The sequence below is a fragment of the Leucoraja erinacea genome, chromosome 18, assembly GCF_028641065.1.
Source record: "Leucoraja erinacea ecotype New England chromosome 18, Leri_hhj_1, whole genome shotgun sequence".
Taxonomy (NCBI): Eukaryota; Metazoa; Chordata; class Chondrichthyes; order Rajiformes; family Rajidae; genus Leucoraja; species Leucoraja erinaceus.
The window spans coordinates 27,549,438-27,767,013 of NC_073394.1; the positions used below are offsets into that span (position 1 = coordinate 27,549,438).

Sequence of the window (217,576 nt, forward strand, 5' to 3'; positions counted from 1 at the left end):
TAAGCTAGCCAAGCGAAATATGATGTGCTGCTTCTCCAATTTGCATATGGAGAGATTGATCTAGATATTGCTGCAAAGAAAACAGGAGAAAAGTGATATGTATTGAAAAAAAAAAAAATTTTTCATTTTTAATTACAATTTAGGTTTTTATTGATGCAAGACCATTAATGGGGACATAAGAAAGAGATTGGTTGCCTATGGTGGATGGGTATGTCAGTGGGCTGATATTGTTGTTATCTCACAATTACAATGATCCATGTTCTATCCTTACTTCCAATGATATATTTGCAGAGTTTGCACGTGTCGTCTTCCCCTGAGTGCTCAGTTTTCTCCCATAAACCAAAGGGATGCTGGCAGATTAATTGGCCACTGTAAATTACCCCTTGTGTAGGAGGGTGGCAGAGAAATAAGGTGGTGCTGATGACCATCTGAGAGGGTATAAGACAATTTGATTAGTATGTGTGTCGGGGGTTATGGGGCAAAGGCAGGAGAATGGGGTTGAGAGGGAAAGCCATGATTTAAATTGCAGAGTAGACTTGATGGGCCAAATGGCCTAATTCTGCTCCCAGAACTTACAAACTTATGAAAGGGAAACGAGGGAGAGCCAGTATAAGCTCAATGGGCCAAAGGGCCTCCTTCTGCATTGTATGGAAAACAGGGTAACAGAATAATTCATTGCAGTGCTCAAATTGGAAGAGGTCCTTTTATTTTGAGGAAATACTAGCGATTTATGTTCAATAGAGATACAGATAAATCTGAGTTTCTCACACAATGAAAAATATTGTAATTTGCAAAATGTAAGTGAGGGGAAAGCTTTTTATGGCTGTGCCTTCAGGGCTGGTTTCAGCACTTGGATATCATTCAAAACAAGTGCCAAAGTGCATACATCTGAAATTCAAATGCTGAAAAGCCAGTTTGCTCATCAGTCTTGCAATCATTCAAAGATTCTTCCTGTTCTATTATCTCTACTGCAGTCTACTGCAGTCTCTATGTGCTTAACCCATGCCGCACAAATCCCACACTTACACAAAGAAACTTTATTTTATTATTCATGGCAAATTCTATGTAAGACTAGAGCTTCTGATTTTTGATGAGTCATCAAGATTAATATTGGCCACGTGATTAGTCTTAGAGCCATTCAGCGTGGAATCAGACCCTTTGGTCCAACATGCTCAAGCCGATCAACACGTCCTATCTGCACTAGTCCTAACTGCCTGTGTTGGGCCCATATCCCTACAAACCCCTCCTATCCATGTACCTGTACAATGTTTTTTAAACATTGTGATACCTGCTTCTACTACTTCCTCTGGCAGCTCGTGCCATACAACCACCACATTTTATGTCAAAAGTTGCCTTTCCGGTTCCTATTAAATCTTTCCCCTCTTATCTTAAAGTTGTTCAGGTTCTTGATTTCGCCTACTCTAGGTAAACGACTGTGCATTTATCCTATCTATACCTCTCGTGATCTTATATACCTATATATGATCACCTCTAATTCTTCTGAGCTCTCATGAATAAAGTCCCAGCTTGCTCAATCCCTCCCAAATAGCTCAGGCCCTTCATTCCTGGCCAAATCCTCGTAATTCTTCTCTGCACACTTCCCAGCTTAACAACATCGCATCTTTCCCATAACAGGCTGAACAAAACTGAGCACTATACTCCAAGTGTGGCCTCACCAATGTCTTGTACAACTGTAATATGACCTCCCAAATTTTAAACTCAAAAACTGACTGATGAAGGCCAATGTGCCGAATGTTTTCTTGACCACCCTATCTACCTGTGATGCCACTTTCAAGGAACTATCTACCTCTGGAACTAGATTCCTCTGCTCTACCAATTCGCTCCAGAGCCCTGCCATTCACTCTGTAGGTCCTGCCCTGGTTAGACTTCCCGAAATGTAACACCTCCCATTTATCTGTATTAAGCTCCATTGACCATTCCTCAGTCCACCTGCCCAACCGATTAAGATCCTGCTGTAATTTTTGATAACCATCTACAATATCACCCACTTTAGTGTCATCTGCAGTTTGGTCACTCAGCACGTAGACCTCCACCATATGCAATTATTGATGAATATTTACTCACTCATTAATTACATATTTTAATGCATTGTAAGAATCACAATTTCATTAACACTTTTCTTAAAATGCATGGCATAAGTAGGTATGTTACAATACTTACCTTCAGCGGCGCTTCAATTCTGCCACTGGCCGTGTGTGCCATTTTGGCGCATTTGAGGGGGGGCGGGGTTAAAACCCGTTTTTTTTTTCGACCCGGTCCTGGATCATATTTTGTTGGAGTGCAAGATTTTGCTAAAGAATTGTTCCAACAGCCGTTCTGTGTGTGTTTTTTTTTTTTAATTCGTCTGACAAGTTAATCGCTGGAGTGTTTCTTAAAATGCATTTAATTCACATTTTAAGTTGCGAAACGGTAATTTTTTTCCCTGAAGAACCGGCAGTGTTTTTGCTGCCGATATGGGGGACTAAAATCACCGCAACCTCAATGTTCCAAATGGTCGCGTTGCAGAAAAACCCACTCGCAAGCTGATTTAAATGGCCATTAATTTACAGGTATTAAACATTATATTCCTTCCATTTGGCCTATAAACCCATGACAATGAGATTTAAAAATTATGTTATATTGTGAATTCTTGTGTGAATGTTATTTGGACACTTAGGCAATTTAAAAATGTTAATCTATTCTTAAGAAATGGATAGATTTTTAGATCTAGTAATTGAATTTTGTAATTAGCTACAATTAGGTAACTAACTAATTATATGCTTTAATTTCAAGTCATCTAAGTAAGATTGTTTCATATTTGTTTCAGAATGCTTCAATCCATAATAACTGAAAATGTCTTCAGTTCTCTTAAATTTTAAGAAAGTTATGGGATTTTAAATGTTCTCGATCACAGCTTTTGTGTTGTCAATGAAAAAGCAATAGGAAACAAGATGCCAATTTCCGAGTATGAAAATGGCCATAACTTTTTTAATACTGAAGATATGAAAGTGAATTAGGTGTCAAATTAAACTTCTTTATCTGATGGGATACATTCAAGACTTGATTTTTAAAATCTCAAAATTTTGTAACATTGCTAGCATAAAGAGCGCTCTACAAGTCCACCACCGATTATTCGGCAACTGGTAGTCCGGCACCTCCTTTAATCCAGACAAAATTACAAGAGCGCACTTGAAATCCCACCCTGTACGTCCCCCCGAAAATGTGGCGCCGAGACCGCAATCTCTACCTCATTGGGACTTCCACGCCAATCAGTGGGTTAAATTTTCCCCCTGTGGCCGGGGCTGTGGAACTCCGGCCCAGCTGGAGCCGGCAGGTCCGTTCTCATAGCTGCACTCTGCAACCAATCAGTTGGGTTGAATTTGCTTCATCCACCTAATATGAATTTGCACCCACCATCTCTGTGTGAAAAAAAAATCTACCCCGCACATCTCCTTTAAACTTTGCCCCATTCACCTTAAACTGTGCCCTCTTGCCTTTGCTATTTGCACCTTGGGATAAAAGTCTGACTGTCTACCCTATCTATGCCTCTCATAATATTATATACTTAATGCAGAACAGATCTCTGCTCTACCTCTGGCATTCTAGTGAAAACAAACTAAGGTCACCCAGCATCTCGTTGTAATTAATACCCTGTAATCCAGGCAGCGTTCCGGTGAACCACCAGCTTATTGACAAATTGCATTATTAACCCCACCTCCTTTCCCTTCTTGGAAACAAACTTATTAGTTGCAAAATCCCTCTCTCTGGTTTTACAATCGCAACTCTGCAAACCTGTCTCACACCTTGTTTCTTTCTTATCTCTGGCCTACATTCCAACCCCCCCCCCCCCCCCCCCCCCCCCCCCCCCCCCCCCCCCGCCCCTGCTCATCTATGTTGACCTATTACCTGCCATGCTTTGTCCTGCCTCTGCTTTTTGTCCTGCCTCTAGCTTTCATCTCCCCCCACCCCGCTTTCCTCACCCAATGATCAGTCTGAAGAAGTGTCTCGACCCGAAACGTTGCCTATCCATGTTCTCCAGGGATGCCGCCTAACCCGCTGAGTTACTGCTGCATTTTGTGTCATTTTCAAACCTATATGGGCATTCACTCTGTTCAGCCCTGCTGTGAACGGTGGGAGCCACACAATGGAGGAGGGCTTGGTTTTGCCATTTTAATGACCATTAGTATTCCTGTTTATTGGCAGACCTTGAACTAATCTGACGGGGAAAGAGTGTTTTGGTTTATCTAAATCAAAGTGATGTACAGTTACACTGGAAAATAATGCACATGGGCGCACTGCTGTTGGGAATAGTTTCATCATGAAGCAATAAAACCACAGGTCGAAGGAGGAGGAGAAAGAGGTCTTGATGATAAGCCCTAAACCTCTGGAGAAACTCAGCGACTCGGGCACCATCTCTGGAGAAAAGGAATAGGTGACATTTCGGATCAAGTCCCTTCTCCAGACTGAGAATCAGGGGAGAGGGAAACTAAAGGTATGAAATAGTACAGAACAAATCAGAGCCGGCAACGGTGTCTCAGGAAAGGTGGAGCCCACAATGGTTCATTGTTGTCTGTGAAGGAAGTGATAACGAAGGGATACGAACAATGAAACTAGCACGACAACTAGGGTGGGGGAGAGATGGAGAGAGAGGGGATGCAAGAGTTGCCTAACCATGTTCTCCTATGATGCTTCTTAATCCGCTGTTTACTCCTGCATTTGGTGTAAACCAACATCTGCAGTTCCTACCTACACATCTTGAAGATAAAAGTTGAATGATCATGGCTGATAACATTCTTGTAAACTTAGGGAAGGAACAAATATAACAAACCAAATATGCAAACAAGATTTCACCTTTTAAAGAGCAGAATTATTTCATCTGCTATAAATAAAAACAAGATTCTGAAAATACTCAGCAACATCTGTGGACAGAATTGCATATGAGATTGATGACCATTACATATTATAGTGCATGTTTTATTAAATATTGAACAATGAACAGTGGCAGAGTGTCGCAGCTGATGGCGCCTCAGCCTCACAGCGCCAGAGACAAGAGTTTGATTCCGACCTTGTGTGCTGCCTATGCGGAGTTTGTATGTTCACCCTGCAACCGCGTGGGTTTCCTCTGGGTGCTCCAGTTTCCTTCCACATCCCCTAAGACGTGCGGGTTTGTAGATTAATTGGACTCTGTAAAATTGCCCCTGGTGTGTAGCGAGTGGAAGCAAAAGTGTGATAACATAGAACTAGTGGTTGACATGGTCACAGTGGGCTGAAGGGTCTGTTTTCGTGCTGAATCGCTAAATTAAAGATGATGGCATTGGTCAGTAAGTGGGAATGCTGTGCATTGTAGAGAGTTGGCAACATGTATAATGAGGTACTCACCAGGGATCAACAGAAAGCCATGGAAGACCAGAAGTTTGTCCTTCTCTGCATTGCCCAGATTAAAGCTCCTCTTAATTCTGGAACTACTCACAAAGCACTTATGAATGTCATTTGGGCAGCAGAGTGGCACATCGGTAGAGTTGCTGCCTTGCAGTGCCAGTGGGTGTTGTCTGATGGAATTTGTACATTCTCCCTGTGACTGTATGGGTTTTCTCCGGGTGCTCTGGTTTCTTCCTGTGCTCCAAAGACGATTGTTGGTTAAATGGCTTCTGTAAATTTAGTTTAGTTTGGTGTAGAGTTTAGAGATACAGCGCAGAAACAGGCCCTTCGGCCCACTGGGTCCGCGCCGACCAGCGATCCCCACATATTAACACCATCCTACACCCACTAGGAACAATTTTTACATTCACAAAGCCAATTAACCTGCAAACCTGTACGTCTTTGGAGTGTGGGAAGAAACCGAAGATCCCGGAGAAAACCCACGCAGGTCACGGGAAGAACGTACAAACTCTGTACAGACAGCACCCGTAGTCGGGATCAAATTGCCCCAAGTGTGTAGGTAGAAGTGAAAGTGGGATAACATAGAACTAGTAGTCAGCATGGTGGGCTGAAGGGCCTCCTTCATGCTGAATCTCTAAATTAAACTAGATGATGACATCTAGTCAGAATCGAACCCGGATCTCCGGCGCTGCATTCATTGTAAAGGGGCTGTCCCACTGCGGCGACCTAATGGGCGAGTTCAGAAGAGTTTAGGAGAGTTTGAAAAAATGTCATGTTGAAGACCAGCTTTGACTATGTTGAAGACTAGCTTCGACTAGCTTCGGGAAAATTGGACTCCGAATAGTGGAGAGTGAAGACGACCTCCTTCGATCTCCTTCGACCTCCCTTCGACTATGTTGAAGACTATCTACGACTACCTTTGATTACCTTCGACTACCCTCGATTACCTACGGCTAACATGCTGACTTACTACGACCTACTTCGACTAATCCTATGAGTAAAAAAAGTATTGATTTTCCCCATGGCGACCTTTTTTTACTCGTGGGCATTTTTCAACATGTTGAAAAATACGCCGCGACCTAGCTGAGGCCTCGAGTATGCGGGGACTACCCTCGAGCATGAAGGAGAGTTACAAAGACCTCCTAGGACCTCGGGTCGACCATGCTGCGAGTATGAGTCGAGGGCAAACTCGCCAGAACTCGCGGATTAGGTCGCCACAGTGGGACAGCCCCTTAAGGCAGCAACTCTACCGCTGCGCCTCCGTGACTGTATTGTGGCTAGAACTAGCATACGGTTGATTGCTGGTGGGCTGAGAAGCCTGTTTCTACTCTGTATCTCTCTAAACTAAAATAAACTAAACTGAACTAAACGACAAAATTGATAATTTAATTGCTTTGGGGCCTGCTTGTTTTTGTTCACACATGCTTTTCTTTCTGCATAATAAAAGAGTTACACAGTGATTTTGTGTATATTCAAATCAGTGGTATGTATACGCTTGGTATGCTTTTTTGTTGTATTTACTTTATCCAACAATAAAATAATACTAGTAAGCTGGCATTGAAAATGTTCATAAGAATGGAAAATTGCAATCTTACATACGAAGCAGATTACATACAACCTTGTCGTACCAGCCCTAGGCTTTGGTGACAGAGGATTCTATCTTTGTGATGTGTTACCGGACAGCAGCCGGCCGATTTGTAATCTTCCCCCTCCGAACTACGTACTCGCCTCCTCTCCCTTCCATGTTTCCATAGTTAAAAGAGTCAGAACAGCTTTTAGAGCTGCTGCCTCACAGCACCGGAGACATGGGCTCAATCCTGACCTTTGGAGCTATCTGTGCGGAGTTTGCACGTTCTCCCTGTGACCGTGCAGGTTTTTCCCGATTGCTCTGGTTTCCTCACACATCCCAAAGATGCGCGGGATTTGTAAAATGGTCCCCAGAGTGTGGGTAGTGAATGAGAAAATGGGATAACATAGAATGAGTGGGAACGAATGATCAATGATCAGTGTGGACTCAATCTACACACAGTAGCAGAGGTCAGGATCGAACCTAAGTCTCTAATAGTTGCGCCGCTGTGCTCTCCTGCTTCTGAATGTATAACAAAGTTGGGGGCAGAAAGGAAATGTATAACATGCAGTATGTATTTCTTCGTAAGTGTAGTCTGTGTAAGTGTATCCCAGTTTTATGCAAGGTTGCTATTTGTAGCGTTACGAGTTTAATGATGGGTTAGGTTAAGTGGAAGATAGGATGCGAGTGTTCAGCATTTGTTTGAGTGAATTAATTGTCTGTGGTTTCCTTTATTTAGTAGATACTGGTAGAATAGGTGGTGAGAGCAGGTATTGAGGCGGGTTGTTCTGGGACGCCTGAACTAGCTGTTGAACCTTCCAGAGGTGTCATGGGCTTAATGCCCCTGTCCCACTTAGGAAACCTGAACGGAAACCTCTGGAGACTTTGCGTCCCACCCAAGTTTTTTGTGCATTTCCCGGAGGTTGCAGGTGCTTGCCGGAGGTTGCAGGTAGTGGAAGCAAGTGGGGAGACTGACCAAAAACCTCCGGAAACCGCACGGAAACCTTGTGGTGGGGCGCAAAGTCTCCAGAGGTTTCCGTTCAGGTTTTTTAAGTGGGACAGGGGCATAACTCAATGAAACGCCAGTGAAGGGAGGTACCGCCTTGATAACCCCATTGATATACTGCACTTGCTTCTGCACGATCAGTTAAAAAAAATATGCTTGTTAACATGTAGGTAACTATTTATTACATATGGAATTAGTTATTGGCCTTAGCATGCTGATATAATCAGTTTAGATAGTATGTTCAAGAAGGAACTGCAGATGCTGGAAAATCGAAGGTACACAAAAAAGCTGGAGAAACTCAGCGGGTGCAGCAGCATCAAAGGAGCGAAGGAAATAGGCAACGTTTCGGGCCGAAACCCTTCTTCAGACTTCTTTAGATAGTACATTGGCTTTGGGCTAGGTTTTCTTGATTGAGCACTTATCCTGCTGAGATCAGGCACAAATTCAACAGGCAAATGAATGCCTGCTGCCTAACTACTTAGTAAGTTAGCATCAGATGAAGATTTCCAAGTAGTATTGTTCAGCAAGTTCCTGGATATAGACAAAGCAAGGTTAATAAGATGGTGACATATGTCAGCATGACCTAGGCCTACAGGATCTCCCAGTTGCCAGCCACTTTAACTCCCTTTCCCATTGCCATACTGACGTTTCTGTCCTGGGCCTATTCCATTACTAGAGTGAGGCCACACACAAATTGGAGGAACAGCCCCTCACATTTCATTTGGGAAGCTTGGGTATAATTCGATGATCATTAGTATGATCATCGAATTCTCAAATTTTAAGTAACTTCATCTTATACTCGCCTCCCTCCCCTCCTCTCCCCCCCCCTCCTCTCCCCACTTCCACTTTGCCCCCTTTCACTTTGCCCCCTTCCTCCTCCATAGTTTTTTTTTACTAGATCCTGAGTTCTCCACATAGTTTTCCTTGAGATCGCACCTTCCCTAACCAACAATGGACCTACCAGGCAACACATGAGGTCATTTGTGGCTGGCCCTGATTGCTCCTGTTTTATTTTGCCTCCAGTACCCTCCTCCTCCCCTACAGTATAGGTGCTGTCTGTACGGAGTTTGTACGCTCTCCCCGTGACCTGCGTGGGTTTTCTCCGAGATCTTTGGTTTCCTCCCACACTCCAAAGACGTACAGGTTTGTAGATTAATTGGCTTGGTAAATGTAAAAATTGTCCCTAGTGTGTGTAGATAGTGGTAATATGCGGGATCACTGGTCGACGCGGACCCGGTGGGCCGAAGGGCCTGTTTCCGCGCTGTATCTCTAATCTAAACAAAACTAAACCGTACATTCAGTCTGAATAAAAGTCCCAACCCAAAACAACACTCATCCTTTTTCACCTGAGATGCCGTTGAGTTGCACCAGCACTTTGTGTCTATGATCAGAATACTTACTTACGTATGATTAGATTGAAGGACAAAGCAAAAAATGGTGTATCCCATTTCACAACAAATGATAACTGTGCAATTTATAAAGTGGAAACTGTAGAATGTAAAGTGTGAGTCCACATGTAATAGGGCTTCCGAACAGTTCTTCCATAAGTTGGGGTAATGTTCGAATCACCTTTGCCCCATTGAGGATATTGGTCTTTGTCTGTGGAACTGATGCACTACAATGCTGAGAACTATATTCTGCACTCTGTATCTTCCTCTTTGCTGTATCTATTGTACTTAAGTTTGAACTCATTGTATCTATATATAATATATTTGAGCTATTTGGATAGCATGCAACACAAAATGAGCACTGCAGAGCCAAGGTAGAACATGGATCATTTATTTTTTAGGAACAAAGGCTTTCTTTCTTTCATCGTACGACATGAGAAAATTAGCTCCGTAATTCAATCCAACATACAAATTAGATTTTTTCTTTCAGTTCATTCCAAAAGTCTTGTGCCATTAGTTTAAGAAACTCGTCTAACAAATATGCTCCCAGTGCTGGCACTAATGATTTGGCAGAGTTCACAAGATCTAGTCGTGGTGCACAAAGACTGAAGCATTGGCACACAGAAACATGTTGACCCTGGCCCCCAGGTTTAAATGCTGATTCTTTCATTATCAAACGTGTAGAGTCACAGAAGCAAACAGCACGAACTAGTCCCTCAGCTCACCGAGTCCATGCTGACCAACAAGCCCCCACTGCAGCCTGGCGAGGGAATCATTGCTCCAACACTGTGATCACTCACTCAGATGTCCATCCAAACTTAATTCAATCTGCAGTGGAGACTTTTGGGTTTTGATCAGTATCCTTTGGTAAGGAATGCTTGATAAACAATAAGGATGTTCTAATCATTCAGGCTACTAATAACCTGGAGCAAGAAAAATGGATTAGCGGCTTGGTTGCGCAGGGGTAGAGTTGCTGCCTGGGAGCGTCAGAAACCCGGGTACAATCCTGGCCTTAGGTGGCGTCTTTGCGGAGTTTGCATGTTCTCCCTGAGACCATGTGGGTTCCTTTTGGTGCTCACTGGTACTTCACACTGCAGGGTTCAATCCTGCAAGCTCCAACTGTGACGCTGGTTGGTGGGCCGAGCTGGTCGAGGGCAACAGAGGAGGCCCTACTGCAGCCTGGGGCTTTCCTGGATCGGGAGCCACACCAGTACATCAGTCACGTGGACCGGACTTTGGACTTTTGTAAATGCCGCCAAAATATGGCGATGCATGCATATGTGAGTTATGCAAAAAGAATCTCACTGTGCAATGCATACATGGAAATAAAGAACCATTGAACTATTGACTAAGTGAGTATTCCTCCGGGTGCTCCAGTTTTTCCCCACATCGGGTGCTGCTAGTGCGGAGTTTGCACATTCTCCCTGTGACCACGTGGGTTCCCTCCGGGTGCTCTGGTTTCCTCCCACCTCGCAAAGACGTGCAATTTTGTACGTTAATTGGATTCTGTAAAATCTTCCCCCCCCTCCGAGTGCAGGGAATGGATAAGGAAGTGGGATAACATAGAACTAGTGTCAACAGGTGATCAATGGTCAGCGTGGACTCGGTGGCTGTTTCCATGTTTTCATGCTGTGTCTCTAAACCAAACTAAACTATGTTGGTCCTAGAAGCAGCAAAGTTTGTCAGAAAAGAGAGCCAACTTGGTGCAACTATTCCAAAACTTGAACAATGCTAGATATGCATGATAATCATTAATACATCTGTTTAATTATTGCTCATTCATGACTCAAGCAGTTCACTCTCAGAGGTTCCACAGGTAAAAATATCTCTTAATCCTACAGAGTGATGGAGTTTAAGGGAAGTGCATGGCCTAGCAAGGTGCAAAGAGCGTCCTTATTCCTTTTTATTCCTTATTGCCATACTTATAATAAGGGTAGTGCTAATTGAAATTCTGATGAAAAAGCCTCGAATATCATGAAATTAGACATAATAAATATTTAAAAATATTTTCCTGCCTTCATTGTAAGATGAGTTCAGACTATCAATAAAGCGATTTTTATTCCTGTCAAAAAATGACCTTGAATGGAATCTTTTGACATAAAGCAGCCATTTCCCTTGTGTCAACTCCAAAACAAGGCACCTAACGTGCATCAAGGAATAATTTAGACACTTAAGAAAAGAAGAGTTTGCGTCAGTTCTGCTTTTTCCTTCCTTTCTATGGAGGGGGCTTCTGCCGTGTCAATTAGCATGGTTTGGCCAATTGAAATTCTAACAGGAAGCTTCTACAAAATCATGAGAGGAGTGGATTGATGACGCGCAGTCTCTTGCCCAGAGTAGGGGAATCAAGAACCGGAGGACATAGGTTTAAGGTGAGGGGGGAAAGATTTAATAGGAACCTAAGGGGTAACTTTGTTACACAAAGGGTGGAGGGTGTATGGAACAAGCTGCCGGAGGAGGTAGCTGAGGCAGGTAATATCACAACGTTTAAGAAACATTTAGACAGGTACATGGATAGGATAGGTTTAGAGAGATGTGGGCCAAACGCAGGCAGGTAGGACTAGTGTAAATGGGATATGTCGCTCATTGTGGGCAAGTTGGGCCAAAACGCCTGTTTCCATGCTATAAGGTTCTATGACTCTTCTGACCCAATGAAAATATACATTGTTACTTCTAGTATAAAAGGATAGGCATGGGAAGTTGTCAAAACACATTGTGGGGTGGATATGGTCTTTGCCTAAAATTTGGTGTAATGTAGCCACAGTTGGCAAAATCCAATAAAGTATATCTGCAACTCGCCAGCACAATACACACATTCATCAAGAGAGATATGGAATTATATAGAAAACATTTCTGACTTACTCAACACGATCTACTGCATAATACAATATTGAAATATATAAATTGTATATTTTTGTGGGCATTGTGTACATATTGGCTGCAAACTAACCCAAAACCACATAGAGCCACAATTAATGCCAACAATGCGCTGCTCTATGTACAATATAAACAGTCCCTTTAGTAATTACAGTAGTAGTACAACAAGGCGGCATAGTGGTGCAGCTGGTAGAGCTGCTGCCTCACGGTGCCAGAGACCCAGGCTCAATCCTGACCTCGTGTACTGCCTGTGCTGAGTTTCCACGTTCTCCTTGTGACCACATGGGTTCCCCCGGGTGCTCCGGTTTCCTCCCTCATCCCAAAGACATGCGAGTTTGCAGGTTAATTGGCCTCCATAAATTGCCCCTGGAGTGTCGGGAGTGGATGCAATAGTGGGATAACATAGAACTAGAGTGAACAGGTGATCAATGGTGGGCTTGCACTCAGCGGGCCCCAAGGGGCCTGCATCTCTACAACTAACATTGGAGATAAACGTAACAAAATGTCAGTGTGTGCACAACCTTTCTTGGGCACCATGTAGATTTTGTTATTCTTGGCATAAATATTCTGTAAAAAGGAAGCATGTTTGGAAGGATTTCATCCGGCATTGATGTTTGGGATTTTTCTAGGTTTAGAGTGGTTATTGGATACTTAGCTATGTCTTGGACAGATACATGGCCCCTTTATTATCCATGACCCTACTGTATATATGTATGTACCATTCAGTGTGAAACATTCAGTGGGTTGGCTACTTCACGGCAGCTCTAGTTGCAGATGCATTCATTTACTAAGCCGAGTTCATGTTGACCTACAATTGTGTCTTCTGTTATCCTGTTAAAGATTTCCCAGTATTAGATTGACACCAGTAAGTTGATCAAGTGTAGTGAAAAATAGTGTCTCAAATTTGACACTTCTCAAAACACCAGCGTTAAGAATGTGGACATCATGCAAAAATATTGTATACAGGTGCTATGGACACATGGACATTTGCTTGCTTTAGTTCTTTCGGAGGGTGTGCCACATGGAGACAGGTTTTCTTAATGTCGCCAGCATCTGATTCCAGTGAGTTACCCCCATCCCACTGCTCTCTGGTCCAATGATGACATGGCCCACGTTCGCAGTTTTCCCTTCTTCATAGCATTCAGTCACCGTTATTCGTAGAGATAACTCCTGTGTCACAGGAAAGGAAGTAGGCAGTTCATTGAAATCCTCCACAGAAAATTGTGAATAACAGTGTAATTTAACCGAACTTCACTGGATGTTATCTTGTGCTAAATGTTATTCCCAGGTAACACAGCGGGGTCGGCATGGGTCAATAGTTTCAGACTGAAGACGGGCCCCGACCCGAAACATCACTTATCCATGCTCTCTCGAGATGTTGTGTGACCCGCTGAGCTACTTTTTTTTCTCAAAAAATAGCTTTGCCATTTAGGACAGAGATGAAAAATATTTCTTTCAGACTATGAGTAGTGGAAAATCTTTAGAATCTTCTACTCATGTCAGAGAAGAGAAGCTCATTTGTTTAGTACATTCAAATCTATAGATAGCTGGTTATTAAAGAAATCGGGTGCTAACAGGTTAGTATAGGAAACCAGTGCTGAGGTAAAGGATGATATTAATAAATGGTAAAGTGGTGCAAAGAGCCAAATGGTGTGCCTCTCATAGAGTCATAGAATCATAGAGTGATACAGTGTGGAAACAGGCCCTTCAGCCCACTTGCCCACACTGGCCAACATGTCCTAAGAACAATAGTCGTCCTAGGTAGTTGAGGCCAGTTCATTGGCTATATTTAAGTGGGAGTTAGATGTGGCCCTTGTGGCTAATGGGATCAGGGGGTACGGAGAGAAGGCAGGTACAGGATACTGAGTTGGATGATCAGCCATGATCATATTGAATGGCGATGCAGGCTCGAAGGGCCGAATGGCCTACTCCTGCACCTATTTTCTATGTTTCTCATGTTCTTGTGGAACTGTGTGCAGCTTCAGCTGAATAGCAGAAACGCAAAAACACTAGGCACTATCAACAGATTAAATCACCTGCATCTCCTCCAACCCCATCTACTGCATCCGCTGCTCTAGGTGTCAGCTGATTTACATCGGGGAGACTAAGCGTAGGTTAGGCGATCGTTTCGCCGAACACCTCCGCTTAGTCCGCAATAACCAACCTGACCTCCCGGTGGCTCAGCACTTCAACTCCCCCTCCCATTCCCAATCCGACCTCTCTGTCCTGGGTCTCCTCCATTGCCATAGTGAGCAACAGCGGAAATTGGAGGAACAACACCTCGTATTCCGCCTGGGGACCTTGCGTCCGGATGACATTAACATTGAATTCTCCCAATTTTGCTAGCCCTTGCTGTCTCATCCCCTTCCTTAACCCTCTAGCTGTCTCCTCCCACCCTCCCATCCGCCCGCCCTCGGGCTCCTCCTCCTCCCCTTTTCCTTCCTTCTCCCCCCCACCCCCCATCAGTCTGAAGAAGTGTTTCGGCCCGAAACGTCGCCTATTTCCTTCGCTCCATAGATGCTGCTGTACCCACTGAGTTTCTCCAACATTTTTGTGTACCTTCAATCTTCCAGCATCTACGGTTCCTTCTTGAACAGATTAAATCAGTTGATTGTTGCACAACTTCTAAACGGAAACAAAGGTGCTTGCATTTATATGGTACGTTTCAAGAGCTCAGGATACCATCCAGTGGAATGGTGTTTAAGAAGGAACTGCAGATGCTGGAAAATCGAAGGTACACAAAAATGCTGGAGAAACTCAGTGGGTGCAGCAGGCATCTATGCAGCGAAGGAATTAGGCAACGTTTCGGGCCGAAACGTTGCCTATTTCCATGGCACCGTAGATGCTGCTGTACCCGCTGAGTTTCTCCAGCATTTTTGAGTGCATCCGGGGGATTGGGTCTGAATTGTAATTACTGTTGTAGTGGCCAAGGACAATAATGGTTGTCAACTACAGCTCATGATAGACAACAGTCCACACATCAGCTTAGGATGATGCATTTCTACATTAGTTTTTATGATGAAGTAGTGGTGCATACCGACTCAACAACACATAATCCTCCGAAATTTCCGCCACCTCCAACGGGATCCCACCACTGGCCACATTTTCCCATCTCCATCCCTTTCTGCCTTCCGCGGAGACGGTTCCCTCTGCAACTCCCTGGTTAACTCATCCCTTCCCACCCAAACCACCCCCTCCCCAGGTACCTTCCCCTGCAACTGCAGAAGATGCAACAACTGTCGCTATACCTCCTCCCTCGACTCTGTCCAGGGACTCTGAAAGTCTTTTCAGGTTAGGCAGAAGTTCACTTGCACCTCCTCCAACCTCATCTACTGTATCCATTGTTCAAGATGTGGACTCTTAAACATCGGTGAGACCAAACGCAGACTGGGCGATCGTTTCGCGGAACAGCTTGGCTCAGCCCGTGTGAACCAACCTGATCTCCCGGTTGCTGGACACTTTAATTCTCCTTCCCATTCCTACACAGACCTTTCTGTCCTCAATCTCCTCCATTGTCAGAGTGAGGCTAAATGCAAATTGGAGGAACAGCATCTCATATTTCACTTGGGCAGTGAGAATTGATTTCTCTCACTTCAGATAGCCCCAGCTTCCCACTCTCTCTATCCCTCCCCCACTCAAGTCCCACTAGCTTCTCATTTTCAACCTTCAAACAACTAACATTGTCCTGTTTCTTTGTTACTTTTCTGCATATTTTTCATTCATTGTCCTTTGTTGATGTTAAATTTTTATGTGGTTGCGTGTTTTGTTGCTTTTTTGATATGACTGTATGGCAAATCAAATTCCTCGTATGATTTACATACTTTTGTTCTCATACTTGGCTTATAAAAGCAATTACAACTACAATTAACTCTCCATATCTACCGCACCCATGTGATCGGCTGCGGGAGGCATCCCCGGGGAACGGGCAAGGAGAGGGAGCTGCCGTCCAAGGACGGAGATGGCTGGAGACCTGCAACAGCCTGGGACTTGCCTGGAACACGCACCACTTATAAGAACTGGAGCATGGGCTTTGAAAATGGCACCAAACATGGCGCCTCTTGCATGCGGGCTCAGTGGACTATTGCAGTACACTTGCTAAACCGGGATCGGGGGCATGGCAATACTCTATTGGATTGTTTGTAAGATAAAGAATTTCACTGTGTTTGCACTTGGCATATGTGACAATAAAAGCACAATTGAACCACCCCTACAACCCTCAGGAAGCACCTTCACCAGAAGAATTGCAACGGTTTAATAAAACTAAGATCAATCAGTGATGGCTTTCAATTAATTATTAATTAATGATGACCAAATAAACGCTAGTCTTTGCAGTAATGTCCAACTCCCATTAAATTAATAACAAAAAAAAAGAGCTGAGTGAGACTGAGTGCCTGCATTGAACATCTTTGCACTAAATGGCACTTGCACGAACCACAGTAACTCTCCAAACTGAGAGGATAATATTTTCTTTGGATGACACATTGGCATCAGTCCACCATCAAACAGGGAAATAAAAGCCCATCGGTCGATTGGATTCCAAGTAGACACTGAATTATGCTTTCATTAAAATAAGTATTCTATTAGTTTCTTACCTGCAGAACAATTGCAGGAACTGAGAAGATCATGGCTTCATTGAAGACAGGATTGGGATCATCCCTCTTGATTGCCGTTCTTTTCTTACTTATTTTCCTCGTATCTTGAAGGAGATAAACTTTCACAAATGGATCTATTTGGGTTCGTGAAAGAAAAAACAGAGAAGCGGAACAGTTACTGGTACATGGAAATTAAAATCCATTCACCATGTGGGGGTACAGTGGCGCAGCTGGTAGAGCTGCTGCCTCACAGCACCACAGACCCGGGTTCGATCCTGACTTAGATTTTCACGTGTGCATGTGAGTTTCCTCTGGGTGCTCCAGTTTCCTCCCTCATCCCAAAAATGTGCGGGATTGCATGGTAATTTGCTTCCGCACTCTGTCAATTGCCCCTGTGTGTAGGGACTGGATGAGATAGTGGGATAGCATAGGACTAGTGTGAACTGGTGATCTCTGTAGGAAGGAACGGCAGATGCTGGTTTAAACCTAAGATAGGCACAAAAAGCTGAAGTAACTCAGTGGGACAGGCAGCATCTCTGGAGAAGAATGGGTGACGTTTCCGGTCGAGACCCTTCTTCAGACTGGTTAAGGATAAGGGAAATGAGAGATATAGATGATGATGTGGAGAGATAAAGAACAACTAATATGCAAAAAACTAACGATGATAACGGAAACGAGAAGCTAGTGCGACTTAGGTGGGGGAGTGATAGAGAGAGATGGTTGGCGTGGACTCGGTGGGCCGAAGGGCCTGTTTCCATGTTGTATCTTTCAATCAAAAAAAAATATTGTTGGCACTGCACTTAATAGATAAACATCTATAAAGTTATAATATAACTTAGTTAGGTTGTAGTAAGTTACTCAGTTGTAGGATACTGTGAAAAAGAAGGAAAATATCTCAGTTACTGACATTTACTTTGAATCTGCCACCGATCCACATAATAGAAAATATCACAGAATTAATTAATTATATCCTTTCATTATGTGCAGAAAAGTTAATTTCATATCCTGGTAATGTCCAAATCTGACATTGCAGATATTCCTTAATGCTTATTTATTTTTTTAGAATGCTCTGCACTAAAATATTAATAATATCACATTTAGATACAAGAGCAAAATTAATTCAAATTAATCATTTTATTATGAGCTGTGATCAGTGTTAAAAAATATTTAAATCCAATTTACACACTTAAAGCTGCTAAAATTAACTAAGCAAAGGATATATGAGAAGAGTCATCACGGCGACAGTGAATATACTAATGCAATAAAAAACACACAACACACTTGAATACACAATGATTCAACTTGTCACAGGAGTGAAAACTCACAGGAACAAGAGTCTTTCAACAGAGTGAACATGGACAGGATCAATCCGTGTTATACATTGCATCAACATGCTGCACAGCAAATACACATGTGATCAATCCGTTTTACTAACATAGAATAATCAAAGCATCACCTAATGTTATACACCCTCAACGCTCTTTACACCACATGTGCAAAATCAACAGGTTGAGGGGGGCGGCACAGTGGCACAGTGGTAGAGTTGCTGCCTCACAGCGCCAGAGACCTGGGTTCGATCCTGACTACAGGTGCTGTCTGTATGGAGTTTGTACGTTCTCCCCGTGTGTGGATAGTGTGTAGGATAGTGTTAGTGTATGGCAATTGCAGGTCAGTGCGGACTCGATGTGCTGAAGGGCCTGTTTGCACGCTGTATCTCTAAACTAAACTAAACTACACAGTGAATAGTTTAGTTTGCAGATACAGCATGGAAACGGGCCTGGTCTACCGAGTTCACGCCAACCATTAATCACTATTTCTGTGTTATCCCACTTTCTCATCCGTATCTCCAATTCCACATCTCAGGAGAAATTACGATGAAAACTAGCTTCAGTGATGATATTCACCATTGCCTTCAATGTACTAGGATATCCTTCGGCCCACTGAAGATAAAGACCTCAGACCTGATGGTCTACTAGGCAGCAGTGATCCTTGTTCTCCCATATATTTATGAAACATGGATTACCCATAGCAGACTTCTCAAGATATCTCCAATGAAATGTCTGCAACATCCCTCAATTCACTGGCAGGTTAAGCAAACCAGCATCAATTGTCCTCTCCCAGGCTGGCATTCACAGCAGTGCTGGAGTAAATCAATGGTTCGATGGTGCTTTATTGTCATGCATGTATTGCAATAAAATTATTTTTGCATAGGTAACACATGTACGATTTGCCATATGTTGGCACCATTTACAAAACGCCCAAAGTCCTGCCGTTTGGTCAATGTATTGAAGCAGCTCCAGAGCTGGGTAAGCTCCAGGCTGCTGCAGGACCTCTTCCATCACCCCCAATCAGCTCGGCCCAATATCCAACGTTCCTCTCCTCACCCGACCGCCTATGTCCCAGGGGGTGCTTCCTGCAGCCGTCCTTGCAGGCGATGGAGGCAATGACCCGCTCTCTCACCCCTGCCGGTCCACTCTTGTCCGTCGTCACCAGAGGCTCCCTCCTCTTTGGTTCTCCGGTCTTCGGGACCGAGCTCGGCGGCTTCCGAGCTTCCCCTGCAGGCAACGGTCCGCCAGGTCTTTCTTTGGGACTCAACGGGTCAGGCAGCATGTCTGAAGATCATGGACAGTTGATGTTTCGGGTCGGGACCCTTCTTCAGGCTCACAGCACACTTACACTCAGTTGGCTACATGGGTCAGGCCGGGTCGCTTGCATGGTAGACTTCGAATCCCCAAAAGAGCCTTTGCCATGGGGAAAGGATTTGCCAGCCAGACAGAACAATTGTTTGGATATTTCACGGGAAGTCAGCGAGAGAGATTTAATTCCTCTTTGCTTTCACTAGCTGTGAGATGCTTCTGTTGGTATTCAGTAGGTGTAACATGGACCTTTTTCTACACGCCCAGTGTAATGATTCTTCCCGTTTTCTATTGGTCTCCTGGAATGCATATATCCAGGGAATATCTATTGATATTCCCTGCACCGCATCCAGAATGACAGCAAACATGCCACAGCGAATATAAATAAAGATAAACGACATCTCCAACATGAATTATATAATGCACAATGAATGCTTTGCACTGTTGAATGTCTACAGGAATGCCACTTCACCCACTAAATTCCAACAGAATCACAAATTATTGAGAAGATGCCAAAAAAAATCAAATGATAAACATAAAATGGTGGCAAAATATCCTTACGTCCAGTGAGTTACAACAGAATAATAAAATATACCGTAAACACCGACAGAATCAAAGTTAAACCCATTGAATTTCTAATAGAATCACAATACATCTGGAGAATACCAACAGAAATATTGTAACTCCAGCGCTGGAAACGGAATCACGCTGCATGTATTGAATTCCAACAGAATCATAAATAACCATTTAAATGCTAACAAGAATTAAATTACATCCAATGAATGTGACCTGGATATGAGTGAGTAGCAACTGATTCACATTACACACAGCTAATGCCAACACTATAGCTTTGCATCTGACAAATACCATCAGAATGCCACCTGATGGTGAATATTAACAGAAGTAGTGAAAACCAAGAGAACCATATCGCACCCAGTGACTCCCAACACATTCTCAATACACCCAGTGAATAAAAGCAATCATAACACACACAGTCAACATGTAGAACGCCACATGGCATTAGCACCAGCCAACACTCACTTTGCACTCATAAAGTTATACAGTCATACAGAATGGAAACTAACCATTCAGCCCAACTTGCCCTTGCAGACCAACAAGCCCCATCTACACCAGTTCCACCTGCCTGCGTTTGGCCCATATCCCTCTAAACCCCTCCTCTCCACACCCTGAATTCCAGTGGAACATTGATGTGATAGTAATTGCCAACTCCATCACCAGTCGTGTTATCTGTGAGTAAGAATTTCATTGTTCCATTTTAGGACATATGACAATAACACACTCTCATGCATCTCCTGACCACAGTTAGTGAAGTCAAGACAAATCTATCATCATATGCACAAGAACGAAGAAGTGCGGGCAGTGCTTTTTTTTGTCAACAAAAAAGTTGTCTGTACAGTGGGCAATATGGTGGCGCAATGGTGGAGTTGCTGCCTTACAGCGTCAGAGACCCGGGTTCGATCCTGACTACAGGTGCTGTCCGTATGGAGCTTGTACATTCTCCCTGTGACCGCGCGGGTTTTCTCCAGGTTCGTTGGTGTCCTCCCACACTCCAAAGACATACAGGTTTGTAGGTTAATTGGTTTCGATAAAAATTGTAAATTGGCCCTAGTGTGTAGGATAGTGCTAGTGTACGGGGTGGTTGCTGGTCGGCACGGACTTGGTGACACTATTAACTGCTGTAAATCAATCTAGTTTTTAACTTTGTAGAGGTTCCATATTGGCATTTACTATCACAAAAAAACCACTGTGTACAGGTACAATGAAAGCTCTGTTAATACTGACAGATTCACCTTGCTTGGAGTGAATAATTACACAACCTGTATTGTACGCACAAAAAGAGAATAAAGTCCAACAGAGTCACAACACAACTGTTGTAACACCAAGAGACATTAAAGTAGCTCGAACGATTGCAGATGGAATATGATCCCACCCAGCGAACACCAACAAATTCATATTGCGTCCTGTGACAACACATAAAATTACTTTATAATCAGTGGATACAAACAGGGATCGCATTACACCCGATGAATACAACAATAATAACACTGCATCCACTGAATAACAAAAGAATAGCATTATTTCCACTGAATTGCAAGAAAATTCTTCGGCATTCAGTGAATTACAACGGAAATCAAACTTCACTCTCTGGATGTCAGCACAATATTATTACACCCTGTGAATATTGGGAAAATCCCTTTGCACTAGAAAATACCAATCGAAAGTGCATAAACACACAGTAAATTCCACCGGAAAGCACCTCATGCCCAGTCAATACAAACAGGAATTATGTTGCACTCTCTGATTTTCGACAAAACCACAAAGTGCCCAGTAGATGCTGACAGGAATCAAATTATATCCATTGGATATCAACACCTGCTGAACATCTACACAATCACAAAAACGCACAGTGAATATTGACAGGATCAACATTACAACCAGTGGAGGCCTAAAGGATCAACAGCACACCCACTGAATTTCAGCAAAGTAACATGATACACTTGATACACGCTAGTGCCATCACAGAGAAAATAACATTTCACTCTGCATTCCTAGAGACATAAACTTTATTTGCATGGCCTGCTGGCCCACACCACCTCGACGAGCATACGCAGCGTCTTGATGCCGTACGTCACACGTGAACGTCCCGCGGACGTCACTCGAACTTCACGTCACTCACTCGACCTCCGAGCGGCCCCTGCTTCTGGTTTGGTCGTGCTTGCCGCATGCAGGTCACATGCTCATGGGACAGGCCCTTTACTCAACATATCACCTATCCACGTTCTCCAGAGATGTTGCCTGACCTGCTAAGTTACTCCAGCTCCTCGTGATTTTCTGTATATCAGCATCTGCAGTTCCTTGTGTCTACACGACAATTGAGTGCAGCACAGTGGCGCAGAGGTACAGTTGCTGCCTTACAGCACCAGATATCCGGGTTCGATCCTGACTACGGGTCTGCACGGAGTTTGTACACTCTTCCTGTGACCTCGTTGGGTTTCTCTGGGTGCTCCGGTTTCTTCCCACACTCCAAAGACGTACAGGTTAATTGGCAGGTGAAACTATATTAGTTTTCTTCATTGATTGATTTTTATAATGCTCATTTATTACACTATCTATTGATTACTGTTTATCCAAACCTGTTTTGCTGCTGCAGGTCGGAGTAAAACATTCTTGACTCTTGACAATTAAGAATCAGCACAGTATTTCAGCAGTTTAGTTTAAAGTTCGGAGACACAGCATGGAAATGTGCCTTTCATCCTATCGAGTCCACGCCGACCATTGATCACCCGTTCACACTAGTTCTTGTATACTTCCGACTTTAGGTAAGAGGGAGTTAAATAGAATTTTACTTCGGAGTCACGTGAGTGACTACGTGAAGAACCCCGCCAGGACGCATGCGTGCCATATCGCTACACGCATTGCGAAACTGTCAGGCGGGGTGGAACGACGTTCCCCCGCAGCGGCAGTTTTAAAAGCCAGAACCTGCGGTCTCTTTGTGTTTTCCCATACTGATTCCAGGTGGGGAGCATGGACAAGTCGAAGAAAGCAACGAGGGCTGCGACAAAGCTGGTGGGGGAGGACCGCGGAGTAGCGGGTAGCCAGCGGCGGCCAGCGGCACTTGAATCGCCTATAATGGGATCAGCTGTGCCCGATGTCGCCTCCGCACCGGCCAGATCCACTCCGCGGCCGGGCGGTAAGGCAAAACAAAAAACCAACAAAGTCGTGGACTCAGATGAGTCCGACTTTGAGCAGCCGCGGGCGGCCAGCGACCGTGAGCGCTAGAGCTGGATGGAGCGGTGTGTGGAGCATTTGCTCTAACGTGACATGCTCCAGGAGATGGAGTCTAGTCACTGTGGGCACTATGTAAAACCCACAGCAGCACCTCTTGTAGGGCTGCACAGTGCATCTCCCTCGTCAGAGGGGAGTACTGGGGGTCAGTTCTGGGCTGATCCTGAAGAGGGGTTTGCAGAAGAGAAATCAAGTGTGCAGGAACGTGAAAATCTACTGGACATGGTGTCCAACTTCATACAGCCAGACCAGACTGGCCAAAACCTGGAACAAAAACTAGCTGCCAGTATAGATTATATGTCCTTTAACCAGCTACAGGAACAGGCTGTATTGGACACCACGGCAAGACACTTGGCACCGGGTAACTGTATATCCCTGAATGTTCCTGTTGTAAATAATTGCATATGGAAACATATCGGAGTAGGAGTTAGAGGCATGGATGTCAAACTCCAAAAGGTATTAAAGCTCCTAACAGCGGGGATAACAGCTTTCACCCGCACAGTAGATGAGAAGGACATGTCGCAGGACCAACAGGATGCACTGGCACTGCTTTGCAACACACAATATGAAATAAACAGCATCAAGAAGAGTGCCATCCGACCTACTTTAAACCCGAAATTCGCAGGTCTGTGCAAACCTGGAAACGTAAAACCACCAATTCTACTATTTGGAGGTAACCTATCGAAGCAAGTCAAGGAGCTCGATGAGGAGGCAAAAACCCTGGGGCTCATAAAAGGGACTTCATCAAAGACCCACTACGGCCATAGACAGCACCCTTACGCACCCACCAGTAGAACAAGACAAACTGGTGAAAGCTCGAAGGTCCGGTACACCGAACATGAGTCTTTTTTAGGCCATGGCCCAGGCCGGCCTTCTTGGAAGATACGCAAACCTCCAACATCAACCAAACCACAAACCCAGACACCGACGCCTCAACATCAACGAAGGATTTACAAAAAGAAGTAAACCTGCCACTGGTAACTATGGAGGTAGGTGGGTCTGGTTCCCTACAAATTGCGGGGAGCATGGAGGTTGGGGGGAGATTACACTGCTTTCTGGATGCATGGAGTATGTTAACTACCGACACTTATATTTTAAGCAGTATCCAGGGATATACCATAGAATTTTTACACAAATACAGCCCTCCAGTTCAGCATGTACCGAACCGAATGTCCGTACTTTCCGGTAAAGAAAAATCAGAAGCGCATGCTGAACTGGAGCGGCTTTACACAAAAGGGGTAATTGAAAAATCCCAACACGAACCGCTAGAATTCGTGTCCAATATCTTTACCAAAAACAAAAAAGATGGTGGTTGTCGCATCATCATAGATCTGACCAAATTGAATACATTTGTACAATATATTCATTTTAAAATGGAAACCTTTGTTACTGCAAAACAATTGATTTCCAAAGGTTACTTCATGGCTAGCATCGATTTAAAAGATGCTTACTATTCAGTGCCTATACGAGGTGACCACAGGTGTTACTTAAAATTCAACTGGATGGGACAGCACTGGAAATATAGAGCGCTGCCAAATGTGTTAACATCAGCCCCCAGGCTGTTCACAAAAATTTTAAAAACAGCCCTAGCGTTTCTACTGAAACGAAAACACATGGTCATGGCATATCTAGATGACATATTTATTGTGGGCAAAACTTTGGAATTGGCCAAACAAACTGTAACAGCCACAAAACAGTAATTTGAAAAACTGGGGTTTATTATCCATCCAGTTAAATCTAAATTAACGCCTTCCACTACTATGGACTATTTGGGGTTCACCGTTGACTCAGTTCACATGTCGATGACTTTGCCAAAGGGAAAGGCTATAGACTTAATAGAGGCTTGCAATAACCTCATTGACATCAGTAAACCGACTATCAGATTGGTAGCAAAAGTAATTGGCAAAATGGTGGCTGCTTTTCCAGCCACACAATTCGGACCTTTACATTACCAAAATTTACAGGGAGCAAAAATACGAGCACTCAAAATTAATGCTGGTCATTTTGACAGACCAATGAAGCTACCAATCAAAGCTATAATGGAACTAAAATGGTGGATAGATAACATTTGGTTTTGTTTCAATCCAATCATTATCAGCAACCCTTCTATGGTGCTACAAACTGATGCCAGTGCACTTGGTTGGGGTGCCACCAATTCCATCTCCAGCTGTGGAGGTAGATGGACTGCACAGGAGGCATCATTATTACTCACACTGGGCATAAACTACCTGGAAATGTTGGGTGCATTCTATGGCCTAAAGTCATATTGTACTGGGTCATATCACCAGCATGTTAGACTACAGATAGACAATACCACTGTGGTAGCATATATCAACCACATGGGTGGAAACAAATCGACATCATGTGACAATCTGGCTAATACAATTTGGCAATGGTGTATCCAGAGACATATTTGGATATCAGCTACTTACCTACCAGGTAAACTAAATTTAGTGGCAGACACCAGGTCACGCAAATTTAATGAAAACACCGAATGGATGTTGAATAAAAAAGTATTTGCTGATATTACAGCACGATATGGAACACCAAATATCGATCTATTCGCATCAAGGCTTAATCACCAGTTATCAAACTATGTTTCGTGGGAACCAGACCCCGGGGCAGCGGCGACAGATGCATTTTTGCTGCATTGGATAAATTGTTTATTTATGCATTGCCTTCTTTCTGCCTCATCAGTCGGGTATTAAGGAACCCCGCCAGGACGCATGCGTGTCATTCTTCAAAGCAGCGGTGTGAAATCACAGATAACTGATGACTGAACATAGTAAGATTAGAGAAGAAATACCAGTTGTGTATATGATCATGGGTGGGAGCGGAGGGCACGTATTCCCTCAACGTACTCCTCATAAAATAATGATCAAACTTCGAACTGGTAAGTTCTCGTTTAATCTTACTATTTTAAGGAAAATACAGCAAGACTCTGCGTCTGGTATTTTGGTAGTACCCGATTGGCCTACTCAACCATGGTTCCCTGTGATACTCAACATGGTATTAGAACCATGTGTCACCATCCCGAATAGACCAGATTTATTGGTTCATCCATCTTTATTCTTTGGAGCGCAGAAGGTTAAGGGGGGACTTGATAGAGGTTTTTTAAATGATGAGAGGGATAGACAGAGTTGACGTGGAAAAGCTTTTCCCACTGAGAGTAGGGAAGATTCAAACAAGGGGACATGACTTGAGAATTAAGGGACTGAAGTTTAGGGGTAACATGAGGGGGAACTTCTTTACTCAGAGAGTGGTAGCTGTGTGGAATGAGCTTCCAGTGAAGGTGGTGGAGGCAGGTTCGATTTTATCATTTAAAAATAAATTGGATAGTTATATGGATGGGAAGGGAATGGAGGGTTATGGTCTGAGCGCAGGTATATGGGACTAGGGGAGATTATGTGTTCGGCACGGACTAGAAGGGTCGAGATGGCCTGTTTCCGTGCTGTAATTGTTATATGGTTATCCCGTAACAGGGGATAATTTGTGGCATAAAATGTTCCATCAGGTTCTCATGAACATTGTGAGCATCTTTCTTAACTGTTAATCATTTAGTCAGTTGACAAACCTCAAGGTTATTTCCATGGCTTCCTTCCATTGACTTCATCTACACTTCATGCTGCCTCGGCAAGGCCACCAGCATAATCAAAGGTAGACATAAAATGCTGGAGTAACTCAGCGGGTGAGGCAGCATCTCTGAAGAGACCCTTCTTCAGACTGATGTCAGGGGAGGGGTGGGCCAAAGATAGAATGTGGATGGAGACAGTAAGACTAGTGGGAGAACTGGGAAGGGGAAGGGGATGGAAAGCAAGGGCTATTTGAAGTTAGAGAAGTCAATGTTCATACCGCTGGGGTGTAAACTACCCGAGCGATATATGAGGTGCTGTTCCTCCAATTTGCGCTGGACCTCACTCTGACAATGAAGGAGGCTCAGGACAGAAAGTTCAGATTGGGAATTGGAGGATGAGTTGAAGTGCTGAGCCACCGGGAGATCAGGTAGGTTAAGACGGTTTGTGCGGAGGTGTTCAGTGACACGATCGCCAAGCCTGCGCTTGGTCTTGCTGGTGTAGAGAAGCATAATCAAAAACCAGTCTCACCCCAGACACTCTCTCTTTTCCCCTCTCCCATCAGGCACCAGGTACAGCTCAGAAAATGCATATGTCCAGATTCAGGGACATTTTTTCCCAGCTGTTATCAGGCAAGTGAATTGTCCTCTCATCCTCTTGGAGAGCAGTCCTGACCGGCCATCTACCTCAATGGAGATCTTTGAACTACAAGTTAATCTGACTTTTTTTTGCATTAAATGTTGTACTCTTTATCTTTTATTAATATACTGTGGATGGCTTGATTGTAATCATGTAACGTATTTTTTTGACTGGAGAGCATGCAAACAAAAGCTTTTCACTGTACCTCAGTACACATGACAATAATAAAGTAGACTAAAGTAAACGTACTGGAGGTGGTCTTTCCGTTGTTCCAGACGAGGTTTTTGGCTTTGACCACGACCACCGTCAGCCTCTCTGCTGTGGGCAGATAACTGAGTGAGAGTAGGATCTCTCCAACTGTATCTGTTGCCTGCACAGACAAAAGTGTGATTAGTTCTCCAGGTAGCGGCTCAACAACCCTTCAAGATGAACACCAACCTCATGCACAAGTAGAGCCATATTGCTTCACAATCCAAACCATCATTCCCATCACAGGGTGAACCAGTAGAACTCAATCCACTACATTTCTGTAGCATGTATGTTGGTGACTATTACATCTCAGTAGTTGAAACAGTGACATTGCAGAAACCAGGAGCTGCAGATACTGTTTTATGTACGAAAAAGGACACAAAGTGCTGGAGCAACTCAGTGGGTCATGTTTTGGGTCAAGACCCTTCTTTAGACTCAAGTTTTCTTCAGTCAGAAAAAATATCTTGAAATCTGACCAAACCTGAAATGTAACTTATCCATGTTCTCTGGAAATGCTGCCTGACCCGCTGAGTTACACCAGCACTTTGATGTCTTTACTGTTGTTAGATAGTTAAACTTCAGTCCAAACATTACAATAATGTTTTAATTTGCTGAATCATTGTGCAGTTTAGCCTCGTCACTATTGAATAGTTACTTGGAAGCTAATGACTGGGGTATTTGCCAGTTTTTTACTAATTACATTGGTAATTAACCAAGGCAAGTTAGGAACAATGAATGATAAAAGCTTGTTTACAGGGTTTTCACTGCACTTGCATTTCAAAACCATCCCTCTCAGCAGGGTCCAATATAAAATGCGAGTTGCTCTTGTTCTGTGGCTCTCTCACCTTATTGACATCCTGTAGATAAAGCCAGGCATTGAAGGGTCGGCAGCTGAGGTCCAAATCCGATAGCTTCAGATCTGCCAATCCCGTGCTGATGTTTCTTTCATCTTCATCGATTCCAAATACGGAAAATCGAAGACTGTTTTCCTCGAGAGCAGAGGGGTCCAGGGGAATGGAAAACTTCTCATCGAAGAACACCGAGAATGCATTCCTCTGAATCTGCATAAAAGAAATGGGCAAACAAGGAACTGCAGATGTAGAAACTAAGAATTGCATTTGATGGCTAATATACAGAAGAACTGCGTCTGAAGAAAAATCATCTATCCATGTTCTCCACAGGTGCTGTCTGTCCTGCTGAGTTACTCCGTCAGCTTTGTGTTCTTTTAAGGAACTGCAAATGCTGGTTTACACAAATGTACACACAGTGCTGGTGTAACTCAGCGAGTCAGGCAGCATCTCTAGAGAACATCGAGAGGTGACGTTTCCGGTCGGGACCCTTCTTCAGACTGTGAAAGAAATGTAGTTGTTTCAGATCATTCTTACTTTAGGATCACTGTGGATTATGGAGTAAGTGACCACCTCATCTCAGTGCAGAACACATTAGACAACTTTACTAAATCCAATTAACCTGCAAACCAGTGTGTCTTTGGAGTGTGGGAGGAAACCGGAGCACTTGAAGAAAATGCACACGGTAACAGGGAGAATGTACAAACCCCGTACAGACAACACCCATAGTCAGAAACTAACTTGGGGCTCTGTTGCTGTTAGGCAGCAAATATACAGCTATGCAACTGTGCTGCCTCAGTGTAATGTGGATTTTATAGTGTAATATGCAGTGTATGAGTTCACAAATACTCCAATAAAATGAACAACATTGTGGTATTTACACTGCTAGAGCTACATTGCATTGCCATATCTAAACTCCATCATTCAGTATTGGGCACAAGCTTCACCAAAATACTATTGGCCTCAAAGTAGTAATTTCTGACCTCATTATCTGAGCATAAATGGAAGGTGATTAGAATGCAATCAAGAAACAAACCTTAAAGGGGCTGTCCTACTTGGGCGACCTAATTGGCGAGTTTGAAAAAAAAAAATGACATGTTGAAGACCTCCTTTGACTATGTAGAAGACCTCCTTCGACCTCCTTCGACTATGTTGAAGACCAGCTTCTACTAGCTACGACTAGCTACGACTAAAATCGGGAAAATTGGACACCGAATAGTGGAGAGTGAAGACGACCTCCTTCGACCTCCCTTCGACTATGATGAAGACTATCTATGCCTACCCTCGACTACCTTCGACTACTCGCGATTAGCTACGTCTAAGACTACGACCTACTACGACTAAACCTACGAGTAAAAAAATTATCGTTTTTTTCCATGGTGAGCTTTTTTTACTCGCGGGCATTTCTTAACATATTGAAAAAAACACCGAGACCTAGCTGAGGCCTCGAGTACGCGGAGATCACTCTCGAGCATGAAGGAGAGTTACGAAGACCTCCTAAGACCTCGTGTCGACCATGCTGCGAGGATGAGTCGAGGGCAAATTCGCCAGAGGGCACACCCCCATCCACATCAACGGGACAGAGGTGGAACGTGTTTCCAGCTTCAGGTTCCTGGGGGTCAACATCTCCGATGACCTCTCTTGGACCCACAATACCTCTCTCTGGTCAAGAAGGCTCATCAGCGTCTCTTCTTCCTGAGGAGACTGAAGAAGGTCCATCTGTCTCCTCAGATTCTGGTGAACTTCTACTGCTGCACCATCGAGAGCATCCTTACCATCTGTATCACAGTATGGTATGGCAACTGCTCTGTCTCCGACCGGAAAGCACTGCAGAGGGTGGTGAAAATTGCCCAACGCATCACCGGTTCCTCACTCCCCTCCATTGAGTCTGTCCAAAGCAAGCGATGTCTGCAAAGGGCGCTCAGCATCGCCAAGGACTGCCCTCACCCCAACCATGGACTGTTTACCCTCCTACCATCTGGGAGGCGCTACAGGTCTCTCCGTTGCTGGACCAGCAGGTCCAGGCACAGCTTCTTCCCTGCGGCTGTCACACTACTCAACTATGTACCTCGGTGACTGCCAATCACCCCCTCCAGACACTCCTCCCACAGGAAAAACACTACGACTATATGCATGTAAATAGATTTGAATCATATTCTCTGTCGCCCTTCCAGGGAGATACTAACTGCATTTCGTTGTCTCTGTACTGTACACTGACAATGACAATTAAAGTTGAATCTGAATCTGAATCTGAGAACTCACAGATTATGTCAGTGGGACAGGTCCTTAAGGAGAAACCAGTTAACTGTGCCACTAACACAACATTTCATAATTAGTGTCATAAACCAAGGCTCATTTTATTTAAAAGTGAGGAGTCGCCTTGGTAATGTCTGGATAGGAATTGACTTCTTAAACTTCCCTTAGTCCAGTGTTGGAACTTTGTCGCTATTGAGCATTTTAAAATAGACTAAAATATGATGTTTATAAAGCAATGAGATAATGATGTACAATAACTCTGCAACAATCTCCTCTGTAACAATATAAAAATGTAAACTGGCCTCTTGTAATAGACTTTCTGAGAAGATCTTGAAAATCAGACTTGATAACGTAGGCATTATTAACGTGCTGTAAGAATGCAGATTAGGTTCAGTTCACCCTTTGTGGCACTTGAGCTTGTCTTTAACATTTTATGCAAAAAACCTGTGAAGAATGCAGGTAAGATTTACGAGGATGCTGCCAGGAGATATAGGAAAATATTGAGCATGGTTGGACTTTATTCCTTGGAACGCAGGAGGCTGAGGGGTGATCATATTGAGCTGTATAAAATCCTGAGGAGAATAGATAAGGTGAATGCATAATCTTTTACCCATGGTAGGGGAATCAAGATTCTGAAGACATGTGTTTAGAATGAGAGGAGCAAAATATAATAGAAACCTGGGGGGCAACTCAGAGGGCAGTGGTTATGGAACAAGCTGCCTGAGGAAGTAGTTGATGCTTGTGCTATAACAGCATTTAAAATACATTTGGATAAGTACATGGATAGGAAAGGTTTAGAGAGATATGGGCTAAATGCTGGCAAAGGGGCCTGAATACGGTGGATGTGGAGAGGATGTTTCCAGCAGTTGGAGAGTCTAGAACCAGAGGGTGCAACCTCAGAATAAAAGGATGTACATTTGGAATGGAGGTGAGAAGGAATTTCTTTAGTCAGAGAATGGGGAATCTGTGGAATTCATCGCCACAAACAGCTGTGGAGGCCATGTCATTGGCTATTTTTAAAGTGGAGATTGATAGGTTCTCGATTAGTAAGGGCATTTAAGATTATAGGAGCAGGCATGAGAATAGGGTTGAGAGGGAAAAATAGATCAGCCACGATTGAATGATGGAGTAGACTTGATGGGGCGAATGGGCAAATTCTTCTCTCATGTCTTATGATCATAGATAGGGCATCTTAGTCAGCTTGGGGAAGTTGGGCCAAAGAGCCTGTTCCCATGCTGTGTGACCATCACCACTGCCAATCTCGCTGAGTTGCAGAGGGGAGGACAGCAGGCTGTGAGGCACCACAATCAGCAGATCCAAACTGCTGAGACAACCCAAGCACATGAGCATAATGTCCCTCTTGGCTTGATGCTTGACAATAGGGAGCTCTGGAAGAAAAGGAGAGTTGACGTTACATCATCAGATAGTTCGATACGGTACAAACAGCAATGAGATATTTATCAGAAAATCTGTTTGGTGTTAATAGGGTACAAATATCAGCCAGGATAATGTTCCTACTCTTTGTCAAGATAATCCTTTCATTCTTCTGAGAGTGCTTTTGATGAACAATAAGGAATTTACTACTGAAGATTAGTTTGTACGCAATGATTAAAATATGGCAACCACCACAGTTTCTGATTCAGAAGACAATGAGTTTCAAAGTGAATAACATTAGCTTCTGCCAAAGCAGCCAGCCACAAAACAAAAAACACATTAGATACACATTTCATTCCTCATTCAGTAATTTTAACGTTGAGTCCACATGGGGATGGTGACACATACTTGGCTTTCATCTTATCTACATCCTACAACGTGGTCTCAATTATAACTCGCTCAGAACAGTTGTCATTATAGAGAAAATATCATTGGTGGTAGTAGTACTTTATTCATTGGAGAGCTGGAGGGTGAGGGGGTGATCTTATAGAGGTATACAAAATCATGAAAGGAATAGATTGGTTAAATCTTTTGCCCAGGATAGGAGAATAGAGAACCAGAGGACACAGGTTTAAGGTGAGGGGGGAGGGATTTAACAGGAATCTGAGGGGTTAACTGTTGTATGGTAAAGGGTGGTAGTGTATGGCACAAGATGCCGGAGGAGGGAGTTAAGGCAGGTACTTTGGCAACATTTTAAAAACATTTAGACAGGTACATGGATAGGACAGGTTTAGAGGGATATGGGCCTAAAGTAGGCAGGTGGGACTAGTGTAGATGGGACATGTTGGCCGGAGTGGGGCAAGTTGGGCTGAAGGGCCTGTTTCCACGCTATGCGACTCTATGACTGTATGCAAACAAATAATTTCATTGTAACTTGGTATAGGCGATAATAAAAGGACCATTGAACCACTGAACCATTGAACCATGAGTATATTCAATCACTCAGCCTGAATTGTTCTCATCACCATCCATTGAAACCTCAGCTCAAACATGAAAAAGTAGAAATTCAACCAACTTACCCGAGAAATCCCAACAATCTGCTCATCGGGCAGCAAACTGATGCGCACAAAGCAAGATTCAAAGTTGGCATCTTCTTTCTCCAACAAGTCCTTCCCTTGAACCAGAGTGACGTGCATGGTGTTTGAGCTCACATCGTACTCCAAGCTCATCTCGATCTGGCCCACAGTGAAGTCGTGGCCAAAGTTGTTCCCGATCGAAGATATGGAATTCAGCGAGTCCGTCGACACGGATTTTTTCATCGATCCGTAGGAACTCAACTCCACATCCTTCGTCATTAGCTCCAGAGTCCCAAGCTCGTTGATGGTGTCATAAGCTTCGTCTATCTTGAGGCTTGAGTGCTGGCTGGGGAAACCTTTCTCTATCGGCTTCTTATAACTCAAAGCCGCTGTTCTCTGAGAAAAGAAGGAGAAATAAAACAGTCAGCACAAGCGCCAATGCATATTGTTGTTTGCGGTTCAAGGCAAGCAATTGTCATCCGCGACGGACTGCCGAGCTTAAAATTGGCTTAATAGATCAGATTTCAGCATCCCAAAGCCATAACTAACGATGGTGATTTGTTTGCTGAAACAATGTGCTTTTGCAGCAATGGTGTTTGCTCCAGATAAACCCCGGCATCGAAGATATTTCAAATGGATGAATTATCGTGCATGGCTAAATGCTGGCTATATCAGATTGCTTCTATAAAAGACAATCCCTATAGTCCTTTTACACAAACAACCCTTTGCAACATGGTTTTAAATGAAAAAAAAAAAAACAGATAGCAAATATTCCTGAAAGAAATAGGAAATTTTATCTGTAGTAGGATCTAGCTGACTAACAAAATTTGAACTGATACTGCCTCCTGAATGGTGTGGGGATATTAACTGATAACTCAGTGTGCTATATATCACTTTTATGGACTGGCGGTGGACTGTTCAGCCATGCCCACTTCAGTTGAATGCATTTTTAAATCAGTTCCACTCTCAGTAATTGAGTAACGGTGCAATGATCTGGGTTCCTAGATCTCCGTATGAGGCAACATTGTCCATATTGTCTGAAGAAGGGTCTCGACACAAAACGTCGCCAATTCCTTCTCTCCATCGATGCTGCCTCACCCGCTGCGTTTCTCCAGCATCTCCAGAAGAGTAGACTCGATGGGCTGAATAGCCTACTTCTGCTCCTATGACTTGCGAACATAATCTCCATGGTTTAAAGGAATATAATGAGGTCAATGGAAACTTTCCTCAAAAATCTCTGAGCCTTGGTGGCACAGAGACACAGCTGGTAAATCCGCTGCCGTATAGTGCGAGAGACTTGGATTCAGTCCTGACCTTGGGCACTCTTTGTGTGGAGTTTGCATGTTCTCCCTGTGATCCTTTGGGTTTTCTACGAGTGCTCTGGTTTCCCCCGCACCACAAAGTTGTATAGGTGGGTAGGTTAATTGACTACTGTAAATTGTCCCTAGTGTGTAGGTGAATGGTTGAACCTGGGGAGGGAGTTCATGAAATTAGAAGATGGGGAGAATAAAACATGGGATTAATGTAGGATTAGTGTAAGTGGGTAGTTGATATTTAACGTGGACTTGTGGTGCCTGTTTCCTTGCTGCATCTTTCTGTGGCTTGATGACTAGAAGCTGCACTGAATCACTTCACTGCAAGCTTAACACATGCATGGTGCTGTCCGTGGATTGGTACTGATCAACAGTTCAGCTGAGGCTCAGCAGACAGCTCTCAGGCCTGAGACAGAGGGTTGTGGCACAAGTGACTTGAGGAGAAACATTTTAGGCAAACATCAATGTAGTTCTATGGGAGCCCTGCACTAACAGATGTACCACCAAGTGAGATGTTAAACCAAGCACCCATTGGCCCTGAAAGGACACAAAGTGATGGAGTAACTCAATGGGTCAGGCAGCATCTCCAGAGAACATGGATAGGTGACGTTTTAGGTTGGGACCGCTCTTCAGACTGCCGAAGCATCCGAAGAAAGGTCCCGACCTGAAACAACATTTATCCATTGTATCCAGAGATGCTGCCTGACCCTCTAAATTACTCCAGCACTTTGTATCTTTTTTGCGTTAACCAGCATTTGCAGTTCTTTTTTTCTACCTGCCCTCGCAGGAGGATGTCAAAAATCCTGTGGCACGATTTTGAAGAAGAGTACAGGTCATCAGTAATTCCTATCCAACAATTATCCCTCAATCAAAGTATAAAGACATTTTATTTAATCATTATGGAAGCATTGTGCCTCATTGTATCAGAGACCCTAGTCAAATCCTCATCTTGGGTGCTGTCAGTGTGGAGTTTGCATACTCTCCCTATGACCTTGTGGGTTTCATTCAGGTGCCCCGGTTTCCTCCCACATCCCAAAGACCTGCTGGTTTGTAAGTTAGTTGGCCTCTGTAAATTGGTGCTCTTGGGTAGGGAGCGGATGTGAAAGTAGGATAACATACAACTAATGTGAACCAGTAATCGATGGCCGGCGTGGATAAAATGGTCTGTAGGGCCTGGTTCCATGCTGTATCTTTCAAGCTTTTATTCAATTAGATTGATATGTTCTACAGTGCTACAGTCACTACATTTTTAAACATTTTTTTAGGCTTTTAGACTTTTAGAGATACAGCACGGAAACAAACCTGTCGGCCCACCGAGTCCGTGCAGACCAGCGTGCTGACTAGCGCTATCCTACACATTAGGGACGATTCATAATTTTCACCAAAGCCAATTAACCTACAATCCTGTGCGTCTCAGGAGCGTTGGAGGAAAGTCGGAGCACTCAGGGAAATCCCACACGATCACGGGGAGAACGTACAAACTCCGTAAAGACAGCACCCGTAGCTGGGATCGAAACTGAGTCTCTGGCGCTGTAAGGCAGTAACTCTACCGCTGCACCACCGTGCCACTCACTTCAAAAGATCTTCATGATCTCTACTGGTCTGAGGCCAGGCGCCAACTCTCAGACATCTCCTCCTGCTTATCTTTGGACCATGACCCCACAGACAAGCACCAGGCCACTATCTCAAGCACCATCACTGGCTTCTTCTCTTCCAGCTCTCTGCCCTCCTAAGCATCCAACCGCATCGTTCCCCGGCCCCGCACAGCCCGATTTTATCTTCTCCCCAAAATCCACAAACCTGACTGTCCTGGCAGACCCATTGTTTCTGCTTGTTCTTATCCCACCAAACTTATTTCCATATACATGGCTATCTGGACTACACTTATTCCCACCCTGCTTCCTGAAAGGACTTAATCCCCTACTCCCAATTCCTCTGTCTATGCCTCATTCTGCACCCAGGATGACGTGTTCCAAACCAGGGCATTCGAGAGGTCCTCATTCTTTAGGGAACGTGGGTTCCCTTCTTTGACTATAGATGAGGCTCTCACCAGGGTCTCCTCTATATCCCGTAGCTCCACTCTCATTCCCCATCCCCCCACTCGTAACAAGGACGGAGTCCCCCTTGTCCTCACCTTCCACCCTACCAGCCAACATATAATCCTCCAACATTTTCGCCACCTCCAACGGGACCCCACCACTGGCCACATCTTACCATCTCCTCCCCTTTTGGCTTTCCGCAGAGACTGTTGCCTCCATAACTCCCTGGTCAATTCGTCCCTTTCCACTCAAACCACCCCCTCCCCTAGTACTTTCCCCTGCAACCGCAAGAAATGTTACATTTGCCGTTTTATCTCTCCCCTCGACTCCATCCAAGGACCCAAGCAGTCTTTCCAGGTGAGGCAGAGGTTCACCTACACCTCCTCCAACCTCATCTATTGCATCCGCTGCTCTAGGTGTCAACTGCTCTACATCGGTGAGACCAAGCGCAGGCTTGGCGATGCTTCACCAAACACCTCCGCTCAGTTCACAATAACCAATCAGTGGCTCAGCACTTCAACTCCCCCCTCCCATTCCGAATCCGACCTTTCTGTCCTGGGCCTCCTCCATGGCCAGAGTGAGGACCACCGCAAATTGGAGGAGCAGCACCTGATATTTCGCTTGGCTAGTTTACACCCCAGCGGTAAGAACATTGCCCTCCAATTTCAGGTAGTCCTTGCTTTCACCGTCCTTCCCCTCCCCTTCCCAGCTCTCCCACAGCCTACTGTCTCTGCCTCTTATTTTCTTTCTTCCCCCTCCCCCCCACATCAGTCTGACGAAGGGTCTCAACCCAAAACGTCGCCTATTCCTTCGCTCCATAGATGCTGCCTCACCCGCTGAGTTTCTCCAGCATTTTTGTCTACCTTCATGATCTCTGAGGTACTTTGGGATATCTGAGGAAACGTGCTATATAAATGCAAGTCATCTGGAACTTCAGCTATTATCTCTCATCCTGAATCTGAAAAGCTTTCAATATACTGTTGTTTGCAGAATTAGAAATGAATAAAGATTGATGATTCACTCAATGGGAAACTGGAGAGTGACTCATGCATGGCTGTTTCCATGAAGCTCCCACTGTATGATTACTGATTAGCCTTGACGAAGTCCCATTGGACAGGTTTGGCTCTCTGTCAGTGCTGAGAGAAAGAGCATTGCAGCAGAACAAGGAGGAACTGAAGCAAATGGAAGGAAATTACTTTTCGGAACCAAAAACAAGGAACAAAATCCAGAGCCACAATCAGCATGTGAACATCCTTGCCTATGTTGTGTGACTCAATGATACATCTTTGTCAATCACATTAATCAATCACCGTTTAAGAAAGAACTGCAGATGCTGGAAAAATCGTCCATGCTGACTAAAATGTTCCCATCCAAGCTAAGTCTATTTGCCCACATTTGGCCCACATCCCTCTAAATATTTTCTATTCATGTATCTGCCCAAATGTATTTTAAATCTTGTTAGTGTATCTGGTCTCAACTACCTCCACTGGCAGCTCGTTCCGTAAACACACCACCCCCGGAGACGCTGCCCATCAGGTTCCTATTAAATCTTTCCTCTCTCGCCTTAATCCTATGTCTCTGGATCCTGGTTTCCCTCATGATTTTACACACCTCTATAAGATCACTCCACAGCTTGCAGTGCTCCAAGGAATAAAATCCTAGCTTGCCCAAGCTATCCCTATAGCTCAGGCTCTTGAGTCCTGGCAGCATCCTCGTAAATATACTCTACACTCTTTCCAGCTTAATGACATCCTTTCTATAGCAAGGTGACCAAAACAGAGCACAATACTCCTAATGCGGCCTTACCAACATCTTGTGTAGCAATAACATAATGCTCCATCCTGTGTGATTCTGCTGTGTGGGGATGTTTTATGTTATATTCTATCGTGTGTTGTGTTCTTTATTTTTATTGTATGGTTGTACGGTGATCTCATTTCACTGTGCCATCTGGCACATGTGACAAATAAATGTATCTTGTATCTTGTATCTTGTATCCAACTTCTGTACTCAATAACCTGAACGGTATAGATTCTGGATCAGTTCCTGTGGTTTGGAGTGTAGCTAATGTTATCCCAATTTTTAAGAAAGGCTGGAGAGAGAAACCAGGGAAGTATAGACCAGTTAGCCTGGCATCGGTGGTGGGGGAGACGCTGGAGTCAATTATAAAAGATGAAATAGCGGCACGTTTGGATAGCAGTAGCAGGATCAGTCCGAGTCAGCATGGATTTATGAAGGGGAAATCGTGCTTGACTAATCTTCTGGAATTCTTTGAGGATGTAACTAGGAAAATGGCCAAGCGACAACCAGTGGATGTAATATACCTAGACTTTCAGAAAGCATTTGATAAGGTCCCACATAGGAGATTAGTGGGCAAAATTAGGGTACATGGTATTAGGGGTAGGGTACTGACATGGATAAAAAATTGGTTGGCAGACAATAAACAAAGAGTAGGGATAAACGGGTCTCTTTCAGAATGGCAGGCAGTGACTACTGGGGTACCACAAGGCTCGGTGCTGGGACAGCAACTATTTACAATATACATTAATGATTTAGATGAAGGGATTAAAAGCAACATTAGCAAATTTGCAGATGACACAAAGCTGGGTGGCAGTGAGAACTGTGAGGAGGATGCTCTGAGGATACAGGGTGACTTACTCTGGTTGGGTGAGTGGGCAGATGGCAGATGCAGTTTAATGTGGATAAATGTGAGGTTATCCTCTTTGGTAGCAAAAACAGGAAGGCAGATTACTAACTAAATGGTGTCAAGTTGAGAAAAGGGGAAATACAATGAGATCTGGGGGGTCCTTGTTTATCAGTCACTGAAAGTAAGCATGCAGGTACAGCAGGCAATGAAGAAAGCAAATGGCATGTTGGCCATAACACGAGGAGTTGAGCAGTATAGGAGCAAAGAGGTCCTTCTGCAGTTATACAGGGCCCTAGTGAGACCACACCTGGAGTATTGTGTGCAGTTTTGGTCTCCAAATTTGAGGAAGGACATTCTTGCTATTGAGGGAGTGCAGCATAAGTTTACAAAGTTAATTCCTGGGATGGCGGGTCTGTCAAATGCAAACAGAATGGAGCAGCTGGACATGTATACTCTGGAAGTTAGAAGGATGAGAGGGAATCTTATTGAAACATATAAGATTATTAAGGGTTTAGACACGCTAGAGGCAGGAAACATGTTCCCGATGTTGGGGGAATCCAGAACCAGGGGCCACAGTTTAAGAATAAGGGGTAAGCCATTTCGAACGGAGATGAGGAAAAACCTTTTCACACAGTGGGTTGTGAATCTGTGGAATTCTCTGCCTCAGAGGGCAGTGGAGGCCAATTCTCTGGATGCTTTCAAGAGAGTTAGATAGAGCTCTTAAAGATAGCGGAGTCAGGGGATATGGGGAGTAGGCAGGATCGGGGTACTGATTGTGGATGATCAGCCATGATCACAGTGAATGGCGATGCTGACTCGAAGGGCCGAATGGCCTACTCCTGCACCTATTCTCTATTGTCTATATTCTATTGATGAAGGCCAATGTAACAAAAAATACCCCCTTCACCACTCTATCTACCTGTCATGCCACTTTCAGGGAACTGTGTGTGTGCTTGTACTCCTAGATCCCGCTGCTCGACCACACTCCTCTGGGCCAGCCATTCACTGTGAAGGTCCTACTCGGATTTGACTTTATTACTAACCAAGAGGAAAACTAATAGGTCAACTTTGGTTATTGTGATCAAGGAGGATTTTTACTCTCTACCATCCGAGAAAAAGTAGTGAAGTACAATGGGAGAATTCCCCTCAACCTCCGATGAGAGATCATTTTCTTACAATTTTCAGCATAATATGGTGGAGCACAATGTCGTACATATTCATATTGGCCTAGAACCTTTGCTACAAAGAGAAGAGGGTTTAATTAGAATAATGCATATTCATGCTCTTAGCATTCGGTAGAATGACAACTATACTCTAGATAGCGCTGCAAGATATAATTGAAAACTCTTGTAAAACTAAAAGTGCATTTTCTTTGTCTCCAAGTTATATGCAAGGTTTAATCAGATAAGGAAACTTCTGACTAATGGTGTTTACTCCCAAGGGTTTGAGCCAGTTTTTATTTAACAATAACATTCACTTTGTTAAATTTAATTAAATGCAGATGTGGGAAGCATACAGAGATCAAGGTAACATGAGATCTAAAGATTAGAGTTTCCACTGATCTAAGTGAAGTCCTAAATTGGATGACAAGTCAGTGATTAGTCAAAATGTCCAAAGTCAATAAGGGTAAATCAAGGTATCAAATGGATAACACTCTGTTCTTTTTCCATAATCATATAAATCATACAAATATTATATCTAACTTGCATCTGAAGACCACTGTTCTTTAATAAGGATTCCAAGGCCCTAGAGAGATTAAACAAGAATGATCCCATCTCTAAAGAAGTTGAGTTATGTGCAGGGACTTGTGACACTAGGGTTGTCTGCATGCCAGAGATGGTCCAGAGGACATTTAATGGAGATTGACATTATTGTGAGGGGTTTGATGGTATAAATGAGAGGAATCTATTTATTTCCACAAAAATGTTTATATTACTAGAACGCACAGCTTCAGGATCAATGTCAAATGAATCAGGGAGAAAATTAGGAGAACTGTGTGCCCAGTGATATAATAATCCAAAGCAAACTTTGCAAAATTCAGTAACAACTTTCAGAAGGGAATTGGACATAAATCTGAAACAGAAGATATCTGCTGAACTTTAGTGAGAGCGTGGAGCAGTGAAGAATCCAGAGATGGAATCTGGACAATGGACTAAAAGTCTTCTATCTGTATAAGTGAGTTGTGTTTCCATTTTTATATTGCCTTTTGATGTAGGAGGCCATTTGGTCTATCAAATCCTTGCTATCTCAGAGAACCTTCCTAATCTTCCATTTAGTTCCCTGCAACATATTTCACATGTCCTCGATTCTCATATCACCCACAATGGACAATTGACCATGGCCAATTAACCTACTGATGCATCTTTGGGATGTGGTGACAAATTGGAATGTCCAAGGGAGCCCCATTGGATCACAGGGAGAACATGCAAACGCCACACCGACAGTAGTAGATCCCAAGATTCCAGAGTTTTAGATTCTGGTGTAGTAGTGTCACCATTATGCCATTCACATGAGAACATTTCAGAGTGCTTTCGGGCAGCCTAAGGCTGTGAAAGGTGGTATTTAAAATCCTTTTCTATCATGACATTTGTGGTAATATCCCAGCAAATTATTTTTTTCTCTCCCTGCTGCAGTATAATGATGTAATTCATGCTGCAACGTGCCACAGTGACAGATAACCTAGAAAGCCATCATAGAAATGTCTACAAAGCCAATCTGTTTCTCTGCACTATCCAAATTTAAGAAGATGCATTGTACTCACTTATGACCACGACTTTAGCACTTCCTATCGTTATGTGAGATGACTTTTCTCCAGGTCCCCTGCATTTTGTTTAATGCATTGTCATTCGTAAGGAGTGAACTTTGACTGCCTCGACAAATCTAGCCTTAATTGCCATGAATCATGAATGATATGGCACAGTGTTGATTTAGGTATCTAGATTTTTAATTGACTGACTCTCTCAAGGTCTATAAATAAATGCCAACAATAATGGTGGGTGGTATTACTTGTCAGAGTCGGTGCAAAAACTACTTTAGTTAGGCCCCTGAAGGCCTGGATAGAGTAAATGTGGAGAGGATGTTTCTACTGTGCAGATGTGGTGAAGATGTCGCTATTTAGAGCATACTGCACACCACTCTACACTGCGCACCTGTGGTCGAACTATGGAAAGACAAGTTTGCAGAGACTAAAGGTGGCATATAACGATGCCATGAGAACACTGCTAAGGAAACCTAGATGGTGTAGTGCCAGTAATATGTTTGTGGCTGCAGGAGTCAGTACTTTAGAAGCTATCCTAAGAAATCACATGTATAAATTCATTTGCAGGATAAATGACTCTAAAAATGTAATTATTGTGGTCAAACATAAGGGTTAGCACTACACGCTACGAATCCCAGTTGTGGAGACACTGGTATCATTGTCTTGTTGTAGGACATTGATCATTCTTTTAATCTGGATTTTTAACTTATGTATTGTGTTTTTTTCATTTTTTAAAATATATATAATCTATGATGCTTTTATGTGATATACTAAGATTTTATATGTATTTTATGATATTTTCAATATGCAATGCATTTTTTTAATGTAATGTTGCCCCTTGTCTGGACCTCGAGTCCGTAATAAAGTTTATTATTATTATTATTATTTATTATTATTATTATTACTAGTGGAAGAGTCCATGACCAGAGACCATAGCCTCAGAATAAAAGGACGTACAATAGGAGATGAGGAGGCATTTCTTTGGTCAGAGGGTGGTGAATCTGTGGAATTCATTGCCGCAGATGGCTATAGAGGCCAAGTTAGTGGATATTTTTAAGGCAAAGATTGCCAGATTCTTGATAAGTACGTGTCAGGGGTATGGGAAGAAGGTAGGTGAATGGGGTAGAGAGGGAAAGATAGATCAGCCATGATTGAATGGCGGTGTAGACTTGATGGGCCGAATGGCCTAATTCTGCTCCTAGAACTTATGAACATATCAAACTGCTTAATGATGAGCTAAATTGGCAAGCATCCACCTGCTTCACATAACTTTACTATTGCAGTATTAAACTGGGTTTATGTTGGCATAATGTGAACAACCACTATGAATCACAGGAACTTTAATGAGGTCCACAGCAAATTATAAGCTGATGCCATTTTTTAAATCTTGTTCGTACATTTATGACAAATAAGTTGCATTAGTTATGCAAACCAGAAGGGAGACCCAACAGACGAATCAAACTCCATGATTAAAATAATCGTTTTCTTATACAGGTAAGTTTTTCAATTATGAAAGGATATTTATGGTGCAACAAAGCACACAATTTAGGTTTATCGTGATGTTGTTTGTTAAATTCGATCAACAAAGTCGACATGAAATATCCATTAAAACTTTTGGTTACAGGATGAACATATCTCCAATACAATGTCTGTGGCAAAATAACAAACTGAGCGAGGTGCTTAGTGGGTCAGGCATCATCTGTAGGGGCAGAGAGGGATGACTGATGTACTTGGCAAGACCCTACATCAGGACTGGACCCTGTTCAAGAGTCAAGAGTGTTTTATTGTCATATGTCCCTGATAGAACAATACGATTCTTACATGCAGCAGTATAACAGAATATGTAAACATAGTACTCTAAACAATATAATACATGAGAAAAAAAAATGGAAGAAGCTGTTCCTGAAGCTGGGTATTACTGTTTTCATTGCTCCTATGGTCTGCTTCCTGATAGCAGGAGTGAAATGGGGTGTGAATTTGTGCGCTGGGGAAGTCTGATGATAGGTCCACTCAAATCCTTCATCTCTAGGACAAAATGAACCTCTATCTTCTCTGAATCCCCTATTGTTATACAACTGGTTCAGTGCCAGATTTACCTACAGGCTTGACAGGCTAAAACCTAGGGCCTCAAAATCTAGGGGGCTTCCGGTGTATAATATTTTTGACACTGTCATAAGCCTTTCTTACATATCTGTCACAACGCACTGTAGTCTCTAAACAACCCTTTAGTAATTGTCCTTGCCCTCCATTTCAGAATAATACTGTTTTAAGCCGATAACTCGACACTAGCACCGGCAATAAATACATTTTTAAAAAGCGCAGCTTTCCAGCCCCTTATCTCATTGGCCACGCTCGGCTGCACATCGGTATCAATCTGGCGGCACTGGGGTCCGGCAAACTTTCACACGTGCTCCAGTAAGTAGTGATGGCGGGTAGAGGGAACATCTTTGGATACTTTCAGGCTTCAAAAGTCAAAACACAGGGGTAAGTAGGAAAATGCAAAGATATTTGAACTAGGAAGTTGGCAAGGAGCAATGCTAGGGGTAGAGCTGATAATCGTTGCTAGAAACCTACCTGTAGTATTGTGGCTGCCCCTGTCAGGTTAGTAATAAAACTAAGCTTATTTGTGGGGATTGGGAGGGCCCTCACAAGTGGAATAGCCTAGGGCCTCTCTTCATCTAAATCCGGCACTGCCCTGGTTCACGTTCCTAGCATGTTTGGCCACTCAGGGATGTCACAAACATTTCTCTCTACCCACACTTCAGCCTAAGATTAGAATGACAGATTCTGTTTTCTCTCCCTCTCCCCCCTCTTATTGTCCCTCTAACTCTGTCCCTCTCCCCTTCTCCACCTCCCTCCCCCTCTCACTCCCTCTCTTCCCCCTCCCTTTCCTCTCCCACCCTCTCCCTCCCCTTTTCTCACTCTCTTTCCCTCACTCTCTCCATTCTTCCCGCTCCACCTCTCTGCCCCTCTCTCTCCCACTGTCACACTCCCTCTCTCTCCATCTCTCCCCCTCCCTCACTCTCTCCCTCTTTCCCTCTCTTAAACAGTCCCTGGGGATTGCGGATTGCTTCCCACCAAAGATAGACACAAAGTCACCCAGTGAGTCAGACAGCATCTCTGAAGAACATGGCCCAAAATGAGGTCACCTGGCCATTTTCTACAAGGATGCTGCGTGACCCACTGATGCTCCAGCATTTAGTGTCTTTCTTTGGTATAAACCAGCATCTACAGTTCCTTGTTATCATATTGCTTACACCTTGCTTCTGGGCTGCCTTTTTGTAAATTATTCGAACATGGGTTGGGTATTAGTACATCGCTACATGGTCTTGACAAAGCAAGTTTAGTTTAGAGATACAGCAAGGAAACAGGCCCTTTGGCCCACTGAGTCCATGCCGACCAGCGATCCCCGTACACTAGCACTATCCTACGCACTAGGGACAATTCATAATTTTTTACCAAAGCCAAATAATCTACAAACCTGTACGTCTTTGGAGTGTGAGAGTGAACTGGAACACCTGGAGAAAACCTAAGCAGTCATTGGGGAACATACAAACACTGTACAGACAGCACCCCACAGGATTGAACCCACGTCTCTGGCGCTGTAAGGCAGCGACTCTACTGCTGTGCCAACATGCTGACTAAAGGAGTTTTGATCCCAAGGCAAGAAGGTCCAAGATGACTGAAGACCACACTCTGCTGCACAAATAGTGCAAGGTGTAAGCATTCTATCCACACACACACATGGAAACCAGCACACACTCAAGGACATCACTGAGACAATATAGTTGCTTGACCTGCGTACTTATAAAGGATTATACCAGCAAGGGAGGGGTCTCCTTGCAATTTAATATCTAAAATTGGATCTTCTTGCCTTTGGACTAATATGCACTTTATCAAGACCATGTAGCTGGTGCACTAATACGCAACCCATGTTCAAATAATTCAGCCAGTCACAGCGGTCAGAAAAAAAATCTCAGGTCAGAAGTCAGAGGGTGGTGAATCTGTGGAATTCTTTGCCACAGCAAGCTGAGTAGGCCAAGTCAGTGGATATATTTATGGCAGAGATAGATAGATTCTTGATTTGTATGGGTGTAAGAGGTTATGGGGAGAAGGCAGGAGAATGCGGTTAGGAGCGAGAGATAAATCAGCCATGATTGTATGGCGGAGTAGACTTGATGGGCCGAATGGTCCATCTTATGACCACAGTTTAACTTCCCTGAGTGAGATACATCTCTGAAACCACTATGCATTGAACAAAATGGCATAAAAAGGAACTACAGATGTTGGTTTATAAAAAAGGACACCAAATGCTGAAGTAACTCAGCAGGTCAGGCAGCATCTCTGGAGAACATGGATAAGTAACATTTCAGGTCAGGTCCTTTCTTTAGGTCATATATCTTCTGGAGTCACAAGGGTGACCTCCTGCTCTACCATTTATGTTTAGTTTAGGTCTCTGTTGAAAGCAAGGTCTCCGTGGATAGGATCCTGACCACCAGGCCGTCTATTATAGGAGCTGCTATGCTTGTTGTCCCTTTAGACTGGCTAAGCTCATTTAACAGGCACATCAGTCAGCAAGGAGAAGTGGTTTTCAGCCAAAGTGCCTGAACCGTGCTCAGATTTATGACTCAGTAGTGGAAGACCAGGGAGCTAACTACTCACTGGATACTCACCTCAAACACTGCAACTAAAACCTATTTATATTCCAGTGCCAAGTTGTTAGGTAATTGACAGGAGCAGGTACTTGGAGATAAGACAGTGAGCAAGTTAATCCAGGTCTGTCACACACTTGGGTTCAATTCTTCTTCTATGGCTGTTCATCCAGTTGTCCTCAATTTTAATACGTTGTGCAAGAATCAGTCTTCAATGTGTTCAGCTGGGAAGCTTGAGAGGCTTTCCTAATGAGCAGAAAGGTACCTGGACCATTTACCATTTTAACCAGTAACATTCTTTGTCTCCAGGCTTTTGTCCTTGAATGCATTTAGACAATTTATGAACATTGTATTAGGAGATATTTTTACAGCTCATTTAGAGAGGTGACGCTTAACTCTTGAATGCACTTAACAGGTCTGAGCCAAACGCAGGCTGGCGGGACTAGTGTCGATGGGACATGTTGGGCGGTGTGGGAGCCTGTTTCCATGCTGTATGACTCTCTGATTCTCTATCTGCATGTAAAAACATGAAACTGCAGATGCTGGTTTACTCAAAAGGACACAAAGTGCTGGAATAACTGATCAGGTCAAGCAGCATGTCTGAAGATTATGGATAGGTGACCTATCCATGTTCTCCAGAGATGCTGCATGACCCGGTGAACTACTCTAACATTCTGTGTACGTTAACAGATCTGCAAGCTGTATTCCATCTGATGTTTAACAGGTCAGGTTTGTGAGGCAACTCCTTTGTTCTTGATCCTGGGTGATTGTGGGTGTGGAGGTTGTTGTAGATATCAACGGCCATGTGAAATACCCCAGGAAGGGGTGAGCTGAAAGTACACGGATGTTGGGCTGTAACCTCATCAGAGACTCTACCATTAAACACCTCCACCATTAAACTATCAGTACCATCCTTAGCCTGGATTTGATTGCACCAGCAAAGTACAATTGGCTATGAAGACTTGAGCCAATAATATAGACAGGCATACATGTAATAAGAAGGAATTGTAGATGCTGTTTTATACCATAGATAAACACAAAGTGCTGGAGTAACTCAGTGGGTCAGGCAGGATCTCTGGAGAAAATAGATAGGTGACGTATCGAGTGGGGTCCCTTCACCCGACCCGAAACATCACCTATCCATTTTGTCCAAAGATGTTGCCTGACCCACTGAGTTACTCCAGCACTTTGTGTCTAATACAGACGAGCAGTTGGAGCTGGTCAAACCACAACCACGCAACCCAGAGGTGACATTTGACCGATCACTTCTCTGCGTGTGTAGCCTTCTGCAGCTCTGGAACACCCCAGTGCTCCTCCACACCTGGTTTCATGAGCATGTCCAAACTTCTTCACTCAACCATGGACATAAGCGAGGCCTTTAGCTGTCTCGGCCCTAGTATTTCGCAATTTCCTCCTGTGTAGCCCCTCCTTTGAAATATTCTTGAAAATCCGTTTCTTTGACCAGTAGAATTACAACACGGTACTTCACTCAGCCCACTCTGGCCGTGCTCATTCTTGAAAGTGGTGACAGTTTAGTTTAGTTTATTGTTGTGTGTACTGAAGTACAGTGAACAGCTTTTGCTGCGTGCTAACCAGTCATCAGAGACACAATACATGATTACGATCGAGCCATCCACAGTGTACAGATGCATGATAAAGGGAATAACGTTTAGTGTAAGATAAAGTCCAGTAAAGTCCGAATAGTCGCTCTTCCCTGCTCTTTAACTATGGACCACCAGCCTTTTGTTTTCCAAATTTAGGCACAAATCCCACATGGAAAATTATTGGAATGAAAATCACAGAAAATTTAGACAAAGGAACTTAGACGATTTAGACAAGGGAATTAAATGTAACATCTCTAAGTTTGCGGATGACACAAAGCAGGATGGCAGTGTGAGCTACGAGGAAGATGCTATGAGGCTGCAGGGCGACTTGGATAGGTTGGGTGAGTGGGCAGGTGCATGGCAAATGCAGAATAATGTGGATAAATGTGAACATATCCATTCAGGTGGCAATAACAAGAGGGCAGATTATTATCTGAATGGTGTCAAGTTGGGAAAAGGAGAAGTACAACGGGATCTGGGGGTCCTTGTTTATCAGTCAGTGAAAGTAAGCATGCAGGTACAGCAGGCTGTGAAGAAAGTTAATGGCATGTTGGCATAGCGAGAGGATTTGAGTATAGGAGCAATAAGGTCCTACTGCAGTTGTACAGTGCCCTGGTGAGAATGCACCTGGAGTATTGTGTGCAGTTTTGGTCTCCTAATTTGAGAAAGGACATTCTTGCTATTGAGGGAGTGTAGCGTAGGTTCACCAGGTTAATTCTCAGAATGGCGGGACTGACATGATGAAAGAATGGATCGACTGGGCTTATATTCACTATATAAAATTTAGAATGATTTAGAAATATATAAAATTCTTAAGGGATTGGACAGGCTAGATGCAGGAAAAATGTTCCCCATGTTGGGGCAGTCCAGAATTAGGGATCACAGTTTACGAATAAGGGGTAGGACATTTAGGACTGAGATGAGGAAAACCTATTTCACCCAGATAGTTGTGAATCTCAGGAATTCTCTGCCACAGAAGGCAGTGGAGGCAAATTCACTGGATGTATTCACCAGCGAGATAGATATAACTATTAGGGCTAACGGAATCTAGGGAAATGGTGAGAAAGCAGGAACAGGGTACCAATTCTGGGTGATTAGCCATGATCATACTGAATGGCAGTGCTGGCTCGAAGGGCCAAATGGCCTACTCCCGGAACATATTTTCCATGTTTCTATGTTTCTCTAAAATCAGTTGGAGAATTATTCTGGCCTTACCTTTTGCCTAACCTCAGAGTATGAAGTCCCGTACTTTTGTTCCAGGTATCTATAATCATAGTTTGGGAATGGAGAGGGCGCCGGGTAATTCCCAGACTTCCAGAGTTTCCACAGGTTCACTCCGACTATCACCAGGATAATCACGACTCCAGATCCATAGATGCCTATTTCCCAGGTTGCTGGATTTCTGATCACTGTGGGAAGCAAAAGAAAACGTTGCTGCAGTTAACACTGGGGACAGAGAAAGTGGTGTTGTCTCATCTAATTTACATTTAGTCTGAAGAAGTGTCTCGACCGGAAACATCACCTATTCCTTCTCACCAGAGATGCTGCCTGACCCGCTGAGTTACTCCAGCATTTTGTGTCAAACTACAGTACTTTACCATGCTGGTTTATCAAAGAAAGGCACAAAATGTGGGAATAACTCAGCAGGTCAGGCAACATCCCTGGAGAACATGGATAGGTGACGTTTAGTCTGAAGAAGGGTCCAGATCCAAAACGTCACCCATCCTTTTCCTCCAGAGTTTCTGCCGGACCCGTGTCTGTCTTCCATTTCACCTTTTGCCTCACACCTCATTCTGCAGCTCCCAGGCCTGTTATGAAAATGGGAACACCTCCCCTCTGCCGCCAGTTCTGAGGCAGGGTTGCCTGCTCCGAAATGTTAACTGTCTTCTCTCTCCACAGATGTTGCCAGACTGGCTGAGTTCTTCCAGCACTTGTTTCAGAACTCTTGATGAAATGCATTTAAACCTTGATTTATGAAAACACCTTACAGAGATGTAAGATAAGATAAGATAAGATAAGATACATTTATTGTCATTTGGACCCCTTGAGGTCCAAACGAAATGCCGTTTCTGCAGCCATACATACAAACACATAGACCCAAGACACAACATAATTTACATAAACATCCATCACATCGCTGTGATGGAAGGCCAAATAAACTTATTTCTCCACTGCACTCTTCCCCCCCCGATGTCAGAGTCAAAGTCAAAGCCCCCGGCTGGCGATGGCAATTGTCCCGCGGCCATTAAAGCCACGCCGGGTGGTGCGAGGTCGCACACCGGGTCTTGGTGTTAGAGCCCCCGGCGTGCGCTCGCAGAGTCCCGCGGCCATCGCGCGGGGCGGTGAGGTCAGGCAGCGCTCCAGGAGCTCTTCGGAGCAACTCGGGCGGGGGAGTCGCCGTTGCGAGAGCCCTGAAAAGCGGTCTCCCTCCAGGGACGGGCTCCCGGTGCCGCCGTCCACAGACCTGTCGTTGGAGCCTCCGACTCTCCGGTCGGGCCGCAGCAGCAGCGCTCCTCCACCGCTCCACCCGTTCCGGACTCGGCCAGCCCCGCGACGGCGACGGTGAGTTGTAGCACCAGAGTCCCTGGCTTCTTCCTGTTGGAGGCCGCTCCTCGTTGCGACCCAAACGACAACGGAAAACCCTAGAGAAAAGGTCGGGTCTCCATGCAGGGAGAGATTTAAAAAGTTTCCCCCTCCCTAGCAGTAACCTGACACACCCCAACAAAAAATACTACATTAAAACACAGACAGAAAAATAATAAAACGTGGACAGACTGCAGAGGCTGCTGCTGGCCAGAGCCGCGCCGCCCACCGGATGTATTTGCAGGAAAGAGCGGGAGACGTCAAATAAAAGAGAAAGAAAGTTAGAGAGTATGAACAAGGAACTGCGGACGCTGGTCTACCATGGAAAGGCACAAATTGCCAGGGTAACATCAGCAGGTCAGGCAGCATCCCTGGAGAACATGGACGTTTCGGTTCGGGACCTTTCTTCAAACTAAATGACGTGAGGGTTGACTAAATTACCTCTCCTATCTTAGTATCATCTGCATACTTACTAATCCAATTTACCACACCATCATCCAGATCATTGATGTACATGACAAACAACAGTGGACCCAACACAGATCCCTGTGGCACCCCACTAGTCACTGGCTAGTGAGGGTTGACTAAATTACAAGGGTGATTATAGACAATTAAAAAGAAGCTAGAGACCATGGATGAGTTTTAGCAGTAACCTGACTCCAATATGTTGCGGAACCCTGCACCCTGCATGACACACCAAACTGAAGTCAATCCCATTGTCTCATTCACTGAAACTCCAGAGTAAATGTTATATGGTTTGAACATATTGTGCGAGTAAAGAATTTTCTCCTGAATTCCTTATAGAATTTATTAATGGCCCCGCATGCATTAAGGGTATTAATGGTGGAGTAGCAAGATGGATTCAACAGTGGCTGAATGGGAGATGCCAGAGAGTAATGGTGGATGGTTGTTTGTCAGGTTGGAGGCCAGTGACTAGTGGGGTGCCACAGGGATCTGTGTTGGGTCCACTGTTGTTTGTCATGTACATCAATGATCTGGATGATGGTGTGGTAAATTGGATTAGTAAGTATGCAGATGATACTAAGATAGGAGGGGTTGTGGATAATGAAGTAAATTTTCAAAGTCTACAGAGAGATTTATGCCAGTTGGGAGAGTGGGCTGAAAGATGGCAGATGGAGTTTAATGCTGATAAGTGTGAGGTGCTACATCTTGGCAGGATAAATCAAAATAGGACGTACATGGTAAATGGTAGGGAATTGAAGAATGCAGGTGAACAGAGGGATCTGGGAATAACTGTGCACAGTTCCCTGAAAGTAGAATCTCATGTAGATTGGGTGGTAAAGAAAGCTTTTGGTGTGCTGGCCTTTATAAATCAGAGCATTGAGTATAGAAGTTGGGATGTAATGTTAAAATTGTACAAGGCATTGGTGAGGCCAATTCTGGAGTATGGTGTACAATTTTGGTCGCCTAATTATAGGAAGGATGTCAACAAAATAGAGAGAGTACAGAGGAGATTTACTAGAATGTTGCCTGGGTTTCAGCAACTAAGTTACAGAGAAAGATTGAACAAGTTAGGGCTTTATTCTTTGGAGCGCAGAAGGTTAAGGGGGACTTGATAGAGGTCTTTAAAATAATGAGAGGGATAGACAGAGTTGACGTGGATAAGCTTTTCCCACTGAGACTAGGGAAGATTCAAACAAGGGGACATGACTTGAGAATTAAGGGACTGAAGTTTAGGGGTAACATGAGGGGGAACTTCTTTACTCAGAGAGTGGTAGCTGTGTGGAATGAGCTTTCAGTGAAGGTGGTGGAGGCAGGTTTGTTTTTATCATTTAAAAATAAATTGGATAGTTATATGGATGGGAAAGGAATGGAGGGTTATGGTCTGAGCGCAGGTATATGGGACTAGGGAAGAATACGTGTTCGGCACGGACTAGAAGGGTCGAGATGGCCTGTTTCCGTGCTGTTATTGTTATATGGTTATATAGTTATATGCAGTCCCTCGATTAGGCTCTGCTCCCAACTTCTTTCCCCAGGTGAGGCCATCCTCTCCAGGTCTATCTTATTCAATCCCTTTCCCACAAGATTCATGGAGCTCAGGCTACGGAAAGCATATGTATTTGGCCGTCAAGAAGCTGGCAATTTAGGGAATTCGAGATGCATCAGAGAAAATAATGGACAGACTTGTTGTGACTACATTGAGGGTGAATGGGGTTGCTCTGCGGGGAGCTGCCATGGACCCAATGGGCCAAATGGCCTTCTTCGGCAATGGATTATTTGGGCAAGTTAAAATAAAGCATGAGATTTTTTTACCCTCTTCAAGAACAATGTATGTCTTCATGTCAGATCCGTTTATGTGGTATTATTTCTCCCTGCAGGCTAATCAGACATTGCAGATCTTTGGTTATAATTAAACCTAAAAAACCTTTAATTGAACTAAATAATTAATCAGCTTTTAGAAGAGCAGTTCACATTTCTCCAGTGTGCAGAACAGAAGTCTGCAAGAATGTAATTTGCCAAAAGAGTTTTTTGCATTTATATTAATGTTGGACTTTTTTTAAATCACACAGTGAGAACTAGGTCATTTTTCAAATACATCTTGAAGGAACCATATATAACTAACTTGCCATGAGGTGTTGCAGAATAAAGCTAAAGATCTTCTGATTTCAACCACTAATTGAATAAGGAATTATAAATACAGATGATATGAACGAATTTTAGTACAGATGAGTATGCTAGAAGGAATAAAATGCCTTCCATGGACAACGAGGTTATAAATGGAACTAGGCACAAAAGGATCTAGGGCATATATTCATATAGTCATACAAAAATTGGCACCTCACAGTGCAACGTTTTGTATGAAGCTCCTCTTAAATCTTCTAATATCGTTTTCCTTTTTATCTATCTTTGATCGGACTTTGCTGCACTTTATCTTGCACTAAATGTTATAAATGTTATTCCCTTTATCCTGTATCTGTACACTGTGGCTGGCTCGATTGGAATCATGTGTTGTCTTTCTGCTGACTGTTTAGTTTAGTTTAGTTTAGAGATACAGTGTGGAAACAGACCCTTCAGCCCACCGAGTCCGTGCCGACCAGTGATTCCCGAACATTAACACTACACTAAACACACGAGGGACAATTTATACATACCAAGCCAATTAACCTACATACCTGTACGTCTTTGACGTGTGGGAGGAAACCGAAGATCTGGGAGAAAAACCACGTGGTCACGGGTGGGAACGTACAAACTCCGTACAGCCAGCACCCATAGTCCGGATCGAACCCAGGACTCCCTCGTCTTTCATGTAGAATCCTCTTGAAAGTCTTCTGAAAATCCAGATGTACCAAACCCACTGGCTCCTCTTTCTCTATTCCACTAGTCATACACTGTTGTCGACTTGTCTGTAATGTATAGTCTTTCCCCTGACTGGATAGCAAGCAACAAAAAGCTTTTCACTGTACCTTAATAAACTAAGCTAAAAAAAAACCCCTAGTAGAATTAAAAAAACCGATATTTATTTCACAAATCCATGCTGACTCTGCTCAATCCTCTTATTTTTTTTAAGGTGTTCTGTTACACCATCTTTTATTAAAGATTCCAGCATTTTCCCAATTACTGACGTTTGGATAATGGACCCATCTTCTTTTAGTTCAGTTTAGTTTATTGTCCCACGTACCGAAATACAGGGAGAACCTTTTTTAGATGCGTGCCATCCCATCAGTGGTAAGACTATACATGATTACAATCAGGTACGTGAGGTATAACCTTGTATTCATTTCTCCAACTTCAAGGGTACAGGGAATCAGGAGAGGTATTAAAAGGTAGACACAAAGTAACTCAGCGGGACTGGCAGCATCTCTGGAGAGAAGGAATGGGTCAACAGTGCCCACTTTGTGCTGTTGCCCAAAGTCACACTTCAGGTTCTCAGATCCACTACCTGTTTCCTCATGGTTGGAATAGAGTATTAACTGATGAAGCTGCATTGCTTGTTCTTTTAGAGTGGGCTCCACTACTTACCACTTGCGGAATGTTCTGCTGGATTTCCTTCCATGGTGAGTCGGCGGCTTTTGATTTTGCTGCGAATGGGACACAGGGCAATTTTAGAATGCACAGTTATCCAACTGTTGAGAGCCTGTAAAAACCCTTGAGGTTAAAGCTTAAAATATTTGTCATGAATTGAAGTGTTGTTGTGATCGTGAATTCCCAGCCTGTACAGAATCATGGACTCTTAGTCACTAGGCCCAACTTGCCCACACCGACCAACATGTCCCATCAACACTAGTCCCACCTGCCTGCATTTGGCCCATATCCCACTAAACCTGTCTCTAGAGTCTTAAATCAATTCTAACGGCTCTATAAGTCCAGGCCGTGATCTACAGTATGCCGACTTTGGAAAAGGTGTGCTTATGGCTTTGCCCATGATTGTGCTTTCTTTCAATTGACATTGATGTCCCAACTCAGTATGTTCCTCTTACCTTGTAGCACAGGTGCTGTTCAACTGTCTGCTCCAATGTTCCTGGAGGCATAAAAACCTGCTGCTTGTTTCTGATGTCAGGCACCAATTGCAGACCAATTGCAGGAGGGCATATCTGCTGTGGGAAAGACAACATTATTATTATTGTACTAACCTGCAGTCATCCATTACATAGAAAACGTCATGTGGCATCCCACAAGGAATAGTCGCCTTTAAAGTCAATGTGCTGCTAATTCATCAGAAGAAAGTCAAAATGCGTGGGCTTTGGAAGATTTAAGGAGCACAGCTTGTCAATCATTTTTGACATCCAAATGTTCAGAGCAAAAGCTAACTGTAGCGTGTGAGGTACAGCAGCATGGACATTGGCCCACCGAGGCCACGCCATCCAACTATTACCCTGCACACTAGTTCTATCCTACACTTTAGGAACACTTTACAGAAGCCAATTAACCTACAAACCCGTACGTCTTTGTTAAGTGGGAGGAATCTGGAGCACCCGGAAAAAACCCTTGCAATCACAGGGAGAACGTGCAAACTCCATACAGTCGACATCCGTAGTCAGGATTGAACCCCAATCTCTGGTGTGGTAAGGCAGCAACTCTACCGCTGTGCCACCGTGCCGCCCCATGAGCTGCCCCAGTAGTGATCAGCTGGTGGGAGAATAGAGCATAGGCGCAAAGTGCTGGAGTAACTTGCGGGTCATGCAGCATCTCTGGGGAACATGGATAGGTGACATTGTGGGCTGGGTCCTTCTTCAGATTTATATATAGATACATAGAAATACATAGAAAATAGGTGCAGGAGTAGGCCATTCGGCCCTTCGAGCCTGCACCGCCATTCAATGTGATATAGATAGATATAAATCTGAAGAAGGGATAAATCTGCGGCAAGACAAAAAAACCCTTCAAAGTTTCCTTCATCTGCCGCATTCATCAATGCAATCACTGCATGTTATTACATTTATGTAAATGGGCCAGTCAGTTTTTAGCTTCCTTATCCCTTCCATTGCTCATGGTAGTGTTGATGGGGGTTCCCAACTACAGGAATGGAAGGACATAATATTTAGGCAAATAGTCGGTAGATGTGATAATAAGAGGGTTATAGGATCAGGGGATTTCAATTTCCCATATGTTAACAAGGATTGGCTTAGCCTAAAAGGCTCAGAAGAGAGCTGAAATCATCACTCCAGAGCATTGTGTCTTTTTTAATTTCCACTTTCGCTGCTCTTTTACAACTTTGTACACTGAACTGCTTTTGCCAATTACATTTCTGATCTGAAAATGTATTCATATCTTTCTGTTTTGCCACAGTCCTCCTCATATGAACCTTGCCCACCATATGTCATTGTCCATCCATGGAGCTGTTCAGTTTGGCAATGCACATTTGACACTCCCTGCTTGTATGGTGTTTATTTCACTGCGCTCAGCAACTCTACATTGATTTGCTGTCTCCTATTGAACAATACTGATTGTGTATTGTTCAGTTACATTGTGCTAAGAATTTGCAATCAGTCACTTACACAGTGCCCATTCGCACATTGTAACAAGACTGTTAGTGCTTACTGAGAACAGCGGAGAAGATAAGACCTTTCGTTGAATTTTTTGTAACTTTATCGGTGCCAGAAATGGGGTGACTTTGTGTACTACCTAGGTGAGGTCTGCTGTGTGATTTTACCAGATTGTATGTACAACAAAGAATTTTGCTGTACCTAGGTACATGTGATAATAAAGTATCTTCATCATCATCAATTCTGGTCTCAAGCTACTTAATGACAATTTTTCATTTGGTGGTTATATCTGTTATGGGCACACCGACACTCATCATTATCACTATAAATAAGTTGATTCATTCATATGATGTTTAAGAAGTGGAAATGGTTGAGAGCTTCAAGTTCCTAGATGTAAATATTACCAACAATCGGCCCTGGACCAACCACATTAAAGTTACGGCCAAATAACTCTACTTCCTCAGGAGACTAAGGAAATTTGGCATGTGTCCAACAACTCTTACCAACTTCTACAGATGCACCATGGAAACCATACACTCAGGCTGCAAGGTTAATCAGGTTGCATCACAGCTTGTGTAGGAAGGAACTACAGATATGGTTTACATCGAAGACAGACACAAAATGCTGGAGTAACTCAACGGGTCAGACAGCATCTCTAGAGAAAAAGAATTGGTGACGTTTCGGGTCGACATCTTTCTTCAGACTGAGATTCAGGGGAGAGGGAAACTAGAGGTATGAAAAGGTTCTGAAAAAATCAGAGCCAACACCAATGCCCAAAGAGCCCACAATGGTCGATTGTTGGCTGTGGAGGTAATAACGAGGGGACACGAACAGTAAAATTAGCAGGACAACTACGGTGGGAGAAGGATGGAGAGAGAGGGAATGCAAGGGTTGCTTGAAATTAGAGAAATCAATATTCATGCCGCTGGGTTGTAAGCTGCCCAAGTTTGGTTTGGCAACAGCTTTGCCTGAGACCACAAGAAATGGCAAAAAGTTGTGATTGCAACCCAATGCATCACACAGACCAGACTCCCCACCATTGACCCTTGTGCATGTCACGCTGCCTTGGGAAAGCAGCCAACATAATCAAAGACCTTTTTCACCCTTGTTATTCCATCTTCTCCCCAAATTCCAATGGGTAGAAGGCACAAAAGCTTGAAAGCACGCACCAGCAGATTCCAGAAGAGCCTCTTCCCCTCCGTTATCAGGCTACTGACTGGTTCTCCCATAAGCTCGAAAGAAGTCCCAATCTTCCAACCTACCTCATTGCAGATGTTGGACTTTTTCTCTTGAACTGTAATGTTACAATACTGAAATCTATATTCTGCACTCAGGTACTTTGTATACGGATTGATTGTATTCATGAAGAGTATCTGATTTATCTGAATTTCGTTTTACTGTATCTTGGTACACGAGATAATAATAAACCTGTATTAATATCAAAACTAAATACTGGAAAGATTTTCTTAAAATATACGCAATGCTTCTGGTCAGTGTCATGCCAAATAATTTTACTAAATGAGACAAGAATTGGTCGACAGCAATTTTCAACAACAGTGCAATTTGTATGAGGATGAATCTGACTGTGGATGGAATATTACTTACACTATTCAGAATTGACACACATCAGACTGAAGGATAAATTTGGCAATTCTGCATTCTCAATGGGCATGAAACCGTCAATCAGGTAGAGCAGTACAATACAATTCTCCAATTTGCACTTGAATGGGAACACAGTATAAAGCTACAAGCAGAGGAAAGATGGATTATTCCCTGTATTCTAACTACTACCACTACATTTCTTTGGAAAATGTACCTGAAGGGAGAAATGACACCATAAGATACCCAAATCATCACGCAGCTGTAGAATCATGCACCCTCAGAGTGCAATAGACTTTGACAACATAATAAGTCTTTCTGATATCAACTTTACCTCATTCATTAACCAGAGTAATTTTAGGAGCTGGTATAAACCACAGTAATAACATCCATTCAGTATGACAGTTATCCCACGTATAATAGATCTCATAATTCAGGTTGAATTATATCAAAGGGCAAAGATCAATGAAAGGCCTGTCCCACTTGGGTATAATTTGCGCGTCTTTTATGCGACATCCTAAAAATTGGTTGGCGCGTCGTGACACGTGCATGGCATGTGGTGAGGCATAGGGGCGTACGCAGTGATGTGCGGTAACGTGCGGCACCCAGGATTTTGGAATGCTCAAAATCCTTGCGCGCCACCAGCGTGACGTATCCCTTGCGCACGCTGACGTACTGATGGCGACGCTGATGTACTGATGGCGTACGTGTAGCGCGTGGTGATGCATGGTTACTCGCAGTGATGCACAAATATTGCCTATGCTAATTTATTATGCATCACCATGCATCAACGTCCGTAACCATGCGCCGCCCGTACAACGTCGGCGTGCCATTTGCCTGTCATTTGAACGCCATTTGAGCGCCGCCCCACGTGACCACCCGGGTATAAAGTGCGCATAGTTTTGAAAAAATCTCACTGGGAAAATCCTTGCCACGGAGATCGGACAAAGACAAACAACATCGCAAATGGCTCCTGAAAGAAGCAGGGCCCTCAAGAGCACTTGGCGCACGACTGTCGTACTGCTAGACGATTTTCGCACGTCAGTCACTACCGGCCTGTCGCGTAAATGACGCGCAAATTACTCCCAAGTGGGACAGGCCCTTTAGATAACAAAAACAGATTTTCAGGCTGATAGTTTTCTGCTGATGTTTATGCTTCACTCGTTTTTTTCTCACCTTATCTCAAATCATTCCATCTACAAACGTTTAGTTTAGTTTAGTTTAGTTTAGTTTAGTTTAGTTTAGTTTAGTTTAGAGATACAGCCTGGAAATAGGCCCTTCGCTCCACCGTGTCCACGCCGACCAGTGACCCTGTACAATAGTTCTTTCTTGCACACTGGGGACAATTTACAGAAACCAATTAATTTGCAAACCGGAGCACCTGGAAAAAATTCACAGGGAGAACATGCAAACTCCATACAGATAGCACCTGCAGTCAGGATTGAACCACCGTCTCCAATGTTGTGAGCCAGCAACTCCACTGTTTCTGTTCCTTTCCTCCGCATCTAAATGCTCCTTAAAGGCAACCTCATTCTTTATATTGACGTTAGCACATTCTCATCTCTAGTTGCATTCTGAGTTATGTGAGGTTATCCACTCTGGTGGCAAGAACAGGAAGGCAGATTATTATCTGAATAGTGTCAGATTAGGAGAAGGGGAGATGCAACGAGATCTGGGTGTGCTTGTACAGCAGTCACTAAAAGTAAGCATGCAGGTAAAGCAGGCAGTGAAGAGAGCTAATGGCATGTTGGCCTTCATTGCGAGAGGATTTGAGTTAAGGAGCAAGGAGGTCCTATTTCAGTTGTACAGGACCCTGGTGGGACTGCACCTATTGTATGCAATTTGTGTCTGCTAATTTGAGGAAGGACATTATTACTATTGAGGGAGTGCAGTGTAGGTTCACCAGGTTAATTCCCGGGATGGCGGGACTAATGTATGATGAAAGAATGGGTCGACTAGATTGGTATTCGTTGGAATATAGAAGGATGAAAGGCATTTCTTATAGAAACAAATAAAATTCTTAGAGGATTGGACAAGAAAATTGTTCCAGATGCTGGGGGAGTCCAGAACAAGCGGTCACAGTTTAAAAATAAGGGATAGGCCAATTAGGACTGAGATAAGGAAAAAAAATACCCAGAGAGTTTTGAATATGTGGAATTCTCTGCCACTGAAGGCATTGGAGGCCATTTCATTGTATGTTTTCAAGAGAGAGTTAGATTTAGCTCTTTGGGCTAAGGGAATCAAGGGATATGGGGGAAAAGCCAGAAAGAGGTACTGATTTTGGATAATCAGCCATGATCATATTGAATGGCTCAAATTGAATAGTCCTGGCTCAGAGGGCCGAATGGCCTACTCCTCCACCTATTTTCTATTTAGGGATTTTGAGTTAATATAATATCTTATTTTTAACTTCCTACAATTAAAAACACCGGTATATCTGTCTTATCAAACTTCAGCATTATTTTAAAGATTTCCATTTGGACATTGCATCTCTCACTTTTTGTAGATGGCTGTCCCAGCCTATTTTCTTCTTCCTGATAATTGTAAACACCCTGCTGTTGTACTTCATGCCTCAATGGTTTAATGGTGCTTTTATTGCAAAAGCGCAGGGAAATTATTTTTCTTACATACAGTCCAGTATATTTATAAGATTGTTAAGGGTTTGGACACGCTAGAGGCAGGGAACATGTTGCCGATGTTGAGGGAGTCCAGAACCAGGGGCCACAATTTAAGAATAAGGAGTAAGCCATTTAGAACGGAGACAAGGAGACTTTTTCTCACACTGAGTGGTGAGTCTGTGGAATTCTCTGCCTCAGAGGGCGGTGGAGGCAGGTTCTCTGGATACTTTCAAGAGAGAGTTAGATAGGGTTATTAAAAATAGTGGAGTCAGGGGATATGGGGAGAAGGCAGGAATGGGGTACTGATTGAGGATGATCAGCCATTATCACATTGAATCGAGTAGCCAAATGGCCTACTCCTGCACCTATTGTCTATTGTCTATAGTATTGCCATATGTAAGTACAATCCCCGATTAGCAAAGTGTACAGAGATAGTCCACTGAGACCACATTCAAGAGGCACTTGGTTTTGGTGCCTATTTCAAAGTCCTTCCACATGCCTCCATATATTTAATAATGCTTATGTAGAAAAAAACTGTTCACTGTACTCCAAATATAAATGATGTTTGATATATTCTAAACATAATTTCTCTGCTTCAGGGTCACAAAGCTTTGGGTGTCTTCCTATTGAGAGGATTTGCGTTCCCTGAGATTAAATAACATCTCAAGGATATGCACCCATTAATGTTTCAGGTTTAGATTCCTGCTACCCGACTGGAACTAAAATATTCTGATACATTGGCATAACTGGTAGAGCTGCTGCTTCACAGTGCCAGAGAGCCGGGTTTGATCCTGAATTTGGGTCCTGTTTGTGTGGAGTTTGCATGTTCTCCCTGTGACCACAAATGCCTCCTCCGGGTGTACTTGTTTCCACCCACATCTCAAAGATATACAGATTTGTAGGTTTATTGGCTTCTATAAATTGCCTCTAGTAGGTAGGGGGCGGATGCGAAAATAGGATAACATAGAGTACAAATAACATAGAAGTGTGAACGGGTGATTAATGGTCAGCATGGACTCGGTGGGCCATAGAGCCTTTCTCCATGCTGTATCTTTTAATCAACAAAGTCAGGTTTGGCCCTGCTCTCCAAGGAAAGATAATTTGCTTCATAATATTGTGTGCGCTTACATGTTTGAGATCATTATATTTCAGATGATGGTTGGGTTGAGTATGTACTTAACTTGGTTTGAGACTACAAACAACTGGCTCATGTTGGCTTCAGACTGACTTTGGATTTAGATTCAGATTTTGGTTTGATATTTGAGCACCTCACTGTTCAGGATCATTGTTGGTGTAATTGTTAGCAGATCATTTCCGCTACCCATCATACTTGTGTATGGCTTAATTGTCTAACTTCATTGGATAGCATGCAAACCAAAGCTTTTCACTGCACCTCAGCATACATGGCAATAATAAACCAATACCAATTGAAGTCAATGAAAATGAAGGTGGGGGAGAGTGCAGTGGAGAGATACGTTTTTTTGGCCTTCCATCACAGCTATGTGATGGATGTTTATGTAAAATGTAAATTATGTTGTGTCTGGGGTCTATTTGTGTGTAATGTATGGCTGCAGAAACGGCATTTCATTTGGACCTCCAGGGGTCCAAATGACAATTAAATAGACTATTGACTATTGACTATTGAAGGTGATGGTGCATTATCAACTGGTTATGGCAACTGAGACCACTTCCACCCTTTGGGAACTTGCAAAGAAATGATGGGATTAGTCTAGAATTGATGGGATTTGTTCGTTTAAAAAGCCATTAACTGCTTGGGAATGGGTCTGCTGAACACAGTGACAAAGAACAGCTTGTGAACTTAAAGTTGCAACTGATAATAACCTAGACAGTACTGTGAACAATAACCCCTTCAATGGTATGAAGGTGTAAAATACATCATAAATAAGGAAGTCTGTTTTTCAGCAGTGTGTTCTGTGTGAAAGTTGTTAGTGAAATATTCAGTGTCTCATGTCTGCTAGTTACAGTATGTTCAGTCTTCAGTCCTTTGGTTGCAGTTTTTTGTTTTGTTCAGTTGTAGTTAAGCTCTGCAGTTATTGCAATGTTTTACTCTGATGCCATATAATAAAATTAATACGTTTGGTACGCCTAAACAAAAAGTTTTAAACGCTACGATAGGACTCAGCAAATCACTTAGAATTCAGTGATCCTACAAACACCCACTAAATTGCACAATCAAAGGAGGCCATTCAGCCCAACGTAGAAACATAGAAACATAGAAATTAGGTGCAGGAGTAGGCCATTCGGCCCTTCGAGCCTGCACCGCCATTCAATATGATCATGGCTGATCATCCAACTCAGTATCCCATACCTGCCTTCTCTCCATACCCCCTGATCCCCTTAGCCACAAGGGCCACATCTAACTCCCTCTTAAATATAGCCAATGAACTGGCCTCAACTACCCTCTGTGGCAGAGAGTTCCAGAGATTCACCACTCTCTGTGTGAAAAAAGATTTTCTCATCTCGGTTTTAAAGGATTTCCCCCTTATCCTCAAGCTGTGACCCCTTGGCCTGGACTTCCCCAACATCGGGAACAATCTTCCTGCATCTAGCCTGTCCAACCCCTTAAGAATTTTGTAAATTTCTATAAGATCCCCTCTCAATCTCCTAAATTCTAGAGAGTATAAACCAAGTCTATCCAGTCTTTCTTCATAAGACAGTCCTGACATCCCAGGAATCAGTCTGGTGAACCTTCTCTGCACTCCCTCTATGGCAATAATGTCCTTCCTCAGATTTGGAGACCAAAACTGAACGCAATACTCCAGGTGTGGTCTCACCAAGACGTTCTCCCTGTGACTGCATGGGTGCTACTGTGCCAACTGTGCCAACAATCGGAAGGAACATCTTAATTCGTCTTACCGCAATGTGTTGCTCCAAAATTTGCCATTCAAACAAAATGAAATGACTTGGAAGGACATAGTGACATCATTATAATTTAGAATTAATAACAAAATAAAACAGAAAAGATTGGAAACATTCAGTAAGCCAGGCAGCATCTGTGGAAAGAGTCAGCATTTCAGGCCTAAATCTTTTCATCAGTAGAGTCTTGGACTATAGACGTTAGAGAAACAGAGGAAACGGGCCCTTCAGCCCACCGACTCAGCACCGACCAGCGATCACCCCGCACACTGGCTCTATCCTACACGCAAGGGACAATTTAAAATGTTTACCGAAAACAATTAATCTACAAACCTGCACGTCTTTGGAAAGTGTTAGTAAATTGGAGCACCCGGAGAATACCCATGCGGTCACAGGGAGAACGTACAAACTTCATACGTACAGCACTCGTAGTCAGGATCGAACCCGGTTTACTGGCGTCGTAAGGCAGCAACTCTACCGCTGCGCCACCGTGCCGCTCTGAACATATTCACCATATTACCTTCCACAGATGCTCCCTGACATACTGAGGGTTATATTTCTGATTTCCAGCATCTTCACTTTTTTTAAATTTTCATTTACATTCATTAGTTGACTTTGCTAGGCGCAAGATGTCACTGAATTGTTCACTAGATATTTGCACCACGTTTAAAGGTATAAAATATTCAATCGTCAATATAAAATATTCAATCAGATATTTAAGTCAGCGGCATTTGTATTTCCAAGGACTTTTTCTTTCCAACACTTCATTAATCAAGTGAATTACAATCAAACAGTACATTATGATAATGATTATTTGAAAAGAATTTCAAGCTAGATTTCAATTTATTCATGCAAACACAATAATATTAAAAGTAAATAATAAGAATTATAGAATTATAGTACAGGATGGCATTCTGCTGGGACCCCTCCTGCTGCCTGGTGAAGGTGTAGGGCAAAACCTTGCTCCAGCCCTCCCTCACCACCAATGGGGCATCTGCCTCTGATGCTGTCAGACACAGGAGAAAGGGCTGCTTTGCTGCCTTCAAATGAGGCAGAGAAGGATGGGGTGGTGGTGGGGACATATACTACCACCCTGGTCTCCTCCCCCAGGGGTCTCTCATGCAGGGCTACCCCCTCCTGCACTATCACATCCCGTGGCATCACCTCCTGCCACTCCTCCTCCTGGGTGGGCAACACCTGCATGGCAGGTTTTTTTGAGGGTTGTGCTCTCCTCCTACTCTTTTGGTACCATCTCTAAAACACAAGTCTCCTCTCCAAAAAACTCTCCAGCTATGAATGAACATGCTTTGGAGTGAAAGAGATGACATTCTGCTGTTTAAATTACTTTTTTTTTCTACTAACCTTTTTTTCACCCCGGAGCTATTACCTTCGACTACCTGCAATCACCTATGACTAGCCTCACGCCCTACCTACGACCTACCTACGACCTACCTACGACCTACCTACGAGTAAAAAGTATCGATTTTTTTCCATGGAGACCTTTTTTTACTCGTTGACATTTTTTATCAGGCTGGAAAAAGCGCCGCGACCTACTTGAGGCCACGAGTACGCGGAGACCACTCACGAGCTTGAGGGAAGAATTACGAAGACCTCGTACGACCTCATGGCGACCATGCTACAAGTATGAGTCAAGGGAAAACCCGGCAGAGGTCGCCAATTAGGTTATGAAAGTGGGATGGTGGCTTTACTGCGCTTGCGGCGCCAGAGACCCAGGTTCGATCCCGGCTACGGGTGCTGACTGTACGGAGTTTGTATGCTCTCCCCATGACCGCTTGGGTTTTTCCGAGATCTTCGGTTTCCTCCCACACTCTAAAGACGTACATGTTTGTAGGTTAATTTTCTTGGTATAACTGTAAATTGTCCCTGGTATGTGTTAATGTGCGGGAATCGCTGGTCGGTGCAGACTCGGTGGGCATAAGGGCCTGTTTCCGTGCTGTACATCTTAAAATTAAAACCAATATTATTGCAGTAAAAGATTTGGTCTGATATTGCTTCAATTTACTTTATTCCAAATTCACCTCCACCACGGCAGCTGAGTCTGAATTCAAAGCTTGGATTAATGGGAAACGCCACTGTGACTTTATTCTCTGCCAGTCAAACGTTTTAACCCAGCTAGCAAATCTGGTACCTTGGCACAGGCCAAGCGGAAACCTTATGCCAAGTTTCATGCTTGTCTGCTGACAAGAGTTCCTGTCCCTGTCACTGGAACTTATAACATGAAAATTTTCAACTTATCTCTGGAGCATATCTGGAGAATATCACCCAATAGGTGGCAACCACTCTGTTGACGAAAACAGGCCCTTTGGCCTACCGAATGTGTGCCAATCAGCGATCCCCACACATTAACACTATCCTACACACACTAGGATAGTGTGCAAACCTGTTTGTCTTTGGAGTTTGGGAGGAAACTGAAGATCTCAGAGGAAACCCAGGAGGTCACGGTGAGAACGTACAAACTCCGTACAGGCAGCACCCATAGTCGGGATCGAACAGATGTCTCCGGCGCTGCAAGCGGTGTGAGACAGCAACTCTACCACTGTGCAGCCCAGTGGGATAAATCGAACCAGTGTGAATGGGTGACTGATGGTTGTAGTAGACTCGGTGGCCCGAAAGCCTTGCTTCCATGCAATATAACTGTAACGTTCCAAACTAAACTAAACTAAACTAAACTAAACATTAAGATGCTGCAAGCTCCACTTCATTCACTTCTTTATCTTTGGTTCAGCATTTACGTTTCTTTTGACAATATTTTTGTGCTTGTCAAGACTAGTTCTGTGAAATGGAACTCAGTTTTATTGGAGACAACTGCAGTCAGATGGAAACACTCCCACGGCAAATTAATAATGACTTGTAATAGATTAAAAGGTTCCTCTCCAACAGTGTAAACAGCACAGTGCATTTCTCCCATTTTCAGAGGTACTGTAAACCTTTTATTCTCCCATAATGTTAGAAAGGATAACTTCCCCCATTGCACTAGTTTAGTTTAGAGATACTGCGTGGAAACAGGCCCTTCGGCCCACTGAGTCCATGCCGAACATCGATCACCAGTTCACATTAGTTCCATGCTATCTGCTACACATTAGGAGCAATTCACAAGAGGCCAATTAACCTACAAACCTGCACATCTTTGGAATGTGGGAGGAAACCAGAGCAAACCTATGTGTTCACGGGGAAAACATACAAACTGTGCACAAATAGCACCTGTCGTCAGGATCGAACCCGGGTCTCTGGCACTGTGAGGCAGCAGCTCTACCCCATCTTGATTTGAACGCAGTTAAATCAACGGGACTGGTTGCATTTCTCACGCCCGTCATTTAATTGTTTACCCACATTAAGATTTCCAAGTCAGTATCAAGTTGAGTGGAAGATAGGTTTGTGATCATCTGCACGGACATCTTACGTGGCAGAAGGGAGTCTTTCATCTTCCCACTCTGAAACATATTGGCTGACGCATTCAAGATAAAAGACCCTTTAAACCTTATCCTGAAGTTTGCATGTTGTATAATCTCACAGTCACAAATAGCAAGTTTCTACAACATAGATAAAAGACAATCTTTTGGCCAAAAGACCATGTTAAAAAAAGTTCTAATATGTGTCAAAACTTGAAAAAGAAAATTCCAATCAACTCACTTTATAACTAATTACATGGAGAGGATTTTTAAAAATTATAACCTATTTTCACATCATGTGCATTATGATAGATTAAATCAGAGCTTCTGCTGAGATTGAACTGATTTGAATCAGTTGAATTTTCTGTGATGTTTGGTGCTCTATTTGAAGAAAAATAGTTTCCATGACATTTTCCTTCCTTTCAATTCACTGTTGTCTAAACTGTTTTGCATCATTTCCTCAGGCTTTGGTTTGTACATATTAGATCGAAAGAAAAACTCAAAAAGACTAGGAGTTGTAACAAACATAGCTGCTCATTCCAATGGTTCTTTCAAACGGACTCCAAAAACATCAACAAAGTTACAAGCCAGAGCTGTCAAATGCCTGACATGAATTTGAAAGAGATTTCATGCTTAATGCTGTAAAGGGCCTGTCCCACTTGGGCGACCAAATCCGCGAGTTCTGGTGAGTTTGTCCTCGACTCATACTTGCAGCATGGTCGCCACAAGGTCGTAGGAGGTCTTCGTAATTCTCCTTCATGCTCGAGAGTGGTCTCCACGTACTCGAGGCCTCAGCTAGGTCCCGGCGTTTTTTTCAATATGTTATAAAATGCCCCCAAGTAAAAAAAGGTCGCCATGGAAAAAATGGATACGTTTTTTACTCGTAGGTTTAGTCGCAGTAGGTTGGCATGTTAGTCGTAGGTAATCGAGGGTAGTCAAAGGTAGTCGTAGATAGTCTTCATCATAGTCGAAGGGAGGTCGAAGGAGATCGAAGGAGGTCGTTTTCACTCTCCACTATTCGCTGTCCAATTTTCCCGAAGTTAGTCGCAGCTAGTCGTAGCTAGTTGAAGCTAGTCTTCAACATAGTCGAAGCAGGTCGAAGGAGGTCGAAGGAGGTCTTCTACATAGTCGAAGGAGGTTTTCAACAAGTCATTTTTTAAACTCTTCTAAACTCGCCAATTAGGTCGCCCAAGTAGGACAGCCCCTTAACTAACCTTTTCCAACTTTACTGCTTGATAGGTCCTGATCTTTACTCACCTTCAGTTCTTCAACTCACTCCCCCACCCGCCAACCCCTTACTTTCAGTCGGGGGAAGAACCCTGAACTGAAACATTATCCATCCTATTTCTCCAGAGATGCTGCCTGACCTGCAGAATTACTCCAGCACTTTCTGTCTATCCTTGGTATAAACCAGCATCTGCAGTTTCATTGTTTCTGTATTTCCAAATGCATTTATGAAGTAGCTTGGATCTGCACCAAATCAAATTAAAAGGATTATCAACTGTTTTCAGGTTAGTTACGGACAGATTTATACTGGCTGTTGCTTTGATTCCTTAAGTGTTTGGGGCTTAGTATTTCTTTCAAGTTTAAATCTCCATGGTGTGGTGAGCCAAGTGCTGAGATACAGGTCCTGTCTTCCAGGTTTCGGAGCAAATCAGGCCATGGATTCCCATTAGGGTGCGATATAACTAGAATAAATAGCAGGAGAGTATACGGACCTGGTTCCGTAGTCCGCCAAGCCTTCGGGTCCTCCAGGCAGGTTCTCCGTTCTGCAGCCACAGCACCTGATGAAGGCCTCTGTTGCAAGGCACCTTGGGAAGGCCTCTGCACTAATTAGGGCCGGAACCCACTCAAAGTATGAACACCACCTCGTCAGTCGTGTCTGTCCCCACCCCACACATCATCGCAAAATGATTCCACAATCCTCAACATCCACCGCCTTAGCAATGTATGATATCGGCATATACCAGCAGTTATAGGGCGGCACTGTGGCATTGTGGCTCGGTGGTAGAGCTACTCCTTTACAGTGCCAGAGTTCCGGGTTCGATCCTGACTATGGCTGCTTGTCTTTACGACATTTGTACGTTCTCCCCGTGACCTGATTGGGCTTCCTCTCAGATCATCAGCTTCCCCCCTTATTCCAAAGACGTATAGGTTCTTAGGTTAATTGGCTTGGTATAAAATGCAAAACTTTCCCTGGTGTGTGTCGGATAGTGTTGGTGTGCGGGGATCACTGGTAGATGCAGACTCGGTGGGCGGAAGGACCTGTTTCCACACTTTATCTCTAAACTAAAGTAAAAAACTAAACTAAACTAGCAATGTTCCATAACCTGGGCAACAAGGTTAATGACAGATTCACCCCTAACTTCAGTCCATAACTCCTGCACACTGCATTGTTGATGTCAGAAGATGAAGGCCTTCCCCAAGGATCCCCAAACCTGTTTACATTGAACTTTTTTGCTCTCTCGTTTATTAGATTGTTTACAGTGTACTATGTTTAAATATTCTGTTGTGCTGCTGCAAGTAAGAATTTCATTGTTCTTTCTGGGACATATGACAATAAAACACTCTTGACTCTCTGGGTGAAAAAGTTTTTCCTCAACTCAGTCCTAAATGGCCTACATACCCCTTATTCTTAAACTCTGAGCCCGTGCTCTGGACTCTCACAACATCGGGAACATTTTCCTGCGTCTAGCCTGACCAATCTCTTAAGAATTTTATATGTTTCTATAAGTTCCCCAACACATTCAGCACAAGACTGTTCTCCCAAGAGATGACAGAAACTGCAGGGTTTTCTTCTATATATTATCCTATTTTGCTGACCAGTCTCACTGCCTGTTTTTTGACATTCGTCTACATTGCAAATCTAATTCACTGATTTTCCACCCACTTATCTGCTGCATTTGAATTGATTAAATATTACGGTGGAGAATATTTAATGCAGTGGTAATTATATGACTGAGTGGGAGGATAACGGATTCCTTTGATCAGATTAGCACATCCACACTTTCACGTTTGCAAGCTTATTTTTTTATTGCTTGGTATTCTTTTATTAACCTGCAGAATAAATTTGAAATATATAAAATCCATCTGTTCATCCACACTGCAGAAACTTCGAAACGCTATAGAGCAAAAGCAAAATAAAAAAGGCAAGAAAATATGCAGTCACCAACGGCTGTTCACCATCGTTTAGAGAAGTTCAGAGTAGATGAAGAACTAGGTGTTACAGAACAGATGCTGGAAGCAACACTTCAACATTTGCGTGATGCTAGTTTGTTGATCACAGCAACAGAACCTCACAAGAATACATAAGTAGTGCATCTTTGGCTTTATACAGTAAAGTGCCATCAGTTCCAATGTCAGTAACCCTTTCCTAAGAAAGAAGCAACATTTCTTGAGGAAACCACAAAGTGCTGGAGGAACTCAGTGGGTCAGGCAGCATCTGTGGAGAGAATGCACAGGCGACGTCTCGGATCCACCATTTCCTCAGAAATGCTTTGGAAGAAACTGCAGAGGCTGGTTTACATCGAAGATAAACACAAAAAGCCGGAGTAACTCAGCGGGTCAGGCGGCATCTCAGGAGAAAAAGAATAGGTGATGTTTAAGGGGTGAGAACCTTCTTTAGACTGGGAAACTAGACAAGGGAAACTAGAGATATGATTTCCTCAGAAATATTGTATTTATTTCTGAACATATGCTGCCCAGCCTGCTGAGTTCCTCCAGCACTTTGTGTTTTGCACGAGATGTCAGCTTCTGCAGTTCCTTCTGTCTCCATTTCTTTATTCATTATTCTTCTATTGACATAACAATCTCATGCAACCACATCTCAAATGCTGCATCCTGCAAATTGAATAATTCCCGGATGAATAAGTAAAAAGGAAATAACCTACCCGGCAAGCATGGGAATAAAATGACTCCCTATACATGGCAGAAGAGCAGGCTAGAAACACCTTGGAATGTAGCAGGTATAGAGGTGTACAAAATCTTTAGAGGAACAGATCAGGTAAACATACGGAATCCCTTGCCCAGAGTCAGGGAATCGAGAACCAGAGGTTTAGGGTGAGGGGGAAAAGATTTAATAGGTACCTGAGGGATATCTTATTCACACAAATGATGGTGTGTGTTCGGACCAAGCTGCCAGAGGGGGTAGATGAGGCAAGGACTATTGCAACATTTAAAAAAACATTTAGACAAGTAAATGGATGGGATAGGTTTTAGAGGCATATGGACCAAATGCAGGCAGGTAGGACTAGTGTAGATGAGATATATTGGTTGGTGTGGGCAAGTTGGAAGGAAGGGCCTGTTTCCACTTCTATGACTGTAAATGTGAGACCCAGCAACAGTCGTAGGCTTTCCATAAACTTCAATCATGTTGCACACAAAAACATTTTGCTTTGTGAATGAATTTTTGGGCCACTCTGTACAAGACGTGTGCAGTGTGTGGTGAGGCATTGAAGCTGCAGTAACGCTACAGGGTTTTAATACATGAGCAAACTGGCTGCTTTGAAACAGAAAATTGTTCAGATGTGTTCCTTCCTGAGGCAGAGAACAATTGTGGTATTTACCAGACACAAATTAGGCTGAAACCTCTCAACCATACATATAAATTAGATTCACTATATCTTATGTAACTGCGTAGTTAATGGAAAATTATACACTAATTATTTAGTTTGCCAAGTCTAAATTTGGCCCAATTGCTTTCTGAGCAGTGACATTCTTTGAGAAGTTGGCATTTATTTAAAGGTGGCTGCATTTATTAGGCCAGTTATACAACACTGTTGCATTGGTGTCGAGTGCTTCATGCTTCATGTCAATGTAACTCAAGTGTGAAACAAGACAGATTGATGTGTGAGAACACCTCCGCCTATCTGTCTCGCACCATTTCGGCTTTTTTCAACACGCAGTCTCTGCTTCCCAGTAAACTTCCAAATCTACCCAGATGTTTCCATTGATTTGGAGTTTGGAAAAGTATGGAATTTCCATCTGCCGCAAAGTTCAGTTCAGGGATACAGCATGGAAATAGGCCCTTCGGCCCACCAGTACCATGCCAACCATCGATCACCCATACACTGGTTCTATGTTATCCCACTCTCGCATCCCTCACTTTAGGAGCAACTTAGGGAAACAAATTAACTTACAAACCTGCACGTCTTTGGAATGCGGGAGAAACCTATGGAGTCATAGGTAGAACGTACAAACTCTGCACAGACAGCAACCTCAGTCAGGATCGAACCCGGATCTCTGGCGCTGTCAGGCAGCAACGCTACCACTACCTCACCACATTGCTATTAAACAGATCATTGTAATCCAAGTTAAATTGGCCAAACCAGTGCAAAAGATTGTGGAGTATTAAATTGAAGAAATTACATTTCAAATCTTTGTATTTCTTGTTATCTTCTATAATGGTTATCTTCTATAATTCCACCATTGTTAGATCACACTGGTCCAACCGAAGGTCAACTTATCAACATTGTGCTGGGTCCATGCATACTCAATACTCTGACTGATGAAGGCCAATGTGCCAAAAGCCTTTGTGACCACTCGATCTACCTGTAATGCCATCACATGTGTTTGGCATGTAAATAATAATTGTTAATTGCAACTGTTCGGGAATGCACTGATAAATGCGACCATTTTCTCAGTGCACAAGCATTAGTAAATGCCTTTTTACCACGTATCACCATATACACCATTCACAGAGAACCTGATTAGTAAATGTCAGTAAATCAATGAGACATTTCCATATGATTTGTTGAACTTGTTTTCATTGATTTGCAAATCAGGTTGCTCAGAGAAAGAGAGGTATTCACTCATTCTGCAAGATATTTTACCTGAGTTCTCTCCTTTTATAAAGGTTCTCTAATCTACATAATAGTGGCTGTTAAAAAGCATTAACAAAGTAACCAAATTCAGTGCAGCAAGGAGATTGAGAACCTCGTGACCTGGTGTTAAGATAACAACTATCTCTCAATGTCAGCAAGACAAAGGAGATAGTGATTGACTTCAGGAAGCAAAGCGATACTCATACCGTGGTATACATTGACAGCGTCAAAGTAGGGGTGGTTGAAAGCTTCATGATCCAAGGCGTAAACTTAACCAACAATTTGTCCTGGACCAGCTATATCGAAGCAATGGCCAAGAAAGCACACCAATGCCTCTACTTCCTTAGAAGGCTTGGGCAGTTCTGCATGACCCCAGCAATTCTCACCAACTTCTACAGATGCGCCGTAGAATGCATTAGATCAGGATGTATCACCGCATGGTTTGGGAACTGCTCCATCCAAGACCGCAAGAAATTGCATAGATTGTGGACGCAGCACAGACCATCACAGACCACAAATCAGCCTACCTTCCATTGACTCCATCTAAACTTCATGTTGCCTCAGTAAGGCCACCAGCATAATCAAGGACCAGTCTCACCCCAGTCACTCCCTCTTCCCCACCCATCAGGCAAGAAGTACAGAAGTGTGAAAACGCACACCTCCAGATTCAGCGACAGTTTTTTCCCAGCTGTTATCAGGAACTGAACCATTTTATCACCAACTAGAGAGCAGTCCTGAATTACAATCTACCTCATTGGAGACCGTCGGACTATCTTTAATCTGAATTTACTGGACTTTATCTTGTACTAAATTTTATTCCCTTTATCATGTAGCTGAGGACTGCGGATGGCTCACATGTATTAATATATAGTCTTTCCACTGACCAGTTAGCATACAACAAAAAGCTTTTCACTGTACCTCGGTACACGTGACAATAAACTAAACTAAACTAAATTAAAACTAAATTAATTAAGGGCTATATTTATCAATAATTGTAAGTCGAACTCATGTGAGCAATAATTGCCATTATTTCTGATTAAATCGGATTTCTTTCAGACTTAACTGTGGACAGCTTCTTCACAGCTATTATCAAGCAACTGAACCATCCTATCACCAACTGGAGAACGGTCCTTTTTAAAAAAATATATTTTATTTTATTAGAAGTAAGTACAATCATATGGCATCAAAGTGCCTAATATATATTTTCATAATACATTTTATGTACAGCACCTTATTTTTTTTTGTTATAATAAAGAAAAATAAGAATAAGAAAAATAAATTAGATAGTAAAGGATAGAAAGACGTGAGATATCTGGTGTGTGAAGAAGAAGAAAAAAGAAGAATGAATGAAGAAAGTTGAAGAAAAGAAAATAGGAAAGAGAGAATAAGACATAAAGAAAAGAAGTAAGCAGACCATCTTGACCATCCCTCGTCCAGTCCTGAAACAGTTAGCATTTATAATTGTGTTGTACCATGTGATTCCAAAAAGACGACAAATGGAGACCAACTCGTTATGAATTGGTCTGATTTATCCATTAGGAGGAATCGCATTTCCTCAAGATGTGCAGTGTCCAGCATGCTTGCGATCCACATTTTAAGCGTCGGTATTGATGTATTTTTCCAAAATTTAAGTATTAATTTTTTTGCTTTAATTAAACCCTAATTAAAAAATAAATTTTGAGATGAGTTCAATTTATTCCCATCTTCCATTACTTCAGATATAATCATTTCAGTATTAGGTTCCATTCTTATCTTAAATCATTTGGTAAATATTTCAAAAATATCACTCCAAAATCTATAAAGTTTTATGCAGGAAACAAAAGAGTGTGTTATAGTTGTGTTTTGGGATAAACATTTATCACAAATGGGGGATATATTTGGATAGAATTTGTTCAATCTTGTTTTTGAATAATATAATCTATGTGTAAAATTTTTAATTGAATTAGATTATGTCTTACATTAATCGAACATTTGTGAATATATATCAAGTACTTTTCCCATGTAACCTTCGTAATTTTTTATCATTAATTCCCGTTCCCACTGGAGAACGGTCCTAACCTCCAATCTACCTCATTGGGACCTTTGAATTATATTTAATTGGATTTTATCTTGCACTAAACATTATTCCCCTTATCCTGTATCTGTACAGTGTGGAAAGCTTGATTGTAATCATGTATTGTCTTTTCGCTGAGTGGACAGCAGCGTTTGACTGTACCTTAGTAAAGGTGACACTAATAAACTGAACTCAACTAAACTTGAGCAGTGCTCACATTGACGAGAAGAGCATTTTTGTTTTTCCTCTTAAACTTGCTTCATTTTGGAAAGGTTCTTGTCTGTTAGACTTCTACATCTGGAGAGAGATTTCTTCAACAAATGTGAGAGGCATTTTAAGCACCTTCTTGTGACTGCCATACATAGAAACATAGAAACATAGAAAATAGGTGCAGGAGTAGGCCATTCGGCCCTTCGAGCCTGCACCGCCATTCAATATGATCGTAGCTGATCATCCAACTCAGTATCGTGTTCCTGCCTTCTCTCCATACCCCCTGATCCCTTGAGCCACAAGGGCCACATCTTACTCCCTCTTAAATATAGCCAATGAACTGGCCTCAACTACCTTCTGCGGCAGAGAATTCCAGAGATTCACCACTCTGTGTGAAAAAAGTTTTCCTCATCTCGGTCCTAACAGATTTCCCCCTTATACTTAAGCTGTAAGTTCAATTCTTTCTAGCCATTATCTGGATGAAGAAAAATATTGTTAATTTGCATCTTTTGCTCCATATCTGTAGTATTCTTCTCTATTTTCAAGTAGGGCCACACAGTGATGCGGTGGTAGGGTTACAGCCTTACAGTGCCAGAGACCTGGGTTCAATCCTGTCCACGGGTGCTGTTTGTATGGAGTTTATACATTCACCCTGTGACTGCGTGGGTTTCCTCCGGGTCCTCCGGTTTTCTCCCACACTCCAAAGATGTACAGGTTTGTCAGTTAATTGGTTTCTGAAAAACTGTAAATTGTCCCTAGTGTGTAGGATATGGCTGGTGTAAGGGGTGATCACTGATTATCACACTCAGTGGGCTGAAGGGCCTGTTTCTGCACTGTATCTTTAAAGTTTAAAGTCTAAACTAGGATCTGTAATATCTTATCCTGGAAGTTATTCCTTCCCCTCCAGGATTCTTCCGGCAGGTGGTATGGAAGCCAGTTTTAGAACCAAAGCAATACTCTTCAAAAAAGCTTGTTCAGCTTTGTACATGTGCAAAAAACTTGGCAAAGCCTAGAGTGTGAACCCCGTATCTCACTGTGAGCATGACACCCTCTAATTAACGTGGAAATAGGCACAGGCCCTTTGGCCCTTCAAGCCTGTCCTACCCTTCAACAATGACTGATCTCTGAAGTCACCAACTCCTCCTTTGTGCCAGTTCCCCAAAAACCCATAATTCCTCAATCTTTCAAATATTTATTTGTCTCCACCTTAATTATATTTAATGATCTGGCAGGTTCAGAGCATTGCAGAAATTCACTACTCCATGGAAGAGTTGCTGTCCCACAGCGCCAGAGACGCAGGTTCGATCCTGACCTCAGGTGCTGTCTGTGCAGAGTCTGTACATTCTCTCTGTGACCCACGTGGGTTTTACTCGGGTGCTCCAGGTTCCTCCCATAATCTGACGTCATGCATGTGTGTAGGTTAATTGCCCCTGGTGTGTAGGTGCCTCAGAACTAGTGTATTTCTCCCTTCCCCCTAGTCTTCCACCCACTTTCCTTCCTCTAGCTTCACAATTCACAGCTATTCAATCCTTTTGTCTCACACCTGCTGTCCTTTCATCTCTGACTTTTCCCCAACCATCTGTCTATTAAAATACCTGCTCACTTCAATCAAGCTATCATCTCCCAGGCTTTGATCTGCCTCTCCCCTCTTCCAATTTCGCCCCCCCTTACAATCAATCTAAAGCAGGGTCCTGACCCAAAACGTCACCCATCCGTGTTCTCCAGTGATGCGCTCTGCCCCGCTGAGTTACTCCAGTACTTTGTGTCTTTTTTTGTGAAGCCGCATCTGCAGGTTTGTTTTTCTATTGATCAATTGATTAAATTAATTGCTTGAAAGTCATTAACGTTATAGAATTGTGGTCTTCTCTGTCAGCAATGTTGGATATTAGCAAAATGAGATTATTGATTAGTATTGTGCGTAGTGCTTGTTTGCTGAGCTTTTATGGATGATGTTCATATGTTATACAGAATTATCAGAACAGACCACAGGTCATTTAGCTAACTACTTTATTTTATGTTAGACTTTAGACTTTAGAGATAAGCACGGAAACTGGCCCTTCAGCACCAGTCCTATCCTACGCACTAGGAAGAAATTACTATTTTATTGAAGCCAATTCACTGACAAACCTGTAGGTCTTTGAAGTGTAGTTGGAAAACGGTGCGCCCGTGGAAAACCAATGCGGTCGCAGGGAGAACGTACAAACTCCATACAGACAGCAGCCTTGGTCGGGATTGAACCCAGGTCTCTGGTGCTATGAGGCAGCAGCTCAAGCGCTGTGCCACCGTGCCGCACATACTCTCTGCCAACGTTTGTGCTCCACATCATCCTTCACCACAGTTTATCCCTCATATTTATCGAGCTTCCTATTAAATGCACGCAACTAATTTGCCTCAGCTATTAACTTCTGGCATGACTTGTCCCGCGCATCAGCAAATCGAATGGCTGCTTGAAGTAAATGTTACGCTTGCAATAACAAGGCAGCACTAGTGGGATGATCACAGTGCAATCTTCCAAATGGATTCAAAAGTGAAGCCTTCGGTCGAGCAAATCACTTAATCACAAAGCAAATTTCAATAATTAATCAGCATTTCATGTCACTTTTTAAGTATTGCTCATAAATCTTATTAAACACTTTAAAAAAACCCAGAACATACAGGTATTCAATTTGATGGATGTTTTCTTGTGCTAATATAAGACGAAAGCGATAAAGCGATTAAGGAACAGGATGAAGGGTCTCGACCTGAAACGTCACCTATTGCTTTTCTTCAGAGAAGCTGCCTGACCCGCTGAGTTACTCCAGCATTTTGTGTCTATCTTCGATGTAAACCAGCACCTGCAGTTCCTTCCTTTGCAAGATGAAAGAGTTACTCTGTGTGTGTTTGTTTGTGACACGATTAACTGGAAGGGACATTGGGGCGCACTCCTTATATTTCACACCAACAGAAATTCATCTCCATTTTCCATTTGGTTCATGTTAGCCTGAGACCCACTCTTCAATCCGAAGGCCCCACTACAAAACCAATCTCAATGAAGATTGGTATCAAGCAAGGACATGCTGGTGTTCTGACACATTTTCTAATCTTTCATGAATCCAATGCTGCAAATCAGCTCCAATGATGTTCTTGCCAGAATGTTGTTAATAGTGTCATAGAGTCATTGAATCATAGTCATTGAGAGTCATAGAGCCAGCAGCACAGAATCAGGCCCTTCGGCCCAAATCATCCATGCCGATCAAGATGCCCCTTCTCAGCGAGTCCAATTTGCCTGCGTTTGGGCCATAACCCTCTAAACCTTTCCTATCTATGTAACGTATAGGGCTAATGGAAACCTGTTCCCTCCACAATGTCTCCAGTCCAGAACCAAGGTCACTCCACCTCAGTCACCAAGGTGCAGTATGTGGATGGCACTTGCGTTTGTAGACTGAACTCTAGGCCATTGCCAAACTGTTCACTGAAGCACCCAAGAGGTTGAGCTTCACACTCAGTACCTACAAGACAATGCTGCTCTACTCTCCTGCCTTCTCTGCCCCACAATGTCCTCTGGTAATAAAAGTTCACAGTGGGACCCTGTGAAGCATGAACCTCACCGCACATCTCAGGGTAAAACTTTCAGCAAAGGCAGACATTGGTGGGAGATTCACCATTGCTTTCAATGCAGCAGATCAACCTGGGTCCGTTGAAGAAAAGTATATTGGAAGAGCAAGGCCCCAGACTTGGCACAAAATTGATGGCCCATTAGGCAGAAGTGATCCCTGCCCTGGGGACCTGCAATATATACAACGGGCACCTCAAGGCAACGGAAATATACCACTCAGGCTGTCTCTGCAAAATCTTCCAGATTCACTGGATATAGGGAGGAGAGGCCCATACACACAGAGCGATTCCCCAAGCAATCCATGACTTCAGTTTTCCCTCACTTCCACAGTAGACTGATAGAGACAGTTTCCTTAAAGAGTTGCCTCATCTCCCAGCCTTCAGTGGATCTGTGTGTGTGCATACATGTGTGTGTGTGTGTGTGAGTATGTGTGTCCACACACACACACACTAGTTTGTGTGCATGTGTTAGTGGGGACAGTGAGCTGGGATAGTGGGAGGTGGGAGCAGAGATAAGGTAGAGATGGTGGATAAGATGCAGCGATCTGGGTAGAAAATGGAAGCTATTTTACGAGCCAAATGATTTAACTGGAAGTAGAAAAATGCCAGTGGGTATTGAAAATGTGATGTGGAGTCAAGTCAATCATTTCTACAATTGGATCCAGAAGCAAGGAACTTGTATGCATCTTTGTGCAACAGGGACAGATAGGAACAGCTTACTTGAGGGCATTGTCATTTGAATAAGAACTCAAACACATCAAATCTGTTTCTGACACACCCTTGAGTTGAACAAGCTATTTTTAAAGAGGGAAGATTTTGCAGAAGGGTTCGTCAAGTTATTTTGCACGGATAATATTTCAGCACAGCCGATGCTGAATACAGCAAGATATGCCCTGCGCAAAATTAATTTACGTTGCTATTTTTCTCGAGTGTTAGACCTTTATGAAAATTCAGTTTAATATTTCATGAACGGATGAACACCTGCCTTGTGAGTCACTATCACTAATTCAGTATTCTGTGCATTTCAGAACATTGTGGTCATCAAATATAGGTAGAAGAAAATACAGCATGTGGCACAGTGGCGCAGCAGTAGAGTTGCTGCCTTACAGCACCAGAGATCCGGGTTCCATCCTGACTACGGGTGCTGTCTGTACAGAATGTGTACGTTGTCTCTATGACCATTTTCTCTGGGTGCTCTGGTTTCCTCCCACACTCCAAAGACACACAGGTTTGTAGGTTAATTGGCTTCTGTAAATGATGAATTGTCCATAGTTTGTAGATAGCACTAGGGTACTGTGTGATCACTGACTGGCACGGACTCGGTGGTTGGAAGGGCCTGTTTCCACGCAGTATCTCTAAAGTGTAAAGTCTAAAGTAGTCTTCCCTTACTCACATCTGTTGGGCCTGGAGTTAGGACTGGAGTTCACTCCAGAACGGCAATGTCTGAACACCACCCACTCAAGAACTTGGGTGATTATCGTAGGTGACAGAGCACAATTAAGGTCTGATGTGCAACAGTTATACTCTATGATGTAGTGTAAAAGTCACTCTTGTGAGGGAATGTGTCAAAGTGTGCCTCTTCTGTCTTACCGAAATGTCAACAGTCTATCATTTATCTCATATCTAGCCCCTATTGCTTTCAATGTACCACTAAGCATCCATTCATTCTATAGTGTCACCCAAACTCTTTGCAGATGAGAAACAACTTCCACTTGATAAGGCTGGATAACAATAGTCAAGTGTCAATGATCAATGGTTCTTTATTGTTAAATGTACGGACAGGCGTACAGTGATTTAGTTTTCTGCATTCAGTTCAGTAAAGTATTGCCGTACCTTACTGCACAATCCCCGATTAGTACAAAGTGTATAGAAGTGTCCACTGATACTGCATGCAAAGGTCGCCACGTTTTGGCAAGTCCCGCGCTGGATCTTCTGGAGTGGCGCTCGATCTAGGTGAGCCCCGGGTTGTTGCAGGGCCTCCAGTTGTTGTCTCCGTCCAGATTGTCCAGCAAACTGTCGTCCCTTTCCTCGCCTGGCCACCCTCAGTCTTTGTGCCCAGGGGGTGTTTCCAGCAGCTGACCTTGAGGGTATGGGAGGTAAGACCCTGGTTCGCTCTCTCATGGCCCATGCTCTTGATTCCACCATCGCCAGCTCCCTCCGTCCTCCTCTCCGCATCTCTGGTCATCACGGGCCGAGCAGGGTCTGGGCTTGGCAGCTCCCTCTACAGGCCGCGTGAACTACTGCTGCTTTTATCCGAACACATGGCCTGCCACGGCTTACAAAAAGCATTCACTGTCTATCAGTGCATCTTTGTCCCAGCTTTCTCTGTTATTTTATGCTGCTTCTTCCAGCTCTGATTTGCAATCAAACACTTTAACTATTGTTTCTCTGTCACACCTTGAAGTGAACTGCTGAACATTTCCAGCTCTAACTAACTTTTATTGTAGAATAGTCCCTGAATCTGTCTGAATAATGCCAGAGAAACATTCTGCATCCAGCTAATGTAACACTCCACCAATTCACCTCAGAGCTTGTTTCAAGAGCAAGTCTCAAATGGGTGCTCGCAACGGCAGAGTTGTCACATCACACGGTGTTTACTACAGGTGCACAACCTTTTATCCGGTGTTCCAGAAACCGAAAAGCTCCGAAAACCGGCCATTTTTTCCAGATGTCGTCTGCGCACCAAAGCTCGCGTTTGGCGCCAAACCTGACCCAAAACGACCCACGGTCAACCCAGGTCTGTACTACTGTAGCGGCTGCCTCCTCCCTGGAGACCGGGAGACGCTTAAACATCTGTAAATCATTGCTTAAATGTTAGTCAGTTAGTTTGGAGGGCTTTTATGTGAAGGGGGGTGAAGGGGTAAACTTTAATTCTTAGTCCCCTACCTGGTCGGAGAGGCGGGGAGCGGTCAATGCCTTACCGGGTCGCTGTGCAGTAAGCTCCGCAGCGCTGTGGCCGGTGGGGCCGCAGGTTGTAGCTCCGACCCCGGCAACTCTACCCCTGGCTGCGAGGCGCTCCAAATCCAGCGCGGCCCGCGGCCGGACGCCCCAGCTCCGCGAATGTCGGGAGTCGGCGGCGTCGCAGCGCAATGCCTTACCGGGTCGCCGTGCGGCAAGCTCCGGAGCGCTGTGGCCGCCGACACACAACATCGCGGAGCGTCGCTGGATTTGGAGCCGCGCAGCCAGGGGTAGAGTTCCCGGGGTCGGAGCTCCAACCGGCGCCGCCCGCGGCCGGACGGAGCCCCCAGCTCCGCGGCTCCAAATCCAGCGACACTCCGCGAATGTTGGAAGAAGGCGGCCACAGCGCTCCGGAGCTTGCCGCACGGCGACCCGGTAAGGCATTGCCCGCTCCCCGCTGGTATCCCAGCGCTGCGACGTCGCCGACTCCCGACATTCGCGGAGCTGGGACGTCCGACCGCGGGCGGCGCTGGATTTGGAGCGCCTCGCAGCCAGGGGTAGAGTTGCCGGGGTCGGAGCTACAACCGGCGCCGCCCGCGGCCGGACGGAGCCCCCAGCTCCGCGAGGTTGGGAGTCGCCGACCAGGTAGGTAGGGGACTAAGAATTAAAGTTTCCCCCTTCACCCCTACACCACCACCACCACCACATAAAATCCCTCCAAACTAACTGACTAACATTTATGCAATGATTCTCCCAGTCTCCGGGGAGGAGGCAGCTGCTCCAGACTTTTCAAACCGCCCGCGCTACCTACCTAATCTACGCTAAAAATCTTCCATTCTGAAATCCGAAAAAGTCCGAAATCCGACAAGTGTCTGGTCCCAAGGCTTTCGGATAAAAGGTTGTGCACCTGTACTGAGAAAATCAGCTCAGAATTGCTGCCTGCCCAGAATCAAAGAAGGAAGGAAGGGAATCTGTAGATCAAGACCGTCAGAGGAAAGCAAAAGCATAAGAGATGAAAGGGGAGAATTTCCAACACCCAATTACTCTGTGCAAGGTGCTTTCAGAATAATTTCCTTCCTTGGAAAAAAGGTATTGTTTGATTCTTGCAAGCCAGGTTGCAGTCCTGCTGATACACTTTAATGTGGTTAGAACTATGAGCTAAGCCCACTGTTTGCTGAAAGTGTGATTGCTTCAGAGTCAGCAAACCCTGCAACATTTAACAACCTTTGCGGACTAGAGGATTCTAAACAGTGAAGGTATATCAGAAAAATGGAAACGTCCTCTCATCCTCAACCTGAGGGAAGAAACAAGTGCGAAAGGAAAGGCAACACAACAATGTCTATTCCATCTATAGGACCTCAGGTTATTGGCACATGAGCACGGCACCACTTTTCAGAGACAAAATGAAGCAAAACATCAGGCATTGTAGAACATAGAAAAAGAGGATAGACTTAAAAAGCTGGAGTAACTCAGCAGGTCAGTCAGCATCTCCGGAGAAAAGGAATAGGTGACGTTTCTGGTTGAGACCCTTCTTCAGTCCCACCCGAAAGAAGGGTCTCGACCTGAAACGCCACCTATTCCTTTTCTCTAGAGATGCTGCTTGAACCCTTGAGTTACTCCGACATTTTGTGTCTTTTTTTTTCTCCACAGAGACTGTCCGACAGCAGGCAGATGTTGGATCATTTAAAGAAAACCAATTATTGTGAGCTTTACAATAGTGTCTGCAATTACTGTTACAAGAACCATTCTTGGCTGCTGCTGATCTCAGCACATCTCACAGTTCACTGCTCGTGACTGCTGCATTGAGGCAACACACCTCTGCATTTAAGGAGAGGAGACTTCATCTGCTTCTCCTTCAACCCAAGGGGGCCAGTGGATGGGCTTGGGCATTTGCTTGCCTATCAGGCTTCTCCACAGACTCTTCTTGTGTCTTTAAAGTGGCCTCCCTGGCATTCCTCCTGCCACAAGAGTTTGTTTGTAGCCCAGAGAGACGTCTGTAACCTAGGGATAAGGTGCAAGCCTCTTGCTAATGGATCCATTCAAGTAACCTTTGCCTTCCCTCTCTCTCCCCATCCCTCCCTCCTTTCCAGTTCTCTGACTAGTCTGACTATCCTCCTTTACATTTTATCTCTGTGTGCTTTGTTGTTAGCTTCTCCTAGCTAACAATGATCTATTCTACATTTTCCTTGAGCCTCGTCTCCTTTGTCCCATTTTCACACCTTACATTTCCTTATCTCTGTATCTCCCTCTCCCCGATTCAGTCTGAAGAAGGGTCTTGACTCGAAACATCACACAATCCTTCCTTCCAGAGATGCTGCCTGTCCCACTGTTACTCCAGCATTTTGTGTCCATCTTTGATCTATTGGAGGCTTTGATTGTAGGTTCACCTCTCACACCTGTTCCGTGGCGAGGCTGTGGATTGATTGCTGTTTAAGAAGGAACTGCAGATGCTGGAAAATTGAAGGTACACAAAAAAGCTGGAGAAATTCAGCGGGTGAGTTTCTCCAGCTTTTTTGTGTACCTGTAGATTGATTGGGATTGGCCCCTAATCGATTTCTCTTGGATTGGTTAAACCTTGGACTTTACAAGGAAACTTGACATTGGGAATGAGACATAATCATAACATAGCAGACCTCAGTGTAATCTTGTGATACACCATATAATCTGTAGCAGGGAGAAGAAAAATTCAGCTTTTCCTTAATTTTGCCCACAGATTGTTTTCACTCCAATAATTGATGTACAAAGAGATCATGTAGTCCAAGTCCATTGCTCCCTGAAAATAGCACCACATGTGCACAGAGTCTCTTGGCCAGGGAAGATGAATCGAGGACCAGATAACATATGTTTAAGGTGAAGAGGAAAAGATTCAATAGGAATCTGAGGGATAACCTTTTCACACAAAGGGTGGTGGATGTATGGAACAAGCTGCCAGAGGAGGTGGTTGATGCAGGGACTATCCCAACATTTAAGAAGCAGTTAGGCAGGTACATGGATAGGACAGGTTTGGATGGATAATGACCAGGTGAGACGAGTGTAGCTAGGTCATGTTGGCCGGTGTGGACAAGTTGGACCAAAGGGCCTGTTTCCATCCTGTATCACTCTATGACTATGATTCTTGTTGTGAATCTGAGTCTGAAGAAGGGTCTTGACTCGAAACGTCCCCTATTCCTTTGCTCCATACATGCTGCCTCACCCACTGAGTTTCTCCAGCATTTTTGTCTACCTCTGATTCTAAGTAAGCTGACTAGTGAAGAAGGCATGTGGCAGTGTTGACTTTATCACTCGGTACATTGAATATAAAAATCAGAAAGTCGTGTTACAGCTTTATAAAACTTTGGTTGGGCTGTATTTAGAGTACTGTGTGTAAAGGAAGGATGTGGAGGCTTTGGAGAGGCTGCAAAAGAGATTTTTCAGGATGATTCCTGGATTCGAGGGCATTAGCTATAAGGAGAGGTTGGATGAATTTGGATTGGTTTTCTGAAGCATTGGAGGCTCAGAGGGAGACCTGTTAGAGATAAATAAAATCATGAGAGGCATAGAGAGTATCGAGCCAGAATTTTTCTTTCCCCTTTGTACTAGAGGACATTGCCTGAAGGTGAGAGGGGAACAATTTAAAGGAGATAGTAACATCCCAAAAATCCTAAATTTTTGGGATGTTTCAAAACGTTGTAAAATATTTTATCTTCCACAGTGGTGGGTGCCTGGAACCTGCTGCTCGGGGCGGTGGTGGAAGCAGATACGATGGTGGATTATGAGAAGCATTTAGATCAGAATGGAGGAATATGGTTCATATGCAGGCAGTAGGGATATGTTTACTTTAACATCATTTACAGCACAGACAACACGGGCCGAAGAGCCTGTTCCTGCACTCGTTTTAAATCCCAACAGAGTGAAGTATTTTGTGGGCTTTGGCATTCATCCAAGTTATTAACAACTGGCAAGTGATTTAATCCTGAGATTAACGGAGATGATGAAGAATGAGTCGCTTAAACGGGAGGACATCATTAATACATCGGTATTTTTAAACAACGGGAGTAGAGTGTTGAAAAGAGCATTGAAAAGGATTGAAGTAATCCTTGAGGATTAACGGAATTTAGCTTCAGAAATGTGAGGAAATATCTCCTGTGGCTAAACGGCTGAAAGTGGTCATTAAAACTTTGGAAACTTAAATTGCTTTGTGTTAGAGGAATTGATCGCCCTCACCTCATGCAACGAGAAACAGAATCACATTAAAAGTTGACGACAGCAATGCAAAACGCAATCTTTAGCGCTGGTAATTTTATCGGATAGGTGGTGCCTGGGCCCAGAAAGAAACTTTGTAAGATGATTATCGCTAATGAGGTCTGTAGGGAATTCAACCAAAATGTGAAGAGCACTTGAGAACGGACGAAAAGGTATTCAAACAGATCTGTAAAGAGTCAAACTCTTAAATTTCAGAAAGTAGAGAAACCCTTTAATTTTTGTTTCTGATGCCCCCACAATCTAATCAATTTTAAGGAAGGAGCATTAGCAGTGTGGCTATTTCCCACAAAGACACAGCTTTCATGTGTTGCTACAAGTAAGGATTTGATTGTTCCGTTTCAGTACAGCTGAACTACTCTTGACCATGTTTGGGTCTGGATTGGCGTTTATCGTTAGAATTAAAGAACTAGAACTGAAGAGATATTTGAAGGGAGTTTGTCCTCTCTGCGTTCTTTGTCCTGATACTCCAACCAACTTTCTTTCTTTTCAATCATAAGGAGAAATATATATGGATTGTAATGTGACTAACTGAAAACTGCTATTTAAGCATAGTTATTGTTTATCACTGGCATGTAAATTGAGAGTGTCCTTTGCCTAAATAATGATTCCTGCTTCATTTTAGATGACATCAATCCTAGAACTCGCTGACGGGGGTGAGGGTGGAGGCAGATACGATAGTGGCATTGAAGGGACATTTGGATAGGCACATGGATATGCAGAGAATGGAATGATATGGACTATATGCTGGTACAGTGGGTTAGAGATTGTCTTGGAATCATGTTCAGCACCAACATTGTGGACCAAAAGGCCTGTTCATGTGCTGTACTGTTCTATGCTCTATGCTCTAATTTGTGGGAGATCTTGCTGGCTACAATTGGGCTCCCATCTTTCCATACAGTATCCTGGAATGTCCTGGGTTCATGTCAAATCCATGTAATATCAATGCAAGATAGACACAAAATGCTGGAGTCACACAGCGAGACAGGTAGCATCTCTGGAAAGAAGGAATGGGTGAATGCAAATTAGATCTTTCCACGGTTGATCCGCCACCACTTTTGTAAAATAATAAAATTGTAAAAAAGTAAAATTGTAGAAGGTGGAAGGGGAGAATGAGGTCAAAAGATAACGGGACGTCTATTCAGCTACCGTGGGGGTTGACCTGATCCGTGTCTGCTGCTCTGTGTCTGTCGGAGGTGCAAGATTTACACTTATTGTTAGAGCATTGTGAGAACAAAAAATGCTGGCGTGCCTGTGTGTAATCTGTCATGGTTAATAGTAAATACACAACAAAGAGAAAGAATTGCATAAAGGTAGATTTGTTCTGGTTTATTGGAATCTTTGTGAGGAAGGTCATATAGGGCGGCACAGTGGTGCAACGGTAGAGTTGCTACCTTACAGCACCAGAGACCAGGGTTCGATCCTGACTACAGGTGCTGTCTATACGGAGTTTGTACCTTCTCCCCGTTACCACATGGATTTTCCCTGGGTGCTCCGGTTTCCCCTCACAATGCACAGACATACAGGTTTGTAGGTTAATTTGTTTTGGTAAATATTGTAACATGTTTCTAGTGTGCAGTGTGCGCTAGTGTAATGTTGATCGCTGGATGGAGCGGACTCTGTGGGCTGAAGAGCTTGTATCTCTCAAGCAAACTAAAAGATCACATGTATCCTTGTTTGGTGAACAGTCTGTTTGACTGTTCCCACCAGCCGTTGTATTTAAATAAAGTATAGCCTTGATTGCCTTGCCCTATTCGTGTGTGTTTTAAAGTTTTTGTTAACACTTTCCAGGTCACATAAGTAGACTCCAAGTGACCCTCCCATTTAAATTCAAGCAAATATATTTTACACTTGAAATAATTGGCAATATGTATATGTGCTGTCAGGTAGCAAGCATGACAATTGAGGCAATCAGACAGTGTGACATACAATTATGTTAACTTTTTTTTCACGTTCCCTCCAAGGACAAGAAATGGAGTACAATCTTGCTTGTAACCCACTGAGAATTTTACTAAGAGCATGAGATCATAAGTGAAAGTTATATGGATGGGAAGGGAATGGAGGGTTATGGTCTGAGCGCAGGTATATGGGATTAGGGGAGATTATGTGTTCGGCACGGACTAGAAGGGTCGAGATGGCCTGTTTCCGTGCTGTAATTGTTATATGGTTATATGAAAGGAGTAGAATTAAGCCTTTTGGCCCATCAAGTCTACTTCCATTCAATCATGGCTGATTTATCTCTCCCTCCTAACCCCATACTCTTGCCTTCTCCCCATAACCTATGACATCTGTTCTAATCAATAATCTATCTAACTCTGCCTTAAATATATCTACTGACTTTGACTTGGATAATGCCATTGTGAGTTTTAAGAATACACACAACTTGACATGTTGATCCATTGTAGCTATAAGGAGCAGGTGGGTACATTTGCATTATTATCTCTGGTGCTTCAGAGGCGAAACGTACAATTATGAGAGGCTTAGACAAGGTAGACAGACATTGTTTCTTCCCCAGGATGGAAACATCAATTACTAGAGGGCGTAGTTTGAAAGTGAGAGCAGGTAAGTTTAAAGCAGAGAATATAATGACATTTAAGAAAAACTTGGACCAGTAAGTGAACAGGCAGGGAAGGGAGGAATACGGATCAAGTGCAGGTCGATGGGGTTATTCTAATTGGCTTCATGGTCGGAACAGGAGCATGGACCAAAGAGCCTGTGGCTGTTGTATGTTTTACTGTACGAGATTAATTTTAGTAAACTTAGCAAGATTCCATGCCACAAAGTCATTGTTTTAAAAGCCCAGGTTGTATATGAGAATGAGAAACAGGAAATGGCCAGTGTGGTTGATGCAAGGGTTTATTTGAAATTAGAGAAATCAACGTTCATACCACTGGATTGTAAGCTGCCCCATACAAAATATGAGGTTTACATTCTTGAAACACTGCAACCCTTCTGGTCTACATACTCCAGGGAGTTGTGGGATGGATCAGGAGTCCCAGGATTTAGACCCAACAGCGGTGCAGAGAGGGGAAGCATTCCCTTGGCAAAATCGAGTGCAATTAAAAGGATCTGCAGATGTTGGTTTGTACCGAAGATAGACACAAAATGCTGGAGTAACACAACGGATCAGGCAGCACCTCGGGAGAACATGGATATAGGATGGAGTGCAGTTTGGAGCAAAACCTGTAGGTGGTGGTATTTCCATGTGCCTGATGCCCTCATCTTTCCTAATCAAAGAATACTATAACAGCATTGAAAAGATATTTAGACATGTTTGTGATTGGAATGGTATGTAGAAATATGGGCAAACTAGTATGGGACTAGTGAATTTGGGGCATCTTGGTTGGCATGGGCAAGCTGGGCCATAGGGCCTGTCTCCATGCTGTGTGACTCTATGTGTCTTATGGGATTGAAGATCATGCATATAGTGAAGATCATGCTGTGACTCTCGGAAGACTGACTCCGGACGCCAAAGATAAAAGAATAGTCATTACTAAGTTGGGGGAAATTCAACCTATACCATCGCTATTCCTAAAACAGGTACAGGAGGATGAAGGGTATGAAGGGAAGAGGTGTATAAAATATTGAATAATAGGGTCAATAGTAGAAGCAGGTTATGGGAATCAAGAACTAGAAGACATAAATTAAAGAGGGGGAGGAGATTTAATAGGAACCTGAGGGGCAACTTTTCCACATGGAGAGTGGTCGGTATATGGAACGAGTTGCTAGACGAGGTAGTTGAGGCAGGTACTATCATGACATTTAATAGACATTTGGTCAAGAAAGCGGATAGGAAAGTTTTAGAGGGATATATGAGCCAAAACGCAGGCATGTGTGACTAGTGCAAATGGGGCATCTTGGTCAGAATGGGCAAGTTGGGTTGAATAGCCTGTTTCCTTGTTGTATGAATGTACTTCACGAAGGAGCCTGACAACCGTATCAGTGCTCAGGGGTCTGCTGGTGTGATGTTAAATCTGGAAAAAGGGCAAGGTTGGATTACTAAGGCTTTACTAATTTTCTTAGGGAGATGAGTCATTTTTCATTCCTTGCCTTTCCCTTCGTCTCTGATATCAAGCACATCGCCAGCTGAACCTGGTCTCTTACCCACTCTCCATTACAATACCAACCTTTGTTCTCCACCTGCCCTCCCACCTCCTCAGATGCCTCTCTCCCTCCATCAGTCCCTCCCCACCAAACTCTTCTCTGTTCTCCGGCCCCACCTTCCTGCCATTCCCTCACCTCATTGTTTCCTTTGCCCTTTGCTGCTTTGCATTCCTCCCCTCTCCTCTTCTCCCTCACCCTCACCCTCCCCATACATGTCAGGAATTGGAATCGGCCATTGAGCTAATTGAGGCTTCCCTTGGCTGCGTTGTACCTTGGTCCCATTTTCCTGGTTTATCTCCTCATTCTCCAATAGTTCTGCCTAAAATAAGTCCCAACCTCAAGCACAAAAACCACTGGAGGAGTCACAAGGAAGTGCAGATGGTGGTATCTTGAGCAAAATACTAAGCGCTGGAGAAATTCAGCGGGTCTGGCAGCATCTGTGGATGGAATGGATAGGCAACATTTCAGGTCAGGACCATTCTTCAGACTGACGGGTTCTGACCCAAAACGTCACCTACTCATTCATTCCACAGATGCTGCATGACCCATTGAGATGGTCCAGCATATTGTGTTTTGCTCAAACTACCGGAGGAACACAGAGGGTCAGGCAGCATCTGAGGAAGCAAAGGAATGTTTGACATTTTGGGTCAAGACCCTCCATCAAGACGGAGAGTGTAGAGGGCAGATAGACACAAGGAACTGCAAGTGCTGTTTCACACAAAAAAGACACAAAGTACTGAAGTAACTCTGTGGGTCAGATCTCTGGAGAACATGTGATGTTTTGGGTCGGGTCTCTTCTTCAGACATTGCAGTAGTGGGTGAGAAAGCTGGGGGAGATGTGGGGGCGGGCCAAAGACTAGCAGTTGGACATAGCTGAGGAGAAGGGGTTTTGTGGACATTGGACTTTGTTACCCTACAATGCTGAGAACTATATTCTGCACTCTGTATGTACCCCATTGCTTTGCCTATTGTACTTGAGTTTGACTTGATTGTATTTATGTATAGAATCATCTGATCTGATTGGATAGTTTTTCTCTGTACACATGACAATAAAAAAACCAAAACAACTTTAAGCACAAGCGTTCTAAATCTGTGACACAATACTGCAAGAAATGATAAAGAACATTGCAAATTCCCAAGTGGTGATAATTCCACTAACTGATCTGATTTTGTGCATTGGTTGAATACCCATGTCCAAAGGCCATGTGCCTGGTTCGACCAGCAGGAGGACACCGTTTCCTTGCTCAATTGTCAGTGAATTTGTGCAGCTGAATTTGACCAGTGTTCTCCATTATGTCTCCCATGGTCATAAAGAAAGCTCAAAGAAGGCACTGCAGAAAATGACATAATTAATTGCACATTGTGGAATTCATTGTCACAGAAGGCCGTGTCAATGGTTATTTTTAAGGCAGCGATAGATAGATTCTTGATTAGTACGGGTGTTAGGAGTGATGGGGAAAAGGCAGGAGAAACGGGTTAAGAGGAAGATAGATCAGCCATGATTGAATGGCGGAGTAGACTTGATGGGCTGAATGGCTTAATTCTGCTCCTATCACTTATGAACTTATAATTGCAAATATTAGGCAGTGCATTCTATCCCACTTTTTTTGGGGGGAAATAGCTTCCTTTAGACTTTAGAGATACAGCGCGGAAGCCCCTTTGGACCACCAAAAGTGCTGACCTTCAATTAACCTGTACACTAGCACTATCCTACACACTACGGACAATTTGTTTTTACCAAAGCCAATTAACCTACAAACCTGTGCATCAGACAGCAACTCTGCCACTGCACCACGTTGATCAGCCCAAGACCACTCAGAGGCAAGCACTTAATAATCCTTTTACTGTGCAGTAAATCGCAGTACGTGGGGTGCATTTAGAGGCCAGGTATGCGGATCAGTCTCAGCCTGCAGCTGCATGGAGCGGCAGAGTAACGGAGGATGGCAAAATCATCGCTAGGCCTGGCCAGCCTCTGCAACACTGACCCAATGCCACTGTCAGGACAACAGGCCTTTCCTGTCAAGATGAAGCAACATGTTTAAGAACCTTGAACCTTGAAGAGTACAAGAATGCGTCGGACATGAGGCGACTCTTGGTGTACTGCCTCAGTGTAACCTGTTATTCTTACCCTCCAATCGTTGCACTCCTGTAATGTGTAATTATGATAATGTATAATATGATTTTACTGACACATATACAAAACAAAGAACTTCTCGTCCGCGAGGTATCTACAGACCGCGGGGAGGCCTGAAGACCCCTGCCCAGAGAACCAGCTTTTAAGCTGCTACCAGCTTCAAAGAACTGCATACTGCCATAGGAGGCGTAGGTATGTTTATTGCCGCTAGCAACGTGAGGGGAACTCTGGCCCCTTACTCATGAATGCAGTATGTGCAATGAACATACCACCGGGGTTGGAGTCTGTTAAACACTAACCCCGCACACTTCCCTCCACAGAGAGGAGATCTGTGATCACAGAGAAGGGCCACGTTGGCCCCCGTGGACCTGCGCTGATACGGCCCTGATTCGTGGACCATATCAGGAAGGGTTAAACGTCCGAGGACATACCCTGTATGTTGGAGGGGAACCTTCCTGGCTGGGCTCATCCAGCCCAGGCCTCTCCGACTCCGAGATGTTGTCCACCTCTTTTGAGGCTGACCGCGCTGTCAGCGACTCGGGCAGCGAACCCGACGGCCACTGGCTACCCGCTCTCCCACGGCCCATTGCCGGGATCCCCGCGGTCTGTAGATACCCCGCGGACGCGCATGCGGGCTGGCGGGCTCTTCACGTAGTCACTCACGTGACTCCGAAGTAAAATTATCATATGTACCGACAACGGAACAGTGAAATTCTTACTTGCAGCAGCACACAGGCCTCTAAGCACTGTATCTACACATAGATAATATATAATAAACAAATGTTCAATAAATTAATAACCCCAATACCAGTGCAAAAAAGCCCAAAGTCCTTAGTGCAAGCAAAAACTGTGCATAGTTCACAGATGAGGTTATTGTGGTGTTGTGTTCAAGAGCCTGATAGTTATTGGGAAGAAGCTCTAGGGCTGAAAAAGCTACTTTTCTTAACTACTAAACCAGGTTCGCTTCTTAATAAACAGATACCACACAAACTGTTTGGTAGACCAGTTCAAAACTTTGCTTAACATCGGCCGATGGAAGGGAGCGAGAATTCCAGCTAAGTGACCAATATAGACACTCGACTGTCCTCAGTCCCCTTCTCTGAACAACAGAATTACATTGCCTTAAATAGGGTTTTTTTGTCCCCTTAGCACATTCCACAGACATTAGTCGTGGTCAGAGGTACAGGAAAATGTTTCCACAGAATGCATCACATCAAAGGCATTTTGTTTACATGGTACAAGATATACTAAAAACATTGGCCATTTGTTTTAGGTCATTTTATCTCCAAAGAGATCACCCTAGCTCTTTTGCTGCTTCCTCTCTGTCACTTGGGCCCTCATACACATAGGTTTATGTCATCTTATATTTCTACTTCCCTGGTTCCTCTCTCGTCACTTCGCCCCTCATAAACATTGGTCATTTGGTTTATGAGATGAGAAGAACTTTTTTCACACAGAGAATGGTGAATCTCTGGAACTCTCTGCCACAGAGGGTAGTTGAGGCCAGTTCATTGGCTATATTTAAGAGGGAGTTAGATGTGGCCCTTGTGGCTAAGGGGATCAGGGGGTATGGAGAGAAGGCAGGTACGGGATACTGAGTTGGATGTTCAGCCATGATCATATTGAATGGCGGTGCAGGCTCGAAGGGCTGAATGGCCTACTCCTGCACCTAATTTCTATGTTTCTATGTTTATGGCATCTTACTTCAAAGATGTGACTAGCTATTTCTTTCTCTGTCACATCCTCACTTGGGAGACAACGTTATGGTATTTATTATCCCACACACTGCAACCTGAGGCAAGCCTAATTTGACGCTAAATATAAGCTGTAAGCTAGCCCAGAAACCTATTTTAATTGTAACTTTATTCGGCTTCATCAGGGCGATACAGTGGCACAGCGTTAGAGTTACTGCCTTACAGCGCCAGAGACCCAGTTTCAATCCTGATTACGGGTGCTGTCTGTACGGAGTTTGTACATTTTCCCCATAACCTGTGTGGGTTTTCTCTGGGTGCTCCGGTTTGCTCCCACACTACAAAGGTTTTTAGGCTAATTGGCTTCGGTAAAATTGTAAATTGTCCCCAGTGTTAGTCGCAGAGTGTTAACGCATGTGGATCGCTGGTCAGCGTGGACTCGGTGCACCAAAGGGCCTGTTTGCATGCTGTATCTCTAAACTTAACTAAATTCAACTATTGTGTTGTAAGGAACTTCAGATTTTGGTTTAAACCGAAGATGGACATAATAAGCGAGTCAGACAGCATCTCTGGAGAAAAGGAATAGGTGATGTTTTAGGTCATGATCTTTCTTCAGACCATTCAGTCCATCAGCTTGTTTTCAATCCTATAAGATTGTGACTGATCTGTGATAAATCCATCTATCCATATTTCTTGATGATTGTTATAGCCAAGGAACTTGAATACAAGAATAGAAAAATGATATATATATAGGCAGGTTCTATGACAGCTTGAACCACCTACTTGGTAGTATTGGAGGCAGAGACTTCATTATCCTTCATAGGTGACTTCAACGCTAAGGTTGGAGGCCAAAACGAGGGATATGAGGCAGTAATGGGAAAGCATGGAGTGGGGAAAATGAATGAAAATGGCGAGATGTTTGTTGAGACCTGTGTTAACAATAACCTAGTGATTGTTCCCTCATAAAACAATCTACAAAACATCAGGATATATACATAAAATGTCATCAGATCATGTCACAGAAAATCAAATTGACCACATCTGTATCTGTATAAAGTTCAGAAGGTCCATGGAAGATGTCAGAACAAGAAGAGGAGCAGACACAGCTTCAGCCCACCATCCCCTGATGGGGAAATACAAGCTGAGGTTGAAGAGACACCACCAGGCCAAAAGCCAAAGAGCTAAATACAACATTGAATACCCCAGTAGTACTCAAGTGGTGAAGAAGTTCAAGGATACCCTCTCAAGGGAAAACACAGAGCTACAGCGGAGGAGAAAGGAAGGATGGACAATAAATGAGTGGGAACACCTAAAAGCTGCTTGGAGCTCAAGCTATGAGGAGGACCAAGGGAGAAAGACATTCTTGCCATAGAGGGAGTACAGAGAAGGTTCACCAGACTGATTCCTGGGATGGCAGGACTTTCATATGAAGACTGGATAGACTCAGCTTGTACACGCTAGAATTTAGGAGATTGAGGGGGGATCTGATAGAAACTTACAAAATTCTTAAGGGGTTGGACAGGCTAGATGCAGGAAGATTATTCCCGATGTTGGGGAAGTCCAGAACAAGGGGTCACAGTTTATGTATAAGAGGGAAGTCTTTTAGGACCGAGTTGAGAAAATCATTTTTTACACAGAGAGTGGTGAATCTGTGGAATTCTCTGCCACAGAAGGTAGTTGAGGCCAGTTCATTGGCTATATTTAAGAGGGAGTTAGATGTGGCCCTTGTGGCTAAAGGGATCAGGGGGTAAGGAGAGAAGGCAGGTATGGGATACTGAGTTGGATGATCAGCCATGATCATATTGAATGGCCGAATGGCCTACTCCTGCACCTATTTTCTATGTTTCTATGTTTCTATGACCCAAAAGCACAAAGAGTGGATAGCACCAGAAACCCTCAACACAATCCAAAAGAGGAGAAAGTTAAAGGAGGAAGTGAACAACTCAAGAATCGAGCTGAAAAGGCTTTGGCCCAAAAGGAGTACAACTGATGCCACAAAGAAGTGCGAAAGAACACCAGGAGGGACAAGAGAACACAGGTGGAGAGGCTAGCCAAAGAGGCAGAAATTATGGCGACTCAAAGGAACATGAGGGAGTTATACACCATCACAAGGAAATTGTCCGGGACATATTTGCATAATAATAAACCAATTACAAACAAGAACGGTCAACTGCTTTCAACCCAGGAGGTACAGCTCGACAGATGCGTAGAACATTTCGAAGAAGTCCTAAACAGGCCACCACCGGCTGTGCAGACCCACATTCCCAAAGCCAAGATAACACTACAAATGCAGTGTGACTTGACCAACAAAATCTGAAGTGAAGGCTGAAATCAAGGAACAAAAAACTGGCAAGGCTGCTGGCCATGACAATATTCCACCTGAAGCCCTGAAAGTAGATGTCAACAGACATGCTCTATGGCTTTTTGGGGAGAATTTGGGAAGAGGAAACGAATGGGCAGAGGGATACATCGTGAAACTGCCAAAAAAAAAGGTGACCTAAGAAAATGTGACAACTACCGAGGGACCACCCTACTTTCTGTACCCAGTAAAATTCTCAACCGGGTCATCCTCAACCGTCTTCAGGAAGCTGTAGACAAGAGGCTACGGGACCAGCAAGCAGGATTCAGGATGGATCACTCATGCACAAACCACACAGCAACATTACACATCATTATTGAGCAGTCTATTGAATGGAACATGTCCCTGTACATCAACTTCATCGACTTTGAGAGATCGTTTGACAGCTTATGGCGCCTAATGGACCACTATGGAATTCCCACCAAGATCATAAACTTAATCAAGAACTCATATGATGGAACCTCATGCAAAGTTATTGATGCAGGCCAGCTCTCTCAGAGCTTTAGTGTCAGGATGGACGTCAAGCAGGGATGTCTATTGTCACCATTCCTGTTCCTCCTGGCAATTGACTAATTGTAAAATAATGGCCTGCTGTGCCTCTGCCACAGCAGCACTGGAAACTTTGCATTTCCATCTATTGTAGAATTGACATTAAACAGAAGGAGGCTATCTGGTCTCATTAAGTCTCTGCCATATACCGTAGGAATCTCATCACATTGCCCCTAAAACATTTAAACTCAAGGGATCCCAAAGCAATTCAATGAACTTCCCTTTACCTTCTCTCCATAGATGCTGCCTCACCTGCTGAGTTTCTCCAGCATTTTCGTCTACCTTCAATTGTCCTAGCATCTGCAGTTCTTTCTTAAACATCCCTTTATAAGCTGATCATTTGAGTCCAATCAATATTATGATGAGTTTGGAATGCATCTATCTCATCTGAGGTTGATATATCTTAACCAGGTTATAGAGTCAGTATACAGCATAGAAACAGACCCTTCGGCCCAACTTGCCCATGCCGATCAAGATGCCCCATCTACACTAGTCCCACCTGCTTGCTTTTCACCCATATCCCTCTAAACCTTTCCTATCCATGTACCTAATCGCAATGGATAAGGAGAACATTTCCCCTTCTCAATTGCCATCTAATGGCCATCTGTTGGCAATGGATTGCTATAGGCCCTTCAGCCCACTGAGTCCGCACCGACCAGTGACCCCGTACACTAGCACTATCCTACACAATTGACCCAATTGACCCACAAACCTGTACATCTTTAGACCATGGTAGGAAACCCGGAGAAAACCCACAGAATGTGTAAAGTCTGTACTGACAGCACCCATCGTCAGAACCAAACTGGGCCTTTGGCTTGGTAAGGCAGCAACTCTACCGATGCGCCACAGTGCTGCCCTTATTAATCTCCATCTGCCATTTCTTCCCAAACTCATTTCAACCTGTGGATTTTCTTCAGAATCTCCAGTTTCTATTTACCCAGAGGACCCTAAAAATGCCAACTACAAACGTGGGCACAAAACTTTCCAACTGATTCATTCACATGCATGGCAACACTCTACACCCGCTCTCTGCTATACTGCATTATATTTTTATATTTTCCATTGTTATTAATATATTCCATCCCTGTAATTATCTTGGTATATTCATCGCACCGTGACTCATCCACCGGATTATTATTGTCTCCAGTGTTTTCTTTTTTTGCTTAAAGTGAGTACGTCATTCGCATTTGAATTCAATTCAGTCTTTACTTCATAAGCCGTCACTTTCTCTCTTTCTCCACTTGCATATCCTGTTTATAGTCTTCATTTCTAACATTTACCATTGACCTTTCAATTCTGCGTTCCACAAGGCACAGTGCCCAATGTATCCCATCCCTGTCGATTATTAACATGATTCTATTCTATTAGAAATGTATTAACGTATAGCAATCACATAGTCTTTTTCTTAAAAGCAGGTGTTGGATGAAGGCCCGGAAAGGGGACTTTGATTTGGAGGCTTTTAGATTTGAGTTTTTAAGATGCAGTGTGGAATCAGACCCTTCAGCCCACCGAGTTCAGGTCGACCATTGGTCACCTGTGCACAAGTCCTATGTTATTTCGCTTTTGCATCCCACACACTAGTGGAAATTTACAAAAGCCAACATACCTGTAAACCTGCACGTCTTTGGAACGTGGGAGAAAGCGGAGAAAACCCACGCAGTCATAGGGAGAACATACAAACTCCGCACAGGCAGCAGGTCTACTGCCGTGCCACTGCGCTGATATTCACATGGTTCATGGATAGCCGAATCGCTCGAGATTTTCAGTCTATTGCTACATTCAAACAAGGTATTGATTTGAGAATCTGTTCCTCTTTATCAAGCCTTTGGCACTCACATACCCTCATTACTTATTTCCTACTAAATCCTATTTACCTATTCGCTTTTCACCAGTTCCTCAGCACAGGGTGGCACAGGGCAGCACAGTGGCACAGCAGTAGAGCTACTGCCTTACAACACCAGAGACTCGGGTTAAATCCCGATGATGGGTGCGTCTGTACACAGTTTGGACATTCTCCTCATGACCATGTGGGTTTACTCCGGGTGCTCCGATTTCCTCCCACGCTCCAAAGATATAATGGGTTGTAGGTTAATTGGCTTCTGCAAATTGTAAATTGTCCCTAGTGTGTAGGATAGTGCTAGTGTATGTCGTGATCACTGATCGCGCTGGGCTGAAGGGCCTGTTTCCGCGCTGTATCTCTAAACTACACTAAACTAAATCACACACCCCCATTCCCCATCGTTCACATTCCCTTTTGATTTATACTACTTCATTTCTCTTCCCCGCCATTCCTTCTCACTGACTTACGCACCATCATTCCCCTCTCTTTTACTCTTTCCATCTCCCGCTCCCTCATTCCCGATTCCCCGTCACTCCTACCCGATAACTTAAACTTCCTCACATCTGATTCCCTTGCATTCTTACCCCAACGGCCCCCAGTCCCATATTCCAAATCCCCTCCCATCCCCTCTGACACCCTCTCACATTCCCCTTCTCTCCTCAATTCTTCCTGCTAAAACAATCCACAAATCCCTTTACTCACTCTTCACCTAATTATATATTTCCCTTTATCACCATGCCCCAGCATCTCCCGCAAGCTCATCCATTTCTGTTACAGTTACCCAGTGCTTACATGAGCATTATTAACTTTCTCTATCTGTTCTGCCATGCCTGGCATTGCAGTAATTCATCTTATGTGACACATTAAAACAGGCAATGCTGACTGTGTCATTGGTAGCCACTGAACATAAGGGGAGACTGTAATATCGATATGCCACCATTTATAAAAGCTCAGAAGTAACTCCACTCATCCACTTCAAAGAGTCCTCCGGCCAGTATTTATCACAACTAACGTTGTGGAATTTCATCTTGCACTAAATGTTACTTTCTTTATCCGTACTTATACATTGTGGATGGCTTGATTGGAATCATGTATAGTCTTAGACAATAGACAATAGACAATAGGTGCAGGAGTAGGCCAATCGGCCCTTCGAGCCAGCACCGCCATTCAATGTGATTATGGCTGATCATTCCCAATCAGTATTCCGTTCCTGCCTTCTCCTCATATCCCCTGACTCCGCCATCTTTAAGAGCCCTATCAAGCTCTCTCTTGAGAGTATCCAGAGAACCGGCCTCCACCGCCCTCTGAGGCAGAGAATTCCACAGACTCACAACTCTCTGTGAGAAAAAGTTAATTTCCGCTAATTGGATAGCACGCAACATCAAAAAAGCTTTTCACTATAGAAAGACACAAAATTCTGGAGAAACTCAGCGGGTCAGGCAGCAACTCTGGGGAATGGAATAGGTGACATTTCAGGTCGACTGAGAGATGGGGCAGAGATAAACTAGAGGTTTGGAAAAGTATAGAACAAATCATAGGCGGCACCGATGAGCAAGGAGCTCACAATGGTCCATTGTTGGCTGTGGAGGAGGTGATAACAAAGAGATAACAGCAGGACGACAATGGTGGGGGAGGGGACGGAGTGAGAGGGAATGCAAAGGTTACTTGAAATTGGAGAAAAACCTTGGTAAATGTGATAATAATAGACTAAATTAAACTAAACCAAACATACTGATATTATTGCAGCTTGCTGTATACAAATTAGATGGCATATTTTTTTAATTCATTCCGTTTTTTTAATCTGGATATTGCTGGGAAGGTCTGCCTTTATTGCCCATCCCAAATTGGTCCCCAGAAGGTGGTGGTGAGTGGTGTTTAGCTGTGCTTCTGGTGAAGGTACCTCCATAGTACTGTCGGGAAGAGGTTCCATGACTTAGACCCAAACAAAGTAGAACAAAGTAACAGGTTAGCAGTGATATGTTGCCACGTGATTTTCATTGATGGTGTTCCCTGAGGCTCATATTTTTCTTGGTGGGGAAGGTCATTGGTTTGGAAGGTAATTTAGTTTAGCTTAGTTTAGTTTAGTTTAATTTAGAGATACAGTGTAGAAACAGGGCCTTTGTCCGAGTCCGTGCCGACCAACGATCACCTGTACACTAGTTCTATCCTACACACTAGGGACAATTTACTGAAGCCAATTAATCTACAAACCTGCACATCTTTGGGATGTGGGAGGAAACCGGAGCAACCGGAGAAAACACATGGTCACAGGGTGAATGTCCAAACTCCGTACCAACAGCGCTCGTAGTCAGGATCGAATACGGGCCTCTGGTGCTGCAAGGCAGCAACTCCACCGCCACGTCACTGTGCTGCGTCTGTCAGAGCAGTTTGATACTGTCAGAGCGGTCTGGGTAAACCTCGGCTGTCCATTTTGTAAATGGTAAAGACTGCAGCCACATTGTGGCAGAGGTGGAAGGAATGAATGTTTAATGTGGCGAGTTGGGTGGGAAGATATTGATCTTGTTGCGTGTTATTGGAGCTACCATCACCCTGATAAGTGAAAGCGTTCCATTAAACTCGTGATTTGTGCCCAATAGTAGTGGGTCGAAATGACTACCCTTGCACCATTTTCGATGTTTATTCTCTTGCATAAACCCATCAACTTTCCTTTCTCTGGTCACTTCACCTCCACTACGGGTTAATGTACAACAAACCAATTCAACAAAGTACCAGGCAAATATACAGAGTTGGGCACACCAACTCCACCCAAGGTGAGGATCAAATTTGGATCCCTGAAGCTCATTGCTGTGGCACAATGCCACATTGCCTGTGGAATAAGATATACCGAGGGGCTGAGATAAAGGAGTCTGGTGCATTCAGTAAGATTTCCATATCAGGTCTTTGGTTACCGAGTCTGTAGGACAGCTCTTCCAACTTAGACACCAGTCTCCAGTTGATTATTTTCTAACTTATTACACCACGGAAGGAGGCCATTCATCTCCCCCCCCCCACCCTCCCACCCCCGCCTTCTTATTTTCCTGCTTTTGGGATATGGATGTAAACCAGTGTGTGTGGTGTCATACAGAGAAGGTGCAAGGTCTACAGAGATATCAGCACAGATCACGGTCAGACTTAAATCCCTGCAGCTGTGAGGCAGCTGCATCAACCACTGGGGCACTTTGCCGCAATTAACAAAGGGGATTCTATTCAAAAAGATATTTTGACAGCTAATCAGCATTTTGGGAACCAGCAGAGCAATGGGAAGTGCCGTATGATTATCTCAAGAGTCCAGAATGTTTTATTGTCTTATGTCCCAGACAGAACAATGAAATGCTTACTTACCGAATATGTAAACATAGTACGCTGTAAACAATCTAATAAATGAAAAAAAAAGGTTCAGTGCATTTATAGAACGCAGGAACAACCCGTAGTAGTGCAAAAAGTCTAAACTAATGCCTCGAAGTCTATGTAGTTCAAAGATTATTTGGAGGTTGTAGTGTTTTATAGACTGATGGCTGTAGGGAAGAAGCTGTTCCAGAAATTGGACATTACAGTTTTCATGCTCCTATGCCTTTGCTATGACTTTGAGTAGAGGAGCAGGGATGTTCTACTGCAGTTCTACAGGGTCTTGGTGAGACCACACCTGGAGTATTGCGTACAGTTTTGGTCTCCTAATCTGAGGAAAGACATTCTTGCCACAGTCCCTCTGACTACAGAGAAGGTTCACCAGACTGATTCCTGGGATGTCAGGACTTTCATATGAAGAAAGACTGGATAGACTCGGCTTGTACTCGCTAGAATTTAGGAGATTGAGGGGGGATCTTATAGAAACTTACAAAATGTTTAAGGGGTTGGACAGGCTAGATGCAGGAAGATTGCTCCCGATGTTGGGGAAGTCCAGGAAAAGGGGTCACAGCTTAAGGATAGAGGGGAAATCCTTTAAAACCGAGATGAGAAGAACATTTTTCACACAGAGAGTGATGAATCTCTGGAACTCTCTGCCACAGAAGGTAGTTGAGGCCAGTTCATTGGCTATATTTAAGAGGGAGTTAGATGTGGCCCTTGTGGCTAAAGGGATCAGGGGTTATGGAGAGAAGGCAGGTATGGGATACTGAGTTGGATGATCAGCCATGATCATATTGAATGGCGGTGCAGGCTCGAAGGGCCGGATGACCTACTCCTGCTCCTATTTTCTATGTTTCTACGTTTCTATTTTTCTATGCCTCCTTTCTGATGATACTGGCTGCCATTTTGAGGCAGGGGAAGTCAGTACCTGTGATGGACTGGACAGTGTTGGCCATTTTTTGCCGTCTTCTTCACACCTGAGCATTGAAGTTGCCGAACCAGGCCGCGATGCAAAATTTTCCAGCAATTACCCCGATGTGTATCTCCTGAAGTTCCAGCAGTAAAGCTCTTTCCTCTTATTCCCTGCAGTCTTTGAGGAGATTTCAATACCACTTCAGTAAATTATATTGTTTCAAAAGTAATAGCACTGTGGCATCCCATGCTGTATTGATTTGTAGAAAATATAACTTTGCCCTTGAAAAAAGGAGTGATTGATGGTGGTTGAAATTGTTTTTCTTGAGTACTTATGCAAAGCAGAAAAAAGCAATAACTGATTTGGGGGAAATTATTGCTGAGGCAGGAAAAAGCAAAACAAGTGAGGAGCACTATGATTACTGACAATGCACTGATTAAGTAGAAAATAATGAAATACATCAATACAGAAGGAAGGGCTTGGTTGAGTGCTGAACATTTCAATTTCGGAGCACATTCAGCATGCCAACCAAAAACAATTTTGGCACGGAAGTGATACTTCAAAAGCAATAGTTCCCTTTCCAAAATCACTTCCATATTCAATCAATCTAGACTAAGAATGGAGATGGTTATTTAAAATCTATGTTTATTCCATTGGATATGCTGTTTACGGATTACATTGTATCTGCTTCCATCAATTTGCTATCCCCAAATATCCTGATGTACAAAGCTTGATGGCATAATCCATCTCCAGGGGTGTGCACCATGGATAGTGGTCTGTTTGATAACTATCTTTCGAAATTGGTTAATTAGTTTGCATTGTTATTACTACTCACATTCTACATACCAGTTCACAGGTATAATTGGATTGCGCAAAGGGAAAAAAGACTGATTAAGTAATGAGAAGCCAACCATTGGAGCTGCAAGAGCTCCTCTCGGGCAGCTATCTTTACCTGTTCCAAGGCCAATCTTACTCATGGGGGTGTCATAGAGAGATACAGCGAGGAAACAGGCCCTTTGACCCACCAAGTCGGCAGCGACTATCAACTGTCCATTTACAATGGTTTTACATTCATCCTGTTTTGATTCCCCCCATATTCTCATCATCTCCTCCCAGATTCTACCACTCACCTACACATTAGGGCCTACTTCAGGACTGCCTTGAGTTGGTGGTCTGGCACATGACCACTTCATTGACCCATTTTCGCCCCTGACCTCAGGTGCTGCCTCTATGGAGTTTGTCTGTTCTCCATATGATGCGTGGGTTTTCTTCGGTTTCCTCCAACATTCCAAAGACGTGCAGGTTTGTAGATTAATTGGCTTCTGTAAATTGTCCCTAGTATGTAAGATAAAACTAGTGCTGATGGGTGATTGCTGGTCAACGTGGACTCATAATGGGCCAAAAGGCCTGTTCCACGCTGTACCTCTAAACAAAACTAAACAAAAAGATGTAGCTGATATATAGTAAAAACAGGTCATCTGCACTACATTTAGCTATGGATCGCTTTGACACTAAGAACACCAGTCGGGATGTTGCATATTGACTACAGCTCAGCCATTAATATCAGAATGCCCCATATAAGGTCATCCCTAAACTTCTCAACCTTGGTCTTAGGGACTCCATAAGCTATTGGCTTTAGGACTTCCTGACTTAGGTCTCAGTCGGTTAGAATTGTTCCAATAAATCTTTCATGAGTAAGATTCACTTCCTCCATCCTGACCCTCCACACTGGTGTCTCTCAGGGTTGTGTGCTCAGTCCCTCGCTCTACTCTTTGTACACCTACGATAGGTGCATCAAGAATTTCAGCACAAAGGGCTTCACCGGTCAGAGGTTTGAGTATAGAAGTTGGAAGGTCATGTTACAGGTATATAAGATGTTAGTGAGGCTGCATTTAGAGTATTGTGTTCAGTTCTGGGCACCATGTTATAAGAGAGATGTTGTCAAACATAGAAACATAAACATAGAAACATAGAAATTAGGTGCAGGAGTAAATTCGGCCTTTCATTAATATGTCATGGCTGATCATCCAACTCAGTATCCCGTACCTGCCTTCTCTCCATACCCCTGATCCCCTTGGCCACAAGGGCCACATGTAACTCCCTCTTAAATATAGCCAATGAACTGGCCTCAACTACCCTGTGTGCTCAGTCTCCTCGCTCTACTCTTTGTACACCTACGATAGGTGCATCTTGTCCTGACTTCCCCAACAGAATTTGCATCTAGCCTGTCCAACCCCTTAAGAATTTTGTAAGTTTCTATAAGATCCCCTCTCAATCTCTTAAACTCTAGAGAGTAAACCAAGTCTATCCAGTCTTTCTTCATAAGACAGTCCTGACATCCCAGGAATCAGTCTGGTGAACCTTCTTTGCACTCCCTCTATGGCAATAATGTCCTTACTCAGATTTGGAGACCAAAACTGTACGCAATACTGCAGGTGTGGTCTCACCAAGACCCTATACAACTGCAGTAGAGCCTCCCTGCTCCTATACTCAAATCCTTTTGCAATGAAAGCTAACATACCATTCGCTTTCTTTACTGCCTGCTGCACCTGCATGCCTACCTTCAAAGACTGGTGTACCATGACACCAGGTCTCGCTGCATCTCCCCCCTTTCCCAATCGGCCACCGTTTAGATAATAATCTGCTTTCCCGTTTTTGCCACCAAAATGGATAACCTCACATTTATCCACATTAAACTGCATCTGCCAAACATTTGCCCACTCACCCAGCCTATCAAGCTGGGAAGGGGCAGAGAAGATTTACGAGGATGTTGCCAGGACACAAGGGCTTGAGCTATAGGGAGAGGTTGAGCAGGCTAGGACTCTATCCTTGGGGCACAGGGGGATGAGGTGTCTTATTGACGTGCGCAAAGTCATAAGAGTAATAGAGCAGGTAAACACACAGAATTGAGAACCAAAGACAAAAGGTTTAAAGTATGGGGGGAAAGATTTAATAGGAACCAGGGGGTATCATTTTCACACAATGGGTTGTGGATGTATGGAATAAGCTGCCGGAGGAGGTAGTTGAGGCAGGTACCATTGCAACATTTAGGAAACATTTAGACAGGTACATTGCATAGGACAGGTTTAAAGAGATATGGGCCAAATGCAGGCAGGTGGGACTAGTGTAGATGTGACATGTTGGTTTGCATGGTAAGTTGGGCCAACGGGCCTGTTTCCACGTTGTATGACTGTATGGCATACAAAGAGTAAAGGGTGTTGACACAGTTTCAAAATACCCTTTTTTTGACCAAATGGTCGTGTTCCCCCCTCCACGCACTCCCTTCGTTTTCAGCGGGCCCCCCACGCCGGGACCCCCCTTCTTTGTTCATGACAACCCTCAGCGGTCCCGCTATGTGACCTCAGACCTTGGTGCTCCGGCCTCCGATCTCACACCATTCTGCTGTTTTGTACTCATCATTGTGTTTCTGGCTGTGTTTATCATTATTGTGTGTACACTCTTTAGTCTGTATGTGAACAAGGAGATTCAATGCACCCTGGAGTACCTGAATTTACAGTGGTCAATTAACCTACCAACCACCCCATGTCTGAGAGATGAGGGAGTTTTCTCGACCACCCAGAGGAAACTGACGGACTTCCAAAGGTATGAACATTTTTTAAACATTCTGACAAATGGTCTCCAACCTGAATCATCAATTCTATTTCTTTTCTTTTCCCATCGATGTGGCCTGACCAGCTGAGTATTTCCAGTGCTCTCTGTTTCTACTTGTGATCATGGGTGGTGCAGTGTACACAATGGCAACTGTATCTTTCTGGGCACTCTTTTAGAAAGGAGGTGAGGAGGAACTTCTTTAGACAGAGGGCTGTGGAGGCCAAGTCAGTGGATATCTTTAAGGCAGAGGTAGACAAATTCTTAATTAGAACGGGTGTCAAGGGTTATGGGGAGAATGCAGGAAGATGGGATTGGGGGGCAGAGATCAGCCATGATTGAATGGTGGAGTGGACTCGATGGGCCGAATGGCCTAATTCTACTCCGATAACCTGTGAACGTGAGTGTAGCAGATGGTGTCATTTGAGTCATGTGATACATTCATATCTTATCAGTCTCGTGAGTATGTGTGTGAGTGTGCGCAGTGTGTTTGTGTTAAACAATAAAGACCCACACTGCCAATTGCTTGACTGGAACGTATGTGCTTTTCTATCTACATGCCATTACCATAATATCTTACTGGCAGAACATGCAAAGCCTAGTCAAACCTAGTCAGAGAAGAAGCCCAAGGTCAGGATTGAACCTAGCTCTCTGGTGCTGATGGACAGCAACTCTACTAACTGTGCCACTGTGCCACTCTCAATCAGTAAATTACAAAGACAATTCAGATTCATTCACACAATTTCAGTCAAGGTGCCAGTGCCCAGATGTAGTAAGACCTTGAGAATTTTCTGACTTGCGAAAAAAATGGCAAATAGTATTTGTACCTGTGTGTCAAGCCATGACCATTGTTGACAGTCCAGCTATCAATACCTGGTACCCAAAAGGACACCAAGTCCTGGAGTAACTCAGCCAGTCAGGCAGCATCTCTGGAGAACAAAATCATGATAGGAATAGATCGGGTAGACGCACCTAGTCTTATGCCCAGAGTAGGGGAATCAAGAACCAGAGGACATTGGTTTAAGTTGATGGGGGCAAGATTTAGTAGGAACCCACGGGGTACCTTTTCACATAAAGGGTGGTGGGTTTGTGGAACGAGCTGCCGGAGGAGGTAGTTGAGGCAGGTACTATCGCAACTTTTAAGAAACAGACAGCTACATGCTGATTCAAAGAGATATGGACCAAACGCAGGCAGCTGGGACTAGTGCAGATGGGACAAGTTGGCCGGTGTAGGCAGGTTGGGCTGAAGGACATATTTCTACACTGCAAGACTATGACTCTTTAATATGTTTCAGGTTGGGACTCTTCTTCATACTTCTATTCAAAAACTGGTACCCAATGGGAACACCATATTCAAATCCCCCATCACCAATATTTCAGGAGCCATCATGGACCAGCAATATAAATAACCTGCCACATAAGTAACGTCACTTCAAGAGGAGGTCACGTGTTTTTCGTGTGGCTCATCTCCCCATACACTTATTCTTGGAACAGAGCACAGAACATAATAAAGTACAGCATGGGACGGGCCCTACAGCTCACAATATTGTGCCGAACATGATGCCAAACTAAATTAATCTCACTTGCCTGCATGTAATCCATATGGTCAATGCTTCCAATATCTCTACGTTACCATCTGAAAGTAACTGACTTGTTGCTTGTCATCATTCACAAAACAGTTTGACACATCAATCCCTTCATCGCCAGCACACTGCCAAGGCTGGGCTTCTAATCATCAACAGGAATTCAGTAAGGCTTTGTTGTAACTACCTCCCAAAATCTATACCAAATGGAAAGACAAGGACAGTATAGTGCTGCAACCACACCTTCCATTTAGACACTGCAGATGTTGGTTTAAAAAAAACATACAAAGTGCTGGAGTAATTATGGCGGTAGGGTGGCACAGCGGTAGAGTTGCTGCCTTACAGCGCCAAGGACCCGGGTTTGATCCTTACTACGGGTGCCGTCTGCACGAAGATTGTACATTCTCCCTCAGACCATGTGGGTTTTCTCTGGGCTCCTCCCACATTCCACAGACTTTCAGGTTTGCAAGTCAGTTGGATTCTGTAAATTGTCCCGAGTGAGTAGAATTGAACAAGTGCACAGGTGATTGTTGGTCGGCACAGACTCAGTGGGCTGAAGGACCTGTTTCCACGCAGTGTCTCCAAAACTAAAAAACTAAAAACTAAATGTAAGCTCAGGCAGGACCTCTGAAAATGATTCAGAGTGAATGATGTGAATGATGTCAAGCTACTGAAGTCAGTCATCTTTCTGATAGTGGCCTTGGATAGAGTTATTGGAATAATTGAGGGATATGGATCACGTGCAGGCAGATGAGATTCATTTAGCTTGGCATCACGTTTGGGTCGGGAGTCTTCAGACTGATTGTAGCAGGGGGAGAGAAAGCTGGCAAAGAGGTCAGGGCAGGACGAGTGATAGGTGGATACAGGTTAGAGGGGTTTTAGATTGGCAGATGGATGCACAAAGACTAGAGATCACAAGGAGACAAATAGGTGTAAGAAGAAGCGATCAGGAGTGAGATGTAAAGCCAGAGGAAGGAATATATGTGGAAGGGGGTGGAAGCAAGGAAAGAGGAGGGTGAAATAGTGAGAACATTTTATGCACATTGGATAAAGCACAGAGTAGAAAGAGGAGAAGATGGGGGGCGGTGGGAGGGAGTGGGGTGTTGTGATCTTGAATTGAAGAATTCAATGTTCATGCTGCTGGGCTGTAAGCTACACAAGTGGATTCTAAGGTGCTCTTCCCCCAGTTTCCATGGAACCTCACTCTAGCAATGGAGGAGGCCAAGGCTTGGAATAATATTGTTTAAGAAGGAACTGCAGATGCTGGAGAATCGAAGGTACACAAAAAAGCTGGAGAAACTCAGCGGGTGCAGCAGCATCTATGGAGCGAAGGAAATAGGCAACGTCTGAAGAAGGGTTTCGGCCCGAAACGTTGCCTATTTCCTTCGCTCCATAGATGCTGCTGCACCCGCTGAGTTCCTCCAGCTTTTTTGTGTACCTTGGAATAATATTACTCATTATTATGGATAATAATATAGCTATATAATGCATGTGTATAACGGATAGGATAAGTTTAGGTTTAGAGGGATCTGGGCTGAAAGCGGGCAAGTGGGACTAGTGCAGATGGGGCATCTTGGTTGGCACAGGCAAGTTGTGCCAAAGGGCCTGTTTCCGTGCCGTATGACTCTATGTTGAGATCTATTATCGCTGGGTCAAAATCCTGCAGTTTGCCACCCTACAGCACAGTGGGTACTTCACTGCAAAAATCAGAGCACTTAATAAGAGTGATTACATAGAAAATAGGTGCAGGAGTAGGCCATTCGGCCTTTCGATCCAACACCGCCATTCAATATGATCGTGGCTGATCGTCGAAAATCTGTGCCCCGTTCAGGCTTCTTCTCCATATCCCTTGATTAGCTTAGCCCTCAGAGCTAAATCATTGCCTTCTCAGCAGCACTTAGGGATGGACAAGAGATGTTGGCAACGCACAAACAATGAATGAATAATATAAGGTCAAACGTTGAACACCTGGTTCAGTTTGTAACATTTTTTCTTTTCTGTACAAATTTAGCAAAACTCAAGCTGGACTCCCATGTCCCAGCACATCAATATAGATCAGATATCACAGCTGGAACAGGCCTGGCAATAGTCTTTACACAAGTGTGTTAGAAATATGCAATTACTCATTTCAAACAGGAGAAGAAATTGTGGCACAGTTATCTCTCTGTTCCATCACAAAATTGGAGGGCATCCAATAATAATTAGCTGCTTAATGCATTGACATTCATTTCCGTTAACCAGCTCACATGGACATTCATTGCTACTAGTCCGACTTGTAAGGGTATCATTTGCTTTGATTTCAATTTCAGGTAACTAAGATCTTTGTTCTCTCAGTAAGTAGTAAGTAGCAGTGGATGTCAGATTAGGGAGAGCATATTTTCCGAATGAAATGTAATATGTAGTACATTCCTTCTAATTCCTCTTTCACTGTAGAACGGCACTGTGGTGCAGCAGTAGAATTGCTGCCTTACAGCACCAGAGGCCCAGGTTCGATCCTGACTACAGGTGCTGCCTGTATGATGTTTGCACGTTCTCCCTGTGACTGCGTTGGTTTTCTCCGGGTGGTCCGGTTTCCTCCCACACTCCAAAGATGTACAGGTTTGTAGGTTAATTGGCCTAAATAAAATTGTAAATGGTCCCTAGTGTGTGGGATGGTGCTACGGTACAGGGGTGATCACTGGTTGGCGCAGACTCGGTGGGTCAAAGAACCTGCTTCCACACTGCATCTCTAAAGTCTAAAGTGTAAAACGTCAAACATTTGAAGAATGTCCACTTGTGAGATAGGAACATATAAAAGGAAAAGATTAAATAGGAGCAGAAGGAGGCCATTCAGTCCCTCGAGCCTGCTCTACCATTCTACAAGGTTACTACACTCAACATCATTTTCTCGCCCTATCCCACATCCTTTAATTCCTCAGTGCAGAGCATTCACAGCCAACTGGTTAAAGAATTCCAAAAATTCACCACCCTCTGAGTGAAGAAATCCCTCCTCATTGCAGCACAAGGTGGCTAACCCCATATTTTGAGAATCTGTTCGCTAATTTTAGGCCATGAGGGGAACTAACATCTCCTCGGCCCTATCCTTATGAGACTTTTAAGAATGACTAGACCAAGTGCAGACCCGTTGGGTCTGCTCCCCCAATGGTGTGATCCTCCAACCCAATATTCCACCATGCACCCGTCTCCTCCAATGGAACTGAAGCCGTTCTCAAAAGTAAGATTCCAGCACTGCCCTGCCTCTTTAAAAAAAATCCCTGCCTGCTGCAGCAGTGAAAAGTTCAGTGTTCCTGTCTTGCAACATTGTTTCGAAGTGTGTTGGAAGCTGAGGAAGGAGCAGCCGTCAACGAATCGAAAGGCAGGAAGGGATCCGTACTGCAGGCGGACTGATTTGAGTTTTATATATATATAGATGTAAATTTCAATGTTGTTGCCTCTCATTCTTTTAAACTCCAGAGAGCACAGTCCCAGACTATTCAATCTCTCCTCAAATGATGAACAGCTCCACCCAAGACCGTAAGAAACTGCAAAAATAGCCCAGACCATCACACAAACCAACCCGAAGAAGAGTCTCGACTTGAAATGCCACCTACTCCTGTTCTCCATAGATGCTGCCTCACCCGCTGAGTTTCTCCAGCATTTTTTGTCTACTTCCAACCCCCCTTCCATTGACTCCATTTACACCTCACGCTACCCTCGGCAAGGCTACCAGACTCGGTCTCAATTATCTGATGGATGTACCTCTATTATTCTAAAACTTATGAAGTAGCTGATCAGTTGTACCTATGGCCCAGGCTACTGATATCTGAAGCAAGGCTCCATGGCCACAAATGTTGCTGGAAGTCCGCAATGTGCATATTTCTCTGGAACATCGGAGGTTGAGAGGACACTTAATAGAATTTATAAAATTATCAGCGGCATAGATAGGGTAGACAGAACCTTTTTCCAAGTCCAACATTGGAGTGCATAGCTATAATGAGAGGGGATGAATGCTTACTGGAGATGTGTGGGACAGGTTTTTGTACACAAAGGGCCTAGAACACATTGCCAGGGGTGGTGATAGAGGCAGATATGATTGTGGCATTTAAGAGGTTTTGGATAGGCACATGGAAATGCAAGGAGTAGAGGGATATGGATCATGTACAGGCAGATGAGATTATTTTATATTGGCATCAGTTTTGGCACAAACATTACGGGCCAAAGGTCCTTTTCCGGTGCTCATAAATGATAGGAGCCTTCAAGTCTACTCTGCCATTCAATCGTAGCTGATCTATCCTCCCCACTCAACCCCTTTCTCTTTCCTTCTCCCTTAAGTGGAGACTTGGCCTCCACTGCCGTCTGTGGCAATAAACACCACAGATACACTACCCTCTGACCAAATAAATGTATCCTCTTCTCCATCTTAAAGGAACATCCTTTAATTCTGAGGCTATGATGACCTCTGGTCCTAGACCCTCCTGCTAGTGGAAACAGCCACTTCAGTCCACTCTAGACATGCCTTTCACTATTCGGTAAGTTTTAACGAGATCTTTCATCATCCTTCAAAACTCCAGCGAGTAGAGGCCCAGCGCCATCAAACGCTCATCATATGTTAATCCACTCATTCCTGGGATCATTCTCGGAAACCTCCTCTGGACCCTCTCCAGTGCCAGCACATCCTTCCTCAGAAATGGGGCTGTACTGTTCAATTGGTCAAATTAGTCTCACTGTCTCCCTGTCTGTGTTAAAAGTTTTCTTTCTGCCTAACGAAGGGAGCTAATTTACTTTTCAAAACCAAGAGCAAGTAATTTTGGCTGAGCCAACAAATTCAAATCATTGATTAGCTACCTTAAGAGATCATTGATTAAGTGTATCAGTGACATAGTAAGAGCTTCCCTGATTAGTTGTAGAATTATTGAAAAAGCAGATTAAATTAGATTGCGTTGAGAAAGGAAAGCAAATATTGAATTCAGTTCAGAAAGTTAATGTTGTTTTGTTCGAAGCACAAGCGATGCAGTGGGGCTCTTATTAAAATGTAAGTCTTTGGAAAAATTGGAGAACAAACATGCACCTTGGGAACACAGAATAAGAGAAGAATTAGCTGCCATCCACCAGGATTTATATAAGAAGCCGGTCGATGGATTTTTATATTAAACTTTTCCAATCATGTTTCTCAGCTGAATTTTTTTGCATCAATCGAAGGAGTGTGGAATGAAGAATAAAGAGGCATGCAGCAGAATAGGAGAGTACTGTGTGGGTGATTTACTCAATTGAACAATGACGGCATTTCACTGCTCCTGTTGTCATGCGTGCTTTGTTAAATGGGAAATCTCAGCTCTGACGTGCGGCTAGAAATCAGACGCAGAAGAGAACTGAAATGAATTGTTCATCATCTTTGTCGATCGGGGGGGGGGAGTTATCTCTGGATGTGAATAACGTAACCTACTTTTTTCCAAAGACCAAAGATAGCATCTCTGGAAAAAAAGGATAGGTGACATTTCGGTTTGGAACCCTTCTTCAGATTGAAGGAAGGTTCCGACCCGAAATCTCCAGAGATGCTGCCTGACCCGCTAAGTTACTCCAGCATTTGATGTCTATCTTCGGTATAAACCAGTATCTGCAGTTCCTTCCTAGACATTTTCCCAGATACCGTCAGGTCACTTGTGGTAGACAAAAGATACATCTCTCTTTGCCACAATGCATGATTTAACCTTGAAATCAGAATTTTGCCACAATAGTTTTGTTTTAGTTACTGGGTAGAAATAAAGATACAGCGTAGAAACAGGCCCTTCAGCCCACCGAGCGATCACCCAGTATATTAGCATTATCCTACACACGAGGGACAATTTACAATTTTATTTTAACTCAATCCAATGCAGTTCTCTAAACCAAATATAGAGACATGGAAACAAGGAACTGCAGATCCTGATTTACAAAATAAGGTGCAAAGTTTTGGAGTAACTCTGCGGTTCAGGCAGGATCTCCGGAGAACATGGTAGGTGATGGTTTGGGTCAGGACTTCAGAAGGAAGACAATCTAACAATGATCTCTTAAGGTAGTTAATCAGACTAGACAGTTAAGAAGGGTCCCAACCCGAAACATCACCTGTCCACACTCTCTAGAGATGCTGCCTGACCCGCAGAATTACTCCAGCACTTTGTGTCTTTTTTTAAATATACAAAAATTGCATTCAAACAGAATGGAAGATGGTAGCTGGAGCTAAATGAAAAATATTGTACTCACGGGAGAAAATTGTATATATGGAATCTCCGGCAATTAGACAGTAATTTAGATTAAATATCTAATGAAATTTGTGTTTCAGTGCACGGGGTCATTTCTGTGTTAAACTGCTTCTATCTCACTGCAGACCGGCTTGGAGAAGCTGGCAAGGATCATGATTAAATACGTTGATAACTCTATACAAGACTTTCCTGCTGTACTGACAATACTGCACTCTTGGTAAATTAGATGTATAAACGAGACACAGCTGTTCCCCGCACCACCTAATGCATTCTGTAACAAGAGGTTTAAACAGTGATTAGCAGGAGTCTCCAAGCGTTCCGCATTTCTCGTATCATAAATATTACATTGCGATGTAATTTTACCTCAGGTTTCCATAGTGGGACTCACTCTTTTCCCTCCACAGGACAACCAGCATGCCTGAAACCCACCGATATTTCCTGATCTTGTGTGTTCCCAGCTGCCCATTTGCAGATGCGCTGTAGAAAGCATTTTTTCGGGATGCAACACAACATGGTTTGGGAACAGATCCATCCAAGATCACAAGAAAGTGCAGAGAATTGTGGACGCAGCCCAGATCATCACACAAACCAACCTCCCTTCCATTGGCTCCATTTACACCTCATGCTGCCACGGCAAGGCCAGCAGCATAATCAACGATGAATCGTAGCCCAGTCACTCCCTCTTCTCCCCTTGGGCAAAAGGCAAAGAAGTATGAAATGCACACCTCCAGATTCAAGGGCAGTTTCTTCCCAGCTATTATACAACTAGAGAGCAGTTCTGAGTGACTATCCACCTCATTGGAGACGCTTGGACTATCTTTGATCAGACTATACTGGACTTTATCTAGCACTAAAAGTTATTCATATTATTCCCTTTATCATGTATCTGTACACTGTAGTTGGTTCAATTGTAATCATATATTGTCTTTGCACTGACTGGTTAGCATGCAACAAAAGCTTTTCATTGTACCTCGGTACTTGTGACAATAAACTAAACTCAGCCTAACTCAACCAAATGGAAGGAAACATTCAGGATCAAATCCTGGATTCCCATTGAACCAACACTTCATCTTGAGGAACAATGAGAATAGCAACATGTGGAATGGAAGGAACCATCGCGTGCAATCAAGAACTACAACAAGTGCAAACCGGCAAAACCAGAGCCCCCGGAGAAAACCCATGCGGTCACAGGGAGAGCATACAAACTCCACATAGACAACACCCGCAGTAGAGATGTCATCCCATTGCAAAGGAACCCACATACAAATTGTGATACTGTTGCCAATTCTCGATGCCCTCCATCTCCCGCTTCTGTTTGTAGATGAGGGTGAGGATGCCCAAGCTGATCATGTGGTACTTTGGGTCGTACTGGCTCTTATGGCCTAGAGCTGTTCAGCATTCTATCCGTGGCTGTGGGAGAGATATGTCTGCTCTTTAAAATAATGTTCAGACATGAATTTGTTCTTTTAAATGATCTTCAGTCATTAAAATGTGGTTCTACTGGGAATGAATAAAGCCGATTAAGTCATCAATCAATGAGGTTAAAAATCTCAAATGCAATTAAATTTGGGTACTGCTCCACTATTAGCATCATTTGATTAAGCTGACTGTTTGAAAACCAGCACGAGCTTACACAAACTTCCTGCTGAATAGTCCTGACCTTATTAGTTTTAGTTTTAGAGATGCGGCTTGGAAACAGGCTCTTTGGCCCACTGAGACCAAAGCAACCATTGATCACGCGTTCACACTAGTTCCATGTTATCCCACTTTTTCATCCACTCCCTGTAGATTAATTTGCCTCTGTAAATCGTCCCATTTACAGAGCAACAATTTACAGAAGCCAATTCATCTACAAACCTGCACGTCTTTGGGACGCAGGACGAACCGCATCACCCGAGGTCAGGATCGAACCTGGGTGTTCTGGCGCTGTGAAGCAGCAGCTCCAGCAGCTGCGCCACCGTGACACTCTGGTGACAGCTATTAACTCACTCAGAAACATGACTGCAATAAGCTAACACAATTTATATCTGCAATACGCCCTTTGTTTTAAAGACAGTCCCAGCTTTCGTCTTTTGTGTAAAATAGGTAGGAACTAACCTAATTAATGATTCAGAAACTTCTCTATCCAGGGAGGGAAGGCCGTAAGAGGAGGTTGAAGCGAAAAGCAAAGGTGCCACTCAGGAAAAGCTGGGGGGGGGGAGGAAAAGGACAACGTGTAGTTACAACCTGATACAGCAGGGTGAAAGGATGCTCCTGCTGAGCATAAATGCTGACATAGCACAATGGCCTCAAGACCTGCTCCTGTGCTGTAAACCCCTGCTTGTAATACTCTCATAATTATCTTATCGGCAATTTATTATCTTTATTTGCAAAGCCAAACAATCTTCACCATCCAACCCCTGCCAGCAGCTTTGCATCTTGAAGAGGAAGCATTCATTTCCCCTGATGTCTCAGTTTGTAAATCATTCGGTTGATTTTGTTACCCAGCCATGATTTTAAAGAGTTCTGTCAGCTAATTGTCTCAGCCTTCTCTTCCCCACAGAGAAAAGCGCCCCATCCTTCCTGCTGGCTCTAGTTTTGCGATTCTGCTACCGCACTTGCAAACCCATTTGCACTTTCATCGGTGCTACCACAGGGCAGAAGGTACAGCAGCCTGGCAACTGCTTCAGGAACAGTTATTTTCCTGCATCTATCGGCTTTTAGATTTGACTTTTTTTTTAGAAATGCAGCAATGGAAACAGGCTCTTCCTCCCACAGAGTCGGTGCCAACTAGCGATCCCAGTACACTAGCTCTATCCTACACACTAGGGACAATTTACAATTCGTACAAAAGCTAATATACCTACAAACTTGCATATCTTTGGAGTGTGGGAAGAATACGGAGCACCCAGAGAAAACATCCGAGGTCATGGGGAGAACGCATAAATAAATAAATAAGACAGCATCCTTAGTTAGGATCGAACTGGGTCTCTTGTGCTGTAAGGCAGCAACTCTACGACTGCGCCACCCCTTGAACCGACCTGCACAATCCTAATCTTATGTCAACAATGGAACTCTACCTCGCTTGCACGACCATGAACTTATTTCTCAGGTTCCTTTGCACAGTCTTTTTCTTTCCGTAGCCTTTCATGTAATTCATGTTTTGTGTTTTATTTAAGTCTATGTGCCCATGATGCTGCTGGGAACAAGATTTTCATTGTGTCAATGCTTCAACACACAGGCCATACGACAATATACTTGACATGTCTTGGCTGTCACGAATATAGCTACGGCCAATTTATTTAACCAGCGTGCATCAGCCTTTAACCCCTCTTCGAGATACTGTTGTTGCCAGAAGAACCAGAGGCAAAACAAGCTTCTTTCCTCCTCACAGTAAGTTGTCATGATATGTCTGCATTGGCTGAAAGACCAGTGAAAGCAAATTCCCCGTTGTGGGACAGTGACAGAGACCCCTCGTCCTCACCTTCAGTCGTCGAATGCAGCAAATAATCCTCCGACATTTTCGTCACCTCCAACAGGATCCCACCACTAGTCACATCTTCCCATCGCCACCCCTTTCCGCAGAGCCCGTTCCCTCCACAGCTCCCTGGTTAACTTGTCCCACCTCCAACAGGTTCCCACCCAAACCACACCCCTCCCTCGGTACTTTTACCTGCAGCCGCCGGAGATGCAACACCTGTCCCTATACCTCCTCCGTCGACTCTGTCCAGGGGCCCGGAGGGTCCTTTCAGGTGAGGCAGAGGTTCACTTGCACCTCCTCCAACCTCATCTACTGTATCCGCTGTTCCAGGAGTGGATCCTTATATATCTGTGAGACCAACGCAGGCTCGGCGATCTCTGAATACCTTTGCTCAGTCACCTACATAATCTCCAGGTTGCTAAACACTTTAACTCCCCCTCCCTTTCCCACACTAACCTTTCTGTCCTGGGCCACCTCCACTGTCAGAGTGAGGCACAATGCAAAATGGAGGAACAGCACCTCATATTTCGCTTGGGCATCTAACACCTTGCTTTACCTCTCTCTCCATCCCTCCCCCAACTTAGTTCTCCGACCAGTCCGACTGTCCCCACCGATTACATTCTATCTTTGTATGCTTCGTTGTCACCTTCCCCTAACTAACAATGATCTATTCTACATTTTCCTTGAGCTTCGTCCCCTTTGATCTCCCGTTTTCACGCCTTACCCTTCCCTCTCCCCCGACTCTCAGCCTGAAGAAGGGTCTCGACCCGAAACGTCACCCATTCCACTCCGGAGATGCTGCAGAAATGCTCCAGCATTTTGTGTCTATCTTGGGTGAGAACTGGTGGCAGCGAGAACATTTCCCATGATTTAATTCCATGGAATTCTCACGTGCTCAGCAGACTAAAGATCGTTTGCTGTGATTGTTCACTGCACCAAGTTCACACTCATTCATCGGCCTTTATTGGAGCACGTGAGGTGTGCATGCAACGTGCAATTAGGCTGCATAGGGAGAGGACAGGTCTTGACCTGAAACATCACCCATTCCTTCTCTCTAGAGATGCTGCCTATTCCTCTGAGTTACTCCAGTATTTTGTGTGTATCCAGGGAGATGATGAGGTCAGTATAGATGTCCGTGCAGATCTGACTGCAGGAAGCATCCCTGAGATTAAACTGAATCGTTAAAAAATAAATTGGTGTCTGTCATTGATCACCAATATTCATTCCGGTGTTACTGATCTGGGTCAAATCTCCGTCAGCAGTCGTTGGCAGTGCACAATGTGTACGTGGTGGTTTCTGCAGTCGACAACAATGATGTTACAGCTGTTTTATGTCTGGTCAGGAACTGTAGAGGCACTCACTTTTGCTCTCAGAACTGTCCAGTCCATTGGTATACATTGCACTATCGTCAGGGTTACTGGGGATTTATAGGGGCTAAGTGTGATGGGGCAAAAAACAGGAGCCGGAGATTAGAATGCGCTCTGCCTTGGTGACGTGGTGCTTCCACTACAGTGGTTCACAAGTTCACAGTTCAACATTTCTAGGATTAGAATCAGGCCATTTGGCCCATTGAGTCTAATCGGCTGTTCAATCATGGCTGATTTCTGACTACTTATCCCATTTTCCTGCCTTCTCCCCATAACCCATGACAATCTGTTCTAATCAAGAATTTGTCTATCTCTGCCTCAGAAATATCCACTGACTTGGCCTCCACAGCCCTCTGTGGAAATGAGTTCCACAAATTAACTACCCTCTGACTAAAAAGTTCCTCCTCACCTCCTTTCTAAAAGAGCGCCCTTTAATTCTGAGGCTATGACCGCTGGTCCTCGACTCTCCCACCAGTGGATCCTTTCCACATCCACTCTATCTATGCCTTTCATTATTCTGTAAGTTTCAATGAGGTCCCCCCTCAATCTTCAAATCTCCAGCAAGTAGAGGCCCAGTGCTGTCAAGTGCTCATCATATGCTAACCCACTAATTCCTGGAATCATTCTTGTAAACCTTGTGGTTGATTGTAGCCCAGCTTCATATTGCTTGATCATTTAAATGATTTAAGAGCCCATTCAGTGCTAGGTGCCCTGTTAATGAGCTGAGAGCATCAACGTGGAGCCGATGTACTGACTGTCTAGTTCCAGTTAAAGTGCCCTATGCCTCTTAAAAGGGTGTTAAGCAGCCTCCAGCATCCCTGGAGGAAGGTGATCTGAGCCAAAAAACAATAAAGGACAGCATCATCCCAGACTTTGGCAGTATTAGTGAGCAGTGCGGGGGGGGTCAGTTTAGTTTAGTTTGGAGATACAGCGCAGAAACAGGCCCTTCGGCCCACCGCTCCGACCAACAATCCTCGTACACGAGCATTATCCTACACACTAGGTACAATTTACTTTTTTATCTAGGCGAATTATCCAATAAACCTGTACGTCTTTGCAGTGTGGGAGAAAACTCCAACAGTCACGGGGTGAACATGTAGACTCCATACAGACAGCACCCAGAGTCAGGATTGAACCCAGGTCACTGGCACAGTAAGACAGCAAATCTACCGCTGTGCTGCCTAGCCACCGTGTTTAGTTTGTGATTATTGGTATTTAATTGTTGGTGTTCAATACGCAGGGGTCCAAATGAGTGTCTAAAACCACTCAGGATTAAGTAACATGGAAACATCAGTTAAGATAGACACAAAAAGCTGACTAACTCAGCGGGTCAGGCAGCATCTCTGGAAAAAATGGGTAGATGATGTTTCAGGTTAGGACCCTTCTTCAGACACGAAAATGGTCCTGAGGTCTGACGAAGGGTCTGAAGATGGATCCCAGCCCTAAACGTCACCGATCCATTTACACCAGAGATGCTGCCTGACTCACTGAGTTACTCCACCACCTTGTGTCTTTCTTTGTGTCATTCTTTGCATTAACCAGAATGTGCTATTCCTTTGTATAACATTGTTAAATGTGAGTTACTTGGATTCAAAGTGCTGGAGTAAGCGGCTGGAGTAACTCAGCAGGTCAGGCAGCATCTGTCGAGTTTAGGTGATATTTTGGTTTGAGCCCATTCTTCAGTCTAAATTCACAATAAATGAAAAAACAAAATTGAATCATTCGGCTTTCTCCCCCCTCCCCTCTACAATCAGTCTGAAGAAGGATCCCAACCTGAAACGTCACCTACAGTATGTGTGTTCTCCCATGATGCTGCCTGACCCGATGAGTTATTCCAGCACCTGGTGTCTTTCTTTGTAAACCAACATTTTAGATAGACCTGATAGACCCTTGGTCTTTCTTTAATCGGACCTTACTGGTCTTTATTTTGTACTAAATGTTATTCCCCTTATCCTGTATCTGTACACAGTGGATGGCTTGATTGTAATCATGTACATGCATGATTGTAGATAGCACACGACACAAAAGCATTTCACATGACAATAAACTAAACTAAACTAAACATTTTCCGTTCCTTGTGTCTCTAACATTGTGAGAGGTTCAATAACCTCTGAGGAATGATAAAGGTCAGGGATTGCATCTGTAAATGAGGTTTCCTCCCAGCCTTACCACTGCACTCTGGTGGGTACAAGTCACCACACTGCCACCACTCTCCTCACAACAATCTGTGGGGCAGCACAGTGACACGGCGGCAGAGCAGCTGCCTCACAGTGCCAGAGACCCAGGTTTGATCCCGACTACAGGTGCTGTCTGTGCAGAGTTTGTCCGTTCTCCCTGTGACCGCGTGTGTTTTCTCCGGGTGCTCCGGTTTCCTCCCGCATTCCAAAGATGTGTAGGTTGTAGGCTAATTGGCTTCTGTAAATGGTCCCCAATGTGTAGGATGGGAAACTGGGATAACATAGTGTATGGGTGATCGTTGGTTGGCGTGGACTCGATGGGCCGAAGGGCCTGTTTCCATGCTCTATCTCTAAATAAGTAAAAACATCATTCAGAATTCATACCCAACATGGATATGCTCCACTGTAACGTCACACACAAGACTTCTGCTGAAGCCTGTGTTTCACCAATTTGCATCATCTAAACTCTTAAGTCCTTCTTCATACCCCAGAATCTGTCCAACTACATAAGTTCTGACCCCCTTCTCATTCTCTCTACAGCACATATCCATCTCACCATGATATGTCTGAAGAAGGGTCCCGACCCGAAACGTCACCCATCCTTGTTCTCCAGAGATGCTGGCTGACCCACTCAGTTACTCCAGCACTTTGTGTTTATATCCGGTGCAAACCAGCATCTGCAGTTCCTTTCCATGCACTGTGATATGTCTGATTTACATCTCAGCTGACAGATCTCTGGGAGGTTTGTTAGAAACCAATTGAAGCTAGACTCAGACTGCAAAGCGAGTTCACTGCTGCATTAAGCAAAGTATGCGGGCAACCTATTTTAGCCTCGAAGCTTAACATCTTGATTGCTGTTCCGCGTGCTGCTAAATTATATCACGATGCATCCGTGAATGATTCACTCTGATATATCTCGAGGCAATGGACTCTGATATCAAGATGAACCAGGAGCAGTAACAGGAAAAGCATATCAGATGAAAGCTGGTTCCTAGCAGGTTCACTGCAGTAAAATCATTGCCATTTCTCTATGTTATGAGTGTGAAGATAATGTTTTCACCAGATGACTGAGCTACACCTACATTAGTGCTTACTGAATTGTTTTTGGTGTGCTGGAATTCTTTGCTAAATTGCTGACAGTGTTTACAGGAAGATAGAAAGGTTTAGTTTAGTTTAGTTTTAGGGATACAGCATGGAAACAGGCCCTTCACCCCACTGAGTCCACACCGACCATCAATCATCTGTTGACACTAGTTCTATGCTATCCCACTTTCTTACCATTCCCTGCATCGCAGGGCCAATTTACAGAGGCCAATTAACCTACCGACCTGCACAACTTTGGAATATGGGAGGAAATTCAAGCACCCGGAGGAGAAACCCAGAGGTCACAGGGAGAACGTGTAAGGTCCATACAGACAGCACCCGAGGTCAGGATTGAACCTGGGTTTCTGGCGCTGTGGGGTAGCAGATCTACCAGCTGCGCCACTGTGCAGGTAAGTAGAACGTTGGTGAAACTCCCAACGTGCCAGGATTGTGAAGGTCATGTTGAATTTCACATCCAGAGTTTTTAATTTAATTTCTTCCCTGGCAGCTTGTCAGATTGAAAGGCAACAGCTACCAAACTAAAGAAGCAGTGACTGAGTTAAAGGTCAGAGCAAGAGAGAGTGCGAATAAATCAGTGCGTGAAGGGGGAGTTTGGAAATGATATTTGATGATCCAAGAATGGACAGGATAAATGCAGTCTTATACTCAGAGTAGGGGAATCAAGAACCAGAGGACATAGATTTAAGATGAGGAGGGAAGTGGGGAAATTAAATAGGTGTTGTAGAACATAGAGATTTTAAGGTGACATGGGAAAGATTTAATAGGAACCTGAGGGAAAAGAAATTTACACAAAGGTTGGTAGGTAAATGGAATGAGCCACCGGAGGAGGTAGTTGAGGCATGTACGATTACATTGTTTAAAAACATATGAATAGGTACATGGATAGGATATGTTTAGAGAGGGATATGGGCCAAACATAGGCTGGTGATACTTGTGTCGATGGGACATTGTGGTCAGCATGGGCAAGTTGGGCCGAAGGGTCCGTTTCATTGCAGAATGACTCTTAGTCTCTGACAAAAAATTGAATAAGCATTTTGCCTCGTTAAAATGTAATGTAAGCACCGAACCAGTTTTCCAAATGATTCTCCATCACCTTCAAACACAAGTGGTTAAACCATAAGTGAGTGAATTTGGAGCAAGTTGCCATTGGTTTTCACATGATTACTGATTTAACATCAACTTCCTCTACTCACACCCAACCCTCTGATCCTTGTTACAGGGATTGGGGCCAGGGTTAAAAGTCTCGATGCTCTAAATTCTGCATGTCCCCAGACTCCAGAATGGAGTCTCTTTGCTGCTTCAGTGAAGCTCAGCACCATATCTCCAACCATCTATAGAGTATGATTAATAGGTTTGCAGATGACACTGAAATAGATGCCATTGTAGACAGTGAAGATGGCTAACCAACTGCTGTTGAAGCTTGGCCTATCTCATCAACAAGCCTGGCTCACTCGCTTTGAGAGGAGGATGGAGGGAGACCATGGCAGTCGCTAGACAAAGGGCCCAGTAAGAAGAATGATGGAGCCTTACCTTCTGGCTGCGGGAAGAGCCCCTCATGGAACAAGGGCTGAAGAGGGCCATGCAAGGTCTGAAGAGCGCCATGTGAGAAAGGACAAGGGTTCGCACGATGACCGGGTTGGTGTTGATGGCTGTAACGGGTCCTTGTGGCCAGCTGCAACTGGGACTGTAATGGTGCCAAAATGGTGGCTCTTGCATATGGACTCAATGGGCTGTTGTGTACATTCTGGTCTAACCGGGGTATGGTGGGCATGTGTGGTGATAATCTTGCCGAGTTATATGCAAAAAAGATATTTCACTACACATGATAATAAAGAAACCATTGAACCAATAATTAAAATGAGATATTGATCAGCAGGCAAGTGGGCAGAGGAATGGCTAATGAAGTTTAAAAGCAGATAAGTGTGAAGGGGTTGCTGCTGGAGGTCTAGCTGCAGTTTCGACTTTCCCTTCTGTATACTGGGATGCAAAGTCAACATTATCTGATAACTATTCGACACTGTGTTTTGCCTCAGATTTACTTTAGTTTCGAGACACAGTGTGGAAACAGGCCCTTCGGTCCACTGAGTCCTTGAGTCATGATACACACTAGGGCCAATTAACCTACAAACCCACACGTCTTTGGAATATGGGAGGAAACTGGAAACACCCAGAGAAAACCCACAGATTACAGGAAGAATGTACAGGAAGAATGCACCAACTCTGTACAGACAGCACCCGCAGTCAGGATCAATCCTGAGTCTCTGGCACTGTATGGCAACAACTTTACCACTGCACCACTGTGCCATCCGTGGGGAATGTCCAACATTCAACACCATCTCAGGATGAAAAGGCAGCTGCATTGGCTGGCAGTCCTCTCCCACATCACCAATGGAGATAATGATCCGATCGCTCACTTGCCATTACAACCAAGGCTTCATTGAGTGAGGGTGAGAAAATGTAATTGGAGACAGCAATAAACTTTCAGGACGAGACCAATTTTTCAAACCATTCAACAAATCTAGTGAATAATTATCATTACAAACTAGCTCCTAATCATTTATTTCAATGATAATTTTTTGAGTAATTTCATTTGGAACATTGCCAAAGTAAAAATGCATCCCATTTTTGACATCCTTCAGGGGATTTTTAAAAGATGGCTGTGCTGAATCCATATGACGAATTCCACTTTGAACCTTACTTGCAATCTGAATCCAGATTGTGGTCGTTTGTGCCTTTCCCATTGCAGGTAAGCCAAAGAAGAATCATTTGAGGAATATTCTGCAGGTTTTTTTGTTTCTTTAAAAATAAGGGTTTTTTTCTGCAATAATTCACCCAGCAGTAATTGTGTGCACAGCAGAGCATTTTGTTATTTGTGGAATTAGTCAACAAAAGTTTCTCTTCAGCACATTGAATACGCCCACTCTCATTCACCCTGCCTCTCAGGGTCCCCCCTGTGTATTTTTCAATGCTGTAATCGTCCTGGATCACAGAATACGCTGCTTGACCTATTTGGCTACAAGACCTCAGGCAGACCATTTTGCACCCGCAGCTTGTGCTTTCAACAACTCAACATCGAGATGTGTAGAAGTGCCTCACGCATGAACAAGCTTCACTGACGGTGGATGTGACGAGATGGCTTGCTTTAGCAAAACAGGGCCCAACGTGTAGAACCAAAGAACTGCAGATGCTGGTTTATACGAAAGAGAGACACAAAGTGTCGGAGTAACTCAGCGTGTCTCTGGAGTGAAAGAATGGGAGACATTTCGGGTTGGGACAGCTCTGAAGAAAGGTCCTAACCCAGATTAGGTCAGAAGAGGGTCCCAACCCGAAACGTCCCCCATCCTTTTTCTCGATAGATGTTGCCTGACCCGCTGAGTTACTTTGACGCTTTGTGTCTATCTTAGAAACATAGAAACATAGAAAATAGGTGCAGGAGGAGGCCACTCGGCCCTTCGAGCCAGCATGCCATTCATTGTGATCATAGCTGATCATCCCCTATCAATAACCCGTGCCTGCCTTCTCCCCTTATCCCTTGACTCCACTAGCCCCTAGAGCTCTATCTAATTCTCTCTTAAATCCATCCAGTGACTTGGCCTCCACTGCCCTCTGTGGCAGGGAATTCCATAAATTCACAACTCTCTGGGTGAAAACGTTTGTTCTCACCTCAGTCTTAAATGACCTCCCCTTTATTCCAAGACTGTGGCCCCTGCTTCTGGACACACCCAACATTGGGAACAAAAGGACCCAACATGTGCTGCTATATAATACAAGATTCCGACCATTTCCAGTGAAGGCAGACCTGAATTTGCTGCAAGCCCAGTTTATGCTGACTGGCCGATGCCAGCACATATGCCAGTCCTCTATTGCTAGACTGCATATGATGCTGAGTGCCATCTTTCACTCATAGGGTAGTGGATCTCTGGCATTACTTACCCAAGCAAGTTGTGAAGATATAAACAGTGTGTATCTAAGATCAACATGAGTAATAGAAGCAGGAGCTGGCTATTCGTGTACATGCTATTAATTTTTTTACCTTTTTTAGGGGGTGATCACTGTTCGGCCTGGGAGTGGTAGGCCGAAGGGCCTGTTTCTGTGCTGTATCTCGACAGTCTAAACTCAAGAGGCTTGGCCTCCACAGCCATCAGTGGCAATGAATTCCACTATTCTACTACTCTTGCACTTCAATACGTATCTATGAGTGTGCTTATGGTTAGAATGATTTTACTGAATTACAAGCAAAACAAAGAATTTCACTGTTTCCAGGTGCATGTGACAATTGAATCATTGATAGAATTATTGAACCACCCACACACACCTACACACACACACAAACACGCACACACAGTGAAGAAACTTCACATTATCTTTCTTCTAAATGATGGACCTCTTACTTTGACACTGCAATATCTGAATCTAAATAAACCCAGTCAGGAGAAATATATCAACTCTGCATCAACCTGTCAAGTCAGGTTTCCATGAGATCGTCTCTCATTCTTCTATACTGATGAGTCCTTTTACATACCTATAATTAATTTGTTCTTTGTAGAATGTGTGTAGAATGGCGTTAGTGTACGGGGATCGCTGGTCGACGTGGACCCGGTGGGCTGAAGGGGCCGTCTCCACACTGCATTTCTAAAGTAAACTAAACTAAACTTGCATATTTCTGGCCAATTATTCAAATAGAACTGTTAATCTCACAGTGATAACTCAAACAATTTCCCTCAAATTTCCACTTGAGATCTTGATTGATAACAGCTTCCATTGTCAGTTCCTTGTTTCTTGTAAAATGAATCACAACGGTCAAAAAATATCAAGGATTAATATCCACAGATCCTTCAGATATTCATTGGAAATACTGTGGGGTACTTCAATATAATTTTAATCTTTGTGCATCATCAAGAAAACACTCAACTCCAGCTAAAACCTATAACTGAAAATGTATCTATCTATCTATCTATCTATCTATCTATCTATCTATCTATCTATCTATCTATCTATCTATCTATCTATACATCTAAAACTTTGATCTTGTTATCTTCCGATTTGGTGGTCTTTCTATTTGCGCAAAAACGGTTTGCGATAGCGTTACGTTTTTTCGCTAGTTCACTCATCGTTCTCATTTGCTGCGAGTGCACCAAGTTTAGTTCCGATCAGTTGAATGTCGTAAAAGTTAGCGAGGTTTAAAAATCTTAAAAACTGCGTGAACGCAGAACGACCTCTTCTCCTACCGGTCTGCGTAGTCTCTTCCCCTGTCACTCCCGAGACGGTCCGCCCCTTCCTGCGCCATCGCTTCTTTAATGGAGCTGAGGATGGCTGGCGGAGGTTTCCAACCGCAATTTCGGAGGGACCGCAAGCAGCTCAGCCCAGCTCCAAGCAACCCAGCCCCAAGCAGCAGCCCAGCCCCAAGCAGCCCAGCCCAGCCCCAAGCAGCCCAGCCCCAAGCAGCCCAGCGTCGGAGACCAGCAGCCCAACCCCAAGCAGCAGCCCAGCCCCAAGCAGCAGCCTAGTGTCGGCGACCCGACCCAGCCCAGCCCAGAGACGGAGACCCAGCCCAGCTCAGCCCATCCCAGCCCGGAGTCGGAGATGTCGCCAAACGAAAAGCGGAGACTCTGATCCCGGCGGAGGAGAATGACCAGCACTCGCTGCGAGTCCCCATCGCGCCGCCAATTCCAGCCACTACCCCTCCGGTCCCCCTCGCTGGCTCCTCCCCCCCTTCCCCCCCGTGATGCCCCCCTTTTCTCCCCATGGCACTTTCCCTATCATTTCTCTGAGCTCACTCCCCCCCTGCCCACACACTGCACTCACCACACAACTCCCCCCGCCCACACCCCTCTCCCCCCACAAGCCCCATTGCCCACACCCCCCCCCCCCCACACACACACACACATACCCCCCACATCCCCCCCCCCCCACACACCCCATCGCCCCACACACCTACAACCCCCACACACATTTACCCCCCACACACACCCCGCTGCCCCCCCACACACCCCGCTGCCCCCACACAACCGCCCCATTCCCCCACAACCCCCCCACACCCTCACAACCTCCTCCCCCACAAGCCCCTCCCCCACAACCCCCCCCCCCCCCCACAACACATCCCCACACACACCCCTCCTCCCCTCATACCCCGCCACACACCCCACCTCTCTCGGGGATGAGGGAAATGAGCCACGCCTGGCAATTAGGGGCTATGGATGAGTGGTGGAATATTGCGTTGGGGGAATGGGTTGTACTGGGGGACCAGGCCTCCCATTCAGTACTAAAAGTGTAAGAATAATCCTGCAAATTAGATATCAATATCTTATTTAGGTTCTTCAATACAATATTGACTTTTGAGTCTAAATCATTATTCCAAGAATCCTCTCAGCAGGATTAGTGGTGTGGCACAGTGGTGCAGCGGTAGAGTTGCTGCCTCACAACGCCAGAGCCCAGGTTAGGTCCTAACTATGGATGCTGCCTGTACGGTGTTTGTACGTCCTCCCTGTGACCTGTTTTCTCCAGGTCCTGCAGTTTCCTCCCATATTCCAGAGATGTACAGGTTTGTAGGTTATGTAAAGGAAGGAACAGACTTGAAACACTTCGACCCAAAACGTGACCATTTCCTTCGCTCCAGAAATGCTGTCTGTCATGCTGAGTTACTCCAGCACCTTAGATTTGCAGGTTAATTGGCTTCTAGTGTGTAGAATGTGAAAGTGGAATAACATAGAACTAGTGTACAGGTGATCGATGGTCGGTGTGGATTTGGTGGGCCAAATGGTCCGTTTCCACACTTTATTTCCAAATGAATCCACGGAAAGACTGGAAAAGAAAAAAATCAACTTTTAAATAGTTTGTTCACCCACGGTTCCTTAAATACAACCCATGTCATCGGAATGAACACTATTGTTATTTCTAAGGGATTTTGATAGTAGATGCTGCCTCAAAAAGGCAGCCAGTGCCATAAAACAACCACACCACCCTGGCCACACTCTCCTTTCACACCTGCCATGTACCAGAAGGTACAGGAGTCTGAAAACCGTGACCACCAGGTTCAAGAATACCTTCCTCACAACAAGCATCATGCTCTTGAACACTACACAACACTAACCTCAACTGTGAACTATGGACTGTCCTTGGGTGCAGTAAGGGTTTGGGGCTTTTTTGCACTGGTATTGGGGTTATTGATTTATTTTTGTTTATTATATATTATCTATGGGTTTTTGCTACCCTACTGCAAGTTGGAATTTCATTGTTCCATTGTTGGTACATACTGTATGAACATTAAAAACTCTTGACCTTCTTGCCCCAGAAAGATGCATACCTTGCTATTCTTGTTCTTAGTGGGCTCAATCTATTGTTCTAGCTATACAATCCAAGGTGCAGAAATAATCATCTTTGAGAAATGAGGTTTGTATTCCCAAAATCCAAGTTATGTTGCCACACGGAAACCCAGGAGCAAGCATGATAAAATGTCTGAAGAAGGGTCTCGACCCGAAATGTCACCTATTCCATCTCTCCATAGATGCTGCCTCACCCGCTGAGTTTCTCCAGCATGTTTTGTTTACCTATGATAAAATGGCCATTTGGCTACTGGACTGAGATTAATTTTTTCACATTATGGGACGTCAGATGTCCAATGGCAGGAAATCAGATCTTTACTTTTGACTTTGGAGGTACAGCATGGAAACAGGCCCTTCGGTCCACCAAGTGAGTGCCGACCAGAGGTCACTGCATAGACCAGCGCTATCCTGCACACAGACGCCAAATTTACTGACAAACCTGTGTGTCTTTGGAATGTGGGAGGAAACCGGAGCACCAGGAGGAAACCCATGTGGTCACAAGGAGAACGTACAAACTCCGTACGGACAGCAGCCATAGTCAGTATCGAACCCCCAGGTCTCTGGCACTGGCAGCTCTACTGCTGCACCACTGTCCCACCCTAAAGGTCACTACCAGGGGGTGCACAGAATATTCTCCTACAAGCCCATAGCCTTGTTTGTCAGAAAGAGTCAAGGAGAGGAGAAAGGGAAACTTAAGGATCACAGGTTTTCCTCTGGGGAGATATTCTTGCCTAGTTCACTTACTTGGGCTTCATTCTATCCCACATATGTTTTTGTGGAACCTCAGATGTGCATGAGGTTTGTATCATGAGGTTACAACTCACAAGGTAACAAGGTTCAAACAACAGGGACTGCGCAAGAGGATGAGGGGTGAGCTTATAGAGGTGTACAAGGAATAGATCGGGTAAACACACACAAGTGTTTAGCCCAGAGAACGGGGATTGAGAACCAGAGGTTTAAGGTGAGGAGGGAAATATTTAATAACCCGAGGGGTAACTTTTTTCACAAAGGGCGGTGGGTGTATGGAACGAGCTGCTGGAGGAGATAGTTGAGGCAACGTTCAAGGGACATTTGGACAGATACATGGACAGGATAGGTTTGGAGGGATATGGGTCAAGTGCAGGCAGGTGGGACTAGTGTCAATTGGGCATGTTGGTTGGTGTGGACAAGTTGAGCTGAAGGGCCTGTTTCCACACTCTAGACTCTATGACTCTAAATGACGCTGAGCCCACCTGACAGCAATGAGAGCCTCAAATACCCTCAAACCCAGGAAGAAGAATAATGAGTGATGATGCAGCATTGATGTTAGGGCATGCACAGGAACCAGGGTTAAACAGAGGGCTTTAGAATTTCTTCTGAATCATTGCTGACAATCTAGCTCCTCTTTTTTAGTGCATCAAGAAACAGAGGACATCTCAAAGCAACACAACAGATGGTATTAAATTAGATGAATCAGGCACAGCTGGGAACAGCTGTACTCACACAGTCTTCAATTAACAGAGCTGTGTACAAGTGCCAGCATGGTTGTGCTATTGGCTGAGGAGGAGCTATAGTGCCACCTTAACATCAATTAACAGGACTGCTGCACAAATGCACAGTGTTTAATTGGCATGGCCACTGTGGAGTTGCTAAGGCTTTACTGAGACAGCAAGAGGCCTCTGGTTTTAGCTGCTCACGTGGTAATGTGGTCCCAGTCAGGCCCATCTGTGCTGACATCTTGATCTCAGCTGCCATAACCTACTGCTCCAGCACACAACCCACTCTCACAACCACAACTACAACCAATTAACATTGAATTAAGGGCAATATTGCAACCAGACCATAATCCCAATGGGCCGAATTAACTTATTTCAGGATCATTTTTAATCACGAGGGGCAGAATATTTTAAACCTACCAGACATTAGGAAAGGTTTTGAGCGATATGAGTTAAATATGGGCACATGGGATGTTTGATTTAGTTTAGCTTAGTTTAGTTTAGTTTAGGAATACAGCACGGAAACAGGCCCTTTGGTCCACCGAGTCTGCGCCAAAACTTTGCACGGGCCAAAACTCCTCAGCTGGCCCGCCGGCTGGGCTTTGTGTGCAGTCCAGCACCCAAGTCAACTCATCATTCACCCAGCCATGGCTGTCGGTCAACGCATTGCCGTCGGGAATTTGTCCCATATTTTGACCTTTTGTCCCTTATTTGGGAGTGAGAAAGTTGATAACTCTAAGTGATACCCGCACACTAACACTATCTACGCGCTAAGGATGATTTTACCAATTAACCATAGCCAATTAACCTGCATGCCTTTGGAGTGAGGGAGGAAACTGGAGCTCCCGGAGAAAACCAACGCAGGTCACGGGGAGAACATACAAACTCCGTACAGACAGCACCCGTAGTCAGGATCAAAGTCAGGTGTCTGGCACTGAAAGTCAGCAACTCTACCACAGCACCACCTTGTCACCCTTTGTTCAGGTGGGCACTTGGCTGGTGTGGACCTGTTGGACTGAAGGGCTTGTTTCTGTGTTGTTCGACTGTTCTTGGATCGCCAGTGTTGGAGCTCCACCCAGCTCGGCCTGTGGACCGGAAGCCACAGTCTCCGGTAAGAAACAGCCAGTTCCGAAATTCCAAGCCACAAATCTGTTCCGACGCCGGAGTTTCGATCATCCCGGTGAGAGGGCCTGTACATCGGGACGTCCGTAGCGGCGACTGCGGAGGGTTCAAAGGCCCCGACCACGGGTGAACAAAGAGGAAGATGGCTGAACTTTATTGCCTTCCATCACAGTGTGAAGCGTTGATTCCGCTGTGGTGAATGTTTATGTTAAACTCTATCGTGTATTGTGTTCTTTTTATTCGTACGGCTGCATGGTAACGCAAATTTCACTGTACTAATTGGTGCATGTGACAATAAATGTGAACTTGAACTTGAACTTGATAATAACTTGGTTGAAATTGAATTCTAGTTTTGAAACTGAAACTACAAAGATATAACTAGCTGTTTTCTAGATTACGACTTTGGAGTCGGCCTTAGGTGTCTTCTTGGTCAGTGGCATCAAATACTTCCAGATGCAACATTAGTGGGTTTTTTATGAATACAGCAAACCTCGTTATAACGAGGGATGGGGGGATGGGGTCCGTTATGCCGATTGTCCACTATTATCGAGTAAGGGATTACCGAGTAATATAGGTATAAGTAGTGGAACAAAGGACTGCAGATGCTGGTTAAGACACAAAAGGACACAAAGTGCTGGAGGAACTCAGTGGGTCAGGCAGCATCTCTGGAGAACATGGATAGGTGACGTTTTGGATCGAGACATATGGTTAACATATGATGCGCGTTTGACGGCTCTGAGCCTATACTCGCTGGTGTTTAGAAGAATTGAAAGAATAGTGAAAGGCTTGGATATAGTGGATGTGGAGACGATATTTCAACTCGTGGGAGAATCTAGGACTAGAGGTCATAGACTCAGAAGTAAATTAATTTCTTTTAGGAAGGGGAGGAGGAATTTCTTTAGTCAGAGGGTGGTAAATCTGTGGAATTATTTGCGTCTGAAGGCTGTGGAGGCAGATATATCCTTAGTGGATATATCTAAGGCAGAAATATTTTGATTCTTGATTATTACAGGTGTCTGAGGTTATGGGGAGAAGGCAAGAGAATGGGGTTAGGAGGGAGAGATAGGTCAGTCATGATGGCATGGCGGAGTAGACTAGATGGGCCAAATGGCTTAATTCTGCTCTTATCACTTGTGACCATATGAGACCCTTTTCCAGACTCTGGGTCTGGACTGGGCCGGGAATCCAAGTGAGCCGAGGCGAGGATCGGTGGAGTCATTGATTGGGGGAAGCAGGCGGCGGGAGTGCAGGTAAGCGTTGGCAGTGGTGGCGGTGGCAGGCGTGGCTTGGAAGTGGCCGAGGAAGTTGTGTGGGCCAGCGGTGGCGGCATTAGATCCGGCCTGGAAGCGGTTGGGGAGGTGGTGCCGGCCAGGGATGGCATCGGCAACACAGCCTGGCAGTGAAGGTCAGAAGTTCAGTCCACTATAGCCATACATTATAAAGACGTCCATACTAACAAGGGTCTAGTGTATGCCTTTATCTACTCAAAGAGGTGAGAGGTAACAATTATATCCTCCTACCATCAGAAATGGCGTTTAGGCTAATTTTATTGTCACCTCGCTGAAGATTGAAGAGAGAAAATAATTTATGCTGCGAGTTTTGATATGAAATGATGATCTACTTCATTCTACATTGACTGAGTTCACAGAACAACTGTTAGTCACTGACATGAGATTAAATATATGCAAATTGCCTTTGCATAAAAACATAACATAATCAACATGCCACGCTTCCCCAAATAAGCAAAATAGTATCCTGCTGCTCTTCATATATCTGTCAACAATGTGCCATGGGAGTGCCCAGTAACATCCTGTGTCCGAAAACATAGATATTTGTCTGCATTAATACCAATGCCCATAGAATCTCAAATAGAATCTCAACTCTACAACAGATAAGACCTCACAGACCCGTCACACATGTCACATGTGATATTAAAGTGTCATTCAATCATTCATTCTTTCATGTTAGAAAGACATACTGGGACACAGTTTATTCATTCACTGTTGCCGCTATTAGACATGGTCTTTGCATACTCAGAAGACGAGTGCTATGAGCCAGTGAGGACCGTTGAACTTCAACTACTTGGCAATATGCGACTCTGTGCTGTAATACGATGCATTGTTTAAGTCCCCTCCAACACCGTGACTGGCAGTGCATCATTCTGCCATCTGTACCCCATCATGCCAAAACCCTCCACAAAATCCAGCACACTGGAGAAAATAAACATCCTCCCATTCACCAAGACCTATATTCCATTCATCTATATGAGTATAGGAAGAAATGGAGGACTTTAAGGCCTGGCAAGCTTACCTCTACCACCTGAGGCAAGGCGCCAGCTCTCAGACACCTCCTCCTACTTATCCTTGGACCATTTCCCCCACAGTTGCACACCAGACCATAATCTCACAGACTATTTCTGATTTTATCACGTCCAGCCGTCTGTCCTCCACAGCCTCCAACCTTATCGTTCCCCAGTCCAGCACGGCCCAGTTTTACCTTCTCCCAAAAATCCATAAACAGAACTGCCCTGGTGGACCCATAGTTTCTTCCTGCTCCTGTCCCACTGAATTCATTTCCACAAACCTCGACTCCATCCTATCCCCTCTTGCCTTTTTCCTCCGTACCTATGTTCAAGACTCCTCACACGACCTTCGTCTCTTCAATGACTTCTATTTTCTAGGCTCCCACTCACTCATCTTTACTATGGACGTTCACTCACTCTACACCTCCACCCCCCACCAGGAAGGCCTTAAAGTCCTCCGTTTCTTCCTCGACCGAGGTACCAGCCTTCTACCAATACTCTTCTCCGCCGAGCTGATCCTCACCCTTAACAACTTCTCCTTCGACTCCTCCCACTTCCTCCAAGTCCAAGGCATAGCTCTGGGCCCATCTATGCCTGCTTCTTTTAGGGTATATCGAACAATCCCTGTTCGAGGGGTACACTGGCCCTATCCCCGCTCTATCTCCGCTATATTGACGACTGCATCAGCTACCTCCTGCACCCATGCAGAACTAATGGAATTCATTAACTTCACTACCAGTTTCCATCCTGATCTCAAATTCACTCAGAATCTCCGACCTCCCTTGATCTCACCATCTCCATCAAAGGAGATAGACTATCGATTGACCTATTATAAACCTACTAATTCCCAGAGCTATCTAGACTACACTACTTCCCATTCTGCTCCCTGCAAAGACTCTATCTCCTACTCCCAATTCCTCCTTCTATGCAGCATCTGCACCCAAGATGAGGTGTTCCATACCGGGATATCTGAGATGTCCTCATTCTTTAGGGAACGGAGGTTCCCCTCTTTCATCATAGATGATGCCCTCACATGGGTCTCCTTGGTATCTCGCAGCTCCGCTCTTGTTCCCCCTCCCCCCCAGTCACAACATGGACAGAGTCTCTGGTCATCATCTTTCACCCCATCAGCCATCACATACAGCACATAATCCTCCAACGTTTTTGCCACCTCCAACGCAATCCCACCACTAGCCACATCTTCCCATTTACACCCCTTTCTGCTTTCAGCAAAGACCGTTCCCTCTGCAAATCACTGGTTAATTCAATCCCTTTCCACCCAAGTACTTTCCCCTGCAACCACAGGAGATGCAACACGTGTCCCTTTACCCCCTCCCTTGACTCCGTCTAAGGACCCTGTCATTTCAGGTGAGGTAGAGGTTCACTTGCACCTCCTCCAACTACATATAATGTATCCACTGTTCCAGGTGTGGACTCCTGTATATCAATGAGACCAAGGGCAGACTGGGCGCTGAACACCTTCACTCAGTCCGCTTTGGCATGTGTGATCTCCCAGTTGCTAAACACTTTAACTTCCACTTCCATTCCCACACTGACCTTTCCGTCCTGGACCTTCTCCACCGTCAGAGTGAGGCCAATCACTAATTGGAGGAACAGCACCTCTTATTTTGCTTGGGCAGTTTACAATCCACCGATATGAATATTGATTTCTCGAACTTCAAGTAAGCCTTGCTTTTCCCTCTCTCTCCTCCCCCACCCTAACTCTAAGACTAGTTTCACTGTCCTCCTGATTAATTTTTCTGATTGTATGCCTCGTTGTCACCTTCCCCTCAGCCAACAATGAACCATTCCATATTTCCTTGATTAGCATCTGCTTTGATCTGTCGTTTTCACGCCTTGCCCTTCTATATTTCTAATTTCCCTCTCCCCTGATTCTCAGTCTGAAGAAAGGTCTTGACCCGATACAGGTATGTCATCCATTCCTTCTCTCCAGAGATGCTGTCTGTCCTGCTGAGTTACTCCAGCATTTTGTGCCTATCTCTTGTGTTGTAATGAAGCTACTCTACCTCTGCACTAGTTTAGTTTAGAGATACAGCGCGGAAACAGGCCCTTCGTCTGGCTGGGTCCGCGCCGACCAGCGATCCCCGCACGTTAACACTATCCTATACCCACTAGGGACAATGTGTACATTTACCAAGCCAATTAACCTACAAACCTGTACGTCTTTGGATTGTGGGAGGAAACCGAAGATCTCGGAGAAAACCCACGCAGGTCACGGGGAGAACGAACAAACTCCGTACAGACAGCACCCGTTGTCGGGATCGAACCTGGGTCTCCGGCACTGCATTCGCTTGTAAGGCAGCAACTCTACCGCTGCACCACCGTGACCGCCCAACTATTGTGTTGCCCAATGAAAAATATTTATTATGAAAATGTTTATGATCCGCAAAGCACTGTCTGAATCAAAGCTAATTGAACTGTGTATTTGAAATGCAGGTGCATATATAATTTAAAAAGGAAGTAATTCCACGGCTGTAGAGATTGAGCAGGAGTGGGAGTAATTGGTATGGGCTCTTGCCCACACAGTAGTACTGGCATGCAGGTCTGGATGGCTGCCTCCTGTGCTGTATTATTTATAAGCTAGAGACCTGTTGTAATTGAATAGTTATGTATGTCCATTGCCCTGCAGTGTAGTGAAAACTTCTGCACCATCTCGACCTGAATCTCAATGGCCAGATGCACAGTGTGAATATGAATTCATCCACAAGCCCAGCTCTAAGTGTGGTACAATTATCTCAGAGGAAGCCTGCACTCTGGGCTCCACTCACACTTTCTACCAGCTTTTCCACACAGCACCTTGCACACGTTTTCCAGCGCTGTTTGTACTGTCTGTCTCCGCCATCACTCACCCTATGAGCTCTGAAACTTTCTCCACCCTGGCAAACATTGAAAGGAAAGTGCTTCAAGTCAAAACTCTGATCAGCAAATAAAAGGAGCACTGACAATTTTGTACCATTTTAAGAAATGTTTCCACACAAATAACTATGCCTTGCTCTGAGTTTACTTTTTGATTTGCATTTTGAGCAAGATGCATCTTGATCCATGTTTCTTTGAAATGTTCTCATGTTTTCTATCAATGATGCACTTGCCCACTGATTCCTGGCATTATTTCAGTCGAACATCCTGCGACTTAATTCCTTTACTTCACTTTAGACCTTGGAGATACAGCTTAAAAACAGGCCTTCGTTCCACGCCGACCATCGATCACCCGTTCATACTAGCACTGGGATAGTACTAATATACGGGTGATAGTTGGACGGCACGGACTCAGTGGGCCGAAGGGCCTGTTTCCACACTCTATCTCTAAACCAAACTAAACTAATCTCTAGATCTCATGTAACCTAAATCTCTAAAGTCTAAATAATTATTTTTAGCTCTGAGTTAGAGCCGCATTGTTAAATTAATGAATCATCGTTTCGACGGCTGGCATTTACTGTGCACTTTGTGGGTTGCGGTGGTGATATTTTGGGAACATAAAGTGTTTAAATAATAAATAATCAAGGAGGAGGAGGAGTATTTTATGGTTGTAAACTATATCACGGAATAAAACAACAGTGGTAGCTAATGTTCATAACATACTTGCTACCGCTCTGCTCCTCAGGGATTTATTAAGTCGTTTACATTATTCTATAAAGTTGTTCACTACAGATAATAAATTATAAGATTGGAATTTAATCCTGATAGGTGCCGGGTGATGCAAGTCAATAGGGGGAGGACATATTCAAAAAAATGAAAGTGCGCAAAGGAATTTTGATCAACTAAGAGATCTAGGGGGGTCCATCTTCATTGATACTTTCAGTGGCTGGTGATTTTCGACAAGTGAAGTCTGTGGGCTTCTGGATAACTAAACCTTTTCCTGCAAGTAGCCACAGAAAGTACAATCAACAGTATTGGTTATCGAGGCCTGTCCGATTAAGAGAGTCCTCCCTCTAGTTAGCACTAGCTGCACTGCAGCTAAGCATCAACCATAGGCAGCACTGCTGAGAGGGAGGACCAGCGGGCCATGGCCTGGAGAAAACCCATGCGGTCACGGGGAGAATGTGCAAACTCTGTACGTATGAACGGTCATGATCGACCCTGGGTCTCTGGCGCTGTACGGCAGCAACTCTACCGCTGCGCCACTATGCTACCTCGAGAGGAAAGTTATTGTCACACAAAATGGTTGATATTTGGAATGTGCTGCCAGAGGTGATGGTGGAATCAATTACAATCACTACATTCATGAGGCATTGAGGTGGACATTTGAAGACAAGGCATTGAAGGATATGGTCCTAATGGGATTAGTATCGATGGGCATGGGTATGATAGGCCAAAGATCCCATTTCAGAGCTGTACGTTTCTATAGCTCTGAATGATGTCTGCATTTTTAAGGTACACCCCAGGACACCCCAGGATCTCTCTGTTCATAATTCTGCTTATAATTCTACCCCTCAATGGATGTGAAAGTCGAGCCATTTAAAGGAGATAGCAATTGCAGAACCTATTTTATGCCCTGGTATCAAGATAATCATTTCACTCACATGTCCTCTACTTAAACGTGTAACTAAAACCACAACATATATATATATTGTCTGTCTCTCTAGCATTCATAGAGCCATAGAGTCATACAGCATGGAAACATGCCTAGCAGCCCAACTTGCCCACATCGACCAACATGTCCTATCTACACTAGTCCCATCTGCCTGTGTTTGGCCCATATCCCTCTAACCTTATCCTGCCCATGTACCAGTCTAAGTGTTTCTTAACTATTGAGATACTACCTGCCTCAACTATCTCCTCTGGCAGCTCGGTCCATACACCCACCACCAGGTGGCGCCGTAAGTGGCAGCCTCGTCAACAGCCTGTCTCATCCCTTTCTTCTTTTGTAGTTTTTAGTCTGTTTTAATTGGATGTTTTAGTGGATCTTTTAGGTTTTTTTTAATGTGGGGGTGGGGTTCGGGGAAACATTTTTTATCTCTTCCCTCGATGGAGATACGACTTTTTCCGTATCGTATCTCCGTCCGCACTGCAGCCTAACATCGTGGAGTTGGCAGTCCCTTTGTTAGGGATCGACTTTGTTAGGGAGCTTTGACCGCCCCGATTGCTGGAGCTTTGACCGCCCCGTTACGGGGGCTTCGATCGCCGACTGTGGGAACTTCGATTGCCCCGACTGCGGATGTTTCGTTCGCCCCGACAAAGAGAAAAGGAGGAAGAAGGTAAAAGTTATTTGCCTTCCATCACAGTGGAGAAGGTGAGACCACCGAAAAAACAAGATGGACGTGCAGCCCGCGCTGGTGGGGACTCTGAGGGATTGCAGCGTTTGCGGTGATCTCGGTGTTTGCGGGGCATCGCACCATGGGGACATCCCAGAGTCTGGTCCGAGTGTGAACGGCTTTCTGACTGTTCGGCTGGACAGGGACTGCAGAGAGAGTGACAGCGGTCGGTACAACTCACGGTGAACAAGCGTGTGTGTGGCCCGGACATTGGGCTGATGGCTGCGGGTTTCCGCTTATGCTGTGTGCCCTGGAGATTCTCACACACTGCTGTAGTTGTTTATGTTTAATTTTTATGTAGTTTTGTATCTTGTTGCTTTTTTGGTATCACTGTTGGCAAATCAAATTTCACTGTACCTCTGTACACGTGACAATAAAGGGCCATTGAACCATTGTTGTGCAAAAAAAGTTACCTCTCAGGTTTTTATTAAATATTCCCCCCCCCCCCCCCTTCCTTCACCCTAAACCTATGTCCTCTGGTTGAGACTGTTGACCACCCTAACTTCCTGAGATGCCACTTTCAAGGATCTATGTACCTGCACTCCTAGATCCCTCTGTTCTACAACACTCCCAAGAGCCCTACCATTCAAGGAATGAACTTGGGCAGGGTCCATAACACTGCTCTTCTCTCCATGCAAGTTGAAGTGTCTGCCCTCTCTTAGAGTAGGAGGACCCACTGCAACAATTTCCCTGTCTTTCTAGTGAAGAATTTTTCACAGGAGTGGAGAGTGTGCAATGGAGGCATTTTAGCCATTTCCAGCATTCTTCACCGTTAAAAAAAATGTTTCCCACTCACTATTTTTCCCATTCCTATTCCCATTCCCATTTTAAGGGCGGCACAATGGCACAGCTAATAGAGCAGCTGTCTCACAGCACCAGAGACCCGTGTTAGATCCTGATTTTGGGCGCTGTCTGTGTGGAGTTTGCACGTTCTTCCTGTAATCATGTTGGAATTTTCCGTATGCTCCGGTTTTGATGCACATCCAAAAGATGTGCAGGTTTGCAAGTTAATTACCACTCTAAATTGCTCCTAGCATGTAGAGAACGGATGTGGAAGTAGGATAGTATAAAACTAGTGTGAACGGGTGATTGATGGTCGGTGTGGACTCGGTGGGTCGAAGGGTCTGTTTCCATGATGTATCATTCAATCAATCAATCTTCATGAAGCTTTGCACTTTTTTCCCCTTTGCTTGCCAATAAGGAGGGAGACATAAAGCATGTTGTTGTGCATCTTCTCCAGTCATGGCACCAGTTCTAAATTGCACAAACATCAAACTACATCTCCAAATTCCCTTCCTGGCTTTGAACATTTAACTCAAACTTTCATCAGCTGTCTCTATTGCAAACAGACATGTTCCTTGACTAAGCATCATGCTCGTATATATTGCTCTGTTGCACATTTATTGCTTTGCCCAGGCTCTTTCCAGAAACACAATGACCAGAACTAAAATCAATACCTTAAGTGCTTTGCACCAACTTTTCACGGACAACTATAACTGCTTCCTTAGGCTTGCAGTCCACGTATTCGGCAATCTGAATTTTCACTGGCAATTACTGCCTTGTGGTATAAAGCCGCTTTGACTGCTGAACTGGCTACCACATGAAAGCTTCTTTGATTCATTGCATGTACGGCTGTGTCTCTCATTGACCACAGTTATTATTTCTAGCACAGGATTTTCTGTGCTGAATAACATTTGTCACTCACCTGCGTGGATGCTGATCTTTAAGGCCCTTTTCAGTTACACATTTTTTTTATCAGGAGCCAGGCATGCATCAACTGCCTTTGTTAATAAGAATCATTAATAACTGTTTTCCTGTCAGTTTGTGGTACTTGCTAAGGTTTAATCTAGTGGGGCAGCGCAGTGTCACAGCAGTAGAGTTGCTGCCTTACAGCGGCAGAGACCCGGGATCGATCCGGACTATGGGAGCTGTCTGTAAGGAGTTTGTACATTCTCCCCGTGACTATGTGGGTTTTCTTCGGGTGCTCCAGTTTCCTCCTATATTCCAAAGACATCCAGGTTTGTAGTTTGGAGGTTGGCAGCATTTTCCAAACCTGCAACCTCTACTGCAGATAGAAGTGCGGTCACCACCACCTACTGGTTCCCTCCAAGAAGGAAAGATATAGCTGGTCCTTCATTGCCATTGGGTCTGAATCCTTAAGGACTGCGGCAGTCCAAGTATTTCACCACCTTCTCCTCGGCAATGTGCAATGAACGCAGACCTTGTCAGCAAAGACCAGCTTTATAATATAACATAACATAAAATATAACATAACAATATAACATAAAAGGATAATAGAGAAAGACAGAGGATGAGAAAGAAAAACATGGAGAAAGGAATAAAGGAAATGTTGGAGCAATAAAGGTCAATTGAAGAGTATGACATAGAATAACAGAAGTATGATTATAAAGAATTACAGGTAAGAGGGGAAAAATAAAGAGGATTCAGAGACAGTTTCTTCCCAGCTGTTCTCAGGCAACTGAACCATCCTCCCAACAACCAGAGAACAGCCCTGAACTGCTATCTAACTCATTGGAGACCCTCGGACTATCTTTGATTGGACTTTGCTGAACTTTATCTTGCACTAAATATTATTTGCGTTATTCCCTCTGTCATGCATCTGTGGATGGCTCGTGATCTGTAATCACGTATTGTCTTTTCGCTGACCGGTGAGCATGCAACTAAAGCTTTTCACTGTACCTCGGTACACATGACAATAAACTAAACTCAACTCAACTCAACACTGGGAACAGTGAGAATGTAAATGAGAAAGAAACGCATAGAAAGGTGAATTGAGAAGGAAGTACAAACAGCAAAAATACAAAGAGAGAGAAGAAGTGGAAATGAACTGGAAAGATATTAAATTAAAACTAAGACTGAAGGAGTATATCACTGTGGTATTATTAATATCAATGAAGGAATTAATGAAGGAATTAAGTATGTAGGAGGTAGACACAAAATGCTGGAGTAAATCAGCGGGACAGGCAGCATCTCTGGAGAGAAGGAATGGGTGACGTTTTGGGCCGAGATCCTTCTTGAGACTGATGTCAGGGGAGGGGGTGGGACAAAGATAGAATGTAGTCGGAGACAGTAAGTCTGGTGGGAGAACTGGGAAGGGGGAGGGGGAACTGGGAAGGGAGAGAGAGGGAAAGCAAGGGCTATTTGAAGCAAAGATCCTATAGCGGATCTGCTATAGGATCTTTGATTTGAAGTTAGAGAGATCAATGTTCATACCTCTGGGGGGTAAACTACCCACGTAAAATATGAAGTGCTGTTGCTCCAATTTGCGCTGGGCCTCACTCTGTCAATGGAGGAGGCCCTGGACAGAAAAGTCAGATTGGGAATGGGAGGGAGAGTTAAAGTGCTGAGCAACCGGGAGATCAGGTAAGTTAGGGCAGACAAAGCGGAGGTGTTCAGCAAATTACGTAGACCTTGTCTGCATGTAATTGAGAAACCCTTGCCTTGGGTGTGTTTGTGTTGCAGATTGGAAATGCATAAATCAATAAATAGAATGGAAAAGTACACCAGCCAGAACGCACCATTCTATATGCAAATGCCACAATATCCCTGGGGAATCGATGCCCTGGGCATTTGTAATAACAGTTCACTCCTTCAGAGTTTGACCAACAGTGTGATGGGAGGATAAATGTTAGCGGGGAAGCTTATACAAATCTTCCAAAGCCCTTGAGTCTGGTCTATCAGTTCATGAGAAAATGTTGAGGCAGATATTAGTTTTTAGCCACCAGCAATAAGCATATGGCAGTATTGGTCGCTCATTCAGTTTAACAAAAGTGGCAATATTCTCCAACACTTGAGACCCAGCGACAAAGATAAATTTCTCCCAATCGTAACAAGTAAGATGGCACAGTGGTGCAGCGGTAGTGTTGCTGCCTTGCAACACCCAGGTTTGATCCTGACTATGGGCGCTGTCTATAAGGAGTTTGTCCATTGTGTGGGTTTTCCGAGCAGCGATTACCCGTACACTTGCACCTACAACTTACAAATGTACAGGCACCAAAATCCCATTTTGTGTGATAATGACATTGAAGACAAATAACATTGTTTTTTTACTACAAAAAGCTATGGGTCACAGGTAGCACAATGATAACAGCAGTTAGTACTGTTGCTTCTCAGCTCAGGGACCCAGGTTCAATCCTGATCTCGGATGTTGCCCGTGTGAGGCTTGCCCATTCTCTCCATGGCAACACAGGTTTTCTTTGACATACTCCAGTTCCGTCCCTCATCCTTGTGTATAGGTAAGTTCATTGGCTATTGTACCATGGGTTAGGTGGTAAAAGAATCAAAAAGGGGCATCTGGCGAACATGGGACAGAGAATCATTTGCAGTGGTTTTGTTCAGTTTAAAGATACAGTGTGGAAACAGGCCCTTCGGGTCACCTAGTCCACGCCGACCAACAATCACCCATAGACACGAGATCTATCCTACACATTAAAGACAATTGACAGAAGCCAATTAACCTACAAATCGCAACGCCCGAGGAATGTAGGATCAAACCGGAGCACCCACGTGGTCACAAGGACCTTACTCCAAACTTTCAGAATGGAGTACCTGGAGGAAACCCACGTGGTCACAAGTAGAAACTCGGTACTGACAGCACCTGTAGTCAGGATTGAACCTGGGTTGCTGACACTGTGAGGCTTCCACAGATTGCTGTGAGGAGAGTGGTGGCAGTGTGGTGAATTGTATACACCAGATTGCAGTGGTGAGGCTGGGAGGAAACCTCATTTAAGGATGCGATCCCTGACTGATCATTCCTTGGGGACTATTGAACCACCTTACAACGTTGCATCCAAGTAGACACTAGGAACGAAAAATGCTGGCTTTCAAAAAGGATCAGGCCGCATCAGTCCCTGCCGCAGTAAGGTAGCAATTCTACCACTGCTTTATTGTGCCACACCAGTGCTGTAGAGTAGACCAATACATTAAAGGGGATGGGACTGTTCTACTAGGAACCAGAATATCGCAATGGACTAAATGGCCTCCTGTGTTGTAATAATCATGTTAAGTGATATTTTATTGTCAAGTAATTTTTAAACTCGAGCCCCCATTAGTTCTATCAATTCCTGGGGTATATTTGGCTGAAGTTGACCTGACTATTCAGCAGTATTTGTAGCTACTTCATTGTTAGCCTTCATTTTGTGTGATTACAAGGATTTCCTGTCTGCTTGATGCTGAATACAGATACGATAGTGACATTTAAGAGGATTTTAGATAGGTACATGGATGTGTAGGGAATGGAAGAATACAGATGACATGCAGGCTGTGGAGATTATTTTAATTTGGCATCATGTTCGGAACAGACATTATGGGCCGAAGGGGCTGTTCCTGCGCTGTACTGTTCTGTGTTCTATAGGTGGCATTGTGGCGCAGTGGTAGAGTTGCTGCCTAATGGCGCCAGAGACTCGGGTTCGATCCTGACTACGGGGGGGCTGTCGGTACGGAGTTTGTACGTTCTCCCTGTGGCCGCGTGGGCTTTCTCCGGGTGCTCCAGTTTCCTCCCACACTCCATGGGTGTACAGGTTTGTAGATTAATTGCCATCTGTAAATTGTCCGTAGTGTGTAGGATAGTGCTAGTGCACGGGCATCGCTGATCGGCGCCCACACGGAGGGCTGAAGGGCCTGTTCCCGCACTGTATCTCTAAAGTCTAGTCTACTCTCTCCACATCTCATTCTACATCCAGCAGGACCACCACAGAAGCAACTAAGGCATAGCGGCATTAAGTACATAATCTTGCTTCATGCTCATTCACACACCCGAGAACAATGGCTGCAATGCACAAAACCCCTGAAACAATCCAAATTATTTTGCAGGAAGGTTACAAGCTGTCGTCTGCCCCTTTAAATGTTAAATCCTGCTTCGACTGGTGCTATACCCAAAGCTTCATTTCAATTACACGGTGCATTTTCAGTGTGGAGGTTCCAAAAAGCATCACACCGTGACGTATATCATGCACGCTAGCTTTGTGTTCTCCTGTCAGTCGCACACACAGAAATGGCAGCAAGAATCTTTCATGATGCTCGCGGTTTAAAGAAGCAAATGCTATGCATTCAAATTTCTGCTCTCCTTTGTTAAACAACATGCAGTCTTAAAGACATTCACAAAAGGAAGATTGAGGCAAACTGATTGAATCTTTTATACTAATCTGTTCATTCCAGTAATCAAGATCCTAAATAGATGGAGTAGCAGTTTGTCCAAATGAAACCCTTAATAAGATATTGGCATTGTAAGTCACTCAGCAAGCCACTCAAATATAATTTTAAATGTTAGGCTTAAAGGTTTACATTTTAAATTTCAAGTAATGAAGGACACTTGGAATCCATTTGTGGACAACAGGGTTAAAGCCAATTTTTAAACTACATGGTATGTTTTTGCTCATCTATTCTGCACCTTCTCCATGGTTTCTTTTGTTCTTTATAATGCAGTGACCACAACTATCAATTCTCTGCATATACATGTATCTATCTAACATCAGACTGCATCTGAAAAGGGTCTTGATTTGATATGTCACCTGTTCGTGTTCTCCATGAATGTACCTGACCAGCTGAGACACACTTAAAATAAAGGCCATGCTATGATTTTTTGTGCTTTAGTTTCTGTAATGCAGATGATGAAAGGAAGCTCTTTTATTCATGCAGTATCGTTTAGCGAACAATGACCTATTCTAGATTTTCCTTGATCTCCATTCCCTTTGTCCTATTTTCACACCTTACACTTGCTAATCTATGTATCTCCCTCTCCCCTGAGACATCAGTCTGAAGAAGGGTCTCGACCCAAAACATCACCCATTCCTTCTCTCCAGAGATGCTGCCTGGCCCGCTGAGTTACTCCAGCGTTTTGTGTCCATCTGCTTTGTGCTAATTATAGCATCATCAATTTAAAATTGGTTCCATTTAACTACTCTGCTGTCCAGAAAATGAAGGGTGACTTAACATACTGGTCTCTCTTGAATACTTCTGCCTTAATGTAATTCTTTCCAGCAATGCCCATGATGCTTGCCTGAACAAATAAAAAACGTCAGACAGTCATGTGTTTATAAGCAAGGGAAGTGCAGGCAATCAGAAGTCAAACTATCACATTGAATTACAGATATGTTGTGCGGCCACTCTAACTATATGTTTATCTGTGGCTGTAATCTGTACGCCATTTACATATTCCATTTATCGTGTGCAGTCTGATGTTAGATGGATTCATGGATATGCAGGGAATGGAGGGATAGCTGTGGTCGATGCGTTAAAAAGGACATCAAAATCCTTGGAGAAGGTGAAGAAAAGATGAGCAAAAACGAACAATAACTTACATAGAGTGGTGGGTGCCTGGAAAGCATTGTCAGGGGTGGTGGTGGTAGGGGAAGATATGTTAGTGGCTTTTAAGAGGGAGTTTAGATAGGTACATGGATATTACCTATCCATGGGGAATGGAGGGATAAGGATCATGTGCAGGCAGAGGAGACAAGTTTAGAGATTAGGGCATCAGTGGCAAAGTGATAAACGTTCTACCTTACAATACCGGGGTACCAGGTTCAATCCTGACTACGGGTGCTGTCTGTACAGAGTTGGTATATTCCCCCTGTGACCGTGTGGGTTTTGCTCCGGGTGCTCCAGTTTCCTCCCACATTTCCAAAGATGAGCAGGTTTGCTGGTTAATTGACTTTGGTAAAATTGTAAATTGTCCCTAGTGTGTGTGTGTGTGTGTGTGAAATAGTGTTAGTGTGCGGGGAACGCTGGTTCACACAGACTCAGTGGGCCGAAGGGCCTATTTCAGTGATGTGCCTCTAAACTAAACTGGTTTATCTTGACATCATGTTGGGTATGACCACGGTGGGCCGAAGGGACTACTCCTGCACTGTACTCTTCTATGATCGATCTATGTTCTACGTTTATTTAATGAGAAGCTTCCCAGTGTAAAGGTTGAAGCCTGTTTCCCCCCCTCGCCCAGGAGACAGAGGATGCAAACATCAAAGATTAATTTTACGATGTGAATTAACTCACGGAATGGAGGAGATTAATGATATCTGCACCCATTATAAATCAACCTTATTAATTTGCATTTATATAGTTCCTCTTAAGAACTCAGATCATCTGACAGCATTTACAGCTACTGAAGTACTTTGAATGTGTGATTATGTTTCAAGGTGGGAGTAAGGACAAGGGCTACCACGGTGGAGGTAACGACAATAACAATGACCAGATAACCTGCCCTGTTTACATTGGTAGGGGGAGCACAGTGAAGGAGGCTATTTGGCCCATCAGTTCTATCCCAGCTCCCATCAGAACAATTCCATTGCTTCTATTCCCATTCTAAACCTGCTATTTACTCGCTTTCACATGTCCTTGCAGCTCAAGGACCCAAGTTCAATCCTGACCTCAGGAGTTGTCTGTGTGGCGTTTGCACGTTCTCCCCGTGACTGGGTTAGTTGCAAAAAATCAAAGGGCAATAGATAGATATGTGAAATAAAATAAATTGCAGGAATGCGAGTGGGAATAGAACTAAAGGGATTGTTCTGATAGCACCTGACATGGAAAGGATGGATTAAATACCCTCTCTAGCCCCTCCTCCACCCCCTTTCTCTTCTCTCCTCCCATCATCCCCCTATCTTGCAATCCTTCTCCTCCTCCCCATCCTTCTCTTTCCCATCCTCTCCCTCCCACCCCTCTCCCTCCCCTCCTCTCCCTCCCACTCCTATACCCTCCCACTCCTCTCCCTCCCACCCCTCTCCCTCCCACTCCTCTCCCTCCCACTCCCTCCCACCCCTCTCTCCTCTCATCCCTCTCACTATTACCTCAAAGAATGATGAACTTTAAACATCTGTCCCTCAGGCCAGGCAGGTGAAGACTTGCTCTGGTTTCTAGAGCATAAACTCTGCTTGTAGAAGTGGCCACTGATGCCAGAAAGAAGGAAGAATCCAAGATGAAACAAACCACGTGCTCTTTAACACGGATGGGTGACGTTTCCAGTCGGGACTAGCGTCACCTATCACTGTTCCCCAGAGATGCTGCCTAATCCGCGGAGCTACTCCAGCATTTTGTGGGGGTTTTGTAAACCACTTCCTTATGTCCATAAACCAAGTGCTTCACTTGTTATGATTAAATGTTCTACTCATATGTGACATGATTATTCTATGAAGTGTTGGTCCTGACCCTACACATTCCACTTCCTATTATCCAATTCCACTTCCAAACCCTCTTCCTTTGCTCCCAGCCACTGCATCAAGTGCAAACCATGGCGGATCCTCACATCCACTTTATTGAATGAACGCTGACACCAATGACAGCTGGCTGGTTATTTTAGCCAAATAACTATATTTTCTCCGCTTTTCCAGCTTTCTTCTCCTCCACCACCACATTTAGTCTGATGAAGAGTCTCAATCCAAATCGTCACCTATCCATGCTCTCCAGAGATGCAGACTGACACACTGAATTTTACAAGTTTTAGTTTTAGAGAAACAGCATGGAAACAGGCCCTTCAGTCCACTGAGTCCACATGGAGTTTGCATGTTCTCCCTGCGACTATGTGGTTTTCCTTCGGTTTCCTCCCACATCCCAAAGACATGCGGGTTTGTAGGCTAATTGGACTGTAAATTACCCCTAGAGGGTAGGGAGTTGTTGCAAAAGTGGGATAATATAGAACTAGTGTGAACAGGTGATCGATAGTTGGCGGGGACTCGGTGCGCTGAAGGGCCTGTTTCCATGCTGTATCTCTCTAAACTAAATGAGAGCATGCTCCAAGGGCCTTATCCTGCTCCTATGTTGAACATCGATGTTTCAGGTCACTGGCCTTTCTTTGATGGCTGAGTGAACGGTGGCAGAAAGCAGGAGAGATTTGAAAGTGTCTTAACATTTTGCTGAATAAGCCAGGTCTGGCGGTTCACCTGGTCATGTCAAATATGGAATGGCCCACGCTAGATATGCCAGATATCGCATGCTGGTGAGTCTATTGCATACATCCAGCACTTCCTGTTAAATGTAGAAGTAATATTAGCTTGGAGTGGCTGTCAATAACAAGTAGATGGAATCAAATTGATTCTGACCTCATTGGAAAGGTACTGCATTGTAACAAATGGCATCCAACTTCAAAGGTGGAACTTTTACTGGTATACGTGTGAACTGCTAACACAGTCCATTTTTTTTCATACAACCTGAATTTAGTGAAACTTCTTGCTTGCTGAAATGCTTTGGCAATTTTGTATTAAACCTTTACTAGATTTGAAAGTTAATAACCAGTTTTTGATAAACCAATTGTACAACTGGGTTTATCTTGAATCAAATTGCTTTTGGCTTGGCATCATTACAATTTGTGTGAAGGGAGATCGTGTGTGAAATCAACCGTTTCTTGGCGGCTGCAAGAAAATCTGCAGCTGCTGGAGAGACCAGGCTAAGAAGATCTGGCAATTGTTATTGGACAAGCTTAGGGTTCCTACAAACTTTATTTGGAATCATTTAATGAAGGTCGAGTTGTCACATCTCAGCGAACTTCATCAAAGCAACATTCAGATTCCGGTTAGTGCATGTAAAGAGATTTACTTTTTCCCCACATGTTTCAGATTTCCCCCATTCTTAGAAACGCAAGACTGAAGAAGGGTCCCGACCCGAAATGCCACCCATCCTTTTCCTCCAGAGATGCTGCTTGAGGAGCTGAGTTACTTTAGCACTTTGTGTCTATCTCCATTAAAAGCAACATCTGACTTGGCCCCAAACCAAACTCAAAGTAGAAGCTAAATATTTTTCAAAATCCTAATAGTTTCCCAAACTACTACAATCTAACACAGTTAACTCTGGGGGAAATTATTCAGCTGCTGAATAAGCTATTCTTAATTGCAGTAATTAAGTATTTGGTCGTAAAGTGCATTAAACAACTGAAATAATTTGAAGGCTTGATTTGTATTATTTTTATTATTGTAGACTTGATTTGTAATATTCAGGTTTATTATTGTCACGTGTACCGAGGACCGTAAAAAACTTTGTTTTGCATGCTATCCAAACAGATCAGTTGTACCATAGATAAAAACTATCAAGTCAACCTTAGGTACAAAAGGTAGAGCAAAGGGAAGAAACAGAATTCAGAATATAGTTCTCAACATTGTAGTGCATCAGTTCCATAGATAGTCCAATGTCCACAATGGGGTAGAGGTGAAGCGGACGGTATCCTAGCTTATGGAGGTAAAATGAAATATATCTGTGCACCTTAATGGGTTAAACACCAAGGAATAAACAGGGACATTTGGGCATAATATTTTATTGACATAATATATGCCAGCAAACCCAGTACGCTATTCTGGGAATGTTGTGAGGGAAGAATATATTATGCATGGAACAGTTACAATAAGCATTATGGCAGCAACAATGACATTTAATCATGAATTAGTATTAATGAAGCAGCATTATTAGCAGCAGAGATGCTGTCTCACTGCTCTGGTGATCAGGTTCAATCCTGAGCCCCGGCACTGTCTATGTGGAGTTTGCATGTTCTCCGTGTGACTCTGTGGTTTCCCTCCGAGTGCTCTGGTTAACTCCCAATACTGAAACACGTGGGTGGGTGGGTTAAGTAGCCGATGTAACCCCACCCAGTATGCAAATGAGTGGCAGAATCTGAGGGGGAAGCTGATGTGAAAGTGAGGGGATTACAATGGAATTAGTGTTGGGTTAGTGTGAAGGTAGCTGATGTGTGACACACACTAAGTGTGCAAAGGATCTTTCATGCTGCATGACTCTGTAAAGCTATCATCTACCCCATTGGCGACCCACAGACTTAATCTTGCACTAAACATTATTCCCTTTATCCTGTATCTGTACACTGTGGACGGCTCGATTGTAATAATGTACAGTCTTTCCGCTGACTGGATATAGTTCTCAGTATTGTAGCGCATCAGTCCCATAGACTGTCCAATGTCCAAAATGTGGTAGAGGTGAAGCGGACAGTATCCGAGTTTATGGAGGTAAAATGAAATATATGTATGCACTTTAATGGATTAAACACTAAGGAAGAAACAGGTATATTTGGACTGGAACAAAAAGCTTTTCACTGTACCTCCGTACACGCGACAATAAACTAAACTATATAAAGGCTTAGACATTCTTTCACTAATTCATGATGATGCATCACTTTTGCTGCAATAATGCTTATTGTAAATGTTCCATACATATCACAATCTTGAAGATTGCCCGGAATAGTGAACTGGGATTCCTTATGAAGACACCGGGTGGTGTTTGTGTGCAGGGGGCGGAAATCCTGGGGGGGGACAGGGGGACAGGGGGACCCCCCCCCCCCCCCCGCTTTGAAAGGTGGGGGACAATCCCCCCCCCCCCCCATGTTTTGTAATCCGGACTTTATCAGACGCTTTCTAAGGGCTGAATCGGTCCGTTAGCGGGGCCTTTCAGCACCTCGCGCGGCTTAAAATCAAACTGCTACCTCAAGGCGATCGAGGCTCCCAATGTTGAAGCCCCCGCCGGCTGATGAAAGACCCCGTGAATGGGCCGATTCAAGCCCCACGATTTGGGGTGGATGAAGCTGCTGTTGCTGGTTCATCCACCCCTGGAGTCGGTCACAAACCAGGTCAGCTCCCGATGTTACTGTCCACAGGGCCCACGGCCAAAGCCTCGCGTGTGTGTGCGCATGTGTGCGCGCCGACCGCCAATAAAGTGTGTCCCCCGGATGTTTCGATAGCAATTTCTGTGCCTGTCTGTGTTGCTGCATGCTTCTACATTACATTTATTGCAAGATTTCCAGCTGTTGGCACTTGAGATCATTGCTGCAATCTCAGCAGTCAACCCTTTAAAATGACATGCGCACAGTACAAGAAACACTCTTCCATCTACTGACCTCCATTTACCAGAATGCTGCCTGTATTAGAGAGTTCAGCCACAAGGAGTGTTTAGATAGACTTGGATTGTTTTCTCTGAAACATCGTTTAAAGGTAGACTTGATAGAAGTATATAAAATTATGAGAGGCACAACTAGGGTAGATTATCAGAAGGTACACAAAAAAGCTGGAGTAACTCAGCGGGTGCAGCAGCATCTATGGAGCGACGGAAATAGGCAACGTTTCGGGCCGAAACCCTTCTTCCGGGCAATCTTCAAGATTGTGATATGTATGGAACATTTACAATAAGCATTATTGCAGCAAAAGTGATGCGTCATCATGAATTAGTGAAACCTATCAGAACCTTTTTTTCCCAGGGTCGAACAGTCCAACATTAGAGGATATAGTTTTAAGGCGGGAGAGGGAAGTTTAATGGAGATGTGCGGGGCATGTTTTTTTTTACACAGAGAACGGTGGGGGCCTGGAGCCCACTGCCAGGGATGGTGGTGGAGGCAGATGCGAAAGTGGCATTTAAGAAGCCAATTAACCTACAAACCCACACATCGTGGGGTTTGGGATGGAACCGGAGGAATCCCACGTGATCACAGGGAGAATGTGGAAACTCCGCCCAAACAGCGCTCGAGGTCAGCATAGTCAAGGAATCCATGGCCAAAAAAGGGCCAGAAGAAGTGTTCCAACCCAAAGCATCACCTATCCTTTTCCCCCAGGCATGCTGCCTGACCTGCTGAGTCACTCCAGCAGCTTGTGTCTAAGGTCAGCATGGGCAAACTGGGCCGAAGGACCCGTTTCCACGCTGTGTGACTAAATAAGTAAGTACGTTGATTGGCCAAGTATTCACATACAATGAATGACTCTCTAGGTCAGGAACAAACCCGGGTCTCTGGCGCTGTGCGGCAGCAGTTATACCCGTCGCCCCACTCTGCTGCCCCCTGTGGGTAAAGATGAACCGTTGATTTCCCACTGGAAATGAATGTTTTATTCCACCGTTGCAGATAAAATTACCATTCAGATACTCAGCAATTGAATTGTTATTATAATTTGGAAACAAGAACTAATTTCAATATCTTAACTGCAGCGCCATCAATTTTCTACATATAACAACATTAATGTTTTTCAATGCTATTCTTCACAAGTTAACGCTCACTTTGCATTTTACAATGTCAAAATGAAGCTTAACATCACATGTAAATGTATACTTCAAACTGACATCATTGAAGGAAACGTCTAAATATATCGGTGTTTAGCTCTCATTGTTGGATACTGAAACACTCTCATGCTTAAAAACCTCAGTAAGTAAGGGCGACCGTGGCTGACAGGGGACGGCAGGGACAGTATAAAAATAAAAGAGAAGTACAACGCAGCAAAGATGAGCGGGAAGCAAGAGGATTGGGTAATGTTTAAAGAACAGCGGAAGATAAGGAGCAGGGCATTTGGGACAGTGGAAGAAATGGTGTGCATCGGGGTGGAGAGGCACAGGGTAGAGGGAGGAGGTCGGGAAGGGAGGGGTGTCATTATTTAAATTTGGAGAATTCAATATTCATGTCGTTTTCTCTAACCATCTGCCAATCTAACCCCCCCCCCCTCACCCCCCCCCCCCCCCCCCCCAACATATCCACCCATCACTTGCCAGGCTTTGTCCAGCCCCAACCCCTCTTTTCCAGTTTTCTCCCCATATCACAATCAGTCTGAAGAAGAGTCCCGACCCGAAACATCGTCTGTCCGTTCCTTCCACGGATGCTGCCTGATCTTCTGAGCTTCCAAAGTTCATTGTTCATAAGATCTAGCAGAATTAGGCCATTCGGCCCATCAAGTCTAGTCCACCATTCAATCATAGCTGATCTATCTCTCCCTCTCAACCCCATTCTCCTGCCTTCTCCGCATAACCCCTGACACCCTGACTAATCAAGAATCTATCTATCTCCACTATAAATATATCCTTCGACTTGGCGTCCACAGTCATCTGTGGCAATGGATTCCACAGATTCACCACCCTCTGAAATTTCTTCCCATCTCCTTTCTAAAGTTACATCAGCTTTTATTCTGAGGCTATGGCCTCTGGTCCTAGACTCTCCCTCTAGTGGAAACATCCTTTCCACATCCATTCTATCCAGGTCTTTCACTGTTCAAATCATTCTTAAGTCACCATCCTGCCCTTAAGGGGATAAAAAATTAAGAGGGATTAAAATTGCTGTGACATATGCCTTGGGAAGAGAGGGGGGGAAGGTGGGAGGTGTATGTTAAGTGACCATAAGTAGAAATACTAATAAATGTACCATAATGCTGCCTCACGAAAAAACCTTTCGTAAAAGTCACATTTCATTAAGAGCGAGAATTCTGGCGACCTCACTTCCCGCAACAATTTTACTTGTGCACACAGATTAATCAAAAGTAATCTTGCAATAGCTCTGGGAAATACCCGCAGAATATTAGTACATCACTCAGAGTCTGTTACATGTTGAAACCATTCAGCAGCACATGAAGTGGTATACTGTAATGAAATGCTACGGATAAACTGTATACAGTCCAACACAGGCATAAAAGTATTGGCCTGAAAAACCTTCACCCCAATTTCAGATTGCTTTACTCAATTTTTTGCTGTCTTTTAAGTGAATAGTCAGGTCAACCATTTTGGGTCTGGAAAAGGCAGATCAAAATATATCCTTAACGGCAAGAGACACGAGCACTAGAGGGGCAAAGCAGTTTAGACGTCCATGTGCGAAAAATCGCTAAAAGCTTCTGCACAGACAAAAATATAAATCAAAAAGATTCACAATAGCAAAGAGTGATCTGGCTCCTCTGCAGTCTTGTTCAGAGCCCATCCACAAAACTCTATTTGATACAGGGTACTCAACATCAGCAAGGATATATTTTCTTGGAGGGTAGACTGCAATATCTCCTGAATTATGCCAGGACTGATGGCCATGATGCACAACTTACAACCCACAGGAGGATAGGCTCATCCTAAAGAGGGGACATGAGTTGGCCCCGTCAGATAAAGTCATAGTCAAACAGCATGAAATCAGGCCCTTGCCATGCCGACCAACATACCATACCTCCAACAGTTCCACCTGCCTGTGCTTGGACCATATCCCTCTAAACCTATCTTATCCATGTACATGTTTAAATGTTTCTTAAATGTTGTAATCGTACCTGCCTCAACGTCCTCCTCTGGCAGCTTGTTCCATACACCGACTATGAGGCTGATGAGATCCAAAGAGGTCAACGACCGCAAAGCTCCAGGGCCGGATGGTATTGCAGGGCGGGCTCTCAGGGCGTGCGCTGTTCAACTGGCAGAGGTGTTCACCAACATCTTCAACCTCTCCCTAAGTCAGTCTATGGTTCCCACCCCCTTCAAAGCATCCACCATCATTCCTGTTCCAAAGAAACTTGTAACCTCCTGCTTAAATGACTACCGTCCTGTCGCACTTACATCAGTCATCATGAAGTGCTTCGAGCGACTAGTCAAAACTCACATCTGCTCCTCTCTCCCTGACACCTTGGACCCTCTTCAGTTTGCGTATACATCAAACAGGGCCACGGACGATGCCATCGCCATGGCAACACACACTGCGCTCACCCACCTCCACAAAAGAAATACATATGTGAGAATGTTCTTCATTGACTACAGCTCAGCATTCAACACCATCATTCCCTCAAAACCCGTCCCCAAGCTCCTTGATGTTGGACTGGAGACCTCCATCTGCGGCTGGATATTCAACTTCCTGACGGGCAGGCCCCAGGTAGTGAGAATTGGCAGCCACACCTCTTCCTCACTGATCCTCAACACAGGCACACCACAAGTCTGTGTGCTCAGTCCTCTCCTGTACTCCCTGTTTCACGACTGTAATGCTAAGCACAGCTCCAACATCATCCTAAAGTTTGCTGACATCACGACCATCCTGGGCCTCATCACAGACAACAATGAGACGGCCTACAGAGAGGAGTTAAGGGCACTAAACAGCTGGTGCCAGGAAAGTAACCTCTCTCTCGCAATATCAGCAAAACTAAAGAGATGATCGTGGACTACAGGAGACAGCAGGGGAGTGGTCACCTCCCCATCCACATCGGTGATGCTGAGGTTGAAAGGGTCAGCAGATTCAAGTTCCTCGGTGTGCACATCATTGAGGACCTCTCCTGGACACTGCACACGGACACAATAACAAAGAAAGCCCGGCAGCGGCTCTTTTTCCTGAGAAGACTGAGGAAGTTTTTGTCATGAACGCCAGCAACCTCACAAACCTCTACAGTTGCACCATCGAGAGCCTGCTGACGGGCTGCATCACAGTCTGGTACGGGAACTGTTCTGCCCACAGACGCAAATCACTACAGAGAGTGGTGAAGGCGACACAGCACATCACTGGCAACTGTCTCCCGGCCATTCAGGACATTTTCCACCGGCGGAGCCTGCGGAAGGCACACAGCATCATCAAGGACCGCAGCCACCCAGCGCGCAGACTGTTCTCCTTGTTACCATCAGGCAGACGATACAGGAGCATGGCTGCACGTACCACTAGACTTAAGAACAGTTTTCACCATCAGGCCATCAGGCTTCTGAACTCATAAGCACATTTCACATCATATATGTTGATTATTTTCTTTTATTGTTTTATTTTTACCTTACCAATGACATTTTTATCTTATTTTATCCTTGTTATATTATTGCTGAGGTGACCCGTTGTCTTGTCAAACACATTTCATTGTCCCATTGACCCTGTGTTAACCTACATATGACATATAAAACTAAAACTGAATTGATACTATCTGTTGTTTAAAAATGTTGCCTCTCGAGTTCCTATTAAATCTTTCCCACTTCATCTTAAGCCCATGTCCTTTGGTTTTCAATTCCCCTATTCTGGCTAAAAGACTCCATGCATTTACCCTGTCTATTCTCCTCAAGATTGTGTACACCACTATAAGATAGCCCCTTGTAATCCTGTGTTCCAAGGAATAATGTCCTAGCCTGCCCAACCTCTCCCTATAGCTCAGGCCCTTGAGTCCTGTGAACATCCTCGTTAATCTTTTCTACACCGTTTCCATCTTTCCTATCACAAGGTGATGAAAACTGAAGACTGTACTCTAAATGTGGCCTTGCCGATATCTTGCATGGTACGATTATGGAGAATCCAACAGCTTTTATAATTATATCCATGGAAAAGGTTGTAGGTTGTATTAGTTAACTTGCCCAGTTAAACTAAGTTATATTTCAGAACTCATCCTTAGAAGTAGTACTAGTTGTAAACTTGTAAAAAAAATCTTTGCCTTAAACCAAATAACTGCTGAAAACATTCAATGCAATTCAGTTGCCCTTTATTATCAATACAAACATGCAAGTTTTGAACAAAATTTCATTCCTGCAGTCATAACAGCAAAAAAATGACCAAAACACACAATTAACACAATTCCACATAAACATCCAAACACCTCCTCACTGTCATGGAAGGCAATGGTCTTATCTGTTCCCTTAGTTCTTTTCCCACGGTCAGGCAGCCAAACTGCAACATCAAGGAGACCGGGGCTCCCGATGTTAAAGCCCTCGGCGGGCGATGGTAAGTCCCGCAACCGTTTAAGCCGCACTGGGCGATGTAACGCCCTGCTCCGGGCCCATTCAAACCCCTCGATTCGGGCGGGCGAAGTTGCCGTTGCGGGAGCTCCGAAAATCGGTCTCCCACAAGGGACCTGCAATCCCCCGATTTTACCGTCCACAGGGCCTGCGACCGAAGCTCCGAAGCTCCGAAATCGGGAAAAATCGCAGCGCTACCACAGCTCCGAAGTCAGCCAGCTCCACGATGGTGAGTCCGCAGGCTCTACGACTGGAGCCCTCAGGTCGATTCCGGCTGGAGGCCACCAGTTCCACGATGTTAGGCCCCAACTACAACAGGGACACGACAAGGAAAAGATCTCGTCCCAGTTCAGGGAAAAGATTAACAAGCTTCCCCCACCCGCCCCCCACATATACACAGCTAAAAATAAACCATAAACATACTCCCAACAAGACAAAAAGAAAGAAAAAAAGACAGGGAGCCGCTGCCACAAGGCTCCGCCACTCCAAAAGACATAATTTAATAAAAAGGAACTGCAGATGCTGGTTTATACCAAAGATAGATACAAAACGCTGGTGTAACTCAGTGGGTCAAGCAACATCTTTGGAGAACGTGGATGGGTGACGTTTAAGATCAGGACCGTTCTTCAGATAGACATGCAAAAACATATACTGGATTCCTTTTGGTTCAGAAGAGTCAGGAGTGATCCCATCTAGGTACTTAAGGTGATAAAATATAGAACAAATCCAGCAAATCTAGAGACCCGGGATTCCCCTACACTGGAAATGTCGGAAGAAAGGTTGGCGGCCCTGATTTGATCTGGCCTTTTCCTATCTCTAGTTCCATCCCCTCCACTTTCAGTCTGAAGAAGGATTCTGACCTGAAACGTCACCCGTACGTTTTCTCCAGAGATGCTGCCTGACCCACTGAGTTACTCCAGCACATTGTGTCTATCTTCGGTACAAACCAGCGTCTGCAGTTCCTTCCTACACAGAAAATTAATTTCTCTGAATGGGGAATCAAGGAGATTAAAGCCTGCCCTGTTAATAGTTTAAAAAAAAAACCCAATGTGCTGGAGTAACTCAGCAGCTCAGGCAGCACCACTGGAAAACATGAATAGGTCGGCGACTTCGAGTCGGGACCTTTCTACGTACTGATGATCAATGTGAAGAAGGTCAATACGAAGAAGGGTCGTGACCCGAAACATCACCTATCCATGTTCCTCAGAAATGCTGCCTGGCCCAATGAGTTACTCCAGCACTTTGTGTCTTTATCTGCAGTTCCTTGCTTCTCAGTTAGACATGAAATCAGGAAGCACTTTCTCTGCTCAAAGATTTGTAGACATTCGGTGCAAGATACATTCATGGAAAATCAAATGTTAAAGACTCAAAAATCCCCTTACTCTTAAATGTTTGTGAGTGGATGTCACTTTTTATGTTATATCCATGGAGGTCAATGCTATCCCCTCTCTAAACGGTAAACATTTAATATGTCTTCAAATTTCTTATTCCCTGCCTGTACCCATTTCTACCAGAGAGCAGTCCTGAGCTACTATCTATCTCATTGGAGACCCTCTGACTATCTTTAATCGGACTTTACTGGACTTTATCTTGCACTAAACGTTCTTCCCATTACTATGTATCTGTACTGTCGATGGTTCGATTGTAATCATGTATAATCTTTCCGCTGACTAGTTAGCACGCTACAAAAGCTTTTCACTGTACCTCGGTACACGTGACAATATACTAAACTAAATAATTGCCCAAGATAAAATAAGATTATGAGTAATAACCTATTCACGATAATGGGGGAAAAAAAAACATATTTTATAAAAACGAGCTTCAGAGTGTCCACAATATGATGCATCTAGCATTATTTGTGCTTTGAGATTACTCCTGTCTCCTTGCCACTGATCTTATGTACTTCTTCAATTGAGAGATTAGGAAACCCATTACAAAATGTAAATTAACATCCACTGCGGATCCATGTAAAATGCTGGTACAGCACATCCTGTCAAAATCGTATTCCACAACACAGTACAGTTCGGAGCTTCTTTCCGGACTTTGAAAGATGATGGAACTAGCAGCTGGAAATCCCAGTTGGTAGAATAATCTGCAACTCTGGTCAAAGCTTGTCTAAATCTCTGGAGGGGCACCTGCAAAATTCCAATTAACTAAGGTGGCACAGTGGCACAGCCCCGGTCCCCTTTAGTTCTCAGCGGCTCCACCATGCCGTGTCCCCCTTTGTCTCTCCGGGCGCTCCGGTTTCCTCCCACATTCCATAGATGTGTGGGTTTGTAGGTGATTGGCCTCAGTAAATAAAAATCTCCCCTAGTGGATAAGGGAGTGGACATGAAAGTGGGATAACATCGAACGAGTGTACATGGATGATCAATGGTTGGTGTAGACTCAGTGGCCAAAAGGGTCTGTATCCATGCTGCATCTCTGATCCAAACTGTTCAGTGAACAATCCTGGAAACAAATCAGGAGTAGGCTATTGGGTCCTTTGAATCCCTTGCATCATTCAAATAGACCACATCTATAACATTCTGTTCTCTCAATGTTGTCTCCTCAATAACAGTGAGACCAAGCGTAGACTAGGCAATCACTTCGCCAAACACATGCATTCTGAATGTCATGGATCCTGGTTGGAAGCCAATTCCACTTCCACATTCCCTTATGACCTGCCTGTCCTTGGCCTTCTCCACTGCCAGGGTGAAGCTACAGCAAACAGGAAGAACGGCACCTCATATTCTGCTTGGGTTGCCTAAATTGAAGGATAGGTGTGAAGACAGAATATGTACATATCTGAGTCTGCAATTATGTGGATGAAGTGCATTTAAGAGAATCTTATAGTCTGATTGCAGTTTTACATGGCAAAGAGGAGATGGCAGAACACTGTGAATGTTTTTAATACTAATGTTCCTCAAAGGTGGTGTTGGGAATATTGGTCCTCTTAATATGTAAATAGTCCAGACATGAATACAGATTGCACAGATTTTGTTGGCAGATATTTTAATTTTAAATGTATCAGATTAAATTTATGAAGGGGAACTTGAGTGGCTACATTTTGTAAGGAGAACATACTGTATGCGTTACATCAAAATGCTTTTAAAAGTCTGAAACATTGAAAATCATTGGTTCAAACACAGCCTTTAAAAGTAGAAATGCAAGTTCATGAAGCTGCAAACAAATATGTGCACAAGCATAATTGATCAGAACCTGAAGTTCAGAAACGTGGCTGTGTACTGAGTTCTCAGGCAGCAGACGATGCCTGGATCTGTGCAGCAGCCATCAAATTCACCCTGCCAGTCTCCCAAATGCTCAGTCATATGTACAGGCTGTATATAATGCAGACACGAAGTGCTGGAGCAACTCAGTGGGTCAGGCAGCATCTCTGGAGAAAACGGATGGGTGACGTTTTAGGTCGGAATCCTTCTTCAGACTGAAAGTGGTGGGGAGGGAACTAGAGGTAGAAAAAGGCCAGAACAAATCAGGGCCGCCAACAGATGCCGATGAGTTAGGCATCCCAAAGATGGGGAGAATATGTAAATTAACGTCTTGCTTACAAAGCGATCTCCAACAGTACAGCTTGTCTCGACTTGGGTATTCCCCTGGACAGAGTTCTCGGATTTGTGAATTAGAGATTGAATCCACGACTATATGTCTTGAGATAAAATGATTACATTATTGGTACTTTGTTGTCATTAGGTACCTATGGTGCTGTGAAAGTATTTTCTTTGCATACAGTTCAGTGAAAATCTTACAATACATAGACACAATTAGACCCAAGTACCAGTGTATAGGAACTATAGATTACTCGGAGTCAGTACACAACAGGCGGAACTAGTGTAGATGGGACATGTTGGTTGGTTTGGGCAAGTTGGGCCAAAGGGCCTGTTTCCATGTTGTATGATTCTATGACTCTTATAGAGTCACCACATTTCTGATGTCATGATTCAAGTCCAAAATTGTTAAAAATGTAGAGTCTGAACTTGTTGCCCTGGGTGCCTCTGAGTTGGAGTTGCAGGACCCAACGTTGGAGTTGTTGGTCGGGTAATGTCGTTGGCATCCTCCATTGGTGCGCCATGCCGACTGAAGGCAGCAACCGATCAACACATTCGGCCTCATGGATACACTGATCCACTCGAGCCCCAGGCTGCTGCAGGGCCTCCAGCAGCCCTTTCCACTGGCCCTCGATCCTGTCACGTCGACTTGTGCATGTGCCACCCTTCAGCTCAAGCAGCCACAAAGGCAATCCAACCAAACCAAGGATATACAATTTAGAGGCTAGTAAAAATAGAAATGTTCCTTGAAATGGTACTGTCCTTGATGCAATTCTTAAAACAATTCTTCTCGTATTGACACTGTCTTGTTACTTAACACATATCCTTATATCCTTGTGTTAACAAATGTTTCTTTATTGCTAGATATATTACCCATGTCAGTATTTACTGATTAGAATTTTTGATGATGAAATATAATGCACATTTCTTTATTTTTAGAAAATATACTAGATTTTAAATTTTCCAATATTCTGTAATAGACCTTGCGCTTCCATTTTAAGAATATATAGCTGCCAATCCACCAGCAATAATTGCCCAAGAAAAATAAAATTTCAAACAAAAATAAACGAAGAAACAAGCATGTGGTGGCTAACACACAAAAGGACACAAAGTGCTCGGGTCACCCAGCAGGTCAACCAGCATCTCTGGAGAACGTGGATTGGTGAAGTTTCTTGAGACCTTTCTTCAGACGGAATGTAAAAACAAAATAAATATAAAAATGAAAGAAATATTCATTTAGAATATTTCAAATTAAGAAATATTCATTTGGAATATTTCTTTGAACTGTATATGCGCATATTAATTGAATTAAAGCAGTAAATGTCCTCAAATGTTATCTACTGCCTTTATAAACAAAAATGGTAGTGTTGTGTAATCTGTGCGTCTAACAAATTTATCGTTCAGTACGGATTAGTGGAATCACCAGGGTATGTTTCCGTCTGTATATTGAAAAGTTTCAATGCTTTAACTACTTGGCTTTGTAGCATATACTCTTCATATTTTATAATTAGGGCACTATTCATTTTTAGACAGGAGTGAATGACTGGAAGTGTTTCAGTATATCCTATTGTGTGGTTGGTGAAGTGAGTTATTGGGATTATGTTTTCTTCACGCAGTTACAAAAGATGAAAGATAAACTTTGTGTAAATCTAACATTATTCATAGATTTTCTAGTCTATATATCTTGCTTATCAAAAGTCCTCACCTCTTCATGAAGTGTTATGATTTAAAAGCCAAAACACCAGCAAAGTTACAGGAAACTACAGGAAACTATTTTAATTAGATGCAATTCTTATCTGGTTACTATGATTAGAGATACAGCATGGGAACAGGCCATTCGGCCCACTGAGTCCATGCTGACCAATGGTCACCATACACTGAAGAAGGGTTTGAAGACTGAAGAAGGGTTTCGGCCCGAAACGTTGCCTATTTCCCTCGCTCCATAGATGCTGCTGCACCCGTTGAGTTTCTCCAGCTTTTTTGTGTACCATTGTGTACCATCACATACTACACACTCGGGGCAATTTTGGAGTTCACGTGCAAATCCGCACGGTTTTAGTATGTGGAAGGAAACTGGAGCACCAGGAGAAAACCCACGCTGTCACAGGGAGAACGTGCAAATATCCGCAGATGGTACCCGAGGTCAGGATTGAACCCAGAGCTCTGGTGCTGTGAGACAGCAGCTCCACCACCATGCGACTGTGCCACCCTGTTGATATACCTGCGATTATTATACATAAAAGCGATCCACTTTTCAGATCTCATCAGAACACATTAACTGAAGCAATGGGACTGATTTGGGGGCAAAATCGGTGATAACAGTACTGCCATTTCCAACTGGATTCCTGCTCATACACAATAACACGTGAAGATATTGTGGAATAATTTCACCCAGAGTTATAGTTGGTCCAATGCTCAATATGAAGCAAAGATTTTTAATAAACTGAATAAATTCCCATATGTTGTTATATGTTGCAATATTTGGTAAAAAGCAAATTATCGAATCAGGGAATTAGAGCAACAATGTTAGGTTCCTGAATACACAACAAAGTCTATGATCTTCAACAATCCATGGACTTAACCATACAATGTCATGTATTAAAATCTGACAGGTGTACTCAATATTGTTGTTATGACCTTTCCTTTCCAAAACTCAGATTTGCCAAGCTGTGAAGTGTGCCAAGCACGACTTTATAGAGTCATACAGTGTGTAAACTGACCTTTCGGACCAACTTCCCCACACCGATCAACATGCCCCATTAATGCTAGTCACACCCGTCCACACTTGGCCCATAATCCTTTAAACCTGTCCTATCCATGTACCTGTCCTTGTCTAATTATCTCTTAAATGTTCTGATAGTACCTGCCTCAATTACCTCCTCTGGCAGCTCGTTCCATACATCCACCAAGCTTTGTGTAAAAAAAGTTACTCCTCAGGTTCCTATTAAATCTTTCCCCCTTCACCTCAAACCTATGTCCTCTGGTTCTCAATTCCCCAAGATTCCCAAAACAAGTTACTTAGGCATGCAATGGACAATATTTTCCGAAGGTTTTTTTCCCCTTAAATATCCAAATCAGGCATTTATTTAAAAAAACACATTCTTGTTTGTCATGGATAATAATACATGTGTCTACATATGGACATGCATTAATAATTAACCACTCAAACATGAAGGGGCACAATAGAATACATTTAAGTGATGATGTTTTTGAGATATCAATTTGGAAGAAACAAGAGGTTGCATCAATAAAGGAAGTCCAGACTTATTGATCATTTGCATGACTTTCTGAAAGATATTGGGTGAAGTGCTGTCTAGCAGACTTGCTTCTTTAAGATAAACTTATATTGTATTGTATTGTATTGTATTGTATTGTATTCAAATTTATTGTCATTGTCTCAATTTAGGACAACGAAATGAATTTCCCTTACAGGCAGTATCATAAAAAAAAATCATTAAAAAATAAATAAATAATAAATAAATAATAAAACATTAAAAATAAAATTGAAATTGAAAGTCAGATTACAGTTTCATATGACAACAAAGAGTAGAGGCAGATGACCATGAAAGCTTTTAAGAGTAATGTTCCTCAAAGGTGGTGTTGGGACCATTGTTCCTCTTAACGAGTCTCGACATGAATACAGGTTGCACAGATTTTAAATTACCAGATATTTTAAATGTAACAGTATCAGATTAAATTTATGAAAGGGAAATTGTGTGGCTACATTTTCTAAGGAGGTTATACTGTATGCGTAACATCGAAAATGCTTATAGAAGTCTGAAACACGGAATAAGTTGGTTTAAATACAGCCTTTAAAACCAGACATGCAAGTTGATAAAACTGCAAACAAATAACATGTGAGGTTCAAAGTTTACATTAAGGCATAGAATTTAAAAAATTAATCTGTGAAAAGAAGCCAATAACAAAATATAATCTCTTACAATTGTGCTCAATTTGGGATATCTTTGGGTCCAGGTTCCAAGGGAGGGGAAGGGAGAGATTGCAAAAATCATACCAGGTACAAGGTCCTTTGACTGAGAAAGCAAAATGAAAGAAACTGGGGTGATTTTTTTCCAGAACAAGTTTTAGGGAAGATTTGGTTGAAGAGTTCAGAATAATAATGGGATTTTGATATGCTTGTCAGTGACTAGTAAGTAAATAATTCTACGGCTTAAGTTTCAGTTCATCTTCAGTAGGAAAGCCAAATTACTAAAATTGGATTGTTATGAAAATATCAGAAAATAATCAAAAAAACTATATAGGAAAGATAGACACAAAGTGCTGAAGTCTTCTTCTTGCGTATGGTGTGCACAGCCTAAATTTGTAGGACAACTTGTTCTATTTGATCTTATTTGATTGTGCACGCCGGGTTGATTGCTTTCGTCGAAACAGGGCAGTGCTGAAGTAATTCAGCAGGACAGGCAGCATCTCTGGGGAATAGGATAGGTGACGTTTTGGGTCAGGACCCTTCTTCTGACCCCAGTATATAGGTTGGATGTGACAAGGTCAACGTTAGATAAATGGACATTTCTCATTTTTTGTAGGAACTGCAGATAGATGTTGGTTTAAATCGAAGATAGACACAAAATGTTGGAGTAACTCAACGGGTCAGGTAGCACCTCTGGAGAAAAGGAATAGGTGATGTTTCGTTCGAGACCCTTCTCATTTTGTTTTAATACATTTTGTTTAATGTTAGGGTTCATTGTAACTTAAGTGTTAAAATATTAGAAGGAGTTTCTGTGATTCGGTGTTGACATTTTGCTGCAGAATGTTGAAGAAAGAACTGCAGATGCTGGAAAAATCGAAGGTAGACAAAAATGCAGGAGAAACTCAGCGGGTTAGGCAGCATCTATGGAGCGAGCAAAGGAATAGGTGACGTCACCTATTCCTTTGCTCCATAGATGCTGCCTCACCGGCGCTGAGCTTCTCCAACATTTTTGTCTACTTTTGCTGTAGAATGTTCTGAATTGCAATTCAGCCTACATAGAACTAAGCAAAGAACACATTGTACTAGAATGGGGATTAGAAGATCGAGCTACGCCTGAGTGGGGAGCTCCTGCACGGGGAATGAATGTTCACATGCTGCACTTCACAGACTGCTCTCTTTGCATCTGGCAACATTTTGATCTTCAGTTATCTCCTCTGACTACTGAAGCATCGAACAAGCCCTCTGGTCTGCCACTCTCCTGCTAAATGTGTGTTACAATTGTGATAGTGTTCAAGAGTTCGGCTTTCTGCATTCTTTACCACCGTGTCTTACCATACAATGAGACTCTGAAAAGACAACACCCTCGAGACTGTTGCGAGATCAGACTGACATTATCCACACTACTGGATGCTACCTCTGATACCCAAATACACCTTAATTTCAGATAGACACAAATTGCTGGAGTAACTCAGCGGGACAGGCAGCATCTCTGGACAGAAGAAATGGGTGACATTTTGGTTCGAGACCCTTCTTCAGACTGACCCAAAACATCACCTATCCTTTTCTCCAGAGATGCTGCCTGTCCCGCTGAGTTACTCCAACATTTTGTGTCTATCTTCGGTTTAAACCAACATTTGTAGTTCATTCCTACACATCTTATTTTCACTTTTTTTGTTAAATATGCTACACTTTGATATATTAAAGGGAGATGAAAGGGTGGGAAATATTCAAGCATTCCAGACCCCAGCTCTAGCAGTGAACCTACCTGCTTTCCTGACCTCTATGTCCAGTGGCTAGTGGGAGAGCCTTGGACCAGAGGGCACAGTTTCAGAATAAAAGGACACACCTTCAGAAAGGAGATGAGGAGGAGTTTCTTTAGTCAAAGATAGATCGGCCATGATTGAATGGCGGAGTACTCAATGAGCCAAATGGCCTAATTCAGCTCCCCTGACATGAACTTATGACCCAAGCAGTCGACCCAGCCCACAGAGCTGAGGCTTGCTCCAGGTGCACTCCAGATCCCGAGCTCCCATCCAGGACTAACGAGTGACTCAAGAATTCAGAATAATCAGACACCAGATTATTGGTGTTTTGCCGTATTTACAGCTTCAATATTATAAATTTAGCTCAATGGGTCTATTCCTATAATTGCAGTCAACACAACTCAACTCCCTCTCTCCTGATGCTATTGTCCCTTTGCATTTCTTCCATTTATTTAGCTTCCTCTGAAATACAAGGACGTTTTACCCCTCCACCAGTCATATGGCAGTGAATTCACGTCCCAATCACTTGCCTGCCATTACTCTTACATTCCTAAAATGTATTTCCTCACATCTGACTTTAATTTTGAGTGCTCGCTCTGATCTGCTCTGCAATTGGAAACCGTTTCTCTGCATCAAATCTGCAAACCTATTCCAAACTTCATCAGGTCACCCCTCTCGAATAAGGTCCCAATCTGGTCGATCCTTCCGTATTGGTATACACTTTCCGTTATAGCGCCTTTCCATTAACTAATTTTCCACCTTCTCCAACGCCTGTTTGTCTGTCTGTCTGTCTGTCTGTATAATTTTGCATGTATGTATATAAACATTAGAATGAAAACCAGAGACAATATGATCAAACAGTGGCAATACCGTTTATCAAACATAGAACAGCACATCACAGGAACAAGCCCTTCAGCCCACAATGTTTGTGTCAAACATGAGGTAAAGTTAAACTTTGCATCATCTGCCTATATGTGATCCATATCCCTCAATTCTCTGCACTTCTGTTAAACCTGGCTAAATTGGAGAGGCTAGGACTTCAAAATGGGGTAAAAGCTTCAGGGCTACTGGGAGATTTGGTCAATTTGGAATTGCTCTCTGCAGAGCTAGGACAAGCTGCGAAGAGGTGTCAGTGTGTCTAGATCTTAGACACAATTTGCAAGTAAACAATAAGAACGTCTACAAACCCTGTCAATTAGGTGCAAAATGCATAGAATGGATTGGACGGCTACAAACCAGACACACACCTTGTAAATAATTGTAAATAATGTTGCAGAGTTCGGCTTTGCCGATGTTGATTGGATGAGGTATTGAGCCTTGTCTGGGTTTCTGGCAGATCAGGGTAAATGTTTCTAAGTTGGCTTCCTTACGAAGTCCGTTTTGAATAAAATGTATTGAGCTGTTGTATTATTGGGCTTGGGAAATGTCTGTTATGTATGGGGTTAATCGATATATGTAATTGGGTTATAAAGAGACCACACCCACGTGGTTCGGCCCCTCGAGGTCCTGGGACATATAAAAGTCCGCTACCACGAGGTCCAGCGTCAATCTTATGGGAGAGCGCTTGGGACTGCGTGAACTTATAGAGTGTCTCTATCTGAGCAAGGTCTAGAGGGCTTGAACAGGCAGACTCGAGGATCGAACCCGCGGTGGGATAGGTACAGTAGTTGAACTGTGACACGCATTTGTTAAAATAAAATTTAGTTGTTTCAAGTGCTTGATTCAGTGTTTTTACTTAAACTAGACTGGGGGAAGCTTAGAAATGAGCAATCTACACTTCCATGTGCCTTTTCAAAAGTCTATTAAATGTCACTATCATATCTGCCTCCACCACCACTCCTGGCAATGCGTTCCAGACCCCCCAGTACTCTCTATGTAAAAAACTTGCCCAACACATCTCCATTAAACTCTTCCTTTCTCACCTGAAAGCTACACCCGTTAATGTTGGACATTTCCACACTGGGGAAAAGGTTCTTACTGTTACCCTATCTATGCTTCTCATAAATGTATCTACTTCTATCAAGTTTCCCCTCAATCTCTGACATTTCAGAGAAAACAATCCAAGTCCATCCAAAGATAGACACAAAGTGCTGGAGTAACTCAGCGGCTCAGGCAGCATGCTCCCTGGCTACTCAGCACTTTATATCTATCTTTGGTATAAACCAGTATCTGCAGTTATTTTTTGTTTCTACACTAATTCTATCCAACCTCCCCCTGAAGCTAAAACCCTCAAATCCAGGCAACATTCTAGTAAACCTCGTGTGCAACCTCTTAAAAGCCTCCACATCTTTGCAGTAAATGGGGCGACCAGAACAGCATGCAATACCCCAAAAGTGGTCTAGCCAATGTCTTAATGTTTGTTGAAAAGAAAATAATAATTGACAAATGTATTGTTATTTTAATGGTACACATAGATTACATGGTAAGGGAGAACCAGTCAATGGTGTATATTTTGTATTTTTAGAAGACAATTGACAAAAATCATATTAAAGATAGTTTAGCACAATCGGGGCTCACAGACTTGAGGATATAGTGTATTAACAATGATTGAGGCTTGGTTGCTGGATGGAAAGCACAATTGGCCATTAAGCAGCATTTTCAGATTGAAAGCGCAACTAATTGATTGCTTTGAGAATCAAAGATCAATGCTTGGAGCTCAGCTACTTGCACTCTACATCTGACGGGGCTTGTGTAACACAGTGTATATTGCCAGCACTACAAAGCTGGCAGGAAGCCTTGCAAATGCAAACATGCTGCATAGGTATGAGGCAGTTTAAAGGGCCTGTCCTACTTTGGCGATTTTTTCGGCGACAGCTACAGTCGTAGCTGGTGGCCGAAAAACCTACCACCTAGTCGATGTCAAGCTATGTCAAGCTACGACAACCGGCGACCCAATTCTTCGCGACTTAGGACGTCCACCTACAACCACCTACGACCACACAGGCGACAACCTACGACAAGCGAAGTCACCCTGCGTCCACTCGCGACAAGCTACGACCCTGTCGGCGACAACTGAAGACAATTCAGTCGCCGGTTGACGTAGGTTGACATAGGTAGTCGCCAATGGAATTCACCAAAGTCAGCACCCGGCAACAACCTACGTCTCCTGGCAACAACACCCACGACAGGCGAAAACAAACTACATCAAGCCCACAGTCGCCAAAAGGTTTTGAACATTTCAAAATCCAGCGCGACGAGGAAAAAGTTATGATTCTTTAGGCGATTTGAGGAGACAACTCACGACTATGCAGGCGCCACCTAGCGACCATGTGGCGACAGCCTAGTCGCCTGTAGTCATCGAAAAAATCACCTAAGTGGGACAGGCCCTTAAGTGGCTGGGCAAAAACATGAGATATGGAACACATTGTGTGCAAATGTGAAAGTATTTGGTCTCGTAGGTAAAAAGAAAAATGAGAATATATTTTGGAAGGCGGGAGACTAATAAGCATTCAAATCTCAGAGGGGTTTGGGGCTGCTTGGGCAGGCATATTAATGTTAGCATGAAGTTCAGAAGGCAAATTAAATAAAAAGGAACAGCAGATGCTGGCCATGCCAAAGTTAGACCCAAAATGCAGGAGTTACTCAGCAGGTCAGGCAACATCTCTGCTTTTATTCCAATGTGGTTGAAATATAAAAGAAACAAAGGTGGCATTATGACGCAGTGGTAGAGTTGCTGCCTTATGGGGCTGTCCCACTTGTCAGTAAGCAAGTAAGTTTGTTGTCCAAGTATTCACATACAAGGAATTTGCCTTGGTGAGATAATTGGCGAGTTTAGAAGTGTTTGAAAAAAATGACATGTTGAAGACCTCCTTCGACTATGTAGAAGACCAGATTCGTCTAGCTACAACTAGCTACGACTAACTTCGCGAAAAATTGGACTCGGATAGGGGAGAATGAAGATGACTTCCTTCGACCTCCTTCGACCTCCCTTCGACTATGATGAAGACTATCTATGACTACCTTTGACTACCCTTGATTACCTACGACTAACATGCCGATATGACCTACTATGGCTAAACCTACGAGTAAAAAAAGTATCGATTTTTTTCATGGCGACCTTTTTTTACTCGCGGGCATATTTTAACATGTTTAAAAAAACGCCGCGACCTAGCTGAGGCCTCGAGTACCCGGAGACCACTCTCGCACATGAAGGAGAGTTACGAAGACCTCCTACGACCTCGTGTCGACCGTGCTGCAAGTATGAGTCTTGGTCAAACGGGCCAGAACTCGCGGATTAGGTCGCCCAAGTGGGACAGGCCCTTTACAACTCCAGAGACCCGGGTTTCATCTTTACTATGGGTGCTTAGTGTATGGAGTTTGTACGTTCTCCCTCTGACCGCGTGGGTTTTCTCCAGTTCCAGTTTCCTCCCACACTACAAATTGTGCAGGTTTGTAGGATAATTGGCTTTTCTAAAAAAAAATTGTAAACTGTTCCTCTTGTGTAGGATCATGCTAGTGTATGGGGATTGCTGGTCGGCACGGACTCGATGGGCCGAAGGGCCTGTGTTCACGCTGTACCTCTAAACCAAACTAATCACAATTAAATTACCTTTCAGTGTTTGACCAAGTAGTTTAGTTGATTATCACATACCCTGAGGTACAGTGATAAGCTTTTAGTCCAATAAAGTCTGATTGGAGATAGTCCGTAGGTCTCCAATGACGTAGATAGTAGCTCAGGACCACTGTCTAGCTGTTGATAGAGTCGTTCACTTGCCTGTTAGCAGCTGGGAAGAAACTGTCCCTGAATCTGGAGGTGTGTATTTTCACACTTCTGTACCTCTTGCCTGATGGGAGTGGGGAGAAGAGGGTGCGACTGGGGTGAGACTAGTCCTTGTTTAGGCTAGTGGCCTTGCTGGGCAACAGGTATTGGTAATGTAGAATTTCTCTAGAGTTGCATCTTAAATGGCACAGCAGTCTCATTTATCCATGTAACCTACTCCTGCTGAAGAACTATTCATGATTCTCTCAGAACAACCTAACACACTTCTTCATCGATATAACTGGACCAGGAAAACAAATATTCTTTTGGCAGCAAAGTTCTTCACACAATATATGAAATGCAAACTAAAGTTCCCATTGTGAGAAGTGAAGATCTCTTTTGCTTCAAAATACCCTCTGCAGTCTGTACCAAAGATGATGCATGATTAATATTATACTGACAGGCACCAAGAACCTGTTAGCAATGCATTATGAATGCATGTCTTATTATAGAATCTAGTCTTCCTATTTCGATGTGCTTATTCTTGAATCATCTCATTAATTCATCAATTTAATTATTTACTTGAAGGGGGAAACCTCTTGTAGTTGAATAAATGGAAGTGGTATAAATGAACTCGAGTGCAAAAATTAATACTTCCAAAGACAGTTACTGTCAGTGCAAGACAGTCTAAATATTATTTAAATAAATTTTTACTATTTGCTACTTTCCTATTAAACATCCATGTTCTCTGCAAGGAAGGGTTTATAAACATGAAGATGATACTCGCAGGTTAGATGAACCCAAATCCCACTCAATCGTCACTGAATACAGAACAGTCACACTGAAAAAAAAAGTACAAACCTGTACAATAGGACAGTCATATGACAGGATAGCTTTACAAACAGTCCATAAAAGATGATGACTCTATGACTGTAAGACTCTATAGAGTAGATAATCAGACCTTTATTTCTGGGTGGGTTTGAACCCAGGGTGGGTTTAAGATCCGGGGGGGGGGGGGGGAGGGAGATTTCGGGGCACCGTTTTTGTACAGAGGGTGATGGGCATATGGGACGACCTGCCAGATGAGGTCTTTGAGACCAGTAATATAACATGATTTAAAATACATTTGGGCAGGTACGTGGTTTGGAAAGGTTTTGGAGGGATAGGGTCCAAATACAATCATCAGTTTAGACGCATGCTGTGTGTCTCTATGGCTCAGAGCGTAATGAAACTGAGTTAGATATACCTCTTAGGGCTAACGGAATCAATAGATATGGGGAGAAAGCTGGAAAGGGGTACTTTTTTTGGATGATCAGACATGATCATATTGAATGGCGGTGCTGGCTTGAAGGGCTGAATGGCCTACTCCTGCACCTATTTTCGTTGTTTCTATGTTTTTTTCTATGATAGCAAAAACCTTGTATTTAAATGGCATCTTTCATGTAAAAGAAACACTCAAGATAAACTTTAACTCATCAAACAAAATTAATAATTCTAGGAATTATTAGAGTGGATAGCCAACATCTAGTTCAAGATACCAGTGTATGGAACATTGCAACAACAAAAAGGATAGAGACATGGAAAGAGTATTTCAAAGGTCAGGACATGGACATTCAAAAGCACACACACTATTTAAAGAGTCATAGAGGCATAAAGCATTGAAACAGGCTCTTCAGACCAGCTTGCTTGTACTGACCAAGATGCCCAATCTACATTATAGCCTGCCTTTGGCCCATCTCCCTTGAAACCTTTCCTATTCACATACCTGTCCAAATTACTTTTGAATATTGATATAGTTACTGCCTCAACTACCTCCTCTGGTAACTCATTCCATGTACCCACCACCCTCTGTTGCCCCTCAGGTTCATATTCAATCTTTCGCCTCCCATCATAAGCCCATGCCCTCTGGTTCTTGATTCCCCCACTCTGGGTAAAAGACTGAGCATCTACCGTATGTATTCCCTTCATGAACTTATGTGCCTCTACAAGATCACACCTCATCCTTCTGAGTCTCAAGGAATAAAGTCCTAGCCTGCGCAACCTCTCCCTATAGTTCAGGCCCTCAAGTTCCTGGTCACATCCTTGTATTGGTAATTTAAAAACTGTTGGAAACAATCCCTGATGCAGTACATTTGAGAGTGTGTAGATGTGAGATGTTATCTCCTCTCGAAAGGAAAGAGATCACCAGTTCTTCAAATATTTCAATAGGATTTAACATTTTTCTTTTAATGAGATGCAGTAGAATCAGGACTCCCGTGAACCTGCCACCTGCCTGCACTTGGCACATACCCCTCTAAACCTTTCTTATCCATGCATCTATCCAAATGTCTTTTAAATGGCGTTATAGTATCTCTGTCAACTACTTCCTCTGGCATCTCATTCCATATACCCAACACCTTCTCTCTGGAAAAAAATGCCCTTCATTCCTATTAAATCTTTCCCCTCTCACCTTCAACCTATCTACTTTGGTACTCAGTTCCCCTACTCTGCATAAAAGACTCTCTGCATTTGCCCTATCTATTCCCCTCATGGTTTTATACACTTCTATAAGGCCACCTCTGACCCTCCAGCGCTCCTAACCGGCTCAACCTCTTCCAATAGCTCAAGCCCTCATGGCCTGGAGATCAAGCTCACGTTTGGTCCATATTCTTCTAAACCTTTCCTATCCATGAACCCGTCCAGGTGTCTTTTAAATGTTGTTATACTACCTGCCTCAACGTGTACAGGAAACATTCTTCAGACTGAGAGGGAAGGTAGACAAAAAAAAAATGTTGGAGAAACTCAGCGGGTGAGGCAGCATCTGTGGAGCGAAGGAATAGGTGACGTTTCGGGTCGAGACCCTTCTTCAGTGTCTCCAGCATTTTTGTCCACCTTCGATTTCCCCAGCATCTGCAGTTCTTTCTTAAACATTCAGACTGAGAGGGAAACGACAGATATGAACAAAGTAGATAGAACAAATGAATGAAAGATATACAAAGATACAGATCCGGCAACGATGATCAAGGAAAAGTGGAGCAATGATCCATTGTTCGCTGTGGGGTAGATGATAACGTGTAATACTAACTCAGTAGGACGACAGTGAAACTAGTGTAGTACAACGAGTTTGGTCGACAGGGAGGGAGAGAGGGGGGGGGGGGGGGGGGGGGGGTGGGGTGCAAGTCCCTTTTCACCAGAGATGCTGCCTGAGCCACTGAGTTACTCCAGCTTTTTTGTGTCTATCTTCGATGTAAAGCGGCATCTGCAGTTCCTTTGCTACACACGTATAGGAAACTCCGGCTACTACACGGATGCACGGAACACGAGCACACACAATCCGGGGTTACATCAAAGACTGTATCAAATAACCCAACGCGAAATAAGGTATATCCTCGTTCCAAGTCGATACCAAATACATCCGCTCAGTCAGCGCCAAAATACAATGCCCCAACAATCACCATGCAATGGAAAGCAGTCAAACGGAGCGCCCTGTTGTCCACAATACACCGGATACAATATTCTTAGCTACATAACTGTACCGGATAACACACGCAAAAGATTCCTTATCGATATATTTCCAATTACAGCGTTATCTAAGCGTGGCAATTGTTTCCAACCTCCGTTAAATGCTCTCCCTACAGCCCCGAGTAAAGGCAGGCAGGCACAAACACATCTTGCAACGCCGCGCAACCTGCTCAAATAATCACCAATCAATGTGTTCGATTAGTTCCAACGGCGCAATTCCAGAGAATAAACCCCCAAATCTCCCCTAATTGGAGATGACCAGACACGGGCCAGAAATGACACACAAGACAACTCTTCCTGAGATGGGAAGGGTAGTTTCGCCGTCCAACTCTCGTTCCTCTAACCCCGGGCTTTAGGTTTGGGTGAAACCTAACAGCTTGTAAATGAATCACCCCAACATTCTCCGCCACGCTCTGCCATAAGCGCACTTACTTGCAAAGCGGCGAGAGGTCCGTGCGTTGAAACTCGGCTGGCACTTGGCGTGCCGGATATGTTCTCTCTCTCTCTCTCTCTCTGCGGTCCTGCTTCTCTCCGGATGGTGCCGCAAAGGCTTGAAAGCTTATTTTTCCTGGCGCAGACTAGACAGATCGTGGCGCAAAAGCTCCGAACAAGACCCTTCGGGGTTCTTTGCCCGGTCCCGGAGCCGAGCCGTGTCCCCGCTACTTCTCTGTGTCAGAGCACTCGGCAAAGCCAAGGTCTCTCTTGATATGAAATTAACCCGGCGAGTTGTTAACGCGCTGGGGATTCCACCGGCGTGTGCAGTCGCGAAGATTTCTCCCGAATAACTCCAGTTCTGTGGCCAGGGAACGTGTGCTGGTAAAACAGAGGAAAGCACTGCCTGTCTCCCTGTCTCTCTCTCTCTCTCCCTCCCTCCCTCTCTCCCCTCTCTCTCTCTCTCTCTCCCTCTCCCTCTTCCCCTCTCCCTGCCACTTAGACCGGTCTCACTGCGCAAGGACCGCCCTGCGGAGAGCTAGGCACTCGCACACTGACTAGAAATGCATCGTTTGGGAGAAAATTAATTAAAAAATGGGCAGGTGAGGAAAGGATCGAATAATAACGAGTCACACCACAGGAGGGGGGGAGGAGGGGGGGTGGACAGGGAAAAGCACTGGCACTAAAATAACCAGAGCAGGGTCTCGCTGTGAGATACAGGGAAAGATATGTCACACGCGGGCAGAGCTAGAGAGAAATCGCCGGCAGACGCACACAAAGCCTCTCACTTGCCCGGGAAGAAAAAAAGACTTACGTTTATTGAGAGATTTCGGTGCCCGAAAGATGACACGATGTTCCTCGGAATGGGTGAAGGTGCAGTCGCCGATAGTAAAGTGGCGAGTGAAGCAACGAACCCATCAATCCCCCGCAAAGGCAATGTGATAGTGGAGCGGTTTTAGCATTTCACAGCGACGCTGTCTCAGTTACGGGCAAGGGACGGGGACAAATCTTCCCCCTGTTACAATTTTTCAAATTAGTCCCATTAGAGATGTTTGTTTCGCCACCCCAGCCCGTCCACACGAGTAAACGACAGGGGCTTCTCTTTATCACCTCAGTCAGATAATGTCACTTCTACAGATGCAGAAGCGCTCCCCGATTCTGCACTGTAATAATGCGTGTTTAAGTTTGTGAAATCGGGCTCGGTTCCACAAGTTCCCGATTCAGGTCTGCTGCCAGGAATTACACACAGTCGGAGTTACAGAGCAACTTCAGTGAAAGGAAATTACAGCTTATGTCAGTGCAAATAAATCACTTCTTGCTGAAACTATCTTGAACGTGCATAGTCATCAATTCGCTGATCAGGATCTAAATAAGCGAAGCTCAACTCTAGCCACCCACTCACTGCACGTTAGTGGTGAACTGAACTCAAATATACCAAGACTCAAGATCGGCACGAAGTGCTGGAATAACCCGGCGGGTCAGGCAGCATCTCTGGAGAAAATGAATATGTGACGTTTCGCATTGAGACCCTTCAGACTGAAATGCTGGAGTAACTCAGCGGCCGAAACAGCATCCACGGAGAAAAGGGATAGGCGACGTGAAGAGGGGTCTGGACCCGAAATGTCACAGGTTCATGATCTCCAGACATGCTGCTTGACCCGCCGAGTTATTCCAGCGATAGACACAAAGTGCTGGAGTAACTCAGCGGGACAGGCAGCATTTCTGGAGAGAAGGAATGGGTGACGTTTCGGGTCGAGAGCCCCCTCCCAGTGCCGTCTTTTTTTAAGGATGACAAAGAGAATATGCTGGCGCTTGGCTTGATTTCATTTATGTACAGTATTATCTGATTTGACTGGATAGCACACAAAACAAAGCTCTTCACAGTACCTCAGACGTGACGATAATAAACCTCAATCTAACCCTCCCACTGTCTGAAGAGGGCAGGTGCCCGTTTAACTTATTGGTATGACTTTGATCTCATCCCTTCATCACCAGTTAGAGTAGCACAAGTTCACAGTTACAATGCGGCGGCACAGTGGCCCAGCAGTAGAGTTGCTGCCTTACAGCGTCAGAGACCCAGCTTTGATCCTGGGTACTCAAAAATGCTGGAGAAACTCAGCGGGTGCAGCAGCAAACCCTATGGAGCGAAGGAGATAGGCAACGTTTCGGGCCGTTTCGGTGTACCTTCGATTTTCCAGCATCTGCAGTTCCTTCTTAAACAGCTTTGATCCTGACCGGGTGCTGCAGCTTGTACCTTCTTCCTGCGACCATGTGGGTTTTCCCCGGGTGCTCCGGTTTCTTCCCACACTCCAAAGATGTGCAACTTTGTAGGTTAATTTTCTCTAGAATGTAAAATGTTAAACTGGGATAACATAGAAGTAGTGTATGCGTGATTGTTGGGTGGCGCAGACATGCTGGCCCGAAAACTGTGTTTCCACACTGTATCTCAAACCTAAAAACTAAACTAAATTACCTGCCTTAATAATTCCTCGTTGTGCTTTATTTAGCGCGACACAGTAACACGGTGGCAGAGTTGCTACCTCACAGCACCAAAGACCCAGGTTCAATCCTGACCTCGGGTGCGGTCTGTACGGAGTTTGTACCTTCTCCCTATGACCACATGGGTTTCATCCAGGTGCTCCAGCTTCCATCCACATTCCCAAAATGCGAAAGTCTGTAGGTTAATTGGCTTCTGTAAATTGTCCCTAGTATGTAGGACAGAATTAGCATACGTGTGATCTCAGCACGGACTCGGTGGGCCGAAGGACCTGTTTCCACACTGTATCTCTAAAACTAAAAAAAAAACAATGACATTTATTTTGCACGATTTTACACCAAAGATAGACACAAAATGCTGGAGTAACTCAGCAGGTCAGGCAGCATCTCTGGAGAAAAGGAATAGGTGATATTTTGGGTGGAGACCCTTCTTCAGACTCTCAGGTCTTGACCTGAAATATCACCTATTCCTTTTCTCCAGAGATGTTACTTGACCCGCTGAGTTACTCCAGCTTTTTGTGTCTATAAGACAGTAACTTACTTCGCAGTGTAACCTGCCGCCTTGAACAATGCCGAGTTAAGTCATTAGAATTCCAATCATTGTTAATGCAGAGAACTTGCTGAGATTCTGCTGCTGGTGATCATCTGTCCAAGGCAAATGTAGTGCAAGTCCACTTCTGTTAAATAAAACATTGGAATGTTGCTTCCACTGAACTTTTAGTGACCTGTGATACAGTGATGTAACTCCATGCACCAGATAGACTGAAGCTCAGCCTGCAATGCAATTACTGTTTAATGACAAAACGTCTTGGTCTAAATAAATGGCTACGGTACTATTCATTTTATACTGAAATTACCATCAGCTTACAATGAAAACATGAGTCCTTATTTTTCTCTGATGTCTGAAGAATGAAGAATGGTCCCGACCCAAAACATCACCCAACCTTTTTCTTTGGAAATACAGCCTGACCTGCTGAGTTACTTCAGCACTTTGCATCTATCCACTAGTTTCATTGTCGTCCTGCTGAGCTTCACTGTTTGTTTCACTCATTATCACCTTCTCCACAGCCAACAATGGATCATTGTGGGCTCCCTTTCCTTGATCGTCATTGCGGGCCTTGATTAATCCTTTTGCATAAATTTGATTCATTTGTTCTATGTAGCTTTTCATATCTCTCATTTCCCCTCTCCCCCCCGACTCTCAGTCTGATGAAGGGTCTTGACCCAAAATGTCACTTATTCCTTTTCTCCAGAGATGCTGCCTGATCTGCTGAGTTACTATTTCTGTCTATCTTCCTTATTTTCTTGTTGGTCAGCTTTCTTAGACCATTGGAATATGCCTTAGAAATTAATAAAAGATCAGCCTCATTATAAAGTAATTTATCTCTGTCACGGAAGCAGCTTCTAACCATATATTAAAAAAAACAGTTGAGTATAAGCCAGGAGTCAATGCTCAGGATTGTAGTTACTTGGTTTTTGCTGCAAAAGTCAGTAATTTATAGGTCAGATTCACAGCCTGGATCATCGTTCATTGTTTTGATTAGAGTCCTTAAATTCCAGTTGGAATCCAAGTCTGCAATAAAAAACTCTCAAATTGAGCTAACTGTTCACTGCAACTACAGAACACTTTACTGACAACACAGGTTCATCCGACTGTCATTCAGGACCACCGGCTCTTATATCTCTTATAGAAGGAGATGAGGAGGAATTTCTTTTGTCAGAGGGTGGTGAATCTGTGGAGGCCAAGTCAATGGATATTTCTAAAGTGGAGAGTGACGGATTCTTGATTAGTACGGGTGTTAGGGGTTGTGGGGAGAAGGCAGGAGAATGGGATTGAGAGGGAAAGATAGATCAGCCATGATTGAATCATCGAATGGCCTAATTCTGCTCTTATAACTTATGAACATTAGTTGGGGATCATGACAGAAGCTTCCTCATGGCGATCCCTGGAAGCGATGTCACGATACACTCTGTGATTCGTCGGGCGACAATTCTGTCAACATGTTGGACGCCAACAGAAGCCAACAATGAGCTACATCATCTGACACACGAGCGAATGATCGCGAACATTAGTTTAGTTAAGAGATATTTAAAGTATTTATTATTATTATACAGCGCAGAAACAGGCCCTTCGGTCCACTGAGTCCATGCTGACCAGTGATCCCCTTACGCTAACACTATCCAACACACACTAGGGACAAATTTACAAGTTTACCAAGCCAATTTGCATACTATATGTCTTTGGAGTGTGGGAGGAAACCAGAGCAGGAACACGCAGATCACGGGGAGAACGTACAAACTCCATACAGACATCACCCCTAGTCAGGATCGAATCCGCATCTCTGTTCTAAGACAGCAACTCTACCACCATGCCACTCTTATAATTAAAACTTGTATTTAATTTAACAAATCCCAAGACTATATTTTTTTCCAAAATGGCCTTGATTTATTTTTTGCAATGTAACTTACTGATTGTACACATCAGCATCTTTGGTACATCTGGGACTTTTGCCGATCAACAGGCCAGCAATGTACATTCCTGACTAATGGTAACCCACAAAGCAGATTAAACAATGGAGCATTAAATCAAAGTGGGCTAATTAAAGTCACAAAAGGAGGAGAAATTCCAAAGGGATATAAAAAAGAGAATTAAAAAAACTCAGAAACATATGAACAAAATGGACAATTTGTGCTTTCATATTAGCAGGTTTAGTTTAGTTCAGAGATACAGATTGAAAACAGATCCTTTGGCCCACCGGGTCCTCATCGACCATCAATCATCCGTTCACACACTATATAATCCCACTTCCTCATTCACTCCCTACACACTAGGGGGAATTCTTTGGGAAGTGGGCAGAAGCCAGAGCACCCGGAGGAAACCCATGGAGAGTGGGCAAACTTCCATACCCCACACAGACAGCACCCGAGGTCAGGATGGCATCCAGGTCTCTGGCACTGTGAGGCAATAGCTCTGCCAAGTACACCACTGTGTCAACTTGCTATAATAGAATCTGGGAGAGAGATAGCATTGGACAGGCCCTTCGGCCCACCAGGTCAGTGTTGACCATCAGCCACTTATTTACTCAACTGAATAACATAAATCCTATTTTTATTCTCACCACCACATTGACTCACACCAGATTCTACCATTCACCTGCACATTAGAAATAATTTACAGTGGGCAATTAACCTACCAACCTGCATGTACCTGAGGTACCTGAGAGCAAAGCACCTGGAAAAAATCCACACGGTTAAAGGCAGAACGTGCAAACTCCACACACACAGCACCCAAGGTTAGGATTGAACCAGGTCTCCATTGCTGTTAGGCATTGGAACGATAACTACATCATTGTAATTATTGTTTATTTCCATTGGTAATTTGATCAAGAAATGTCGAGAACATCTTATCCCTTCCATCCAAATTCTTATTCTCCCTCCCAGGACAGCCCGTGATGCAGTCACTGTCTCTCAGCACCAGACACCTGGGTTCAATCTTGACTCAGGGCACAGTCTATGTGGAGTTTGCATGATCTAGATGCTAGATGCAGGAAGATTGTTCCCGGATGTTGGGGAAGTCCAGAACAAGGGGTCACAGTTTAAGGATAAGGGGGAAATCTTTTAGGACCAAGATGAGGAAAACATTTTTCACACAGAGAGTGGTGAATCTCTCGAATTCTCTGCCACAGAAGGTAGTTGAGGCCAGTTCATTGGCTATATTTAAGAGGGAGTTAGATGTGGCCCTTGTGGTTAAAGGGATCAGGGGGTATGGAGAGAAGGTAGGTACAGGATACTGAGTTGGATGATCAGCCATGATCACATTGAATGGCGGTGCAGGCTCGAAGGGCCGAATGGCCTACTCCTGCACCTATTTTCTATGTTTCTATGTTTCTATCACCTTGTAATTGTGTGGGTTCCTCCTGCTGCTCCTTTTTTTCCCCCATGCGGGTCGGAAGAGTAATTGTCCTCTGTGAATTTCCCCTAGTGTGTAGGTGAGTAGTGGAATCTCGGGGAGTTAATGAGAAAGCGGGGAGACCTAAAAAAAATGTGATTAATGCAGGACTCGTGTAAATGCCTAGTCAATGGTCGGCATCGATTCAATGGGCTGAATGGTCCGTTTCCGTGCTGTGCCCCTCTATGAATCTATGACCATGCTTCTCTTTAGACTTTACTTTAGACTTCAGAGATACAGCGCGGAAACAGATCCTTTGGCCCACCGAGTCTGTGCCAACAGCTATCACCCTTAATGCCCCTGTCCCACTTAGGAAACCTGAGCGGAAACCTCTGGAGACTTTGCGCCCCTCCCAAGGTTTCCGTGCGGTTCCCGGAGGTTGCAGGTGGTTGCCGGAGGTTGCAGGTAGTGGAAGCAGGTAGGGAGACTGACAAAAACCTCCAGGAACCGCACGGAAACTTGGGTGGGGCGCAAAGTCTCCAGAGGTTTCAGTTCAGGTTTCCTAAGTGGGACAAGGGCATTACACTACACAACAGGGAGAATTTATGATTTTTACTAAAGCCAATTAACCCACAAACCTGTATATCTTTGGAGTGTGGAAGGAAACTGGAGCACCCGGAGAAAACCCACACGATCACAGGGAGAATGTCCAAACTTCGTACAGACAGCATCCGTAGTCAGGATCGAACCTTGGTCTCTGGTGCTGTAAAGCAGCAACTCTACCACTGCAGCCTATCACTGACCTCATTTATTCATTCAATTCTCTCAACAAAATTGCTCTCCTTGAATATTCACTATATCATTCTGCATCATGGATTGAAAATTGGTTTAATCAGAAATGAAATCAATTCTGTTGTTGTTTTATCCACCCTACCCTTTGATATCACATCACCTGCATACCAATCGTTATGGCAGGCTGGCTGATATCAGGGATTGGAGCTAATAAGCAATCACATTGCTCTACCGTAGCGTTGTTTATCGTGTTGTGCTAGCGCTCACTGACTGAACACAAGGTCTACAGCTGGGCTTTACAGCATTCCCATTCTCCAACGCCGATCTGTAGCTATGTCAACCTTTGAAAAAGTCGTACATCAGGTTGGCCTTCGCTTATTTCATTGTCATTTATTTCATTTAATTCCTACAGTTATGCAGGGTACATTCTGAGACAGCATGAAAAATGTAATAGCTGAAATCTATTGTAATGAAACACCAGAGTTGGAATTCAATTAGATCAATGTGTTGGTTAAAATTCAATCTTGAAGGAAATATAAAAAATGCAAAACAACCCAAACTTTTCTAAGTAAAAGCCAATGATGCAATAGAACGAACATCCACGTAGTATTGATTAGTGGTACTTAGTGGCCATTAGATGATACAAACTTAGCCACACTATAAATGTATAAGGTGTCGGAGGGATGGGGGTTTCCCCATGCCACTGATTCCACACATACCTTCACGAGCCCCAACATTCCCGATGGCGATGGAAACGGCATTTCGTTTGGACCTCAAGGGGTCCAAATGACAATTAAATTGAATCTTGAATCTTGAATCTTGAATTCCCCTTCTTAGCCTTGGAGACTGATATCATGGTGTGTCTTCAGAGAGAATCCTCAGAATATCCGACTCAGTTGGTGTACCTGGCCACTCGACCAAGTTGCCAGACACACTGATATTGGACGACAAGGCAACGAGTACAGGAGGGAGATTCGTAATCTAGTTTAGTGGTGCCAGAACAACAATATTGCTTTCAATGCCAGCAGGACCAAGGTGCTGATTGTTGACTTCAGGAAGAGAAAGCCAAGAAACCATAAATCTATCTTCTGGAGGGACGGCAGAGGAAGAGCCAGCAATTTCAAGTTCCTGACCATACATATCTCTAAAGATCTATGGAGGAAGGAACTGCAGATGCTGGTTTAAACTGAAGATTGACACAAAAAGTTGGAGTAACTCAACGGGACAGGCAGCATCTCTGGAGAGAAGGAATGGGTGACATTTTGGGTCAAGACCCTTCTTCAGACTGAAGACTTCTCGACCCGAAACGTCACCCATTCCTTCTCTCCAGAGATGCTTCCTGTCTCGCTGAGTTACTCCAGCTTTTTCTGTCTATCTCTAAAGATCTGTCCTGATTTGATCAAGATTCCAGAAGCTGTATTTCCTTGTGTCTCTGAATCAGTGCGGTTTCATTATATTGAGTACAACTGAATGCTTTCCAGAAAGCTTGTTGCCTATTTAACAGTATGAAATTGTTATATGGATTGGGGAGAGAAAGTAATAGGTATTGATGAGCTTGGAAAAAAAAGGATTGAAGATTTAGCTGTTAAGATTTAGCGGACAGAGATGTATTTGAGACAGTGCAATAAATAATGAGGATAAAGACTTGTTAAAGAATATCCCACTGAGCAAACTGCAGGAAGATGACATGGGAAGGTTTTGAGCATCACATTCCATTTTATTTCCATAGATATATTTGATCAGTGTCTTCTGCAAGCAGTTACTGAGGATGCCGGGGAGTGCAACGAGACCTTAGGAAGAGCAATGTTGGTAATGAGAATTGAATGGGCAGACTTAAAGAAACCGGGATTACTGAGGATGCCAATTAGTGAGGCACCGTGTAATGAATGATGGAGTTGGAGGAGGGAGAAGCTGGGTGGGAGAATGAGGATAGGAGGATAGACACAAAGTGCTGGAGTAACTCAGTGGGTCAGGCAGCATCTCTCGAGAAAAAGAATAGGTGTAATTTCAGGTCGCAACCCTTCTACAGACAGGATAGGAGGGTCAGGTTTTGGGCACAGGTGTTAATGGGCACTAAGAGGAGCCAGGAGCTGATAGTACGCATTTGGATGATCTGACACCAATGTAAGTATTGCTGAAATTATAAAGTTTGTATTTCTATTCGGACCATCCATCCTCCCTCTTTCCTATACTGAATGGTCTATCCTCAACAGAAGCCTTACTTTTGTACCATCTCCGCTTCCCCCCACCTCAACAGGATCCAGGCCCAACATGATGTAGAACGTAAACAGTCTGAAGATCACCTGTCCATGTTCTCCAGTGTTGCTGCCCGACCTGCTGAGTTACTCCGGCACTTTGTGTCCTTTTGTCCAATGGGGCATAGTGATTTATGGTGAAGGTAAAAGGAAGAAGGAACAGAGAGTAGGAGGTTGAGTGGTAAAGTGAATAAAAGAGAAATAAATAATAGGATTCAAATGGAAATAGGGGGCAACTACTTAAAATGGTGCAGATGAACCGAGCTACAATTGACCGAGGTACACATAAAGTGATAAATAATGGAATAAGGTAAACAGCTGACATGGGCATAGCGCTGGAGGTTATAAGATCTGCTGATTTAACTCTCTATGGGGCACTGGAGCACAGCCATGATTGGCTACAATGATTAAACCAGGGCAATTCATATTCTATAGTCTCTGGAATTCCTCATAGAAATTTATGAAGAGACTTGGAGTCATTTTAGGTTATCATTGTTTATTGAAAATTTCAGCGGCTGGTGCGAAGTTTACTCACACGCCTCTCTTATAGTCTCAGACTGCGTTGCTGGATTTTTATTTTCTCTCTTTGATGGATTGCCTTATTATCGTCAACCACGCTCAATGACTTAGCTCTGCCAATGTGCTTTAATGTGTGACACCAGCCAGGGAAGCTTATAACAGGATAATGTGCTATACGTCAAAGAAAACAGAAAAAAATAATTGAAAAGCTAAAAGAGCTGCAAATATAGGCAAAGTGAAATTCAAAACTGTGAAGCAACTGGTACAGCCACAGAGACTAAGGTTCTGAACCTGACCATGGATGTTATCTGTGTGGAAATCCAATACTAATTAAGTGGGACATAGCAGCGCAGCTTGAGAGTTGCTGCTTTACAGCGCCAGAAACCAGGTTTGATCCAGACTGCTAAGGCACTGGTCAGGCTGCATTTGTACTGTGAGCAAATTTGGGCCCCATATCTGAGGAGGGATGTGCTGGCTCTGGAGAGGGTCCAGAGGAGGTTTCAATGATGGCTGATCTATCTTTCCCTCTCAACCCCATTCTCCTGCCTTCTCCCCATAACCCCTGGCACCCGTACTAATCAAGAATCTATCAATCTCTGCCTTAAAGATATCTATTGACGGCCTCCACAGCCTCCTGCGGCAAATAATTCCATGTGGGTTTGTAGGTTAATTGGCCCTCTGTAAATCGTCGGGGGGGGGGGGGGGGGGGGGGGGTGTCAGATATTTTCCATCCTTATTACTCAGTGATGTTCTGGAGGTTAATGCAATGCCACAGTATTGCAGATTCGGACGAACTGCCAGTTGTCTTTCCCTAAATGTTGCTCACCCACACATCCTGACATACTACAGGATTATTAATAAAGTTGAAATGTCCATTAAAATATTCTAAAATTTGCTGTTTTAGACGTTAAAATTGACTCCTGATTCAAGCATTTCTCTTTTAAATGCCAGCTGGAAAGATGTAGGATCGATATTTTTTGTTTCAATTCTGTTCCCACAAGGGAACAGATACAGTAACTCATTTTATCATTGATATTCCTGCAACTTTAAACTTCTAACTTTGTTGTTCACATGCATATATTTTTGGTTCTGTACCATTTGGTTATGATATTTCAGAACATATTTAATGTTTCAATTGATCTTCAATTTGTTGTCTCCAAGTCCATGCCCAACTCTTTCCCCTCATTTTATCCTGAAGGGTTTTAGTGATCATTTGGGAACTATATCTTTTCATTGCTCGTGCTTGCTGTTCAAGACATTAAAACATCATCGTCTTCCTTAATCATTGGTTTGAGGATGGAGCAAGGCAGCTCACCAAGGCTATTTTGATGGCAGCTACCCAAATGTGCAACTCTAGTCATTATGAGGATGAGTACTGTGGGTGTTGCTGTGCCATCTTATGCAAGGGCTCCTCAAAAATGTCACTTCAATTTCTCTTCCAAACGGAGTGAAGTGTGTTTTATTGCCATATATCCCAAACAGAACAATGATATTCTTACTTGCAGCTGCACAACAGAATATGTAAACATAGTACTCTGCAAACAGTATAACAATTTTTTTTTAAAATCAGTATATATCTATATAACTAAGTCTCATCTAGACCACTTCCTGTCTGCGCTGTATATTGATTTTAGAAAAAACGCTACCATATATCACTATGATTGTTGGCCATCTTACTTACAGTACACCTCCGCTGAGGCAGCCCTGAAGATTTTTCCGATCGATGAAAAATAAAAAAGTTATGAATGTTTAAAAAATCTTGAGATCAACTGATTGGTCCTCTCACCTGTCAATCCCCATGTTGAAGGTAACACCCCTTCCGAGGGGGGCCAGTAGTATAAAGCTCAAATGGTATGAAATTGCATTTGAATTTGGTGACCTGCACTCTGCTTGAAATGGTATGAAATTGCATTTGAATTTGGTGGCCTGCACTCTGCTTGAAATGGCCTGAATTGCATTTGAATTTGGTGGCCTGCACTCTGCTTGAAATAGTATGAAATTGCATTTGAAATTGGTGACCTGCACTCTGCTTGAAATGGTATGAAATTGCATTTGAATTTGGTGGCCTGCACGCTGCTTGAAATGGTATGAAATCAATTTGGTGCCCTGCACTCTGCTGAGATTGTATGAAATGAATTTGGTGGCCTGCACTCTGCCTGAATTTGGTGGCCTGCACTGAGCTGCCAGACCTCCAGGCCTGAGTGACTGAGCTGCCAGCCCACCAGGCCTGAGTGACTGAGCTGCCAGCCCACCAGGCCTGAGTGACTGAACTGCCAGCCAAAGAATATTGGCCCACAATTTCCATACTAGCCCTCTGGAAACCTGACCCTTCGGCCCACAGCACCCATACTAGCACTCCAGAAAGCCCCCCCCCCCCCACTGGCCACCAATATTGGAAGTGGTGGAGAGGTGGAATATTCTGTTGGGGGACCAACCCCAACGGGTCCCACTTAGTCTAGTAATATATACACATGCACATAAACATAAACACACACATTTATGTATCTATACATATATCCATATGTGTGTGTGTGTGCATGTGTGAGTATATATATATATATATATATATATATGCGACAACATTAATAAAGGATGAAACAATAGTTAGAACGGATCATCAATTCTCTGATGATATTAATGTGGAGGTACTTTAGGTGGAGCTGAGAAGCAACAGGGGACCAAAAACATGAGAGGGAGTTGTTTATTAGCCCCTGAATTGCATTATTAAAGTCGGAAACTGTATACATGAGGAAATTAGCACCATGCAGCACAGAAGCAGACCCCAGGTCTGTGTTAACCATCAAAGTCTCAATTTATATTGATCCTCTCCCTAAACAGCATATTAACATGGAAGTACATGATGAGATATATGAGAGAGAGAGAGAGAGAGAGAGGGGGGGGGGGGGGGAGAGAGAGAGGAGAGAGAGAGGGGGGGGTGATGGAGAGAAAGGGGAGAGAGGATAGAAATGGTGGGGGGGGGGGGGGGGGGGGGGCAGACAGACAGACAGACAGACAGACACAGAGACAGAGATGGAGATTTAGGAGCAGAGTCCAGTTGGGACACCCTTCAAACAAAAGAAGGGATATCACCCAGGGGACCACGAGATGGCAAGGATGCTTGGTTTAAGTAGGTACGAACACTACTGAATGTATGGAAACATAACACTGATGAATGTATAGACGCTGAGAATGTCAGAAGAGTTTTGCACTGTTCTTGTTTTGTATTTATTTTTATGCTGAATAAAGTTTATCTTTTTGGGGAAAAACGAGAGGGTGGGTGAGAGTGTTCCAGAGCCCAGGTTGCTGAAAGCTCAGCTGTCAACATAAATTGGGTGTTTGCGTAAAGGTAAACACGGACGGGGAACCTTAATCCTGGATAAATCAAGTCAACATTACCAATGTAGATGATAAATTCCTGGAACATATACAAAATGGATTTCAGTATCATGAGGTTGACAGTGGGAGACTGGAAACTATGAGGCAGGCAACAAATACACATTCCTCCAAGAAGCAAACTCCGGATAGGCAAAAATAATCCAACTGGATTGCAGCAGAAATTTAAAATGGGATTAAATGTAGGGGGAAAGGCATGTAAAGTTGTCAGAGAGTGCATTCAACCTCATATTAGAAGTGTTTTAAAATCCAATAAAAGATGACTGAGAAATTGACAAAGAAAGAACTAAACTAGAGCTGGGAGGACTCAGTGAGCTAGTGGGAAATTGACAGGTACTTTTTGGGTTGGGACCTAATCTACCCTATTTTTTAATGTGAGGCAACACTTTTTTTTTACATGCAATCAAAACAGTTCTTTCATTTCTTCTGAATCTCCGTTATTTTTGCTCATCATAAGTGAGTGCGTACCCAGTGGGAAAAGATATGTCTGGATGACATTTCTCCAGGGAGGCTTGACGCAAGCCCCTGACAGATATCGACAATTTCTGCAAAGTCCTGGAAGGCTGGCGTTCCCAGTGATATCATGCGTTCACTCTGTTTTTTCTGCTATCTGCCGTGTCTTTGGGGGATTCACTGAATATTTCCTGTCATTCTGTAGATCCGAGTCTCACACAAAATGAGAAAGCAGTGACGCAGCTCATAAAAATGTGAACATATTATGACAGCAGACTGATAAGGAATGATTTGGTTTGGGTTTCAGCCAAACAATGCTGCTTTTTGAATCTGATTGCGTAAAGCACCAACATCTTTTAAATTTTATTAATTTAAATCAGTATCTCAAAGACAGATAAGGCAGTTCCCATTGCAATGTTTCGCTGTTTCTAAATGGCTCATTAAGATTCTTGAATGTGCTGAATGTGCATTTTTTTTTTGTCACATTGCCTCCCTGTGCTGAATCCCTCGAGGACTGCTAATTGACCACATCGCTTCTTCACGAAACAGCAATGGGAAGGCACAACATGCTTCTTTTAGTTCAGATAATCTATCATAAATTGATAGGTAGACAAAAGTGCTGGAGAAACTCAGCGGGTGAGGCAACATCTATGGAGCGAAGGAAATAGGCAGCGTTTCAGGTCAAAACCCTTCTTCAGACTAATCATGTTAATAGGTTCTTGGAGCAGAATTAGGCCATTCAGCCCATCAAGTCTACTCCTCCATTCAATCATGGCTGATCAATCTTTCCCTCTCAACCCCATTCTCCTGTCTTCTCTCCATAACCCCTGTCACTCGTGGAGGCATAGAAATCCAAAGAGCTTGGATCTCATCGATACTAAACTTCAGCAAATTAGCTCCATAAATACCTTACATGTGACTAACGAGCAATTGAATTGTGACTTATTCTTATTTATTGAATATTCACAAAGATAAAAAATAACTTTAAAAGTGTCAATTAATTGCCGCAGCGCCACAGCGTCAATGTGACGAATAAACTTGACTTGACTTGACTTGACTGTTTGAGTTTTTCTCAAGGCCGCAGACTGCCGAAGAAAGGGACAACTGAAGAAACAAAGTTGCATGTTGTTGAAATCCTGAGGGAAATAAGTGAGATGGATTCAAAGATTATTAAGATAGAAAAGGCAGTGAGTGCAGCATGAGGAGGGAAAGAAAATAACAACCACACATGAGTACAAAGCAAATAGTTGAGGAAATGTAGTGGATGGTAGAGATTTAGTTTTTCAGAGATAGAGCGTGGAAACAGGCTCTTCGGCCCAACAAGTCCACGCCACCCAATGATCTAGTTCTATGCTATATACCAGGGACAATTTACAGAAGCCAATTAACCTACAAAACTGGACATCGTTGAAATGTGGGAGGAAACTGGAGCACCTGGAGGGAACCCACATGGTCACAGGGAGCACGTACAAACTCAGCACGGACAGCACCTGTAGGCAGGATTGAACCTGGGTCTCTGACCCTAGAGCTGCACCACTGTGCCTCTTTCTCTGGGAAAAGCACACAAAGTATTGCCACGTTCAGATGCCATCATGCCCTGATAGCACGCAAAACAAAGCTTTTCAGCAATAATAATAATAATAATAATAATAATAATAATAATAATAATAATAATAATAATAATAATAATAATAAACTTTATTACGGACTCAAGGTCCAGACAAGGGGCAACATTACATTAAAAATGCATTGCATATTAAATATCATAAATACATATAAAATCTTGGTACATCACTTATAAAAACATCATAATTTATATATTTTTTAAAAACACAATACATAAGTTAAAAATCCAGATTAAAAGATGATCAATGTCCTACAACGAGACAACGATACCAGTGTCTCCACAGCTGGGATTCGTAGCGTGTAGTGCTAACCCTTATGTTTGACAAGACCACAATAAGCACATTTTTAGAGTCATTTATCCTGCAAATGAATTTATACATGTGGTGTCTTAGGATAGCTTCTAAAGTACTGACTCCTGCAGCCACAAACATATTACTGGCACTACACCATCTAGGTTGCCATAGCAGTGTTCTCATGGCATCGTTATATGCCACCTTTAGTCTCTGCATACTAGTCTTTAAATAGTTCGACCACAGGTGCGCAGTGTAGAGTGGTGTGCAGTATGCTCTAAATAGCGACATCTTCACCACATCTGCACACGCACCAAATTTACGCAAGAGAATATTCGCCTGTACATACAGCATGCGTCGTTGCCTATAAATATCCTCATCATCTGTCATTTGTTCTGTAATAATATGCCCTAGATATTTTATCCTATTACATAAGATAATAAACCTAAACCTAAAACTACAGAGAAAGTGACAGAACATCCAGCACCATTACACCACTTACCTGATTTCTGTTTCCAATGGTCTTGATAGAAAGAAAAATCTGAGAAGGTCTATGATGGCAGCCTGAGCTATTCTCATCCATTTTGCATAATATTCCTTCTACTTCCTATTTCTCATATTATCATGACCTTAATTACAGACTCGATTCTCTATTTGGCAAAGCGCGATTATGCAACATTTAATTGAGTTGCTTAAATTACAAACCCAGTTTTCCTTCTTTTAATTGGCCTGATTTTTGATAGTGAAGGACCTATATTTCATCTGAAGGGCTATGATTTACTTCATGCACTATCTGCACACCCATCACCAAATTCTTAACGTTTCAAGAGTTCAAGAGAGTTTTATTGTCATGTGTCCCTGATAGGACAATGAAATTCTTGCTGTGCTTTAGCACACCAGAACATAGTAGGCACGAATACAGAACAGATCAGTGTGTCCATATACCATTTGCACTAGGACACAGTCACAGACTCATTGAAACAGACAGAATAGTGAAAGTCTTGGATTGAGTGGATGTGGAGAGGATGTTTCCATTAGTGGGAGAGTCTAGAACTAGAGGTCATAGCCTCAGAATTAAAGGACATTCTTTTAGGAAGATGAGGAGAAATTTATTTAGTCAGAGGGTGGTGAATCTGTGGAATTCTTTGCCACAGAAGGCTGTAGAAGCCAAGTCAGTTGATATTTTTAAGGTAGAGATAGACAGATTCTTGATCAGTACAGTTGTCAGAGGTAATGGGGAGAAGGCAAGAGAATGGGGTTAGGAGGGAGAGATAGATCAGCCATGATTGAATGACGGAGTAGACTTGATGGGTCTAATTCGATTCCTATTCCTTATGACCTTGTGACCTTATGAGGAACATTGGGCTTTTCTGCACTGGTTATTGATTTATTGATTTAGTATTTCTTTAGTATCTGTTTCCCTGTGAGTATTGTGTTTACAGGCCTGTAAAGATGCTGCAAATAAGAATGTTGTTGTACTGTTGTCAGTACATATGACAATTAAACTCTCCAGACTCCTTAAACAAGTGCTTAAGCATTGACCGATTTATAAAAGCAGCTAACTATTTTAATGAGTGAACTGTTAAAGGTAAGTCTGATGACCACAGTCACAAGCCTTGGCTCGGTTTCTGGAGAAGCCTACGATGTGCATTATTCATATTTTTAAGCGGGGGGTGTGGGGTCTTTGGTCCCGAGGCTGGGTAATGTGCCACGATCAGAATTCAGAACATTTTAAGGGACTGGTTCAGAAGCAAATTATACAGATTGTACTTGACCCAACACAACCTCCCACAGATGCAAAGGCAGGCACCTGCATAGTGAATAACAAGATCTGCCTGTGTTAAAACAATTTAACCAGAAAGCCATTCGTGGAGTTAAGTTCTCTCCTCATGAGAGACCTATTTACAGCGACTACTCTGCTGGTGGCTGACAAGATTCTCACAGCTTTGAATGTACATACTGCAGGCATCCTTTTTCAATAGCAGCAGGGGATGTAAGTAAGATTGCTCATCAGCAGATGCATATAACAGATTGTAAGCTCCTAGCTTTGCAGGGAAGCTGCTTTATTGCTTTCCCCAGACACAAGACACAGGGAAGTAAAGCAAGAAGGCATTTCAATGTCAACGAATTATCTCTTGAGCTTCTACACGTGTAAGTAGAGAGCATATTGACTGGTTGCATAACTGGTATGCCCAAGAACGAAGAAGATTGCAAAAAAATGATGAACACTGCCCGTTCCATCACATGTACTGACCTCTCCACCTCCATCGCAGGTGATAGACTTCTGACCGACAGCCACTATAAACCCACTGATTCCCATGGCTATCTGGACTACACTTCTTCCCACCCTGCTTCCTGTAAGGACTCCATCCCCTACTCCCAATTCCTCCGTCTACGCCGCATCTGCACCCAAGATGAGGTGTTCCACAACAGGGCATCGGAGATGTCCTCATTCTTCAGGGAAGGGGGGTTCCCCTCTTCTACTATAGATGAGGCTCTCACCAGGGTTTCTTCTATACCCCATGACTGCTCTCACTCCCCATCCCCCCACTCGTAACAAGGGCAGAGTCCCCGTTGTCCTCACCTTCCACCCTACCAGCCGTCACATACAACAAATAATCCTCCGACATTTTCGCCACCTACAACATGATCCCACCAGTGGCCACATATTCCCATCTCCTCCCCTGTCTGGCTTTCGCAGAGACCGCTCCCTCCATTATTCCCTGGTCAATTCGTCCCTTCCCACCCGAAGCATCCCCTCACCGGGCACTTTCCCTTGTAACCACAGGAAATGCTACACTTATCGCTTTACCCCCCCCCTTGACTCCATTCAAGGACCCAAGCAGTCTTTCAAGGCGCGGCAGAGGTTCACCTGCATCTCCTCCTCCAACCTCATCTATTGCATCCGCTGCTCTAGATGTCAGCTGCTCTACATCGGTGAGACCAAGCGTAGGCTTGGCGATCGCTTCACCCAACACCTCCGCTCGGTTCGCAATAACCACCCTGATCTCCTGGTGGCTCAGCACTTCAACTCCCCCTCCCATTCCGAATCCGACCTTTCTGTTCTGGGCCTCCTCCATGGCCAGAATGAGGACCACCGTAAATTGGAGGAGCAGCACCTCATATTTCGCTTGGGCAGTTTGCACCCCAGCGGTATGAACATTGACTTTTCTAATTTCAGGTAGTCCTTACTTTCTCCTCCCCTTCTCAGCTCTCCCTCAGCCCACTGTCTCCACCTCTTCCTTTCTTCTTCCCGCCCTCCCGCCTCCCCGCCCCCCCACATCAGACTGAAGAAGGGTCTCGACCCGAAACGTCGCCTATTTCCTTCACTCCATAGATGCTGCCTCACCCGCTGAGTTTCTCCAGCATTTTTGTATACCTACCCATTATTGAAGAGGTCTACAGGAGTCACTGCCTCAAAAAGGTAGCCAGCATCATCAGAGACCCACACCACCCTGGCTATACTCTCATTTACTCCTGCCATCAGAACAAAGGTACAGGAGTCTGAAAACGGCATTGTCCAGGTTCAGGAGCAACTTCTCCCCAATAACCATCAGGCTGTTATACACTATAACCTCCAAATAAGCTCTGAACTACGTATATAGACTTGGGTGGAGGGGGATTATTTATTTAATTTGCATTATTATTGTTTATTTATTTTTGTTTTTTTAATATACATATATTAAACTTCACGGATGGTCATGGTGGCACTGCAGCAGACTTGCTGCCTTACAGTGAATGCAGCGCCAGAGACCCGGGTTACATCCCGACTACGGGTGCTGTCTGTACAGAGTTTGTACATTCTCCCCGAGACCTGCCACATCTCCCACATTCCAAGACGTCCACGTTTGTAGGTTAATTAGCTTGGTAAATGTAAAAATTGTCCCTAGTGGGTGTAGGATAGTGTTAATGTGCGGGATCGCTGGTCGACGCGGACCCGGTGAGCCGAAGGGCCTGTTTCCGTGTTGTATCTCTAAAATAAACCAAACTAAACTGAACCTTTTTTGTTGTTATTATGGGTTTTACAGATTACAATGTTTATATATATGTTGTGCTGCTGCAAGTAGGAATTCCATTGTTCCTTTTCGGGCAGATGACAATAAATCACTCTTGACTCTCTGGACAATTTTTCCATTTGGTCAGAATTTGAAAAGTACGGAGGGCATTATTGTTGGTGCACATATCCCTGTGAATATATTTGTTAACAGATGATTTATGGCAGGAAACATGTCCTTTCGAGAACGTCCCTTCGAGAAGGTTGATGTCCCTTCAAGAAGATCATAATCTCTAGTTTGCCCATGGTAGATATAGATATGCCATTTATTGTCACTATACATGTACAGTGAAACTGAAAGCTGCTCGTACTCAGTGCATACATACAATTTAGCACAAAAAACAAGAAACAGAAAAACAAAAAACAGAAGGGAGATGGGGGGTGGAATAGGTGCACAAATTCTGCGGCGCTACATACATATATACATATATACAGATGGAAGTCCGTGTTGGGCGGTGTAGTCAGTGCATGTGTGAATTTGAATTTATAGTAGATATAATTCTCGGAAAGCAACTATTCCTGAGTCTGTTTGTCCTGGATTTGATGCACCTATAGCGCCTTCCAGAGGGCAGCAGGTCGAACAGTCCAAACGCAGGATGGGAGCTGTCTTTGATGATCTTCTTTGCCCTGCTAAGGCAGCGGGAGGTGTAGATGTCCATCAGGGAGGGGAGAGGGCAGCCAATGATCCTCTGCGCTGTCCTGGTTACCCTCTGAAGCCTCTCCCTGTCTGCCATGGTGCAGCTGCCATACCATGCTGTAATGCAGTATGTCAGCAGGCTCTCGATGGACGAGCGGTAGAAGGTCAGCAGCAGGTTAGAGTCCAGGTTGTGCTTCCTGAGGACCCTCAGGAAGTGCAGCCGCTGCTGAGCCTTCTTGATGACCGCTGTCGTGTTGTCCGTCCAGGAGATGTCAGCAGCGATGTGGACGCCGAGAAACCGGAAGGTGTTGACCCTCTCCACACACTCGCCGTTGATGTGTAGGGGGGCTAAGTCGGTGCTGTGCCTCCTGAAGTCGACAATGAGCTCTTTTGTTTTCCTGGTGTTCAGAGCCAGATTGTTTTCTGAGCACCAGGTTGTCAACTTCAGGACTTCCTCTCTGTAGGCTGCCTCGTCTCCCTTCGAAATAAGGTGTCAGGGTTCATGAAGCAGATGTCAATGTAAGGAGGAATCAGCCACCAAGTCTTAGTGAAGTAAATGCTCCTGTTGATGGACATACAGGTATGAGATCTTTCATTGGATAGTCTTCACCATAGAGAGAGAAAAGTTACAGAGAGAAGCCTAGAGCTCCAGACCTGCTCCTCTCTTCGTTAAAATCATTGATAATCCTGCAACTCACTTTCCTCCCCAATCCCTTTATCCAATGAATGTTTAAAAAAATAATCAATCTCAATCCTAAAATTCTTCCAGACCCAGCATGCACAACCACAGCATGGTAAACTCTAATATTTACAGCCCTCTCTGGAAAGAAATGTCTACTTATCTTAGATATAACTAATTTAGGTTGATCAGATACTAGAAGTTGCCCCTGTTGTAGGTTGGTCTTAGGAGAATCAGGATCATGGAGTTGAGAGAAGCACAAAATGCTGCAGTAACTCCGTTACTCAGAGGGTCAGGCAGCATCTCTGGAGAATATGGATAGGTGACGTTTCGAGTTGGGACCATCGGTCTGAAGATGGGTCCTACCCTGAAAGGTTGCCTATCCCCGTTCTCTAGGGATATTGCCTGACCAGCTGTGTCTTTCCTTAGTAAACCAGCATCTGCAGTTTCTTGTTTTCTACATTGGAGTTGAAAGAGAATAGGCTCCGGTGAAAAGTGGAGGAATGGTATTGCTCTGAGAATTAGCACAGATTCGATGGGCCGAAAGGCCCCCTTCAATGTTATTAGAACGATTACCTCTTATCCTGGCACTCAACCTCTTACTCAGATGTTCAACAGCCTGAGGAAAAGGCCTCTTAAAATCTACCCTGTGAGTGATGTGAGACATTCAGACCCAGTCATTTCCACACAATGTGACATGTGGCTGTGTAAGTAAGTTTGTTGTACTCAGCCTCAGTTCATTCTATCAGCCAAAAGAGTCATAGTTATAGTGCTGTACAACATAGGAACCTTGTCCCGTCTAACCAAGTTGGCATACTGGACTAATCCCATTTGCCTGCATTTGGCTAATAGCCCTCCTTACTCTTTCTTTCTGCATGTCTGTCCAAAGCCTTTTAAAAGTCACAATTGTAATAACTTCTCCAGTTTCCTCCGGTAGCTCATTCCAGATCTGAGTGGAAACGTTGCCCTCACTGAGGTCCTTCTTCCATAGTTTCCAGTAGTGGGAGAGTTTAGGACCCAAGGGCAAAGCCTAAATGAAGGCAGAGTATAGGGGTGTCCCTTTACAATGGAGATGAGGAGGAATTTCTTCAGCCAGAGGTTGGTGAATCTGTGGAATTCATTGCCACAGATGGCTGTTGAGGCCATCATTGGGTATTTATAAAGTCGTAATTCATGTTTTTGTCTACGACTACTGGGAGAAGGCAGTAGAGTGATGTTGAGTGGTTGACAGGTCTTTGTAGCGTATTTAGATGTGCCAACAAGGGAATAATTCCTAGACACTGGCCTCTAAAAACTGTTGTCACAATGAGTTGTGCAATATGTGGCAAAAGGTTTTTCCAAGGCAACTGATCATGTGTAATTATATACGGTTGGCTCATTTTTATAAACATATTCATTCCGTGAACATAAGTGTCACTGGGTGGTTAGTTACTAAAACAGATGAATTGGTCAATTTTGCATTGAGGCTTGTGAGAGCTTGTCGTGTATGAATTGATTGCAATGTTTCCATTAATACTACATTGACTACACTTCAAAAATATTCAGCTGATTTTAAAATATTTAACTCATTGTCTGCAGGGCTCAATATAAATGCTAGCTTTTAAATGAAGAGCTGTAGTGTGAGCTTGATGGCTAATTTGATGAAGGTAGATGGCATTGTTTTCCTTTCTTTCTCTCTTTATTCAACATGCTTCCAGTCTGCAGATCCATTGCTCTAGTTTACATTAAACATTAATTGCACTTGTTTCAAAAATGAAGTGATTTAATGTAATGTTGAATTGCGTGTTCAGAAAAACGCTTGTGCTGTGAGTAATATGAAGCCACAGCAAAAATCCCCGGATCGTGATTATGATATAGTTCGGAGTTAAAGTAAGATGCATTTAAATGGTGCAGATCAATTAGTTCTGTAAATTAATCTAACAAGATCAATTAACATGAGAATAAGAGAAATCTGCTGGTTAATTTCTTTACAGAATGATAATACATATTTATTTCTTCTTGGAGCATGAAACAAAAAGTTTAAAGAGCTAAATAAAGAGATAAATTACTTGTCTGAATTAGTGGAAAGGAACATATAATATCGATATGGGCATAAGCAGTGAGACTCATTCAGACTGCCCTGCCATTCAATATCATTCATGCACTAATGGCGCAGTGGTAGATTTGCTGCCTTACAATGCCAGAGACCCGAGTTCCATCCCGACTACGGATGCTGTCCATACGGAGTTTATACGTTCTCCCCGTGACCATGTGGGTTTTGCCCAGGTGCTCCGGTTTCCTCCCACACTCCAAAGACATGCGGGTTTGTAGGTACATTTTTTTAGTTTAGGTATACAGCGCAGAAACAGGCCTTCTGCCCACCGAGTCCGCACCGACCAGTGATCACCCTACATTAACACTATCCTACACTAGGGACAATTTACACTTATACCAAGCCAATTAACCTACAAACCTCTACGTCTTTAGAGTGTGGGAGGATACCGAAGATCTCGTATAAAACCCCACATGGTCACGGGGAGAATGTACAAACTCCGTACAGACAGCGCCCGCAGTTGGGATCGATCACAGGTCTCTGGCGCTGTAAGGCAGCAACTCTACCACTGTGCCGCTCTGTAAATTGGCTTCTGTAAATTGTAAATTTTCCCTAGTGTGTAGGATTGTGCTAGTGGTCATGGTGATTGCTTGTGTGACTACTACCGGATGGGAGCAAGGAGAAGAAGGATTGACAAGTCTTTGATTATCTTGGCTACATTACCAAGGCAGTGTGAATGGTGGGAAGTCCAGTCTGTTATGAGACACGATAGTTAGGGGTTGGATAGGAGATTGTGTGGCAGCAAAACTCCAGGAAGGTGTGTTGACCCTGACCCTGGTGCTAGTGTCTAAGATGTCTCAGAGCAGCTGCAAAACATTCTCACAATGGGGGTTGAGCAGCCAGACGTCATTTTGCATGTTGACACAAATGATATAGGTAGGAAATAGGATGAGGTCCTGCAGAGTGAAGACTGGGAGTTAAACAGAAGGTTTAATAGCTGGACCTCAAGCGTAGTAATCTCCAGATTATCCTTAGTGCTATGAGCTAGTGAGGGTAGAAATAGGAAATTATGACAGGCGAATGCTAGGCCATGGAGTTAGTGTAGTAGTCAGGGATTCAGGATCTTGGACGATTGGGATCTATTCTGGGGAAGATGTGACCTTATAAGAGGGATGGTTTGCACCCTAACTAGAGAAGGTCCAATATCCTGGTGGGCAGATATGCTAGTGCTACAAGGAACGGTTCAAACAGGCGGTGGGGGAGGGATGGGATCCGATCAGTAGTGAGGCAGGTGGGAGACTGGACCAGATGTAAAGATTCATAAACTTTACCTAACTACCTTTGGGGTGGCACTGTGGTTCAGCAGTAGAGTAGTTGTCTTACAGCGCTTACAATGTCAGAGACCCGGGTTCAATCCTGACTATGGATGCTGTCTGAATGGAGCTTGTACATTCTCCCCGTTATCGAGTTTTCTCTGAGATCTTTCCCCCCCCACTCCAAAGACGTACAGGTATGTAGGCTAATTGGCTTGGTATAAATGTAAATTGTCCCGAGTGTGTGTAGGATAGTGTTAATGTGCGGGAATCGCTGGTCAGTGGGGATCTTTCATGGTCCGAGAACACTAACGCAATTATCAAGAAAGCTCATCAGCGCCTCTACTTCCTGAGAAGATTACGGAGAGTCAGATTGTCAAGGAAGACTCTCTCTAACTTCTACAGGTGCACAGTAGAGAGCATGCTGACCGGTTGCATCGTGGCTTGGTTCGGCAATTTGAGCGCCCTGGAGAGGAAAAGACTCCAAAAAGTAGTAAACACTGCCCAATCCATCATCGGCTCTGACCTTCCTTCCATCGAGGGGATTTATCGCAGTCGCTGCCTCAAAAAGGCTGGCAGTATCATCAAAGACCCACACCATCCTGACCACACACTCATCTCCCTGCTACCTTCAGGTAGAAGGTACAGGAGCCTGAAGACTGCAACAACCAGGTTCAGGAATAGCTACTTCCCCACAGCCATCAGGCTATTAAACCTGACTCGGACAAACCTCTGATTATTAATAACCACTTTCTGTTGTTTGCACTTTACCAGTTTATTTATTCATGTGTGTATATATTTATATCATGGTAAATGGACACATTTATCTGTTTTGTAGTAAATGCCTACTATTTTCTGTGCTTAAGCAAAGCAAGAATGTCATTGTCCTATACAGGGACACATGACAATAAACTCACTTGAACTCACTTGAACTCCCCCCCCCCCCTCAATCCTAAAATTCCTTCCAGACCCAGCATGCACAACCACAGCATGGTAAACTCTAATATTTACAGCCCTCTCTGGAAAGAAATGTCTACTTATCTTAGATATAACTAATTTAGGTTGATCAGATACTAGAAGTTGCCCCTGTTGTAGGTTGGTCTTAGGAGAATCAGGATCATGGAGTTGAGAGAAGCACAAAATGCTGCAGTAACTCCGTTACTCAGAGGGTCAGGCAGCATCTCTGGAGAATATGGATAGGTGACGTTTCGAGTTGGGACCATCGGTCTGAAGATGGGTCCTACCCTGAAAGGTTGCCTATCCCCGTTCTCTAGGGATATTGCCTGACCAGCTGTGTCTTTCCTTAGTAAACCAGCCTCTGCAGTTTCTTGTTTTCTACATTGGAGTTGCAAGAGAATAGGCTCCGGTGAAAAGTGGAGGAATGGTATTGCTCTGAGAATTAGCACAGATTCGATGGGCCGAAAGGCCCCCTTTATTAGAACGATTACCTCTTATCCTGGCACTCAACCTCTTACTCAGATGTTCAACAGCCTGAGGAAAAGGCCTCTTAAAATCTACCCTGTGAGTGATGTGAGACATTCAGACCCAGTCATTTCCACACAATGTGACATGTGGCTGTGTAAGTAAGTTTGTTGTACTCAGCCTCAGTTCATTCTATCAGCCAAAAGAGTCATAGTTATAGTGCTGTACATCACAGGAACCTTGTCCAGGCTAACCAAGTTGGCATACTGGACTAATCCCATTTGCCTGCATTTAGCTAATAGCCCTCCTTACTCTTTCTTTCTGCATGTCTGTCCAAAGCCTTTTAAAAGTCACAATTGTAATAACTTCTCCAGTTTCCTCCGGTAGTTCATTCCAGATCTGAGTGAAAACATTGCCCTCACTGAGGTCCTTCTTCCATAGTTTCCAGTAGTGGGAGAGTTTAGGACCCAAGGGCATAGCCTAAATGAAGGCAGAGTATAGGGGTGTCCCTTTACAATGGAGATGAGGAGGAATTTCTTCAGCCAGAGGTTGGTGAATCTGTGGAATTCATTGCCACAGATGGCTGTTGAGGCCATCATTGGGTATTTATAAAGTCGTAATTCATGTTTTTGTCTACGACTACTGGGAGAAGGCAGTAGAGTGATGTTGAGTGGTTGACAGGTCTTTGTAGCGTATTTAGATGTGCCAACAAGGGAATAATTCCTAGACACTGGCCTCTAAAAACTGTTGTCACAATGAGTTATGCAATATGTGGCAAAAGGTTTTTCCAAGGCAACTGATCATGTGTAATTATATACGGTTGGCTCATTTTTATAAACATATTCATTCCGTGAACATAAGTGTCACTGGGTGGTTAGTTACTAAAACAGATGAATTGGTCAATTTTGCATTGAGGCTTGTGAGAGCTTGTTGTGTATGAATTGATTGCAATGTTTCCATTAATACTACATTGACTACACTTCAAAAATATTCAGCTGATTTTAAAATATTTAACTCATTGTCTGCAGGGCTCAATATAAATGCAAGCTTTTAAATGTAGAGCTGTAGTATGAGTTTGATGGCTAATTTGATGAAGGTAGATGGCATTGTTTTACTTTCTTTCTCTCTTTATTCAACATGCTTCCAGTCTGCAGATCCATTGCTCTAGTTTACATTAAACATTAATTGCACTTGTTTCAAAAATGAAGTGATTTAATGTAATGTTGAATTGCGTGTTCAGAAAAACGCTTGTGCTGTGAGTAATATGAAGCCACAGCAAAAATCCCCGGATCGTGATTATGATATAGTTCGGAGTTAAAGTAAGATGCATTTAAATGGTGCAGATCAATTAGTTCTGTAAATTAATCTAACAAGATCAATTAACATGAGAATAAGAGAAATCTGCTGGTTAATTTCTTTACAGAATGATAATACATATTTATTTCTTCTTGGAGCATGAAACAAAAAGTTTAAAGAGCTAAATAAAGAGATAAATTACTTGTCTGAATTAGTGGAAAGGAACATATAATATCGATATGGGCATAAGCAGTGAGACTCATTCAGACTGCCCTGCCATTCAATATCATTCATGCACTAATGGCGCAGTGGTAGAGTTGCTGCCTTACAATGCCAGAGAACCGAGTTCCATCCCGACTACGGATGCTGTCCATACGGAGTTTATACGTTCTCCCCGTGATCATGTGGGTTTTGCCCAGGTGCTCCGGTTTCCTCCCACACTCCAAAGACATGCGGGTTTGTAGGTACATTTTTTTAGTTTAGGTATACAGCGCAGAAACAGGCCTTCTGCCCACCGAGTCCGCACTGACCAGTGATCCCCGTACATTAACACTATCCTACACTAGGGACTATTTACACTTATACCAAGCCAATTAACCTACAAACCTCTACGTCTTTAGAGTGTGGGAGGATACCGAGGATACCCCACGACGGGGAGAATCTCGTACAACAGCACCCCACATGGTCACGGGGCAGCAACTCTACCACTGTACAAAAAACTGGAGAAACTCAGCGGGTCAGCGTGGAGCGAAGGGAATAGGACTGAAGAAGGGCGCCCGAAAGTTGCGTATTTCCTTCGTTCCATCACACCCGCTGGTCTCTTTTTTGTGTACCTTCGCTCCAGTAAGGCAGCAACTCTACCACTGTGCCGCTCTGTAAATTGGCTTCTGTAAATTGTAAATTTTCCCTAGTGTGTAGGATTGTGCTAGTGGTCATGGTGATTGCTTGTGTGGCTACTACCGGATGGGAGCAAGGAGAAGAAGGATTGACAAGTCTTTGATTATCTTGGCTACATTACCAAGGCAGTGTCAATGGTGGGAAGTCCAGTCTGTTATGAGACACGATAGTTAGGGGTTGGATAGGAGATTGTGTGGCAGCAAAACTCCAGGAAGGTGTGTTGACCCTGACCCTGGTGCTAGTGTCTAAGATGTCTCAGAGCAGCTGCAAAACATTCTCACAATGGGGGTTGAGCAGCCAGACGTCATTTTGCATGTTGACACAAATGATATAGGTAGGAAATAGGATGAGGTCCTGCAGCGTGAAGACTGGGAGTTAAACAGAAGGTTTAATAGCTGGACCTCAAGCATAGTAATCTCCAAATTATCCTTAGTGCTATGAGCTAGTGACGGTAGAAATAGGAAATTATGACAGGTGAATGCTAGGCTATGGAGTTAGTGTAGTAGTCAGGGATTCAGGGTCTTGGACGATTGGGATCTATTCTGGGGAAGATGTGACCTTATAAGAGGGATGGTTTGCACCCTAACTAGAGAAGGTCCAATATCCTGGTGGGCAGATATGCTAGTGCTACAAGGGACGGTTCAAACAGGCAGTGGGGGAGGGATGGGATCCGATCAATAGTGAGGCAGGTGGGAGACTGGACCAGATGTAAAGATTCATAAACTTTACCTAACTACCTTTGGGGTGGCACTGTGGCTCAGCAGTAGAGTAGTTGCCTTACAGCACTTACAATGTCAGAGACCCGGGTTCAATCCTGACTATGGATGCTGTCTGAATGGAGCTTGTACATTCTCCCCGTTATCGAGTTTTCTCTGAGATCTTTCCCCCCACACTCCAAAGACGTACAGGTATGTAGGCTAATTGGCTTGGTATAAATGTGAATTGTCCCGAATGTGTGTAGGATAGTGTTAATGTGCGGGAATCGCTGGTCAGTGGGGATCTTTCATGGTCCGAGAACACTAACGTAATTATCAAGAAAGCTCATCAGCGCCTCTACTTCCTGAGAAGATTACGGAGAGTCAGATTGTCAAGGAAGACTCTCTCTAACTTCTACAGGTGCACAGTCGAGAGCATACTGACCGGTTGCATCGTGGCTTGGTTCGGCAATTTGAGCGCCCTGGAGAGGAAAAGACTCCAAAAAGTAGTAAGCACTGCCCAGTCCATCATCGGCTCTGACCTTCCTTCCATCGAGGGGATTTATCGCAGTCGCTGCCTCAAAAAGGCTGGCAGTATCATCAGGGGCCCACACCATCCTGACCACACACTCATCTCCCTGCTACCTTCAGATAGAAGGTACAGGAGCCTGAAGATTGCAACAACCAGGTTCAGGAATAGCTACTTCCCCACAGCCATCAGGCTATTAAACCTGGCTCGGACAAAACCTCTGATTATTAATAACCACTTTCTGTTGTTTGCACTTTACCAGTTTATTTATTCATGTGTGTATATATTTATATCATGGTAAATGGACACATTTATCTGTTTTGTAGTAAATGCCTACTATTTTCTGTGTGCTTAAGCAAAGCAAGAATTTCATTGTCCTATACAGGGACACATGACAATAAACTCACTTGAACTCACTTGAACTTGAACTTGAACTTGAACTCATGACAGAAGCCTCCCCCAAAAACGACGACGCGATGTACTCTGTGACGTGTCGGGTGACCAATTCTGTCAACATGTTGGACAACGACAGAAGCCAACAGCGAGCTATACGTCGTCTGACACACGAGCGAATGAAAGAACACTGGTCATTACGGACTCGGTGGGCCAAAGGGCCTGTTTCCGCGCTGTATCTCTAAACTAAATTAAACTACCTTCAATAACCATCTGTGGGAGCTGCATGCCAATTCACAAGACCCTTAACTATTCTGTGACTCGAATCATCAAGATATGATCAATGATGCAGAACAAGGGGTCACAGTTTAAGGATAAGGGGGAAATCTTTTAGAGCCGAGATGAGAAAATCATTTTTTACACAGAAAGTGGTGAATCTGTGGAATTCTCTGCCACAGAAGGTAGTTGAGGCCAGTTCATTAGCTATATTTAAGAGGAGAGTTAGATGTGGCCCTTGTGGCTAAAGGGATCAGGGGGTATGGAGAGAAGACAGGTATAGGATACTGAGTTGGATGATCATATTGCCATGATCATATTGAATGGCGGTGCAAGCTCGAAGGGCTGAATGGCCTACTCCTGCACCTATTTTCTATGTTTCTATGATCATCACAACCATTTCCCTCCACATGTGCTGCCTGGCTCACTGACTTCCTCCAGCAGATTGCTTTCTGCTCTTCAAGATTTATGATGGGGATTTATAACTGAGTACTCTACATGTTTACAAATAATAAATAACGCTCCCTGTCTCGTAGCTTAATGCTGAGGGCCGTTGAAGGGACTGTGCACCATCCATGGCATTAACAAGAAAATATTCTGGATTATCATTGATAAAACTGAGAAGAGACTCTCTTAAATTTCGCTGATCAGATTAGATGACTATTTTCTTTTGTGCCAGGCAATTTTACAAAATTATCTTAAACCCAGCAATTTTGATCTTGTTTTGTTGTATAATTGGTGTCTATCTATCTGGCTCTGCTCAATGCTATTAATCACTTCAAGGAGCCTGTTGAAATCATGGCGGTAAGTGTGCAATAAACATCGTAGGTCAAGGCAAATAGTACAATAGCAGCAAGATCTAATTTGAAAATGTGATATTTGTAAATGTGAAAGACACTCCATCAACACAAGTTTTGGTTCTGATGATTCTATGTTTCATCTTTTAATCGAATCAATTTCACGATTCAACTGCAGTGTGTGGAGGGGGTGGAATGATTATGCATTTAGATGTCAATGTAAAAGATGTGATATATGATTAATATTCAGTGATACCTTTTACCTGATTTTTCGTTTATATTCGTCCTAAGCACAGGTTGCTTATTCCAGAAATGACTCCTAAATACTTTGATAAAAAATAGTTTCAGATCTCTTTCCCTTTCCAGAGATGCCATCTGACTTGTTGAGTTTCCAGTTTTCTGTTTTTAATTCAGATTTCTAGCATCTGCAGTTTTTTTTATTTTTCAAAATACAGTAAATTGTTGTAACTTGAAATAAAGATAGAAAATGCTAACTGCAGATTCCAGATTCAATGTCAAGTAGAGTTTAGACTTTAGAGATACTGTGTGGAAACAGGTCCTTCAGCCCACTGAGTCCGCACCAACCAGAGATCACTCCATACAGTAGCACTGCCCTACACACACTCAGGACAATTTACAATTTTACCCAAGCCAATTAACCCACAAACCTGCATGTTATTGGAGTTTGGGAGGAAATCAGAGCAACCGGCGAAAACCCACGTGGTCACAGGGAGAACGTACAAACTCCGTACAGACAGCACCCATAGTCAGGATCGATCCTGGGTTTCTGGCGCCGTAAGGCAGCAACTCTACCGCTGTGTAGAAAGTTATTCTTCGGATTCCTATTAAATCTTTTGTCCTTCACCTTGAACCTATGGTTCTTGATTCCCCTACTCTGGTGCATCTGCATATTTTTTGATTATCCAAAATATGGTAAATTGTTGTAGCTCAAAATAAAGAAATGCTGATTCTATATTCAATGTCAAGTTCAAAAATTTCAAATAGCGATTCTCTAACCGCAGTCTTCCTGCAAATTGGACTTTTACCTTTTTTATGTTCCATTACAACATTTATCTGCCAAGAAATATCATTTATTTTTGTCACTTAACTTTCGTGCATTTTCCATTACACAGACATTCCATTCAGTTCCAGTCGCTCTTTCTTTATATCTGACAACTTATTTAGTCTAGTTTAGAGATACAGTGCGGAAACAGGCCCTTCGGCCCATCGAGTCTGTTCCGACCAGCGATCGCCCGTACACCAATTCCATCCTACACACTTGGGCCAATTTACAGAAGCCTATGATCCCCGCACATTAGCCTATGGCCAATTTGCTTTTACATTTATACCAAGCCAATCAAACCTGTACGTCTTTGGGGTGTGGGAAGAAACCGGAGACCCTGGAGAAAACCCATGCAGGTCATGGGGAGAACATACAAACTCCGCACAGACAGCACCTGCAGTCAGGATTGAACCCGGGTCTCTGGTGCTGTGAGGCAGTAGCTCTACCGCCATTCTATTCTAAGTCAATTAGGAAATACCTGAATATTTCCTTTCGATAGCACAGTATCTTTGGCAGCTTGTGAAAAAATATTTGTCACAAATGACGAATATTTAGTGGATATTTTTACAGCAGAGATAGATAGATTCGTGATTAGTATGGGTGTCAGAGGTTATGGGGAGAAGGCAGGAGAATGAGATTGAGATGAGAATGAGGGAGAGATAAATCTGCCATGATTGAATGGCGGTGTTGACTCGATTGGTCGAGTGGCCTAATTCTACTCCTATCCCTTTTGACCTTATGACATCTGATTCATGAGCGTTAACACAATGCTGAACACAACTTTACATCATAGAGTCATAGAGTGATACAGTGTGGAAACAGGCCCTTCAGCCTAACTTGCCCACACCACCAACTATGTCCCAACTACACTAGTCCCACTTGCCTGCGCCTAGTCCACACCCCTCCAAACCTGCCTCAACTCTCAACTACCTCCTCTGGCAGCTTGTTCATCCACCCACCACTCTTTGTGTGAAAAAGTTATTCCTCGGATTCCTATTAAATCTTTTCCCCTTCACCTTGAATCTATGTCCTCTGGTTCTTGATTCCCCTACTCTGGTGCATCTACCCGATCTATTCCACTCCTGATTTTGTACACCTCTATAAGATCACCGCTCATCCTCCTGCGCTCCATGGAATAGACCAAGTCTACTCAACCTCTCCCTATAGCTCACACCCTCTAGTCCTGGCAACTTCCTCGTAAATCTTTTCTGAACCCTTTCAAGCTTGACAATATCTTTCCTATAACATGTTGCCCAGAACTGGACACTATTCTAAATGCGGTCTCACCACCGTCTTATACAACTGCAACATGACCTCCCAACTTTTATACTCAATACTCTGACTGATGAAGGCCAATGAGCCAAAAGCTTTTTTGACCACCTTTCAACCTGCGACTGGACCTTCAAGGAACCATGCTCCTGTACTCCTAGATCCCCCAACAACACTCCTCCACAAACACAACAAAAGTACAAAATCCTGCCCCTTCATCTCACAGGAACAGTGCGCTGTGCAAGAGCCCTTTGAGCATGACCTATCTCACACGGAGCAGAATGCACCCCCTCAATGCAACACACACCTGCAGAAGGGCGTCCCCCTTTTGTACAGCATCATACTCTTATGGAGCAGTGTACATTTCTTCGAGCAAGCACCATCTGGTGTATTTAACAATACTGGTGTAAAGGAGAAATCTCTTGGAATAGGACACTGTTGGGGAGAAAACATTGGTGGCATCGTATCAGTTTAAGGTGGAGATTGACATTTTTTTGATTGTTTGTTTGGGGTTATGGGGAGAATGAGGTTGAGAGGGAAAGATAGATCAGCCATAATTGAATGGCGGAGTAGAGTTGATGGGCTGAACGGCCTAATTCTGCTCCTAGAACCTATGAAGTTAATTGGAATGTTCTGCACCCTTGCTAAGTGACTACAGTCAATTAGAAAGTTATTGTAGAATAATCACTCTACATTGTCTTTCGTGTTGGTGCATGAAATCATCTGCATGAATTGCAGATCATTTCAGACTTAGTTCTCGTTTGGAAGCAAGCACACAGCAGCTGCCACACTTCAGCTTTACCCTGTGTCCACCCACAGATTGGGAAATGACTCAATCTGCGTTGCGTCTTTTACACTCGCACATGTGCCACCTTCAAGAGTTGGCCGTGTTTGTGATTGCGTGTTCGACTTTGCTCATTGCTCCAGCGTTTTGGCATAATTGTAGTAAGAGGATATTGGCACAATATGTTAAACTATATTCTCTGGCACGAAATAGCAGCACATTTCATATTGTCTAATGTTGACTGAAATGCACAGGCATAGATCAGCAGTGTGCTTACAATTGTAGAAATTGGAAAGCATATTCCTCGCCTCAGTTTGCCCAGTAACTAAGCTTCATGCAGCTTCCCAATCAATGGCCTACATTCAATGCGGTTGAGTGCCTTGGCTCTGATGTTTCCTGCCTTCTGTTCAGTCTCGCTGCCTTCTGTTGCAAACACTCTTGGAAGGAGAATAATCCAAATGTTCCTTGTTATATTTTGTGGATTGTATGCTCGTGGTCTGCATGCTGTTTGGGAGCTGGTATAGAATTGTCAGCTGTACAGGACAATATTTACATTCAATCAACCTCCTTGCACCTTTAGGTTTTCCATTCCCCAACTGAATTAAACAGTATTTTTTACTCTGCCTTCTCGGTAATTAGATTAGTATGTGTAGTCTAAATCAGTTAGGTCATCGTGTTATTCTCATACCATTCCAGTTTAAAGTTAAGTACCTAGTGCTCAATCCCAGAGGAATGAATTCCCATGTTTTTTTTTAATGTTGTGGGCAAATAAAGTCTGTTTTTTCTTACTCCAGGAAACTCTTCTCCAGATTCTCCTCCCATCTACCAGGTGTTGAAGATCCTTGTCAAAATATGATCACCTCCTACGCATTCATTACTTTGTCTAATTCACCTGCTTGCTAGGTCGCGCTGGCTCTACAGATATTACCAAGCACCATGAATGAATTGCAATACTCAGCAGGTCAGGCAACCTCCGCAGAGAGTGAAACGGGGCCAATGTTTCAGATCAACGATCTTTCATCAGAACTGTAAAGCGTTAAGAGATGTAAACTGTTTTAAGTTATAGAGACATGTGGCACTGAAAGAGGCCCTTTGGCCAAACCCACGTCCATGCTGACCATCAAGTATGTATCTGCACTATTCCCATTTACCAGTTAGCAATTTGGCTTGGGGGTCAAGTGTTTGTCTGGATACGTCTTGAATGATGAGAGTTTCTGCTTCCAGACTACCTCAAAGTTCTTTCTCATTGCCTCTCCAAACCTATTACTCCCTACCCGAAACCTCTGGCCACTTGTTTATGGTACATCTTTGTAGAGAGGGAAAGGGAGAAGGGGAGGGAGGGGAAATAGAGAGAAGGCAGTGGGATGGTGAAAGGTGGGACTGACCAAAGTGATGATGCCACATTCAATGCAAGAGGTTGAAGGAGGCAAATCACCAAAACATTGGCACAGAAGAGATGTTGCTATGGAAATCTGAATCTTTATCAACAGAAGACAGACACAACAAGCTGGAGTAACTCAGCGGGACAGGCAACATCTCTGGAGAGAAGGAATGGATGATGTTTCGGGTCGAGACCCTTCTTCAGACTGATTAGGAATAAGGCAAACGAGAGATATAGGCAATGATGTAGAGAGATAAAGAACAATGAATGAAAGATATGCAAAAAAGTAACGATGATAAAGGAAACTGGCCATTGTTAGCTGTTTGTTAGATGAAAACAAGAAGCTAGTGTGACTTGGGACAGAGAGAGAGGGAATACCGGGGCTACCTGAAGTCAACAGATTCTGTTTGATAAAATGGGTAAGGGTTTACGATCTGAAATTGTCAATTTTATGTTGGGTCCTGAAGGTGGCAAAGTGCCTAATCATAGGATGAAAGTGCAGTTGCTTAAGTTTATATTGAGTTTTATTGGAATGGTGAAGGGGGCTAAGGATAGCAATGCCATAAAGGAGTGATGGCTTTAAGATGGCGGATGAATGGAGGCTGAAGTTCACAAAGGAACACCAAAGGTTGAGCGGAGATCATTGTGGGCTGAGGAGCCCGTCCCTGTGCTGTAGCCTTCTACATGATTGAAGTACTGAAAAATATGAGAGGCATTGATAGGGTGGACAGTTAGAACTTTTTTCCCAGAGAGGAAATGTCCAAGACTAGAGAGCATAGCCGAAAGGTGAGAGGGGCAAAAGTTCCAAGGAGACATGTGGGGCAAGCTTTTTTACACAGAGGGTGGTGGGTCCCTGGAACGCACTGCCAGATGTAGCGGTGGAGGCAGATGCGATAGTAGCATTTCGGAGGCTTTCAGATGGGCACATGGATATGCAGAAAGAAGGAGGAGATTAGTTTATTTTGGAATCCTGATAAGCTGCAGAATTTGTCTTTGGTGTCCCCAACGCAGAAGATGGTTAGCAATGAATGCAGTGTATCAAGAAAAGGGAGTGCTCGGAATCATCAGCAGCAATGATGAGTCGGCCTATAGGGAGGAGGTCCAGCTCCTGGCAGCATGGTGCACTGACAACAACCTGGCCCTTAACTCCAAGAACACCAATGAGCTCATTGTAGACTTCAGAAAGTCTAGGGGCGGCACGCACACCCCCATCCACATTAACGGGACGGAGGTGGAACGTGTTTCCAGCTTCAGGTTCCTGGGGTGTCAACATCTTCGATGACCTCTCTTGGACCCACAATACCTCAACACTGGTCAAGAAGGCTCACCAGCGTCTCTTCTTCCTGAGGAGACTAAAGAAGGTCCATCTGTCTCCTCAGATTCTGGTGAACTTTCACCGCTGCACCATCGAGAGCATCCTTACCAACTTATCACAGTATGGTATGGCAACTGCTCTGTCTCCGACCTGAAAGCACTGTAGAGGGTGGTGAAAATTGCCCAACGCATCACCGGTTCCTCACTCCCCTCCATTGAGTCTGTCCAAAGTAAGCGTTGTCTGCGAAGGGCGCTCAGCATCGCCAAGGACTGCTCTCACCCCAACCACAGACTGTTTACCCTCCTACCATCCGGGAGGTGCTACAGGTCTCTCCGCTGCCGGACCAGCAGGTTCAGGAACAGCTTCTTCCCTGTGGCTGTTACACTACTTAGCTCTGCACCTTGTTGATTGCCAATCACCCCCCCCCCCCCCGGACACTCCTTCCACCAGGAAAAAAATAATTACACTACTATGTCTGTATGCACATAAATATATTTATTATTGCTCATATTCTATGTCGCTCTTCTAGGGAGATGCTAACTGCATTTTGTTGTCTCTGTACTGTAAACTGCACAATGACAATAAAGTTTGAATGAATCCGAATCTGAATCCACAGTTCCATTCTGAAGTAAGACTGTATATCTACACATACCACCAGAGGGCATGGCACGATGGCAACCTTGCCAACACTGTCATTTCGTCTATTTTTAAAATTATTTTTAGTGTGTTTTAAAAGTATGTGTAAATAGACAATAGACAATCAGTGCAGGAGTAGGCCATTCTGCCCTTCAAGCCAGCACCGTCATTCAATGTGATCATGGCTGATCATCCACAATCAGTACCTTGTTCCTGCCTTCCACCCATATCCCCTGACTTTGCTATCTTTGAGCCCTATCTAGCTCTCTCTTGAAAGTATCCAGAGAACTCCACCGCCCTCTGAGGCAGAGAATTCCAGACTCACAACTCTCTTTGTGAAAAAGTGAGGCCCCCCCGTCAACGGAAGGAATCGATTTGGCTTTTTTACTCCATCACAGTGGAGAATAAGAAGGGAAGCATGAAACTTAAGTGTTTCCTCGTCTCTGTTCGAAATGGCTTACCCCTTATTCTTAAACTGTGGCCCCTGGTTCTGGACTCCCCCAACATCGGGAACATGTTTGTTGCCTCTAGCGAGTCCAAACCCTTAATAATCTTATATGTTTCAATAAGATCCCCTCTCATCCTGGGAATTAACCTTGTGAACCTACGCTGCACTCCCTCAATAGCAAGAATGTCCTTCCTCATGTTCTCTGGTTTGTTTTATGTGGGAGTGGGGGGTGGGGGATGGGGGAGGGGAAAACTTTTCTTCAATCTCTTACCTTGCCGGATTGTTTTCTGGATCGTATCTCTGGTCGCTCTGCGGCCTAACATCATGGAGCTGGCCCCCTTGCTCAGGACTGACTTTGAGCCCCAACGCGGGGACGTGGACATGGACTTACCATCAGAGCCGATCTCTTGCCTGGGATCGATGCTCCAACCGCAGCCTGAGGATTTCACCATCGAGGAGCTTGCAGTCTTGGGTAGAGACCGATATCGGGAGCTCCAAATGACGCAGAAGGTTTTGACAGCCCCGACCCGGGGTCAGATTGCCCGGCTCAGGGCAACTGAGATCTCCCCCGATGCGGGAGCTTGATCGCCCCGATGTGAGGGCCAATTGCCGCCGGCTACGGGAGCCAAGATCGCCCCGTCAAAGGAAAGCTCGAAGCCCCCGACTGCGGGAGAACAATGAAGGGAAGCGATTGAACTTTGTATCGCCTTCCATCACAGTGAGGAATGTGGAGGAATCACTGTGGTAGATGTTCATGTTAAAATGTATTTAGTATGTTTTGTTACATTTTTTTGGTATGACTGTATGGCAAATGAAATTCCTCGTATGTTGCAAAACATACCTGGCTAATTAAGTAGGATGATGATTATGATTATTACGATTAAAAAAAACCTTCCAGGATACATACATCCACCAGCTTTCAACCCAATAGAACATTGCCTGCAAAACCAGCATTTATCCTTAATTAGGCCATTTGAAGGGCCGTACTTACTACATTGGTGGGTTTAAGGTCACATTTTGGCCAGAACTGGTGTGTATAGCAGTTTGCAGTTAACAGTTTGCAACGTCAGATGGTTACTGAACAAAGAACACATCTTAATTGGAGTTGGATATGTCGAGTTACAGTAGATAATAGGGAAAGAGACTGAGCCAGCATTAACCTGATGGACCGAATGACCTCCTTCTATGCAGTAAAACACTTGAGAACTATAAGAATTATTTTTTTAAATCAGATTAATAACCTGGACAAGTTTAACTACTCCCACTCCTTGATTACTCTGTAAGGTTGCATTAAATCACCCCTTAATTACTGTTATAGTCGGAAATGAAAAGATCATGTGAGGACATTTTTTACTAATGAATGTTTCAAACCTGAAATTACACTGTGAGAGAGCATAACCCACATTGTGACTCAAGATTGATTTTATTTTATAGACAGAATTTACTGTATTTAATGACTGAATTAATTTACCCAAAAAAAGGAAATAACATATAAATATCTCCTGGATTTTAACACAGTTAACATTTTTTGTCATTCTTCACCTATTCATGTCTTTCAGCGATGCTGTCAGACCAGCTGAGTTATTCCTGCACATTGTATCTCATTGTAAACCAGCATCTGCAACTCCTTGTGCCTCTGCATTGTTTGTTTAGTTTGCCATTCCTTGGCTTCATTCTAGCCTTCCTATGTGTCTGGGTGTGGAAGGAAGGTGAAGGTGGCGTGGGGGCATGGTTATATAAGGGAGCAGGACACTCACACCTTGGATAAAGCCCAGAAGTCTCAGGACACCATGAAGGGACAGAAATCCACCATCACACACCCTTTGTTTTGTCTTTGGAAATTAAGAGATTCCTAGAATTGTTGGACAGGAATATAGAAATATATATTCATTGCTGCTTTTGTTTGTGGGGTAATTCCTTCTCTGTCAGAATTAGGAACTTGCAAAGAAAAGCTGATAAGAGTGCAACATCACCATCTCTTGGTTAGAACTGGTATTACCGCAGAAGCATTTTTATTTTTGCCTTTCAACTTTTGACTGAAGGCAACACTAAATTTAATTAATTTTAGTTTGGAGATACAATGTGGAAACAGGTCCTTCGGCCAACTGAGTCAGCCCTCTCTCTAGCTCGCTGCGTGCCTGATCCTAACGCAGAACCTCCACAAAATCTTTGGGCTTCGGGTAACCCCTGCACAAAGAGCCTCTGCTAACAAGGGCTGGCGAAAGGAAGGCTGTGCTGGTCAACGTGCACTGGGCGAAATGGCTGGGGGAAGCGCACCGCAACCACCGAACAGCACAGACCCTCCACTCAATCTATCCAATACTAAAGGGAAGGCATTTCACAGTTAAATGTCTTATATCGGATTGGCGGCTCCTTCACAGGGCCAACCCTGTACTCAGTTTTCCTTGGGGATTAATCATTGCCTTAATGGTACATTCACACCGCCTGTAGGTAAAGCATCAGCCCACATCACACTGATACAGTCGCTGCTTGCCTCAGATTAAATATATTTTTACACATAAATTATGAATAAAGATAAAAATATGTTTCAAACACCAGTAATATTTTCTTATTCCAGCAGCAAACACATTAAGGATTAAATTAAAATAATAAATTATTTAACTTTTTGAATATCTCATAATTGCAGATTAATAAACTGAACTAGAACTGGGGCTGTGTAAGTAGTGTGTGATCAGCAGAACAAGAAAGGAAGCTGGTGAGTTGACAGAATTCTAGATTAATTCCTTGGTAGAATAGTTATCAATGTATACACAGTTTATATACCACTGTGTTCACTTTTTTAAAATCCCAAATGACCTTTAACAAATCCCATGATTCCTTGCGTATATTGCGATACCAAACTCGCTTATTAGCTGTCTGTAATGTTGCAGAAACGTAGGTGTTTAAAATTCTATTTAAAAACTAGACAAGAATCATTCAGTGTTTTGGAGACAGCACTTGATCACATGAAAGATACAAAAAAAGGAAAAAACATGGGTAATATTTTACTCAGACATTCTTTGATTAGACTATTTATAAATGCATCTGAAGTCCTCCCATCTGTCCCAACTGAAATTACCAGGAATATTGAACAAGGTCTCCTTTCATCATTTAAAAAAAACATCAATCATAACTCCTCTGTGGAAGAAAATATCCTTGTTTCCTTTGTCTTCATAGTTGACTATTATAAATCACTTCACTTTTCCCACATTGCTTCTGCTTTAACCATGTTTTCATTGGTTTCATGCTATAGGCCAGTGGTTCCCCAAGTAGGCGGTACTGCCCCCTAGGGGGCAGTGGGATGGGGGGGGCACCAAGAGATATGGGGGTGACAGGAGTATGCTGAAGATGGATGGGGCATTGGGCTAGAGAGATGTCAGTACACGCTTGTCATGCTTACATTGCTCAGTTGTTCTGCCGTACACTGCACTGACCTCAAGAGCTGTTATTTGTAAGGCAACGAGAAACAGATAGTCATAGAATCATACTGCATAGAAACAGGCCCTTCGGCCCAACTTGCCCATGCCGACCAACATGTCCCATCTACACTAGTCCCATCTGCCTGCATTTTCCCCATATCCCTCTAAACCTGTACCTAAATGTTTCTTGAAC

At 43.8% G+C, this 217,576-nt stretch overlaps 1 protein-coding gene across 3 annotated transcripts; it reads right to left on the reverse strand.

Annotated features, from left to right (window-relative positions):
• Nucleotides 1–9,716: 9,716 nt before the first annotated feature.
• syt12 (synaptotagmin XII) lies at nucleotides 9,717–179,104 on the reverse strand. Of its 3 annotated transcripts, none has more exons than XM_055649694.1 (9): nucleotides 177,150–179,104; nucleotides 55,296–55,412; nucleotides 54,838–54,896; nucleotides 49,489–49,682; nucleotides 33,267–33,659; nucleotides 28,555–28,770; nucleotides 27,710–27,830; nucleotides 16,807–16,940; nucleotides 9,717–13,384 (listed from the first exon to the last, which is right to left on the reverse strand). In XM_055649694.1, the coding sequence occupies exons 3-9, from the start codon at nucleotides 54,869–54,871 to the stop codon at nucleotides 13,211–13,213; spliced, it is 1,266 nt and encodes a 421-aa protein (XP_055505669.1). In that variant the 5' UTR covers nucleotides 54,872–54,896; nucleotides 55,296–55,412; nucleotides 177,150–179,104; the 3' UTR covers nucleotides 9,717–13,210. The 3 variants fall into 3 exon arrangements, with proteins under 3 accessions (XP_055505669.1, XP_055505668.1, XP_055505667.1); XM_055649693.1 differs by lacking the exon at nucleotides 177,150–179,104 and adding an exon at nucleotides 176,336–176,744 and having other exon boundaries at nucleotides 55,296–55,409; XM_055649692.1 differs by lacking the exon at nucleotides 177,150–179,104 and adding an exon at nucleotides 176,336–176,744.
• Between the last annotated feature and the right edge of the window lie 38,472 nt (nucleotides 179,105–217,576).

Coding starts and splice junctions, on each gene's coding strand:
- syt12 (XM_055649694.1), bottom strand. CDS start 54,871: ATGGAAGGAAATCCAGCAGAACATTCCGCAAGTG. Junction 49,683..54,837: donor AGCAGAACATTCCGCAAGTG/GTAAGTAGTGGA, acceptor TGCTTCCCACAG/TGATCAGAAATCCAGCAACC. Junction 33,660..49,488: donor ACTCTGAGGTTAGGCAAAAG/GTAAGGCCAGAA, acceptor TTCTTTTCTCAG/AGAACAGCGGCTTTGAGTTA.